The sequence below is a fragment of the Chelonia mydas genome, chromosome 11 (assembly GCF_015237465.2).
Source record: "Chelonia mydas isolate rCheMyd1 chromosome 11, rCheMyd1.pri.v2, whole genome shotgun sequence".
NCBI classification, from domain to species: domain Eukaryota; kingdom Metazoa; phylum Chordata; order Testudines; family Cheloniidae; genus Chelonia; species Chelonia mydas.
In genome coordinates, this window is record NC_051251.2 from 14,682,816 (window position 1) to 14,971,173 (window position 288,358).

Here is a 288,358-nt window from a genome sequence, read left to right on the forward strand (position 1 = left end):
TCTATAAAATGTGTCTTTTTAAATACCACTGTCCCTTTTTTTTCTCCACCAGCTGCATGTGTTTCAAGGATCACAGGATCTTCTCCTTCCCAGAGGCTAGCAAAGATTAGAAGGTGAAAAAAACGTACTCGCAATGAAATGTTCTCTGAGCTCATGCTGTCCTGCCACACTGACATAGCACAGACGAATAAGTGGAGGCAGACAATGTCAGAGTGCTGGAAAGCACAAAATGACTGGGAGGAGAGGTGGAGGGCTGAAGAGAGTAAGTGGCGGGCTGAAGAGAGGGCTGAAGCTGAAAGGTGGCGGCAGCATGATGAGAGGAGGCAGGATTCAATGCTGAGGCTGCTGGAGGATCAAACTAATATGCCCCAGCGTATAGTTGAGCTGCAGGAAAGGCAGCAGGAGCACAGACCACCACTACAGCCCCCGTGTAACCAACCGCCCTCCTCCCCAAGTTCCATAGCCTCCTCACCCAGACGCCCAAGAACGCATTGCGGGGGCCTCCGGCCACCCAGCCACTCCACCCCAGAGGATTGCCCAAGCAACAGAAGGCTGGCATTCAATAAGTTTTAAACTTTTAAACTTTTAAAGTGCTGTGTGGCCTTGTCCTTCCCTCCTCCACCACTCCTGGTGCTTCTCTCCTCCACCACACCTCCTGGGCTACCTTGGTAGTTATCCCCCTATTTGTGTGATGAATTAATAAAGAATGCATGAATGTGAAGCAGCAATGACTTTATTGCCTCTGCAAGCGGTGATCCACGGGAGTAGGGGAGGGTGGTTATCCATAAATGTCTCCCCCATACTCTCACAGATATTGTGGAGTGCACAGCAAGCAGTAATAGCGGGAATATTGGTTTCGCTGAGGTCTAACTGAGTCAGTAAACTGCGCCAGCGTGCTTTTAAACGTCCAAATGCACATTCTACCACCATTCTGCACTTGCTCAGCCTGTAGTTGAACAGCTCCTGACTACTGTCCAGGCTGCCTGTGTATGGCTTCAGGAGCCATGGCATTAAGGGGTAGGCTGGGTCCCCAAGGATAACTATAGGCATTTCAGCATCCCCAATGGTTATTTTCTGGTCTGGGAATAAAGTCCCTTCCTGCAGCTTTTGAAACAGACCAGAGTTCCTGAAGATGCGAGTGTGATGTACCTTTCCCAGCCATCCCACGCTGATGTTGGTGAAACATCCCTTGTGATCCACCAGTGTTTGCAGCACTATTGAAGAGTACCCCTTGCGGTTTATGTACTTGCCGGCTTGGTGCTCCGGTTCCAAGATAGGGATATGGGTTCTGTCTATGGCCCCACACAGTTAGGGAATCCCATTGCAGCAAAGCCATCCACTATGACCTGCACATTTCCCAGGGTCACTACCCTTGATATTAGCAGATCTTTGATTGCGTTGGCTACTTGCATCACAGCAGCCCCCACAGTAGATTTGCCCACTCCAAATTGATTCCCGACTGACCGGTAGCTGTCTGACGTTGCAAGCTTCCACAGGGCTATTGCCACTCACTTCTCAACTGTGAGAGCTGCTCTCATCTTGGTATTCTTGCGCCTCAGCGCAGGGGAAAGCAAGTCACAAAGTTCCATGAAAGTGCCCTTACGCCTGTGAAAGTTTCGCAGCCACTGGGAATTGTCCCAGACCTGCAACACTATGCGGTCCCACCAGTCTGTGCTTGTTTCCTGAGCCCAGAATCGGCGTTCCACCGCATGAAGCTGCCCATTAGCACCATGATGCCCACATTACCAGGGCCCGTGCTTTGAGAGAAGTCTGTGTCCATGTCCTCATCACTCTTGTCACCACGCTGACGTCACCTACTCGCCCGGTTTCGCTTTGCCAGGTTCTGGTGCTGCATATACTGCTGGATAATGCATGTGGTGTTTAATGTGCTCCTAATTGCCAAAGTGATCTGAGCGGGCTCCATGCTTGCCGTGGTATAGTGTCTGCACAGAAAAAAGGCGCGGAACGATTGTCTGCTGTTGCCCTGATGGAGGGAGGGGCGACTGACGACATGGCTTACAGGGAATTAAAATCAACAAAGGGGGTGGCTTTGCGAGAAACAGAATGGCCCTCTCAAGGACAGAGCTCAAAACCTCAAGGATAGAAATCAAAATTGGTTTAGCAGGCCGTTGATTTCATGGAGGGAGGGAGGAGAAAATGAATACAAAACAAATCTGGTCTATTTCTTGTTTTGAGCCACTTCATCTATCTTTATACATCTTGCTGGCAGCAAACTGTGCAGTACGACAGCTAGTCATCGTCATCTCCTGGGTGCTCGGCAGAAGACGGTGCAGTATGACTGCTGGCCATCATCTTCTGCTGGCTGCTGATTAAAAGACAGTGCACTGCTGGTAGGACTCAATCGCCATGAGACGAAACTTAAAAGGGAAATGACCTGGCTGAGTCACTCCCATGTTTGTCCAGGCACCCCGACCTCATCGAGGTCAGTTAAAAAAGCACCCAGGACTATGTCGATGACGGCTACCAGTCATACTGCACTGTCTGCTGCCAAAAGGCAATAAACTGCTGCTGTGTAGCAATGCAGCACCGCATCTGCCAGCACCCAGGAGACATACGGTGACAGTGAGCTGAGTGGGCTCCATGCTTGCCGTGGTATGGCGTCTGCACAGGTAACTCAAGAAAAAAGGAACAAAACGATTGTCTGCCCTTGCTTTCATGGAAGGAGGGAGGGAAGGGGGGCCTGACGATATATACTCAGAACCACCTGCGACAATGTTTTAGCCCCTTCAGGAACTGGGATTTCTACCCAGAATTCAAATGGGCGGCAGAGACTGGAGGAACTGTGGGATAGCTACCCACAGTGCAACGCTCTGGAAGTCAACAGTTGCCTCGGTACTGTGGACACACTCCGCCGACTACATGCACTTAGAGCATTTGTGTGGGGACACACACAGTCGACTGTATAAAAACGCTGTCTACAAAACCGACTTCTATGAATTTGACCTAATTTCGTAGTGTAGACATACCCTAAGCAAGTGGGAAGAAAGAAGCACATGTCAGCCTAAGCAAATGTCTGGAAGGATTGGAGAATTAAATAAGGAATGGAAATAAATAAACTGCAACAGTGGGGAATGAAAGAAATCTTCCACAAGAGGTTAAAATGTTGTACAGACCCAATAAAAAATATCTAGAGTATCCATGAAATATGAGGTCAATGATGGAGATGATTTCCCTGTCCAAAGTAGACAAAGATTTTTGGGAACATTCAGCCTGGTATAAAAATGCACATGCCACTGACTCAGTATTATTATCCCTGAGCACTAAAATCTCATGAGTCAGGCTCCAATACATCATGAGATTTTAAAAAATAATAAATGTTGGCTTCTTTTCCTTTGCCTTTTGAGTCTTTGGGGTCAAACTTTCAAGCTTTTCTCTACAACCTTGAGAATTAGAAATTTACTTTTAAAAAAGGAAAGCTGAGAGTCTCATGTACTGTAATCACAAGATTCCAGGAGCTGGGGCTTTAACACCATATATCACAAGACTTATAACTAGTCATGGTCAGAAAGTTTGAAGCAAAATGGACAAAATATTTTCTCATACATTATTTTCCAAGAGATTGATTTCACTGTTTAAGTCAGTTTTACTTATAACTTGTTTTAGCCATAGGTGTATTGAAAACCGTTGTTAATCACACCTGAAAATAATATGTAGACAGGACTCATTAGTAGAGCTGGTTGGAAAAATTCTTCCGCAGAAAATTGATATTTTTTTCGTGAAAATTTTAATACAAAAATAGATTTCAGCTGAAATGCAGAATTTTTTAATTAAACAAATTAAAATTTTCCACAGAAAGCAGACACTTTTCACAAAAAAAAATCCTTTAATTGAAAACCACATTTCCACCAGCCCCACTCATTATACTGAGTAAATCTCTAAACCAGAGGATAAGATTCATAGTCTTAGATTTTAAGACTAGGAGAGACCATTGTGATCATCTAGTCTGACCTCCTGCGTAATACAGGCCACGGGTCTTCCCCAAAATAATTCCTGTTTGAAGAGCAGGATCTGACACTTGTCTATACCACTTGGATATAGTACCCCACCTAAACTTTGTCTTTTGTTGCTGGGTGGTGTTAATTAGCTGCCATATTCTACCAAAAACATGACTGTATTTCAGTAGTTAGTAATGTGACTATATAAAATGCTTCAGGATGAATGGATCCATAGCCCAGAAACCTACTCAACATACAGTAGTTTTCATTACAACTATAAAGGGAGGAATTATTCATCCATATTGAATTAATATTACTATTATATTCACAATAGATATGGAGAAACGATGTACTTCAAAAATGAAGGTAATGCCTAGAGTGGCTGCATGATGTAAATATTCGCAAAAAGAGCCCTTAGATAGTAGGTTTTGTACTGTCGATTGATCTGGCCCAAAACATTAAACCCTTTTCCCTCCTCCTTTTTAGTTTTGCTGCTTTTTCTATAATCTTTGTTAGAAACTGATTGGAAAGACTTGTCTGTTTCTTCTACAGTCATCCATCAACCAGTGTCAGCAATGAGTCCTGAAGCAATCCTGGTTTTACAACTGTCTACACTGTTGTTTTAGCTTCTGTTTCTGGAAAAAGCATTGATAACAATGCAGATTTATTTTTTCAGAACATTGGCGCAGAACCCTTCAAATCTGGATGGAGTTTGAATCCAGATCTAATCTTTATGCCTTGGGCCCATCTCCAGATTTTCACAATAACAAAAAATGTTTCTGTTTTCAGCATTAGCTTTATTACGTTTTACCTCATGTTATTTAAGGTTGCCCCAGGGCTTTTGAGCATACATTCTTTCTGAGGTCTGATTCAACAAGATACTTATACATGCGTCCCACCTTAAACATGTCAGTAGTCCTACTGAAGTCAATGGGAATGTACATGTGCTTAATGCCAGGCATGTGCCTAGATACCTTGGTGATATGGGGGCACTGAATTAAAGCCTGGTCTAGACAGGATCTCAGGTTTCCCCTTGTCCCTTTGTTCCTGTTTATTATGGCAATGCATTTCGGACACATTCTCTCCTGGTATAAATTGGCCCTACTCCACCGGAGTGGCATTGATTTATACCAGTAAAGGATCTGGGCTGTGTACTCTCAAGGAACCCAAATAATATCTCCATACTTCTGTTTGGATTTTTTGGATGAGATCTAGGCTTCTGATGGTATTTCCATCATCCAAGTATTGAAGTGCTCTGAGCAGGCCAGGTCTTGCATAAATGGAAACTCATGTACAAATAGAAATATTGGAAACACAAAGAAGTATTAAAACTTATGTCTTTTATTACTTACCCACTGGATCCTTTACAGACTGGAAAAGTAGGATGAGAAACCTTTTCCAAGAACAATATTAAGTCATTCCAAAGAAGGTGCTAAAATATAATGATTGAACCATCTGTTTTCAATATTAGCAAGCAGTCTCTTTTTATAGAGTTGTGATCAAACTCCAGTAGGTAACATTCTCTGAGTTATCTGATATTCACATTGTTTTTACTTCTGTTCCTTAGGTAAGTGTTGAGCTCCATGTCCATTGTTCATATAATATGATCAGTTTGCAAAATGATACCAGTCTTTCATAATACAATGCAAGAAATTATCACATATTCCTTCTGAAAGTCTCATGAAGTTCTTCCATTCCAAATAAATTCAAAGACATGAACAGGGAGTGGCCGGTGCGCATGGTAGAAACAAGACACATTTCTGGAGTGTGTAGCGCCAATCTGTTTCAAGGTAACCTTCTCATACAATTTCTCAATGGAAATTCCCCAATGCTTAGCACAATCTTGCTGCCATTCCATGTGCAGTGGAGCAAAGATAATGTTTCATGCTACTAAATGGGATTCCGATTGGGTAAGGTCAGAAAAGTGTTATGGCATTTTGTTGTTTCCTGTTGAAAACTGAAACCTGTTGTAATTTAGCGGTTCCCAAACATTTGACTGCGATGACCCACCAACTGCATTTTGTCTTTTTTTTTGCAACCCCCCCCCACCATTACATATATGCCCCCTCTGCCCTGGCACTGCAATTCTTATCCCAGGCCGGTGCAGAGGGGAGGCTCTGGGGGTGTCTGGGGGGGGGTGGTTGAGGAGCAATCCCACCCCACTTTCACCCCTCAGTGGCAGCTCCTGTCCCACTGGTCTGGGCCTGGCTCCCTGTTCCAGGCCTTGTAACCTAGTGCAGTGTCACTCGGGCAGCCAGGCCAAATCTGAGTGGCACTGAAACCCCAGGCACCAGGTCGTAACACCCAGAGCAGGAAGCCAAGCCCAGCCCTGTGGGACAGAAACTGCTGCTGAAGCCTGAGTGCAGTATGGGCTTGCTCTGCAACCCCCTCCTCTAGGCCTCCCCTCCATACTGTGCCAAGAGAAGTGTATGTTTGCCTAGGCTGGGGCCCAATGTTGGGTTAATCCAGCCTTGGATGTGGTGACCCATCTGGAGCCTTCCCGCAACACACTGGTGGGTCAGGACCCACTGTTAGGGAAACACTGCATATGGAGTAAACTGAGTGATGCTTTGTCTAGAACCTCAATGACTATCTGCAGCCTCAGAAACAGTGGTCTAATCTTTACAATCAACTTGATCCTCCATCAAACACCTTCAGACAGGACTTGATCTCCAGTGGGAATATTAGAACATTGGTGAGTGATGCATATTTTATTAGCGTCCTTGTGCTGCTTCACAAAGTGCACAACCTGTGGAACTCATTGCCAGGGGATGTTGTGAAGGCCAAAAGTATAACTGGGTTCAAAAAAGAATTAGATAAGTTCATGGAGGGTAGGTCCATCAATGGCTATTAGCCAAGATTGCTAAGCCTCTGACTGCCAGAAGCTGGGACTGGATGACAGGAGATGGATCATTTGATAATTGCCTTGTTCTGTTCATTCCCTCTGAAGCAACTGGCATTGGCCACTGTCGAAAGACAGGATACTGGGCTAGATGGACCATTGGTCTGACCTAGTATGGCCATTCTTATGATCTTATGCTTTAGCAATACTGCCATTGCTCCTGGCTTTCTCTTTCACTGCATATAAATAAGAAATCTGATTTGTGTTCTATTCAACTTATTCCTAAATAAGAAATCTCATTCTTATTCATTTGGAGAGTATGAGCTTCAAATGCTTTACTGAGATTTTCTTGTCTGCTTTGGTAACAAATATGCTACCTGTGCTCAGGACCGTGTCTTCCATCAACCAAATAAAATGTTTTCTGTTCATTTGACTTTTGTGTATAATAAAACACTCTGAATTAAAGTGTCTCACTGGTGACTAAGCATGCTCAAACACCAACCTTTCATTTTTAAAGTCCTTCATTCAAATACTGGCTCAGGCTCAAATAAAAATGTAACCTGTAGTTTTATACTGCTCCATGGTGGACATATATCCAAATCAGTAAGCCACCCCACTATGTGTGATATCAGAGACTCAAGACTAGATTACTGCATGTCAGGCATGAAGTTTGTTGGTAGAAATGTGTGGGAAAACTTGTACAGCACTGTTCCTGATGATCTGGGAAAAAGGGAAGGTGGCAAATTTTGCAGATAATACAAAATTACTCAAGATAGTTAAGTCCAAAGCAGACTCTGAAGAGATACAAAGGGGCCTCACAAAACTGGGTGACTGGGCAACAAAATGGCAGATGAAATTCAGTGCTGATAAATGCAAAGTAATGCACATTGGAAAACATAATCCAAACTATACATATGAAATGATGGGATTTAAATTAGCCATTACCATTCAAGAAACAGATACTGGAATCGTGGATAATTCTCTGAAAACATCTGCTCAATGTGCAGCAACAGTCAAAGCTAACAAAATGTTAGGAATCATTAGGAATAAGACAGAAAATATCATATTGCCTCTATATAAATCAATATGCCACACCTTGAATACTGCATGCAATTCTAGTTGCCCCATCTCAAAAAATATATATTAGAATTGGAAAAGGTACAGAGAAGGGCAACACAAATGATAAAGGATATGGAACAGCTTCCATATGAGGAGAGATTAAAAAGACTGGGGGCGTTCAGCTTGGAAAAGAGATGATTAAGCGGCGGGGAGGGGGGGAAGGATATGATAGAGTCTATATCAATGGTTCTCAAAGTAGGACTGCTGCTTGTTCAGGGAAAGCCTCTGGTAGGCCGGGCGGGTTTGTTTACCTGCCGCGTCCGCAGGTTCGGCCAATCATGGCTCCCACGGGCTGCAGTTCGCCACTCCAGGCCAATGGGGGCTGCAGGAAGGGTGGCCAGCACATCCCTCAGCCCGCGCCGCTTCCCGCAGCCCCCATTGGCCTGGAGCGGCGAACCGTGGCCAGTGGGAGCCACGGTCGGCCGAACCTGTGGATGCAGCAGGTAGACAAACCGGCCTATCCCGCCTGGGGCTTTCCCTGAACAAGAGGCGGCCCTAGGTTGAGAACCACTGTCTATACAATCATGAATGGCATGGAGAAAGTGGATAAGGAAGTATTATTTTCTCCTTCTCATAACACAAGAACCAGGGATCACGCAATGAAATTAATAGGCAGCAGGTTTAAAAACAAACAAAAGGAAGTACTTCTTCCTAAAATTTACAGTTAACCTGTGGAACTCCTTGCCAGTGGATGTTGTGAAGACCAAAACTACAATGAGATTCAAAAAAGAATTAGATAAGTTCATAGAAGATAGATCAATCAATGGCTATTGATGCTCAGGGTGTCCCTAGCCTCTGACTACCAGAAACTGGGAGTGGACACCAGGAGATGGATCCCTCAATGATTGCCTGTTCTGTTCATTTGCTCTGAAGCACCAGGCATTGGCCACTGTTGGAAGACAGGATACTGGGCTAGATGGACCTTTGGTCTGACCAGTATGGTGTTATTGTGTTCTTATATACCTAGCTATTATCCCCTCACTTTCACTAGCATAATATTTACCCATGATTATTACTTTTAAAAAAGTAAAATGTCTCCCTGTGTCAGATGCACATCCTTGTTGACTTACTTCTTCAAAGCAGAGATAGGCCAGAGCTTTCTGTGTTCTGGTTTAGATCTATCATGTTTGAAGAGGGTCAGATTTAACAGGTCCAAGGCAGAACACAGACAGCTGTGGGCCATCTTAAATGAGTTAAGTGGGCTATGGGAACAGTTTATTCCTGAGAGCCTTGAAGAAGCAAGTGGCCACATATCTTCTGGTACTTCATTGGTTTGCCATACTTGATTGTGCAATGTTTCCACTGTATCCATTTTAGTGTATTTGTAGTGATGAGCAAGGTGTACAAACCTATATAGATAAAATAGGTTACATTAGATTCTTATTGACAAAGATGGGCTACTGAGATTTTGAAGGTTGGTGCTCTGCCATTCAAAAATGATGATTTAATGTATTTTTAGTAAAGTATTGTGCAGTGCTTTGAGTACCTTAGAAATGTGATTGGGACCAGTAATGTGGCTGAGGTTAAACGTGGGGAAAAAGAATTTACCCATTTCTCATTTGGGGAATATGGAGTTTTGTTTGGGTTAGTTTATCCACTTCTTTTTTTTACCACTACACCACTGGGTGGGTCCTTGCAAATAAGATGAATGCTAAGGTTATTAATATAAGGTATTTACTGAGAAACTGTGTTGGAGCTAAAATGACCAGTCTATGGGGGCTATAAACTGATGGAGTAAGTCAGCTGGTCTAGTAACAAAAGACATTTCTTACACCAAGGGCGAAATTTCTCCCAGTGCAACAGGTCCACCCAAGGCAAATGTACCATCTAAGTTCTAATTTAACTTACCTAGTGCATAGGCCTTGTACAGACACCCTGCATAGAGGTGAATTTATCTCCAAGTATTTTCTCCAGGTGACCAGGTGCCATTACCAAAAAATTAACAGGTCCAAGGCAGAAAGAAAAACAACTTGGGCTGTAACACGTCCTTGGAGCAATTCTGCAGCCTCAAAGACCTCTGTCTACCAGGTAGCTGTTCTTATAGAGTTTCCTAGGTTCCTTCCCAGTGTCTGACTGGAACTTTAGTCACCAGCCCTGGCATGTACATGTGTGTGATCACTGAGCAGGAAATTAACTCCTTGCTTGCTGGAAAGCAAGCTTGGTTTCTTCAGCCTGTTACAATGATTTACATACATTTTCTGAAGGCTTTGACAGATCTTATTTCTAGAACAATAGGAAATGTGTATAAGCCTGAACCTGTTTGTACTGGTTTCTCTTCAAGAAATCGGATATATTTGTTTGACCCCTTGAGAACTTGGCCACAAGGATTTTGGGATTAGAAAAAAAGGAAAAACTACTATAGATTGCTTTGGAATTATATAATGCTATAGTGAACAAATCCTTTACATTTTAAATGGTGTCTTATGTACAACCTTAGAAACCACAGTTCTTCAGTTCAGAAAGGTGATGTGTGCGCTTTTCGGGGCAGGGACCATCTTTTTGTTGCGTGCGTGTGTGTGTGTACGGCCTAGCATAATGGGGATCTCTAATTGCTACTACTATTTCTATGGGACCAGATTGTGAACCCTTAGTCACTTTAGTGAGCAGTTATTTACACAAGTAGTCCCCGTGAAGCCAGTGCTCACCAACAGGAGTTAGGGGTTCACCATCTGGCCCCTAATAAATAATAATTATTATTATAGTAATAAATTCTTGCTGTATTTAGTTTTTCTAATACTTGTAATGTGCTCAGACACTATGGTGACATGTGTGGTATGAAATACAGAAATTAGATAATAGTATCAAATAGGTAACTATAGTTTAACTATTTGGGGAATTCATGCTTCAAATGATCCATCTCTCCATCCTTTAAAATTGCATATGCCTTTTACAATCTCTCTTGGTCAAGTGGTTTCATTTGTTGTGTGTGCAGCTAAATATTAAAGATGACATCATCCAACAGTGCTCCATCACTGGTTGAGAACCCAGGCAGAAAGACAGATGAGACTTTCCTTTGTGACATTCCCATCTACAGATATGTATGAATGGGTAGAACTAACCTTTTGTACTACCCACAATTTTCTGTAGTTCTAATTTTTATTGTGCCTGCTGCTTGAAAGATGATAAGACTTATTCATAGAATTCACACTCCAGTAGTTTGATAAATATATAACAGGCTGAAAAGGTGTTTTTTGGTGCAGTGCCTGTTATTCATCAGGTCTCAGTTTTCCTTGCATTTGGTTCTGAGGTTTTTTTTTTTATTATTATTATTATTATTATTATTACTATTATTATTTGACATTTTTGGCTGACTTCTTTGATCCTTCCCCCACCAATATCCACAAAGAAAAATAGTGCTTGGAACAAGTAAAACTAAATGTGGCATGACAAAAAATATGTTTATATACTTTTATTATATTATCTCTTATTCCCTATCTGACAAATGCGAAGGAGAGAATATTGTAAAGCGATATTCTAGACCAAGCGCAATGCTTATCAGTTATTTTCCTTTGACCTTCTGCCTTAGAAAATTCATTCAGTTAAGCTGTTCACACATAGAACATTAGGGAAAAAACAATGTTAGCGCTAGTGAATATAATCTCTGCTGGAAAGCTGGGCAATTATTCAAAGGTCTAATCTCATCTCTTCTTTCATTTTTATATGGCAAGCCTACATTTAAACGCACTAGATATACCGTGCTACTGCCTTGCACCTTCAAACCACAGTAAATAAATGATGCTAAGTGCCACCAAGAGTGAAAGAGCTTATAATGAGAAGTGTGAGTCGACATGTGCCCCATTCATCATTCTGTTCAGTCCTATATTGGGGCTCTTTTTATCAGCAGTATGCGTAGCAATGTCATCACCTCTGGTATAAATCTTCTGTCAGTGTCTGTCGTCCTGATGCCCTATTAAACTCATGCTCTCACATAATCGCTGAATGACCTTTGGATGTCTTTCATTAACCTCTGACCTGAACCCTGCTGGCATCTTGTTGGCAGGTAAATCTGTAACATGACGTTTGCTTATGTATCTACATTTATCCTTGCTTAATATTTGGGCCTTTCACATTTTTGTTCTAAAGCTAAGATATAGTTGGGACCGCAGAGAACAGTGGGTGTTTTTCTTGGCTCTAAAGCCTGGAAACAAAATATGTTCAGTTACAACATGACCTAAGTGTCCACGAATAGCTTTTCTGACATTTTCTACTGGTGGTTACTGAATCCTATTAATCCTATTAATTGTAAATTGAAGCAAGGTTTTAGTCTCACAAATAATATGCTCTTTTCTGACAAAAGTTCATTTTCTTTCAAATATTTTTGTCTTGCTGTGTTCCGCTAATGAGACTCGGAACTGATTAATTAAAACTAAATTGTGCAGCTGTGACACAGCTCAGCCTAAAAGTTCTGGCTTTGGAGAAGATGCCTTTTGCACAGTTCAGTGATTTTAAAGGAGAAAAGTTTTGATCTACTAAACTCAGCATGGACTTGTAGCTCTACTCCTGAGTACTCATCCTGACTCTGCCTTTTTTTTTTTTTTTTTCGCTGCAAAGCCCTGAACAAGTTGTTTGCTTTTTCTGTGTCTCAGTTACCCCATCAGTAACATGGGGTGTTGTAAAAACTAGTTACAGTGAAATTCTGCTCTATAGAGTGACTACATAAACATGGAATCTACATACTCAGCAGATCTCCTCCCTCTGTGTATTCAGATACATGCTGACAAAAATAAGCTTTAACTACTTTTTATTCCTACTACCCCATAGAACTGATCCAGATAAGAGTGAGCTGAATTCTATTTCTTCTTGTGAATCAACAGAATTGTTTATTAAGGGTGGGTCTACACTGGGAACTTACATCACAAAATGCACATCCCTGAGAGATGTAGCTATCTGGACATAACCCCTAGTGTAGATAGCACTAGACTGACGGAAGAAATCTTCTGTCGACCTAGCTACTGCCTCTTGGAGAGGTGGATTACCTATGCCAATGGGAGAACCCCTACTGTCAGCGTAGATAGTGTCTACACTGAAGCGCTACAGTGACACGGTTTAAGTGTAGACATGCCCTTAGGCCCAAACCCTCAAAAGACATTTAAGTGTCTCATCGAAATCAATTAAGTTAGAGTTATGTGACTAAATAACTTTGAGGATATAGGTCTACGTCCCTAGCAGTTACATCTCTGTGAACCACTGAACAAAGTACCCCCACCAGTTTGCCTCCTGCAGGGGTAGAGGTGAGTGGGTGACTTTGGCACTGGCTAACAGTAACTGAGAGTGGTACTGGGTGAACCGTTTTTAACTGCAGTTTCTCTGTTGGGATGTGGAAGAGAGGGACTGGCTATTGGAGCAGAATCAATGGGAAAAGATGACATGGAATATGGGGAAAGTGAGAGAGAAGTCATATGTGGGGAAAGGGAGTTTTGCTTGAGGGCCCATCCACAAGTCATTCTGCTCCTGATATAACCTTTTGAATGTCAATGGAACAAAAACAGGGCACACAACTGGCCAAAGCAAATTCATTTAAAAATTGGAATGAATATTCTTAGAATGTCTATTGTATTTTCTGCTGAGGATATAAGGCTGTGAATCTTCCTTTGAGCAACACCAGCACAACAAAACAGGGAATCTGGCACATACACTCTAGTTCACCAAAGAATAGTCATGTGAAGTCCCCAATGAAAGCTGGTGTCACATTGGTCATCAATATCATTGTGAAATGTGTGTATAGATACAATGTAAGGAGTTATGTACATATACTGAAAATATGTTCTTCAAGTCTGTGTCTGGGGGGGTTCATCACCTGCAAAGGTGAAAAAACAGGTTTTCTATCAGACAAGAGATGTTTATTCCTCTATCTGTTTACATGTAAATTGAGTATTGTCTTGTTCACAGTGGGTAAGCTATCACAAATATGAAGTGAATGAAAATGAAGGATTGTGTGGAGTTCAGGAAAAAAAATAACAGGAAGAGAAAAGCTGGGGGCCGGGGGGAACCCGATCTGGCTGTACACATCAAAGGTTTCAATTATCTAATTTGTACATCCCCATCTGAGATCCTAGGTAAGTACTTAGGTGGCTAACCTGAGTCAGTGCCCATGCCTCCATGGCCACACTATTTTTAGTGGGCTATACCAGAGCTGAGAATTTCAACTCCCAGCTGCAGAGTAGATGTACCTGGAGTGGAGCAGAAAGGCCTTTTGGACTAAGCATATTTTAAGGAGGAATTTGAAAGGTAGTGGATGCATGGCTCAGGGGGGAGGGGAGGGGCCGATCCCTTTGAGGTCAATGGAAAGACACCCATTGACTTTAATGGGCTTTTGATCAGGCTCTGGGGGACCGAACACATCCCAGAGATAGGGGGTGACTGAGAAGAAGGCTTGGAGAGGAGAGCAGGAGAGGAAAGACACAAATGGGTGGTTAGTAATGAGGTCCACAGTGAGCAGCTGAGTACATGAATGAGAATAAAGAATTCATATTTCCATACATGACCATTAGTTTTCTGCAAATGTTTTTTGAAATGTAAAGAGTGATTTTCACCTTCCCAAAACATCTTGGAAATCCTCCTTTGTGTAATCTTGAAAATGCAAGAAACAACCCACTGTCAGCAAATGTTGTCAGATGGCCAAAGTGGCAGAGAAATGTGCTGTCTAAAATTATTTTGGGAGCACCAATGGGAAGGCAAACCAAGAACACTGCACCAACATTGTAGCTTTTCTGGGAGAGGTGTTGCCAGCCTCAATAGGGAGAGCTGGCTAATTTATAGGTTAACATTTTCTTTTTATGTGAATAGCATTTTTTCTCATTTATAGTTAATTAGGTTAAGCATGCATGGGGAGCAAGGGAGGAAAGTCTTTCAAAGATGATCTAAATGATTAGTAATTTGAATAAAGCAAAAGAAAACTCTAAAAGAGGTAGCTCTGTCATATATTAAATATGTGCTTGTGTCACTGGGCACATCACTCACCACTGGACTGGTGCCTCCTCCTGGTCACTCTGAGGATTAGCTCAAGCCAACGCCCCCTGTTCGTAGCTTGCACACCATCACTCCGTCTCTGCATCTGCCTGCCACCTCAGGAACTGCCGCGCCCTCTTCATGATTCAGCCCTCAGGCTGTTTCATCATCTGTGTTCCCCCCTTCTGGGGGTTAGCATCTCAGTCCAATAATCCTGCCACTTCCCCAGTGGTGCGGGGGACCTGGGTCTGCCCACTGCTCCAGGTCCCCCGCACCACTGGGGGCAATGCACCAGCCACTCACATTTGCCAGGAGAACTGAGGTTGGGACTAGGGTTAAGGCACCTGGTGAGGGGGAGGGGAGGAGTTTTACCTCATAGAATTTGTAGATTTATTAATTGCTAGTTTTCTCAATTTCATTCTGTTGTGTCCCCCTCCCATCTTCCCCCAAATAAAGTTCTCTTTTTTTTTTTGATTCAGTGCTTGCAAGTGGGGACGTATTGCCCATCAAGGTGGTGTATACAGTTCCCCAGGTTTCTGGGTGGGGGCTTGAGTCGGCATTAGTTACATCTTTAAAGAACCCCCTAGAAAATTGAACCCAGTGCTTTTTGCTGCCATCAGCACCTGGCAGAAAGGTTACGCGGAGGCGAGTAGGAATGATCGTCTCAATTCTATTGATGGGGACAGTATGGGACAGAGCGTTCCAATGATTTGCTCAATATCATACAGTGAGTCAGTGGCGAAGCTGAGATTAGAACAGAAGTCTTCTGACTCATAGCCAGATCAAACTGCTTCCCTCATATACCAAATATCTCATAAACTAAGCCAAAGAGATATTTTCACCCACAGTAGTTAAGGGGGAAAAATGGTGGATACAAAGGAACCTGTTCACAGCAAGCTTGGATAAATACATTGTGCTCTAGTAGCCTGAATGTAGGACCAGAAGCCAGGACTTCCTGAGTTCTGTTTCTGGCTGTTTTCCTAACTTCATTTATGGCCTTTGACAAATCATTTAATTTTCTATCTCAACTTCCTTATCTGTAAAATAGGGATTATACTAATAGGGCTGAGAGGTTTAATTGTTTAATGTTTGACAAGAGCTTTGACAAGGAAGGCTGCTAGAAGTAGAATGTGACGCACTGTCTATCAGGAAGCTACAGCCTGCCCTTGCAGGGGGTGCCGTTAGTAATACACCAGCACTTTTCTCTCTCTAGTATGGTCTTTGGGTGGTGCTTTAACGCATACTACAGCCACTGTACTTGGAGCACCCACACCCCAAAAACTCTGATGCAGGGGGTATGCTGGAAGTGAGGCTGGGGCCAGGAAGGGGGCAAGTGCATAACTACAGACATTCTCTGTGCCACCAGCACCCACAGGGCAGCCAAGCGAAGCAGTCATAACTGGGCTGTCCTGCTTAAGTTACACTGAGGGTCATTTCAGCTCCCAGAGCAGCCTGGAACCAGGAAGGTGCAAAGTTCCTAGAAGGGGAACGTTGCTTCTGTGTAATCCTTCTCCTTCCAACCCTGATATTCTATGATTCTATGCTTCCTTTACGTGGCAGCCCTTTACTGTGATGCAATCCTGGAGAGAACTAGACCAGTTCACAAGAGACGGTGCCTCTGCCGTTGAATACAAATGAGCTCCTGATTTCCCCAAGCATCTGTCTGCAAGTCAGACTCTCTTTCCCCACTGCTGCAGCTTTGGGGTGGGAGCAGGGGTTCACAGTAGCCCATGAATCTCCTGTGCTGGTGTGAGAGAGAGGTGAACAGGCATGGCCGCCCTCATTGGTAAAAACAACAAGCTCTTGGCGTAGGAGGCAGGGGGGTTGTGCTCAGTCTCTCTCTCCCGCTTCTTTGCCCCAATAAACTTCTCCTCCCCATGGCTGATGGCTCCATTTCCAAGCTGTTGGATGGAACATCTCTTTTTGGGACACTCAGCCCAATTGGTTTCCCCGGCTATCATTCAGCTGGGAAAAGCCCCCACACCCTAGACTTGGACTTTGTCTCTTAAACACATCCCCAGCACCCTGAGTGCCTTGGCAGCTGAAAGTGTGGGGTGGAGTCTGCCCACAGTGATTGGCACTACCAGGCTACCACCAAGGGCAGCTCCTCGTGGTACCATTCCCCAAATGGATCTTGCAGGTCCCGTGGAATCCGTGCCAATGGATGCACCCAGCCTTGGCTCATAGTGATAGTTTTCTGTGAAAATAATGACTTCACTGTAAGAGGGTGCCAGTGTATTAAAAAAGGAAGAGGTAAAGCATTTTTCATGGTGAACACTTGCTGTCAATATGGATAACGAGTTACTTGCTGCTAGTTCCTTTCTTTCCCGGGACTAAACGGCCCATGGACGTTTGTGAAAAGCAGATATTATTCAGCTATTTGTGAGCAGCTTGCAGACACTGGTAGTGCAGGGTCATTGCATCTCTAATTTTTTTTCCTTTGGGCAGGTGGCCTAGCAGCATGGCAGCTGATCCTCTTTTTTAAAAATTTAATTTTAATTGAATGCACTGCTAGAGATGCCTTAAATTGACTCTTTTTGTTTAAATTTCCTAGGGGAGTTTGCCCCAAGACCTCTATTCTAGTGATAACTTATTCTGGCCAGTGGAGCCAGTGTATATTTATTGTATATCTCTTCGCTCCTTCTCCAGCTTCTGCTACTATGAGCACTGCAGTTGCTCATGACTAGAAAATTACTCAAGTGTGAACTGTTTCACTGTCTGTCACTTTCCTCATTAGGCTAGTGAGAAAATGTATCTATGACTCTGTCACACAGTCCTCATTAGGTTAGCAGCAAATTGGGCTCATTTCTTCTTTTAAAGAGGGCTGTGGGAAAATGGTTGTTTAGTTGATGCTCCTCAGTAATAATTGTAAATAGCAAAAACAGTGCTCAACTTATTCCCCTCTGAAATAATTGGAACGTTTGCATTGTCTGACTAATGGAATTGTCACCGTTAGAAGGTTTGCGGGAGGATGTGTATCTCATTTCTTATTCTGGGAGGAAGAAGAGGAAGATGCTTGAGATAATAAGTATTTTCTGTGCAATGGGGTTGTAGAAACAGGACCGGAGCAGTACCCATATTGGTATCTGCTTGTCCTTCTTATTTATACCAGAATAAACCTGGAGTAACTCCACTGAAGTCAATGGACTTTCACCTGCATTAGACTGATATGAGTGAGATGAGAATCAGGCCTAATGAGCATAGGTCTAGTGGAGCCAGGAACTGCTGAGTTCTAAGCCCCTGTTTCACTTTGGAACAGATTCAGCCAAAATGGTGCAGTCACGTATAATGTACAACTCTCTGCATCAGTTGTGCCCCAGAGGGAATTCTCCCCAAGAGAGGCTAGATAGAGATGGTACTGCTGCCAGACATCCCACTGGGATTATGTTGGGAGAGGTGGTGTGATGAGTTAGCACATGCCTTCTCTCTGACTAATGTTCCTTACATTGGCTCCCTAGTCCTTCTTCAAAGTAAAGATAAGCTTGCACTTTCCACATCAAACATGAGCTGAAATGGGCCCAATGACTCCTATGTGCTTTAGAAAGGCATTTAACTATTGCTGTGTCTGAATTTCCTTATTTAAAAGGAGCAATGATAAGGCCTTGTCTACATTGGGGTATTTTAGCCCTCAGAGTAGCTGCACCAACTTATCTCTACCCATGCAGACCCCTAGGGCGGACATGCTGCAGTGGTGTAAACTATGACTTGTACCACTTAAGATGCACATGTTGGACTGGTGCACTACCTCTATGCTGGTTGTTTGCACTGGTACAACTACACCAGTGGCTAAAAACACCAGTACAAACAAGGCCTGTCTTACCAAGTTCCTGGCTGTTGTTAGGATTAATAAGTGAAGGTTTTGTAAAGTGTTTTGCATATAAAGAGTGCTAAACTGCCATTAGAAAACTTGTTTACCAGGGAGGCTGTTTTTGTGATTTCCTTTTGATGGTCTATTTATGATTTCTCACATGTTCTCATTTTTTATTCATGGGGACAAAGAACTGTAATCGAGATTGCACAATGACACATGCAGGCTTGACACCCTGAATTTTGATAGAAACATGTAGGGCAATTTCTAGGTGTAACATCAGACTTGCAGTGTTTATGATCCATTTTTGTTCTACCATATAAACTTTCTTTGATTAGCATTTGTGTAGAGCAGTGGTGATACACTGTGGCCGATTAGGTTCATAGCAGATGTGTCCCCGAGGAATAAGATTTTAATAACTCTTATGGCCTCTTTCCTTATTTAAAGTTGATATTAGACTCAAAATTAAATTGGTTATCAAGTACTTGACTTGTTCTGCATATACTCTAATACTTTATACATATGATTCTTCTAATTATCTGCATTTACAAATTCAGAGGCAGTTAGCCCTGAAATTGCTAGGAATGTGGACAAAGTTAGAAGATCCTATTTCCTTCTGAGTTTGAGTTTAACTCTGTGATTTGAAGACTAAGGTAAATAGAACAGTGGGATCAGATGGCTCAGGGTACTATTACTGGGAAATAGAATATTTACCTCCTAGACTCGTGGTTCAAACATCAAATGGGTAAGTGGTTGCGTTGTTTTGGTGGCCTAGCTGAAATGAGTTTTAGTGCAGATCAGAGGGAATGGATATCCACTTTACAAGAAACACCATCATTGAAGAACTGGTGATCTCAACAGAAGCCATTCCCTGAATAGGTAGGGAACAGGAACGACCTTCTTAACTAGAGTGTTCCTTTATGTCCCAGATGGGGTATGTTGGTGAATATGGAAGCTTGCATTGCCAATGCCTGCTCTTTACCTGTAATGTAGATAGCTGAGGTGACTTGTCTCCATCTGCTTTCACCAGCACTAAATTCACTAAATACTGGGCTATGAACCCACATTGGTGAGCTCATTCTCACAAAAGTAGTCCCATTGCTCACCAGCGTGAGCAAGAGGTTCACAATCTGGTTCAGGTTCAGAATTGCTCAAAATCAAACTTTAAATGTTACTTTTCCTGTAGGTATAATTCTGCTTCAGAAACACAAACTTTCAAGGAAAATAATTCACTTTATATCCCCCGCCCACTTGCTAATCATCTTTTTTAATACCTAGGTACAGAAAATTGGGTTTTCTCCATTCTGATTGCTAGTGAAGGGATTCTGGGAGTCTCCATGAGCAATAAGCATGAAAAGAGCCTGAAAAGAGTCCAGGGACTGACAGAAACACAAAACAAAAAGTACAAATCTTCAAAATGCTTGGAAGGTTACATGGTTTTAATTATTCATTAAACAACCCATTATAATCATCTTCCCAAAAGTACATGGTGGCACTTTCAAAAAACAAAAAAAAGAAGACCAAATCACTTTTCCTTAAAGGCTTATACAAATTAATTTTGATCATTTTCATGTCATTAAAAGCAACCTTGACATATGATAGAAGATCAAAGAATGTTTTCTGTCCCTCAGAATGATGCCTCTTGAGCTAATTTTTCTGTAAAGCAACATTCTCACAAAGAGTTATTGGTTTCCTGGTCATAATTACCTTTGGACTCTAAACATGGACCATTCAAAGGACTGTGGACAATACCAATCCCTTGTTTTTATTTTGATTTTAGTCAGGAGGCTCCAACAATAGACGATTTGGCTTATTAGCGTGCATAAGCAATCGAAAGCCTTCTGCAATCAGAAAAGTAAATAAGTAACAACATAGCATGAAGACATTATGCATAAAATGTCTTGAACTGGGGTCCGACTAATATGTATGTAACCTGCTTTATAGAACCATATCTTTAGCAGACTAAGTGGTTAATTGTTATTGATTAGCTCTGCCCACTGTTCCAATATCAGACATTATTGAAATAATCACCATATCCTTCATTAAACATGCATCTGTTTTCATGGGAATGCATTTTTAAATAAGAAGTGTTATTTGAATATTATTGGTTTCACTGGTTGTTCAGGCACTTAGTACTGTGGTTGCCCAATCTGTCATAGTTAATCAACTCTCATCTCTTAACACTGGCTGCAGTTATCAATGAGGTGAGGATTAATATTCTGGGCGAAACAGATGATAAATCATTTGTATATAATTAGTGTACAGCAAGGTTACAGCTGACATGAATTTTTATCTTAATTATGAGAGAAATTTGTTCCATTAATTTAATTTAGTTTGCATGAGTGGCTAGACACCTAACAAAGTTAATCTTACACCTGTCATTACAACATTAAGGAGAATCTCATTTTCAAGCTGTAGACACAGATACTCTAAGTATATAAGGATAATATTGCTCAATCTGATTCAAAAGTAGATGACTGTAGACAGAAGATGTAGAGGCTACTCTTTTTAAAGTCATCCCAAAGGATTTATGTGAGAATACAGAGGAGATTCAAATCATGTTGCCAGTGTATTTAATATTATTTCTATTATTCCTTCTAAACTAGGCACAAAGCACTTTCACACAATGGGGGGGGGGGGGGTTGTTTTTAAATTACCTATAAATAAATTAATGAGGCTATCTGCCGTAGTGAAATACCATTTGTATGACATAAGTAAACTGATAATTGTATTAAAGGCAATGGATGAAGAAATATGTGCTGCTTAGATTCTAACCTTCATGTTTACCTGGAAAAGAATAATTCATAACTTGATCTACTGGTAAATGGCAATTATGCGGGCATTCCTGAGGTTTCAGCACACCGAATAAACCTAAATCCTGTACTAACTATCCAAGCAACTATTAAGTCTGATAAATCATACATGATTGATAGATAAGGTGGGGCTGTTTGGGTAGGAGGATATGGTGTTATTTATTTATTTTGCTAATAATTAACGAAGAATATAAATGAAAAAAGCCTAGTTGTGGCGTCCCTTATAAAAATGTTTATCTTTATAGATTTGTTGATTATAGTTATTTTATCCTGGCTATATGACTTTGCAAAAAAAAAAAAACCCAGTACCTAGGTTTTTTATACCTAATGAGATGAGACTGAATACAGGAGATGCTCAAATGTAACTGAAAATGGCATTCTGCACCAGCACAAGTACAAAATACGTATTTGTAATACAAGCCACAGTCTCCTTCACATTTTCAGTATAAAAATAACCCTTGAACAGAAACATTAATTGAACAGTAACTCAGATTAATGTTTTGTAATATTAGTTCACAATTACTACTCTCAGATAGGGTCAAGAAGTATATAGTTGGATATTCACAAAGAAATGACTGATTTAAAAACAAAGAGCACTAATGGAATTCAATAGTGCTTTTCAGTCATTCTACTTGGCATCTCTATTACCTGAAATGATTCACAGTCCATTATGGGAGCTTCCATGCTAATAGAATGTCTATCTTCTGTAATACAGACACATCAGGGCACTAACTGAAAATCTGTCACAATGAATTTCATCTAGATTTCACTTCATCTCTTCATGGACTGTAAAATTTGCTCTTGTACAATGCCTAAATTTACTGTGGGTAATTGAGAGAGATCTATAGATGCAGCACTCGGTATAAAGCAGTTTTCCAAAGATCTATAGTAAAGTGTGTAGGTTTGGGGAAAGATTATGAAGTGCTGAACATCAGTCTTTGCTAATTAAATGTTTTGGTGAGCTCTGAAAATATTTTGAATGGATCCTGGTGGATAGAAAGTGAAAATGTATCTTTCATAGCTGAGAAGGCAATGCAGAGAGCTTTTTGAAATTTAAGAAACCTTAAAGGGGCCAACAAATGAGTTTGAACACAAGCTTCATTGCCTTTTGTAAGGCTTATGGATCATATCAAGCAGACATATGATTTCTTTTATCTGTCTTGCGTTTACATAGTGCAATGTGGGATATCACCCACAAAATCTGGCCTCCTGTAGTTCTTTGGAAAATCTTTCATCAAAATTTCAGGTAACTCAATTTTGCTTGTGCAATTGAGATTATTACCCCTAACTAAAGATGCTGCTATTAAGTTATGTGCATGGATTGTTGATAAAGAAGTAAAATAATATTTAATGCATGGCTCATTTTTCCCAATGAATACTTAATACACTGCTCATAAAGTATATATACTGAGCATTTTCAAACCATTTTTTAAAATTTTACTTGTTCCCATCAAAAACTAAACCGAATTATTGGCTGCCCTTAACAATCATAGACTTTAATATTTGTTAGCCAATTAGAATTGTGATATATTCTATAGCTTTTTTCCTAAGCCACAAACTGAATAATAGCATCATGCTTCAGTGCAAGTGAAGTGATCTCAGCCTTTACATTAGGAGAAAATCAGAATGGTATGACTGCAGTTCATTACTGAAATAGGTAACTGATGAACTGAAAAGACAAAGGGCATTGTTAAATGAAATGTCATTATTAGAGCTGCTCATGTTTAACAAATGTACTGCAAGTTAATTCAGTAGTGTTTTCTACAAAGTTCTCTGCAGAATGTTCACCATTCATTATTTTTACATTCTTTACATGCCCGACATAGTTTTTAATTTCTTTCAGGAAAGTGTCAACTAAATCCTAACTAAAGAGCGACTAAACCAAAGCAAGTCAAACACATTAATTCCTGCGTTAATATTACTTTCACTCCATAGGCCCCAAAACATGTCTGTTTTTTACTGTATTTATTTAAGGATTCAATAAACAGAAATGTTTTAAGGCCCAATCCCATCTGAATGAAATGAAAGTGCTACCACTGACTTTAATGGGATCAGGATCCAGCCTTTACGCTGCAGTTCAACAGTCCATCCCTGTTCAGCAAAGCACTTAAGGGGCTTAACCTTCGGCAAGTACTTAAGTGCTTTGCTGAACTGGGGCCTTAACGTCTAAGTATAAACTTTTACCTTATATTCGGGGGTGTACAAATGTGATATTTTGATGTTCAATAAAAATTCTATCACACTGTCAGCATCTGTAGGAAACTGTTTGCATTGCTCTGGGGATGATAAAAATAATTTATGGACCTCAATATTTTTCGCAATAAGGAATGAACTCAGCTTTTGGCAATCTCAGGTAGTTAGTGAAGCTTTTCTGCTACATTTATGGATTTACTTGAGCTACATATTCTTTGACCTGGATTTTAGATTTATTGGCAGATACAAAAGTCACAGTAAATAACCTAAAATGCAATTGATGCTCTGTATATTTTGTGCATGGGCTGATTGACAGATTAAGAAGAGCCGCTCCTTCACAAGTGATTGAAACTGGATGCGCTGCTTGTTATAAATATGTCTAGCAGCATGTCATGCACATTTTTAAAGCAAAGATTCTAATATTACAGCAAGATTAAAAGCATATTCAAAACATGATATGTATAGATACGAACTTGAAAAGAAAATATGTAGTTATGCATGCTACGATAAGGGCAATCAAATCTTGAGAGTGATGCTGAAGCTCTCGCAAGCAGTCCCATTGGCCTGGGACTTCACTCAGGAGTAATGCTGCAGAATCAGCTTCCTCAGACTTCAGGGCATAAACTGATCTACAGAAGGGTCAAGAAGGATTTTTTCTGTCCACTCTAGGCATTTACACTATTTTCATCACCATAATATCTGAGAGCCTGATCATAGCCCATTGAAGTCAATGGGAGTCTTTTCATTGACTTCAATGGGCTTTTGAAAGAGGTCCTCAGTGCCTGATCTCCATAGTATCTGACAGGTTTCAGAGTAGCAGCCATGTTACTCTGTATTTGCAAAAAGAAAAGGAGTACTTGTGGCACCTTAAAGACTAACCAATTTATTTGAGCATAAGCTTTCGTGAGCTACAGCTCACTTCATCTGATGCAACTCATGAAAGCTTATGCTCAAATAAATTGGTTAGTCTCTAAGGTGCCACAAGTCCTCCTTTTCTTTTTTCATAGTATCTAAGTCTCTCAGCTGCAATACTGCATAATTAGCTAGGTGCATTAGGGGGGTAGAATAGCATTCACTTTCCTCTTAATTATTAAGTACTGGCCATGAACATACATGGGATGCTGAACTTGATGGGCCAGTGTTCTGATCTGAAATGGTGTTTTATACATATCACTATGCAGAAAGCCTGCTTGATTGCATTAGTGTGTTAGTTACAAATTGGTACAATTTAGATAGATAGATTTCCTTAGATGGAGATAACTTATATATATATATATATATATATATATATATATATATATATATAAGTTAACTTATATAATTTATAAATATATAAATTGTACCAATTTGTAAGTAACATGCTAAGGAAATCAAGCAGGCATTCAGCATAGTGATCAATCAAACAAACTACATTAAAGTGAAGACAATCTGACTTTCAATTTTCCCTTCACCCTGTTCTTCATCTCAGGCAAGGAATATCAAAGGTGAAGCTAGATTTCTGTGTTGACATCTCGATCCTTTTCGCCTCTGGAAGTTTGAAAAAAATTCCCATCAGATGTGAGATGAAGTTAAAGTGTCAGTTTGGATTTTAAAAGATTAAGAGTAATCTCATTGCTCTTGTTGTTTTAAATCAAGTTGTTAATACCACTTTCATGCAGCTTTTGTGTTTTACCTCTATTCTTATTTGGCATTTTAAAAAAGTTTTAAAGCACCCCAGGCCAATAAACTTATATTTTTAAATGCTCTGATAGTACAAATTATTTCAAAAAATGAATTGAAAATGCACTGACTTGAAATTGAGCTTCATCCTCACATGGTCAGATATGGGTTTAAAATGGAAATATTGACAGACCATTAACAGCATCCCAGTCAGAAATGTTCTGACATTGCATTAGCAGCTTAATATGATTTTGACTTTCCATTAAGTAATACTTGCTGATACTAAAACATGCCTAGTTCATCCCAGTGACAATCCATACACTGGACACACACTTTTTACTTTATGAATATGCATTAAGATCTGTTCAGGGCAGGCAACAGTACAACTTAGAAGGGGAAATAAATTTGCTTTTTATTTTCATCCATTTGCTTAACTTCGGCGCCATCTGTTGCTGACACAGAGAAATGATTCCACAGAATCTTAGAAAAAGCGTACACAGGATATTACAGAATTATTTTTAAGCTTCCCATATTTAAAGTCATTGTAAGAGATGGGATGGAATCTCTCTCTCCATATGCATTTGTCCCAAGGCGCACTGTGCAACTGCTACCATTATTAGATATTTTTAAAATAGCTCCAGAGACACTAAGAAATTGGTCCAGCTCCCATTGAAATCAGTAGTAAAAGGCCCACTGATTTCAATGGCAGCAAGACTGGGTCCTTAATAGAGATTACTGGTGTATGACATGCAGTCCTGTACATGTTAACTCCTAACCCAATCACATCCTCACCAATCCACCAGTGATGCCAACCTTAATAACCCCACTGTTCCCTTCACCCACCCCTTTCTCTGTGCTTTCTCCCCTGGTTCCCCTATAGATGGAATGCCCTCCCTAGGCCTGTTAGCTGAACCACTTCCCTTGCTTCTTTCAAATCCCTCCTAAAACCCCTCTTCTTCCATCTCACCTAGGAGCACTGAAAGGGAAGAGGAAGAGGTGGGAGTGGGAGGAGAAGGAAAGTAACTGGGGTTTAAGGAAATTAACACGAACCATGAAGATGTGCACACACCTTGTGGAGTAGCCATGTGATCTTATATCTAATCCTTGTGCTTTTTCTCCTCTTGCCTGACATGGCCCTGATTCAGGAAAGCATTTAAACATCTGTGTAAGTCCATCTTCTATTTAGGACACCACTTGAGCCCATGCTTAACTTTAAGCATGTTTTTATATTCCAGTGAAATCAAGGAGATTTACGCATGTGCTTCAAGTTATGCACGTACTAAAATACTGTTCTGAATTCATTCCCTGAGTTCATTTGTTCATGGTCCTTGCTTGCTGACTTTGGTTGTATGTTCTGTGGGCCATGGTCTGCTGCAGAGAAAACCGTTTGCTTTTTGTGTTGCAGTAGCAGCACCTAGACTCTCCAGCCATGGACTCTAGTGTGCTAAGCATTGTGCAAACACAGAACAAACAAACAAACAAAACACACTGCCCCAAAGAGCTGACAGCCTCAGTGAGACTATGTGTTTACTGTTTTTTGAGGCATCCAAGCAAATTTTGTTGTCTTGAAAAATAAAAAAGTATATTATTATTTCCATTGCCTCAAATGAGTAGAAGGATATGCAGTAAGGACAACAGCTTAGGTTAAATGAGAAACCTTGCTGCATCTAAACAGAAATTCAAACAATCTAGTTTGCAACCAAGAATACGAAAGAGGTTCTAATGGTTAAAAATGTCACCTTCAAGTGCAGTTAGAGACAGGAAAGAGGCTATAAAAGTGACCCTTCTGCTTCATGTGTACGTTCACCAGTCTCATCTGATGGTTTATATATTCTTTGACAACATTAAGGGCCTGATCCAAAGCCCATTGAAGTCAATGTTTCCGTTGAGTTCAGTAGGCTTTGGATCGTACCCAAAGAACTATTGTTGATGTGCTAGCTAAGACAATGCTGTAAAACTAATCAAATTCCAAGCTTGGGGGATTAATCTGATGACCTGCAAGCTACTGAAGGTTTCCCACCCCCTCTCCCTTAAATGATAGCATTACACAATTATTTACAGTCATTATGGATATTTTCATCTTCCTCTGAAGCACCAGGTGTGGGATGCTACCAAAAGCAAATTACTAGACTAAATGAACCAAACTGAGCTCATGTGATAACTCCTACTATCTGCTTAGTTTACTGAGAAATTTTAGACTCTGAAAAGATTAATAGTCAATAAAGTTACAAAAAAGCAAGATATACTCTATCCTGCCTCATGCACCAGCAACAAAATTATCAGCCCATTCCTGATCTCAGAATCTTTATCACCATTGATGGTAAGTGATGAGCTATGAGGTGGAAAGAACATAGCTTGATTTTCAGATACTGTGTTGAGCCAGAGTGCTAGTAGAAAAAATTGTTTTGCCTTGTAAATGGTTAAAATTTTATATGGAAGACACCTAAATATGGAGCACCATAATGTCATTTTTCCTAGCAGAGTGACCTTTAAAGAGCAAGCAGCCATTTATGGGAAATTACAACATGATTTTGGTTCCTCCTTTGCCCTAAGTTATGTTCTGATTGGCTAGCTTCAAGAGGTTTATTTGAGATCATACTCTTGTTTGGATCCCCTAAAAACACTTCTACACCATGATACAGGTAATTTACAGAACCAAATACATATCTTAGATATATGAAATGAGAAAGGTTAGGCCTAGAGGTGCAAGCATAAGTCTTTTCTGTCTCTCTCCCCATCCCATCCCCACCTTCTAAATTTATTTATTTTTTAATTTGGTTTACAATTTAGAATTGTAGCTCCAGTCCCAATTCCTCCAGGACACTAGGCACGTCAGTTAATTTCTCCTTTGCCCCAGAGTCTCTTGTGTGTGCATGTCTGGAAATCCACCTCTTCTGGGGTGTCTGCCCAGCATTTATGCAGGCAGTCTCCACAGCAGTGACCTGCTTAGTTCCAGTCTGGTACCTTACCCCAGAAGTTCTGCCTCTGCCGAAAAATTCATGGGCAGCTTCTGCTTCCCTTCCTGGCATAACAGTGATGGGTTGCTACAAAAAGTAATTTTCCCTCTGCTGATACTCACACCTTCTTATCAACTGTTGGAAATAGCCACCATCCACCTTGATTGCATTGGCCTTGTTAGCACTACAAAAGTAATTTTCCCTCTCATAGAATATTAGGGTTGGAAGGGACCTCAGGAGGTCATCTAGTCCAACCCCCTGCTCAAAGCAGGACCAATCCCCAATTTTTACCCCAGATCCCTAAATGGCCCCCTCAAGGATTGAACTCCCAACCCTAGGTTTAGAAGGCCAATGCTTAAACCCCTGAGCTATTCCTCCCCCCAAGCCTACAGCATCCAGTATCCTCAGGAGGTCTCCCATCCAAGTACTAATCAGGCCCTGCTTAGCTTCCGAGATCAGGCGTGTTCAGGGTAGTATGGCCATAGACAACAACTGTCACACAGAATGGCCCCCTCAAGGATTGAACTCAAACCCCTGGGTTTAGCAGGCCAATGCTCAACCCACTAAGCTATCCCTCCCTCTCGTATTTCAGTATCCCTCCCTCTCGTGATATTCACCCCTCCTTGTCAACTGTTGAGAATAGGCCATTTCCATCTTAATTGAATTGGCCTTGTTAGCACTGACCCCCCACTTGGTAAGGCAACTCCCATCTTTTCATGTGCTATATATATATAAATACTGCTTACTGTATTTTTCACTCCATGCATCTGATAAAGTGGGTTTTAGCCCACAAAAGCTTACGCCCAAATCAATGTGTTAGTCTCTAAGGTGCCACAAAGACTCCTTGTTGGTTTTATTCCTTCCTACTTATGCCTGTACTGGCCTCTTCATTTTGGAGCCTTCTAGTCCTCTTCATTTGCCCCACTGCTGCAGGCAGATGCTATCTTTCTCTCTTGCACACAGCACAGGCCTCTTCTCTCTCAACAACTGAGATCTTTGACTTCTTGCTCTCAGCACAGCTGCATCAGTTTTCCCCCACTACACATACCTCCATGCCTTCTCAGGCTGCCTTCTGGCTTTTAGGTTTGCTCTTCTCGCTCATGTTCCTAAAGTGGTTCCTGGGCTGGATTCTCAGCCCTCCTGACACACCCCATGGCAGCTAATCAGTACGGTGGAACAGGATGTTGATGCACGCCGAGATCTCCCGGGAATCCTCCAGAGAGATCTCCAGGAAAGTTTCTGGAGGTACTCAGCAATCCTTTGCCAAAAGTTCCTTGGCAGAGCCGCTCTGTTCCTTCCCCCATTGTCAGAAACTTTCCCATGCCATTCGGCTGCACATAGGTGAGCAGCATAGGGACCAGGGCAGAAGCCACAAGTATGTAGTACAGGGATGGGAAAACTTTTTGGCCTGAGGGCTACATCTGGGTGGGAAAATTATATGCAGGGCCATGAATGTAGGGCTGGGGCAGGGGTTGGGGTGCGGGAGGGAGTGCAGGGTCTGAGAGTGGGTGCGGTGTGCAAGAAGGGGCTCAGGGCAAGGGGTTGGGGTGCAGGAGGAGAGTGGGGTGCAGGAGGGGGCTCAGGGCAGGGAGTTGGGGTGCAGAAGAGGCGCTGTGGGGTCTCAAGACAGGGAGCTAGGTGGCTCAGGCCAGGGGGTGGGGGTGCAGAGTGCAGGAGAGGGCTCAGAGCACAGGATTGCGTTGCAGGAGGGGATGCGGAGTGTGGGAGGGGGCTCAGGGCCCTGCCACACCCCTCGTGCACCCCAAGCCAGGGCAAGGGGTTGGGGTGCAGGAGGGGTGCGGCAGGGGGCTCAATGCAGGGGGTTATGGGGCTCAGGCCAGGGGGTTGGGGTGCAAGAGTGATGCAGGGTGCAGGAGGGGGCTCAGGGTAGGGGGTTGGGGTGCAGGAGGGGGTGTGGAGTGCGGGAGGAGCCTCAGGGCAGGGTGTTGGGGTGCAGAAGGGGTGCAGGGTGCAGGAGGGGTTTGGGGTGCCAGCTCTGCCTGGTGCCACTTACCTTGAGCGGCTCCGGGGTGGCAGTGGCATGCAGTGGGGCTAAGGCAGGCTCCCTGCCTGCCCTGTCCCTGCACTGCTCCCGGAAGTGGCCAGAATGTCTGAGAGTGGCTCCTGGGGGTGGGGTGGGGCAGGCTGCCCTTGCCTGTGGGTACCACCCCTGAAGCTCCCATTGGCCGCAGTTCCCCATTCCCAGCCAATGGGAGCTGCAGGGGGCGGTGCCTGTAGGCGAGAGCAGCACATGTAGCCCTCTGTCCTCCCTCCCCCTTGGGCCGCAGGTACATGGTGCCAGCTGCTTCCGGAAGTGGCGCGGGGCCAGGGCAGGCAGGAAGCCTGCCTTAGCTCCGCTGCGCCACAGGGATGGCAATCCCATGGGCCAGACTGAAAGCCCTGATGGGCCGGATCCAGCCTGCAGGCAGTAGTTTTCCCTCCCCTGGTGTAGTAGATGTGCTCTTGCTTCCCTGCTTACCCTCAGGAGTAAGATATCTGCTACAATGACCCTTGCCTGTGGAAAAGTGTGGGAGAATTTTAGAATTTTTTTCCTAGTCGACTGCAACACAGCCCTTGCAGAGTGCTCTTTTCCCCATGTAGAGTGCCCCTCCTCCACCCAACACTCAGCCAACCCATGCTTTGGGTGTTCACAGAGATGAGTGCTTACCAACAGTCAGTGAGAAAGTGATTGTTATGTTACCAGGGGTGTATTTTACTGAAATGTTTCAGTGCTGTGCATGAACTTAACCATCACGCTTCGATGTCTGTTCCTTATTCTTTGGTAGATGTGGCCTTAAGGAACACCCCACACACACCATCTGAGCATCTTTGCCATATAAGAAAGTGCCCAAGACGGAACAGAGAAGACACGTTCCGGGAGGTACTTCACTTCTCCAAATCAGATAAAAGGGAATGCAAGGTGTAGAGGGAAGCCAAAAGGCAGGATAGAAAAGAAAATCAGGAGTCTGTTAAGGATGGTACTGAGCGGATGATTGAAGTCATGGAGGAGCAAACGCAGATGCTGAAGTCCTTGATAATGCTGCAGACTGAGCAGATGTGTGCCTGCCCTCCTCTGCAGCATTTTCAGAACTCTTTTCCATGCTCCCCCAAACTCACACAGTCCTTTCTGCTTTCCGGGACTTCTCAGTTTCTCCTTCACTCCACCCCCTTGGACAACTTTCAAAATGATAGCTGGACCTACATACAGCTCTGAAAGTCTGCCCTTCTCTGGTACCTCCTTTCCTACCAAGCATCTTCGTGTGTGTGTGTGTGTGTGTGTGTGTGTGTGTGTGTGTGTGTGTTGTTTCTTGAGCAATAAAAGCAAAGTTTGTGAACGGTAACTCATCTTTATTTGTTTCCTACAAATTGAGATAGCAGGCACTACCAGTACATACACAGGCAGTTTAATCATTTGCTTACTGGAATGTAAGGTCACAAATTTCACCATTGCTTCCTAGGAAACCTACATGTAATGTAACATTGCAGCACCAACCACAGAGATATACATTAGTGGTTCTCAAAGTGTTGCATCAAAGCCTCCCTGATTTGAGTTGCCCCCTCTGGGTCCCTCTGATAGCCCTGGTATCTGGCTACTCAAAATCAGCAGCCAAGCTGTCTGCCTCAACACTCCACCCCTGAGCAAACCTTTCACTCTTAGCTTCACAAAGATTATGCAATGTGCAATACACGGCTATGACCATGGGAATATTATCCTCACTGAGATCTAACCTGCCATAAAGGCATCACCAGCGCGCCTTTAATCTGCCACAGGCACATTCCACTGTCATCCTGCACCTGCTCAGCCTGTTGCTGAACCGCTTCTTACTGCTGTCCAGGTGTCCCGTGTAAGGTTTCATGAGCCATGGCTACAAGGGGTATGCCAGGTCTCCCAGGATCACTATGGGCATTTCAACATCCCGCACTGTAATCTTCTGGTCTGGAAAGAAAGTCCCCACTTGTAGCTTTCTACACAGGTTGGTGTTCCTGAAGATGCATGCGTCATGCACCTTCCTGGACCACCCCGCATTGATGTCAGTGAAATGCCCACGATGATCCACAAGCACCTGCAACACCATGGAGAAGTACCCCTTCTGACTGATGTACTCTGTTGCAAGGTGGTCTGGTGCCAAAATTCGAACATGTGTGACATCTATTGCCCCTCCACAGTTAGGGAAACCCATTTCTGCAAAGCCGTCCACTATTTCATGCACATTTTGCAGAGTTACCATCCTTTGTAGCAGGATGCGATTAATTGCCCTGCACACTTGCATTAACACAGCCCCAAAGGTTGACTTCCCGACTCCAAATTGATTTGCAACTGACCGGCAGCAGTCTGGAGTCACCAACTTCCACACAGCGATTACCACACGCTTCTCCACTGGTAGGGCAGCTCTCATTCTGGTGTCCTTGTGCCGCAGTGCTGAGCGAGCTCCGCACACAGTTCCAGGAAGGTGGCTTTCTGCATCTCAATGTTCTGTAGTCACTGCTCATTATCCCAGACCTGCATGACGATATGATCCCACCATTCAGTGCTTGTTTCCCAAGCCCAAAAGCAACAGTCCACCATCTGCAGCTGTTCTGTGAATGCCCAAAGCAATCTAAAATTGCCCCTATCTATATCACACAGAATGTCGCAACTGGGAGTCTTCTTCAGTTAGGAACTTCGTGATTAACTGCACTGCCATCCACGATCTCTTCATGACAGTTATCAGAGCAGAGTTAGGAGAGCAGTGCGGGATCCATCCCTTCACACAAAGATGGCGGGGTGAACAGCAAACAAGGGTCATTGAAAAATACCGCAAAAGAAAGCCAGAAGTCCAAGGAATGCTGGGACAAAAACAATGCATCATGGGACATTGAGCCCGGTCCCAAGACGCACCGCAATCCGCTCCGCCTTCCCACAAGACCTAGCAGCAGGAGGTGTTGAACTGGACTGTGGGATAGGTACCCACAGTGCATTGCTCACACTGTCGATGATAGTGCCCCAACTGTAGACGTGTAGACTGCCAACAGAGAGAGTGAATGTGAACATGCAATACTGATTTTTATTATAGCGCTTTTTGACTGTCGACATAACGTTGTCGACAAAACTCTGTAGTGTAGACAAGGCCTTAGTGATACAGTGTTGCTAACTCTTGTGATTTTAGTCAAGAGTCTTGCAGTATTTGGGTAGTTCTTACAGTCCCAACTCTTGAAGTCAAGAGATCAGGTGAGAATCTAAGCTTTCATTAAAAGAAACATGGCCCTCATGATTGTGGAGCAAAGCTTGAAACAGTGATCTGAGTGTGCTCCACAGGCTCAAAAGTCAGAAGCAAAAAAAAAAAAAAGTTTTTTTTTAAACTCATGTTAAAGCCAATCACATTATTATTGTCTCATTGAGTGATTTGTGATTTTTGTATTATTGGGAATGGTAACACTTGAGAATCCAAGTCTAAGATATCTGAGGTTTTCTTCTTTAATGAACTGAATACAGCCTAACAGATTTATTTGAGCATAAGCTTTCATGGGTAAAAACCCCACTTCTTCAGATGCATGGAGTGAAAATTACAGATACAGACATAAATATACTGACACATGAAGCCTTTAAGGTGCCACCGGACTCCTTGTTGTTTTTGTGGATATAGATTAACACGGCTACCCCCTGATACTTGAATACAGCCTGAAACTTAGTCACATTCAAACAGTCAATTCAGTTCTAAATCAGCTGGATGAGGAAAAATAACAGGCAACACTGGCTGTTGTTACTGGACACACAGCAAAATCCTCCATGACTGAACGAGGTACTCAGCACACAAAAAAAACAGGAGGCCCCTGGCTGGGTCAGTGGCAGAGCGCATTGAATTCCAGACCTCTACTGCCTGAGTTAAAAGGCAGTAGAGGATCTGTTAGCATACAGTTGTAGCTGCCTCACAAATCTCTATGTTGTCCAGCCACCAAAAGAGGAGTGCAAATGAGCATGCCTGTTCTGCAGCGCCCCCTTCTGGCCCTTGCGTGGTTCTGACACACCCAGCTTCAGTTTCCTTTCATCCCAGAGCTCCTCAACAAGTCCACCAAGTCCTGTGTCACATGCCAATGCCCCTTCTTGGGGAAGAGATCATTAACTTAGAGTGCGCTCAAAATACAGTGTTTTTCATTCCAGTCTCCCACTAAGTGCAACCCTTCCTTTTCTGAAGGTCTGACCATTTTGCAGCTTCAAATAAAGATTCTTTCTCAGGTCTTCCACTGAACACTATCCCTCCTTTCTGAGGCCTAATTTCCTTTCACAGTCCCTCTTCTGAGATCTGGCTTCAGTTTCCCACCTAACACACTAGCTCAGCCCTCCCTGGTGTGAAGGATCAGGGGCTTAAACCCAAGTCTGTGGGTCCCCAGATCACAGCCACCACCTGGCAGCTCACAGGTACCAGCATGGAGTGGGGGCTGGTGGAACCTAGCTCACCCTATACTCCACCCACAAAGCTCCTGATTAAAGGAAACATCCAGCATCTCTGATTGGCTCACTATTTAAACCAGAACCAGGCACAGGAAGTTGTATGAGCAACTACGTGAATCCTTGGCTGGTTGCTACATCAGACCCTGCTTCTTGCCTGACTCCTGAGCCTGCCTTGATCCTGATTCCTGCCCTCCAGCCTTGTTCCAGATTCTTGTTTCTACACCCCACTCCGGCTCTGACGCTTGGCTTGATTCCTAGCTCTGACTCTGACCAGTAGGCCTGATCACCACTGCTCTGACCATTAGGTTAGACCACCTACTTCACAGTCTATGACACCTTAATCTCTTTCCTTTTAGAGTCCTCCAGGTACTCAGGCCCCTCAGGCCTGTGCTCTCTGAATCCCCAAGGCAGGCCTCCAGAAGCCTTCGCCAACTGCTTCTCTCAAGAATCCTATCAGGAGCTTGCACCTCTCTTGCCTCCAGCAGCACTCCAGTGCAGGTTCTGAAAGGAAGCTCTCCACTTCTCTGTCTTTCCTAGTTCCTCTTTCCTGACTTATAACGTCCAGGTACAATCTCTTTCAACCAGTCAGCAGTAGCCAATTAGTCACTGGTGCCTTCCCTTTCAGCCAGTTAGGTAGCAAACAATCACTCATAGCTGCCTTCTCTTTTACCGTCAGACGGGGACAGAACCACATCAGGGTATTTCTCCTTCCAGCTGAGGGAAGGTTGTTCCAAGCTTCAGAGAGCCACCCAGCTCAAATCCCTGGATGGGCCAGCACCTTTAATGCAATGCGCCTGGGTGAGTTGTCACCAACAGAGATCGAACCAGGACCTCTGGATCGAAAACTATGAGCCTTTCTTACTCTAGCTCAGACATTTCATAAGCCAGTTGTGGCTTTTTGACACCAAAGGAGGTGTGGGAGACAGGCTGTGGATGGAAAGATGCATCTCCTCTCTCCCTCCATTTTGGGCAAAGATAGAGGTGACTTCAAATTTGGAGGTCAGAGTGGGTGATTGAATTCTTTTCTGTTCCATCTTTCCGCCTGCAGCCTTCCCCACTACCTATCACTATATCAAACAACAATGGGCAAACATATCGGCTGGATATTTGTGCTAAAATAATCAGCAATGAAATAGTTGATGATATTTTAATTGACGTTATTCAGCCTCTCGGTTATCGCCCACTTAGAAGAAGAGGAGCAGTTCACACCTCTTTTAGCACAATGGTTTTATATTGTCTGTAGACTCACAGACATCATGGCACAGTCTTAGACTAGGTGACAATCATGCACGGTATTGACTTATTTTGTTAAATGAAAACTTAGATTCTGGACCAACATCCTGTGGTAACATTAAAAAAACCCCTAGTAATTATGGGGCAATTTTTATGCATGTTTTGTCACGTTATACATAGAGCTTTAGTTAACACCCAGATAAGGAACTTTCTCTGTTCACTTATTCCTAATCTGTACCCAATTTTTGGCTGGATTTACTGAGGTTAAAAGACTTGACAAGGCTTTCAAAGTGAGTCAATTACTCCCCACAAATCAGGACCCATGATCCTTGTGAAAACCAGTCCTTTGCATGAACCAAAATTCCACAAAGTATTTTCTTAACTAATAAGAATAGTTAGATAACTCTTCCATTGATTCTCAACTAAACTCAAGTTAGTTTGGTGTTGAACATTAATGGAATGGGCTGGAGTGTCGTAGTGAAACAAGAACCTTTTCAGGCAAGCAATGTATTTTATTTGTCATCAATACACAGGTTCAATTCATGCTGAAATTAACTGACTATGATTTGCAAATAATTGTGAGTTCAGCATCTGTCCTTATTTCCAAAGTCTGAATAGACAGAGTGATGAAAGTTAATTTGTTTTTCTCAGTAATTGCTTCTGTAGAATATGAGAGTCTTTGAAAAGAACATTATGCCAAGCTTTTCAAAAATCACCAGCAAAGGAAAGGCTTGGATCACAGACAGAAAATCCTTGATATGTCCAATATAATAAAACTTGGACTTTATTTCATGGAGACCATAAAATCTGTTCCATTGTCTCCAAAAAAATGGCCTACAACAGTTCAGAGAATATTTGAATTAAAATGATGAGAAGCATTGTCCAGGATTTCCCCAGCGATTAGAGGGAAGGGATGATGTAAAGCCAACCCCAATTTAGATATGTTAGGGCTGTCAATTAATCGCAGTTAACTCATGCGATTAACTCCAAAAAATTAATCGCACTGTTAAACAATAGAATAGCAATTGAAATTTATTAAATATTTTTGGATGTTTTCTACATTTTCAAATATATTGATTTCAATTACAGCACAGAATACAAAGTGTACAGTGCTCACTTTATATTTATTTTTTATTCCAAATATTTGCACTGTAAAAACCAAAAGAAATAGTATTTTTCAATTCACCTCATACAAGTACTGTACTGCAATCTCTATCATGAAAGTTGAACTTACAAATGTAGAATTATGCACAAAAAAAAAACTACGTTCAGAAATAAAACAATATAAAACTTTAGAGCCTACAAATCCACTCAATCCTACTTCAGCCAATCGCTCAGACAAACAAGTTTGGTTAAAATTTGCAGGAGATAGTGCTGCCCGCTTCTTGTTTACAATGTCACCTGAAAGAGAGAACAGGTGTTCGCATGGCACTTTTGTAGCCAGCGTTGCAAGGTATTTATGTGTCAGATATGCTAAACATTTGTATGCCCCTTCATTCTTCAGCCAACATGCCAGAGGACATGCTTCCATGCTGACGATGTGACTGAGCTCCTTGGAGGAGAATTGTATGTCTCCTGTTTTGTTTTACCTGCATTCTGCATATATTTCATGTTTTAGCAGTCTCGGATGATGACCCAGCACGTTTGTTTTAAGAACACTTTCACAGCAGATTTGGCAAAACGCAAAGAAGATACCAATGTGAGATTTCTAAAAATAGCTACAGCACTTGACCCAAGGTTTAAGAATCTGAAGTGCCATCCAAAATCTGAGAGGGACGAGGTGTGGAGCATGCTTTCAGAAGCCTTAAAAGAGCAACACTCAGATATGGAAACTACAGAACCGGAACCACCAAAAAAGAAAATCAACCTTCTGCTAGTGGCATCTGACTCAGATAATGAAAATGAACATGCGTCGGTCCGCTCTGCTTTGGATCATTATTGAGCAGAACCCGTCATCAGCATGGACACATGTCCTCTGGAATGGTGGTTGAAGCATGAAGGGACATATGAATCTTTAGCGCATCTGGAACATAAATATCTTGTGGCGCTGGCTACAACAGTGCCATGTGAATGCCTGTTCTAACTTTCAGGTGACATTGTAAACAAGAAGCAGGCAGCATTATCTCCTGCAAATTGTACCCAAACTTGTTTGTCTGAGTGATTGGCTGAAGTAGTACTGAGTGGACTTGTAGGCTCTAAAATTTTACCTTGTTTTATTTTTGAATGCGAGGTTTTTTTTACATAATTCTACGTTTGTAAGTTCAACTTTCATGATAAAGAGATTGCACTATAGTGCTTGTATTAGGTGAACTGAAAAATACTATTTCTTTTGTTTCTTTAGAGTGCAAATACTTGTAATCAAAAATAAATATAAAGTCAGCACTGTACACTTTGTATTCTGTTTTGTAATTGAGATCAATATATTTGAAAATGTAGAAAACATCCAAAAATATTTAAATAAATGGTATTTTATTTTTGTTTAACAGTGCGATTAATTGTGCGATTAATTTTTTTGATTGCTTGACAGCCCTAATATTTATATTTAAGAAGCACACCTATTCAGTCCTCTCAGTGCATTGCATAATGTAAAGCCGCACACTTGTATCACAACCATATCTTAACATAAAAACTGACTCCTGGAAAGTCCCACCCACAACAGAACCCATGTAATTCCTGAAAGCAACAGCATCTTGTCATGGCTGGGGTCACCAGATAGCACTGATCAATGGTTATTTTTCTTAGTGGACAAATAAGTTTTGACTCCTGGGAAGACATGCTGTGTTGTTGTAAGTTTTGAGTTCTGCAAGGTTCTGTGTAGAGGTAGCCAGAGAAGATGTTGTGTGAGAAGCAGGGGAGTTTGCTCTCTCCCTTGGGCTCTGATTAGAGGCAATTGTTGAGAAAGAGTTACTTCATTGGCAACGAGGCATTGGTGTGGGGCTGAGAATCCCAGAAGGAGGGATTGCTCTGCGTATTGTGCGGTGGTCTCATTTTGCATGATTTCGTGACTGGTGTATATAGGTAAATAAAGCAAGTTACACTTGGAGTACACTCAGATTCTGCATCACTGACTACTCCTTTATTGAGAAGCCGACCTTCAAGGCCCCAGGTGTTCTGGAGGAGTGACACTGGGGTCAGAATAGGGGACTGGAGTCAAAGGAAAGACAAACAATATATAATTGTTAATATTATCTGCAAAGAAATTAAAACATGAGTGAGTGAATGAAAGGATGAACCTAGGTATAGGTATAGTCTAAATCCAGGTCTGTTATTTTAAAAGGTGAAAATATACATCTGTGCCGATACAAAAATTTGGATCCACATCTGATCCCCGTCTGTATTCTTTACTATCTTTGCGAACCGAGGATCAGATACGGATCCAAATTTTTGTATCTGCACAGGGCTCTAACAGTGAGATAGGGTGCTGATGCGGATGTGGATACATATAGAAGGTGGAGTGAAGCTCAGGGGTCAGACACAAGTTAATTATCATGCCCCTTCTCTACCTATGCTACACTGATGACATCTTCATCATCTGGACCCATGGGAAGGAAACCCTGGAAGAACTCCACCACGATTTCAACAGCTTCCACCCTACCATCAACCTCAGCCTGGACCAATCTACACGGCAGGTCCACTTCCTAGACACCACGGTGCAAATAAGTGAAGGTCACATAAACATCACCCTATACCAAAAACCCACCGACCGCTATGCCTAACTTCATGCCTCCAGCTTCCACCCCGGACACACCACACGATCCATTGTCTACAGCCAAGAGCTGAGGTACAACTGCATTTGCTCCAACCCCTCAGACAGAGACCAACATCTACAAAATCTTCACCAAGCATTCTCAGAACTACAGTACCCGCCCGAGGAAATAAGGAAACAGATCAACAGAGCCAGATATGTACCCAGAAGCCTTCTGCTGCGAGACAAGCCCAAGAAAGAAACCAACAGAACTCCACTGGCCATTACATACAGTCCTCAGCTAAAACCTCTCCAACTCATCATCAGTGATCTACAACCCATCCTGGACAACGATCCCTCACTTTGACAGGCCTTGGGAGGCAGGCCAGTCCTCGCCCACAGACAACCCGCCAACCTGAAGCATATTCTCACCAGCAACTACACACCGCACCATAGTAACTCTAACTCAGGAACCTATCCATGCAACAAACCTCGATGTCAACTCTGCCCACATATCTACACCAGCGACACCATCACAGGACCTAACCAGATCAGCCACACCATCACCAGTTCATTCACCTGCACGTCCACCAACGTAATATGCGCCACCATGTGCCCTCTGCTATGTACATCAGCCAAACTGGACAATCCCTACATAAAAGGATAAATGGACACAAATCAGATATTAGGAATGGCAATATACAAAAACCTGTAGGAGAACACTTCAACCTCCCTGGACACACAATAGCAGATTTAAAGGTAGCCATCCTGCAGCAAGAAAACTTCAGGACCAGACTTCAAAGAGAAACTGCTGAGCTTCAGTTCATTTGCAAATTTGACACCATCAGCTCAGGATTAAACAGACTGTGAATGGCTAGCCAGCTACAAAAGCAGTTTCTCCTCCCTTGGTGTTCACACCTCAACTGCTAGAAGAGGGCCTCATCCTCCCTGATTGAATTAACCTCGTTATCCCTAGCCTGGTTTTTGCTTGCATATTTATACCTGCCTCTGGAAATTTCCACTACATGCATCTGACGAAGTGGGTATTCATCCACGAAAGCCTATGCTCCGCTACGTCTGTTAGTCTATAAGGTGCCACAGGACTCTTTGCCGCTTTTACAGATCCAGACTAACACGGCTAACCCTCTGATACTATTAAATTAATGTCACTTTTCACAACAGACTTATTAGCTAGCAACAAATAAATGGACGTGTATATGTGTATATTTATTTGTTTTTCCTAAAGCTAATCAAGTATTTTAGTGGAAAGCGTGAGAGCAGCCACAGCAAGAGTTGAAAAAAAAAAAAGGAGTACTTGTGGCACCTTAGAGACTAACAAATTTATTTGAGCATAAGCTTTCGTGAGCCACAGCCCACTTCTGTAGCTCACGAAAGCCTATGCTCAAATACATTTGTTAGTCTCTAAGGTGCCACAAGTCCTCCTTTTCTTTTTGCGGATACAGACTAACACGGCTGCTACTCTGAAACCTAGGAAGAGTTGGTGGCCGCACTCTGAGGCCACCAAATAATTTGTCCTGAGAACCCCTGCTCTTATAGGTGCAGTGGGTTTGCTAGCATGGCATGGCGCTTATATTTGGGTGGGGAGAAAATTGGGGGCATGCTTTTAAACTCCTACTGATAGTTTATTAACTAACAAGGCTACATCACTGGCAAAGAAAACCATTGCACAGCACTCTTAGGGGTTCGGGAAACTTTTGCAATAGAGAGAAAAAGTGGTGTTTACAAAAGATGCATTTGCAGGGCTTACGCAGGTGCCCACAAATGCTTTTAAACAGCCTCGCAACCCCCCGTGAAACGCAGAGCGGAAGGAAATCCCGGATTGCCTGGCGGTTAATGCACGAAAGGGGGCTGAGAACAAATGCTCTGGCAGGAAGGCTGCCCTGGCTCTCCCTACAATGGACCCCCGGCCTGCTGCCGGCGTGCCCGGCGGGGCCCCTCAGCGCCCCCGGCCGAGGGCAGACCTGGGGCGGCTCCCCGCCACCCCCGTCCGCGGCGCCCCGCGTTCCAACCGGTCACATGACCCGCCTGTCACCCTGCAGCGCCCGCCCCCTGTCGCAGCGAATGGCGCGGCGCGGACGTGCTTGCGCGCGCGGAGGGCGGGGGCGGACGCGCGGGGAGGTAGCGGAGACGGGCGCGCGCGGGGCCACACCCACACACACGCCCCTCCCCCCCCCCCCCGTGGCAGTTGGTGGGCGGAGGGAGCGCGGGTGACAGCGGCAGCCGCGCGGCGCAGGCAGGCTGGACAGCGGGGCGATGGGCGCCCCCAAGGGACTCGGGTACCAGGCTCCGCAGGAGGTACAGCCCCGCCCGCCTGCCCGTCCGGGGACCCCGAGCTGCCCCTTGCGCGGACTCCCTGCCCCAGCTCCCCGGGCCGCTCCCGTGGCCTCCCTGCAGCCGGGGTGCAACGAGACCCCCGGCCCAGCCCCCCGCCGTGCGCCCGGCTCCTTACGGGTCGACAGGCGCAGGGCTCCCATCCGGCGGCCTCCCGGCCTGGGAGCCCCCTCCCGCCGCTATGGGCCGGTCACCGCCTCCTGGGGCGGCTTCTGCCTCTCCCCTGCCCCGCCGGCTGCCAGGCCTAGCGGCTTCCCCGGCTGGGGTCTGACCCCGGCGTGGCCTGCCCGGCATCAGGCCCAGACCCTGGGGCGTTCGGGGCTGGGCACCTGGGCTGTGTCTGCGGTGCGGGCTGCCTGGGGGACGGGGCTTGTCCAGGTCAGAGGAGCTAAGGCCCGAGGGTCGCGGTTGTCGCCCTGGCTGCAGCCCTGTGCTCATCTCAGCCGTGTTGTAGGCGTGAGTGTTGAGTCCCTTCCGGGGGTAAAAGCTCCTACATCGACGTAAAAGACGGGGAGACTTCCAGATTGTAAAGCGGTTGGACCCTTACGTTTCTGCCAAACTTAAACAGCTAGAGAGCTTTGGTCTGGCAGATTGTCTTGCTTTATGAATGCTGCACAGGCAGCAACTTCCCAGCCTTGCTTCCTTTTCCCTGCATTGACTCTCGGGGTGACAGAGGCAGGATGTTTCTCGCCGCCTGAGCATAAGGCCTGGAGCCAGGAACTTGTGAATTCTGTTCCTGGCTCCGCAACTGACCCTTCTCTAAAGGTTCGGGATGTCGTGGGAATTCTCCTTTCCCAGATTTCTTACCTGGAAAATGGGGGTAACAACACTTATTACTCAGGAGCGTTTTGTGAATTAATTAGTTAATGTTTGCACAGTGCTTTGGAAATAATAATAAAAAAGTTTCACATAAGCGCTCAATATTAATGCTGCCATTGTCCTATTCTGGGCTGTTGAAAATGGTTGGTTTGGTTTAAAGGAAACAGCGGAATCCCACAACAATTTATCTCTTACCATCTTCATACAAAGTTTGTGAAAACATTACATTTCAGGTGTAGTATTGTATGAGCCCTACAGAGTTGACAGAAATCTGTAGAATCAAGGGTATGTTACCTGTGCTGTGGCCTTTGGTGCCCAGATTGTTTGGGTTTACTTTAAAAACAGATGGGACAGGGAGATCGGATGAAGAGCAGGAACTGACATGGATTCAATTAGAATGCAACAGCTGAATTGTTTATTTAAAAAATGGAGAAAACACCACATTTAGAGAAGAGATGCAGATTGATTGAAATAAAAGGGCAAGAGCGACTGGGCAATAATACATAGGTTTTCTTAAACAGGACAAAACATTTCATGCTAAAGCCACCTAGAAACACATTAAGTACTTGCCTAATGTTTTTTCCATGTGTGCAATTGTTGTAATTACTATAAAGATGTTATCAGATTGCAAACGGAAGGGAAGTGTGTGAGAGAAAACTCTGTATTAACATACATGTGGTCTATATTAAGGAAAAAATTGGGAAAATTTGTTTTGAGTCCTAAAGTTGGGTGGTTGGAGGAGGTGAGTGGATACAATATTTTAAAATTAGGGTTAATTTTTTGTTTGTTTGTTAGGTTGAAACCAGAGAAGATGAAGAACAAAACATCAAATTGACTGAAATTTTGGAGTTGCTGGTGGCAGCTGGGTATTTCAGGGCAAGAATCAAAGGGTTATCACCCTTTGACAAGGTGAGACTATAATCCGGGATTACTGATTAGACATAGTTTACTGTATTTACTAAACATGGTTTTCAAATTCAGCTTAATAGTTCCAGGTAGTAAGGAGAAGGGGAGATCAGCAGCATATAAAGTTATTTTTATTATTTATATAGTTCCACTAATGTAGTGAAGATATGAGCAAAACGTAGTCCTTATCTCAGGGAACTAAGGCACCCAATTCTGCAGTTACTCATGAGTGGTCCTATTGATTTCAATGGAACTATTCGCATACCTAAAGCTAAGCACGTACATAACTATTTGCAGAATCAGGGCCTACAGTTCTGAAGTGGGTGTGTGGGGAATTTAGCTCCATGTATCACTCCTGGCTGGAACTAGAGTTCCATGGCTAAACAAACAAGGACCTAAATTTGTTTAATATGAAAACTTGTTTGCATTGTGGCATGATCATTGTAAAAGGCTCTAGTCATACTGAAAATGAGGAGTAATGGGGACAAGTTGAAAGAAGGTTAAGGAAGTTATTAGCTGTGGAGTTTCATGAACGAATAGAACAACTTACCTAGTGAAGCTGTTTTTGGATTGTCACTGGAAATATTTTGGGAAGGGTTAGGTAATTCTGTGGAAAGCCAGTTATAGGGACCTTCATCCTCAAAGACAGGAAGTAAGTCAGGCTGTACAGAGTATATGCTTAAAGAGGTACCTTTGTTGGTTTAACATTTGACTTGATAAATCCCTGAACCTTGCTTTGAGAGTGCATCCCTTGTAGTTATGGCAGAGCCTTTGAAAACGGGCTCTTTCATTTCTTTCAATAGTTTGCTTGTACATAGGATAGTGGTGTTGTCCTATAAACCTTTGCTTGTTAAAACTACAAGCTATTATATTTATAGAGCCATAGGCAGTCATAGCACTTTACAAGCACAAATATAAGTATGCCTAAGGAAGACTATTTAAGGCCCTGATTCTGTAACTGGATCTGTGGAAATGAACACTTCAGTGGTACTCACACACATCCAGTTGTGGAACTGGCATCTTGTATCCTGATCCTGCGGTGGGATTACTTACATACTTAAGTGTTTGTAGTGAAACTCTGTAGGCTGTTATGGTGTAGAATATTTTATAGGACTTTTTGTTAATTGTTTAACAAACAAATATTGTTATAATAAAATACCTCCCCCTTCTACCGACTGTCACACTAACAGTCAACTGTGAGAAACAAACTAGACACTAATATACAAGGATTATTTCGTAACCGTGCTGAGTGTGTATTATATTAGAGAGGCAGTGTGGTGTAGTGGAAAGGGTACTGGACTGAAAGTCAGGAAACCTGGGTTCTATTTAGATTCTGCCACTGACCTGCTGTGAGAGCTTGGGTAAGTCACTTCACCTCTGTGCCTGTTACCTCTTCTATTCTTTGTCTGTTGTGTATTTAGGTTTTGCAGATTTGTATACGTGGTTAACTTTAAGCGAGTGAGTAGACCCTTTGAAATCAATAAAAGAAAAGGAGTATTTGTGGCACCTTAGAGACTCACAAATTTATTTGAGCATAAGCTTTCGTGAGCTACAGCTCACTTCATCGGATGCATTCAGTGGTGCCACAAATACTCCTTTTCTTTTTGCGGATACAGACTAACACGGCTGCTGCTCTGAAACCTGTCATTTGAAATCAATGAGACTGCTCTGGTGTTTTGAATTGAGCATGTTCATAAATGTTTGAAGAGTTGGGGCCTAAGATAGAAACTTCTTCAGGTGAGGGGCTTTCTGTCACTGTTTATGTAATGCCTACCATATTGGGGAGGGGGGGGTTTGTGTGCTACTTCTAATGCAAATAATAAAAGAATAACAGTGGAAAAACTTGGATTAGGTAAATGAGGACACATGTTCCAATTCTTGTTTGAGTTTTTACAGCTCATGATCTCTAAAACAGCCACTTCATCATTTTTAAAAAATCTTTATTCCATTCTTCATGGTTGACAGTGTACTTGGATTTTCATCTACTTGCATGTCAGAGAACTCAGTGTCTCAAGAAAACTAGGAAATAAAGTTTAAAAAATAATCTGAAACATCGCAAACGGTGATTCTGAATTTCTCTTCTCTTCACTATATTTTGATGAGATATTAGATGGCATTTGAATCGTGCTGTATTGGAAGTGGGGAAGGAGACTAAAATGTGAAGCCATATTGGTTGGATTTAAATAATATTTGTTTGAAAATTTCCCCTTTTGAACATAAAGTGAAAATAACCATATTTTTGTTCATTTTTAGGTAGTTGGTGGCATGACCTGGTGCATCACTACTTGCAGCTTTGACATTGATGTTGATCTATTGTTTCAGGAAAACTCTACAATTGGTCAGAAAATGTAAGTTGATACAGTGTGAACCATGGTTTGGCATCTCATATTGTAAAAAAACTGATACAAATCACCATCCTGTTTATACATTTGAAACCTGTACAGGGGATCAGTTTTACTGAGAAATTTCCTGTTTTAGGAGACCACTTCCCAAAGACTCCCATGTATTTAGTATAATTCAGTTCTCTGTCTCTTGGAAGACGATGCATGCTAATTAGTTGTGTTTGCTGAAAACAAGTTTCTTGTAAATCGCCTTTGGTCCTCTTTTGTGGTCTCAAACTCAGAATTGCAAGCATCAACCAATAAAATCTACAGCATGACATTGTGGTCTAAGCCCTTGTGAAAGGGAAGTCACTCACAAGTACCCCAAACTGTGGAGGAAGGGAGGATGGAGCCCAAAGTGGCTTCTTCCTGCTGTTGCCACCTTGTATAGACAGCATCTGATTGCCAGCCAGCCAGTCCTTGCATTGTAGAAGGTTGCAAAATTAGTCAATGGCAGCTCTCCTTAGAAGGGTAATGTGACATTTTTAAAGTTCAATATGTTTCTTGATAAACCTGGGGTATTATAGGTCACAATTAAAATTCGCAGGAAGTAACTAAGGAAGGACAGTGCCAGGCAAGTTGCATTAAAAGCCCATTTTTCCACTTCAGATAAGTGGAATATAGTTTCAGCTACTATGTCTGCCTTTGTGTTTCCCAGTTGATTTTAAGTGATGTTTACAATCATGTTACTTTTAAAAAACATGTTAATTTTTCTCCCCTGTTGCTTTGAGAGACATCCACGTCACCAGGGGAAATGAGCTATACACAAAGTACTCTTAAATACACAAAAGAAACAGAAAATAGAGATGAATATATTTTTCCTCTTGTCTCTTATAAAAATCTTAGGTGTTCGTTTTAACTCTAGCAGGACAAAAAAATTCAGTTGTGTCTTTAAAAGAAAAAGTCATCCTTGATACTGTTGTTGTAATGAAAACATTTTAGTTGATTTTTTTTTAAAAAAAAAAATTAATTCAGAGAAGTTTGAATTTAAACATCCCCCTGGAGTATTTGGAACTCAAAAAATAAAGCACTGTGCTAGTCTACATGAATCAAAGTGAAACTTTATAGTCTGTTTTAGTTGTTCTAGCTGAAGAAAATGCAAAAAGTAAACAGTGAGAAAATAGCAGAAATTGTTATAACAGAGTACTATTTGGATGTTTAATAATCTAAGGTGTTAGTAGTATAAATAAGGATATTTGTTTTTTAAAATATATTGTTCATTTTTTTAAACTGTTAGTGTGTTTCAACGTTTCCATGCAGCTCTCAGACTGATGATAATAGGGATTAATTAGCAAGTATTCTGTTGATGATGTCCAGTGCACATTTTGCCAGCTCTTATTAGGCAATGTTCTAATAATAAAAATCTTGGGTCAGCTATTATAAATGTTATCAAAATAAGTACGGAAGCATAAGTTAACGTCAGTTATATTTGTTACATGATTTCTTGTCACTCTGTTGGACAAAAATACTTTAAATGGATTGCATGTACTCTTGGTTTATACATAGAAAGAACACTATTGCATCTCATTAATACATTGACAGTGGAAATTACATCACATGGTGAGCCATCTATAAGAGGAATTACAAAATTCTCATTCAACTATTTCTCTTCTAATCAACATTGGCTCTTCAGGCACTATCCCCAGTTTCTGGATCTTTTCTCTTCTCCATCCCACTCTCTCCCATCCCTCTGGGCAATTTTCCTTCCAAACATCAGCAGCTCTTTAGGATGATAGTCTCTGCCACTGATGTCAGTGTCTGGACACTCATTTTTTTTTCCTTTGGGGGAAAATATATCACATCAGTGACTCTTAAGTTGTTGTCTGTAAAGATTGACTTCCTGAGCATGAGCACCAATTCATTGTATGTCACCTTAATTCTTTTTGGTCAGGAAAGTACGCTTTATTCTGAAATCCGTGACAAAACTCCTGTTAATTCAGTGGGTGCAAGATTGAACCCCAACAGAGTTATCCCCCTGTTAAGCTACCTTTCACTTTAACAGCACTTTTATGAGCTTCAGAAGGACATAGTTTCTCAGCAAACTGGATTATATATACTCCAGCTGATTAGACTTTGTACATGTAAGCAGCATTCTTGGTAGATATTTCACTTTCACAATATTCTAGCTATTTCACTTTTTTGTAGGAGAGGGCTCTTAATTAGTAACAACAGCAGAGATCCACTCAGACAGTTTTAAGTTCCAGATTTTTCATCCTGAAGTTGAACTTTATTTGATAAAATATATAATTATGTTTTAAAGTTACTCTCTAGCTTTGAGTTAAATGTATGTGCATCGTAACGGAAGCATATGTATAAAATAGATATCCCTCATGATCATGCGTGCACTGCATCTGATCAGCCTAAGGTATTATAAAATTGATGTTGAGTAATGGAAATTAAGAAACAAGCAATTGTCTTATTAATTTAAAAAAATACGACTTCACAGCTGTGCTCATAAAAAAAAAAAGTGTTGTTGTTTTTTTTCCAGATTGTGTTATCCAGTTTCAGCCAATAGAGGGCACATTCAAACTACTACATAATCTGGAAATTAGTATCCTAGGACCAACATGGCTACAACAACATTGCATATTTTGGAAATGTCATTCTTTAAAATTTAAACAATTTAATTGTATACACTTTGATATTTTTCTTTTAAAATAGTGCCTTAACAGAGAAAATTGTGTCTGTCTTGCCAAAAATGAAGTGCCCCCATCGTTTGGAGCCACATCAGATCCAGGGACTGGATTTCATTCATATATTCCCTGTTGTACAGGTAATAACTTTGCTGTGCATCACATTTATGTATGTATGTGTGTATGTATTTATTTATTTAACAAAGCAAAAGCCTTAAGACTTACATAGGAATATTAATACCTGTGTGACTGCTGAACTTTATACCTTCTGCAGGTTTGTTCTGCTTTGGAATGAAATATAAGGTTAAAAACTTTTTTTTAAGGGTAAATATTTTAAAAGACCTGGATGTCTTTATATAAAATGGAATTGTAAAGCACTCTCTGACCGACATGAAGAACAAAATTGTCTGGATTGCCTACATCATTGAGCTGGATTCTGCATGCAATAGAGTCTGCCAGTTGGAAGAAATCTTGCTTTAGGATCTGCTAGTGTGTTTTTTTTTTTTTTGAGCCCATGTAGGGTCCTGGTGAAGTCAGATATTCCTTGCAAAGTAATAAATATATGGAATAAATTATGAGGAAAGTGGCTTAAAACAGAGGGTATAAATGAGATTAAAAGACACTCAGGGTTTTTTTTTTGTTTTTTGTTTTTGTTTTTTTTAAAGTGGTGGGGATCAGAGGGGTGTAAAGAGAAAAAAGAAAGGAAAGAATTAAAAATGGGGGGCGGGAAGAGTCAGCCTGCTTCTGCTCAGAAATTCTTTAAAGATGAACAGCAAAGGGAAAATAAGAAACTCGCATCAGCAACAGTGATGCCTCCCTTCGTCAGCAGAGGAATTCAGATAATGCAACAGGCTTTTAGTGGAATAATTTAGCACAAAGGGTTTAGTCCAACGCCCACTGTACTACGTGGAAAGGCTACTGTGGACTTTGATGGGCATTGGGTCAGGTCCTAACTGTTATTGATGTTGGGGAGTATGGAAATTCAGGACCTGTTGTGATTTTTGCCTCTGGTTTTCCCAGACTCCAGTCTCACCGCACAAGATTTTATCTCCACCACCAACCACTTTAAAACAATATTTGCACAGACAATTGGCTAAGCTTGTCTCCATGAGAAAACAAAAACTGTCCTCCTAAAGTGAACAGAGCAACAAACCTTTTTTTTTTTTAAAGTTCTATAAATGTATGTACAATAGCTCTGTATTTTAACTTTGATAACTGCATTTCCAAAATGCTGAGCTGGGATGTAACCACTGGAAGGAATGAGTTCACAATGGAAAAACTAACCATTCCTAAGCAGTGAGAAAGTCACCACTTATATTTCCTTGAGAAGACAGTGTATTTCAGAATTATGTGACTACCAGGTTGTGTTCCTGACCGGTGTTTGGCCAAGTTTAAGAAAGCTTTCTTAATAAGAAAATGGTTTATTTTTGTTTTGTGTTTTTTAACATCACTTGCTGATTTTCAAGCTGGTGCATAGTCCGAAGGGTCCCTTATGGACTTCTTGCTGCTCTGAACATCTATGTCTGTCAGTCACACACGGCCAGGATGCTGTACCCTTATATCACACATGGGGATCTAGCTGTGCTGGTTTGTGACTTTATCATCAGCGGGCTACTGATGAAGTCACATGACAACTACAGTTTCGGCGTGGCCTTCCACTTTGGTTAGACAAACTGTGAAGAGCACATGACGTAGGCACTGTACATGTGATGGTGACTCCCTACCCAATTCTCCCAATCAAATTCAAGATCCTGATTCTTATCTGTGAACCCCTGAATGGGCCAGTCCCTAGCTATTTCAGAGGCATGATTTGAGGACTTCAGTAGCTCAGACATAGGTTAGGGGTTTGTTATAGGAGTGGGTGGGTGAGATTCTGTGGCCTGTGTTGTGCAAGAGGTCAGACTAGATCAGAGATGGGAAAACTATGGCCCGCAGGACCGTCCTGCCTGGCCCCTGAGCTCTTGGCCCAGGAGGCTAGCCCCCGGCCCTTCCCCTGCTGTTCCCCCTCCTCCACAGCCTCAGTTCACTGCTCCGCTGGCCCAGTGCTCTGGGCGGTGGGGCTGTGAGCTTCGGGGGCAGTGCAGCTGCAGAGCCCGGCCTGACCAGGTGCTCTGTGCTGCGTGGCTCGGTTGCTTGTCCTGGTGCAGCCGCGCCGCCAGCCACCGGTGCTCCAGGCAGCGCGGTAAGGAGGCAGGGAGCAGGAGGGTTGGATAGAGGGCAGGGGAGTTCGGGGTGGTGGTCAGGGGGCGGGGGTGTGGATAGGGGGTGGGGAAGTCAGGGGGCAGGGAACAGGGTGGTTGAATGGGGGCAGGAGTTCTGGGGGGGCAGTCAGGAAGGAAGGGGGGGTTGGATGGGGCGGCGGGGGGCAGTCAGGGGCAGGGAGTCCGGGGGTGGTCAAGGAGAAGGGGTGGTTGGAAGGGGCAGGGGTCCCGGGGGGCAGTCAGGAAGGAGAGGAGGCAGTTGGATGGGGTGGCGGGGGGCAGTTAGGCGTGGGGGGGCCTGGAGGCGGTCAGGGGACGGAGTGGGGGGTGGATGGGGCAGGAGTCCCTGGGGGGCCATCAGGGAACAGGGGGGTTGGATGGGGCAGGGGTCCTGGGAGGGCTGTCAGGGGGCAAGAAGTGGAGGGAGTCGGATGGGGGTGGGGGCCGGGCCATGCCTGGCTGTTTGGGGAGGCACAGCGTCCCCTAACAGGCCCTCCATACAATTTCAGAAACCTGATGCTGCTCAGGCCAAAGAGTTTTCCTGCCCCTGGACTAGATGATCATAATGGTCCCTTCTGACCTTAAAGTCTGAGTCTTCACCTCACTGTGTTGTGACAACTATGATAGATGGGGATATAACACGTGACAGTCTCAAGGGCTCATTGGCAGGGAATTCTATAGCTAAAGTCCTACCAATGGAGATCAGAATGAGTCTGAGTCTCTCCGTTGTTTAGAGTTCAGTGTTTTTCTTGAAGTCTCCCATTGAAAGGGAGTGAAGCAAGAGCCTGACCAGCAGAAATGATGCGTTCTTTGGAATAAGCGCATCTATGTGTGCTTAGATGTTGCTGTGATGAGTGCATTAGAAATGCGTAGATAAGGAAAAATAGATCTTGTTCTGGAAGGAGTGATTAGGATTGAAATATTTCAACTCCCCCACCAGTACTTGGCCAAATTGGTACCAACACCCCACCCATAGACCCATGGTTGTAGTATCACACCCAATACTGTTGTCCATACAATTTTGCATTCCTTTGTTAACCCTCTACTTTCAGTTGTTTGACAACACGATTGCATCACCTTAAACTTGATCTGTTTGTTCAGGCTGTCAGCTGAACCCAATGATTATCCTTTAAAGTGTTAAAATCTATTTCACTGATTTGTGTGCGTATTTAAATGTCAAAAATAGATTTTGTTGGTTCTGTGTTTCACTGGCATGTTGTCCTTAGTGAGCAGCTGTTGGGGTGAGGGTACATATTTTCAGCTGAGCCCTAGAAAATGGAAGATTTATGGTGGAAAACCTAAGAAGTGCAAAAAGCCCAACTGTAGCAGCATCCACATGGTGCAGAGGTGGTTGATGAGCCTGTAGTTATCAGTTCTGGCAATTGGAGATTTGGGGTTACGTCCCTGACCATCTTGGCTAATAGCCATTAATGAATCTATCCTCAATGAATTTATCTAATTCTTTTTGACCCCAATTATACTTTTGGCCTTCACAACATCCCCTGGCAACAAGTTCCACGGGTTGAATGTGCGTTGTATGAAGAAGTACTTCCTTCTGTTATAAACCTGCTATCTGTTAATTTCAATGGGTGTTCGTGTGTTATATGAAGGGGTAAATAACACTTCCCTATTCACTTTCTCCTCACCATTCATGATTTTGTAGGCCTCTATCGTATACCCCCTTAGTTGTCTCTTTTATAAACTGAACAGATCCTGTCTTTTTAATCTCTCCTAATATGGAAGCTGTTCCATACCCCTAATCATTTTTGTTGCCCTGTACTTTTTCCAATTCTAATATATATTTTTTTAGACGGCTGACCAGAATTGCACGCAGTATTCAAGGTATGAATGTACCGTGGATTTATACAGTGGCATTCTGATATTTTCTGTCTTATCTATCACTTTTCTAATGGTTCCTAAGATCTCTTTCTTGAATGGTAATAGCTAAAATAGACCTCCTCATTTTGTATGTATAGTTGGGATTATTTTTTCCAATGTGCATTACTTTGCACCCATCTGCCATTTTGTTGCCCAGTCATCCAGTTTTGTCAGATTCCTTTGCAACTCTTTGCAGTCAGCTTTGGACTTAACTAGCTAGAGAATTTTGTATCATCTGCAAACTTTCCCACCTCACTGTTTATCCCCTTTTCCAGATCATTTATGAATATGTTGAACAGCACAGGTCCCAGTACAGATCCTTGGAGGACTCTGCTATTTACCTCTCTCCATTGAGAGAAGTGACCATTTATTCCTGCCCTTTGTTTCCTATCTTTTAACCAGTTTCTGATCCATGAGAGGATGTTCCTTCTTATCCAGTGACTTCTTACTGCTGTGCTGACTTTTCCCCAACATATCTTGTCTGATACGTCTGTTCTTTCTATAGTTCCAATCAATTTGCCTGGTAGTGAAATCACACTTACTAGCCTCTAATTGCCAGGTATGCCTCTAGGGCCTTCTTAAAAATCAGCATTACATTAGCTACCCTCCAGACATCTGGTACAGAGGCTAATTTAAGCAATAGATTACATACCACAGTTATCAGAGTAACAGCCGTGTTAGTCTGTATTCGCAAAAAGAAAAGGAGTACTTGTGGCACCTTAGAGACTAACCAATTTATTTGAGCATAAGCTTTCGTGAGCTACAGCACACTTCATCGGATGCCTACTGTGGAAAGTGTAGAAGATCTTTTATACACACAAAGCATGAAAAAATACCTCCCCCCACCTCACTCTCCTGCTGGCAATAGCTTATCTAAAGTGATCACTCTCCTTACAGTGTGTATGATAATCAAGTTGGGCCATTTCCAGCACAAATCCAGGTTTTCTTCTACACTTTCCACAGTATGCATCCGATGAAGTGAGCTGTAGCTCACGAAAGCTTATGCTCAAATAAATTGGTTAGTCTCTAAGGTGCCACAAGTACTCCTTTTCTTTATACCACAGTTAATTTACATATGTTTGGGTAATACATCTGTTTGTGAGAGCCAGTTCTGTCTTTTAGTACAATTTCATTCCTTAATGATGGAGTTACAGTTGCACCATCAACACAAGCAAGAGAGTAGTTTTTCATTCCATCTTTGGTCTAATCATAAAGCACTATGAGACTTTGGTCAACACAGCGTAGAACTTCCTGTAGGATCAGAGCCTTATATACTAAGGAATAACCAACGTTACTCATGTCACTGAATGCGCTACTGGAAGGTACTTGGACACCAAGGTGAAGAGGTTGGTATAAGAACCTATAGAGAATGTTATTTTTTTGGACACATGGCTTAGATGACCAAGAAATAGGTTGAGCAGGGTAATTCATTATTATTTTCATAGTATTAGATTCTTAAATCTCATTGAATATTATATGAAAGGTGGGTTAGTGTACAAAGATGTCCTTATGATGTTCCATCAAGTATTGGCATCATTTCTAAATCTAAGACACTGTGTAGATGTCATGCTGCCTGGACTGGCTCACGACCATGGCTGCCTCAGGATAGACTGTCAAAAGCAGAACAGATGCCCCAAACTGGTAGTATGTCCTATAATTATATTTCACCAATCCAGTAACAAATGTGAACTCCTGAAGTATAATCATCTTATAATGGAGTCACAGACAGTCCCTTTAGACACTGCAGTCTATCTTGCCACCCAGGCAAGCTGTATTATGTGATAAATAGTCACTTAAACTAAAAATGACAAATATTCCAGGTTACACCCAGTACCAAGATCTCACACCAAAGACAATGCTGGTAGCCAATTCTATAGTAAACTAACATGTCTACACTAGGGAATGCCTACATTCCGTAAGTGTATTAGGTAGGGAAAAATAAATGAGTTATTGAGAGGTTAAAGCAGGTAAAATATATGTACAGGTAAGTCCGTCTGTAATTCCAAAGACATAGTAATCTGCCAGTTTCCCAAAAGTCTAGTTGTAATCCCTGCATTCTAGGCATTTGGGGGGAAGAATATAGAGAAAGTGTTTCAGGAACTGTTTTGTATAAAAAGCTAAAACATTCTAGTCACTAGCTGATGTTTTGTGGTTAAACTGTCCCACATAGGTTTCTTAGGTTTTATTTTATATTTTGCTTTTTGGACTGAGATTGAGTGAAATCTAAATATTTGGATTAAAAAATAAATCAATCGAGCCAAAATTCCAATGAATATTTCTAGTAATTGTGTTGACTTCCTTGACTCTTTCTAAATCAACTTTGACAATTGGCTTTTCATCTTGGGTGGGAGAGGCAATGGGATTTTGAACTCAGCATTTTTTCAGTAATTATCACTGATTTGGAAAATCCATGAGAATAAATGTACAGTGAGAATTAAAAAAGTTCTTAGTGAAATAGCAGACATGAATATATGGGACAAACCATATGTGACTATATCTAGTTCTGCAATGCATTGTTATACAAACAGTGTTGCTCAAAAATGTGCTAGGTGTCTCAGAAAACCTAGAAAGACGGTCATTGCCTAAAGGAATTTACAAACTAAGGCTCTGGTTCTGCATTGTGATTTACTCTGCGGGACTGCTGCACCTACACAGAGACCTGTTAAAGTCAATGACGCATGTGGTTCATAGTGTAGGATCAGGGCAGTCACTCTGTCCCTACTCGTTCAGTCATGCTTGTCTGTAGGACGTCCACGTGACTGCTGTTAGCAAATGTCTCCAGTAGCCAGAAATGGGACACTGGATGGCGAAGACTCTGTGTTACTACAGAGAATTCTTTCCCAGGTGAGTCTTGTCCACATGCTCAGGGTTTATCTGATCACCATATTTGGGGTTGGGAAGGAATTTTCTCCCAGATCAGGTTTGCAGAGACGGGAGGGTGGGAGCTTTCCGACTTCCTCTGTAGTGTGGGGCACAGGTCACTTGCTGGTTTGAGCTAGAGTAAATGGTCAATTTTTTGTAGCTTTAAGTCTTTTAAATCAAGATTTGAGGACTTCAGTGACTCAGAGGTTATGGGCCTATTACAGGAGTGGGTGACTCAGGTTCTGTGGTCAGCGATGTGCAGGAGGTCAGCCTAGATGATCATGATGGTCCCTTCTAGCCTTAAAGTCTGTGGGGTGTGGGAAGGCCTGGGTTACAGACACAGTATGTATGTTACTTAGGTTATGACCTCTCTTGTTGGTTCTGTTGAGTTTTTAATATGTACAAAAATAGGGAAGATGAAGATAATAAAATGGCTAATGTTATTGAGCTATTTATGGAGTAAATCACTGAGGTGTCACATGTCCACAAAAACTTCGAGTTTTGAAATATTTGTTTCACAAACAAAAATACTTAGAAATAAGTTGTTGAATAATAGTATCAATTTTTTCTTTAGTGGCTGGTGAAACGTGCAATAGAAACTAGAGAAGAAATGGGAGACTATATTCGCTCCTATTCCGTATCCCAGTTTCAGAAAACTCGTAGTTTACCAGAGGTAAGACTTAGCTAAATCTTTGTTTTCTCTTAAAGTATGTCTGTACATACGTGGAGCTTTCTCCTCAGCTGCTGTAAATCTTTGTAACTGCATTGAAGTTGATAAAACTGTGCTGATTTACCTTAGCTAAGGATCTGGCCGTGATTTTTAGTCTATAACTGGATGGGTCTAACTATGAGGATTACTGTTAGAAAAGCAAGTAAACACCAGAATCCAAATTGAAGGTCTATCTGCGTATATTAGGGGGAGATGAATCCTTGTTGACCCCAAATGGTTCATAAGTCTGATTTTATCAGCCTTCGCCTAGAGCCACCTCTACCTCTGTTTCAACCCGGAAAGTGACAATCTCAAATTGTTATGGTTGCAACAGCTCTGGGCAAAATATCTCTGATAATTCTGGTCATATTAGCCTCGAGGTTGAGATATGTAATATGTCCTTTTCTGAACAAATCAACTGAGACTAGTTCTCTGTAGGTACATTAGTTATCTTCACAAAGGCTCATAGAAATGAAATACTAAGGCGTTTACCATTGTGTAGCAGACTATTTTTGCTTAAACTGTGGAGCAGAATTCTAGTGTGATGGGCTGATTTGCTGTGCAATCCCTTTTTATTTCTCTGAGGTTGTGAAGCTACATCTCTGAATATGTAACTGAAAACTTTATACCCTCTTGCCCATGTTCCCCCACTTTTCAGCGGAACTTGTTATGCAATTGTAGTATTCAATTGCATTGTCTTTGAAGAAGTATGAGTTTACAAACATCAAGATAAATCTTTCACCTGCTCATTTTAATTGGTTGTCTGAGGTTAGTGTTTTGTTGTCTTTCCATAGACCATTTGTGCTAGGAATATTATGGACATCTAGAGTTAGACCTCCTTTTCCATTCTGGGGAGATGCAGTTGCTATATCAGGTTTGGTTTGGTTAACCAGTGAGACTGCTGATGCAGACTTGCATATGTCTGAAATTTTCAAAGGCCACTAAGGGAGTTAGGTGCACAAATCCCATTGATGTTCATTCAGAGTTGGACTCCTAAATCCCATAGCTTCCTTTGATAATGCTGGATGAGTGGTAACAAAAGAGAGATTAAAAATCTCAAATGTCTAAACTACAATGATAGATTCACTTCCTAAAATAGCTGTGTTTTGAATACAGAATTGTGAGAAGAAGGATGGCTTCTCCAGTGGCTAGGATGATAGGCTGCAACTGGGGATACCCGGTTTCAATTCCCTGCTCTGTTACAGATACAGACTTCCGATGTGACATTAGGCAAGTCACTGAGCCTCTCTCTGCCTCAGTATGCTCATTAAAATGGAAATAATAAAGCTGACAACCCTCCTTCCCAAACTGAAATCTAAATATTTATTGAAACACTTATTTTCCTCTGCAATAAGTCCATGTTAATTTGCATTGCAATTTCACCAAGGGTCCCCAGTCTTGGGTAGGACCCCATTGTACCAAGTGCTATACACACGCAGAACAAACAGACTGTTGATGCAATTGTAGAGTTAAGTGTACTTAACTGAATAATTGAGCAGCTCATTTAGGAACCAGTTGACAAGTCTGCTTGCTAAATGCATTAGTGTTGTTGAAGCTTAAGCTTCATTTTTTTGATTTTTAATTGTGTCAATTAATTGTCTTGCAGGATGACGAGTTTATGCAACGGAAAGAGAAGGCTATCAAAACAGTTACCAATATCTTTGTAAGTATAATATATTGAGCTTTTATGATCAAGCTTCAAGACCTTTTTGTGAATAATGAAATGTGATATTTAATTCTAATTAATGCAACTGCTTTCTCATGAGGAGGTACCAATTAGGTGCTGCATGTCAGATCTCGTTCTCAGAAAGGGTCATAGATGCCAACATTTCACATTAGAAATCTTTAGGTGTATAATCCACCGCCGGCATATCAGTTGCTGCTGCAGGGAGCGTCTCTTTCCATGCCATCAGACAAAAATCACAAAATGGCACATACACCATTAAAACTCTAGGAAACTAAAACGTTCATTTGAAACTGTCAGAAACAGGAATAATTTACCCTTAACATGAACTAAAATGGAAACAAGACCCGGAAATTAAATGTATTTAAACGAAATTAAATCTCAAAACTTGTTTACAGTGTAACTACTTGCTATAACTAACAACCAAAATATGAGCACTACCTGCAAGTTATGCCTACTAGGCAATATTTTTCCTCGGTGCGTTCAAGCTCTTGAGAGCCGATAGTCTTTTCTTTTTCTCCCTCTTTAAACATATAGCTTCTAACCCTTCAGATGTCAAAACTGAAAAGGAAGCTGCTGTTATCAGAAACCATGTTAGTGCAAATAATGTTACGAATCAGATAATGCCACCAGGGATTAGTATATCATGTGTACTTTAATTGTCATTCTGTCTTACCTGAATTAAAATGTCTAGATACCAGGTAGGCATCTCTGTGCTCTTGTTTGCTGCACAATTTGTGCTCTAATCTGACGATCCATTTACTTTCAAAATCAGCACTTTGCTTCACTTGTCCTTGATGCGCTCTGTAAATTCATAGGCCAAATTTTTGAAAAATGACTAGTGATTTTGGTGGCCTCATTTTTGGGGTATTCAAATAAACCCTGCAGAGAGGCCTGATCTTCAGAAAATGGTAAGTACCTGCCCTCTGGGGAGGAAAAAAAAATTCCACATTAAGGTAGGTGGAGCTGGGTACCCAGAAGTGGATGACCCCCAAAATGACAGTCAGCTTTGAAATTCTTGTCTGTAAATTTTAAGGCCACTATGATGATCAAGTTGGTTGCCTGAATAAAACAGACCAAAGCACTTCACACAGTAATTCCTGCTGCATTGATGGGAATTATTCTTCCCTGCTACATAAGTCAACGTTTCTGAGGCAAATAAGTGGTTAAACTAGAGCATATATTTTAGGAAGGGATCCAATCTAGATTAAAAATCTCGAAATGGTGGTCAATGTGTCGCTTCCCTTGACAGTCTGTTCCATGGTTAATTACCCTCCCTGTTAAAAATGTTAATTACATTCTGTCTAAATTGACCTCTCATCTTTCTTTGAACTACTAGCTGTTATTATGGTGACCCTTTGAGTAACTCCACTCCAATAGTCCATACTTCATACGAAGCTGGAAATTAACTTACCGTTCTATTTTAGGTTTGCTCTTTTGCATTTGCATACTCTGATTGCATTCCTTATGCAACAGAAGCAATGTTATCTTCTTTATCAGCCGCATCACCTAAATTAAAGAGGTGCTGCCTTGTTGGGAGGCAGACTCCACTGAATGCATCCGATGAAGTGAGCTGTAGCTCACGAAAGCTTATGCTCAAATAAATTGGTTAGTCTCTAAGGTGCCACAAGTCCTCCTTTTCTTTTTGCCAAGACAGATTAACACGGCTGCTACTCTGAAACTCCTAATGTGTCACACATCACTTCCCCCTCTAAATCCATTGAACTTTCACCTGTTTTTCAAAGTTGTCCTAAGTTACAAAGATATTTATCATTAGAAGAGTTTGTCCAATCTCAGCCATAGTTTGCTCTTGTTTCTTCAGTAAAATTATAATGCTGGATGTATGATTTTGGTCACCAGTACAAAGAAGTGATGGTGATTTTAAAACAAACAAACAAAAAAAACAACCTGGATTGATGCTGACGAAGCAGTTGGGTTTTAGTGGCTACATTGCCTGCTGTTCAGTCTCCTTCTCTGAGGAGCTTCCTGCTTTTGTATATGCCCCTCAGCAATTGAAGCACAGCTGCATTGGCATAGTCCCTGCCATGAAATAGCAGCCATACATCATCCCTTTATACTTCTCTCCCTTCTGGTCATCCTAATTTATCCACAGAAGATCAACAGAACACCCCTAATGAGGCTGATCCACAGAACAGGGTTCCTACTTACGCTATCTTAATTTCATTGCCATACATCTGCATAGTACATCCAGTTCAGGATCCTCCATCCCAACAGATTCCATTCCTTTTCCCCTTCCCATTCAGACTGAAGACGAGATTCCTGCCTGAACTGAAATCCCAGCAACTGGGATTCCAGAATGTGGGCCTTTTGCCCCAGATACTTGGAATGTCCTCAGTGGTCATAGACCTTGATGTGATGGCAGCAGCCTAGTGGTGGCGATGCACACTTTGTCTCACTTCTGCTTCTCGGTCTGCAGACTTCACAGGCAGGATAGAACTTGACCATGCATCTCTGTTTTTTGTAGATTGCAGGGAATGCTGGTTTGTGGAAAGAGGCAAATCCAAGTGTGTCGTTCCCCCCCCCCCCCCCCACCGTTTCTCCGGAGGCTGGGTATTCCTAATATATAGGTTTGGAAGGAATAGATTTTTATTGGCCAATGTCAGTAAATGTTCACTTCACCTAATACACACAGATTAAAAAAATATTTCCATCAATGATGACAGAAACTTACAAATAGAGTAAGAAAAATGCTGCTTTAGAATTTAATAGTTTGATTTAAGGATATTTATTTTGTGGTTTTTGACATGTGATGTTGACCGTTGTGTTCTAACAGTTGTGGAGCTTTAACTTTTTGACTTTCAACATGTACTAACATTATATAATTATTGTTTGACCTCCCATCGTATCCTGCAACTCTGAAAATTTAAATAAATAAAAATATTAAAGCATAAAAATGAACATTGATCTCCCCAAAATTCTAAAAAAATAAACAAAAATCAAATTCTGCCAAGCGTTTTTTTGTAGATAAGATTCAGTTGTTAGACCTTGTATTGGTTCTCCACTTTCTCACACTAACTTGAATAAGTTGGAAGACTTTTAACTTCTTATCTAAAAATATTCAAGAAATAGAGGAGGAAGAGGTCTTAGTCAACTATGTTTTATAATTGCTGAAACAATTATACAAAATATAGTTGGACAAAGGTTTTTTTAATATGAATGGCCTATATTACCTTTTCCCCCCATCTTTGTTCCAGGATGAATTTTCCTACAGATATCATGGACACCTGTTAAACATTTTAAGGAAGCTTATGATCTTGTTAATTGCTTTAGAAAAGACCCAAATGAAGTGCTGAAGCAGCTCAACTTGAGCATCTTCTCAAAAGGAAAACTTGTCTTTTCTTGTTGTTGTTCTTTCCTCTCCTGCTCCCAGCCCCCACCCCCACCAATACTGTTTACCCAGTATAAATACATCAGACCACCTATGGCACCTGTCTTGCACTTGTGTTGACTGCACATCAGCGTTTGCTGACTTTCTTAGCTTTCCCAAGGTTTATGCTACCCAACTGGTGGTCAGATTGCACATGGAAAGTTTAATTCTTTTACTGGGAACATTGAAATCATAGTCTTGGCTCAAATATGGGTGGACTTTGGATTTCAAACTATTCTCTAAGGAAAAAACCCATATGTTTCCACAGGTAAAGAGCATTGTGGGCTTTACCTTGGCTGTTCCTTTGACATCCCAGAGGTTTGGTAGGTTTCCACTTGATCTGCTTGGACACCAGGCAGGACATGCAGCACTAACTCTGGGAAAGTGCTGGACACTCTGGATGTTAGGTCACCCAGGGCTAAATATACAGTGAGTAAATATACTTGTTTGTTCTTGGTGACAAAGGAGTAAATACTTTTTTATAATGTAGAATCTGCGAGCTCTTCTCCACTAGATTATAGATAACTGCCGTGTTTTAATTTTTGGAGTTAAATGATAGTGCATCTTCACTTTATTGACATGAGTTAGGACAGGCCCATGGTATTCCCTTGTAGGGAGAACCACCACCACATCCGCTGAATCCTGGTGGTATAGGTTCCATGCTAGCTCAGAATAAGCCATTAAAAGAGAATATTAGGGATTGCCTACCTCTGGATTGGAGGTGGGTGAATTTTGTACCAGCTCCAGCCCCACACAGGACATACACACACAGGCTGCTCCCTGTGTATCACCTTTAATGTTGATTCCACCATAACATTTTCTAGCATACTGTCTTTTCCAGTCAGCCATGGTAGGATGCAGTTTGTGCATTTGCGCAAACACCCCTCCTTCTCAAAGCTAACACTAATCTGAAATACACAGGCCCTTTCCTTTTCAAAGTGAGCAGGAAATTGTGATCTAGAAATCAATTTGGTGCTGGTATTGTCCCCATGGATTGCATAGTACAACATGCGTGTTCAACATGCAGTATGGATTCTTACTAGTAGAACATAAGACCATGCTGATTTATAGTAGTAGTGGGTCCATAATGCAGACTACCTAGCAGAAATCCTTCTGGGGAAAGAAACCACCAGTTTACTTTAGCATTAGAATTTATAATGCTGTATATCTGCGTAGGGAGAACTTAATCACAAAGGTTTTTTTGTTTGATTTAACAAAACCTCAAATCATCAGGTAAGAGCCATTAAGAATTTATTCTGTGAACTTGACCCTCAGCTCCATATTTCTTACCTTTAAAATTGCATAGTTTTTAATGAGAGTAGACCAAGCTGAGCTGCAACTAGAATAAAAAATAGACTTCAGATTGTTCTAAAGTACTTTTTTGTTTAATCTTAAAATAATGTAGCATATATCAGTCATCTCATAATTATTTGAAATGTTTCAATTCCATGTATAACATGAGCTAGAAAATCTACCCACTCCTGAGGCACTAATTTAAGTAGTTGCTGATCTGAAGCCCTGGGGCTAATTAGATATCTTTAGTTTTCTGGTGCTCTCATCATTGTGTTGTATTCAAGTGCATTGCAGAAAAATGTGCAATCTAGATATTTTATAAGGACTAGGTATATAGTGCTATTTTCTCCTAGGATTTCCACGCATACCTTTTCCTCTCCTTCTTGTCACCTGTGACAATGATTCTGAAAGGCCCCTTTATCTTTACAGGTCTTTTTTTGTTCTTTTTTCTGTTGTCAAGAACTGATCATGTCTGACATAGATAGTTCAAAGAGCTCTCCTCTTTTTCACCTGCTCTGTTTTGGACTCTCCCAACACATTGTTAAACTCAAAAGTTTTTGAAAGTCCTTGTCTGAGAGTCAAGGCAGTTATGGTCCTATTGAAGTAATTGCTGCTTTTTGGACACCTAAAGAGCCACAGTATATAGAAATGCCTTCTTCCAAAATTCGAAGCCCCATAATCTCTGAGACGTAGTGAGGCTGATCAGTGCTTTAGTCACTCTCGGACTAGACTCCTGCAGTATGGTTTTGCCACCCTATCAGTGCTAGCCAGTTGCAATACATACATGATTCGAATACAGCTCTGTGAACTAGCTATGAACTGACATGAGGAGAGAACATTTTGCTGCTCTCAGTAGTTGGTCCATATGTATTAGGAGAGAGGTAGGTCATCCAAAACTCCTCAACTATCTGCTCTATTTATAAACTGTCTCCCATTGTGCTGTCTAGCACATTTGACTATAGTCCCCCATCTTGATGTCTTTCCCCGTGTGAGATCTCCTTTCTTGCAATTAGGAACCATCTGGAATGCTCCTGCCAGATTGGGGCTATCCAGATGATTTAGCTTAGGTTTATCTGTGCATCAGCCAGCTTGTTTTTGGTTCAGTTCCAGCAATGATATCTAAATTTGCTGCTACAGACCGTTTAATCAGTGATTTATCTTTAAGAACATGCACCCAGAAACAGTGGTGATGGGAGCCATGCAAAATACTGTGATAAAATAAATTCCCATCTCCCAAGGATTGACTGCCCCCATTTTGCAAAGAAACCAACCTTCTTAAGGTAGTCTTTCAACTCCAAGGTCCTGCTTTCTGATGGTTGCAAGCTGAGCATCATAGAATATCAGGGTTGGAAGGAATCTCAGGAGGTCATCTAGTCCAACCCCCTGCTCAAAGAGGACCAATCCCCAGTTTTTGCCCCAGATCCCTAAATGGCCCCCTCAAGGATTGAACTCACAACCTTGGGTTTATCTCCTGTACTGAGTCCTGTTGAGTCTCATGATTGTCCTTGCTGTTGATACCACAGGCAGGGCAGGATCTCATGATTCTCTTGACTGTCGCAAGACAGCTTCCTTGCAGTGAGGCAAGGGGTTTCAGCGGTGCCCTGACTCTGAAGCACAACCAAAACTGTTCCCTTGGTGCATTTTCAAGGTATTGTGTCTCCCAGTTAGCCCCATTCAGCCTCTAAGATGTCTGGTGAAGTCCTGAATTAATCTTTTAATTACTTGGTTCTTTTGGTCATTGGAATTTAGATTTTGTGTAACCCACTCAAACTGGTTGGTGGGAGGTACATCACCTTGTCCAGCCTATCTTCCTGTTTTCTGGATTTAAATCTGTTTGTAAATAGCTGAATGTGTTGAGGGATGCAGGACAGTTGATATAGTGCTGACATCAGCTTCAGCTCCTCTAGAATCTCATCCTAATTTATAATTATATGCATCCAGTTTGCTATCCCTTTCCTTGGGCACACCAGTCAGCATGTTCAGTTAATGGGAGCCTCACTAACCCCTACACCACTTGATCTGTCATCAGCCTTTCAACATTGCTGGTCACAAAGTCACTTTTGTGCCATCTGTCAGACTTTGCTGGGATGGATGGAGTCACATTAGGCTGGCTTCACTAATAGCACCCTGTTGCTCAGTCCCCCATTCCTCCATCTCCCATCCTAATGGTCATTGACCATATGTGTGAAACCAATGGCTACACTTGAGAGCTTACAGCAGCTGAGCTGCACACTCTCTGTGTACCTGCGCTAAGCCAATGGGAGAGCTCTCCGATCAACTTAATTCACTCCCAATGAGCCGCGGCAGGTATGTTTGTGGGAGAGCTTCTACAGTCACTACATCTTAAGTCGACATAAGTTATGTTGTTCGGCATAAATTAGCCACTCCCCTGAGTGACATTACGTATATCCTGACTTAAGCACTGGTATGTCAGCATAAATAATATCGCTCGGGGGGGGGGTGGCTTATTTACACCACTGAGTAACATAACTTATGTCGACTTAAGCTGTAGCATAGCCATAGCCTGAGAGATTTAATGGATAACACCACCATTGTCATGCTCTCATGCTCATGGTACCAGTCCCCTTCACGTCAAGCACAGATTCTCTTGTCCTCATGCTGTCTCAGTACTGAGTGAAATTGGAGCCTTGATGCAGCCGGTTCAGGCTAAATCCAGACTAGACAGAGATGGTGCTAGCAGAAAACACTTTGAGTAGCTGATGGAGGTTATTACTTCACCCTCTGTTGTGAGCATCATCTGTCTGGCAGTCAAGGCAGTTATAGTCCTATTGAAGTAATTGCTGCTTTTGGACACCTAAAGAGCCAAAGTGTATAGAAATGTCTTCTTCCAAAATTCGAAGCCCCATAATCTCTGAGACTTAGTGAGGCTGATCAATGCTTTAGTCACTCTCAGACTAGACCCCTGCAATATGCTTAACTGGGGCTGACTGTATGGGCCATGTGGCGCTACAGTGGGTCACTCTGCCCCTTAAATGGAATGAACTTAGATGGTGAGAGTACATCATAGTGGTACTTCACAGTCCGCACTGACTACCTCTACAGTTCCAGACCCAGCCTGAGATACAGCTCTTGATTCCCAAATCCCTTTGCTTGGACCCATCTCAGTGATCGCCTTTCCTTCTACGGCCGTCCATGGCAGCTGTGATTAACAAGGCCACTGCATCTGCCCTTTCCCCCTTTTTTCCAGTGTGAAATTTCTGGGTATCATGGGCAGAGCGCTCTCAGTGGAAAGTCCTAGAGTGTGGAACACCTTGCCACAAGAGATCAGGAAGACCCACAAGTCTTCGTATGGTCTTTGTGAGCTTGGAAAGTATCAGCAGAGATGTGGTTGTGGGTGGGTGATGTTGGAAGAAGGGGAGGCTTTGAAGAGCTCAGGGGCCCTTTGCAGTAGAACTTATACTTATTTTGTATGTGTAGATGCTATGACTATAGTGTGCATTTCTAACTCACAGCTATGTGAAGAGAACTCAGGTGAAAAAGGGTTTCGTGCCGGTGTGGGTGTAGTGAAAGAAAGGTTTCATGGGCCATGGATGCTTTTTGTACTGATCTTGTGTAATGTGCTGAGGTTGCTATGGTAAATTCTTGAGAATCAAATAGGAAAATGTTGATTTTTAGCATTCTTACCAGTATGGAAGGTAGCTCTAGACTAAGCACAATGGCTGCTCTTTGAACCTCAGTATCTGCTTTGTTTAAACCAAAGGATAAAGTTTAAAACACATAGTACTATTATGGTCCTGTCTACACATTTGTCCATTACGTCTCTCCCTTATGTAATATACTGTTGTTTTGAGATTAGACCCTGACTGTGTTTTTATTGTGTATATTTTTCCTGTGAGGTATAGCTGTAAAGTGATTTGAGCTATAACCTCTCATCTTGAGATCTAAATACTGACAGTGTTTCAGCACTTTTGGCACTAAAACAAGGACATCTGGCTGCATTAGCTAATACCCAAATAATTTTTGCAGTCTCTTAACATTAAAGCAGGAGACATAGTGGTACGGTGGTGACAGGGGAATTGGAATACAGTTGCATTGGGAGATGGCTAATTTACATTTTTACTTCAGCTTTCATTTATTTATTTGTATGTATGTATGTGTACATATGTAAGCCAGTTAAAAATCTTTAAAAAGGACAATATTCTACTTCTGCTGCATTTGGACAACTGTCACGAATTTAAATAGCTTCTATGGCACTTGCTCTGATACCCAGTAGCTTTAATAAAAAAAAAAGGTGTTTCCTGCTGGAAAGCTGCTAAAACTCATCAGAACACTTAAAAACGAGAGGGGAAAAGAGGAGGGTCTGATGTATTTTCATCATACTTAGTGAGCAAAGCTAGAGAGCAGATTCTGGGAACACCAGTGTTCTTTGACAGTGTATCTGTAAAAGCGTAACTGTTTTGACAGCGTGCCTGGAGAAAAGTGTAGACCAGGGGTGGCCAGCCTGTGGCTCTGGAGCCGCATGCAGCTCTTCAGAAATTAATATGTGGCTCCTTGTATAGGAACTGACTCTGGGGCTGGAGCTACAGGTGCCAATTTTCCAGTGTGCAGGGGGGTGCTCGCCGCTCTACCCCTGGCTCTGTCACATGCCCTGCTGCCGCTCCACCCCTTCCTGTCCCCTCCCCTCAGCCTGCTGTGCTCTCGCTCCTCTTCTCCTCACCCCCCCGCCTCCTGCATGCCATAAAACAGCTGATCGGGAGGTGTGGGGAGGTGCTGATCAGCGGGGTTGCCGGTGGGTGGGAGGTCCTGGGAGCGGGGGAGAGGAGGAGTTGGTGGGGGGCTGCTGATATATTACTGTGGCTCTTTGGCAATGTACATTGGTAAATTCTGGCTCCTTCTTAGGCTCAGGTTGGCCACCCCTGGTGTAGAATGTCATAACGAGCAGCTCAGATGCCCCCATTCTGTACTGACAGATGATTTTTATTTATTTTTTTTTGTTTAATAGGTCTGGAGTTTTGTTCTCTTAATTTGATGTAATGCAGAAGCTGTTAGGTGTTAAAGGAAGAAACCACACCAAATTTAAAAACATACTTTTGATCTTAGCAGATTCAGAAATGCTTTACAAGTTGAAAGAATGGATATATGTGCTCTGCACAGGGCTCCCATTATTCCTTACTGAAATGCAGCCACCTCTGGTGTGAAAAGCAGTAGTTCTTGAACAGAGCAGAAGTGATAAAAAACAACCATTTAGGAAAGCATGTCATGAAGAGTGCTGTATCCAATTGATACTGCATAGGGAAGGCAAAGCAGAGCTGCCAGAAATGAAATTTGGCCATGGCACTGGGATACCTTTCCTGTATTAATAAAGAGACATGGATTCTTTGGTGATTGCAAATGTTCTAGGGCGTTGGTTTTATGTTTGATCTGACAGATTTGGAAAGTATGGATATTACTTCTCGAGCTTGTAAATATGCTGGCAAGACTGTGAATAGTGTATTAGGATAAAGGACTCGATCATAGCACTAGATTGTGTTTAAAAAAAGGATTTTTGTTACCTCACCTAATTCTGAAAGATATTTTTCAGAGGGTTTGATTTGTGTGTGTGTGTGTGTGTGTGTCAGTTTCTTATAAACAGTACCATTGTAGTAAAGGACTGGAATTAAGCCAGTCTGTCTTGCAAAGTGCTTCTTGAGGCTTCTCCGTTTTGGAGACTAAATGCAATTCATAGCATCAGGTTAGATTTGGGTGCATTTGAAACCAAGGTTAGTTTGTAGCAGCTGAAGTGGGTACAGCCTACTCCTGGAGGAGGTAACATTTTATAATGGAAATTCTCAAGACTCTGCAAGCTTCCATTTGCACCTCTGCAGTTCCTGTTGGTTCCTGTGAAAAATCTCCACATTTCAGAAACCAAGGTTAGGTGAGATCAGCGTCCACTGCATTTCCTTGCATAGAGGCAACTCTGAAAAGACACACTTTTCCAGACAACCAGAACAGTTAAACTGAGCTCTTTGTGGCAGGCTGATTTTTTTCCCCTCCCTTATGTTCAAAATGTCACGGTCTGCTCCTGCATCTCTAGAAGATTTAAGAAAGGAGGGAATGTTGCTTAGTTAGGGCATTAGCAAACTAAACCAGTTTTGGTCATAGTGCCTTCAAACTGTTGTAACAGCACAAGTATGCAGTTTTGCAATTGCAAAATTATCCTGAATGTATATTCATTTACATAGCACATCTTAAAATACCATGCATACATTACTGCTTATGTTCTTCCAGTTCATAAATTGTAAACTGTTTGGGGCAAGGGGTATGGGGCTTCTATACAGTAATCCACCAAAATGTGGATTCTGTGATTCTGTATATTAAAGAACTTTTAAAGGGGTTGATAGCAGTAAAATACAGCTTCTGTCATTGTCTTTCACTTACTGGGACAAACTTTTCTCTCTGTTATACAGGAGTAAATTTGGAATAGGTCAATTGGCTTTGAGTTATGCTGGATTTACACTGGTGTAACTGAGTCAGAATCTGTTGTCATCTCCCCCCCCCCCCCGTGTTCTCTTATACCACAAGCCACTTTACAGTCTGGGTGAGGAATGGGAATTCCCTGTTTTCTTCTTGTTTGTTCTTTGGGCTTTTTTTCCAATGTGTTTCTTTAGAACTCAGCATACAGAACACAGTCTGGTTTTCATAGTGCATCTGCTGTTACCCCAGTAGTTGTGGTGTGAGATCAAGTGACTTGTCTGAGGCTGCACAATGAACAACTGGCTCAATCCAAGTCTGCCTATGTAGTTGAATCCCAGATCCTCTTCATTCCTTGCGTATTGCTGTAACAACTAAACAGTGGTTCCCTCGTTTCTCCCTCCCACATACTTTCTGTCCTAGGCAGTATGGTCACTCCAGGATTAATCATTTTACCATGCTTCAGCTGACCTGAGAGAGTTGTTTTAAACACTAGCAGTCTTCAAGGGACAGTATCAAATAGTTTGATCCCAAAACTAGACTTGGTTGAAAACTCTCTCCAGAGGGTAATAGCATCTAGTTTCTAACCTACCCATTTTTCTGCCAAGAAACTTTAAGTGCTGATAACAGCTGTGTTTGTATATGATACTGTTGTTCTTTGCTGGGGCAAAGCCCTCGGCAAGATGGACACTTGGATCGAATTAGTTAACAAACTCTAATCCCATTACTCTGCTGCCTCCATTGATGACAGATGATGTAAACAGTGTGTTGGTTTTGCTTAAGGGAAAAAGGTGAGGGAAATTTAGCATTGGGCATAAGGAGAAGGGCAGAAAAGCAGCAGGCATAGAGATGTTGCGTCAAATTCAGATTGACGCAAATGAGTGTTGCTCTGTCAGTAGAAGTCAGTGAAGTGGCACCTATTTACACAACACTTGAATTAGGCTGGTTTTCAAGATTCTATGGCCCCAGTCCTGCAAACTTTAAGAACATGAGTGCCGTTTGCAGGACTGGGTCTAAGAGTAGAACGAATAATGAGAAAAACAGAAATGAAGTTACAGCTTTAAAAATGTAGTAAAAATGCCTGTGCTAATTTGACACACAAGTAGAAATTTGAGGTTATGGTTCCTGTGTTAACTGGATCAGTTATTTGCAATATTTTATAGTGCTGTGTGCACTGTTAAATTTTATACCTCAATGTATATGAAATTCTTTGCTGCAAGACCCATTTTTTAATCTTTTATAATGTAATGAGCTCTGCACCTTTATACTTGATTAAAAATGTAGTGAAAAATCACCTACATCTCTCTTCAAACACGCAACTTTTTGGTTTTTCTACACTTCTTTTTAGTAACATCAAAGGCATTTGATTCAGACGTCTGGGCCAAATTCTTTTTAGTTGTACTGTTGGCATTCTGTGGATGACAGAGAGTTTGCACTAGTGAAACTGAAGACAATTTAAGTATTAAGTACGTGTCAAGTATGGAGGTCTTTTAACATAAGCCATTTGGGAATATTCCATGTACAGAAACAATGCCTGGTACACTTCTCAATATCTGAAAAACGCCATTTTATTATACTGAACTCAGAGGTCGAAGTGGAATTTACCAAATTGGTCAAAAAACTCTCTTCAGCTAAGAGCAGTCATTGAAAAACTAATCCCAATGGTAAGTTTTTCAACAAATTATCAGTGCCTGAAAGTAGGAGCTTTATAGTAGAAGCTGCTTCCTCAACTAAAACTGGTATTGCTACTTTGGAATTATAACCCTTTAAAAATGTACTTTATAGCTCCTGAGTTGCTTGCCTCACACATCAGCATGTTCCTTACTGCATAAATTACCATCTTGTGTTGTCTTCACAATGCTCCTTCTGTAGAATGTCTTATAAAGGTGGCCTATGAAATGATTTCTTTTAAAATTGGACTTGCCTTTTTTGCTCCATTACAATATATAGATGCTTGAAAGGTGGTTTTTACCCACTCCCCTCTTTAAAAAAAACAAATTAAAAAAAATCAGTTTTTTAACCTTGGAAATATCCGCTCTTGTCCTCCGTTTTTTAAGGAGTGTGTTAAATCTTTAACAGAAACTTCCTTTGTGCAAACTGTCAGCGATTAAATAGGTGTTAACAAACAGCATTGCTACTGGGTAGCCTGGGTCCAGCCGAGAATAGGACAAGTGTTCCCTGTAAAGAGTTGCAGGAAGGGTGGCAAGGGGGCGGTGGAAGGGAGGTTGCAGAGGAAGGGACAGTTTCCTGCAGTGGTCCCTGGAGAAGGGAGACTTCAGGTGAGAAGCCTGTAAGTTGTGGCTGGATAGAAAGCCCCTGTTGGACGTTTGTTTTCCTTTTGTGAGTTTATTGGTCATTTTGGACAGTAAGCAAAGCCTGGAGGCAAGTGCTAAAGACTGATTTCGACATGATTGATCATTTTCAAGGCTGGTGAGGATTGTTGGCAGCTTACAAACATCTTAAGCAGACTGGTTTAAAAACCTTTTCCCTCTGTCAGTTGTTGGTTTTCATCATCCTGCTGCTTAAGACATTTAATTGGTTCTCCAGTTATCATAGGCTGAGTCTACAGTATTGCCTTGTTTATACTGGAAATCGTCCTGCTTCCAGCCATTAGTGGCCAAGTGTGTAGCTCCTCTTGGCAAAGACAAGGAGAGCCACAAAAGCGAAGCTTACAGTAGTAATTTCCACCAGAGCGAATTGTAGCTTTCCTGGTCTATGCTAAGCTATTTAGGTAGTTGGAATGGAGGTACATTCCCAGTGTAGACAAGACTAAAGAAAACTGGGACCTGTAATTTTTCATTTGTGCAACTTCACAGAGGTTGGGGGGTCTATCACTCTTTTGTTTTTTCCCCTTGCTCAAAGTAGCATTAAACAGCACAGCAGTAAAAAAAAAAAAACAAAAAAACAAAAAAAACTGCTCTGTCTTCACTACAGTTGACTACACAACACTATGTTGCTGCCATCAGTGTTGCTGGTAGGTGTCTTATAGAGACAAAGCCATGGAATCTTGCTGGCCAGACTACTTGAATTTCTAATGCAGAAAATGAGCAGAATAACTTTTCTTGCAGGGAAGAAACCCTCCCAAAACTTCATTCTACATAATTAAGTAGTGGGGAAAAGTCACCTTTGCAGGTCATCCTTACATCGCTTTGCACTGGAATTTGTAGGAAGAGATCATCCTCTCTAAAAGAAGCTCAAATAAATGTGAAAAAATTATTCTGTCATCTGGATTAATTATTAAAACTGTGGACTAAAGACCTACCTGCTGTACTCAAGGGGAATATGAAATGAAATTTATGGTTATGGCCAGGACTGAAGGCTGGCAAAGGGAATATTAAGAATTCGTAATAGTGACTGGAACTAGAGCAGCTACTGATGAAAGATGAATGTGCTGTGAATTGAGATTCTCAGTAAGTAGTTTTATGTTCATCTACACAATTATCTGATGTTAAGACTAACATTTATGGTGTATTTGTGCATGCTGTAATTGCTGTTATGAATTCCATTCCTTAGCATAGGTCTAGACAGGGAGACAGCTGATCATAGAAAGCTTTCAAAGTTAGCAGGCAAAGGCATAACCAGATCCATCAGCTGAAAGGAGAAGCTAGACAAATTCAGACTAGAAATAAGGTGTGGATAAAAGAGTAATTGGCAACTTACTAAGAGACTTGGTTGATTCTTGTTCACTTGATTTCAGAATTTCTAAAGATATGTTTTACTTTACCAAGAAGTTATGGGCTTGACTCAAGAGTTGCTGGGTGAAAATCTTGGTCTGTGTTACACAGGAGGTCAGACTAGAAGATCACTATTGTCTCTTCTGGCTTTTTAAAATCTTTGAAGCTATCGTCCCACATGATAAAATACCACGTCCGTTAGGTTTCCTGATATTAGTTAAGTATGAAAAATACTAGACTTGCTTTTCCCTGTGTTTTTAACATTTTGTTGCATCACCAGCCCCAAGCATACATACAAACATGAATCAAGCGCGCCCCCCCCCCCCCCCCCAAAAAAAAAAAAAACAAAAAACCATGAGAGGCTTAAAATTTGTGAATTTTTTAAAAAATGGGGCAGGGTATTACCTTTCTGGTCTTGGAGCCTTTAAGTTTCATGTTTTCAAGTTGCTCTGTAACCGTGAGGGCTAGAAATGTGCATTTTTCAGAGAGAGAGAGAGCTGACTCTCACTTAGTCAACTGACTCTGGTACTAGGGCTTTAAGAAAAACACCAAACATTACAAACCTGGCAGTAAAATCAGAAGAGTTGACAACACAGCTCTTGATCTTTTTTTCCAGTATTTTCAGTTCCAGTAGTACTTGTGGATCTTAATTTTTAATGTTTTATAGAGATTTAGCCATTATAAATCACTTTTAAAAAACTATTGTTAAAAAACATTTGTTCTTTTGATACTTCCCTGAAGTACTTTTAGGTCTTGGTTATACAAAAAAGTTGTACTGCTTCATTATACGAATATAGTTTAAGTGGTATAGCCCTCTGCCCCATAGTCAGAGGTGAAAGTAAGCCGGTACGGCGTATTGGCAAGAGCCAGTGCTCCGTACTGTACCGGCTTCCCCAGGCTGCAGTTTAAAGGGCATGGGGCTCCCAGCAGCGGCTGGAGCCCCAGGCCCTTTAAATTGCCACCAGAGTCCCACTGCTGGAACCCCGGGTAGCAGCGGAGGTGGCTGGGGCCCCCAGGGCTCCAACGGCGATTTAAAGGGCCTGGGGCACCGCTGCGGTAGCGGCAGTCAGGAGCTCCTTGCCTTTTAAATCACTGCCGGAGCCCTGCCACCGCTACCCCAGGGCTCCGCCATCAGGGCTCAGGCAGCGATTTAAAGGGCCCGGGGTGGTAGCGGCGGCCGGAGCCCGGGCCCTTTAAATGGCCCCCAAGCTCTGGGGCTCCCAGCTGCCTCTGCAGCTAGTAGCTCCGGCAGTGATTTAAAGGGCCCAGGGCTCCCAGCTGCCACTACCGCGGCCAAGCCCGGGGCCCTTTAAATCGAGATTTAAAGGCCCCGTCCCTTCCGGTTGTGGCCACGCCCCCTGCTCAGGACTCTGGAGTACTGGTAAGTCCTTTAAGTTACTTTCACCCCTGCCCATAGTGTGGTATATTTGTGCTTATACTGGTATAGCTGTTCCCACACGGGAAGGAGAATAAGCTATTCCTGTATAAGGCACCTTCGTATTGACACAACTACATTCACGCTGGGGGTTGTACAGGTATAACTATATTGTTTAAAAAAATCACCCCACTCAATAGTTACACTGCTACAAAACTTTATAGACGTGGCCTTAGTGTACTGCATGGTACAGTAGAACCTCAGTTACGAACACCTTGGGAATGGAGGTTGTTCGTAACTGAACAAAATGTTATGGTTCTTTCAAAATTTTACAGCTGAACATTGACTTAATATAGCTTTGAAACTTTAGCATGCAGAAGAAAAATGCTGCTTTTAACCATATTAATTTATATGAAACAAGCAAAGAAATGGTTACCTCATTAAATCTTTTTTTAAATTTTCCCTTTATTTGTTTAGTAGTTTGTGTAGCACAGTACTGTACTGTATTTGCTTTTATTTGTCGCTGCTGCTGCTGATTTGCATACTTCGGGTTCCAAATGAGGTGTGTGGTTGACTGGTCAGTTCATTACTCTGGTGTTTATAACTCTGAGATTCTACTGTATTTACAGCAGTTCTCTCCAACTAGCATTTAATTGTATTGAACTTTCTTTAACTTAGCTACAATATGGCATTGATTAATTTTGGTTGCTAGAATGCTGGGAATTTTTTTTCCTGGGTGCTTTTTTCCTTAAAATATAACAGAATCCGTTTTCCCCTCCTGTGTGACTGGTTAAAGGAGCAGTAATTAAGTAGATAGTAATTACATTTAATTATCCAATTAAGACATAATTCCCATTCTGAAGCTGTCTGTTTAATTAGAGGTTTTTTCATTTAAACCGGCATCTGTTTTGTTGGTTTTGGCCATCTTTTCAAATGTGCTTAAAATGGCAAATTGAATAAATTATGCCTTTTGTGAAATATTCATGTGTGACATTAGAAAAAAGGAGAAAGAAAAGAGGTGCTCTAGGAAGCCTTGTAGGTCTAACTTGGTCAGGGTGTACAAACCTAATTGCAGAAACAGAATTCAAAGCCACGTGGCGTGGATAGAGGAGGTGGACTGTTGAATGTGGGATTGCTCATCCCTTTAGAAAATAAAACCATTTATTTTGGAGAAGTTCTTGACAATCTCTGAATTTGTTTACTGTCCTGCAGGAGGTTTATAAGCCTCAGAGAAAATATAAACGTCAGGATGGAGCAGAAGAGCTGCTAGATGAGGAGTCTAAGGTTCATGCCACACTTTTGGAATATGGCAGGTAAGTGGGTCCCATTAGTGTTAACTGTTCACTTATCCTGATGCGGTTCAAATGCTTTATATTGTATAAACCTAGCCACCTAGGTTTTGTTTGAAACCCTTTTATTTTCATGCAGACTGCTAAGGTTTAAAGAGATGTTTGGTTTCACATTTTAAGTTTACTTAAACTATAAACACTTTGGGGCAAGGATTATCTTGTTGACATGTACAGTGCACAGTGCCTAGCACAGTGGAGATTCAGTCCCTGAGTGAGGACTATTAGCAGCACCACCACCATATAAATAATGATTGTTTATTGTACGTGGTTGATCTCTGCACATAAAAAGAATGGTGTAGATTCCTGACGCTTCTAACTGGGTTGAGACTTTCAGCCGTGATCTTTAACCAATGTTGGCTTTCAAGAAGTGATTTCTGGAAGACTGAAAGAAAGGGGATTGAAGTGTTTTGTTTTGAAATGGTGATGTGGTTAATACCTCAGGATACTGAATTGTGGCTATAGCACTGATGCCGCATGCGCTATGCAAGCGATCTTCCAGATGAAGAGAGACAAATATAAATGAAAATAAATATTTACTAATATCTGTTGCCTTTTGAAATCTTTCCAGTTTCTTATGAGATAAATGGGGGGAAACCTGTTCAGTATTTGGGAAGAAGGAATTGGAGTTACTAAGAAACTTTATCTGTTTCCAATTTCTATTTCTAATATTTTCTTTTTCTTAGCTTAGTAATACTTAAGCCTCCCTTAATAGATGACTTTTCTACTATTTGATCTGTTTTGAAGTTCTTCAGCTAGTATTGAGTTCTATATCTTTTTTCCTTCCTTTTTTTTTTGTATCTTTTTTTCATCCCTCCTTCCCTACCTTAGATTTACTGACCCTTTACTGTGAGTATTTTCCTTTTTGTTCCTTTTGACTTTTATTTTAAGGCAGCAACGGTGTCCTGAGATGGAGCATGCTTTATAACATTTCCTCTCATTCTCTGTGTATTTGGCTATAGCAGCATGGACTAACAAACATTTTCTTTCCTGCTCGTTGACAATAAGAGTGGAATAAAATCTGCAGTATGTTCTTAACAGAACAGAACTATTGAGGGATATTTGGAATGCAACTATGAATGAGAAAAGACTCTCCTTTCACTCAGCACACATGCCTGCACTTTTGAATTCTATACCTAAGCTAACCAAAGAACATTATTTTTCAATGGATTTCAGTACAGATATTTTAAATATTAGCAGGTTGGCGCAGAAAAATAAGTGTAAGTAGTTCTATGATCTCTGGATCTGTTCAGAACACTGCTCTAGCATCACAATCTCTAGCGACTCAAGAAATAAGATGCCTGTTGTGTATATAGTAGCTATTAATTCTGTAATGAATCTAACATTTACAAAAACTGTATGCTATAATCAAGTGACACAGCTGCACGTTTATCTGACTGAAAATAAGTAAATGTTCCTTAGCTACCATGTTGAGAAATCTTGCAATATGCTTTGAAACAACGAGTCAATGGGAGTTTGTCCAAAGGCTGAGGCATTTTGCACATTACTAATTGAAATATTCCCATGAATCTACCATTTTTTAAAAATACCTTCTTGAATGAATAAAATTGCTGGCTTCTCCCTGAAGTTTTTGTTCATTTGGAAAACTTTGTCTTCAAATGTCTTTTAAAAGGGCAATTTTTTGTTTAGTTTTTGGGTGGAATTAATTAGAATTAGTTTTTAATTACTTGTGACTTGTAGCCTCTTCATAATGAATTCTGTTTTTATTTTTATAAAGAAAAATTTAATTTTACAGTTGGGAATGGCTCCATTGCATTCCATTAAACATCTATCTCGGCTGCACTCAATTTATTGTTGGAAAATATTCTTTGCAATGATCTAAGCTAGAAATTTTTTTTTAATGAAATACTAGATTCTGCTGCAGTTGGTGGCACTTTGCTGGGAATGATTTTGACTTGTGTGCTAGTGGATTCCTCTCCTTCCCCCAGCACCCACCCCCGTTTTTAGCACTGCCCATTTAAATCCTGAGACAGTTTCTGGTTTAGATCAGAAGATTGGATCCCAGCAGGCTAGAATAAAATCTCAGGAACATAAAATTCTGGGTAGATTCTTTTTAAAGGAAGGTTTTGGTGCTCTTCCAGGCCCACTACATTTAAGAATCTGAATGGGCAGCTTGAAAGGTGGAGTAAACCAAGGAAGTTTTCATCTTGTGGATCATCAGGAATGATTTTGGCCTAAATGTTGCAGAACATTTGGAGGCACAATCAGGATACACCCGAGGAAAGAGGAACCAAACTGGTGGAAAGAACAGATAAAGTTGCAGCACAGGGAGGTTTAAACTAGGACTTTAGAGGCAAGGGCAAGTACAGAGAGAGCAAATAAAAATAGGGATGGACAGACATTGAAGGATAAAAAGGTCTTGTAGTGGAAATGAGGTTTTTGTTGGATTCAGTCATGAATTCATGACAACTCATGAAACATGCGCTTAAAATACAAGGTTTGTTAAAGAGCTCATGTACAAATTCAAGGAGCTTCAGTAGGAAATTAAAGGAAACTGGAGGCATGTAGTTTGCAGGGTAGTGGGCATGACTGGAAATTTGTTAGATTGATCGTTTGAGCTGATATTAACCCCCTTAGTTATTATAGTATGTGTAGTATGCTGTTAGGAACTGAGGAAATTTAGGCTGATTTTATAAAAAAGCGAAGGGAACTTGGAGGAAACTAGGAATACTGCAGAATTGTAATGATTAAGTATGGATATTTTGCATAGCATATTATAACAACAGGAATATGTTATGGGACTCGTGAATGGAGAGAACCATATCTGATATGGTACAATAAGCAACAAATGAGAACATATGTGATATGTACAGAATTATGATTACAGAGAAGATCTGAAGCTCTAGCGTAAACTGTGTTGGTTTTGATCGGAGAAGAAAAAGTTTGTGTGATCATAGGTCTGTATTGAACCTGGCAGCCAAAAGTGGTGGTAGTCAGAGAGAGAGGAAAAATTAAATATATAGCAAAAGTTGTTGGGGAAAATGGGAAGCAGAAATCACAGTTTAATAGAATAAGGATGACTACAAAAGCTTAAATGCTAGCAAAGGGGCAAACATTAAAGTTTAGACTGGCATTAGTAGGTATAATGTAGGATGATGTAAATTAAAATAAAATAAGCAGCTGTACTTAAGGAATGAGGCATATTCCACAAACATATAAGTGGCAACCTTAAATGTTTTAACTGCCATAATAGTATTGGAACGGACCATTGATCCCATTCCAACAAATACATATCAGACATAGTAATTGAATCATGGCATCTCTACACAATACCTTAATTTGGGTGTACATTCTAATTCACATCAGCATGTTGTACGCTAAGTTGCCCGTGTGGACCCTGCTGCTGTACACTAAAAGTTCCTTAGTACATGTGAATATAATCCTGTTTGAAACAGGATTACATTTATCCTGTAGACTAGCCCTAATGTCTACACTACACGTCGGATCGGCGGGCAACGATCGATCTAGCGGGGATCAATTTATCACGTCTAGTCTAGACATGATAAATGGACCCCCAAGCGCTTTCCCGTCGACTCCTGTACTCCAGCTCCTCGAGAGGTGCAGGTGGAGTCGACGGGGGAGCAGCAGCAGTCAACTCACCGTGGTGAAGACACCATGGTAAGTTGATCAAAGTATGTCGACTTCAGCTACGTTATTCACTTAGCTGAAGTTGCGTAATTTAGATCGATATTCCCCCCCCCCCCCCCCCCCCCCCGTAGACCAGGGCTAAGACTCCTTCACTGCAGACATAGTAATTATAAAGCCCATTTAGCCTTCAACTCTATTCCTTCCACATGCCTAGAGAAACACATGGGCATTACTATATATAGTTATGGCATGTGACTTAATATGGCTATAGACGCTGAATATCTGCTGCCATATTCTCACTTGTCTTTTCTTCTGCTAGTCTTTCTGTGTTTAAAGCTCATAGGTTGTCCAAAACCCTAATCCGAAGTCTAATGAAATCTTTCCTTTGAGTTCTGTGGGCTTTGGCTCAGGGCTTATATCACTACCTCTTATTTACATATCAGGAATTAATTTTGGGGCAAAGGTTCTAGTATATCAGTTTGTAGTACAGTACATACTATAAGGCATGGTATAAGCACAAGTATTGTACCAGTGTAACTCTACCTGTTACGAGTGCGATTTATTTATTTATTTTTGCTGAAATAGTTATACTGACATAACCCCTGGTATGGATGCAGTTATGTAGGTGCCTTTTATAGCTAATTCCCCTTTCCATATGGGAATAGCCATGCCAGTATAAAGCACCTTTAAACTGTGATATAACTCTATCCAGACGAGGAGGATTGTACTGCTTTAACTCTACCAGCATAGTTAAAGTGGTATAACTCTCTAGTGTAGATAAGCTGCTTAAGGCTGGGAGTTGCCTTGACATAATCAAAGGCTGAATTTGACCCTGAAAGTGGGCAGTTAGTGGGAAACAATCCTCATGTCACTGATAGCCTTTATTTAAACTTTTACTACGTTTATTCATAAGATGTCAGAAACTCCTTCTACAGCAAATACCACTTTAAAGAGTCTTTTATCTCCAAATAAGTTTTCCAGGAATGTCAAGCTTGTCTTTTCATGCTTGTGTGTGTATTTTTTTGTTTTGTTTGTGGCCGTTTCTAATGATGAGGTTGAGTTTGGTTACTCATTTCTGGCCTAATAACGCTTGGTTGCTTGTGAAAAGTTGTGCATAATAACAAAATACGCTCTGTTTAAAAATGTGGGTTAGCAGGGTATAAGCTTTTCTCTGAGGAAAAAATTAAACCAAAAGCCCATTTGTGTGTATATATTAGCGCTGTGAGGATTTAAGGCCTTGATACGGTAAAAAAAAAAAAATTGCAGTTCAGAGAAGCCTTTAAGCTTTAAGAGTCCCATTGACTTTAGTGGAACTTAAGCGGAACTTAAGCACATGTGTAAGTGCTTTCCTGAATCAGGCATATATAATTAACTGCTAAGGTTTACTTTCCTCCACCAACACTTAAGCCTTCCCTAGGTAAGAGCATGTTGTTCTCCAGACATTAGCACTATAGAATGTTGATTGCAGCTCTATGGAATTACAGTGTAGAAAGATTGGTGGAGAAATGAAAATATTCTGTAAAGTCTATGTTATTGGGGCATTCATTAACTAATCCAAAGCTGGCTTTTTTTGTTGTGTCACAGAATTCACCTCTTAGTGCATTTCTTATGTACAGAATATTAATACAAGTGTATTTATGAAATTGAGAATGTTGGTTGTTCTAGCAACACACATCTTTGACTTCTTTCATGTGTATTTTAGGAGGTATGGATTGAGCAGACAATCAGGCAAAATGGAGAAGGTAAGGGGTAATACTGGTTACTGATATAAAATTAAGAAACAGTGTGGTCAAGGGGGAAGGAACCCTATTTTTTTTTCTTCTAAAGAAACCTCAATTCTGGAAGATCTTGAAGGAAGGCTCTGAAGTCAGCAGGCTTGTGTGTTTTGTTGCTTTTTTTTTTTAAATTGCTACATGAAACTAAAGCTCTGCAGCCCATGAAAGATATAATTGATTTCTGCCTCTTTTTAAATTATCTTCCTACCTTGAAAATACCTGTTAAAAGGTCATGTCAGGCTGCTTTCACAAACAGTCCGTTTGACACAAATCCAATAACGGGCTGCAAAAAGTCGTTTGATTAGATAAAAATGTTTTCAAGCAATGACCATGCAAAGGATAATTTGCTGTTATACAAATGTATTGTGCTGTGCCATGAACAAAACATTGTAGGATTGTCCCTTATTATAGCTAATGTGACCATGCTTTGTTTTTGTTTCCAATGAAAATTTTTAGGGCTGTCGATTTAATCGCAGTTCACTGACATGATTAATTAAAAAAAAAAAAAGTAATCGTGATTAAAAAAATTAATTGCGATTAATCACAGATTTAATCGCATTGTTAAACAATGGAATACCAATTGAAATTTATTTAATATTTTTGGACTTTGTCTACATTTTCAAATATATTGATTTCAATTACAACACAGAATACAAAGTGTAGTGCTCACTTTATTAGTATTTTTATTACAAATATTTGCACTATAAAAATGATAAATGAAATAGTATTTTTCAGTTCACCTCATACAAGTACTATAGTATGATATCTTTATTGTGAAAGTGCAATTTACAAAATGTAGATATTTTGTTACATAACTGCACTCAAAAACAAAAAAATGCAAAACTTTAGAGCCTACAAGTCTACTCAGTCTTACTTATTGTTCAGCCAATCGCTAAGACAAACAAGTTTGTTTACATTTATGGGAGATAATGCTGCCCGCTTCTTATTTACAGTGTCACCTGAAAGTGAGAAAAGGCACATGCATGGGACTTTTGTAGCCTGCCTTGCAAGGTATTTACGTGCCAGATATGCTAAACATTCGTATGCCCCTTTACATTTTGGTCACCATTCCATAGGACATGCTTCCATAGTGATGACACAGCTTTTTTAAAGAATGTGTTAAATTTGTGACTGAACTCCTTGGGGGAGAATTGTATGTCTCCAGCTCTGTGTTTTACCTGCATTCTGCCATATATTTCATGTTATAGGAGTCTCAGATGATGACCCACCACGTGTTCATTTTAAGAACACTTTCACTGCAGATTTGGCAAAACGCAAAGAAGGTACCAATCTGAGATTTCTAAAGATAGCTACAGCACTCCACCCAAGGTTTAAGAATCTGAAGTCCCTTCCAAAATGTTCCAAAAGGGACAAGGCATGGAGCATGCTTTCAGAAGTCTTTAAAAGAGCAACACTCCAATGAGGAAACTACGAAACCTGAACCACCAAAAAAGAAAATCAGTCTTCTGCTGGTGGCATCTGACTCAGATGATGAAAATGAACATGCGACTGTCTGTACTGCTATGCATCCGATGAAGTGAGCTGTAGCTCACGAAAGCTCATGCTCAAATAAACTGGTTAGTCTCTAAGGTGCCACAAGTACTCCTTTTCTTTGTACTGTTTGGATCATTATTGAGCAGAACCCATCATCAGCATGGATGCATGTCCTCTGGAATGGTGGTTGAAGCATGAAAGAACAAATGAATCTTTAGTGCATCTGCACGTAAATATCCTGTTACACCGGCTACAACAGTGCCACGCGAGCCTCTGGTCTCACTTTCAGGAGACGTAAACAAGAAGCGGTCAGCATTATCTCCTGCAAATGTAAACAAACTTGTTTGAGAGATTGTCTGGACAAGAAATAGGACTGAGTGGACTTGTAGGCTCTGAAGTTTTACGTTGATTTATTTTTCGATTCAGTTTTTTTGTACATAATTCTCCATTTGTAAGTTCAATTTGCACGATAAAGAGATTGCACTACAGTACTTGTATTAGGTGAATTGAAAAAACACTATTTCTTTTGGTTTTTACAGTGAAAATATTTGTAATAAAATATAAAGTGAGTGCTGTACACTTTGTATTCTGTGTTGTAATTGAAATCAATATATTTGAAAATACAGAAAACATCCAAAAATGTTAAAATATGTGCTATTTTATTATTTAACAGTGCGATTAATCTGTTACTTTTTAAAATTGTTTGACAGCCCTAAAAATTTTATAATTTCACGACACCCATCAAAATAGAACATGCCGCAGCACAATATTACTTTGTTTCAATAACAAGATATTCTTATTGAGATAGATAATGCATCAAATTGTGAGCATATCCTGTTGCAGGTTGGTAGGAAAGCACAATACAGTTAGCGGTAGGGTATATGAAGAACCAGCAGCACACCAACATTTAACTTATAAATTTAATATTCAAGTAATATAAAAGAAGATATTTCTAACTGTGTGGCTGCGGGTACAAAATAAACTAGTCTGCAGCTATGACTGAGGTGCAGCCATAAAATATGACCATGTCCCTTCACAAAGTCGTATTGGCTTTGTTAGCCAATATGTCAGACTGTCGCCATTTGTCATCTGAGTTAAGCCACTACAAGAGAGGGGACTTAAATGTTTGAGCAGAGTGATGACGTGGTGTCAAGAAATATAGTATAAATCTCTGGGGAATGCTACTTACTGTAACAGAATTAATTCTTCTGAAAGTGGACAGTCCCCCACATAGGTTTATATCTTTATATTTAAAATGAAGTTTTCAGGTGCACAGATTTTAAACCACTACTTCGATCTAGATTTAAACTTTATTTATATTAAAATACACTTGTAAAAATGCTGCTTTCTTATATTGGATGTGCTATACCATACACAGAGATGGAGAGACTAAATAGCCATCAGTCTTACGCAGGCTGGACTCCCATTTATCTCAGTGGGTTGCACCTGCTTGGGAAGGGCCTGAACTTGGACACTAGACAGTATATAACATTATACTTCAGTTATTTAAATATAACACCTGAATTACAGTTTCCTCCTTGTTTTACTTTCATAACCCTTTGACTGCTGGTATTATCTTATGTAGCTATGTGGTATATTTATTTTCCTTAAATAGGCTGAAGACAAGAAAATGATTCTACCTACAGGACTTGCAGGAGCAGGAAAGGCTGATGCCTATGATGAAGATGACCTTCAAGCTGCTGAAGAGGTGTGCTGTACGTTTGTGTATACACACACACACATGGACACAGAGAGAGGGCTTAGATATTAATAGCTTGAGGACAGTGTAAAAAGCACAGCATGTTCTGTTCCCTCTCTACAAAGAGGAAAATTTCAATATCTTAGCTGAGCAGTGAGTTCCTTTCAGATAGGGAAATATGGGATAATAAACAGATGCACAAAAAGTAAATGTTCACTTAGGATTTTCCATGTAAAAACCTGGCCAACATTTTATTTTACAACCACAGAACCATTCATACTTAAGACCTGATCCTGTTAATGCTTTTTTGGGAAAGGAGTAACTCAGTGGCCTCATCTCTCATTGACAATGATGGGAGCTGAGTGTTGTAGGTGCCACATGAGCTGAGTCCTTACTGTAATTAAAGAACTTTCTGGTTGGAATAATTTTAGCAACTGCCTCACTAACTTTCATAATAGTTTATTCTTCTGTAAGGAGCATTAAAATAGAATGCAAATTGGATTGATTGGCTGATGGGAACTCTCATAGAATAGAAGTATACTAAGTATTTAAAGGCCTCTAATGCTAATTGTTTTGCTCACATGTTGTTTCTTATCTTGCAATAATATCTTTTTTCATTAGCTTCGTATTAAAACACTGATGACTGGAATGGCTGCAATGGCAACAGAAGAGGTAAGCAATACTTGAAATTGTAGCTTGCTTTAACATTTATGTGCATTGATATATCTTAGCCATCAGAATTCAAACCAGATTTATCAGCAGAGAGAATCCCATTGACTTTATTGGGATTTGGGTTGGGCTCAAAGTGCATTGAGACTTTGCCAGTCAGATAAAAAGGACTGTTGTGTAGTTACAGAGATTGAAATAATAGAGTGCTCCAATCCCAGGTGTCTGGTTTTTTTTTTCTGTATAATGAATCAGTTCAACACGCTTAACAACACTTAAATTATTTGTGCCCCTGAATTTCCCCTCTATATCTGCCATTTACTTTGAAAGCTGTCATTGTTCCTGAAATATGGTTAACTGTTGCAAATCTTCATGAGGTACTGAATTAAAAATGGATCCATTTTTATCCGAATTAAAAATGGATACAGGGAAAGATGGTTGAGCATGAGACAGTACTTTTCATAAGACTTCTGATTTAAAATCCTTCACCCTAAAATAATGATTGTGGCCTTTGCATAATGCTAGTGCTGCTTATTAAGTGGTTTTTGCATAAATAATTGCATAAACAAACATACTACAATGCAACTGTCCTTGAAATGGCATTTAAACATAAAACCGGTAGGAGAACACTTCAATCTCTGTGGCCACTCAGTAAAAGATTTAAAGGTGGCAATTTTGCAACAGAAAAGCTTCAAAAACAGACTCCAGGGAGAAACTGCTGAGCTTGAATTAATATGCAAACTAGATACCATTAACTTGGGTTTGAATAGAGACTGGGAGTGGCTGGGTCATTACACATATTGGATCTATTTCCCTATGTTAAGTATCCTCACACCTTCTTGTCAACTGTCTAAATGGGCCATCTTGATTATCACTACAAACGTTTTTTTTCTCCTGCTGATAATAGCTCATCTTAATTAGCCTCTTACAGTTTGTATGGCAACTTCTACCTCTGTATATGTGTATATATATATATATATATGTGTATATATATATCTTCTTACTATATGTTCCATTCTATGCATCCGATGAAGTGGGCTGTAGCCCATGAGAGCTTATGCTCTAATAAATTTGTTAGTCTCTAAGGTGCCACAAGTTCTCCTGTTCTTTTTGCGGATACAGACTAACACGGCTGCTGCTCTGAAACCTGTCATTTAAACATATGAAGCCTTTGTGTAACCTAGACTTTTTCACACTTTTACTTTACAGAGATAAGGTAGGGATCTTATGGGGTGTTCCTCTTGCTGGAAAAAATATTGTGAGCATTTCATTGCATTCATCACAGCTAGGATTTGGTAACTTTGATATAACATCTGAATGTTGCTTGTTTGCGTTACTGTCCTTTCCCCGTAATTCCATAGTGATTCCTGATATAGCAATAAACATAGTAAACATTCTGTGTCCTATTTTGAAAATCCTGATACCTTTCACATTTTCTGATGTACCAAATGGACAGATTCATTTGACAAATGATGGACATGACAGACTTGTCTTGTGATCAGATGCCTCCTAAAATTCTTCATCTTAGTAGAGAGATTTGGCTTCCTTGCACATGTGATTTAGGATGAACACTTTTCCACACACCTACATGGCAATAATTTGGCTCAAAAGGTGGTTGTTAAAGCACTTTGACGGTCTGCAAAGGTGACTTCAGATTTAGTTGAATTATTGGCACTATGAAGGAAGCCTCAGTAGTTACATTTCTTCATGGAGGGCATGTAAGAAGGTTCATTTGTTTACTGAGTTCTGGGGAAAATGAACTTCATTACATGCTTCATTCTTTTATAAACAGATTTGATTACGTTAAAATAGTATTGTATTTATATAGTTTCAGGGGAGGTGCTTTACAAACAACCCTACAATTTATTACTACTGATTGTCCCAAAGCTTCAATAAATGCTTCTTGGTTTAATTGCAGGGCAGGTTAACAGCTAGCACTGTAGGTCAGATTGTTGGACTCCAGTCTGATGAGATCAAGCAGATAGTGTCGGAGTATGCTGAAAAGGTATGTTCTTTTCTGGTTACATTTTATCAAATCATATTTGACCTTAGGCCCTGATAAGGCAATTAGTTTGCAGTGGCTTCTATAAAGCAGTATTTATGACAGTGCTAAGTAGTGAAGACGCGATTCAGGAAAATATCCCTATGCAGGAAAGCATTTAACCACGTGCTTAGGTCTTATTGGAACTTGAAAGTCAATGGGATTTATGTGCTTAATAGCTTTCCTGAATAGGGATGAGCTTGAGCATGTCCTTACGTGTTTTACTGAATTGGGGCCTGAATCAGCACCCTGTTCTGTGACTGAGAACAGCCATGGAACAAAGGCCCTGATCCTGCTGATACCTGCTTACCTGATTGGCTTTAAGCACACAAGTAGTCCCCTGGGCTTCAGTGGGACTGCTTATATGAGTAAAGATCAGCACAAGCGTAAGTGTTTGTGGGAGTGGGACATCGCTCTCAGTGGGCCCCCATTACCAGTCATATGACTGGGTGCTGATTCAGTAACTAGCATTGTCAAAACCAAATCCTTGCTGCTTCATTAATCAAAGCAATTAGTTTTGTTAGCTCAATTTATTGTGTTCTACTGGGATTGTTTTTTACAGTACTGTGAAAAGAAAATCTGGCTCTTCGAGCAATTAATACGTATAATACATCACTGCCAGATATGAGTTATAGGTCGTTCTTATGTCCAATAGTCTTCTCATATTTCTTCCTTTTCGTTGACACTTATGAGGTATGGAGCTTTCCCACTTATGAGATAAACCCTATAACTCAACAGAGGCTATGGCAAATTCCCTGCCTTTCTCTATTATAAAGGAATGGAAGAACAGAAGCCATAGGGTCATATTTCAATGTTACATTTCTTCTGTTCTGAAAGAAGGCAGCAGGACCTTGACTATTACAGTAGAACGATGATTAATAATCTAGAAAATAAGAACTGATTCAAGTCAGACCAAAATGTATCACATGTAAAATCGAATATACTAGATATTACAGAACAGGATCCTTCCTCATGTGCATGTACTAGAAGAGGAAGTTGAGGGTATTATCAAACACAGCTCATTGAAGCATTAACAACTTCCCAATTTCCAGAAACCTGTATTTAAATCCCAAATTAAAGGGTGATTTGCAATGACCTTCCCCTGATGGAGTTGCTGTTCTCCCGCAGCTTTGTTAATCTTCATCATTCTTGCCAGGTGTGACGTGTCCATAAGCCCAGGAAGAGATTTTGAGAACAGTTTTTGCCTTTGGCATGTACCATATTGTGCCAAGAGATAGGAGTTTAGTAATAACTTTTTAAAGGTGGTTGCATCTACAAAGCCTCCCTCCACCCTTCTTAACTTTGAATTCCTCCCCTGTTTCAAAGTGTACAGGTCATGTACTCTCAATATACTTACTGCACATTCCCAGTAAATTTAGACTTATATGAAGTTTATTTGCCACACAGGGTTTCCTCCTTCCTTTGCTATAAGATGGTGTTTTTGTTTAAGACGATAAATAACTGGATTCTACAGTCCTGCACCTCTCCTTTCTGTGAGCATGTGAAAGAGTGGGTTTATCACAAGGTTGGGGGAGCCGCCTTTTTAAAATCTTGACAGAATGTTGCTGTGAAGCATATGTTTTTCCACCACCATTTTTAAAGGCTGTTCGTACCAAATTATGTTTGTTCTTACTAAAGTGTGAGAGATTCCTCTAATGTGAGTATGCCAGATGGTGCCCACTTCAAACGCAGAAGTATTGTTTGCATTAGGAAAGCTTCTTTGCTGTTTCTTAATAAGGAAGGATAATTATACAAGTGACAGAACTAAAAGAATTGGATAAGTGTAGTGTCAAAAACACCTCTTTACATAAAGGATTGCTCTTTGCAGAGAGCAGTCAGTGCTGGTACTGATAAGTGATTACACAGTGAGAGAGTTGTTAAATTAGAATATTGGTCAGTTTTGCGTGAGTAAAAATGTGTCCATGTCTACAGTCTTTAAATTAGACGCCAATGTGCGCCATATAAATTCAGTTGGAATAACATAAAAATAATCATATTAATAGCTCAGTGTGATTAATGACTCTGTCACTGAAAGACTGTATAGGTGTTTTTTGTTTTGGTTTGGGTTTTTTTTTGTACTGGAACCTGAAATGTATGAAGGCAAGGAGAAATGAAAAGCTTAAGGATAAAATTATCACAGATTATATTGAACTGTGGTGAAAGTGCACAACACACCAGCACTAATGTTAGAGTTCTTCTGATTGAACCTGGCTTGAATGCTTCACTTGGTTTAGTTTATTGCAAATGTGTTATTTGAAAGGCTACGTTTCAGTGACGGCTATTTTTAGTAAAAGTCATGGACTGTTCATGGGTAGTAAACAAAAATTCACGGCCCATGACCTGTCCATGACTTGTACTGTAGACCCCTGACTAAATCTTGGGGATGGGGGCGACCCGAGGGAGTTCTGGGGGCTGTCAATCAATTAAAAAAATTAATTGCGATTACTCGAGTGATTAAAAAAAATTAATCACAATTAATCACACTGTTAAACAATAATAGAATACCATTTATTTAAATATTTTGGATGTTTTCTACATTTTCAAATATATTGATTTCATTACAACACAGAATACAAACTGTACAGTAGTTCACTGTATATTTATTTTTGATTTCAAATATTTGCACTGTAAAGAAACAAAAGAAATAGTGTTTTTTCAGTTCACCTAATACAAGTACTGTAGTGCAATCTCTTTATCTTGAAAGTTGAACTTACAAATGTAGAATTATGTACAAAAAATAACTGCACTCAAAACCTAAAACAATGTAAAACTTTAGAGCTCATAAGTCCACACAGTCCCATTTCTTGTTCAGCCAATAGCTCAGACAAATGACTGTTTACATTTGTAGGAGATAATGCTGTCCACTTCTTGATTTACAATTTCACCTGAAGGTGAGAACAGGCGTTTGCATGGTACTGTTGTAGGTGGCGTCGCAGGATATTTACGTGCCAGATGCACTAAAGATTCATTTTGTTCCTTCATGCTTCAACCACTGTTCCAGAGGACATGCGTCCATGCTGATGATGGGTTCTGCTCAATAACAATCCAAGGCAGTGCGGACTGACACATGTTCATTTTCATCATCATGGTTCAGATGCCACCCTCAGAAGGTTGATTTTCTTTTTTGATGGTTCGAGTTCTGTAGTTTCTGCATCAGAGTTTTAAGACTTCTGAAAGCATGCTCTGCACCTCCTCCCTCTCAGATTTTGGAAGGCACTTCAGATTCTTAAACCTTGTGTCGAGAGCTGTAGCTATCTTTAGAAATCTTACATTGGTACCTTCTTTGAGTGTTTGCGAGATCTGCAGCAGAAGTGTTCTTAAAATGAACAACATGTGCTGAGTCATCATCCGAGACTGCTATAACATGAAATATATGGCAGAATGTGGGTAAAACAGAGCTGGAGATACACAGTTCTCCCCCAAGGAGTTCAGTCACAAATTTAATTAACACATTTTTTTTTAATGAGTGTCATCAGCATGGAAGCATGTTCTCTGGAATGGTGGCAAAAGCATGAAGGGGCATATGAATGTTTAGCATATCTGGCATGTAAAGAAACCTTGCAATGCAGGCTACAAAAGTCCCATGCAAACTCCTGTTTTCATTTTCTAGTGACGTTGTAAATAAGAAGTGGGGTAACATTTTATCTCCTGTAAATGTAAACAAACTTGTTTGGCTTAGTGATTGGCTGAACAAGAAGTAGGACTGAGTGGACTTGTAGGCTCTAAAGTTTTGCATTGTTTTGTTTTTGAGTGCAGTTATGTAACAAAAAAATCTACATTTTGTAAGTTGCACTTTCATGATAGAGATTGCACTGCAGTACTTGTATGAGGTGAATTGAAAAATATTTCTTATAATTTTTACAGTGTAAATATTTGTAATAAAAAATATAAAGTGAGCAGTGTACATTTTGTATTCTGTGTTGTAACTGGAATCAATATATTTGAAAATGTAGAAAAATGTCCAAAATATTTCATATATTTCAATTATTCTGTTTAACAGAGCAATTAAAACTGTGATTAATCACGATTAATTTGTTTAAGTTAATCATGTGAGTTAACTATGATTAATCTACAGCCCTAAACAGAATACAAAGTTTTCCACCTGTAGTGCATTGGCTCTAGTGGATTGTGAACAAAAATTGATTTGTTGTTGATTATTTGTATGGCCCAAAGAGTGTGTTAATTGCTGATTTGAAGATGACCTTCCTGTTGTGAAGAGGTTAAAATTTAAACATCACCATCACTGGTCATTCAACAGTCTGCATGTAATGAGTTGTTGGTCTCACGCTAACTCCAAAAGGAAACTGGGCACAAACATACATCTCAGCCTGTGTCCCTTTGAGTCAGGGTGGAAACATGAAATGTATGAGGAGGAGTGAGCCAGTCATGTTGGGAAGAATCTTTCATTGCCACTAGCTATGCTGCAACTAATTGTGGACAAATAGACTATTTCTATCTACAGAACTGTCAATCTGGCACTTTTTATTAACATTAAATTCATGCAGAGCCCCAGCAGAACCCACAAAATCACATTTTTAAACCCTCCCAGCTTCTTGCACTCATGTGTTCAAATAGCAAGTACAAAAAAAAGTCTTGTGTCAAACCCTGTGCCCTTTATATTCCTGAAGAGATGATGATGTCGTGAGAAAATGGAATCTAAGAGGCCCCTTGACTGAAAATGCATATATATGGACATTTAGTTCCAAAGGATGGGTTTTATTTATGCCAAAGTTCTGCCCCTGCAGCCCATTAACCTAGTAACATCTCCATCTTTAAAATTTTCTGTGCAGACCAGGTTTACATTTGACAATCATTCTCTAATTCCCAGTACCTTGTTTTCAAGAACACTAGGTAGGATTTGTAAGTGCTCAGCAGCTCTCAGTCTCAGTACTAGTTGTAGGGACAAAAAATGGAATTATGCTAACTTCTTAACCACAGCTGCTACTCGTGTATAACAAAAAAGCTCTTAAGGGGTAAGGGAACTTTTCAGCTCTTAACCTTCATGAGATGCTCTAATGAGGATCCACTTACTATGGGTACTCCATCAGATTGTACCTTTGGTTGTTCCTCGTCTTGGGAGAAAATAAACTATGGTCCTTGTCAAGTTGGAGCCAATTATAAGATTTAAAATAAAATTGTCTGTCTTGGCTCTGATGCTGTCCAGTACGAGTGCAAATGTATGACAGGCTTCTAGAACTCCTTCCCCTCAGGTCAGTGATTAAATACCAGATAGTAGCTAGTTGGACATGACCCCTGTCTGCTATCCAAAGCCATTAGCTGCGCTCTCACTGCCTTTCACCATCTTAGGTCACTGTGCATGATAAATAATGTTCAATTAATTAAAATGGGACAGAAGATTGTGGCAATCATGGCAAAAGTCCATGTCTGAATCCAGTCATCAGCAGAAGGAATTTGCATGTCCTTATGCTGAGGTAGTTGGAGATTCTAAGAAGTCATTGTAGCCCTCGTTCGCCAGAGCTTCCACAGTCTTGCAGAACTTTCACGGTAATGGGCCAGCTAATCAAACCCAACTGCCTTTGTCTGGATAAGCTCTGAGACAAACTAAAAACAGCACAGTCACTTGTGAAAGCGTAGAAATGAGATAAACCTTGCTCTAAAAGTCACTGAATTCAAGCTCTCTGGGACCAATGCGTGGGGAGGAAATTTAAAGAGCTTTGGACCTTGCTTGAGCACCCTACTTGACAAACTGCGGTGGCAGCTCACAGAGCAGCACTTCCTAACATGATTTCAGACTCAAATTCCCCGCCTCATGAAAGCATGAGTTAAACTATTTTTTCCAGCTCAATGGACACAATACCAGAGAGGAGGAGATAATAGTACTGCCATCAGCCAGAGCTGAGCTGGATGGGTCAGTCTGTCACATGCAGGCTCTGAAAGCTGTGGTGCCAATCTCTAACCATTTACAACTGAAACCGTTGCCCCTCTGATTAGTGAAAAACAGTTGGGAATAATTAGGCCACTCCTTTAAGAGAGAGTCTATACTGCCCGTAAGAAGGTCTGTCTATAGGCTTGGCAGAATTAGATTTAATATCAGTGTTTATTTTTAAGCATTTTAATAGATTTTTATTTATTTGAATTTTCTCAGTTGTGAGAAATTGCGGGGTGTGACAGACAATAGTTGACAGTAGATATTGAGATTCAAAAACTTAGCGTCATAACCTTTAAAACACCAATTGTCAACACATGCCAAAAAGTAAATATCCATAAATCAAATAAGTTTTCAAGCAGCATTTTTCTTACTCTGTCTGTAAATTTCAGTTATCATTGATGGAAATATTTGTGAGCTGGGGATGGTGTGTATCAAATCAGTGTTTAATGACATTTACCAATAAAAATTTAATCCTTCCAAGCCTGTCTACCATCTACCCTAAAGCACACATAGCTTCCAGAGCATTGAATGGTCAGTTGCTCCTTCCTAAACTACAGTTGCTATAAAAGTGACAGTGTAGTCATCAGCCAATGGTAGTGTACTTTACTACCTTAGTATGTGGTGTTCTCCTTACAGTGTGGGGCTCCAACCTGGATAAGGCACGGGGATGGTGTTCCTCCTCCTTATGCCTGATTTCTATAGGCTAGGGACAAAGATTCATATATTCATTGATTAAGGATGGAAGGGATCATTACATCATCTTTCATCTAGTTATTTTTCCTGTATAGAACCCAGTAACCTGTGCTTGACTAAAGCATATTTTCCAGAAAGGCAACCAGTCGTGATATGAAGATTTCAATAAGTGGAGAATCTACCACTTTTCTTGGTAGTTTGTTTCAAATGTCCTTTGGACACACTTATTTATGAAATGGTGCTGACTGACCCACTTAAAGGATTTTGCAGGAGAGAAGAGTCCTGCTAAGGGGATTTAATCCTCGCTTTTCAGATCCCTGCTCCTTCAGTTATAGGACATGCTGCTACTGGAGATCAGACTGAGCTACAGCCATCTTTAGTGCATGATGCAAAACTCATGCTTTTCTGAAGACTTTCTTCTAATACTAAGAGAAACAGTAACCTAAGCTGCGTGTTCTCTGGCAAACAAGGACCTGAGATTGCATCAATTCATATTAGCAACTGTAAAATTGAGAGAGAAGCTAAGAGCTGGGTTTCTCCTGCAAGGGACTTGTTACCCTGAAGGTCATGTAATGACACCTGAGTATGTGCTTCTTAGCATAGGGGAGGCAGCATGGCTAGAGTGCTCATGCTCTTGGTAAGCCTTATCTGGGATGACAAACTCTTGAGGGCTGTTGCAGCCAGCTTAAATTAGAGCAGCTCTGAGGCTTACAAGTAGTTGTCAACAAAGACAAAATGATCATTAATGCTGGTAGTGGGATATGCTTTTGTGGTGGGTAATCATGCTGCTGTTTTGTGTTTAATTTAATTCCCCCCCCCCCTCTTAGAGTTGCTATATCTGATTTAAAGATGTCATCTGCAAAGACTGAATGTGGGAAGCTCTGGATATGAAAACATCAACCTCTACTACTTAAGATGAAGTACCATCACGAAAGTCTGAGAGTCGTACCATTGACTTCAGAGGGTGCAGGATTTCACCCTAGCTGCCATAGTTAGGAGTCAGTAGCTGACTCATATCTCTGTGTGGTCTCTCCACTAGGGAAGACAGTGACACTATGGTAGCCTGAGTTACACAATCATACCCAATATGTTTTTCCTTTAAGTTGATAGGACTTTTATACAAAATTAATTTTTTCTCTTGGTTGTTTTAATCTTTAAGGACTTTAACTCATAGTATTAGATGTGATCCAATTAAGCTGAATGAATCATAGGCAGTCACAGGTGAACACTGGCCACAATTTCCCCAATTATTTTCTTTCAGGACCTTAGGACTTTGACCTCAGTGCACTCTTCTTTCATGTTCTTTCTATATCTTTGTTTTATACATCAACATTGCACGTCGGGAACAGCTTCCTTTAAATCCGTTACAACAGTCTATGTGAAACCAAAATAAGCCATCCGGCCTATAGTATTCTGAGAACAGGTAGCACCAGTTGAAACTGTGATTGTTTTATCATGCATACCCAGTATTTCCACAGTTGCATCAAAAAAAGATACTGAAGCTTGGACATCAGGAACTTTACAGAAAGACAGATCAAAATCCTTTCTAAGAATAGATACATATGAGTACTAGACTGAAATATAAGGAGAACTGCAGAATTCTTAGTACCTGGGGCACAGTTTGCAAATTGACTCATTGACGGCTGATTCACCAGTGTATCCTCATTGATTTTTTTTTTCAGTGTAGTTTTATTGGTGTAAAACTAGAGTTGCACAGTGGTCAATCAGGCTCATTGTGTTGAGATTTCTGTTGTCTCCTGATACTGATGCCGCTGTTTGCAGAGTCAATACTTGGCTGAAATTTAGAGCAGCATGAGGGCTGCTCTTTCCTACCCTGTTTACTAACAGCTTCAAAGTACCAAAACAGCAGCTGTGGTTATCACAACAAAGGTTGGCAAACTGTAAGTCAGGGATCTCAAACTCAAATCACCACGAGGGCCACATGAGGACTAATACATTGGCTCGAGCACTGAAATCTTTTCATACAACGATACAAAAGTGTAGTAAAAAATGAAGAGCAATATAGTGTGGTATTAAAAGTCAATGTATTAACTTTTTAAAAACTGTAATGCGAAGAGGGGTTTTAATAAAATATAAACACTCAGTAATGCACCTCACTCAAAAGACAAAACACGCATTTACTTTTAGAATTACTTTGGTTAAAGTCCCCCCACCCCTCGCCTCCAGCCCTGTCCCCACTTCACCCCTTCCATGAGGCCCTGCCCCACCTCTTCCCACCCCTTCCCCAAAGTTCCCACCCCAACTCCGCCCTCTCCCTGCCCCTATTCCAACCCCTTCTCCAAATCCCTGCCCCGACCCCGCCTCTTCTCCACCTCCTCCCCTGAGCGCGCCGCGTCCCCCCTCCTGGAAATCCTTAAGCACCGCCAAACAGCTGTTTGGTGGCGGGAAGCACTGGGAGGTAGGCGGAGGAGCGGGGACACGGTGCTCTTGGGAGTGAGGGGGAGCTTGGCTGCTGGTGGAGTCGATGCCTGTGGCGGGCCGCAGGAAATAACTCTGCGGGCTGTGTATTTGAGAACCCTGCTATAAGTCAAATAAAGGCACCGTTTATAGAACTGTATGCTGCGTTGATTCTCTTTGGGTTCATCCTCCAAAAGTGTGTGCATAGTGGCCACTAATATTGAGGTGTTGGGTATGCACCAGTCACAGGGAAGATAGATGCCATTCACTGCCTCAGTTTCCTCTCCTTTATTAGAAATATGTTCCAGAAAGTCTGATATCTGCAGCCCATTCATTTTCCAGAGCTTTAAGAGCAAGATCCATTGTGCATATATTTTGATAAGACAGAATTGCATATTTTGTACCACTCAGGGTTTTTTTATTTTCTTCTGATAGAAACCATTCAGCTTGTTTTCATAATTATACATATTTTAGCAAACCATTATTTTCCACCCACATGGGGCATATCAGGAGTGTTCTCCAACTGTTGGGTATAGGAACAAAGATACCTAACTGCTGCTAAGCCTGAATTTTCTACAGAGAAGCAGTGTGTGAATTATTTGCTTCTTCTCTCCCTAAGAAACTGCTCGATCTAATGGTTCAATTCTATTTCTTCTACCCTTGGAGGGTTTACAGTAGTAATATAGCTGTGTGAAAGAGAAAGTACCTCATTACGAAGGAGAGAACTCATTGCGTCCATGTCTATCCTCTTTCCCATACAAAATCCTTTTTTCTCTGAAAAAGGGGAGACAGGTTCATAAAATCTGTAAACAGATTTTTTTCTGGGATTGTTAGGTTTCAAGTTACAATGGATTCTTGATCATTATTTACTTATTGTATTTCACCGACATAATGTGTTTTTTAAGTATGGACTTTTTTTGTTCAAGCTTCAAGTACTGTATTGCAAAATCAGGCCAGTCCCAGTATTTTCATAACGAATCCATTTGGGGCAATGGTACAGTCACAAAAGGTGTAGAGAGGGGATGCAGGAGTGAGAATGCATTGCTCTTACACCTGCATGGAGTGGGATATACACAGGATAGTAAAAAGTTGATGATGTGACCCCTTCATGCCGCTCAGTTGCTACACGTATTGTTTGAGATAGTGGGACAAATATTGAGAAATCACTGGGAAACTACAGCGAGACGGCTTTTTAGAAAAAATGCTCCAAATGAAGTGTGAAGTCTGATGGGGAAGGAGCCAAGAGTTAACAAGGGGTGTTTGTGGATTGGAAAGTAGTAGTGGCTGATGACAATCAAGGTGTAGGGTTCAGGCAAGAGCCTGAATACTTGTGAATAAAAAAAACCTTTTGTGATTGGACGGCACGGGTGGGGCGGGGGGTAATGAAACCTATGTGTAATAAACAAAAGGGAATAAAATCAGGGAAGAATGTGCAAGCTCTTTTAATTCCTTTAAGATTTACACAATTCACAACAATAAATTTTACAATTCATTAATCACCTGTCAGTACTTTTTGCATAGCTGATATGCAAACTTTTGCATATCAGTTTATTTATAAATATTTCTATGGTGCTGATCACCCTCAAAACTGGCATCACAGTTCAGTTATATCAAACACAAACTTCCTTTTTAAACAGTAGAGCAGTGATACTCTGATCTCATTGGTTCAGGAGCCAAATTAGTGATCAACATCAAAAGAGACACAGTAGCATGAATTCATTGTTTCATTTATTATAGTACTAGTCATATTTAAACAGTATGACAGGAAATAATTTTTATTTTTTTAACTATATATGTGTTTATTCTCACAGCAAATACGTTAATAACTTAGTGCAAGTTGATAACATAAGTGGTTAATAACGTAGTAAAAGCATCCTGGTTGGTTGTTAATTTAATTAAATCACAAAAAGAAAAGGAGTACTTGTGGCTTTTACACATTTATTTTGTACATAATTTATTTTGTTCATCAGATGCATCCGTTGAAGTGAGTTGTAGCTCACGAAAGCTTATGCTCAAATTTGTTAGTCTCTAAGGTGCCACAAGTCCTCCTTTTCTTTTTGCGGATACATACTAACATGGCTGCTACTCTGAAACCTGTCAATTAAATGACAGTGTTTTAATATCATATGCTGCAAAGAGCCACAGGAGAGACATTAGAGCCACTTAAGGCTTGCGAGCCGCAGTCTGAGTATCACTATAGTAGAGTAAGGAGTTGCATTATCTTCTAGAACGTGTGTGTAAAATATCACTCTGTTAAAAACAGATATCCATTTACATTTCAAAGAGGTAATCAGTTATCAAGTTACTTCGCCTTTAGAACATCATTTTTACCTCACCTCTCTTCTTAGACATCCATACTTATCCACTTTCTCTCTCTCTCTCTCTCTCCCTCCTTTTTTCTCCCTTCCTCCACTCCTTTCCTTTTGATCTTAGCTTACTTTACATTCACGTAAATACTTTAGTAACTCACCCAAACTCAATAATGAATGAGATATTGTAAACATATTTTACTGTTTTGTTGTTTTTTCATTCATATATAAAGTGATTTTTTTCCAAGTCAGCTTTTGTTAATGCATAGGTTATACATGCTTCCTTTTTCTTAAATTGTTTTTGAAAGAAATAGGATTGAGAGAATAAATCTAATCCCATTTTCTAAAAGTATAAAATTGTGCACTCATTGAATTTACTTAGGGTGAGGAAATTGTCTGCAGAACATTTGAAATACAGAATAGCTTTTACGTTGCCATGGGTATTACTTCAGTTGGATAGCTGTTGGGTAGAAGGACAAGCTTTCTGGAGGCTATTACCACGTGCTTATACTGCACCTAGCACACTGAGACCTTAATCTGAGTTGGGATTTCTGGGGGTTATGATATTACAAATGATACCAAATTTTTATTTTGGTGCCTAGAAAAGTAGGCATTACCATCCGTATTGTTCATGACAATTTGCAACTGAAGTCCTTGTATATACAGCCTGCTGAAAGTGTATGGTGAGCAGTACAGCTTAAGATCTGCCCTCATTCAGGAAAGCATCCCTGTTCCAAAAGGTTGCTTAAGCACAAGCATGTGCCTATTCCTCATGGAAGTCAATGGGATTTAGCACGTACTTAAGTGCTGTTCTGGGTCAGGGCCTTAGTGTGGAAAGCATTAAAACTGAATTTCTTTCTCAGGAATCAAACTGTTGCATGGCGCAATAAAGGCAGTTACAGCTGCAAATAAAACAAAGTAGAATTTCCCTTAATTACCAGGAGAAATCAACGCAGATAAGATAGCATTGAAGGCCAAATGGGTTGCAGCAATTGTTTTTCTTCCTTCTTCTTTGAGAGCTGGCTATGCAGTTGTTTTTTTTCCCACTAGACACTCAGGAGCAAATCAAAACAAAAACATGGTCTCTAAGCTTTTTGAAGTTGACATGCTCTTTATGGTGTGTGCATAACACACGTGATTCTTCAGAAGGATTCTTTTTTTAAAAAAAAACCTTGTCAATATTTTCCCTATTCAAAAAAACAACAGGTTGTGACTTGTGAAACACAGACCATTAGTGTGTGCTGACTAAATATTTTAGTAAGGGAACTGATTCTGCTTGCTAAAAAGCATTTTAACAATTTACTTAAAACATGCCTGTTTAATAATATCCTTTAAAAATGTATGTTATTTACAGAGAAAAAATAATATCCAATAATAAAACTACCAAAGTCTACCTTCCTTGTAGTAAAGAATCTCAGCTGAAATTGTTACATGATTTTGTTTACAAGTGATTTTTCTCCCTTCATTTGTATTTTGAAAATTATTTCTACAATGACTTTTAAATTACAACAGTATGGCTTATGCCCCTTTGATTTCTAGAGCTCTTGCAAGGTGATGAGTTGCCAATTATTTAACAACTTAAATTTTAGACAGAGAACAAAAATAGGACTTCAGGAGAAACAGAACATTCTGTCCTGATGCATCATGTAATCAAGGGCAAAAGATAATCAGACAGGAGAGACAATAAGGAAAAAATTAAGCATTCTGTCTTAAAAGGCAAAGGTTTATTATGCAATGTAGCTTAGAATAAATGACTGCAGGAAACTTTTGACAGTGCTAGTCTGGACTAAGAATTTTGTGTTTTACGAAGGCTGTATTGATTGTATTACTTTATAAATCGCACCTGTCTGTGCAGTATTAGCAATATTTGGGCTAAAAGAAAGTAAAAGGTAAATTGATGCTTGTGGTGATAAGCATTGTTTACTATATCTTGTTCTGTTGGCATCTATCCTTAGTGTTTGAACTGTAGTAGGACTCCCAACACTGTAGTCGAAGCAAAACCATAATTAATAATTATTGTTTTAAAAACAGTAAATCTTCTAAATTTTCATGGAAGATCCGATTACCCTGAATTTCTTAGAGAAGTCAAGTGTCTTTCAAAGATAAGGGGTGAAAAGACAATGCATGTGAACCATTATGCTGTCCATTTTGAGAGAACCATAACTCAGGAGAAAGTATTTGAAGACCAAAGTTGTCAAGGTGGCGTATAGTTTGTATAATGCTCTGCCAGACAAGGGGTGTGAATCAACTTAAATAGATGTGTAGAAATAGACAATGTAAGTGGGTCAGTTTTGCAGTGGTCTGATCTTCCATAAGTGCTGAGCATCCACAGCTCCTAGGTGAAGTTGGTGGGCATCTGCAGGTACTCAGCCCTACTGAATATTAAAAAATAAGCTTCTAGGATGCTGTCTTCTGTTTAATGTTAAAATGTAATATCTAAATTTTGGACACTGCCTTATCTGGCAATAAAACAGAATTTTAAGAATCTGTTCTTGAAGTTAGGTCTGAATGAGAACTTCACCAGCTTGTCTTGACAGATGTAGGCAGAAAAGAGTGTGGTGCCTTTATGGAAAAACTCTTGACAACTGAATAGATATAGCCTGAGACACTAGATTTCCAGCTAGGATTAACTCCAAAATCTTAGACATTTGTAGGAAATGATCTTGAATTCTGCTTGCAGATGTGGTTGTCCCATCTAAAAAAAGATGTATTGGAATTGGAAAAGGTTCAGAAAAGGGCAACAATAATTGTTAGTGGTATGGAATGGCTTCCATATGAGGAGAGATTAATAAGACTGGGACTTTCCAGCTTGGAAAAGAGACGACTAAGGGGGGATATCATTGAGGTCTATAAAATCATGACTGATATGGAGAAAGCAAATAAGGAAGTATTTACTTCTTCTCATAACACAAGAACTAGGGGTCACCAAATGAAATTAATAGGCAGCAGGTTTAAAACAAACGGAAGTATTGCTTCAGACAACGCACGGTCAACCTGTGGAACTCTTTGCCAGAGGATGTTGTGAAGGCCAAGACTATAACAGGGTTCAAAAAAGGACTACATAAATTAATGGAGGATAGGTCCATCAGTGGCTGTTAGCCAGAATGGGCAGGGATGGTGTCCCTAGTCTCTGTTTGCCAGAAGCTGGGAATGGGTGACGGGACATGGATCACTTGATGATTACCTGTTCTGTTCATTCCCTCTGGGGCACCTGGCATTGGCCATGGTCGGAAGACAGGATACTGAGCAAGATGGACCTTTTGGTCTGACCCAGTATGGCTGTTCTTGTGTCCTTATGTAAATGTTCTGTCTTTTAGTACTCATTTCCTTGGTCTTTACCACCTGGTCATCCATATGTCTAGTAGTCATGTTCCATAGAACAGCTACATTTTGGGAAATGTGTTCCTTTCGAAATATTAAGAATATTAGGTATTAATTATGTCTGGCCAGCCTTGAAACACTGCCATGAAACTTTACTAGTAACTCTGAAAGAAAACCTAATTTCCCATCCTCATCATGATGATATAAAGAGTGATAATCTACCCAGCATAAACAATTATTACAGTTTTGTACAACGTACATGTAAGGTGTCAATGGAAAAGTTAGTCTACCAAATATGATTATCCTGGTTAAATTCATGTATCATCTCTGAATCTAAAGTTATGAATATTGGCCATGGACTTGTATCTTATACATGTGGTATTCCTTGGTAACGCCCAGCAGATAAGATTTACATCAAGGCTAGATAGCTTTGCGTTAATGGCCAAAGACACTTACCTCTTACACACAGTGAGCCATAGAACAAACTCATTCACACCAGATAACTCTTCCTGCAGATGCCTCAGCTTCCAAGCGGCCTCTGGGTACCCCCTGTGGGTCATCAAGCCATATAAGGACATGTGATAGGCTCATGTGACCCTGGACTCCATCTTATGCCAGTAACTTTCCACAAAGTAGGCTGTGAGATTTGTTTGAGACAGTAAATTTCCAGGCACATGGCAAAGGATGTAAAAAATCCCCCTGCAATTTCCATTTTGCCTCTTTCATGCCCTAGTTCTCTGGACTATGTATTTATTACTAAAAGGAGCATGCTGAACTATGGACCGAGGACCTTCCAATCCTTTGGAAGTTACCAGAGAGACTTTATAAGCGAGCAGTTTATACCATCACTGCTACAAACCTCATATAAGAACTTTGCAATTATCTGTTAACCATTATATATGCTTTTATTCTTTCTCTTAATATTAAACTGTTAGTTTCTAATTACTAAAGGATTGGTCTGATCATGATTATTGAATAAGATCTGAGTTATCAGCCACATAGCCAGGACAATATATCTCTTGAAATTAAATGGACCCAATATTTGATTAAACTGGTTTTCAGTAACTACTCATCATAGAGTCCAGTGTCTGCACAGTGAGACAAGGGCTGCAATGCCTAAGGAGACTGCATCGTTAACTTCCTGTTAACCTGTCTGGTGAGAGAGAAGTTTACTTTTGTTTTTCGGTTGGTGTGATCTTATGATAGAATAGCCTCCAGTTTGCGGTGAGTCTACCCCATTCTCAGCAGTTTGTTCTGAATTTGGTATTCCCAGCTGTGATCCACTGAGGCCCAGTGACAACTTCCAAAGGAAGAGAGCCAGAGAACTTGAAAATGTTTAAGTAAAAAAATTCAGTTAGGAGTGTACTCAGGATATAAGTAAACTGGAGAGCAATAGTCATCTCCCTACCAGGGGTGGGAGGGAAGGGAGGAAGTCACTAGTTGTTGGTGGCCTTCTGAATTCTTCATAACTCCCAAACTGAAACCTTTTTCTTGCAGACTAGCTACATATATCCCCAGCACATATTTGGTACCTAATGGCTTTCAGGTGAAGAGGAAGAAAGCATGTTTTGATGGCTAAAGACTGTTGCCAGTTTATCCTAGAACTAGAACAAAATGGAAAAAAAATTCATGATTGACAATATGTGGGATACATAACTCTGAATTCACTCTGAAATAATCCAATAGCCCGTCAGTATACAGGGACCATCTAGAACATGTTTCACGCATTTTGATGCTAGCTCTGTTTTAATAGATACAGGGTCATGAAAATCTTTGGCAGTCGCATTCCTGTGGTGTAAACTGGATATATCTCCACTCTCCAAGGGCCAAACATAAAGAGTTGACACAACATCTAAATGGGCAGTACTGATGCCCCAGGAGCACGGCTTAGTCAGCCAGAACTAACAAGGATTCAGGGCTGCCTACAAAAGTTTCTGTCATCAAACAGATCTCCTTTGGAGTCATGTGACACAGTCAGTCTACCATCCTTGTTGAAACTCTGGGCAGGGCAGAGACAGCAGTACTGAGTACTCCTCAGGCACTGCTTTCTTGACCTAGGTTATACGTTGGACTCATACTTCACACTGGTGTTTGCCAGCTTTGTTCAGTTTAGTCCTTTTGCATCTACTGCTACAAAACATTCTTGAATCAAAAACCCACATAACATTCATACCAAGTTCTTAATCTCATAAAGGCTTTTTGGTTTACTGCCTTCTTGATCAACTTTTTTTGGGGAGTGGAGGGGTATCAAATTTGTAAATATCTTCTGTATATTTAGTTCATCACAATGTTGTCATCAACATGGTATGTTGCAAATAGCAGAAACTAGATTAATGAGGGCAAATGCATCCATTGCTTCCTGGGGAAACACAATATTGCTACTGGTGCAATACAGATAGAATTCAGTACAATTAGTTGCTGCTATATTGCCCTCCATCTTGAGTTTCTTCATGAGACAAGAGACCATGCTAGCTGCTTTTTCTGTGATATAAACCTACTTACTGATTGATACATCTTTGGGCAATAATTGTAAAACAACCTATTAGGCAAATGGATTTAGTTCCCTTCTTTTAATTGCAGTTTTCATTGTGTTTTAAGTCGGTAAGTTATTGTTTCTAACTATGAGCTCTCATTAAAGAAAGTAAACAAATTAAAGTCAGCTTGGAACAGAATTTTAAATGATCCACCAAAAATATTTTATTGAGAGTTCTTGCTATACTATGCTGGAGAGCTAAAAAAGAAAGGGGTAGAGTGGTAAATGTAGCTTCCATTTTCTAGCAATTCATTGATCCAGTGCTTTCTACATAATTAAACTAAATGGCATTATGTGAAGGTTACATGTCATATGGGTGTTCTAGCAAGTCTAGCACACTTTAATTGTATGTTTCAAGAACAAAGTTTCTTTTCTCTGGCAATCTAAAATGAAAGTTAAAGTTACAAAAAGTCTTCATCTGTTATGTGCCACTCCTCTCCGGAGAGCGGACAATTTTCTAGTGTTTGATAAATGTCTGTAACATTTAATACTGATCTAGAGTAGTTTAGAGTGCCTTGGATGCTGTTTGAACCCATTAGAAAGCTAGCATTTTCAATAAGTTGCTTTATAAGGTACTTTTCCCATTGGACTTGGTTTCAAGCAATAGCCAAGACACTAATAGATTCTGTTCTGTAATATAATTTATGTCTGTACCACCTGGTCCTCTTGTTCAGTTTTGAGTGTTGAACACAGGGAATAAGTCTGTATTTGAGGGATTGGGGGGGGGATGGACTTGATGGCTCAAATTGGTTTCTTTCATCTCTCCATTATCTGATTATATGACTGAACTCCTCACTAACCCTTAGGAATGGTCCTTATGGGTAAGGTTGACTCCATTTGGTAATGCAGTTTTGGGAACTTTGCACTGTTGTTTCTTGTGCTGCACGTCGTCTTTGGGGAAGGGGTCTTTTGCACTTGGGGTTAACAACCCCCATAACCCTTCAAAGTCACTAAATTCACCAAGGAAAGAGAGAATCTGGACAGAATGAATACATTGTGGATTGAACTCACAATACTGCTCGGTTTTTGATACTTAAATCAAATTTTTTATAGCTTGATTTAGCTTTAGACTTCAGCTGGTATATGATCAGTAAATGCCATAGCGCACACTATCTTACTTTAAAAGACTGAAGAGATTCTGATAATTAATGGAGAGAGGATATTCAGCAGAACAATGTAGATTGTTCTCTCTGGTAACTGTCATAAATAGTCATTTGTGTTCTGCAGCTGAGCCACTAAAGGGGATTATAGTCAACACTGGTGTTGCTGCTGCAAAGTCATTGGTTAAAATGAAGTTCAGCTTCAGCTATTTGTATTCAGGTGCACAAAAGCTGCAGTCTAGATTTTCACTGAGAATTATTCATATATGCATCCTAACTGAAGGCTGAATGAAAAAGTAACATTGATAGTTACTGGCTTTATGAACGTTGCAGATTCTATTGAGGAATAAATTAAGAGCTCTGTCTAAAGTGGTAATGAATTATGGTTGTGTAGAGTTGATAAGTCTAGTCTTGCACAAATCACATGCTGGCAAGATATCAAAAGCCTGAACAGATAAACATGAAAAAGATGCTAAAATTGAAAGCTAAAAAACCTGTTCTAAATGTATATTGAACAGGAATAAGCCATAAATTGAAACAGCCGAGTTCAGGAACTTAATACATCAGTTTCTTTTTTTTCATCTTAAAACTGGGAATCGATGTGGCTGATGCTAACAGCATATTTTTTCCTTAGTTCTAAATGAAAAGTGTTTTATTAAGTCAATCTCTGTAGAACAAAGCTTATATAGTTTGATTGTAAATATCTTATTTAGAACTGTTCACTTTTGGTAATTGAGACAAGCAACAGATTATAGGTGTGGTTTTTTACATTAGGCTTTCACCATCACAAGATGTGCATAACTCAGATGTATGTTACAAGTTTTATATAAAGCTGTGATAAACATACCAGTTATAAAGCTGTTTACCAAGTCAAATAATGTCTGTCTGTTCGTTTCCTAATTTGAATGTCTAGTTAGATGAAACCACAGCAAAACACTTAAAAATAGTTGTTACAGACATGGTTACCTAAATTTGTTTTTATTTTTCACACAAAAAATGCAGTCCTATTCAGTATGTGAGACACATTGAGTAGAATGAATCTGTCTGAATAAAAAAAATAAATTTTACTCCTCATTTGTCAGAAGGGCATGTCCAGCTAAAACACAAAGATTACAGATGACCAGGGCTTCAAGCAAGTGCTGTCAGGACAGAAAAGTTGGATTTCTAGTAAGTTGTGGGAGAAACAGCAATGTCACTTGGTGAAATCCTATGCAGGGGGAAAAGGTAGCCAGACTGGCAAGACCAAGACTGGGAAGATGGTAGTGGTGCGCTATGACTCTTTGGGTTCAACCCAAACCGGCAAGGGGTTGTGTTACCACCTGCCCTGCAGTTTTGGGTGCCTTTGATGCTGTGTTGCTCTGGCATGCATCTCTGACACCAACAACCAGCATACAAGCATGTAGGTCACACCCTGACTTCCACTGCCCAGTTACTTTTTGCAGAGTGACCCCAACAACCTCCCAATCCCAAATTTCCTTTAGATAGACAGTATACTGCAGCTCATTAGTTTAAGTGGGGTTAACAATTACTCTGATTTTAGTCACAGCCCTGAAATGGTTTATAGTAAAAGTAAAACAAGTTTGTTTAACAAAAGGACATAGGATTAAGTGATACCAAGTATAAGGAAAAAGATAGAAAGGGTTATAAGCAAACAAAGGTAAAAAATCCTTCCAAGACTAGAACTTATTTTCAGCAAGTTAGCCTTTTGCCTAAGCAGGTTCTCTAAACTTAGTTCCCAGAGACTTCAGTCCCTGTGGTTGAAGGATCCAACTTTCTGTGATTTTTTTTTTTAAGGAGCTCTGGCCCCTTTAATCCCCTTTTAGTCTTTATGCACACCTCCTCACCCCCCCTTATGTCACCCTATATTTCATTGTCTCTTTTAGAAGAGGCAGGAAGGCTTCCTGCTGTTTTTCCCTTCCAGTGGACTTCCCATCCCCTTGCTGACTTGTGTGCAAATGGGGCTTCCATTATTTTGATTCATAATGCTTAATTTACATTGGAGACAGGTGGGTAGCTTCTGTTTCTGCCTGTGGTTAGTCAGAGACCATTAAAGCATAATCAGTGAGAATTCCTAATCACCAATGTCTCACAGGCTTTCGTAAGACCTTACTCTATACACTTTTATAATACAATAATATTGTACTCAGTCAGCTGATTCAGCTGCTTATCATGTGAGATTCAGACCCTCCCCCCATTTATAGTTAAGAATTATTGCCCTAATTTCCTTAAGCAGAAGGAACTTTGTTCAGATTTCTTTCATGAGACAAAACTCCCACAAGAGTAAATATGGGAGGCAAATTTTCTCTCATCCTGGTCTCTGTGGGCTCTGTGCTAGCACTGCAACTAGTACCCTGAGACCCTAATCCCTGTTGGGGCTTCTGGGGGCTATGAGTTTACAAATGATAGCAGATTTTTGGCTTGTGCCCAGAAAATTAGGTATTACCATCCTTATTATCCATGAGAGTTTGCAACTTAAGTTCACAAACCCATAGAAAGTAGGATGAGAGAACAACATTTGCCTTCCATATTTAGTCTTGTAGGAATTTTGTCACATTAAAGAAATCTGAACAAAATTCCATCTGATTAAATAAATTAGGACAATTCTTTCCCTAGCAGTATAGATCTATTCTTTACCTCAGGAAAATCATGTGGTTTTTAAATATAGTTGATTTTTTAGAATCTAGGGAAAATGCCTAGTATTTTTCAGTTGTTCCTCTGCAGGTTCTGGTTTGCATTTCAATTTAATAGTGATATTTTAAAAAATTGTTTTGTTAGTCATTAACTGTGTGACGTCTGCACTTCTTATTGCAGTCCTCAGATCTTGGGCTCCAGCTCAGTCATGCGACCCCATTAAATTCAGTATATTGATATAGAAGAAGTCATTGGGGCTTATGAATGTGCTTAAATGCTTTGCTGAGTTGAGGTCTTAATCGCAGCGGTTGAACTATTCATTGCATTCCATTGATCATAATACTCTTCCAAAGTTTAATCTGACTATTTATTTGTTGATGTAACTTTTCCTCATGCATTACTTGTCCATTTGTCTTTCATTGTGCGTAGAAATTAAACCAGTATTTTGGAATGCATTACACTTACAATTGGCAAGGGAATGTTATTGGCCCAACTAACTGAAAAAACAGTGTCATGATGAAGTGCACTCTTCTTTTGTTGTTTCACAGCATTTTCCCATGTAGAAGAAATGTACGATATATGGCTTTAAGTATGAGTTGTTAGAATGAGATGCCTGAGATTAACCTCCTCTTTCAAAAGAGACATAAATATATCAAGTCACAAAACTGATTTTCTGTGTGAATTATGTAGAAAAGAAAAAAAGGGAGGGGAGCGGAAAAGGAAACTTCTATCTCTACTTTGTCTAAAATTAAGCTGTTAACGAAGACTAGTCTATGTAATCTGTCAAGGGCAGATCTCGGAAGCAAGTACGTGTCAAAAGAGTATGAAGTTCTCCCAATAATATTTTACCTATATATATTTCAGTAGCTACCAAATAAGGTTATTATTGGGAATGGTCTGTGATAGCGTCCTCATGCCTTTGACAGACTTCATAAATTAGCCCCTAAATGAGTGGAAAGTGGGTTGTTTTGCTGATATGTCAGAAGTTGATTGGAATGAGAAGGGAGCCTGAAGTAGATGAAGCAATTAAAAATCTTTGTCATGATGAAATAGATAAGGGGAGATTTTCAAAGTCACCAATGGTCATTAGATGCATAACACTCAGTGAGGTACCTAATTGCCATTTTTTGCCTTTGGAAAAACTCCTCTTAATCTATTGTAGATATACTCTCCCATTATAAATATTACTGCTGGTAAAGAATTTTTCAGTCAATCTATCCCTTAGTCTATAGGCAGTAGGAATCTGGATACAAGTTGCTGTAGTCATTATCTCTCTAGAAGACTATTGGAAATGCAATCTCGATTGAATAAATAACCAAGGCTGTAGGTACACAGGAATGGAGAGGCTTGAGAAGAAAATTAACTGATCGAGGATGTGGTTTCAGTATAGGGATAGGCCTGAACCAGTATTTCAGATCCAAACACCCTAAAGCTTGACTGTGTTCATCTTCAAAGTAGGGTGCATAAAGCCAGGCTACACTGGGAAACTATCCCATTCCTAACATTGGCTTTTCAGCAAGAGGAGTTTGAAAATTTTTCCCATTTTTTTTTTCCCATGCATCTTTTACCAACTTTTTGTTTCGGCCACACCACCCTTGAACTGCTGTTAAGAACAGTTGTACTGCTGTAGCAGGCTCATCCCTTTACAGTGTAAGTTCAAATGTTAACATCTCTTGTGTTAAGCTGTATTATTTTAGCTCATTACTATAGAATACTGTAGTGTTTTAGAAAGGCTTTTCAAGAAGACTTAATCCACCTTCATTCCAACTCTTAAAATATATGCACATCCCTGCATCCATTATACAATTCACCTGTACAGTTGCCTACTGACCTCAGTGGAAGCCACGTGCAATGATGAAGCCAGCATAGTGGGAGTAAATTACCCCACATCTGCTTGCTGTGGGATTCTTACACTTTCCTTAGAGTAGCTGGTGTTGGTTACTCTTGGAGACAGATATTGGACTAGGTAGACCATAATTCGTATCCACTGTGTCTGTTCCTGTGTTCCTCTGTCCCTGTAAAGCAAATGCTGGCTATGTGCAATTCAACCCTCGGTTGTTTTTTGTTGTTTTTTATTTATTTTCAGCAATCAGAGCTTTCTTCTGAGGAGCGTCCAGAGAGACTCGGAGCTGCCCAGCAGCACCGAAGGAAAGTGGCATCTCTAAAAAAGCAAATCTTGCAGAAAACCAAACTTTTGGAAGAGGTAGGATTTGTGTTGGTAACAAAGAGAAAGCATTCGTAAATGTATTTGACCACAATGCTTTTGCCATTCAGAAAATATTTGAAAATTACACTCTACCAGTAACTTGTCATGCTGAACATTAGTTAAGTATGTTTTAATGTCTCGCTTGCATAGTTATTACTAAGACAATTATGCGACTATTATGTTAAAGAATAGGATACCCTTGTGAATGTGATGCTGCGTGCAAAAGTTCCTTTCGTATGTAAACTGAAAACCTCTAACAGAAATACTTCCTAGTTCTTTTTTCTCCACCTTCGCTGTTGGGGTGTGGCGTTGAAATGGTGACAACCAGTATGTTCAAGTAACAGTTGTAATGGTCATTCAGAGATGCTTGATGAATGCTCAGCTTCTCATGTGTCTACTCTTCTCAGCCCACATCTGTACACCAGCGTAAGGGTCATTCAGAGTCTGGCTCAATAAAATCTCAGTTGTTTGCTGTACATCTTGAAGACTTATGTGTAGGGGGTTCAGCACCTTTTATGGGTAAATCTATGGTAAAGTTCTCAATGGAGCATAGTTTTTTGTATATAGCTCAGTTATCTGAATCTAACATTAAATGAACACAAGGTTAGGACTGAGTTATGGAATAAAACTCATACATACATACATGTATGCATTGACAGTTGGAAGTACTAATTAAAGTTAATCTTAAGTTAGGAAGCAGGAAAAACGTTAATTTACTTTCCCCTTCCCAACCAAAAAAGAAGTTAGATTGAAGCTTTTTGACTAGCTTACAAATTTTTGTAAAGAAAATTGGGTTATTTTACTTAGAAAACTTTAACAAGACAGCTAATTAAAAATGTTAGTAAATGTTAGATTGGATCTCATAATGGAACACACAACTGGATTAATTTCTTTTTCTGTCAAAGCTAATGTAGTTCCACATCCTCATTGCCTTCTGGCCTACCCCGTCTGTCATAAACTGTTTGCACTTTAGTAGATATCCCAGTTTATTTAAAACTAGCACTGTATCTCCACTTTAAAAGTCCTATAATTTATTTTCATCATACTCCCTGGATATTCGTATGCTCTTCTAACATTTACTGGATCAAGTGTGTGTGTGGTGTATGTGGGTTTTGTCTGTGTCTGTGTGTGTAATCATATTGTAGCCTGAAAAAGCCATTAACTTTTTCCACACTTTACTCTCAAAGTAAGAAAAACGAAACAGATGAAATGCTTTTAAAGTGTGTAGCAAAATTTGGGTGCTATATCAGTTTCAAAGGCAGAGAGAGGTCAGAACACCAGACCCCTTGCCTTTGCCTGTGGATTAGGAGAAGTGTTCTGGGGGATCATCTCAAGCTGATTTTTGGGGGGAGCGAGAGGGAAGGAGGAGTCACATGCTCCAGCATAAATTGAAGTGTCTTGGGACTTCTCTAACCTACTTCTGCTGACACTGGCCCGAGACAGTATATGACAGCTGGAGCACACCGTGCTCTAGCCCTGCTGCTTCTCTGTCCTCTCTCTACTGCAGGGGTGGGCAAACTTTTTGGCCCAAGAGCCACATCTAGGTGGGGAAATTGTATGCAGGGCCATGAATGTAGGGCTGGGGCGGGGAGTTGGGGTGCGGGAGGGAGTTTGGGCTGCGGGAAGGGGCTCAGGGCAAGGGTGCAGGAGGGGGCTATGGGCAGGAAGTTGGGGTGCAGGAAGGGTCCGGGGTGCAGCAGGGGGCTCAAGACAGGAGGTTAGTGTGCTAAGGGCAGGGGGTGTGGGGTGCAGGAGGGATTCGGGGTGCAGCCTCTGGCCCGGTGCTGCTTACCTCGAGCGGCTCGGGTGGCAGTGGTGCGCAGCGGGCCTAAAGCAGGCTCCCTTCCTGCCCTGGTCCCGCACCGCTCCCGGAAGCGGCCAGCATATCCAGCAGTGGCTCCTGAGGGTGGGGTGGGGCAGGCAGCTCCACTGCACGCTGCCCATGCCTGCGGGTACCACCCCTGAAACTCTCCTTGGCTGCGGTTCCTCGTTCCTGGCCCAATGGGAGCTGCAGGGGGCGGGGCCTGCAGGCGAGGGCAGCACACGGAGCCCTCTGCCCCCCCCCTTCCCCAGGGGCCGCAGGGACATGGTGTGGCTGCTTCTGGAAGGCCAGATTGAAAGCCCTGACCAGTCGTAGTTTGCCCTCCCCTGCTCTACTGGGCACAGATGAGAAGGGGGGAAGCTCCCATAGGTGCTGGATCTGTGCCAGCTGAGCACAGTCTGTGCTAAGGGAATTCTCAGATGGACAGATTTGGTAGCTTTTCAGCCGCTGTGCTGCTCCAGTGGCACATGGACCGGAAAGCAGGAGAGTCTGGCTCTGTATTTTTCTCCTCCCTCCTGCCCTTTTTAAAAAAATTTTTTTTTTTTGTTAATTACATGTTTAAGTGTTAAATGTGTATCTGTCACTTGCTCCTGTGCCAATAAGCGTGAGCACGATATTCAGAAGAATCCTGTTGGAACAGATGGTCCATTTCTTCCACAGTACTAAACAATAGTGTGAGCATAGGACCAGTAGTACAGAAATAATTCTTTCATCTGGTGTATATTATATGTGTTGACTTTTTTCTCCCTTTACTTTCGTTTCTGAGCCATTCCCCTTGTTCTCCTTGTTGTGTGAAAGCCCCACACAAACAACAACAGGGAAGAGGAAAAACAAATTTAAAACATAGGAAAATGTGCTTGTGAAACAAGTAATGCCACTTTGCAGAACTTTATATCCCTAATGTTATGCTTCTGCATATTCTGGAGTAATATTGTTGACTCTCTAGTTTGTAAGATAGTTTCCTTATAAGCCCAAATGTAGCCCCTCTTTTAACTTTACAGTAAAGCTCTTTTCTTTAATTTCTTGTTACCTCTGACCAGTGGAGAATTTTGTTTTTCCTTAGGAAGTTTGAGTGGGAAGAGGCTTTAAAGTTAATTGGTTGCAGTGTTTTCGAGAGCCGAATTTTAGGTTTCACATTTCGAAGTTTTGGTCCCAATACTGCAATAAGCTTGGTTCATAGTTCAAAAACTGCTTAGTTTAAAAAATTTAAATTTTGTTTTATATGTTAATCCTTAGTGAGAACTGGCAAACAGGAATAAAGGTTAAATTCTAATTTTTGGAGTTTTTGGGACTCTTAATTCTGAATCCTCAGGAACACCATGAAAGACTTTGCTAATATTATAAATTCTATATGAAGTCTTGCAAAAACTAGCAGTTGAGTGAATGGAGTGTTTAGATCCACATCTTTAGTTTATCAACAGCAAACCAAAAACTAGAAAAAAGGGCGGGGGGGGGGAGCAGAATTCTTTAGATTCATCAATAACTGACCAAGGCAACTATGTGATCTTTTTATTGCATCATTTGTGTTCCTGTCTTCTGACCCCAATTCTGTTTCTGCTGTCACTGTTTGTAGTGTTATGCGTAAACACAGATTGAATGGGATAGATTTTTTTCAAAGGTATTTGAACACCTAACTGCCATTGAAATCAGTGGGAGTTAGGCACCTGAATTTCTTTTAAAAAAACTGGGCCTAAAGACAAGGACTTATTATTATTTACCTGTAAAGCACTTGTGGAAGAAAAAAACTACTAAGGTCCTTTGACCTAAATCTCCCTATTGCAGAATAACTGTATGTGCTAAGGAAGGATGAGAAAAGGTCATATAAGTATACAAGTGGGAGGCCAAGGGATTCTGTGGCAGCAGGGGGGGTTTCTAAAAGCCCCTGACTATCCAGCCAGTTCCACTTAAAAAGCCCCTGACCACAATATTGCAATATATAACCCATGGCCTACAGTCAACCGCACTTGGCCTATTATTTAACCTCAAAGCTTGCTTAAACTAGAAAAGTTGTTTATTGATGTAATATGTATGATATTGTCCTTATAAGGCATAATTGGTAGGGTGTGTTGGAAAAGTATGCATGCAGAAGTGTATTGTTCAAAATGCCACTGAAAACCCTATATAAGTTTGTTGAAGTGTATGGAAAACAGAGCAGCTCCTGGCTAGCTGTCTCTCCCTGCATGCTTGTATTACAATAAAGGAGTCTCAGGCTGTTCTGATCCAAACACAACGCGTGGTTAATTTTCCACCTCACGCTATATATCCCTATTTCATATGTTATCAGAGGAGCTTGTAAATTCTGTGTGACAAGGTGAAATAGTCAATGGAGTTTTCCTCACTGCTGCCAAATTAGATTTTTGTCATAGGTTTACTGTTAATAATGACATAATAGGTTGATGCATATTAAGAAAATGCCCTGCTGCTGCTAAAATCTTTTTTTCTCCTGACTGTTACTTGAAGAAATCAGTGACAATGATCAGAACAATAATGTACAGCACAATGTCTCCCAAGTGTACCAAATTGTCTGGAAGAGTAGAGGTGGCTTGTTAACATGACCCTCGTTCCAGTGTAGCTGTGAAATTTAAGGTAACTGGTCTAGATTATTGTTAAAACCTCTTTGGAGTTCCACAGCACAAAGATTCCATCCTGCAAGTCACCAGTCCATTGACAACTATTTGTTTTAAAGCTAATGCGTCTGGAGAGTTCATCTGTAAGTGTCTGACATGTTTGTTGGATTTTTTCAGCCAAAATTCATGTAACAGAATGTAGACTAAGAATCTGACAGGGAAAGACTGTGACTCTGACAGCTTTCCTATTATGTAGAAGACAGCCATTGTGAACCTCAATGTAATAAATAACTCAATAGCTCAAATATTGCCATTCTCCATTACAGGTGTAATTAGTGTGACTGTAGAATCAAACTCTTCTTTTTCTTTGTTAATAGTTGCAAGCTAAATGTGCTGACCTGCAAGCAGGCTGTAGTGAAGCAAAGAAGACATTGACTGAGGTAATCTTGCTTTTTTCCCCCTTTGTAAAATGTAACATTTCTTATGTTCCCTGAAGAGTGAAGCAGATCATGCATATAGGAGGATGAAAAGAACGAATTTAGAATTTGTGAATGTGTGATGATAGTGGTAATAATATTAAATCTATAACACTACTTTTCTCATCCTTTCTTTTATATCAGGGGTAGTCAAACTTTTTGGCCCGAGGGCCACGTGGGGGTTGCAAAACTATATGGAGGGCTGGGTAGGGAAGGCTGTGCCTCACCAAACAGCCTGCCCCCCCCCCGCCTCCTATGTGCCCCCTCCCACTTAGCACCCCCTGAGTGCCCCCCTCAGAATCCCTGACCCATCCAACGCCCACTGCTCCTTGCCTCTGATGGCCCCCTCCTGGGACCCCACCCCCTATCCAACGCCCCCTTCTCCATGTCCCCTGACTGCCCCGACCCCTAGCCACACCCCCGACCCCTGATTGGCCCCCTGGGACTCCCATGTCTATCCACTCTCCCAAAACCTCCGCCCCATCCAACTGCTCCCTGTCCCCTGACTGCCCCCCCAACTCCCGACCCATCTAACCCCCCCCCTCCCCCCGGCTCACTGACTGCCCCAACCCCTATCCACACCCCTGCCCCCTGACAGGCCCCCCGGGACTCCCATGCCCTATCCAGCCTCCCCTGTTCCCCATTCCCTGACTGCACCGACCCCTATCCACACGCCCCCCCCCCCCCCCCCCGGACAGGGCCCCCGGGACTCCCATGCCCTATTCTACCCCACCCCTGTTTCCCTGGCTGGCAGGAGTGGTGGGCCAGAGCGCTGGCAGCGTGGTGTGCTGAGGCTGCAGGGGATGGGGGACAGTGGAGGAGGGGTTCAGGGGCCGGGCAGGATGGTCCCGCGGGCTGGATGTGGCCTGCGGGCCATAGTTTGCCCACTTCTGTTTTATATAGTTAACATGTAATATTAGACAGACAAGTTGTATTTCTTTGAAACTGGTATTGACCCTACTTTCTTTTATTGCTGCACAGGCAAATTATACGTGAAGGGTGGGATTTTGAAAAGCTCCCACTGAGTAATGTTTTGAAAATCAAATCAGAGTCCTAATAGTATAAAGGGGATTTTTTTTCTGATCATTTTTGGGACACTGAGGAGAGTACTTCTGGTTGAGTGTGAAGTGGGATCAGGATATAGGCAGACTATAGACATATATTGGTGTACAGAAACTACTGGAGTTGTGACTCATGAAACTAACTCATCTCATTCTGTTGAAACTGTGGGTGTAGTTAGTTTGCCGATGCCAGTTTGTTGGTTCCCTGCATGGTTTTGAGGAGATAAAGCAGTAAAACTGGATGGTCACAAGTTCAGGCGCCTCTCAATTCCATCAAAAATAAACACCCTTTTTTTTTTTTTTTTTTAATTATTTTGCTGGTCTGGCTGCCTCTCTGGATTAGTAATAGAATATATAGAATCTTTCATCTCTTGGTCATCGTTTTGACTTTTAGCCCAATTTGGTCAAGGCTAAAGATTGTTTCCATCTGATAGCTGTTGGATACCTAATTTGAAACCCATTCCAAATAAATGGGTAGCCAAGTCCCCAACCCCAATGACTAACTCAGCAGAAGACTAAGAATTAAATGGGTAGAGAAATTAACTGTTACCTATAGAGATGATCCTTCCCCACCAGCATTGACGCATGTTGGTGGAGAGGAAAACCAGCATTTTTGCTGGGTGGTTCTGCAACCAGTACATTGGATTTGAATACTTAGATTTGATAGAACTGCTAGTACAGTACCATGCTGGCTCAGCTAGGCACTTAATCCAATGCTGTTTAATCTAAATACTAGAGCTCGTCAGAACATTTTCAATGACATTTCATTTTGCTGTTTTGTTGAATCCAGAATGTTTTGATGAAGTTTTCGTTGGGACAGATTTCTTGATTCAGGGGCTCTCTGGTAACCTGAGGCTTTCATCTCTAGAAAATCTACATTTTGACACAATTCCATTTCATGAAAACGTTCAAAAGGTTTCGGTTTCATTCCCAGGTGGAACAAAAACAAATTTTGAAAGCTGCCGCAAAATGGTATTGTCATTGTCCTCTGGACAGCTCTGTAAATACCATGCAGTTTACTGAGCATAGGTGTTTTGGATGGGATCCCTAAAACAAAGGTCTTGTCTGTTCTGTGTGGCCATTAAAGATCCCATAGTGTGTTTTGTATGATAAATGGCTGGCCCCATGTTACTGACCATACTCCCCTTCATGTATGGATCAATTGGATTCCACCCTTCACCCTTGGGATTACTGCTTTTCAATGCTTTTTTCATATAAATAGAGAGAGAGAGAGAGATAGTACAGGAAATGTCCTTTCAGGACAGAAGATGCTATGCATATATAAGTACTCATAATCTCATCCATAGGGACTCTTCCCTCCACGACTGTCAGTGGGTATGTCTGCACTGCACACTAAGCCCAGGTCTGTGGGACTCTGTGAATACAAGCCCATGCTTGAGCATACTGCATTGTGAACTTGGGTTTACAAGTGGTGGACCAAGATGTCTCAGCCATGCTGACATGTCCATGCTGCACTACACAGACCTTCTGATTTGGGTCTGCAGCTTGTCTGATTTCCACCCTGCAAAATAACAGTGCTTGATCCTGAATCTCAGTAGGACTCAGGCTCTGACCCACCTCAGTAGCAGGATCCTAAAGCCTGGGTCCTAGTATTACTGAGCCGAGTCTGGCTGATGTGTGTGGACATAAGGGGGCTTGGGCTCAAATCTGAGTTAGAGTCCAGGATTAGTGTGCAGGATAGACATACCCAATTTGACATCATCTGTGAAAGTTAGATTCACTAATAGGAGGAGGAAAGTGAACTGTTGTAAAAAACTCTGTAGAAGGCCATTAAATCAGAAGAACAAAAGCAGCAAAGTACAGAATGATCTATCCGATTTTTAAGATTGACATGCAGTGCAGTTTTAGAAATGATCAGTATTTAACAGTTGGCATTTGGATCTGTAGCGTTTGGTTTCATAATCTGGTATAAATTTGCTGTAATATAGAGAGCCTATTCATTTTGTACATAAATCCATACATATCAACATCAGGTTACCAAGGAAATGAACAGAAATGTAATTGCAACACCATATTAAATGTAGGGAACAAAGAAAGAAATAGTCTGTGATGCCATGGAAACACAATAAAAATGTGATTACATGTTAACTGTAAAGTTTTTTTTAATGTCTTTCCTGAACCTTTCTACATGTCACTTTAAAGTCAGAATGAATATGTTTACATTTAAAATATTAGGAGTAGCCCTAGGAGGTGGTGTGAGTTGGAGAGACCTCTCTGAGGCTTTCTCTAGGTTAGATATAAAAGCTGGGATGTTTACATCGTTGTTGTTTAGTCCATGCTAATTAACACCTTCCAGTACTCTAGTCCAGACCAAGCTGTTGTACTTCAACATGTGCACAGCTTGGCTGAGCTAAAACCTTGGCTCCCTTCTGAGATTTAAGCTGATCAGTATAGTTTGTACCAGTGGTCGTACATCCCCGTCCTTCCTCTTTGCTACCTGGGGCTAGTAATTTACTGCTGGCCTCCACTAGCAGCGAAGTACAACTCCCCCACACTTGTTCAACTTGTTGGACTAGTAAGAAGGGAAAGTGTAGCAAAGACTCCCCACATTCCTCTGCTCCTCCCTCTCCACACACTGCAGGGAAGGAGTAAGCACTTTAGTAGCTCTGCTTAGTCCTATGTCCCTGCACTTAGGGTCCAGGCAGCCCATATAGGTGTTTAAGGCAGATTCTGATTCCCCTGTGTAGGTATACAGTCTGAATCACAGTTTTATGCTTAGATGGCGGGCTACAAAAGTTCATTGGAAGAAGAAAGAGGGAAGTCTTGAATCAGTCAGTTAGAATATTCCTTTTCTACCACCCCAATCTGATTAATTTTAGATAAGTTTTTTTTTAAACAACATGATCTGTTGAACTTTCACATTTTGTTCCAAGACAAGGTTTTTATGACTGATCCATACATCCCTGAAAAAAATGAAATATGACGGTTTTGCTTGTATGTAGATAGGTTCCGAAATTAAGAGAGACAGGAGCATTTGGTACAGTCTTGTGCAATTTAGAATTCATTCATCCATCTTGCTGTGGAACAGGGATTCTACATATTGATTTGGGAGGGCAAGGTAGAGGGCAAGTGCAATGGTCAGTAAATTCGTCATATTTGCAGTATTCATACCTGGTAAGGAAATTCTGCTAACCTTGGATCTTACTTGTTAATGATGGCCAAGAAATAGAGCCAAAGATTCTAGGGAATTCTCTAAAGCTTTTATTTGGAGAAAGCTTATCTCCTTGGCTTCATTGTGTGGGAAGGCAGAGAAACATGAATCATTCTGTGTGTGCAAATGTATTTACATGTTTTATTAATTGCATCCCTTAGGTTAAGAGTTGCAGTGATCAGTTGGACAAGGAGCTGGCAGCCTTAGAAACGGTGGAATCCCAAGCAGATTCTAGGTATGTTTTATTCCTTTATGTGACTTATGATCATTGCAAACTGCTGGCATTGGCAATGTAGTATTCAGTGCTTATTTCTTATTCAGCCTAAATGTATAATTAACGTATGGCTGTGAGGAGTCTGTTTTCAGCTTAGTGAACAGCAGTGGGATGGGATCTCTGGGGTGCAGCCTGGGACTGTGGGACTGCTGTGCCCCCTTATCCCCTCCAGCCTCGGCTCTCTCTCACCGTGCCATGCTAGTGACCAGCAGCAAACGCTCCAGGTGCTGTTATCACTCAGCACAGCCGCATGTGGAGCCCCACACCCAGCTGGATTGCATGAATGCTCCCAGAGCCACTCATGAATCACACAGAGAAAGGCATCAGAGCCAAATCCTCCCAGCACTGTACCTCAGGAATATACCGTCTTGCACTGCTCAAGACGAGCAGTGCAAATTTATTAATTGGTTCACCACTTCATCAATGGAAGGTGGATCTACACCATCCTTTGCAAACTTGAGCAGTTTTGCCACATGCTTCAGGCAAACTCACTGGTAAAGATAAACAGTTAAACAAATTTATTGACTAGGAAAGATAGATTTAAGTGATTGGCAAAAAGTCAGTTAGTTAACAAAAGAAAATAAAAGCATGCAGTCTAAACTGTCAACCCTATTAGACTTGGCAACATCTAGATTAAGCAGTTTTTCTCACCCCACTGGATATTGCAGTCCTTTATATACAGGTTTGTCCCTTAAACCTAAGCCAGCCTCCTCTGTTGGAGTCTTCAGTCATCTTCTGAGTGTCTTGGTGGGGGTAGGAGAAAGGCCAAGCATGGGGCCCTGTGTTCTGTTTTATACTCAGTCCCATATGCTTGGGGAACACAAGTCCAGGTGTGTCTGGTGGGCATTGCTGAATCTTCAGGCAAGGTTGAGCAATTCCCCTGGTGTGGCCTCGCCTCATGCAGGTGAGTCATTGAATTGTAGCTCCCTTGCTGGACAATGGCTGTTGATGGGTTGTATGTTGGTTACTTTCCTTGCTGTTGCCTCTGGGGAGCTAATATCTGGGTGATTTCCCCAGTTTACAGCATGTTTTAGTGACCACCATACAACACAATTCTCATAACTTATATGCATTAATGATACACATATATGGACAGAGAAATGACTTTCAGCAGATCATAACCTTTCCCCTGATACCTTACAAGGCATGCTTTCTATGCAAGATCACGATTATATGAAAATGAGGACCATGGGGGTTACAGTCTGCTCCCCCAAGGTATAGAATGTCACAGTGGGTGCTTGATGTCCAAGTGATTTCAGGTAGCATGGTTCCTGCTGGTTTCATATGCATTAATGATATAAATATATGGATAGAGGAATGCCTTTCAGCAGATCATAACCTTTCCCCTGATACCTCACATGGCCTGCTTTATATGCAATATCAGTTATATACAGATGAGGAATATGGGGGTTACAAGACGCTCCTCCAAGGTATAGAATGTCTCAAGCAGTTTTACAGTTAGACAAAAAGAAAAGCACCCAGCTTATTACTACAGTGGACTTAAATTCTGTATCTTTTTTGTTCTGCAAAATGTTAGCATAGTTAATTGACAATAGCCAGTTTTAGAATGTCAAACAAATCTCATAATCTTAAATGAAGAATACTATTCCTGAATGAACAGCAGAATGAGTTGGGTATCACAAACTATTAAATTTCCAATTGCTTGATTTGTGATAAATGTGGCTGGCTTGTTTATTTTATCTTTAATACTCTTTACCTTTTAATAAATGTCTCATGTTCCTCCCTTTCTCTGGGACAACCTGGAATTTCAGAAGTCAAGAAGATGTAGGATAAGTTACCATTTAGAGTGCCACAAAGGGGAGAGAATTTTTTCAAAGGCATAAATAGAAGTTAAGACCCCAGCTCCAATTGAAAGTTAGTAGAAGTTAGGAACTCCTATTTGAGCCTTTAAAATTTCATCCAACATGACCATAATCAGCTATTAAAAATGAAACTCTTCCTTTTTTGGAGAAGTTTAGATATGTACTGCAACCGGAGGGGCCCAAGACTGATTTGACAAGAGGATAAAGCCTCCCTATCCATTCTCCCCCCTGTCCCTTCTTAAAGCTCAAGTCTTGAAGAAAAAAAAACTACACTATATATCAGATGGCAGGCGGCGCTTCCAGAACTTTTTATAAATAATAGAGGACTGGAGGGAAGCATCATGAAAGCATTAAAATCTGTGCAGTATTTTGCATGGCACCATAAAGATATTTGCATTTAGTTAGTTTAGCTCAGTGGCAGGGAAACTTGTTTAAAATTAACCTTGTTCTAATAGTTTCGTTTTTCTTGTTTTAAATTTAGAAACTGAAAAAATTAATGTAGTTCGCTGTGTCTTCTAATTTAGCATATTGCAGAACCTACGAGCACTGGTGGCTATGAATGAAAATCTCAAAAGTCAAGAGCAAGATTTCAGAGCACATTGTAGGGTAAGTGTCTCTCTCTCTCTGTCTCTCTATCTTGTTACATGAAGATTGATCAAAAATTGGTAAATGTTGTTGTCTACCGCCACCTGCCCTGTAGTAGGTTTGTTTGTTGCCATTTACTGGTAATATCAGATCTGTTTTGAATAATGCCTACCCGGTCCATGACAGGATTGTGGAGAATCACATAGATCTGTCATCTAATGTATCTCTGAAACTAGGCTGGACAACCCTGCAGGTCTAGCTCTGGATTATCCAGAAGTGCTCGCCACTGGTCTTTAGATACAAATGAATAGGTGATTGATTTTTGTGTCCTTGCAAAGGGTATCTAAACTGTGGCATCTGTCAAAGTTCTGTCTTGTTACATATCATTCAGCTTGCATAGTACAGAAGAGGTATATTGGAAGGATCATTTCTAAATGTAGGTAATAGTGTCATCAGTATGTTGATGCACAGTTACGTGTCGTCTTACTCCATGAACCATGCTACGAAGAACACTTATTCAATGTTGGGCCTAGCTACATTAGATACCCATCTATCTTATTCACTGAGACAGCTTAGTCTCCTCTTGGACAGGGCAGCTAACAGTGCCCAGGACCTACTTCTTGGTCAAGGGCCACTGGGTTTGGAAAACCCACCAGAAGAGAGAAGCCCAAGATCAAGCTTATGCTCTAATAAATTAGTTAGTATCTAAGGTGCCACAAGTACTCCTTTTCTTTTCACTTTCAGAGTATGTTTCAATTTCAGTGCATAATTAATGTGTTTTCTGCTCGGTTTGCTGCTATGGTGATGCACACCCTGGAAATATGATAAAAAAGATCAGAGAGAATTGTTTTCCTTCTCTAGTTCCCAGTTCAACAAGAGCTGAAGAGACTTTGTTTAAACATAATGGAAAAAGAAGAAATGTCACCCCTCGGCAGAGACTAAGCATGGAATATTTTAGCCCCAAAGATGAATAATTTGAAATGTTCTGAAAACAGTGTTATGATGGAAATAATTTTGCAGCCTTTAACTTGTTTTGGGTGCAGTTGTTGTGGAGGTGTCTACATACTGCAGACCAGTGTCAGAGTGCTGGTATTTTAACATTCCTACATTTCTCCAGTCCTGCTTTCTATATTATGTGTTAGTTGCTTAAGATGCATCCAAAGTATATATTCCACAAGTAAGAAATGCGGCTATTTCTACTTGAAAAACAAGGCATGCAGTTTAACATAATGAAGAACATTGGGCTCCTTCTTCCCTTAGCGCAGGGGAAGTTCCCAATACATGTACTTCACGTTTCAGAGTAGCAGCCGTGTTAGTCTGTATTCGCAAAAAGAAAAGGAGGACTTGTGGCACCTTAGAGACTAACAAATTTATTTGAGCATAAGCTTTCGTGAGCTACAGCTCACTTCATCTGATGCTGTAGCTCACGAAAGCTTATGCTCAAATAAATTTGTTAGTCTCTAAGGTGCCACAAGTCCTCCTTTTCTATGTATATCATAGAGTACTATCTAATGCAGAAGTTATTAAAATACAGATATGGGCTCTTTCCTTTTTTTTTTTCTTGAGAAGGTAACTATAATGTTTCTGTTGCTTTTAAAGGAAGAGATGGCACGCCTACAGCAAAATATTGCAAGTTTGAAAACCGAAGCAGAGGAAAATGGGGAAGAAAAGGTAAACAGCAAATGTCAAAAGATTTATTTTTAATTAGTATTTAAAAATATTCATTGGATAATTTTCTTCCTGTTTACACCTGTGTTGTATTAACAAAAGTCCTGTTGGAATTTGAGACATACAGCCACCAACCCTGCATAACAGATTGACTATCATGCAGGTTACTAGGGTTCAAGAATAGCCTCGGCACTCTTGATCTACTAACTAGTAAACATTAAAAGCAAACATATAGATAGATAGATATTGAGGTACCTAGTGTCCCCAATCAAACTAGATGCTGTACACACATAATGAAAAAAGGTAGTCCCACCACAAGGAGCAAATCTAAGTAAAAAATATAAGGAACAGGTGTATGCAACAGACAGTGGAGCACGAGGTTACAGTGAAACGCTTATTAGCGTAACAAGTAGCAGTCACTGTGAAACTTTGCTACAATGCATCTATGCTAATAGGAGGGCAGGAGAGTTATAGTAGAGAAAAGTGGAGGCTCAAGTTTAGTTATTTTGTATACCTTGAGATGACTAGAACAGCCTTGATACACTTCTTCCAGAATCGAGTGGGTGGCAGCTCGTGTAACTTTATCCCCCACCTCCTGAACACAAAATGCATGGAGAGGAATTGAAACTTCAGACTTCTTGGTTAAAGCTTCACATGAAAGATATGATTTGGAAAGCCACAAAAGCCGGGAAATGCAGAGCAAATACCAGCCCTGCACTAAATTTATCTCTGTAACTTATTCAAGGAAGTTAAAGTAAATGGTTTAAGGAGATGAGAACAGAACGATCTTAAATGCCTGGTGCCTGTGCTATACCTCAATATTGCAGAAGATATTAAAAATGAACACAACAGAAATGCTTTTTAACTAGCCTCTTTAGGATTTGAAACAGTTTAAGAACAAAACTTCTACCTGTCTGCCCCCACCCAAAGCCTGAACAAACCCCAGTGTGTGGTTTTCAGCTACTGGTGCTGTGTGAGCACTAGGGCGGAGTGAGACAAGAGGGAGGGAGAATAAAGGGGATCTTGTGCATGGATAATATAGGGCTAACATGACATGGGGAAATCTTGTACAGGCCCTGTCCCAGAGGGTGAATTGCACCTAGATATGATTGATGTAACTATTAATATTGTTGCGATTATTGGTGTCATGGTCACTATTATTGTGATGTTGGTGGTGATCACTGGTTAAGTGCCTACGTGTGCACTTGGCACTGTCCAGGCACCTAGATAGTCTCTGGCCGACAAAGCTGAAAGGTTAACAGAAACCTAAGGACAACACAATGGGAGAATCAAAGGAAGATGGTGATAACTTGGGGCCCCCATCCTGTATAGAATTATGCATATGCTTAACTTAACACAGATGAGTAGTCTCATAGAAGTCCTTGATCACAAATGTATTGATGTCAATGGATTTACTCCAGTTTTACACTTGTGTAACTGAGACCATAATCTGACTCATAATTTTTATGTTTTAACTGCATGTTACCGGACTTTACGATTGTCCCTTTGGAGGTGTTGTTCTCCAGTGAAAAGGCTACTTAAAAGCAATCTAAAAAATATATATGGCCTAAAAGCTAGTAAAATATGCAGTTATTTATGTAGTGTAAATGACATTCAGAACTTAAATTTTGTTTTTCATACAGCTTCGTTAACCCATTCTCCTTAAAATAATATAAAAATGTTGACAATATTTTGGATATCCTTAAAGGTGAACAAAATAAAGATTCCAATCTGTTTTTTTAATAATTGCTGACCAAAAGCCTCTTTTTTTTTTTTTTTTAAGGCTGTGCTTAAATTCTGTTGATTTGCTGTTAATCAGAAATTATCTTTGGTATCTCAAATTTTAGGAACCTAATAAGATTATAGACCAGCAATACAAAACTGAGAAAGATAAGCTACAAAAGATCAGACTATTACTGGTGAGTACAAAGTGATTTTTTGTTTGTGTTTTTTGGCAAACTTACTGGGGCAGAATTTTTGAAGTTTTCTTAGCTAAGCACTTAAATGTATTTCTGTAATTTTCTTCAACATTTGTAAGTGTAAGCAAGTACCTTTATAATTAATAGTGAAATATATCTTGAGGCTTAACCAAACTTACCAGATATATTAACTCTCGTTTGTGCAGGTATTTTTTAATTAGCTTATTTAGAAGGTTATTTCTAAATCTTGCTATCTTTTATCCATTTAAAATGAGAGCTGGGCCCTTTTTTCTCCCTTCCTTTCTCTCAGGCCCGAAGAAATAGAGAGATAGCTATTTTACAACGCAAGATTGATGAGGTACCCAGCAGAGCGGAGTTAACTCAGTATCAGAAGAGATTTATCGAACTTTATGGTCAGGGTACGTATATCAAACAGAAATGTACTCCTGGAGGCTAACCAGTGGAAGGAGCATAATCACATTATAGGCTTATGGTGCATGACAACAGCACCTGCTAATTCTGCTCTATTTAAGGGTCATTGGACATTCACATTGTATACCCCTCTTTTCAAGATTTTATAAACTGGCTATAAAAATTCCCTGGAGGCTGAAACTTGAAGCACAAGATCTCTGGAGTAATTTTCTTTTGTTTGCAGTAGGTTCAGTCTCTTGGATCAATGATTAGTGTTTAGAAAGCCCTTAATCCACCATTTACAGGGAAAGTCTCTACATCTGACTCACGTTTTATTAATCACAGTTAACGTTGGTTTATCATTTTTTGTATGACGTACGTGTGTGTGTGTTTTCTTTATAAGTATGTGGTTCTGACCCAAACAATGTCAAGATATCAAGATAAGGCTGGCTCTCTCAAACACCTCATGTCCCCTTTTATTGCTACAGGTTAGAGGAGTTAAAACAGAAAATTGTCAGGTTTTACAAATGTGCTGTGATATCTAGGCAGAAGAAGAATGTGAGCCTTGTCTCTAAATGTCTTCCCTACCAATCTTTAATTCCAGTATCATGGCCCAAATTTTAGAAGTGTGTATGCGCCCAGATAATGAAATTGTGCATGCAAATTGATCATTCTGCATATATGCTTCTAAATTTGGTCCTGTAATCATGGTGTCAGGAAAGGAGGAATGCATGCTATGCATCTGTTGGTATGTATATACTGTATGGTGTGTGTGTGTGTGTACAGATGTGAACAGTGCATAATCAGACATATACACAAACAGAGTATATAATGACAGGTTTCAGAGTAGCAGCCGTGTTAGTCTGTATTCGCAAAAAGAAAAGAAGTACTTGTGGCACCTTAGAGACTAACCAATTTATTTGAGCATGAGCTTTCGTGAGCTACAGCGCACTTCATCGGATGCATTCAGTGGAAAATACCATCCGATGAAGTGAGCTGTAGCTCACAAAAGCTTATGCTCAAATAAATTGGTTAGTCTCTAAGGTGCCACAAGTACTTCTTTTCTTTTAGAGTATATAATGTTACATATACACACAAACTGTTTTAAAAGAACATTAAGGTTGCTTTGTCAAGAACTCAAAAGTTAGGAAATGCCAGAATTAAGGTTGCTAGTGCAATTTTAATTGTTTCCCTTTTGCTTATGCATTGTAATAGTCTTTAATTACATGAGTGCATACTTTTTTTTTTTTTTTTTTGCACAGCAACCCAGCCTCCTTCAGTGCACAGAATGGACGATGCTCATTTAGTTAACAACTATTCAATATTTTGTTTTCTCGTCATTGTTCAGTGTATGGCCCCAGGACCTATTTGCTGCACACTATTCAAATCCTGCTGTATAGACAGAGACTGTTAATTTCCTTATGGGATTTTCTATAGTGCTCATCCTTGTGGTATCTGAGAGCTTGACAAATATTCATGAATTTATTTTCACAACACCTCTGTGAAATGAGAAGGTATTGTCCCCATTTTACAAATGGGTACAGAGGCACAGAGAGATTAAGGTCAGAAGTATCCACTAATTTTGGGTGCACAATTTGGGACCCCCAAAACCTGAATTTTCAGAATGCATATAATTCTATAGTACACAATGTGTTCAAACCTGGGCTGGAGCATGATCATTGTGGATGGAATCTTTGGGGAATTAAGCTGTGAAGTGCACTTCAGAAGTGCATTAAACTAAATGGTCAGAGGGTTCTCTTCATGCACAGTAAGAGTTCATACAGGGAATTAGTGTGGAGTAGGTAGTGTATCTTAAATTCACATCCTAACTTACTGCATATTAACTTCCCCATGTAGACAAGCTCTTTGTCGTCTTAGAACAGCTAATCAGACTGAATGCTATTCCCCTTCAGCACTGGCATTAATTCCAACTCCTCCCAACCCTTTTTGAGAAGATTATAAAAAAGACTATTCTGTTCTCCACTCTGATTCTCATGAAACCACATGATGAAACAGTCTTTGGGTTGTCAACTCTGCATGGGAATACTGAAATGCAGAAAGACTGTTTTTCACTGAAGATTTAAAAATAATTTCATGAAAACATTTTTATTAATACTAGGTTATGTAAACAATAATAAATCCCCCTAAACATATTGGGAGGGGCAGTGCCCTATATGGTCTTTCATTGCTCTGTTTTTCTTTTGTTTTCAGTGTCAGCAACTCACAAAGAAACCAAGCAGTTCTTTACCCTCTATAATACATTGGATGATAAGAAGGTATATTTGGAAAAAGAGGTAAGAACATGTTTTTAAATGTTTAGCCCATGATAGGAGAATAGGATACTGCTGAGTTTGTGTACAAGGCACTGGATTAAGTCTTGTCTGTGCAAGGTACAGGTAATTATCTCAAAAGGTCAGCACTGAGAAGAAATTGACTTGGGTCTAAAACTCTGTTTACAGAATGTTTGTGGAAATCTTTGGTTTGTTTGGTTTAATTCTGTTTAGGAAAATTTCTGCTTGTGTATTTTGTGTGTATATGTGTGTATTTTTTTTAACAGAAGGGCCAATACCAGAAATAGATACCGGAATTACTCAATTTATGCTCAAAAGGTGAATAAAATTAGGATACTGACACACACCACTTAAATTTTGGCTTCACAAAATCAGATTAACCTGAGGGTTAGTGATCCAGTGTCTGCATTAGTTTAGGGATCAATGCTACAGCCAGTGACTTCAGTTATCAAAGTAAATTGGTATCAGTGACAGCAGGGTCAGGTTCTTAGGGTCTGATTCTGTTCCTCTTGAATTCAGTGACAGAACCTTCCTTGACTTCAAGGGAGCATGACCAAGCCCTTATTTATTATGAAAACACACTCTTCATTAAAGAGTTCTTCTGCTTCTACTCCCTATTCCTCCTCCTTCCCCCATCCAGAAATTAGAGCCAAATTCCTCTCTGGGGTAACACACAGTTGAAGTCAGTGGACTTACGCCAACAATGAATTTGACCCTTCTGTGATGTTACAGGTAAACTAGACTTCAGTGAGGACTGGAGGAATAAGCAGGAGCTGCAAATACATTTCTGATAAAGATCCTGGCTCCACATGACTGTTTTTTCATAATAAAGGATTTACTGGCATTTCAAAGTTTGTAAAACATCAGCAATGCTTTACTGGTTACTTTGAAGCATCTTCGGTTACTTAAATGTCATGAATCCTACATCAGTAAATAAAACAACATCTTAATCCGTAAAGATTGTTTTAACAGTTGTTCACATGGGTTTTTGTAAACAGTTCTAATGATGTTATGGTGAGATGAAAATATACATTTTTCTTCAGTAAAATAAATGATAGCACAACAAGATTGGCATTAGCTGGTAAAAGTCTGATATTGCATGCTTCTCATTGCATTTTAATGAAACAAGAACAGAACATTGTTTAAATACCTTTACGAAGGCAGCCACTACTTGCTTTGTGTAACAGATGGTACCTTTACAATACCATTAAGTAAGCATCTCTGTTCTCTAAGAGGAGGGGTAGCATAGAGAGCTGCAATCTAAAAATCCATCATCTTTTTCCTGAATAGTAGATTCTGACAAATATACTAGATATGAGTATTTGAATCAGCTGAGAGAATCAGGAATTCAATTTCCCTTTGAGGAAACAGTTGATTCTGACAGTCCTTGCCATGGAAATCATCTGAAAAAACAGATTAAAAAGTCAAGAACTCAGATATATGTGTATGTGTATACTATGCCGGTAACATGTTCCAAAATGCAAGACCTGTTTTGTCCTTTCACAGTTCCCTTAGTTAGTCTATAGTGACCTAAGATCTGCCCATGACAGCCCTGGAAAGTTACTCAGTAGGAAAGAATGAGTTATCAGTTAGTGATGGACAAGGGTCTAAAGGTTTGGAAATTTTGGTTTCTGATAGGCATCCAAAGTTCAGAAGTAAAATCATCTGTTAAAGTCAATAGCAAAACTCATTGACTTCAGTAGGGCCAGGATTTTGCTATATGCAAAATTCATTCAGCATTATCAACACTTCCTTGAACTGGCAACCCTGCAAGACTGGGCTTTATACAGATTTACTGAAGTTCTTTGTTTCTGTCAATGTGGGAAAAGCCACCAAAACAACCTTCTGATGTTGCTATAATGAATTAAGACTCTACACATTTACCTTTGTTTAAGAGATGGCTGCAGTACTGAGGTATGCCCTTGCCCATGGCACTATGGAGAGTGTTCTATTGTAATGCAAATATTGTAGCTTAGATTCTGACATTCGGATAACTTCTGTGAAGTTCCAGTTCAGCAAAGCACATAAGGAAGTATGCCTAAATACTGTGCTGAATCAAGCAATACAGCTGAGAATGTATTTTTTTTTAATTAGGCCAATGATCATCAAAATAGGACATCTTACTGTTTTCTAACTTACCTGTATTGATAATTGACATGATCTCCATAAAATGACATTCCTAGGATATCTACAGTGCATTTATCATTGAATATTTTTCTGTTTTTCTCAAATGTAGTCAACATGTCATTTATATAAGATCAGCAAGACAAAATTATCACAGCACCATAGATGTAGTTTATCTCTTGGTCTGATAAAATTATCATTACGGTTTTGTCTTCCTCAAAAGCTTTTAAAAATTATCTCCTGGTGAGATCTGATGCTGAATTTTACTAAATAAAGAATTGAGTCAGCTGTATATATTCATGTTTATAATTTAAATCTCTGCTTATATGTTACATGTGACTATATCGGCAAAACATCTGAACATAGATCCCATGATATGAGAATTATGAGACTAGTGCCAACTGTTAAAGATTTAATCTGTGTTTGGGGGGGGGGGGAATAATATTACACCATTAATGCTGGGCTATAAATATTTATCTAATAAATTCTAGAAAGTTATTACCAAATGCCTTGCTTTATCTGTTTGCATTATATCCATTTTATTTGCCTGAATGATTATTGTGTTGTACACTATTCTAAATGAACAGACAATTTGCGGATCACATATTCTTTATTTAGCATGGCACATTAAGTAGCAGCTATGAAACTCATGATATTGCTTTAATGTCGTCTGTGGATTAGACTTTACTGCAGATTTTTGTAACATTTACTGAGGGTACAGGCGTACAAACTAATCTCTTTTCACTGATTGCTTCTGAAATAGAAATGAACCTACTAAAGACAGAGGTGACAGATTTTAGACCAGAAGTGCTTGATTGTTAAATAATGTATATCAAGGCTAATAGTCTCTTTTCTTTTGTAAAAATATTGAAATGAAACCTGGAGTAGTTTTGCTCAAAGTAACTCAATACTTAAAAGTACAAACTGTGAGAAGAGTTTTACTTTTACCCTAACTGTATACTTATGAATGCAATTTTAAAAGGCAGCCATAACATACATCAAGGGTTTCCAATGGATTATGCTAATCTCGAGATGTCTGAGTGGTTTTTGATGTCAAAAATGTACAATATGGTTTCAGTTTTCTTGTTCTAGAAAAAAGGCTTCAATGAACAAATATTTTGTATTAATATCCTAGAAACCAAATGTCCCTTTACCCTTTTGGGTCTTGGTTTTCTTAAGATTCTTTGGAAGGTATTTCTTCTTACAAAAAATAAAACAAAAAACCTTGAAGTATTCTGTGTATGGAGTGATTTCAAAATAGTAATGGAATCACTCGCTCCTAGGGGTGGAATTGTGACATCAAAGGTATCTATGCTCATACAGTTGATTTTTACAAAATTTGCATAGTATTAATTTTTAAAATGCTATGTCTGTTGGGAACCCACTTTCAAATTGTCTTATTTTTCCCACTGACTTCGTAGATATGAAATGTAACCCTATAGTTCTCTGTCATGGTCATGAAATACTGCTTTTTCATTTGCTAGGTATTTTGCAGGATACATTAATGTAAGTTATGTAACAACATGGCCCATCCTTAAGGATGGCTTGGTTTGTTAGTATTGACAGAAGTAAGCAGAGATGGACGTCTTACCTTTTTTCCAAAGTTGGATAGAATATACTATTTTAGTTATTGTATCAAAGAGGGAGGAAACTTACACAATGAAAACGAAGTAGAATGGGGTGGGAAATGGCTTTTTTCCCCTCCTGTTCTACATTGGGACAAAAATGAGACATTTTGAAGTTTTTCAACAAAAAAAAATGAGACACAGGATCTCGCTCTCTCTCATGCGCGCACCTGGTTATTAAGGCATTCATATGGGAGATTCAGGTTCAAGTCCTTGCTCTGCTTGATTTAGACCAGTGATTTGAACCGGCATCTCCCACATCCCAGGTGAGTGCCCTAACCACCAGGCTATTTGCTATTTTAGGGTGGTCTCTTGGTCTGGGTTTTGACCAGAAATTCTATCTTGGACCTGAGAAACCTTTCCCCAAAAGTTTTGTTGAAACTGGCATATTCTTGCAGAAAGTTGTTGTTGTGGGTTTTTGTTGGGTTTTTGGGTCAGAAAACATCCATTCATCAAAACAAAAGTTTTGTAAAAAAAAAAAAAAAAAAAAATTCTGACCTCTAGGTAGTATTCTTAACCTCTAAGTAGTAAGAACAGGATTTCTACACGCTAATAATACTCTTTGAAATCACTGATTTAAATCCATTAGGGTTGGGGCCTGATTCAGCAAACTCTAACATGCAGTGTGCTTATTGCTGTGCCATTGGGAATATGCGCATTAGTAAGCACTAAGTACAGTATTTGCAGAATTGGATTCTTACAGTACAGATGGCACATTTTCAAACATTCGTCATCAAAAGGCAAAATCGTACCTTGGAAAACCTCACTACTTGTCCACTGGAGACTAAAAGGAACTATTCAAAGCTATGATAAAGAATCCCATCAACCATTCCTCTGATTTTCTTTTTCTCTTAATGTGTTGGAGAGAATAATAAGATTCCCAAGCAAGTCTCAATTAGCATTTTGTATGGAAGAGTCGTTCCATATGCTGTTAGGTACAAGCTTGCAAAGGGCCTTTAAATGTGTATTAATAAAACAAGTAACTATGGAGGAAGTTTTCAAAAGCACAGTTCACGGGTGCCTAACTCTGATTGAAAGTTCATGTGTCTAAAGTGTCATTTGTGCCAACCAGTTGCCTGGTTTGCATGTCTACGTGAAGTTTTTTTCCACAAGGAAACACATTCTTTAACAGATCTTTTGAATGCAGTTTTTTCATTCAGGCTCTTTGAAAAAGTGTGGGTCTGCTCTGAAAACTGCATTGTGGAATCCCATATATATAATGGTTTACCTGTCTAATGTGCCTACTTTACTACTAAAGATGTTTGTTCCACTTCAAGGCTTGCAAAGACAGTTTGGCCTCCATGAGTTAAACAGGGTCCTTTCATGTATCCTATTATTTTCAGTGATATCAGTTCTGCAGGCCACATGGTGCCCCTTACTACACCTGTTCACCTTAATTGTGTTATACATTCAGCCCTCCTTGACATTTGTACAACCCTCAAGTGGTTTGGTTTGGGAAGTCTGCCTGTATAGCAGACTTTTCGCTGGTGTAGTTGTATTGATATAGTTAAGGTATAACATAGATGTGCTGCATTTATGATGTAAGCCCTGCTTTACATTGGTGCAGCTTTTCCACCAGTGCAGATTTCTCTAAATAAACAGGCCCTTAACCCTGCACTAGTTAACAGGAGTGAAAAGCAGTAAAACTGTTTTTGTCACTAATGTAAGCTGATTGTAACTCTCTCAGTACATGCAGATAGCCTCATGTAATGCTCTGCAAAACAAGAAGATGGCATTTTTATACAGTTGACTTTTTTCTGAGCTGAATCACATTTTAAAGTAACTGAAAATCTATGTTGCTGTTGGAGAGGAAGATGTACATTTTCAGCTATGTGTTTTTGTCTTCACCAGGTTAACTTGCTGAACTCAATTCATGATAATTTCCAGCAGTAAGTAACTTGAGTCATTAGCTCTTGGTATCTACTCATACATCTATAGTTGGTTGGCAAAATCGGGGTGGAAATTGTTCAAAAATGCTTGCAAAACTTTCTGATTCTTCTTTAAACTTCATACATTTTGAAATTTTAATGGCCAGTTCTGAGTAAGATCCAGTACGTTTTGTAATTTTTGATAGCCACATGCTATACCTTGGCACAAATGAAGTAATATAATTACTTAAGAACACATGTGGAATGTATATCTTAATACTTTGCTCTTGGGATTGTATTGTGTTAAATTATGTTTAAATTGCTCACTTAAATTGTAAAACTTTTTTCATACTTCTAACTTACTGGCACTTTTAAAAACCTTGTTTGACGTATTTGTCAAGTTGGGCTTGTATCATATGAAAATAACTATAGACTCCACACGTTTCTTAACTATAACTTAGGCATATGTTTGTCATAGCCTAGAGTTTCTATGACAAACCTCTGTTGAAAAAGTGATGGTTGGATAACAGAAGTCTCGTTGTGAAATCTTGGCCATTGACTTCAGTGTGGCCAGGGTTTCACCCTTCAGCCTGTTGAGCAATACTCTGACGTGAATTTTTACAAATGTACTTCTGTCTTTGTCCAGTAAAGTGAAGAATGGGAGAGAAACTAGGGTGTTAAATAGTTCTGAACTATTATTCTGTTATTCAATAGCTTGATAATAGCTTGATATTTTAGCGCATGACATATTTTGCTCATCGTAATGCAATCATGACTTTTTAAATTTTCCTATGAATTTGAACCCTTTGCTTTTGTTATCCTGATAAAGCCTTGTCAACTCCGACCATTTTCTTGCCTTGACAAGCAACCACCTCTAACTATAACAGAAACATTTTTAACTTGTTAATTGTAACAAACAAACTAAATATATTGGATACATTCCACTAAAGTAGAGTACAGAGATCTGCTTTGTTCAGTGGTGAGATCTCCATTGTAGTACTCTCTAGTCAATGGGAAGTTTATACTCTTGACGGTTCACTTGGGCAGTTTATTTTTAAAGGTAAAGTGGTTATCTAAAATTACCACAGTTTTAAGTTAAGCATGGAATAGAATAACATTTGTTGTACTTTACACCAAAATAATTATGAAATCAGAAATGTAAATTATAACCACTAAAACAAAACTGTGCTTACAGATCTTACTGACATGCCAGTCCTCTAATCCATTCCTGCTTTTCACATGAGCTACTCTTTCTAAACACTTACTTTGAAACCATGCTTTTGGTCCATCAATAGCTATTATCACTGCACAAAACACTAGCAAAGGGAACAATCATGCACAAGACAGGGAGATGAACTGGGTGATCTAATAGAGTTAGTGATATATGCCAGTGGACCGATGACAGTTTACACTGGCTGATGATCTGGCCCGTTATCTTTTATCTTGGATTGTCTGAATCTACTTTTTATCCCTTTACACTTCGCAGAAAGCTGTAGTTTTAAGCCCACATATTCATATTGCTTAGGTCTATTTTGAAAGTTCTACATGCAGGATAGATAAAAATTGTAGAGGAAATTCTTGTTTTGTCAAACTCCCTCCCCTCTTAGTCAGTATCCATTTTTCTTCCAGAGCAATGGCCTCTTCTGGTGCTCGTGAGCAGTTTCTGCGGCAGATGGAGCAGATTGTAGAAGGAATTAAACAGAATCGAATGAAGGTTAAACTGTTCCTTCTTGTTTTCTTTGGCAGAAGCTTGGAATTATTTCAGACAAGCCTGGATGGTTAAAAAAAATTGGTGTGATGAGATGCAAACTAATTAAACACCTGACAAGTCTCATCATTTCTATTTTGTACTCTTCCTTAAATAAGAGCCTGTAACTAAAATTTTAGCGAGTAGATCAGAACTGCATCTTTATACCAGCACTTATCTCACTCCAGACAAGTTGCAGTACTTAAATTAGATTTTGGTGTTACAATATGGATCAGTCATAGGGACTCATAGCCTGATTCAATGCCACTGAAGTTGGGAGTTAGGCCTTTGGTGTCCATGGCAGTGGGGTCTGGCCCTCAATGGACTGCTCTCATGCACATGTCTCCAGTCCCTTTAAGGCTGTTCTTCAGTGGCAGCAGCAGCAAAGCTGAAACTGAAGAACCTATAGGCAGTCTTGTGCACTGGTCCCGAATACATTTTGAAGTTGCTTGTTCCTTTGTAAATATAATGTAATTATTGCCATTTGGATATCTTAGGTTTTTTTATTTTACTTTTATCTTTGCTTTATTCCTTTCACCTAAAAAAGTATTCTTGATTTCCCCCCAAATAATGTTATAACACTTGTGAGTTTTAGCCTAGTTAATGACACCATGTCAACCGGTCCTAGTGGGTGAACCCACTGAGATTCTCTATTCTTAAGAACTAAGAATCATGTGTGATGTTAGGATTTTTATAATTGTTCTTTATTTAATTTGAAATCTCAAGCATGACCGAGTATCAGGGAGGAGGCTAGACCAGATGTCACGTATTGAGAGTTACAGATTCTCCATGCTGTTTCTTTGTTATTGGGATAAATGTCCACACAAGGACTTCCAGATATTAATATGATGAAACCTATGTATAGAGAACATGGATACAGTGGAGTTCAGTTTAGCATGAAGCTCTTCTGTAAAAATGGAGAATTTATTATTCGACACTGACCTGGAGGAGATAGGTGTTTCAGGACTTCAAAATTTGCAGTGAATTGCCTCGAATTGTTTGAGCAGTTGTTTTTTAATAGAATGGACAAATTCTGCATGGCACAAACAGTAGTGAAGTTGGTTATTTGCTTTGTTTGATTTTCCATTAGCAAGCCCATTGAGATCATTTGATTTTGAGGCGCTTATGGAGATTATGGAAATATTTCAGAGCAGCATATTTTTTACTCATGAAGTTGGCAGTAATTATGCCTGTTTGTTCTGGAAGGCTGACAAACTCTTTAATGACTCTTAATTGCTGCAGCAACAACTCCAAAAATGACAACAATTGTTCAAAGTTGTTCTTCCTCCGCCTCTGCTACTCCGCAAATTGTTTAATTGGTGACAGCTGAGAAAATCAAAGATTTTTATGGGAGAGTGAGGGAAAAGGAGCCTTATTGATATCTCTTGTACTCCTTCCTTCCTTCCTCTATTGTGAATTGACCCCAGCCTCTTAAGACCAGGCAAACCCCCACTGCTTTCCTGTTTGATTCCACTTAAGAAAACAAAAGTTCAGCCATTTACTTATCTAGAAAAAAATATAGAGTCCGATGACTATCATTGGTTGGTGACAATACAGCATCTGCAACCACTATGTGAGAGAAGACTCTGAGATCTCAGTCCTGCTGCATTGAAGGCAGAGGTAGTGTTGCCATTGAAGCCATTGTGAGTAGGATAAGGCCCTAAGAGAGCTCATTCTTTCTCCTTAGGTCCCCATGATAGCTGCCTCCTACCTGTCAGATGTCTAATGGAAAAAAGCAAACTTGAAGGGTTCTGTGAGAGTGTGGTTTAAACTGGAGAAAATGATGGATTCTCTGTAACTTGAAGTCTTTAAATCACGATTTGAGGACTTTAGTAACTCAGCCAGAGGTTATGGGCCTATTAAGGAATGATGTGCAGGAGGGAAGACGAGAGGATCACAATAGTCCCTTCTGGCCTTTGAGTCTGTGAGAACTGAAATTATCTGAGGAAAGAGACAAAAATGGCTTATTGTTCAAAGAGTAGTTTAGTGGGTACAGAACAATGGCCAATCTTCTCACTGCCACTGTAGGCATATTGGGATAAATATTGGGCATGGTAAAGGGTCGTTGCCCCTGGAGATGGCTTGGCAGGCCTGTCTCCCCACCTTCAACTCCTCCATGCCCTCCTGCCGAGCCAGTGTGGGAATTTGCGGGTTCTTCGAGTAGTGTCCCTATGGGTGCTCCACTGTAGGTATATCTGTGACCCTGCACCTCTGATGGAAGATTTTAGGTAGCAGTGTCCATTTGTCGTGCACATGCACTCTCTCTGCCTCGCGGCTAACTAGCATTGCATGGGCGAACCACACTTAATTCCTTCTCAACCGCCCTTGGCCTGAGTTGCAATGAGTAGCAGTCCAGTTTGCTTACCTCATTTTCATTATAATTGATAGTGTTTTGTTTTGTAGCTTGTTATAGAGTTTCCATTTATTTTTGTAGCATTTCTAGAGCTTCTCTTTTAAGTTTCCCCCCCAAAATGGTTCTTTCTCCCTGTTCTCCCCCCACTTTTTTTTTTGCCCAGCTCTTCTGGTTTAAACTGTGCCTCTCCTGTAGGGGGGCAATACCAGTTATGGACAGACACTCCCACTGCGTCTGGTGCCTTGGAGAGGCTCACATCCCACCAAAGTGCACCTTCTGCCAGCAATTGAAGGCTAGATCCCGAACGAACCAGGAGTTAAAGTTGAAACTCCTCCTCATAGAGGGTGCTTTTAAACCAGCGTCCGACTCTGGTCCTGAATCCTTTCCATGGCAGAGATCATCCCCAGAGCCTTCAATTTCTAGGGAGGGAGAGCTGAGAGAAAACCTTCTGACTCCTCTCACAAGCCTCCAAAAAGAGGGCTGCAAGCCCTCAAACTGACCTCCTGACCAGCCAGAGGAGATCCCTGGCACGATTGGTCACCTCGGCACCAGCAGCTGCAAAATGCTGTATTAAGAAGACAGAGGGATCCTCGGTAAACAAGTTCCACTGCAGTGCCTAAAGACCTGAAGGGCACAGGCTCTGAAGCAGTGGCACTGCTGCCAAAGATGAGAGCAGAGACCTTAGTAGTACTGACGGAGAAGTCCTCAGCACCAACCACCTCAAAACAACTCTCTTCAGACCATGCATCCCATAAAAGATTGTCAGTACTGACAATCTCTGATGGTACCAATCACAACGACAGTACCACAGGAATTTCGCTTTTCTAGGGACCTTATGATTGTGGAGACAGCAGAGTCCCCGCTATTCAGTACCGGGGCTCCGAAGACTGATGCATCACTTCACACTTTAAAGGATTCCAGAGCCACGCTGTGCTCTCTAGGAATCTACACACTAGGGCAGAAAAAAAAATTTAGTTCACAACCATCTCACAGATCCCAACCACGCCAGTTCCTCCCACCACAGTGATACTACGAGCCACAATGAAAGAGACTTAAGATGCAAAAGGAGAAACCGTCAGCCTCCCAGTTTTCAACATCTCAGCCCTTGACCTCAAAACACCAGTTGTTTTGCCTTGGTCGAGGCCCCAGTCAGCCACTCCTTACGACAACAGCTGCAACACACAGACCTTCCACATTCCTTCGGGTGTCGCCTCGCTCTCTTTCTCCGGAATTGGAAAAACATCACTTCTGACAAATGAGTCTTGGAGATAATTTCCAAGGGTTACTTTATGCACTTCAGCTCCCTCCCTCCCTGTTCCTTTTCAGGGACCTTTCTCACAAGAGACTGTTACGTCAGGAAATAAATCACCTGCTATGCCTAGGGGCGATAGAACCAGTCCCTGCTCACCTCAGAGGCAGAGGCTTTTTTTCCAAATATTTCCTGATCCCCAAAAGACAAGGAGGTTGGAGACCCATATTAGATCAAAGAGCACTAAACAGGCGCAACGGTTCAGGATAACACTAGCAGCAATTATTCCATTCCTAGATCAGGGAGAATGGTTCTATCCTTGACCTACAGGATGCCTTCATAAAATCATCATAGAATATCAGGGTTGGAAGGGACCTCAGGAGGTCATCTAGTCCAACCACTTGCTGGATTCATCCACATCTCAGTCCTACCATTCCACCGAAGATTCCTCCAATATACCTTTGGGCAGGACCACTACCAGTATAGAGTACTTCCATTCCGCTTCTCATCTGCACCCACAATATTTTCTAAAGTTCTCTCCGGAGTAGCAGCACATCTATGAACATTAAGTATTGTTATTTACCCATATCTGGAGAACACCTTCTCAAGGTTCGTTCCTTCAAAGATGCCTGACATGCCACCCAAAGGACTATGCGCATATTTGTGCAACTGGGTCTACAACTCAATATCCAGAAATTGACCTTAACTCCAGTACAGTGTTTTGAGTTGAACGTGATGCAGTGCAAGTAAGAGCGTTCCTCCTGATGTACAGATTCAACATCCTGACCAGAATCATAGAGACAGTTCAGGACAGCCCACAAACATCAGCCAGAAATTGCCTTTAGCTTCTCGGGCACATGGCAGCATGCACATTTGTGACATCTCACGCCTGATGACACATGAGGTGTCTACAGACATGGCTCAGATCTGTTTACATGCCAAACAAGGACAGGCTAAGCACGCCATTGTGGATACCCTCCAGGTCAAACATTCCCTGGAATGTTTGAAAGATCCATCCAGTGTCTGTGCAGGAATCCACCCCCTCCCTCACCCCCCAGCACTGATAACAGATGCTTCTCTGATAAGCTGAGAAGCCCATCTAAACAGCCATAGAGTTCAGGGTAAATGATCCCCCATGGAAGCTGTATGGCATATCAACCTTCTGGAATTAAGAGCCATCAGAAATGCCTGTGCACACTTTCTCCCATTCATCAGAAGGATTCATGTAGGGCTAGCAATCTAGAAACCATTTTCGCCAGGTACTTCTTATTCTGCCTATTTTAAAAAACGTGAAAGAATTAGCAGCAACAGGTGCTTCTCATCCATCCTTTGCAAAGGGGATTATATCTTCAGAACGGTGTTTTGCTTTAGGATGTTAGTGTGTGCTCTCAAGAGCAGCAATGGGTCTTAGGCTCGTGACTCCATGAGTAGGTCGATAACAAACATCTCTTTGAACAAGAATTCTTTCAGACTAAAGAGGTTCCGAGATGGCAAAGCACCTGTATAAAATACTCATTCTTCACCTCTTGGTTTTTATATTGATCCCTCACCTAGCAGAAGCTTCTTGCCTTACTTCTTTGGACAGGCAAATTAGCTGCATATGGAAGGGTGTTCACCCTCTCTCCCTTCACAGGGAAGGGTGTGTGCGCGCGCGCGCTCTCTCTCTCTCTCTCTCTCTCTCTCTCTCTCTCTCTCTCTCTCTCTCTCTCAAACCAGTTTCAGCAGATTTTCCTGCCCCCTGAACTTTTTCACCACTTGATCCACAGTCAGCCTTTCCCAAGAGTCTGAATTGAGATTTTCTCTAGCTTTGAAATGAAAAGTTCTTAACTTAAATGTGTTGGGCCTGATTCTTGCTGATGCTAAAGTCACTGTAGTGTCAGATACAGATGCCTTAAAATGGGTATAAATATAATCTTATTCTTATTTTAAGGAGTCTCTACACTGCCAGAGCAGTTTTAAGGGGGCCTTAATATAAATAAAAATCTCACCGGTTATTTCTTTGTTGATCACCAAAAATGTGCTTGCTATACTGACCATGCATTAGTACATATTTGTTAATGAGCATTTGTATGTAATGCCTTAGAGTTATCGTCATGAGACCCTACAGGTACAGTCCCTGCCCTGAAGAGTCAAGTTTAGATTTGACATGACCCAGCCACAAGGAGAGGTATTGGGCAAAGGAGGGATGATGGAAGTTTAAGTTTGTTCATATCATATTAGTTTCTCCTTGTTTTCATTAATAAATGAAATATTTTTAAAAAAATTATTTTACATTAAATGTTCAAGGTTTGATGAGGGGAGTGCAAGTCCTTGCTGGCGAGATTGAGGAAGGAAACCGGTTATGAGGGATTTGAGCAGGAGAGGGATAGACATAGTCAGTGCAGTAGGGTTTTTCACTTGACTGAATATTCTTTGCCCTTCTCTTTGCTAAGAGATGTACTTCAGAAGACAAGCAGCAGACTGCTCCATTGTGCTAAAGGCAGGAGGAGCTTTTTGTCTCCCTCCAGTAGTACTCCCAGCGGAGCCTATCTGCTTTTGTTTATGTACACCAAGTGCGAAGCCACTAGCACTGATCCTCTTCACTCTGCCTTAGGTGCTGGGAACTCAGGATGCAGCTTTTCAATATGAACTACCAGTGTGTTTGGTTTACAGTGTGTTTTGATAGGGTCTCTCTTCAGGGAGCATCCTGGTTCTTTGTTTTGGAATAACAAATTGCAGGTGCTTCCCAAACAGCTCACGTTAATGCTTTATAGCAGTAGAAAATACCTCTGTGATGAATTTCTCCAAATGGATATTCTCCATTTATAGGCCCAGTTCTCCAGTGCCTGGAATCTTGTGTGATCCCTTACCTCTGTGCAAACTGCTACCAAAACGGAATGACAGCATTGCACACCCCCTTTGAACAGGAGTATATGACTACATAAGGCAGTGGAGAATCAGCCCCAGTGTCTCCCACAGGAACAGACAAGATAGAAATACTATATACAGGCTATATTTGGAACATGAAGAATGTTATATTTTTAAATGCTGGTTCATTTTTTACTTACAACACACCATCTGGAGTCATTGGCTGGAGACAGAAAGCATCAAGTAATAAAATACTTGCATTAAAAATGTCAGAGTACTTATCTAAAACTTTTTGTTCCTGACCCTTAGATTGAGAGTAGTTGAATTTTTCTGTTAAATTTGCCAGATTAGTGTATGATTTTCCAAAGTTAATAGATGACGGAGGCAACCATCTTAGATGCCAAATCAAACCTTCACTACTGCATCAATAACTTTTTGTTGTACAAATATTTTGGGTGCTCTTCTCACCTGTAATTTTAATTTCAATAAATTGTCTGCCATATTTGAATGCTATTCTGTAAATAAGGTCCTGATCTCACAAAGGCTTATGCATGCTCAACATGTGCACTGTAATTCCATTGACTCAAAATAAGTCTTTGCAAGATCTAGGTCTAAATATTTATTGCATTGAAGGAATCAGCCAAGTCCATTATGTGTCTTTTGTGAAGTATCTTTCTCTGTCTACTTGGAAATGTATTTGGTGTTTCTGGTACTTATATAGTACATGGTCTTTCATTCTTTGTGCACATTAAAAACAGATAGAAAAGAAGAAACAAGAAAACAAAATGCGAAGAGACCAGTTAAATGATGAATACCTGGAACTGCTAGAGAAACAGAGGCTTTACTTTAAAACGGTGAAAGAATTTAAAGAGGTAAGAGCATTTTTGTTTGTATTGGGTAGAGAGAATTTGAGCCAGTAAAACAACTGGTGTGTTTAAGAATAATCTTAAAAGCCATCCTGCTCAAAAGTGGTCACTTTGAGATGGATCACAAATCTTACGATCATTAACAGGCAAATGTCTAGATGCGTTGGCTTGCCAAGAAACACTTTCACGTCAGATAACTTTCACAAGCCTCCTTTGGGTTATCTACCTCTGAGTCAAACCAAAGGAGAGGGTTAATCTTTCAGGAAACCCCCAGTCATCTTTCCAATTCACTTCCTATTATTGGAGAGAACTGGTCTTTATTACTGGAACTCTTGTAGTAGGGGTGGAGCAAAAGATCTTTCTTTGGCCTATAAACTGTGATTTTTGAAAAGTTCATCATTCAGCTCATTAAAATCTCATTGAGAAGAACCCTGGTACAGGGATGCAGATTGGTTTCCAATTACAAATATTTTAATTAATTATTAGAACAGGCCTGATTTGCTTATAAGTTGAAGGCAGTCTTCCTCGCTGGTTGGAGGTAGTGAGATTTTCAGAAGCACTTGTTGACCTGCTCTGCTCCCACTGAAGTCAATGGTGTTTTTACCATTGACTTCAATAGATGCAGAATTAGGGCAACACTTTTTGAAAATCCCATCATGAAGAGTTAAGTTTTAATGATCTACTCTTATTTTAGACATGTGCATGTCATAGTGGATCAGTTAAGGATTTGTTTTTAACGAACAGTAACAACATCTGTTCCTTTAGGTAATGAGGATTGCTTCAACATTTATCTTGTCATAATCCATAGAAAAAGAGATTTTTTTTATCCATCTATTATTGTATCATTCTATGTGTAGATTGTTGTCTCATCCTATGTATTGATTGTAAATTCTTTGGGTGCTGATCCTGGATGATATGCTTGAAAGACTTGTCAGATACACAGGAGTGGATGCTGGGAGGCATGGCACGTTTTAGGAAGTGGATTAGTGAGTCTTCCGTGTAGCACTGACAGTGGACGAAGGTATAGGTTTGCTCCAGCACGTAACCCTTCTGTAAAATGGGTATACTATTTAGCTAGTCCACTGAGCTTTTGTGCTTTGAGATCCTTGAATGGAAGCTACTGTAGACCAGTGAATGTGATTTCTCTATAATGGAATTAACATGGAAATTGTAATTTATGAAAACGGAAGGTGAGGCAATTCAAAATTTAAATTTGCATTCTCTTGCATGTCATAATTTATGATTTCTCAGTTTACATAACATTTTGGCAGTGGGACATGCCATGATGATCTGTACCAGATATGTTCAGTGTTTCATATTGACAAAGATAGGGCATCCTGACTTCCTAAATGTTCTTGGACTTGGAGATTTCTTTCATAGTTGACAAGGATTATATATAATACAGAGGATGGGCCGGAGTGTGTTTCAAATACTCAGCGATTCTTTAATCGTTCAGGTAACAGTACAAGAAATTTTAATTATGGACTGATATCAAAGCTTTTGAATAGACTGCAGTTGTCTAATGGAATCTTTTTTGGAAACCCATAAAAGGGACTCTAATTAGTGCAGTATGGAGGTGATAAAGATGTGTGCAAGGAGCTGTCTCTGTATGAAGGGCACTAGTCTTGTCTGTGTTTCCTGGTGGCAGTTGTTAGAGTAATAAATAGGAATATTGTTAACATATAGCCTTTTGTGGCATGAAAATCTGTCTTTTGAAGAAAAGAGGGGAAGAGTAGTAGGTTTTTGTAGAGGTTCTGATACTGCAATTTATGTAGAAGTTCTTAAATTGTGTGACACTGTCTGCACTGTGTATTTTTTCTCTAGTAAAATAATAGAGGAAATGCATGGTCTTGTCATCTAAACATTGCAGAAGTACTATTAATATTTCATTGATTTAGCCTTCCCAGTGCTTCTGTTAATTATTGTCTCTTTGAGAGCAAATGCCAAAATAGCACTGCTGTGCAAAAGAGCTTTGGGGTTTGCATGTTAGAAAAGGCTGCTTTCTCTAATCTGTCCTGGTGTGCTGGGTTATTTTCCCCTGCCTTGCATCACATATCTCTGGGAGACTGACAAGCTGCTTAGCAATTTTTAGGACTATGGTAGGAGTTTCCATCCTCTCTAGCAATTAAGTTTCTTTGGAGAGTGAAAAAATCCCTCCTTATCAGTTATCTTCTGAAGGAATTTCCACACCTTGGCATGTCCTGTTTTGTCTCCTGGAAGATAATGGTAACCTTACTGGGAACAGAAAACTTGTTCATAATTCTTGACCTTGCTGTAGTAGTTCTCTGAGAATAGACTCTGTGCAAAAAGGCATTGCAGGGTTCCAGATCAGGTATCAATGACCTTCATTTCAAATTAGTTTGGTTTATAAGGAAAACGATGGATTTCATAACTACCAGCACCATAAACTCAATTTGGGACTGACCATAAAGCTAGTTTCCTTCTGCCTTGTGCATCATCGCCTGTAATAATGATCCTGCTGTTGTACCAATAAAATAAAAACCAGCAGGAGCTTATTAAAGGGAAAAAGGCAAAATACCACATTTATTGTGACTACAGAAAGAATCATAGTAAGCAGTTAGTTACAGCTGTAACATTCCATTCAATCTCATCTTTATTCACACATTCATTCATACACACACACACACACAGGTTCTGCAAAGTAGTTATCATAGTTACCAGCCTTAGAGTTGCTCATGCCAAGCCACTGGCCAGGTGGCCTGGACATGAGGAGGGAGCAGGGCCTTGTCAGATGTTCATCTGATGCTCCTGGAAGTTGGTTTGCAGAATCAGACCCCAAAGTTCTCACTTTTTAGAGTCTATTTTTATAGGAATTTCTTCCTATGCCAGTCTATGGGAATTGCTGCATCATGCTGTTGCTGAATCAATCAGCAGATGGCACATTCCTGACGGCTCCAAGATGTTATCTTGTTCTTTGGTTCTCCCATTCTTGAGGCTGTTGGGTGGATTCCAGTCTGGCCTCCGGGGGTCCTCTGGTTATTTCCACTTGACGCCTTCTTCAGCCGATGGACACTGGATTCTTAGGCTGGCACCTCCCTGATCATTCAGTTATTATCCACACCAAGCATCCATCCACATACATCCTCTATCTCTATTTTAATCACAATTGTTAATACAACAAAAGGGCGGGGAGTCTCTGGGTGCTGTTTCTGTTGTTAGAGTATTGCTTTGAGTCTCTGTGAATTGCTTTGAGAACAGACTCTGTCTTAGAATGTACTAACACAATTAGCAGCTTGCAAGTTTCACACACAGAGGGAGAGAAACAGTACCAAAAACCAAGAGACCTCTTAATTAGTAATACCCTGGAATTTAAACTATGGGGAATCAAACTCATTTGTGATTTTAATACAGAACTTCTTTAATATGATCCAACACTGCCATTGGAACCAAGTTAACAATTCTGTTGATTTCATGGATCAAAAAAACTCAAACTCACTCTGGGTTGCCTTGGATTGCAGAGCAGGCAGGCACAAAAACTAGTAAAATCATTTTTGTCACTAAAGTCAGAAGGCTTAAATCACTAGTTAGATGATGTCACTGTCACTTAGTCACTTCATAACCGTACTTTGGCCTCCACTCTGACCCATGTTAGTGTGTCCTTTTTGTATCACCAAAGGAGCACAAAAGAGCCTTAAAGTTGCCCTAAAGAGACAAATGGAGATTCCTTTTGCATTTCTCCTTGTCAGCTCTCACAATGTAGGAGGCTTAGTCTTGATGATGTGAATATGGGTACCATAACTATTATAGTTAACATTTAAAAATCTATTACTTTTATCAACAGGAGTGCCGGAAGAATGAAATGCTACTATCCAAGCTGAAAGCCAGTTCTTCCTGAGGAATTCCTCTAGCCAGTGAATTTTATAATTGATTGTTCGGTCCATAAATTGAATACTTTCTGTGATAACAGTGATACCTGCAATGCCTAGATACATGTATATTGCTATATAAGTCTTTATTTTTCAATATGTATTCTGTTCTACATTACTTGTTCCAGTGGCTGTTTATTCCTGATCACCTCCATTATGCAGTACAGTAAATTAGGAATGTTGTCTAATTTTATTTATTTGTTTTCCACAATGAGGAAGATAGGATTATTTTGTACTTTGGATTTAATACTGCACTAGTTCTAACTTCAGGAAAAAATATATATGTATTGTAAGTTTGTAACATACTTGAAAAAAATAAATCCAGACACCATGAAGAGAGAGTGTAGTGTAAAAAAAAAAAAAAGCAGTGATTTGATAAATTCAGCCAAAGGTGAAACAGAAAATTTGTTTTCACTTTTTTTTCAACTGCTAAGAAGCCAGATTTTACTTCAGTTTTACATTTTAGCCATAGATAAGATTTCAGACAATAAGAAATGTGAAGCTGGTGGTTAAGACTTAACCAAATGGAATCTTAACTTGCATAATTCTCTAATGTAAAATTATAGACTTCTATATTTTTATTACAGCAAGTGTAGCTGTTGTATACCACTTTCTTTGAAACTTCAGCATTATGTAGAGGGGGATTGCTATTAAATAACTAGTTCCAGACAAATTAGATTTTAATCACTAAGATCTTAAAGTATCACTGGTTGGATTGAAAAATACGTCTGTCAACACAAATTCTCTGTCAACTGCAATTTGGAAGGATTAAGCCCCAGATATTCTGCTGGTGAAAACTGGTGTAGCTCCTTTGCAGACAAGGAAGCTCTGCCAATTTACATCAGAAGGATTTGGCCCTGAAAATTTAGAAAACTTGTTGAACCCCCTTGTGAATGTTATAGAACATCTGTATACAGTATTTTATAGTTCAGACAACTTGTACAAAACAGCAACTTGTTTGGACTAGACTTGCTAATGTATAACACATCCTCTTTTGCTAAAAAAAAAAAACAAAAAAACAACCCAAGTTTTTCATTGTGTTCAGTAACATGGACGACAGTGCTATTAAATTACTGTCTATGGCAGGTGAATGTGAAATAAAAATGTTTGGAACATTGATCTGCAGCTGTTGTATTTAAATGTCTCTTCTTTAGAAGCCTTAATAGATTTTTGACAATGCATAACAACATTCACTGACTTGTATAAATGTTTATTCTTAATATCTCACACACTGATGGGTATCTGTTATTCCAGTGTGTCACTTCTGCACATTAATCACCTGAGTTGCCACCTTTGTGTATTGAGTTTTTTTCCCTCTGTGAAATTTATAAAAACAATAAAACTCCACAGTATATGTAAAAGAGGCCCATATCAGGATAGATTGCCTTTCATAATCATCAGTGGGAATGCAGAATTGTGGATCTGTGTCACTGAAAGGAATACTTGTAAAACAATTACCACAGAAGACCTGATCCAATTCCCATTGAAGTCAGTAGCAGGATTTGACCTTAAAACTTATGGAAACTGAACTGCATTTAAAGTGAGAAATCTTCGTAAACCTGGGCGAGAAGTGGAAGCTTATGTGTAGCAAGGTCATGGAAATTCTGTCTGGTAAATTGTTTTAAGCTTTTTCAAAACCGTAGGATACTATGTTCAGTACCACATATTGGCCCATCAGCAGGCTCCTGAATGGGTCCATCGGTCCATCTTGAAAATGTATACACAGTAAACTTCTTCTAAATTATTCTTAATGGCATAAGAATCTTAACAGATGAACATTAAGCTCTATACTGACCCATTAAAAATCTGATAAATCAGAAAGCTCAGCACCGTGTGAGTAAAGTGTTGTTTTTGTTGAACCGAACAGTCCATTTGCAAAAATAGAGCCCTTCAAGAGAGCAGAAACAGACCCTTGGGAATAACCCCTATGTTGAGCAGCTTTCTCTAAAGTAGAGATGCCAGAGCCTCCATACACTAGCCCTGCTCTCAGCCCCTGATGTTGGAGGGTGGGGAAGGATAGGAAGGTGTGGTTCCAACTATTCTTTGCTTCTCATAGCCAATGGGCAAAGCAGAGCATTTGTTAGAGAAATCCTGAGGCTTCTCTGATGCTGGGGGACATGAAGACCCATAAAGGGACCAGAACACAAAGAGCGCTTGAAAGCATTTTTGGTTGCCAGCGTTGGTTTCTTCTTGCACTCGGCATAGGACAAACTAATAAGGGTCAGGCCACTGTGTGCTCACTCTGCTGGTTCTGAAGGAACACAAACTTCTAAATGTTGTGCTGCCATAATGAGGATGTAACCTAAGGCCTTGATCCTGCCAACTCTTACACCGTGGAACTACTCAGGTGCGTAAAGATTTGCACGATTGTGACTGAAGATGCTTTGGTATTATGAGCTCATTTGCCAAACTGAAGGGCAAAGTCAGTAACGAAATAGTCTTCTAAGTGGGTTCTACAAACAAGGAAGGGCCATAAATAAATGGGTGACAGTTTCCTTTGAAACAATGAATTTCAATTTAGACCTTGGCTGTGCTAGAAATTAAAATGTTAAAATCACTTTACACAATGATGTATTGCTATTTCATCGATGGAATAAGAAAAAGTAAATCAAGAAAGCACTGGGCAGTAGGCTGAGTATTGGGACCTGCTTAAGCTAATGAAGTGCTGGCATAGAGAACTCTTCAGTTTTGTGTGTGCGCAATGATTTGGGGAGTACTTGAAATGTTGTTACCCCCAGCCTAAATTTCCATGACAGCAATCTGTAATTGCAGAGGCTCACATTGAGTAGAAAATGCAAACATGCAATGAGAAGAATGAACTGTTTCAGTGCATGCCAGGATGAGCTTGGCCATAGAGCGATATCCTGCAAAGGGATGAATGCCCTTTGCTCCCACTGATGTAACAGAAATTGAAAAACTCTGACTTCAGTGGCTGCAGGATCAGGCCCATAATTATTACATCAGGTGGGACTAACCAGTTCAGTAAGTGCATACACCTGTGACTAAATTTCACCAGTGTAGTGGGGAGGCCAGGTGCAGGTTTACATACTCCACCTACTGTCCAGTGGTGGAATTGCAGTGGCAAGGTATCAGATGTACATTCCCCCGTTAGTCTAGGTGGATTAAAGACATTTTTGTTCCAATCTAATCTCAGAAGTTACTGTTTTATTATTCATATACCATAGTATGTGTCCTTTATTCATGTAAGGGAGATCCTCTTTGGAGTGTCATGGCAAAGAGAAGATCTGGGGAGATGTGATCAGTCTATAAATACATCAGAAGTTACAAAATAAATGAAGGAATGAAATATTTTTAGTCTCTGGAAACCGTAGGAAAAGGAGCAATGGTTTGAAGCTAAGGAAGGCAAAGTTTGATTAGACGTTAAAGAAAAGATCTGAACAGAAAGATCAATTGAACAGTCAAGCAGAGTCCCAAGGGAAATGGAACCATTACTTCAAAACTCAAAATCAGATTAGATAAGACTGTTGCAAGCTACAAGAAGCAGTTCTGCAAAATGCAAGTCTGAATTAGCTCTTCCAAGTGGTTAACCAGGATGAGTAAAATCTGCCCCTGAGAGGGGGTAGATTATCCCACTTCTGCTGAGCACCTAGACCTTCCTCTGACCACTGTCAGAGGCAGGATACTGGACTAAATGGACCTTGGACCAGTATGCTAATTCCCCTGTGTTTGATTTTTGTACATCCAAAATGATTAAGGAAGATGGTAAGGTAAATTTATATAGAAATACAAATGAGAATTGTGAGGAACACACTGAATGAGAGAATCCATTTCTATTTAGGAGATATTTTACAATCTAAACTTTGGATCCACATTTTGTCATCAGGAAAAAAATTGCATTTTGTCCACTGAAAGTCAATTAAAAAATCCACTCTCAAAAGTACAAGTCTGTGGAGGGGGGTGAGAGAGAGAGAGAGAGAGAAATCTTAACTGAAACTAGCTGCTGGGGATTTTGGAGCCAATTTCTTAACACTTTGCCCCATGATTCATGCTGAAGATTAATTCAACAGTTTAAAAAATAAAAACCTTCCTCTGGATTGTGAAGTAAGATTTAAAAGATTTCTAGCAAATCTATTGTATACTAGTAGATTCCTCTAGGGGTTTAATTCACAATTCAGTAAACCTAATTAGTGTGGCCCACTAATATATGCATTGCTGTAGGATAACAGTTTGCCTGATGTGTCAGAAACTGAGACACACTCAGATTGACCTTAAAGTAAGACACGTATCTTTTAGACCATGACAGTAAACGCTGTCACATGAGTTGATTTTATTTACTTTTTGTGAATTGAAATATTCAGCCTGGAGAAAAGCAACTCAGAGCATGACAAAGTCTGGAGATTTATTTTTGCACCTCACAGAAACTGTGCGCTGCTAAAACATGTTCATTTAATCTGAAAAGAGGAAATGATGGGGGGAGGGTTAAAATGTAATTACATTATTTTGCCTCCTCCCATTTAGCTGACTTCTGCAAATGTTAGTCACTTTAGTCATGCGCGTGGCCATGTGTGGGGGGGGAGAAGGGGGAATGGGTGGTTTTGAATGTGTAAAAGCTCTTCTCTACTTCTTGCTATCCAGGAATATGTGAGATTACTTGGGTGACAAAGTAGCAGTATGACTGTGCCTTTGTCCTCCTGGTCCAAAAGATATAGTCAGTAAGGATGTGCTGTTATACATAGTCATGCAAGAAACAAGATGTTCCTATGAAAGAAACTCTTGGTTACAAACCTGTAAAGAGTTGCCAGAGAGATGGGGCCTGTTTCTCTACAGCCTCACACCATGTGCAGTCACTTACACCTGTACACAATGGGTAAATGGAGAATTCTGACTTACACCCCTGGGTGCTTCCTTAGCACAGGTGTAAGTACTGACACAAGGTACAAAGCACTGGAGAATCTTTTTCCTGTGGGGTGGTAATGAATGACTCTGGGGACTGGTATTGGGATAGCCTTTCACCTCTAGGACATGTGTTCAAACCCACTTCATCAAAGGGCTGTTCACATGAGTAAAGTTTCTTCCAAGTATTTGCAGGATCAGGCTCTCGGTTGTTGTTTTGACTTTTATGTCTCTAGATCAATCTTGATACAGAAAATGTTTGGTGATACTAATATAATACAATACGAAATTTACGATCCTGAGAGTGAGGTGTGGTTGAAAGATCAGGCCAGAAGCCAAGAAATTCTGGGTTTCACCCCGAGGCTTGATCATGAATTGCTGTGTAACTTACTAAAAAAGAAAAAGAGTACTTGTGGCACCTTAGAGACTAACAAATTTATTTGAGCATAAGCTTTCATGAGCTACAGCTCACTTCATCGGCTCAAATAAATTGGTTAGTCTCTAAGGTGCCAAAAGTCCTCCTTTTCTTTTTGCGAATACAGACTAACATGGCTGCTACTCTGAAACCTGTGTAACTTACTGTTAGCTTTCTTGTGGGCGGTCCTGTTTGTGGAGGCCAGAGGCAGCATGGATGGGATGGCACAAACAGAAAATAAACCTTACTTCTACAGTAGTTGGCTGTGGGTTTGAGAGAACACATACAGAAGCTGATAGTAGCATTTCCATCCCCCTGCCCTGGATTCTTTGGGTCTCTGTAGCGCACAATGTGTTCTGTTAGTGTAACACTGACAGACCCTGGTTATTGGCGGGCGGGATCGAATGTAGGGCCTCTGGAGCTTAGTACATGAGCCTTTGCTGCATGAGCTAAAAGCCAACCGGCTGTTAGCTAAGGCTGTAGAGCAGACTCACTTAATTCTCTCAAAGTGGACTTGATGCCACTAGATGGGACAGAACACCACGCCCAGAAGGTGTGTGTGGGTTACATTAGCACAGAGTATAAAAGCCTTCATCTAACTGCAGACTTCTCAAGTCCTTGCCACAGAATCTGGCAAAGACATTCTACTTTGCTCCAGCGATACTTAGTAGAGTTCTACCGAGTAAATATAACAAGAGTAAATTCAGTGCCTACAAATAAAATTGAAACTAATATTTCACTGAGTACAAGCAGAAACAACCAGCCTTCTCCATGTTAGCCATGTGGTCATTTATTTTCCCATCTCCAAATGTCTAAGCATACTGCCAAAGATGTTTCTTTAGAGTAGCTGTTTTAAGCTATTTAGCTATACATGCTTATACCGGTCATGTGGGAGCTGTGCTTCTAACCATTCTTTAATCTGTCCTGGAGCTAAAGGTAACAACACAGTAGCAATTTTTAAGAGGTGAATCCTATGCAACGCTTGACGTGGAAGAGTGGGAAAACAATTTTATGCTTCATCTTATTCTCCCTTTTCTTTCAATTGAAATAAAGATGGAAATGTGGATAACTAATAACTGGAACAGATCACCAAGAGATGGGGTAAATTATCCACCAGCTGGAATCTTTAAATCAAGACTAGATGGCTCTCTAAATGATACTCTAATTCCACCATGTTATGGGCTCAGTGCCTGAATTACTGGGTGAAACTCTGTGACTTGTATTATGCAGGAAGTTAACTGATGAGGGCTTCAAAAATCTCTAAAACCGACAACGGTGAGAAGCAGGGTTACGTCATATAACAACATACATGTTAACATAAGCTCCATATGACACATCCCCTTTGCTCTCAGCTTAGATTCTATTGGATGGCTGATTTAATAAATGAATTAAAAAGTCTTAAACGTCTGTTCTCCAAGTCTGGATCTGTGCTGTTGTCCTTCTAAACACAGGTACGTAAAGCTGGTACTGGACTTTTTTTATACTAGTAAGAGCTTTTTTTTAAATGGCAGCACGGTACTAAGACGATTCCTCTATCTATAGGACATGATTCTGATCTCACTTGCACCAGTACACAGCAAAAAGAACTACCCTGAGTTATACACCAATGTGAATATGGTGCAAGTGAGAGCAGAAGCGTCAAGTCCCTGCACCACCACAGACTTCCTGTGTGAGTCTGGGTAAGTTGCTTAGGGCTAGATTTTTTTCAAGTTATTTTAGCATCTAAAGATGGAGATAGGTGCTTTTGAAAATCCTATTTGGCACCTATCTGCATCCTTGGGTGCTTTTTAAAATCTGGCCCTTAGCCCCTCTGTCCCTCAATTGCCATCTGTAAAATGGGATTAATAGGTCCTTTCTCCCACCCTTTTGTCAATCTTATCTGTGTAGATTGCAAGCTCTTCTGGGCAGGGACTGTCTTATGTATATGTACAGCACCCAGCAAAATGGGGTCTCACTCTCAGATGAGGTCCCTAGGCCACTACCATTACATAAAAACAACTGTGGATTTGTATAGTACAGTTCAGCCCTTTCAAGCCTCCCAATACTCCTGATATAATTATATCAGTTCAAAATAAGCTGGTAAACTGAGGCACAGAAAAGTTAGGTGACTGTCTCCGGTCGAAAAGAAAGTTGCTTTCAGAGCAAGGCATAGAAGCTAGTGACTGGTTCCTGGCCCTTTGCGCTAACACTTAAGAACTCTGTCTCCAATCCTTTCTTCCTTGTAGATACCAACTACAGCTCATGAGGAAAAGTTACTTGTTAGTAGATAAAGATGGTCATTCCTTTAAATGAAGGAAGGAAGGAAATACTCATGTGAACTCTCACTTGCTAGGGTCTTTCTTTAAACAACATGCCTTGTGTAAATATTTGACTTTTAATTAGCGAATCTAGTAATTCCCTTTAGTAGGAGCTGTCAGAGTGCAAATGATTACAAAGAGAGAGTTTCATTTTTTTTTATTTATAAAATGTGTTGATCGGAAAACTATCACTGCATGTACAATTAAAAAAATACATCAGTTACATGGCTCTGTGTATTGGCACAACACCAGCTGAAGAAGTGTGGGCATCAGCTGGTGTACATGGGCACAACTCTACTCATTTCAGTGATGCAACATTGATTTACACCAGCTGAGGAACTAGCCTCAGCTCTCCTTTCCACTTTCTGCCGGGGTGGGGGAGAATCTCAATTTCTTACCAAAAAAACCCAAATTCTTTGGAGGGGAAAATCTGTAACAAGAGAAACTTTCCCGTGTACCTTGAAAGTCAGCAGACTTGGAGCAGCAGTGTGGCCTGAAAATGTCCTATTAACAGCCCCTCGCATTTAAATTAATGGGTCAGCAGACCATAACTACCCAAGGCATCACAGGAGGAAAGGGAAGCTTGTTGGTGGATTTATGCTCTTCAAATCCCATCCGTGGTCCTTGTGCATAATTCTTCTGCTTCTCTTCCCATCTATTTTAGATCTAAATATCAGCTAGAGTAGAAAGGCCACAAGAGACTTCTCTTCTTTTCTCTTCCAATGCTCAAAGTTAACTCCTAAGTGCTTATGGCAGTAAAGAGATTTAAAAAGTACTACAGAGAACAAGGAAAAGCATTCTGCTGGAGGTTTCTTTATACCTGGATTCTGGTTAGTGTCCTGAGGGGTCTCCCTGGACCTGCCTAGTACACTCTGAGTTTGGTGTTGCAAGCCAGAGCCACTATCCCAGAACTTCATGAAACACCAGTCTTCCAATTAGGAGTGTGTGCTTCTGTCAAGTTCAAGAGGGGCATATATAAGTCCCTCTGAAGTTCTGTGCTGCACTCGGGTGGAGTACAGTGGTATCCTAGCTGCCCATGTGCTGCATGGGGGTGAGATGACCACAATACCCATATAACCGCTCCGGTTGAACTCACCCAGTCTGGAGCTGTGAGCTTGGTAATGATTCCTCTGACCTTCCCAAAGAGTGAGGTACAAAAGAGAGGACATATCTCTAGTTCTGTATATTCTCTGAAAAGCAGAGCACCCCATTCCAGTTTTAATTCTATGAAAGTTAAGCCTTCGATGAGAAGGGAGAGGTCATTTTGGCTTCCCCTCAGCACTATGAAACCTTTTCAGGTACACTGCAATGAGCTTTGTTTAAAGAAAAGTAAAACAAGTTATGGCCGATCACAAATTCTGCATCATTTTTTTCATTGTCAGAACCTCCTCTACAGACATTTAATAACACTGCTGTGGTGAGATGGAAAGACTTAATTTGAATCCCTCCTAATAAAAAACAAACATGGAATCCAAGCCTTTAGAAAAATTGTGCTAGAATGCTGTGGCTTTGTGCAGTGTGACGGTAGAATCCATGCAATCAGCACTCTGATAGATATGCTCAGTAACTTGATGATGGCCAGAGATCAGACTGTGTGAGATGCTCTGTAGCGTCACAGAAGAATAGGTAAGTGGCACAGGTGTTTCTGCCAAGCCTGTTTACAGGAGTGCTGTAAAAAAATAATACGTGTAAACCCCAACTGTACAAAGGTATCAGGGAGACATCCCAAACCTGGAGCACATCATGGGTGCAGAAAACTGGGAGCGACAGAGCTTAAGAGAACTGCATGGATTAAAACTCCTGGTATAAACTGCCTTTATTGGAACAGTGCAGATTTACACCAATTGGGGATCTGGCCCTAAAACTCCACTCCTGTAACCCAAGGGGACATAATTGACCTTCAGTTTCAGTTAACTCAGGGTTCACCTGTAATAATAAATTTACAGGAGCGGACCAATGCTTGCTAGCACGAGTGCTGTGCCCTTCGTTCTTGCTCTAGTAGGGCTGCTTAACTTAGTCCAATTTATTTTATTCAAATATTACCAAAAATGATATCAAAATGCATTTGTCCTTTTTCCCCCCAAAGACATTCCTAAAAGTAAACTAGCATCAGGACCGTGCACCAATCAATCAGAGCTGTTGCTTAACTGGCAGAGTTTTCACTGATGCCTGTGCCCATTAAGAAGATTCTAGTACATGACAGCAAGAGTTGGCCTAATAGGGGATTAGTCTGGTTAGATTGGACAAGTGTGATGCTAGATGTTTTTAATTCACTTCTTCCAGAATTGAGCACAAATTGATTCAAATCCTAGAGAAGGGAAACATTCACCCCTTCAGTCTTCTATCATCGTCTTTCCTCAGTACAGCCCAGTGTACGTGCATTTCAATGGGAGACTGTACAGGGTAAGTAGGTTTATGTCCCAACACACAGGTGTTCAGTGTTCATCTTCACTGCTGCAAAATCCCTTTAGACAGCGGCTGCTCTTTACAATCAGACATTTCACAGGCACATACTCCCTCCACTAAGTCAGTGCATGACATGGTAATGGAACCATCCCTCTTTTATCTCTGTCTCACAAAAAGGGTTTTGAAGGCATTGTTGTAATTTTTGTTAAATGCTGTATAAATAAGAGGATTAAAGAAAGAATTGGAGTAGCCAAGCCAGAGAAAGATGCTTTTCCAGACGGGTGGAATGTTGCAGGAACAGAGGGGGCTTATTAATTCTGTGATAAAGAAAGGTATCCAGCAAAGCACAAAAACTCCAATTAAAATGCCAACCATCAAAGCTGCTTTTTTCTCTTTCTGTTCCCTCCATGTTTCTCCATCTGTCTGGAAAGTGACAGTCGCGTGGCGAGCTGTAAACACCATCTGTGGTTCATGGGAAGCTTCTTTCACCTCAAAATAAAAGCAAACATGGATTCTTTACCAAAACAATTTGTTTGAGTCAAAGTATTATTATTATTTTTTAAATGACAGCATAACATCTGTGCGCTTACAGCAAACAGCCCAGGTGCCAGCCCTTGCATGCTAAAAGAAAATGCCATGAAGTGCTAAAACTACTGGGCTTCTAATCGTGTTGGAAAGGTAAGTGCTACAGAGGAGCACAGGTATACTGGTCTTTCCTCTCTTTTGATGCATAGTACTTTGGCACTTGTTTGGTGGATAGGTTGGCACCTAGGATTTGTTTGGTTTGTTATAAGAAAAGAAGATTGTAATAGTTTAATAATAATTAAATAAAAAACAATGGCCCAGGAATTCTGGAAGCGGGTTTTTTCTGTTTCTTTTCATCAGTGTATTGATATGAGGGGGAGTGCTGTAACCATGGGTTACAAAGATACAGTAGACACATGTGGCTTGGATGTACTGTCACAAAACTGGACTCTCTCTGTGGAACAAAGAGAAAAGCCCGTCTTTGGCGTATCCGTGGAATGGATTTCATGCCATGAAGATGCTGTGCATATCTGATGGGCCAATCAATGACTTTGAGGTAGTTGCACAAGTGTTATTGTAACCCACTGGTGAGGGGGACCTATGGCTTCTTCAACTAGGGCCACTCAAATCAGCCCAGCTGCTCAGAGGCAGAGTGGAAGAGAACACTGCCAGTGATTATTGTGTCCCCCAGACCTGGGAGGGGGGCATCTTCTCTTGGTTATCCGTCAAGCAAAGGGAGGGACTTTCAGAGGCCATGAGCCCCTTAGACTGCACTCCTGCCTGACCACCCAAAGGTAGGGTGGGCACAGGTGGGAAAGGGGAGAAGACAACACTCCCCATTACAGCGAATGGAAAAGTTTTCCATCAAACTTTTTTTTTTTTTGCTGGAAATTTGGGGGGTTGATTTTTACAGGAAAAGTGTCTGCTTTCTGTGGCAAATTTCAATATTTCATCGAAAACCCAAATGCCTAAAAACTGGAGGGGGGTTGATTTTCAACAGAAAACTGAAATATTTTTATTCAAAATGTCATTGTGGTGCCTCATGCGAATTGTTGTTCCAGTGCCTTATGCTTCAATTCTCCTCTTTGGGCTCTCAGGCAGGACTACATTTCGCATTGTGTGCCATGTCCAGGGACTCCTATCATGGAAATGGTGCATCATGGGGCAAGTAGTCTGGCCAGAGAGCCCAGCCCATAGAGGAGAATAGGAGCATGATGTCCCCCAACTACAGCTCCCATGAAGCACCACAATGTTGAATTAAAGCATTTCGGTTTTCAAAGTTGTCTTCACACAGGGGGAAAAGAACTATTTTCCAACCAGCTCTACTCCCACCCTCACAAAAGATATCAATTTTGCTTGGTGGGAGACACCAATTCAAGACCCCTTCAATCCATGCCCTCTACCCCTCAGCAGTTCCACAAAGCGTGTAGAAACTTCAGCGTTTCTAGAGCAGTAAACAGAGACAAAAGGAACACCAAGAGCTGTTCGGAAGGGCGAGGAATGGAGTGAATGCAGATTGGTTTGAGTGACAATGAGAATTAATGGGTGCCTTACTATCGTGCAGCATGGATCCAGTTTTTACCCATAGAAAATACACCTCTGTCACAATTAAAGCGTCTGTATGTTTTCAGCTCTGCTAGACAATACAATTGAGGACAGCACAATAAAACACACACCATTTAGGGCCTGAGCCCCTAAAACTCCCATAGAAGTGAAAATTTAATAGGAGTTGTGAGGACTTGGCACCCTCATTCAGAAATTAGCTATGTGTTTTACATACATATTCCTCCTGTGTGTGTAAACTTTATAAAAGCTATTGACCCTCTGTTTAATATGAGGACAGTAGCAGCCAAGAGACTGAAATGTTGGCAAATGCTAAACTATCACTCATCAAGATGGATATCCCTATCTTCACCCAGAGACGTGAGACATGACTGCAGAATGTAAGTGCCAGGTGATTAGGGCTGCTGGGGAAGGAGTAGAGGAAAAATGTAAATACGATGGGACTCCTGTAGCAGGGGTCACATAATTTGTCTGCAAGAGGGCTAACTCTGCATAGCTTTAATCGTGGTCTCCAAAAAGGGCTCAGAACACATTATGTGAGTGCAAATTAGTGACAAACATTGGACAATTACTACTTCCGCATGCTTGTAAGGAAGAGCTGGATGAAGGAATCTATTGCTGGTTTACTATACTTAAACTTTCCTTATGAGAAAAGAACAGGAGTACGTGTGGCACCTGAGAGACTAACAAATTTATCAGAGCATAAGCTTTCATGGGCTACAGCCCATTTCATCGGCTACAGCCCACGAAAGCTTATGCTCTAATAAATTTGTTAGTCTCTAAGGTGCCACACGTACTCCTGTTCTTTTTGCAGATACAGACTAACACGGCTGCTACTCTGAAACCTTTCCTTATGAGGTACAGCCAGAGGTCCGCTGTCTATCAGTTCACGGCATTTTCTTTCCCATACTACAGTTAAGGTTCCTGGAAGCTTTGCATGTGGAGTGTAGAAACTGTGTATAGGATAAGGCATGCAGAAATTCTGGCACGGATACTCCACTGCCTTGTGTGGTCATTTACATTGCTTCGAGCAGGGATTTGAACCTCATGCTCCCGCATGCCAGGGGTGTGCTCTAACAACTGGGCTACAGCGAGTTGCTCATGTTCTCTCTCTCTAGCCCAATGAAAAAGTTATTTATACACACTGCAACAGCAGAGATGGAGAGACCCCCCACCACAGAATACCCAGTACCCGGACAGTGAGGGCACTCACCTGGGCTATGGGAGATCTGGGTGCATGGCCCTGCTCCAGATCAGTCAGAATAGGGATTTGCAAACAGGTCTCCCACGTTTCAGGAGATTGGCCTAACTGCTGTTGGACATAGGTGGGATGGCCCCTCGCACCCCCTGAGAAATGACCGACGTAGTTTAGGTGCCTAAATCCAGAAGAGGGGTCACAGCAATGAATCCTGAGTAGAGTTGGGGTCCTTACTACCTTTAAGGAGCAGCCCAAGGTCTGCCCCTCTCCTTGGCACTTCCCCCTGCTCAGCTTGTTGGTTTCTGTGAATCCCTTTCTTAGGCACCTAACTCAGGGCTATGGATTTTGCTGGATAGCAGCATGCCTAAAAATAAGACACTGCAATGCCTACGTCACCTTTGTGGATCTAGCCTCAGGCAATCTTCAAGCTATCACCTGATCCCTGGCCTCAGGGCATCAGCTGGGAGACAGCTGATTAGTCACAGGTGGGGCTATGCCCAACTCCTCTTACAGGGCCAGCCACTGCATGACAGGTGGCCTTTTACACCCACTTTGCACAAGCGTACTTCATTATACAAGATGTAGGGCAAATAAGAATCAGACCCTTGTGTGTATGCCAGAGGCAGAAGCCAGTTCAGTGTTACATGACTGGGGAGGAGGGTGCTGTAACCTGCTGCAGTAATGCAGCCGAGATAAAGCATTGAGAGCACCAGAAATATTTGTCAGAACAAATAAAAGAGGCTTGAGTACTAAGTTAGAACCAAGTGTTCACACTGAATTCCCTGGCCGTTTTGGTTGGTGTCACAAGTCACATTAAGGCTAGTAGATCAGTGTCTCTTTCCAGGTTGCCTTGCTTGGTTTTAAGCAGAGTTGTTTGTTTTCATCATTTTTGATTATCTGCGAGAACATCTGCCAAGGCAGATGCACAGACACAGGCTGGGGCACTTTTTAGAACAGTCTGCGGCAATCAATTTCATTCCACTTATCAAGGTTAAAAATGTTTGTCTATATGGGAATAAATGCACTCTTCACACTTTGCATGAATCATCTCTTTCTCTGGGAAGCACATGGCTGGTGAAACACATCCAAAATTGATTATTTCCCCCTTCCCCAGGATTCTTTGGTGGGAGAAAGATGTCACCCACTGTTTAAATTTTGCCTACAGCACAACATACTTCAGATGCTTTGCTGCTAATGCAGTATGCATGTGGAGTCTGATCCAGATCCCACTGAAATCAACAGAAATTCTCCTATTGATTTAGGCTGAATTCTAATATTTCTCTGGATTTAAATAATTTATACTTCCCATGGATACTGTTTGTGGTTCACCAATGAATTTTTTGGGCCCTAATGCTGCTTTGGGGTCTCTGAGCACTGTTCTTCCAATATGAATATTAAATAATAAAAGTACAAATTGCAGTCTATTGCTTCTGCAAACAATGGCATTGTGTCTTATTCAATGGCTGTGATGTGTCTGAAAGGTCCACATTTCTGAGGAATGTTCTGTACTGTTGCATGAACTCCAGCAGACTGGAGGTATTTAAATGTGATTTGCCCCAGTTTAGCGCAATAGCTTTGGAACAGATTCATCCTCAAATGAGCCTGAGGTGAGCAGAGAGAGGAACAGATTGCTCCATAATGTCATCAAATCACCAAAAGGTTCTTTAAGAATCCGAGATCTCTCACATACAATTTGGACTTACAGGCCTTCTGTGAATATTTAACATTATCTCAAAAAGAAAATGAAGGCCCTGATTCAGCAAAGTGCTTGAACATGGAAGTTAAGCACGTGCTTTTCTTAACTGGGGCCTAACAGAGTTGCATGAAAAGTGGAAGATAAGAGTTAGAATGATGGAAATCATTCTGGAAAGTTATCACCCTACATACTTGATACCTTACAGCTGATTTCTAGCTGACCAGGGGTGTTTTCCTGGGCAGCTGCATTCTTACACTTGATACAACAAAACGTTGGCCCTGAGCCTTGGCTGTGTTGAGGCTCCTCTATGCTACCTCATGAACACAGAGGCTTTAAAGCCAAAGGTGATTATTGCAATGTAAGGAGATCCTGGATGGCACAGATGGCGGGAGGGAGAAGATCCAGACATGGAGCATCGCTTCTGCAAACAGATCAGGGAGATGTTATATCTCCCACAGTTTCTGCAATGCCTGCGTGGGGGTGCAGGCCAAAACAACGTTTTCGCTCCTTTCAGCCCTAACAATTGTTATATTTCTTCTTAAGGGTCTGATCCAACTCCCGTTGAAGTGATGTCAATGGAAAGTGGATCAAACCCTACATCCTGTTTGCAACCCAACCTCCAATTCTGTAGTGGATTCTGTGCCATCCCAGGTCCCAGAGTAGTTCAGAGCAGCTTCAGAGCTACCTTACACTAGAGGAATCCTCTGCCAGGTTTAAATTGCTGGGGACATTGGTACAAAGTAGAATTAGTGGAGCCCAAAATGATTGCAGTCAACGGAACTACTTGCAAAAGGATTACTCAAGCTCTTAGAAAGGGGAGGAGAAGAGAGGGGCAGAGAACCCAGAGCAGCTCCAAGAGGAAAACCCACACCGCCCCGCCTGATTATGTCATACAGGGAGGTTCAACCAGCTACAAAGTGGAATATGCAGCATAACTCAGTAGAGTTGAGAGCTCTGAATGTAAGAATACAAGGCCTGATCCAAAGCCCATTGATGTCAATGGAAAGACACTCATTAACTTTTTGAGCTTTGGATCAGGCCTTCAGTGTACAAAGGTGTATGCTTTGTACGTACGTTATAAAAAATAGTATTAACAGAAGCTGGCCGAGATCCTGAAAGACAGTCACCCAACTCCCATTAAAATCAACAAAGTTAGACTCCTAAATGCCTTTGAAGATCTGGGCCCTTTTGTCTAGCTCTTCATGCTTAACCTGGGGCCTGATCCTGCAGCACTGTCTCATGCAAGTAACTAATCCTTATGGGCCAGATTCTGCCATTCTTGCTCACCCTGAGCAATACCTTATTCCACAAGGAGTCCCACTGATTTTAATGGCACTCTTAATAGTATCTGGCTCTGAAACTAAACTCATTTATTTCAACAGGCCTCTTACCAGAGATAAGGTATTGCTCACTGTGAAAAAGCATGTCACAGACTGTGGCTCTGTGTGACAAGAACCTTGAAACTAATCATGTAAGTAAAGGACTAGTCATATGAGTAAGGGTTAGAGAATCAAGTCTTTGGTTGTTATAAAAGAAATTATATCTAAAAGGACCAGCCTAATTTCAGGGTCTGATTCTGCAGTCCTTGCACAGGCAAAACTCCCATTGGTTTCAGTGGGAAATAAGTGTCTGTGTGTTTTGAAAAAAAGAAAACCCTGAATTTTTGCATATTCTTCATTACGTAATAGAAGGATCTCAGACATTTTGTTTTCCTTCCTCTTAAAAAACCAGAAAACCATTTAATAGTGTTTTTTAAAACTCCTTGGTTCAGATTTTAGTCAAAATTCTGCTCACAATTACACTGGATTAACTACACTCAGGTCAGCTGAGTTATTCCGGATTTACACCCTTGTAACTAAGCGTAGGAATTGGCCTTGGTATGCCAAGTCTCAGCCTGGAGACAATTATCCTTACTCTATAAATAATTATATGCATACTGACAGTCTGTAAAGCACCTTGGGGTCTGGGTCTGGTGGCTGAAAGGCACTATACAGAAGGAAGATATAATTATAATAATTCTTCCATCTGGAGCATCAGTTTCTTCAGGCAATTTTGATGGCATTTAACTACTGTGGCTTCAAATCTGTTCCTCCTTCATCTCAGTTGCTAGAAAAATGCCATATAGGCTACCACGGTTTCAGGTTTGCAACTGTGGCATGCAGTTCTAATGCAGTGTCACAATATGTAATCCTCCCTAGTACAGCATGGCACCCTCTTCCCATGGGCATCACTATCACTACTCACCTTCAGTTTGAGAAGCACTACCAGCCTTTGATGTCTATTGCTGATAGCATTTCTACTGTTAGTCATTAGACCTGCTGCATTACAGCGCTGAATTCTAGAAGTGCTGGGGGACAGAGTCGACAGGGGTGTACAGAAGGAGTTAAGGAGCGAGGCTGGTGGAGAATAACAGTGATGCAGAATGTGGCAGTGTGGGGTAAGAGGAGACTGGGAAGGGGAAGGGAAGAAGAAAGTGAAATGACGGATAGAAGTGAAGAGAGACAAATAGAGAAAAGACAGAAAACAGGAGAGTTAGTGGACACAAGAAAAGGGAGACAGAGTCAAGATGGGCTCCTACCACAAAACTACCATCAATTGGACCTGGACATGGAAGGAGAAAGAAGGAATAGCTCACCTGACTTAAGGGGGGGGGAAGAGAGATGCTCCTTACTGCAGAAATGCTGGTCCCTATTTTTTTTTTTTTTGACAGATTCTCTGCTATACCCCGATTTTATGCAAAGTTAAAAAAAAAAAATCTAAGCATTTCAGCTCTTCCTGTGGAATGACAGTGATGTTTTGGGAATAAGGCTCAGCTCTACATCCCCTTTGTTTTTCCCTAAACCTTCCACAATCTGGTATTTTTCCAGTGGTATTTTGGACGAGATCCTGCTCCCATTGAAGCCAATGGCAAAACTCCCATTGACTTCAGTGTGACCAGGACAAAGCTTTTTACACGTGCATCTCGATCTCTTACATCAGGAATAAACTATGCAAAAAAAACCAAACAACAAAGAAACAAAAACCACACCATGATTTTTCTTCCTTCTCCACAGGTTAATTTCTGAGCAGTCTTCTTTGCCTACCAAGTCTCTAGAGCAATAAGTGCTCAGAGCATTGCCTCAGGCATTTAGCTCTTCCAGCAGGTGGTAAAGATTTTCCCTGGGGATTAGGATGGTGCTTTTAAAACCTGCAAATGAAGCTTAATTTTTTTCAGCCACAGTGTAAAGTCCTCACTATTTACTATCACAATCATGGATTCAACCTATATTTAAAAACAAACAAACAAAAAACCCAGGAATTAATTTTGTTTAAATTACTGAAAAAGATGAGAGTTGCAGAATCTTAGTAGTATTGTCTCAATTAAATTAGTTTTCCAAAATAATAGCCCATAAAGTTTTCTATTGCATGAGTGTCTGTGGGAGAGCAAATGCGTTGTACGTATTCAGTTTGGTTTTTGTTTTTGGGAAGGTCGTAGATAAATCCCAAGCAACGTATTTGTCATATTTGTAATTAGAGAAGTAAACTTGGCAGGAAATCTGGTGCAAAAGGGTGGGAGGGGAGGAATGCATTTCCAAAGGCTTGAGACACTCATCTTTTCTAACACGTTTTCTGATTTAGTGCAGGCGATAGCTCTGGAATGACTGTTTCTTCTATAAGCCAATTTAAACCATATGCATTTCTTTATTTAAAGACATAAGGTCCCAGTCCTGTGAGGTGCCAAGTGCCTCTTACAAGCTGCTGATGCTGTCACTACTCACTAGGGTGAATGCAAACCTTCACACGTGTCCTTGTAACATGATATGTACCATTTACTCCAATCTGAAGTTGAAGTTAATGCAAGTATTTCTACGACAGGCCAGAAAACATTTCAAGGGTTTGAAATTTGTTTTTGTTTTGATGCCGAATGAAAACGAGACCTTTCAAAAATGTTCACAAGAGAAATATCAACCCACCCACCCCAGAATAGCCAGTAGCCTGTTGATTAGAGTACTCACCTGGGATAGGGGGGTTCTGAATCAGAACCAGGACTGAACATGGGTCTCCCACATCCCAACTGAGTTCCCTAACCACCAGCTTACTGGCTGTTCAGGGTAGGTTTCTCTCTCCCCAATGGGACCCAAGACATCTTCAAAAGAAATTTCCATCAAAACATTTTGCTCTTGACAAAACGGCATTTTTCAATGGAAAAAAGTTTTGTTTAAGTTTTTCAACTGGCTCTACTGCTTGTATATGAGTGAGGTTTGGCAGAGCCAGGCCCAGTGGAGGATACGGGGCTGAGCACCTCACCACACTTATTTTGTAACATTCAGTCAGTCCACATTTGGTTAGATCAACTTTAAAAAAAAATACAGTGTGAAAATACTTGGTCAGGAAGTGGGGAAAACAAACAATTAGGAATTATTCTGTAGTTTCAGAACAGAGTAAGGAGGAGGACAGGTGTGTATCAGGAAACAGTGATTGTAGAAAGAGAAGAAAGTAGACATGAACGTAGATGAATTAATTTAGAACTCAGTCCACTACCCTTTCTCTCTGTCATGTTGAGTAGTACCTCACTGCACAGGCAGCCCCATTGAAATTATTTTGGCTTATTGGTGAAGTATGATACTACTGTGAGTAAGGAGACAGAACTGGGCTCTTAGAGGCCCATGTTTTAATGGACCTCAAGGCTCCTAATCCTGCAAACTCTTCCCCAGGAGAATAGTTCTTACTTACATGAGTAGTATTGAAATCAATGAGGCTATTCACCCAAGTAGGTGTTTTCAGGACCATGATCAACGTTTGGGATAACTTAAAGGAGAGAATATGAACTTTTTAAACAGCTGGCAGTAATTACATGATAAATAGATCATTTACTAGTATTGTAGAATAAGTATTATTGTCCCATTTTTCTCTTTTGTGTTCTGCTTGATTCCATAATTTTAAGTATATACTTTTTAAAATAAAATAAAATGAAAGGAGTGAACAAATGATGTATGTAGAGGGTGAGAGACATACAACCGAGTGTGTAGAGATTAAACACATACCCTAACCAGCACACACTATACAGCTCTATTTCTTTCTTTACCTTAACAGTTTTCTAAAAGAGAAACCCAGGAACACTGGATTCAAATTTAGGATTTTTTTAAATGGACTATGATATTGCAATTATTATCTAATCTACATCCATATTACTTTCCATTTATATACATAAATATACACACACATTTAAGAATATTGAAACAAAAGAATATGAGAAAATGGGAATAACTTTTATCCCATAATAGTGGTAAATGGTCCATTGATAGTCAATTATTAGCCACTGTTTAAAAGGTTACCATCTTCACTTTAGCATCTGTTTATATTTATATACACTCTAAGTCTAAGAGAAACACATGTGCATGACTATATTCTTTTCTCTATACTTGGGCATGAATGCAGAATTCAGTTAAAGGGAGTTAAATTTTAGAGCATGAGGCTCAAGGGAAATAGGAGAGGAATTTATGTTTAGATAGATGGATGACTTTAGATCAGAGGTTCTCAAACTGCGGGTTGGGACCCCTCAGTGGGTCACAAGGTTATTACATGGAGGTTCGGGAGCTGTCAGCCTCCACCCCAAACCCTGCTTTGCCTCCAGCATTTGTAATGGTGTTAAATATATTAAAAAATTATTTTAATTTATAAGGGGGTGTCGCACACAGAGGCTTGGTGTGTGAAAGGTGTCACCAGTACAAAAGTTTGAGAATCACAGCTTTAGATAGTCATTACAGACTGCCAGCCCAACTGTGCCTGCCTGCCTGCCCCTCTTCATCGCACCCCTCCCCGTGCAGCCCAGCTGTGCCCGCCTGGCCCCCTGTCATCACACCCCTCCCCGTGCAGCCCAGCTCTGCCTGCCTGGCCCCCTGTCCTCGCACCCCTCCCCGTGCAGCCCAGCTGTGCCCGCCCGGCCCCTTCCTCCTGTCCGTCTCTGTGCAGCCCAGCTGTGCCCACCCAGCCTCCTGTCCTCCCGCCCCTCCCTGTGCAGCCCAGCTGTGCCCGCCCGGCCCCCTGTCCTCCCGCTCCTCCCCGTGCAGCCCAGCTGTGCCCGCCTGGCCCCCTGTCCTCCCGCCCCTTCCCGTGCAGCCCAGCTGTGCCCGCCTGGCCCCCTCCACACGCCCCACCCCGTGCCGCCCAGCTGTTCCCACCCGGCCCCCTGTCCTCACGCCCCTCCCCGTGCAGCCCAGCTGTGCCCGCCTGGCCCCCTTCCTCCCGCCCCTCCCCGTGCAGCCCAGCTGTGCCCGCCTGGCCCCCTTCCTCCCACCCACCCCTCCCCGTGCAGCCCACCTGTGCCTGCCTGGTCCCTTCCTCACACCCCTCCCCGTGCAGCCCAGTGGTGCCCGCCTGGCCCCTTCCTCACACCCCTCCCCGTGCCGCCCAGCTGTGCCCGCCTGGCCCCCTGTCCTCGCACCCCTCCCCGTGCCGCCCAGCTGTGCCCGCCTGGCCCCCTGTCCTCGCACCCCTCCCCGTGCTGCCCAGCTGTGCCTGCCTCGCCCCCTGTCCTCGCACCCCTCCCTGTGCAGCCCAGCTCTGCCTGCCGGGCCCCCTGTCCTCACACCCCTCCCCGTGCAGCCCAACTGTGCCTGCCTGGCCCCTTCCTCCCGCCCCTCCCCGTGCTGCCCAGCTGTGCCTGCCCAGCCCCTTCCTCACGCCCCTCCCCGTGCAGCCCAGCTGTGCCCGCCTGGCCCCCTGTCCTCGCACCCCTCCCCGTGCAGCCCAGCTGTGCCCGCCTGGCCCCTTCCTCCTGCCCCTCCCCGTGCTGCCCAGCTGTGCCCGCCTGGCCCCCTTCCTCCCGCCCCTCCCCGTGCAGCCCAGCGGTGCCCGCCTGGCCCCTTCTTTACACCCCTCCCCGTGCCGCCCAGCTGTGCCCGCCTGGCCCCCTGTCCTCGCACCCCTCCCCGTGCCGCCCAGCTGTGCCCGCCTGGCCCCCTGTCCTCGCACCCCTCTCTGTGCAGCCCAGCTCTGCCCGCAGGGCCCCCTGTCCTCACACCCCTCCCCGTGCAGCCCAACTGTGCCCACCTGGCCCCTTCCTCCCGCCCCTCCCCGTGCTGCCCAGCTGTGCCCGCCCGGCCCCTTCCTCACGCCCCTCCCCGTGCAGCCCAGCGGTGCCCGCCTGGCCCCTTCCTCACACCCCTCCCCGTGCCGCCCAGCTCTGCCCGCCGGGTCCCCTGTCCACCCACCCCTCCCCGTGCAGCCCAGTTGTACCCGCCTGGCCCCCTTCCTCCCGCCCCTCCCCGTGCCGCCCAGCTGTGCCCGCCTGGCTCCTTCCTCACGCCCCTCCCCGTGCCGCCCAGCGGTGCCCGCCGGGCCCCCGTCCTCCCGCCCCTCACCGTGCAGCCCAGCTGTGCCCGCCTGGCCCCTTCCTCCCGCCCCTCACCGTGCCGCCCAGCTGTGCCCGCCTGGCCCCTTCCACCCCTCCCGGTGCCCCCCAGCAGTGCCCGCCGGGCCCCCGTCCTCCCGCCCCTCACCGTGCAGCCCAACTGTGCCCGCCGGGCCCCCGTCCTCCCGCCCCTCACCGTGCAGCCCAGCTGTGCCCGCCCGGCCCCTTCCTTCCGCACCTCACCGTGCAGCACAGCTGTGCCCGCCTGGCCCCTTCCACCCCTCCCCGTGCCGCCCAGCTGTGCCCGCCGGGCCCCCTGTCCTCCCGCCCCTCCCCGTGCCGCCCAGCTATGCCCGCCTGGCCCCCTTCCTCCCACCCCTCCACGTGCAGCCCAGCTGTGCCCACCGGGCCCCTTCCTCCCACCCCTCCCCGTGCAGCCCAGCTGTGCCCGCCGGGCCCCTTCCTCTCGCCCCTCCCCGTGCCGCCCAGCTGTGCCCGCCGGGCCCCCTGTCCTCCCGCCCCTCCCCGTGCCGCCCAGCTGTGCCCGCCTGGCCCCCTTCCTCACGCCCCTCCCCGTGCCGCCCAGCTGTGCCCACCGGGCCCCTTCCTCTCGCCCCTCCCCGTGCCGCCCAGCTGTGCCCGCCTGGCCCCCTGTCCTCGCACCCCTCCCCGTGCCGCCCAGCTGTGCCCGCCTGGCCCCCTGTCCTCGCACCCCTCCCCGTGCCGCCCAGCTGCGCCCGCCTGGCCCCCTGTCCTCGCACCCCTCCCTGTGCAGCCCAGCTCTGCCCGCCGGGCCCCCTGTCCTCACACCCCTCCCCGTGCAGCCCAACTGTGCCTGCCTGGCCCCTTCCTCCCGCCCCTCCCCGTGCTGCCCAGCTGTGCCCGCCCAGCCCCTTCCTCACGCCCCTCCCCATGCAGCCCAGCTGTGCCCGCCTGGCCCCCTTCCTCCCGCCCCTGCCCGTGCAGCCCAGCTGTGCCCGCCTGGCCCCTTCCTCACACCCCTCCCCATGCAGCCCAGCGGTGCCCGCCTGGCCCCTTCCTCACACCCCTCCCCGTGCAGCCCAGCTGTGCCCGCCTGGCCCCTTCCTCACACCCCTCCCCATGCAGCCCAGCGGTGCCCGCCTGGCCCCTGTCCTCGCACCCCTCCCCGTGCCGCCCAGCTGTGCCCGCCTGGCCCCCTGTCCTCGCACCCCTCCCCGTGCAGCCCAGCTGTGCCCGCTGGGCCCCCTGTCCTCGCACCCCTCCCCGTGCAGCCCAGCTGTGCCCGCCCAGCCCCTTCCTCACGCCCCTCCCCGTGCAGCCCAGCTGTGCCCGCCTGGCCCCTTCCTCCCACCCCTCCCCATGCTGCCCAGCTGTGCCCACCTGGCCCCCGTCCTCCCGCCCCTCCCCGTGCAGCCCAGCGGTGCCCGCCTGGCCCCTTCCTCACACCCCTCCCCGTGCCGCCCAGCTGTGCCCGCCTGGCCCCCTGTCCTCGCACCCCTCCCTGTGCAGCCCAGCTCTGCCCGCCGGGCCCCCTGTCCTCACCCCCCTCCCCGTGCAGCCCAACTGTGCCCACCTGGCCCCTTCCTCCCGCCCCTCCCCGTGCTGCCCAGCTGTGCCCGCCCGGCCCCTTCCTCACACCCCTCCCCGTGCAGCCCAGCGGTGCCCGCCTGGCCCCTTCCTCACACCCCTCCCCGTGCCGCCCAGCTCTGCCCGCCGGGTCCCCTGTCCACCCACCCCTCCCCGTGCAGCCCAGCTGTACCCGCCTGGCCCCCTTCCTCCCGCCCCTCCCCGTGCCGCCCAGCTGTGCCCGCCTGGCCCCTTCCACCCCTCCCCGTGCCGCCCAGCGGTGCCCGCCGGGCCCCCGTCCTCCCGCCCCTCACCGTGCCGCCCAGCTGTGCCCGCCTGGCCCCTTCCACCCCTCCCCGTGCCCCCCAGCTGTGCCCGCCGGGCCCCCGTCCTCCCGCCCCTCCCCGTGCAGCCCAGCTGTGCCCGCCTGGCCCCTTCCACCCCTCCCCGTGCAGCCCAGCTGTGCCCGCCCAGCCCCTTCCTCACGCCCCTCCCCGTGCAGCCCAGCTGTGCCCGCCTGGCCCCTTCCTCCCACCCCTCCCCATGCTGCCCAGCTGTGCCCACCTGGCCCCCGTCCTCCCGCCCCTCCCCGTGCAGCCCAGCGGTGCCCGCCTGGCCCCTTCCTCCCGCCCCTCCCCGTGCAGCCCAGCTGTGCCCGCCGGGTCCCCTGTCCTCACACCCCTCCCCGTGCAGCCCAGCTGTGCCCGCCGGGCCCCTTCCTCCCGCCCCTCCCCGTGCCGCCCAGCGGCGCCCGCCGCGGCTCTTTACCGGGCCCCTCTCGGACAGCGGCAGGACCGCGTTGCCCCGGCGCCCGCCGATCCGGAACCGGGCCGCCTTGTAGATCTTCCAGTAGACGAAGAGCACGACGCCGAGCGGCAGGTAGAAGGCGCCGCAGGTGGAGAAGACGGCGTAGGAGGGCTCCTGGCTGACCTGGCAGCGCTGCAGCGCGGGGCTGTAGGTCTCGCCCCAGCCGGCGAGGGGCGCCAGGGCGATGAGGGCGGAGAGCGCCCAGGCGAGGCCGATCATGGCGCTGGAGGCGCGGCGGCGGGCGCGCAGGGTGTACTGCAGGTGGCGGGTGATGGACCAGTAGCGGTCCAGCGCGATGGCCGTCACGTTCCAGATGCTGGCCGTGCAGCACAGCACGTCGCAGGAGACCCACGCGTGGCACAGCGCCCGGCCCAGCCGCCAGCGCCGCCCGGCCGACAGCTCCTTCACCAGGCTCAGCGGCATGGCCAGCGCCGCCACCAGCACGTCGGCCAGGGCGGTGGAGGCCACCAGGTTGTGGGGCACCCGGTGGAAGGTCTTGACCCGCAGGATGGTCACCAGCACCAGCAGGTTCCAGAGGAAGGTGGCGATGGTCAGGAGGACCAGCAGGGTGAGGACCAGGATGCTGAAGATGGAGAAGGGCTCCCGGCTCCTCCAGGCGCCGCCCCCCAGCTCCGAGGTGGAGTTGCCCCCCGCCGGGGCGGAGGACGCATTGAGGTCCATGGCTGGCTGGCCCGGGAGTCTGGAGGCCCATGGATCTGGGCTCTGGGCCATCCCCGGGGGCCAAGGAGCAGCTCGGGGCTGGGCGGGTTGCGCGCTCCGTCGGCGCGCCCAGGGGACCGCCTGCGCGGGGTGCGAACCGCCGGCCAGACGCGCTCCCGGGATCTTCTCCGCGGCCTGCCCCTCGCTCCCCCCGCCAAATGCCCCGCGGCCGAGTCCTGCCCGGGCGCCGGGAAGCGAAGTGAGTCTAGGCAAGAGCCACGCTACGGCTGCCTCCCTTCAGCCGCTGCTCCCTGCCGTTGCCATGTGCTCCCGTCTGCCTTCCTGGCTGGGGGGGGGGGGGGGGGGCCGCTGTGCCGGCTCCCCGCTCGACCCCCTTTCCGTGGCACGGGCTCTCGCTGCAGGAAAGGGCGAAGGGAAAGAGAGGCGCGCTCGGGTCCGCCTGCTGGGGGGCTTCGGGCGCTGGGCGGAGCAGGCAGCGCGTCTGCGGCTTGCAACCGGCCGCCGGCGGGACTGGAGAAAAGCCTTTGCCACCCCTTGTCCTGCCGTGCGCCCTCTCCCCGCAGGCAGGTGACCGCCAGACACAACGAGCGCCAAACCCAGGGCTCTCAGCAATGATCCCCCCCCGCCCCGTAACAGCCAGAGCACCCTACCACCCCACCCCTCTCCTGTAACAGCCAGAGCACCCTACCACCCCACCCCTCTCCTCTAACAGCCAGAGCATCCTGCCACTCCTCTTCTGTAACAGCCAGAGCACCCCCCAACAACCAATCAACCCATTCCTCTAACAGCCAGAGCACCCCCACCCCTCTAACAGCCAGAGCCCCCTACCACAACCAACCAACCCACCTCTCTCCTATAACAGCTAGAGCACCCTACCCTCAGACCCTCTCCTCTGTAACAGCCAGGGCACCCCCCCCCCAACTATCTCACCTGTCCCCTCCTCTGTTACAGCCACACACCCCTCCTTCAACCAACTCACCGCCCCATAACAGCCAGAGCACCCCGTACCCCAACCAATTCATCCCCTCTGTAACAGCCAGAGCCTCCAAGCACCCCACCCCTGTGTAACTGCCAGAACACCCTACTCCCCACCAACCCACCCCTCTCCTCCATAACAGCTAGAGCACTGTATCCCCACAACTCCTGTTACAACCACAGCACCTTCCCCCCAACCAGCCTACCCACCGCCTCCTCTGTTACAACCAGAACACTTCACCCCTCCCCGCAACCATCACACTCACCCACCCCCTGTATAAACCAAAGAATCCTACCCCACTCACCCTCCCATCTTTGTAACAACCAGAGAACCCCACCCCCATCTAAATAGTTGTAACACCCTACCCCACCAGGGTGCAACCAGATATGTCCTAAGGAGGGGGCTCAGGGAAAGGACCCCTCTCCAGTAGGGCGCATGTCCTGAGGCAGAGAAGACTGAAGGGCTCAGGGTGACCCTCAGGAATAGCTCGCAGGTTTGCAGGGCTGTAGCCAGCAAAGGAAGCGTCTGCCCTTGCCCCTGCCAACCCCCTAGTGCCAGGGCAGGGCCCAGCCTAGAGAGCACAGAGGGAGGTGCTGTATATTCCTGTGGACCCCTGCACCCCCACTCCAGGTGGAGAACTCCTGCATCTGGACTGCAGCCCCCCTCCCCGCTGATCCCCTGCCTGGGGCTGGGGGGGGGGGAAGAGGAGTGCTAGGGCCTCCCCTCCCAGCCCACAGCACCAGGACTTGGCAGAGGGGCTCCCCCGTTGGGCAAGGGTAAAGGTAGCACAGTACATTACCTCCTCTGTGAGGAATGCACTGCTCCCTCCTCTTTACCAGCACTCCTACCCCATCCCTCCTAGCAAATAACCACCCCACTGCCTCCTCTGTCATAGACAGAGCACCCTGATCCTTCCCTCCTCCCTGCCCTCTCCTCCTATATCACAGCCAGGGCATTCACTCCTCCTATACAGATTAATAGATCTTAAGGCCAGAAGGGACCATTATGATCATCTAGTTTGACCTTTATTTGCAAGCCACAGAACCTTACCCATTGATTTTTGCAGCAAGCCCTGTTTGAGCTATTTCACATGTTTTAGACAGAAATCGAGACTGTCAAGTGACAGAGAATCCACCCCATCCCTAGGTAAGTTGTTCCAATGGTTAATTACTCTCACTGTTAAAAATTTGCACCTTATTTCTAGATTGAATTTCTCTAGTTCCAGCTTCCAAACATGACCTCTTGTTAAGTCATCTTCTGTAGATTAAATAGCCATCCACTATCAACACATGATTTTGCAAAAATGGAAGAGTAGGCTTATGCCTTGAGTAGTGCAGTGGTACTTGGACTTGACAGGGGGAGAAGCCAGGGAAATAATAGCTTTTAACCGCAGAGAGCAATTAGATGAATTTGAAGAAATGTGGACCCATTTTGAGATATTTTTGGATTAAAAAAGTTGAGATGGCTGAAAAAATGCTAGACCTCCATTTCTCTTAACCCCTCCTCTTTTTTTCCTCCTCTCCCTACCCAGATATGTCTTCTGTTACTTACTTCTGTTACCCCCATCCTAACATTGTCTATGTAATAGTACCGTGTGGTCTTGCAGTTTTGATAGGTTGTAAAATTGCATAATTCTGTTGGCACTCCTGTGCAGCACGTGTATTTGGAACCAAATGAGCTGTAAGTCATTTTCCTTTTTATGCTTTTCATTGTCTGTTTCTTTATGAAAATGAATCACAGAAAAAGAAATCTCTTCCCCCTGGAGGTACTTGTAGATTGTGATCAAATCAGCTCTTAGCTTTCGTTTGGATAACCTAAATAGACTGAACTTCTTTAGTCTTTCAGTGTAATGCACTTTCCAGACCTTGAACCATTCTTGTAACTCTTTTCTGAACCCTTTCCAGTATTTCAACATTCTTTTTGAAATGTGGACACCAAACTGCACACAGTATTCCAATAATTGTCTCATTAAGGCGGTATACGGAGGTAACAACACCTGCCTACTCCTACCTGATATTCCCCTGCTTATGTAACCAAGGGTCACATTAGCCCTCAACTATAGAATTGATTGTCTGCCATTATCCCCAAGTCCTTTTCATTGTCACTGCATTCCGGGATACTGTCTCCCATCTTGTAAGTGTGACCCAATTCTTTGTTCCTAAACCTATGACCTTGCATATGGCTGAATTAAAAAACATGTTTTCAAATGAGCCTACCTTAGCAAGTGATCCAGGTCAGTGTCTAACTGACCTGCCACCATCATTATTTACCACTTCTGCAATTTTTGTGTCATCTGCAAATTTTACCATCAATGATTTTTCTCCAGATCATTGACAAAGCTATTGAATAACATTGGGCCAAGAGCAGCTCCCTGTGAGACCCTCTAGAAACATCTCCATAGAATGATGATTCTCCATTTACAATTAGTTTTTTCAGTCTATCAGGTAAACAGTCTTTCATCCATTTAGCATGGGCCAAAATGATTTTGTATAGTGCTAATTTGGTATCATAATGTGATGTGTGACTAAATCAAAAGTGTCACAGTTCATAAGAACTTAAGAATGGTCCTACTGGGTCAGGCCAAGGGTCCATCTAACCCAGCATCCTGTCTTCCGACAGTGGCTAGTGCCAGGGCAACTGTACCTGTATTCCCCCCCGCCCTCTTTATCCATTGAGGACACCCACTCTAGGATCCTGGTTGCTCAGCCGTCTTCTCTCTTAGGTAGAAACCCACATCTCTTTCCCTCCTGACCGGTTTCTCCAGGCTGCACAAGTTCCCTGCCAACACTATGATATTCCCAGCAAGCCAGACTGCCTCACCAGGCCAGCATCTGTGCTTTGCTTTCTCTTCGAAGGCCATGGACAGCACGATGGCATGAAGTTTTTAGTTATGCCACAACTTTTTTATAAGCAAGTGCATTTATTCTTAATGTGAAAGTATTATAGAGAAAATCTATTTAAAAAAATAAAAGAACCTACACGCATGCTAAAAAGCTTATCAGAGGTCACCCAAACTGCAACCCTCGGCTTTGGTAGATGTCAGTCCTTCAAAATCCTCAACTGAGTTCTCCCCATGATTACAAGTTCATGACTGTCTGAGATTTAGAACCAGAACCACCATAAATTGTTCAATTTTACCTTTATACAGGTTGGGCCTTTGATCTTGGAGTGATCAGCAGACAAAGGCCCACTTCTCAGAGTGTAGCTTCAAAAGGCTGGGTTGTTGCATAATCAGAGGTGGAGAATTTGCATTAACCTCTCCCTAGATATTTTCCGTGAAATCCATTTCACACATATTGTCCCAATAGTCCATTATTTTCTGGCACATTGTTCAATGTAGTCCTTTGGTTATCCAGGCCTTATGTCACATCTTCTCCCTAGAGACATTACATACAATACCAGCCCACAGTAATACATAAATGTTGCATTTAGTATAATGGACCCCAAAGATACTAAAACTCAATTCATTAAAGCTTTTCAAGGATATTACAGGAAATTTTCATATCTGTCACATTGCTCCCCCTTTCATAAAAGAACAGAGCAGGGGTATATGAAAAATACCTCAAGCATGTCCTTGCTCCCCACTCCTAGACAAAACATCTGCTGTTACTACTTATTAATTCAAATCTCATACATTCGTTCAGCTGGTAAACAATTCCAGCGATCATACCAAAATACAGTTTAATGAGAACATTTCAGGTCAGTCCCCATGTTCACACCCTCTTAGGGAGAGTGAGGTGTGTTCATAGAATCATAGAATATCAGGGTTGGAAGGGACCTCAGGAGGTCATCTTCTCAAACCCCCTGTTCAAAGCAGGACCAATCCCCAACTAAATCGTCCCAGTCAGGGCTTTGTCGAGCCTGACCTTAAAAACTTCTAAGGAAGGAGATTCTACCACCTCCCTAGGTAACACATTCCAGTGTTTCATCACCCTCCTGGTGAAAAAGTTTTTCCTAATATCCAACCTAAACCTCTCCCACTGCAACTTGAGACCATTACTCCTTGTTCTGTCATCAGCTACCACTGAGAACAGTCTAGATCCATCCTCTTTGGAACCCCCTTTCAGGTAGTTGAAAGCAGCTATCAAATCGCCCTCATTCTTCTGTACCGCAGACTAAACAATCCCAGTTCCCTCAGCCTCTCATAAGTCATGTATTCCAGTCCCTTAATCATTTTTGTTGCCCTCCACTGGACGTTTTCCAAATTTTCCACATCCTTCTTGTAGCGTGGGGCCCAAAACTGGACACAGTACTCCAGATGAGGCCTCACCAATGTCGAATAGAGGGGAACGATCACGTTCCCTTCCCCTGTCTCCCTCAGGTTTTATGTCTCAACTGACCACCCTGAAATCATAGTTTTTCCAAGGATATTGCAGGAAATGGCTATAAAACTTACAAAACTTTTAAGTGTATTAAGGCTGATAAAGGTAACTAACTAGGTTGCCAAACTTGTGATCTTGCCAAGAAACAATATCAAGTTTGTTTGAGGAGATCTATTTTCCATTATACCATATTGATTAGCTATTGCACTTCCTCCTTGGTGATAGACAGCATAACTCTACCCATCTCTACTCCTAAATAACCAACCCCCTCCTCCTTCATAACAAGAGTCCCCAACCACATCAGATCCTCACTACCGCTTGCACAGTGATTATTAGACCCGCCAAAGCCAATGGGCATAATCAGTGCTAAAATTTGGAGTGGATTAGAAGTGGGAAAGTTGACCCATGCTCTTCCCCCTTGTCAGATAGGGGGAAACAAAGAGAGAAAAGACAGCAGAGAAAATCTGAAATGCGTACCTTCCACTTTTCTCCCTAATTTCAGCACTAACTCTTGAAACATCTGAAAGGATGGTTGGAAGAATACTGATGTCCAGAACAGTTACCATCTTCACCAGTAAAAACAATGAGGAATCCTTGTGGCACCTATCTAATTTATTTGGGCATAATCTTTCATGGGCTATAACCCACTTCATCAGATGCATGGAGTGGAAAATGCAGTAGACAGGTATAAATACACAGCACATGAAAAGATGGGAATTGCTTTACGGGGGGGGGGGGGGTCAGTGCTAATGAGGCCAGTTCAATTAGAGTGGATGTGGCCCATTTCCAACAGTAGACAAGAAGGGGTGAATATCAATAGAGGGGAAATTACTTTTTGTAGTGCTAACGAGGCCAATTCAATCGTGGTGGATGTGGCCCATTCACAGCAGTGAGTATCAACAGAGGGAAAATTATTTTTTGTAGTGATAATGTTGATACTCTCACCTTCTTGTCAACTGTTGTGAATGGGCCACATCCACCATGATTGAATTGGCCTCGTTAGTACTACAAAAAGTAATTTCCCCTCTGTTGATATTCATTATTACATTACTCAAACTCATTCAAAAGCAATATCCCTCCCATTTTTTTTAAAAAAAGCATAAATTTAACATTTGTAGGATATGTCAGTCCTTCCAGCTTGTGTCACAGTATTGGTTACATTTAGATAGGGGACAGCTCACGTGAAATGAGAGCATGTGTTTGTGAACCACGTTTGGTATAAGAATCACCCACAATGAATTCTAACTGGAAGTTTATCCAAAGAGTTTATTTAAGTTAATGTATCAATCAGAGAACATTGCCCTTGTTCCTTGGCTGCAGGGAGTGAGCTCTTCATGTAACTTGGATATGAGACGATTACGTACTCTGCAATTCGGGGCTGTCTGTGTACTGAGCCACTTTCCCTGCATTCATCATAGAAGCTTGAAGGCTGTTCTAAATTATGATGGCTGCTAATGGGTCCATTATAAGAGATGGAGACCGCCAGTATGCTGGGAAGCCTTCTCCAATCGCTTGCACTGCCCCACCTCCTTAACTCCCACTCAGAATGAGGTCTAATATTTTCATTTATTTATCATTTGTATTTCAGTAGTATCTAAAGGCCTCAGTCAGTGTTGGGTCCCATTGTGCTAGGGCATTGTGCAAACACATAGGAAGAAGCAATCCCTGCTCTGAATCTACAATCCTAATTTAAGAAAAGCTACAGCAACTGAATGTGACAGACAAAAGGAGGGAAGTGATATTTTGTTTCTTAAATTAAGTTTATTACAGAACTTAAATCTCCTTGGTTTGTTTCTTAAACCTCCTGAACCGGGAACGGCGTTCGCACTTCAGTTCATCTAAATCAGTATCCTCTTTACCACAGTGGCCAGCATGAAAATCTTGAGAGGAAGGTGTAAAACCATCAGTGTGAGCAATTACATAACACCATGCCTGTGGGTGAAGTTTCTTTCCAAGCCAGAACATTGAATAATTGACTAAGGTCTTGAAGCAAGAGGGTTAATAGCTCTTATAAATGTTTAACCTAGCTAGTGTAAGCATGTGATATTTTTGTTAGTTATATAAATAACAATTTTTAAAAATCCTGCTAAGCTCTTTGACTCACTAATAGTAATGGTGAGTTCTAGAGGTTAATTACACACTTTAATCAGATTATAATATATTGCCTCCTAATCACACTGCGCTTCCTCTTGTACTTGTATTCTGTGGGAGGGTATATAGGAACAGCCAATTTACCTTCTCTGTACCATTTGTTATTTTATATTTCTTTACCTTGTTACCTCTTATTCATCCCCCAACTAAACTAAATAGTTCTAGTCTTTTTAATCTTTCCTAGAGTGAAATCTTTCTATGCCTCTAATCATTTTCAATACCCTTCTCTGGATCTTTTGTATTTCTTCTATTTCCTTTTGAGATGGGGTGACCAAAAGTGAAGACAGTGGGTCAGACCTTCAGTCAGCATAAATCAGGATAGATTACTGACTTCAATATTTCCTGCCAGAAAACTTCATTAACCCGGAGTTAATGTTAAAAGAATCTGTCACTTTGGCCAAAATATATATATATATATCTAGCAACAAAACCTTCCTGTCATCTGCTCTGTCTTTGTTCTTGAGGCAGAGTATAGTGCAGCTGAGGCCATATTTTATGATTAGCTGATCCTGTTGCAGCTGAATTTATGTACCCCTTGTCTGCAAAAGCCTTCTCTACAATTTCAGATCTACCCCTTAGTTAGACAGCACAAATTCAGACTTTACTTTTGTATATCGGAGACTCTGACCAACATCTCACCAATTTATCACATCTGTGACTACTGCTGTCCTTTTAGTCAAGAAGATAGAGTGGCCCTAGTGGTTAGGGCATTTGACTGGGAGTCAGGAGATCCAGGTTCTGTTTTTGGTAGTGCCACTCACTTGCATAAGAACAGCCATACTGGGTCAGACCAATGATCCATCTAGCCCAGTATCATGTCTTCCAACTGTGGCCAGTGCCAGATGCTTTAAAGAGAATGAATAGGACAATCATCAAGTAATCCATCCCCTGTTATCCAGTTTCAGCATCTGGCAGTCAGACGCTTAGGGACACCCAGAGGATGGGGTTGCATTCCTGACCATCTTGGCTAATAGTCACTGATGGACCTATCCTCTATGAGCTTATCTAAATCAGGTACAATGTGTGTCAAATCCAGGCCCATAGGGTTGCCAAGCAGCAGCCTTACCCTTTGTGTCACTACATGCTCTGTGATTTTGGGTAACTCACTTCAGTTAACCACACCTTGGTTTCCCCAGCTGCAAAATTAGGACAATGAATATGCCTTCCTTAGTGAAGTGCTTTGAGAATCATAATTCTATCCATAGGAATCATAATCCGCAATAAGCCTGTGTAATTTATTTGTGTGTGTGTTTCAAGAGAGTGTTGGAGAATACATGACCGTGAGGGTTAAGGTTCACATAACAGGAAATGGGGGAAGAGAGATTTTCTTTGCTTTAGAGTGTCATAAAATTGTTGTTGCCCTAGGGGATGTCACAACCCACCAGTTGAGAAACACTGGTTTAGTGTCTAGAACTGAATTTAGGAGACTTAGGTTCATTCTTTAGCTTTGCCACAGACTTTCTGCATGACCTTGGACAAATCACTTAGGCCTAGATCCTCCAGTGGGAATTAAGCAACTAAATACCTTAGAGCAGTGGTGGGCAACCTGCGACCCGCGGGTCGCATGTGGCCCATTGGGGTAATCCGCTGGCGGGCTGTGGGACAGTTTGTTTACATTGACGGTCCGCAGGCACGGCTGCCCACAGCTCCCAGTGGCTGTGGTTTGCCATTCCCAGCCAATGGGAGCTGCGGGAAGCGGCGGCCAATGTAAACAAACTGTCAGTGTAAACCAATGTAAACAAACTGATGGGCTGCAGGTTGCCATCCACGGTTTTAGAGATCAGGGCCTTAATCTGACCCATGCCTCAGTTTTCCATCTTTAAAATGGGGACAATACTTCCTTATCTCAGAGTTGTGAGGATGAAATCCATTAATAAATGGTGAGGTCTTCATATACTACAGTGACCAGAGCTGTACAAATACCTAGATAGAAAAGAATAGATATGAAAGAAAAGGACTATATAAGAACTAATATTATTGTGTGAATGTGTGTGTGTGCCTCCGTTAAACACTGGTGAGCTTATTGTTGTTTTCACCCTGAGAGGCATTGCTTTCCGTGTTGATTCAAAAATTAATAATCCTTATCTTTTATTTCATGAAACAAAAACTTTTTCTGTTACTGTCATGTAACTTGTTTTCCCTCCTTTCTGCATCTACAATCTGAATCTTTTAATTAAACAAAAGGTATTTAAAAATTCATCCTGTATCTCTTAAGCAGGCATGACAATAAAACCCATCCTTCAATGCTGTAGGAGAACTACTTTGTATCTTCATGTTGCTCAAAGTACTCTTGTCCCATCTACACTGTAATTCTTGCAGTGTTGTGTGATCCAGTTACTCTATGAAATGAACACAATTACAACATGGTAAAAGTTATGGCAATATGTTTGTTTTCTTACCACAAAGGTCAGAGTTGCAGTGCTGACAAGGCTGCACTATGTTTTAATGGTGTTCAAGAACTCTGCTGTAACCTGTAAGAATCCAAGGCTGTTGCATAGTTCAGGGACATGATTAAAGTATAATTTGGTGTAAGATACACTGCAAGGCACAACTGTGCTTTATCTGCCTTAGGGCAGGGTAACAATGTTGTAACTAGCTTACCCAACACTGTCTGAATTATTATGTAGATGAGCTGTTAGTCCCCAGGCCCCAATCCTTACCTTCTTTACTTCTGCTGTTTTCTTCCAATAGCTGTTAGATTTCCTGTGGGATTATGGAAAGACTCCATCCTTCCAAACAAGCCGAGGCAACCGCTTTTGAGAGCGGCAGCACACGCCCCAAACTGAACTATCCCCTACTGTAGGCCTACTAACCCAGTGACCCATATTTTTTGGCTGACATAGCACCCTTTACACTGGGAGAGGGAAAATCCACACCCCTGAATGATGCAGTTATACCCATATTTGTAGCATAGACTAGAGCTAAGAAATTACTTTTTTAAACTCATAAGCCTTTTTTCCACTTGTCACAACTTAACCTATGGCAGTGGTTCTCAAACTTTTGTAATGGTGACCCCTTTCACATAGCAAGCACCTGAGTGCAACCCTCCCTTATAAATTAAAAACACTTTAAATATATTTAACACCATTATAAATGTTAGAGGCAAAGCGGAGTTTGGGGTGGAGGCTGACAGCTCGTGACCCCCCATGTAATAACCTCGTGACCCCGACCCCCAGTTTGAGAACTCCTGACGTATGGGGTGCTTTGGATACCCGATGTGTCAAAATATACCATTAAGGCTTTTCCAAACTTTTGTGATTGCAATAAATCTTTAGAGAATGGCGGAAAGAAATGTACTGTATATCATCTTTTGATATTACACTCCATATTCTTCATAGAAATATAATTATGATATGAATATGGCCTAACTAAGATACATTCAAGATGGGTCTTGTAAGGTATCATTGGAAAGGTTATGATTTACTGAATGTGATTATCCAATTTGTATGCATGTATTATTTTTGTATCCAAAGTTAGGAATATTGACTATGTAACAAATACAACTGGGTGTGTATTTGGGAGACACCCACCAAACAGGCCATCAGCTTTGATGGGCCATTAGGAGGAAACAATAAGACTTAGATATTCCTGAGAAGGGTTCTGGGACGTAGCTGTGACACTATGTCACCTGGTATCACCTGGTACTAAATACTATCTTGGACTTCTAGTAATTTTCCCACTAAAAGGAGGGGGAGGTTAAGACTGGGAAACAAACGATTACTGCCTTATGTAATTCTTATTTAAGGCTGGGGAGTAAGGCAAAAAGGACTCTTCTCCATTGCCTTCCTGCCCAAGAAGAAAGATTGCTGAAAGTACCTGAAGAGAAAAAGGAACCGAGCAGTGGGAAAGACCAGGGCTGAGTCCAGACTGAGATAGAGAAGTCTAGTCTGTAAAGAGAAATAACAGGAACTCTGAGCTACTGAAACTACATCCTGCTAATTCAACATTTAGGGTGAGAAATTACATTTTGTAACCTGTTTCTTTGGTGAATCAAGCTTAGTTTGCATGTTTTGTTTTATTTGCTTAGTAATCTGCTTTGTTCTGTTTGCTGTTCCTTATAATGACTTAAAATCTTTCTTTTGTAGTTAATAAACTTATTTCTTGTTTCTAACATAACCCAGTTTGTGCAATCCATATCGGGGGGAGGGGAAAGAAGCTGTGCCTATCTCTCGTCACATTGAGGGAGAGGGCGAATTTTTATGAGCTTGCACTGTGCAGATCTTTCTATTCAGTGCAAGACAATATTATCTTGGGTGTACTTTCCAGAGGGAAGGTGCACTTGAGTGCTGGGCAATTTACCATACAGAGCTGTTTGCAGACTCTGTGTGATTCTATAGCTGGAGCTCCCTGCCTCTGTGTGTGTGCTGCAAGAGGCCGGAGAGCCTGATTCAGCAAGACAGAGGGAAAGAGGGACCAGGCTAGTGGAGCAGGTGGGCTAAGTGAAATCCCAATGGCATCCCAGAAGGGGGGTCCAACCCTTCACACATCTTACTATTGCTTCAGAATTTATTTCTATCCTTTGCTTGTCTTGACAACTGTGTTTAGAGGACTCAAACTCTGACTGTTTCAGAAAGGAAGCTGCTACTTATGTTTTGTCTGTGCAGTCTTTCCTCAATGAGATATTTTCATAAGAGGTTTTCTAGCTCTTCCATTTCTTTGTTTTATAAATTTACCAACCCTGCATGTTATTTCAGAATGCAAGCTTTCTTTGCCTTGCATCATTTTAATTTGAACTTCTCCAGTTCAAAAATTCTGAAGGCCTGAACTTCCAAAAGTGACTAATGAGTTTGGGTGCCTGGTTTTTTTTTTATGTACAACTTGAAGCACTCTAGGTTTCACAAGTGCTGAGTAGTCACCCTCTGAAAAACCAGGCTTCTTTCAAGTTTCTGAAGATAAGCACCCAAAAATTGAAGCATGCAAAATCACTAGGCACTTCTGAAAATTTAGATCTATTAGAACTCTCCTTTGAAAAGCCATTAATATCTATTAAGAGTGACATTGACAGTATTTTTGGAGACAAGCTTGTCTTTTTGAAATGGATGATGTGATATCTGTCTGACAGTATCAAATAGCAACTTGCATATTTTGCCAGCACACTTTCTAACACGTGAATTTCTTTTTTAATTCATCCTGCAAGATCGCTTCTTTGTTTTCCTTTATAATCATTTTGAAACTTAGCAAACCTCCATTTTATTGGAAACCATGATTGCAATGAGAAGTTATTCAATGCAAACAGCATTGAGAATCCCACTTCTCCACCAAAAAAAACCAAAACAAAATCATCACTGAGTGCTTGCTCATGTCGATTCCATTGTAGGTGTGTGTGCGCCACATGCTACACTGCCAGAAGTTTTCCCTCAGTGGTATCCACAGGGGACCAGCTCTGGCGCCTCCTAAAGTGGTGTGCATATACACTGATATAAGGGGCGCCATTGGCTCCTTCTCACCCTCAGTTCCTTCTTACTGCCAGTGACGGTCCTGAAACATCTCCTTGCCTCGGGAAGCTTACTCCTCTCAACTGTGCCTAGTTGTGAACTTTCTGTATATAGTTGTTAGAAATTCTTAGTTTTGTAGTTCCCTTAGTGTTTGTTAGTCCTGAATGGGACTTAGCTTAGGGACTGGGCATGCCCTGGTCCCCGGTCTTCAAACCTTGTGACTGTTGCAAGAAACCCAGGCCAGTCAGTGATCCCCATAGAAGCTGTTTGAAGTGCTATGGGGAAACCCATGTTAGCGACAAGTGTCACATTTGTCAGAGCTTCAAACCATGGACCAAAAAGGAGTGGGACATTCGTCTCCAAGCTCTCCTTATGGAGTCTGTACTTACACCGGCCCCAGAGCCGACCAGATCGGACTCTGTTCCTAGCACCACGGCCTCAGTGCAGAGTATGCTGCTGGCACCAGCCTAAGACCAGCGCTGATCCCCATCCCCGGAACTGGCTAAAAAGCAAAGAAAGGCTGGGAGGGGACGTATGTCCCATAAAGAGAAGGAGAGGGCCGGAGGAGGGCAAAGACCTGCGAGGGGCAGCTCTTCCCCTCCGGACGGAGGTCAGGTTCCAACTCCCGCTGAGTGGCTGAGCCCACTCCAAGACCTGCTCACCACGCTGGGCAGTGGCAGAGGCACTCGGCACCTGGCAGTGCCATCCACGCTGGAGGCCGTCTGTCCCTGCCGGTGCTACCCATGCTAGTTATAGAGGTGCCCCATTCGAGGGGTAAACCTGCTTTGGGACCCTTCCAATGGTCTCCATCAGTGCGGCACCACTCTTCACCAGAGGGGGTGTCCCATCAGTGCTCACCTGAGCAGCACCACCAGCCCATGGATGCGGGTTGGCTTGCCTGCCAGAGTTCCTGGCATCAGTCCCCGGACTCCAGGCAGCATTCCTTGGATTTGAAGCAGCGATAAACAGTGCGCTGGCGCAAATTTTCAGGGGCACGACAGCAGTCTCCAGAGCCATGCTGCCGGGAGCACCCAAGCCGCTCTCCAAGCGCATGGCACCCCTCCAGAGGGTTTAGACGCCGGTCCCTAGAGCCCGGTCACGGGTATAGTTCACCGTGAGAGTGTCAACAGTCCCTGACACATCAGTCTACACTCTCACGTTCCTGCTCCCACTCAACAGAATGGCGTCACTCACTGAGTGTAAGGTGTCGATAACCGGGGTACCATCACTGATCTGCTGAATGCCGCTGCTGGTTGCTGACATCGCGGCACCGAGAGCCATCGCCCTCGTACAGATCCTCAGCAGAGGTTCAAGGCCAGAGCCAATGGGATTGGGGTAGACAGGAGGCTTTGGCACTGTCCTGGTTCCCCAGACATGCGTCCCCCTCCTTGGACTCTCACAGAGAAGAGGAGATCCTGCCTCAACCAAAACACAGTGTTTTAGGTAAAATATAAAATAGATTTATTAACTACAGAAAGTGATAGGCACAAAAGGTCAGAGATAGCTACCAACAAAAATAAAAAGTAAGCATGCAGTCTAAATCCTGAACCTTATTAGACAAAGCAGTATTTGGATCAAGCAGTTTTTCTCACCCCACTGGATGTTGCAGGTAGGTTACTGTCCTTAAAACACAGACTTTCCCTTAAAGCCTGGGACCAGTCTCCTCAGTCCAAGTCTTTGTCTTCCCAGTGTTCTTTTGCTTCCAGCATAAGTGGGGGAGGAGAATGGTAAAAGCATGATGTCACTGTCCCTTATTTTATACTCTTAGACTCATAGATATTAAGGTCAGAAGGGACCATTATGATCATCTAGTCTGACCTCCTGCACAATGCAGGCCACAGAATCTCACCCACCCACTCCTGCAATAGACCTCTCACCTATGTCTGAGCTATTGAAGTCCTCAAATCATGGTTTAAAGACTTCAAGTGCAGAGAATCCTCCAGCAAGTGACCCGTGCCCCATGCTACAGAGGGAGGTGAAAAATCCCCAGGGCCTCTTCCAATCTGCCCTGGAGGAAAATTCTTTCCCAACCCCAGATATGGCGATCAGCTGAACCCTGAGCATATGGGCAAGATTCACCAGCCAGATACCCAGGAAAGAAGTCTCTGTAGTAACTCAGATCCCACCCCATCTAACATCCCATCACAGGCCATTGGGCCTATTTACCATAAATAGTTAAAGATCAATTAATTGCAAAAATCATGTTATCCCATCATACCATCTCCTCCATAAACTTATTGAGTTTAATGTTAAAGCCAGATAGGTCTTTTGACCCCACTGCTTCCCTTGGAAGGCTATTCCAGAACTTCACTCCTCTGATGGTTAGAAACCTTCGTCTAATTTCAAGTCTAAACTTCCCGATAGCCAGTTTACATTCATTTGTTCTTGTGTCCACATTGGTACTGAGTTTAAATAATTCCTCTCCCTCTCTGATATTTATCCCTCTGATATATTTATAGAGAGCAATCATATCTCCCCTCAACCTTCTTTTTGTTAGGCTAAACAAGCCAAGCTCCTTGAGTCTCCTTTCATAAGACAGGTTTTCCATTCCTCGGATCATCCTAGTAGCCCTTCTCTGTACCTGTTCCAGTTTGAATTCATCCTTCTTAAACATGGGAGACCAGAACTGCACACAGTATTTCAGGTGAGGTCTCACCAGTGCCTTGTATAATGGTACTAACACCTCCTTATCTCTACTGGAAATACCTCTCCTGATGCATCCCAAGACTGCATTAGCTTTTTTCAAGGCTATATCTCATTGGCGGCTCCTAGTCATCCTGTGGTCAACCAATACTCCAAGGTCCTTCTCCTCCTCTGTTACTTCTAATTGATGCATCCCCATCTTATAACTAAAATTCTTGTTATTAATCCCTAATTGCATGACCTTACACTTCTCACTATTAAATTTCATCCTATTACTATTACTCTAGTTTACAAGATCATCCAGATCCTCCTGTATGATATCCCGGTCCTTCTCTAAATTGGCAGTACCTCCCAGCTTTGTATCATCTGCAGACTTTATTAGCACACTCCCACTTTTTGTGCCAAGGTCAGTAATAAAAAGATTAAATAAGATTGGTCCCAAAACCGATCCCTGAGGAACTCCACTGGTAACCTCCCTCCGGCCTGACAGTTCACCTTTCAGTAGGACCTGCTGTAGTCTCCCTTTTAACCAGTTCCTTATCCAACTTTCAATTTTCATATTGATCCGCATCTTTTCCAGTTTAACTAATAATTCCCCATGTGGCACCGTATCAACCGCCTTACTGAAATCTAGGTAAATTAGATCCACTGCGTTTCCTTTGTCTAAAAAATCTGAAACTTTCTCAAAGAAGGAGATCAGGTTGGTTTGGCACAATCTACCTTTTGTAAAACCATGTTATATTTTGTCCCATTTACCATTGACCTCAATGTCCTTAACTACTTTCTCCTTCAAAATTTTTTCCGAGACCTTGCATGCTACAGGTGTCAAACTAACAGGCCTGTAGTTACCCGGATCACTTTTTTTTCCTTTCTTAAAAATAGGAACTATGTTAGCAATTCTCCAGTCATACAGTACAAGCCCTGAGTTTACAGATTCATTAAAAATTCTTGCAAATGGGCTTGCAATTTCATGTGCCAATTCCTTTAATATTCTTGGATGAAGATTATCTGGACCTCCCGATTTAGTCCCATTAAGCTGTTCGAGTTTCGCTTCTACCTCAGGTATGGTAATATCTACCTCCAGATTCTCATTCCCATTTGTCATGCTACCATTATCCCTAAGATCCTCATTAGCCTTATTAAAGACTGAGGCAAAGTATTTGTTTAGATATTGGGCCATGCCTAGATTATCCTTAACCTCCACTCCATCTTCAGTGTTTAGTGGTCCCACTTCTTCTTTCTTTGTTTTTTTTTCTTATTTATATGGCTATAGAGCCTTTTACTATTGGTTTTAATTCCCTTTGCAGGGTCCAACTCTACTTGACTTTTAGCCTCTCTCACTTTATCCCTTCGTGTTCTGACCTCAATAAGGTAGATTTCCTTGCTGATCTCTCCCATCTTCCACTCCCTATATGCTTTCTGCTTTTTCTTAATCACCTCTCTGAGATGCTTGCTCATTCAGCTTGGTCTACAACTCCTGCCTATGAATTTTTTCGCCTTTCTTCTGATGCAGGCTTCCGATAGCTTCTGCAGCTTTGACTTGAAGTAATCCCAGGCCTCCTCTGCCTTTAGATCCATAAGTTCTTCAGTCCAATCCACTTCCCTAACTAATTTCTTTAAATTTTGAAAGTTAGCCTTTTTGAAATCAAAAACGCTAGTCGCAGATTTATTTTTGTTTATCCTTCCATTCAGTTTGAACTGAATTAGCTCATGATCACTTGAACCAAGGTTGTCCCTACAACCATTTCTTCTGTGAGGTCGTCTCTACTCACCAAAACCAAATCTAAAATGGCATCCCCTCTAGTCGGTTCTGCAACTAATTGATGAAGGAATTCATCAGCTATCGCATCTAGGAAAATCTGAACCCTATTGTTATTACTAGCACTGGTTCTCCAGTCTATATCTGGGAAGTTAAAGTCTCCCGGTCCATGTCGCTGGAAAGAAACTAGCCCAGGCATTCTTGGTGGGTCACAGGGTTGAGCAATCCCCGTTATGTGGTGCTTCTCTTACAGAATTGTGAATCCGTTGTTTACAACTCCCCTACTGATTACTGGTCATTTAACACCCACCTGGCTGTGGGTCACCTCCTTTGTTGTCACTGGAGAACTAGCAAGGGCCAACTCCCAAACTTCCAACATATTTCAATAACAACCATACAGCAAAATCTCATAACTTCATGCACACCAATGATATACATATTTTGTCAGATCAATGGGTTTCAGCACAACATGACCTTTCATATGATCTCTTACATGGCATGCTTGGTATGAAATATCACAACCATATATGAATGATGAATATGGGGTTACAGAGTGCTACTTTAAGAACACAAGAATGACCATACTGGGTCAGACCAAAGGTCCATCTAGCCTAGTATCCTGTCTTCCAACAGTGGCCAATGCCAGGTGCCCCAGAGGGAATGAACAGAAGAGGTAATCATCAAGTGATCCATCCCCTCTTGCCCATTCTTAGCTTCTGGCAAACAGAGGCTAGGGACACCATCCCTGCGCCTCCTGGCTAATAGCCATTGATGGACCTATCCTCCATGAATTTATCTAGTTCTTTTTTGAATCCTGTTATAGTCTTGGCCTTCACAACATCCTCTGGCAAAGAGTTCCACAGACTGTCTGTGTGTTGTGTGAAGAAATACTTCCTTTTGTTTTAAACCTGCTGCCCATTAATTTCATTTGATGACCTTTAGTTCTTGTGTTATGAGAAGCAGTAAATAACACTTCCTTATTTACTTTCTCCACATCAGTCATGATTTTATAGACCTCTTTCATATCCTTCCTTAGTCATCTCTTTTCCAAGCTGAAAAGGCCCAGTCTTATTATTCTCTCCTAATATGGCAGCCGTTTCATATCCCTAATAATTTTGTTGCCCTTTTCTGAACCTTTTCCAATTCCAATATATCTTTTTTAAGATGGGACAACCACATCTGCATGCAGTATTCAAGATGTGGGCAACCATGGATTTATATAGTATGATATTTTCTGTCGTCTTATCTATCCCATTCTTAATGATTCCCAACATTCTGTTTGCTTTTTTGACTGCCACTGCACATTGAGTGGATGTTTTCAGAGAACTATCCACAATGACTCCAAGATCTCTTTCTTGAGAAGTAACAGCTAATTTAGACGCCATCATTTTATATGTATAGTTGGGATTATGTTTTCCAATATGCATTACTTTGCATTTATCAAATTGAATTTTATCTGCCATTTTGTTGCCCAGTCACCCAGTTTTGTGAGATCGTTTTGTAGCTTTTTGCAATCTGTCTGGGACTTAACTATCTTGAGTAGTTTTGTCTCATCTGCAAATTTTGCCACCTTTTTGTTTACCCCTTTTTCCAGATCATTTATGAATATGTTGAATAGGACTGGGACCAGTACAGACCCCTGCGGGACACCACTATTTACCTCTCTCCATTCTGAAAACTGACTGTTAATTCCTACCCTTAGTTTCCTATCTTTTAATCAGTTACCAATCCATGAGAGGACCTTCCCTCTTATCCCATGACACCTTACTTTGCTTAAGAGCCTTTGGTGAGGCTCTCTGTCAAAGGCTTTCTGAAAATCCAAGTACACTATATCCACTGGATCACAATTGTCCACCTGCTTTTTGACTCCCTCAAAGAATTTTAGTAGATTGGCGAGGCATGATATCCCTTTACAAAAACCATGTTGACTCTTCCCCAACAAATTATGTTCATCTATGTGTCTGACAATTTTGTTCTTTACTATAGTTTCAACCAGTTTGCTTGGTACTGAAGTCAGGCTTACCAGCCTGTAATTGCTGGGACCACCGCTGGAGCCCTTTTTAAAAATTGGTGTCACATTAGCTATCCTCCAGACATTTGGTACAGCAGCTGATTTAAATGATAGGTTACAAACTACAGTTAATAGTACTTATTCAGTTTCACATTTGGGTTCCTTCAGAACTCTTGGGTGAATACCATCTGTTCCTGGTGACTTATTACTGTTTAGTTTATCAATTTGTTCCAAAACCTCCTCTAATGATGCCTCAATCTGGGACAGTTCCTTAGAACTGTCACCTAAAAACAATGTCTCAGGTTTTGGAATCTCCCTCACATTCTCAGCCGTGAAGACCGATGCAAAGAATTCATTCAGTTTCTCCGCAATGGCCTTATAGTCCTTGAGTGCTCCTTTAGCATCTTGATAGTCCAGTGGCCCCACTGCTTGTTTAGCCAGCTTCCTGCTTCTGATGTACTTACAATTTTTTTTGCTATTACTTTTTGAGTCTTTGGCTGGCTGTTCTTCAAATTCTTTTTTGGCTTTCCTAATTATATTTTTACACTTTATTTGCCAGAATTTATGCTCCTTTCTATTTTCCTCACTAGGATTTAACTTCCACTTTTTAAAGGATGCTTTTTTGTCTCTCACTGCTTCTTTTGTTTTGTTGCTTAGCGACGGTGGCACTTTTTTTGTTCTCTTACTATGTTTTTTAACTTGGGGTATACATTTAAATTGAGCCTCTACTATGGTGTCTTAAAAAAGTTTCCATTCAGCTTGCAGGGATTTCACTTTTGGCACCGTATCTTTTAATTTCTGTTTAACTAACTTCCTCATTTTTGTGTAGTCCCTCTTTCTGAAATTAAATGCTCCAGTGTTAGGCTGCTGTGGTGTTTTTCCTGCCACAGGGATGTTAAATGTAATTATATTATGGTCACTATTACCAAGCGGACCAGCTATAGTCACCTCTTGGACTGAATCCTGTGCTCCACTTAGGACTAAATCAAGAATTGTCTCTCCTCTTGTGGGTTCCAGGACTAGCTGCTCCAAGAAGCAGTCATTTATGGTGTCAAGAAACTTTATCTCTACATCCCTTCCTGAGGTGACATGTACCCAGTCAATATGGGGATAGTTGAAATCCCCCATTATTATTGAGTTTTTTTATTTTAATAGCATCTCTAATCTCCCTGAGCATTTCATAGTCACTATCACCATCTGGGTCAGGTGGTCAGTAATATATCCTTACCACTATATTCTTATTATTAGAGCATGGAATTACTATCCATAGAGATTCTCTGGTACAGTTTGGTTCATTTCAGATTTTGACTTCATTTAATTCTATGCTTTTTCACATATAGTGCCACTGCCCCACCAGCACGATCTGTTCTGTCCTTGCAATATGTTTTGTACCCTGGTATTACTGTGTCCCATTGATTATCCTCCGTCTACCAAGTTTCTGTGATGCCTGTTATATCAATATCCTCATTGAATACGAGGCACTCTAGTTCACCCATCTTATTATTTAGACTTCTAGCCTTGGTATATTAGCACTTTAAAAACATGTCCATTTTTAGCTATCTGCCATTACATGATATAATTGAATTCATTTGATTGTTTCTCATCAGATCCTACCTGTATTTTATCATCTTCCATCCTCTCCTCCTTACTAGGACATAGAGAATCTCCATTAATAGATCTTCCCCTAAGGGATGTCTCTGTCCAAACCACATGCTCTTCCATGCCTGTCGGCTTTCCCCCAGCCCTTTGTTTAAAAACCGCTCTACAACCCTTTTAATTTTAAGTGCCAGCCATCTGGTTCCATTTTGGAACCCATCCTTCCTGTATAGGCTCCCCCTTTCCCAAAAGTTTCCCCGGTTCCTAATATATCTAAACGCCTCCTCCTTACCCCATTGTGCCATCCACGCATCGAGACTCTGCAGTTCTGCCTGTCTAACTGGCCCTGCGCGTGGAACTGGAAGCATTTCAGAGAATGCTACCATGGAGGTTCTGGACTTCAGTCTCTTACCTAGTCTCCTGGCCTCCAGGACCTCTCTCCTATCCTTCCCTGTGTCATTGGTACCTACATGTACCATGACCACTGGCTCCTCCCCAGCACTACACATAAGTCTATCTAGATGTTTCAAGAGATCCACAAACTTCGCACCCCGCAGGCAAGTCACCATGCGGTGACTTTGAGGTACAAAGTGCCACACAAAACTAGCTAAAGAAAGGGAACCAGCTGCCATCATCACCTGCACTGGTGTTGACTAGATTCTGAACTTCATTTAAAATGTGAACCTGAGGTTCCTGCTGTCATCCTCCCTCTTGTGTCATTTTCCTTTCCCGCCTAACTTTGTTCTTTTTCCTATCTTTCTCTTTTTGCCTTCTATCTAATGAGAGCCTAGCTTAACTGGTCAAGACAATTCTATCTTTTGCCATGCTGCTGTGAGTCTGTGATCAGAAAGGCACACCAAAACCAATGTCTGAAATAATCCAGCGCCAGTAAAAGTTTGCCAGGTCTTGGAGTGGCTGATAAAACCACATACCTTAATATGCTAGCAGCTTGGTTGCAAGCAAGAGGGAGCATCAGAGACAGAAGCCACATGCTCTGTCTTTCACAGTCCTTCCTTTCTCCTTTTTGTGTATATGTCTTAAAGGAAACAAGATCGGAGTTCACCAGCAGCAGCAGCTCGAGACCATATAATCTAACTTTCTCTCTCCCTGCAAAGAGAACAGTTATTGCCATCTTTAAATGCCATCTAAAGTGACTGTCAAACACATATTTTCCCCTTATAAGAGACTCTGTACAGCTACAGAGAGTAAAGGAAATTATGAAAATAAAAGCCATATTTGATTCTTTAAGTTCCATTTTTTAACTTCTTTTTTTCTATATGTTTAATAAAAAGCTTTAAACCAATTAACGGTGATTGAGAAGGGAGGGCTCCTGCCTCATACTGAGAAAGAGGGGCGATCAGCAGGTTACCTCAAGTGCCTATATACAAATGCACGAAGCCTGGGAAACAAGCAGGGAGAACTGGAAGTCCTGGCACAGTCAAGGAATTATGATGTGATTGGAATAACAGAGACTTGGTGGGATAACTCACATGACTGGAGTACTGTCATGGATGGATATAAACTGTTCAGGAAGGACAGGAAGGGCAGAAAAGGTGGGGGAGTTGCACTGTATGTAAGAGAGCAGTATGACTGCTCAGAGCTCAAGTATGAAACTGCAGAAAAACCTGAGAGTCTCTGGATTAAGTTTAGAAGTGTGAGCAACAAGGGTGATGTCGTGGTGGGAGTCTACTATAGACCACCGGATCAGGGGGATGAGGTGGACGAGGCTTTCTTCCGGCAACTCGCAGAAGTTACTAGATCGCAGGCCCTGGTTCTCATGGGAGACTTCAATCACCCTGATATCTGCTGGGAAAGCAATACAGCGGTGCACAGGCAATCCAGGAAGTTTTTGGAAAATGTAGGGGACAATTTCCTGGTGCAAGTGCTGGAGGAACCAACTAGGGACAGAGCTCTTCTTGACCTGCTGCTCACAAACCGGGAAGAATTAGTAGGGGAAGCAAAAGTGGATGGGAACCTGGGAGGCAGTGACCATGAAATGGTCGAGTTCAGGATCCTAACACAAGGAAGAAAGGAGAGCAGCAGAATACAGACCCTGGATTTCAGAAAAGCAGACTTTGACTCCCTCAGGGAACTGATGGGCAGGATCCCCTGGGAGAATAACATGAGGGGGAAAGGAGTCCAGGAGAGCTGGCTGTATTTTAAAGAATCCTTATTGAGGCTGCAGGGACAAACCATCCCAATGTGTAGAAAGAATAGTAAATATGGCAGGCGACCAGCTTGGCTTAACAGTGAAATCCTTGCTGCTCTTAAATACAAAAAAGAAGCTTACAAGAAGTGGAAGATTGGACAAGTGACCAGGGATGAGTATAAAAATATTGCTCGGGTTTGCAGGAGTGAAATCAGGAAGGCCAAATCACACCTGGAGTTGCAGCTAGCAAGAGATGTTAAGAGTAACAAGAAGGGTTTCTTCAGGTATGTTAGCAACAAGAAGAAAGTCAAGGAAAGTGTGGGCCCCTTACTGAATGAGGGAGGCAACGTAGTGACAGAGGATGTGGAAAAAGCTAATGTACTCAATGCTTTTTTTGCCTCTGTCTTCACGAACAAGGTCAGCTCCCAGACTACTGCACTGGGCAGCACAGCATGGGGAAAAGGTGACCAGCCGTCTGTGGAGAAAGAAGTGGTTCAGGACTATTTAGAAAAGCTGGACGAGCACAAGTCCATGGGGCCGGATGCGTTGCATCCGAGAGCGCTAAAGGAGTTGGCGGATGTGATTGTAGAGCCATTGGCTATTGTCTTTGAAAACTCATGGCGATCGGGGGAGGTCCCAGATGACTGGAAAAAGGCTAATGTAGTGCCCATCTTTAAAAAAGGGAAGAAGGAGGATCCTGGGAACTACAGGCCAGTCAGCCTCACCTCAGTCCCCAGAAAAATCATGGAGCAGGTCCTCAAGAAATCAATTCTGAAGCACTTAGAGGAGAGGAAAGTGATCAGGAACAGTCAGCATGGATTCACCAAGGGCAAGTCATGCCTGACTAATCTAATTGCCTTCTATGATGAGATAACTGACTCTGTGGATGAAGGGAAAGCAGTACACATGTTGTTCCTTGACTTTAGCAAAGCTTTTGATGAGGTCTCCCACAGTATTCTTGCCAGCAAGTTAAAGAAGTATGGGCTGGATGAATGGACTATAAGGTGGATAGAAAGCTGGCTAGATTGTCGGGCTCAACGGGTAATGATCAATGGCTCCATGTCTAGTTGGCAGTCGGTATCAAGTGGAGTGCCCCAGGGGTTGGTCCTGGGGCCGGTTTTGTTCAATATCTTCATAAATGATCTGGAGGATGGTGTGGATTGCACCCTCAGCAAGTTTGCAGATGACACTAAACTGGGAGGAGAGGTAGATACGCTGGAGGGTAGGGAAAGGATACAGAGGGACCTAGACAAATTGGAGGATTGGGCCAAAAGAAATCTGATGAGGTTCAACAAGGACAAGTGCAGAGTCCTGCACTTAGGACGGAAGAATCCAATGCACCGCTACAGACTAGGGACCGAATGGCTCGGCAGCAGTTCTGCAGAAAAGGACCTAGGGGTTACAGTGGATGAGAAGCTGGATATGAGTCAACAGTGTGCCCTTGTTGCCAAGAAGGCCAATGGCATTTTGGGATGTATATGTAGGGGCATTGCCAGCAGATCGAGGGACGTGATCTTTCCCCTCTATTCGACATTGGTGAGGCCTCATCTGGAGTACTGTGTCCAGTTTTGGGCCCCACACTACAAGAAGGATGTGGAAAAATTGGAAAGAGTCCAGCGGAGGGCAACAAAAATGATTAGGGGACTGGAACACATGACTTATGAGGAGAGGCTGAGGGAGCTGGGGATGTTTAGTCTTCAGAAGAGAAGAATGAGGGGGGATTTGATAGCTGCTTTCAACTACCTGGAAGGGGGTTCCAAAGAGGATGGATCTAGACTGTTCTCAGTGGTAGCAGATGACAGAACAAGGAGCAATGGTCTCAAGTTGCGGTGGGGGAGATTTAGGTTGGATATTAGGAAAAACTTTTTCACTATGAGGGTGGTGAAATGCTGGAATGCGTTACCTAGGGAGGTGGTGGAATCTCCTTCCCTAGAAGTTTTTAAGGTCAGGCTTGACAAAGCCCTGACTGGGATGATTTAGTCGGGGATCGGTCCTGCTTTGAGCAGGGGGTTGGACTAGATGACCTCCTGAGGTCCCTTCCAACCCTGATATTCTTTGATTCTATGTGACAGTTGGAATAATCAACCAATAACTTGACATGGAACCCCAGACCGCTGTTTAATGTTATAACTGTAAACGAGATTATTAACCTCATCTCCCCTTTTGGACCCCAAACCGCCTTTTATCAACACACCAGCATGGCTTATTAACAGTGTGGAGAAGTCAATCTTTCACAATCCACCTTCCCCTACAGGGGTGGGATGACACACGCACCAGATTCTTTCACAGTCCCCCAAACTCCTTGCACCTGAAGGGACAGGTAGGCCTCGTCTTCAGTGGAGACAAGTTGCTAACTCTGTGAGATCAACCTCCTTGAGATTCCTAGCCCCCATGCGCCCCTTTTGTGCCTTTCTCGTTGGGAGGAGGTGGCCTAGCTTTGTGTTAATATTTCCTTTTCAGGAACTGCATAATGTCTGAGCAGAATTTATTTCTCCTTGAAAATCATTTGGCTGCTCTCTCATTCCGTGAAGGCAAAGTCCTGGTGCTCTATAAGATTGCTATGGCAACCCATTATAGCGCCTCAAGAACTGGGCTGTAATTTGAGAAGGAGGAAATGATTTTTTTTTTTAAAGTGAAGAGACTTCCAGATATTCACATATTATAAATAATGGCAAAGCAACTGAAATGCTAAGTGAAAGGGGTAAAATATACAAATAAATGTGTCTTGCTTCTTCTGTAGAACAATGGAAGTAAACAATAGCCCATATTTTAGTTCAGTTTGCAGTTACAGTATTGCAAAATGCTGCCTTTTTGAAGCAGGGTATAAATGTTTTGATTAATTCATTGCTATTTTAATGACTACTGAAGCCGCAGTCTATGTCAAGGCTGCAACTTCTAATTCAATTTCCTGTCTCCTCCAAAAGGCATATTGGGCATCCTTACTTGATAACTGATATCAACAACTGTTTCATTACTTTTTTATAATTTATTTTATTGGAAAGGGCCTGGAAGTAGGTGAAGGGAATGATCCGTGAATGCAAAGTGGCATTATCTTTCCTTCTGTGGACGCAGTGATTCATGAGCTCAGGGAAGAAGGGATAAGAAATAGGAAATGGCAATCTGGTTTTGTAAAACTTTTATAAATATAGAAATCACAAACAAATCAGAAATAGGATTTTGACAGGGTGTACCAGGCCCAGAGGTGTCCTTCAGGAGGCCTCAGGGTCCTACTACACCCCATTTCAAAAGGAGCAATGGAGCTAAGTCCTCCAAGTGGCCTAGAGAGACTGCACAGGGAGCAGCCAATCAGGGCCCAGCAGTCTCACATAAAAGGAGCTGCAGGGGCAGAGTCACTCAGTGGCTACCTGGAGCTGGAGGAGAGAGGACTGTGTTAATGGCTGGCTGAAAGAGCAGTAGGACCATGGGCAAATCAGTTGCTGGCAGGGAGCAAAAGGGAGCTCCTGGCTAGCTGCTGGGACTGAAGATAGAAGAACAGCTGGGGCCAGCAAGGGTGAAGAAGGGAGGAAGCCCCCAGGGTACAGCCCCATACCAGGGTCAGGACTATTTAAAGACTGAGCCCGGGGAGGGCTACAGAGATAACAATAGATGGGTACTGGGATAGGCCCCAATTGGCCTGTATGCCCTGGAAGGGGTCTGTTTTGTTTCACATACAGATGATGTGTGTGACTTGGCTGGAGGGCTGAGTCATTCAAAACCGCCTGAGAAACCACCACCGGGGGTTGCTGCAGACTAAGAGAGTGCAGGCACACCCACTCGGCCAGTGGGCGCTTGTGAGAGGTCAGTGCCATGCTGTTAGAAGGATAATTTATGGACGGTATGGGCCTTAACCAGCATCCAACCAGCTTGAACTTTTGGAGGAAGCTTGTAACTTTGTGACTAGCTCCCATCTCAGTAGTGGGCCAACGAAAAATCCTAGAATCAGACGTCGTATGATGTAGGGATCTTAGGCCAAGCGCTGGTTAGACTGTGTTCGCTTGTCATTACTCTATCAGTGCTATTATACTACTACTGCTAAAAGACCCAATTAGAGCGCCTAGATCTACATGAAGAGGAGACCGTCCATGCTTAATAGTCCAGCTGTGCAGAAAGGGGCTTTGCTGCTTCCCTGGCACCATTTCCCCCCTTTCTCCAGTCTCTGTGGAGGCTGCTCTGTTGGCTCTGGGATGCATGAGAGTGGACTTGGGGTGGAGTGGGGGGAATATTGCCAAGGCTTCTAAACATTTTTCCAGTCTGTAACCTATCACCAAATACCATCTACAGATATCCCATAAAGCAGCTGTGGTATAGAAAACTCATCACAAGGCCTGTGCCCTCCACTAACAGCGTCATCGTGCACCATTCAAATCAATGGCCGTTTTTCCATTGACTTGACTGGAGCATGGTCACGTCCTTAAAAAATTATTATCTTCTGTCTTCAAGCTCTAGAAGACTTTGCCACTCAATCACTCTTTGTCTGTGGGGAGACTCTCCTTAATGGTCATTGCTGAGTTCCAACCTTGCTGGAAGTCGCATCATTGTCACTGAGAGCTTTGATTTTGATGTAGGGTGAGGGTAGGGGAAAGGATGGGCACGTAGGTGCTTGCTTTGTACGAACTGATCCCATGCACAGACCTGGAATCTGCATGTGAACACAGTATAGTTAGAGGCACAGCTGCTCATCTGTGTGTGGAAGTATTTTTTGTCTACACAGTGATTGCAAGCCCACATTGTAAGAAAAAAATCAGATCCTTTCAGTCCCCTATTGAAATCAGTTAAGGTATATGCATCCCGTCAATATTAGTTTGCAGCCTGAGGGAAGTATATGTTCTGCATTATTTGCTTTACAGATAACGTGTAAAAGCAGTGCCCAAATCTCTTTATATCTGAATCAATGACTTAGCTCTTTAAGATCTAAACTTCAGTTAGTTCCTATCTCTGTAATCGGCTAACTACAGTTTTTGGAACCAGCCATGCCCTTCGTGCAGGGGTTTTAGGCCAAGCGCTGATCAGCCTGTGCTGCCTTGTCATTACTCTGTAAGTGCTGTTATACTAATAATAATGCAGGACCCAATCATAGCTCCGCATGCAGAGGAGACAGTCCATGGTCAGAATTCTAGCTGTGCAGTAAGGCTTTGCTTCCTCCATGGCAGTATTTTTCCCCTTTCTCCTTGTGGCAGGTGCTCCATGGGTCCTAGGATCCATAAAGGGAGAGTGGAGTTGGGGAGCATTGCAAAAGCTCCAAAATATTTTACCACTCTGTATTCTATCATCAAATACCACCGCAAACCCAGCTGCTGGAGGCTGCTAAACCACCTCTGTGGCGTAAGGACTTATGTTCACTGCAAGCTTGGTAACAAAAAGCAACAATGAATCACGTGGTTTAGTCATTAATAATCTTGAAAGAACAACTTAAAGGACAAAGACTCAGTAGCCGTTACCAGGCCTCTGATGTTGTCAATACCCTGGGAATGAACATGCAGTTTAAATGCCAGTGTATCATGCATGTAAATACTGTAATGATGACCCTTTTGTACCACTACTCGGCATTCCTAGAGGAAACAGCACTCGTTTGTAGGGGAGCGTGGAGAGCACCTTTGCAAAGCATATTTAAAATGGCAGCTACAAGAAGGAAGAGAGTTTGTGGAGGACATTAGGGGCCCACAGTGCAAGATTTTGCAAGTTTCTCTGCGCTCTTAAGGTGATTCCAGACAAAAGAGACAATAGAATTTTATTTTAATGATCTACTACTGTAGCTTAGTAGCGATACTGCAATGTTTGGGGCTATGGGCTAGTACTATGGAATACTTGACGTTTTGTTTAATAGAGCCTCTGTAATCCTCGAGTGGGATGGTGTTTTCTACAGCATGAGTAGGATACATTTGTGATTTCACCATTTTGTACTGATTGAATTATTACCTTTGATGATGATTAGTGTCATGGTAGCACTGAGGGAGCCTAACTAACCAAAGCTAAATGAATTCTTTGCATTGGTCTTCGCTGCAGAGAGTGTGAAGGAGATTCCCACACTTGAGCCATTTTTTTTAGGTGACAAATCTGAGGAACTGTCCCTGATTGAGGTGTCTTGGGAACAAGTTGATAAATTGAACAGTAGAAAGTCACTGGGGCCAGCTGGTATTCCCCCAAGAGTTCTGAAGGAACTCAAATATGACATTGTAGAACTACTAACTAGTATGTAACCTGTTGCTTAAATCAGCCTCTGTACCAGATGACTGGAGGCTAGCTAATGTGACACAGATTTTTTAAAAATGCTTCCGAGATGATCCTGGCAACTTCAGGTCAGTAAATATAACTTCAGTACCAGGCAAATTGTCTGAAATTACAGTAAAGAATGGAATTATCAAACGCAATATATTGGGGCTTTTGTAAAGAGAAATCATGCCTCACCAATCTGTTAGAATTTCTTTGAGGGTAGGAACAAGCATGTGGACAAGGGAGATCCAATCAAATAGCCTACTTGGACTTTCAGAAAGCCTTTGACAAGGTCCCTCACCAAAGGTCCTTAAGCATGCTAAGCAGTCATGGGAGAAGAGGGTAGGTTTAAAAAAGAACTAGATAAGTTCAGGGAGGATAGCTCCATCCATGTCTGCTAGCCAAGATGATCAGGGATGCAACCCTATGCTGTGTGTCCCTAAACCTCTGCCAGAAGCTGAGCCTGGATGACAGGGGATGGATCAGTCGATAAATGTCCTGTTCTGTTTATTCCCTCTGAAGCATCTGGCATTGGTCACTGTCAGAAGACAGGATAGTGGGGTAGATAGACCATTGGTCTGACCCAGTGTGGCCAGTCTTATGTTCTTAATTAAGATATGCTCTAGTCACTGAACACACTCAGTAAGATAGTCCCTACTATAAATAACTTAGTATAAATAGACAAAAATGTATAAAGATAATCTCATCCCCAATTTTAGCGACGGTAAACTGAGGCAGACAGACTAAATTGCTTGCCCCTCCCTCCCCCTCAAAAACAAAAAACACAACCCTGGCAAAACCAGGGAACTGAACCTAGATAATTTGCATCTCTGCCCAGTGTCTTAATTATAAGGCCAACCTACCTCATCTTTTCACAATTCCACATTAAGGTTGGGGAGATTCTAAAGGACCTGTTTCACATAGGAAAGAAATGTAGACATTTCTCTTAACATCACCGAGACCTGTGATATGGATGTGACTGAAACCACTAATAAAATTTAAAACACTTGTAGCTTTGGAAAGAACAAATATTTTAGAGTGACTGTAATGCTGGTTTGAGAGTTTGGATTGATAGGACTGGAACAGGTAAAAACACAAGAAATGATAGAGAGTACTCTTGGTTTACCTAGTCAAAGTGCCTCAAATCCTGATGTGGGAGGACCAGGTACAGCAGTGACTGAAAATCACCTCCAAGCCATTCAATCAATTTGTGGTTTCTGAAGGGAGTACTAACAAGGCTATGACAATTATATGATCTTTTATTTTGAAAATCTGCCTTTGGGAACTAGATAAACCTTCAACATGGTTCATATCGACTCCAGAACATCCTTCATGAAGAACAAAGCGGCCTGATGCTTACTCTGATGTGTAGAGCTATGCTTAATACTTAGCTTATAGCCGGATGAACGTCTACCTTTTGCACACTGCATGAGGCACTGCAGCATCAGGGCCTTAATGTACTCTAGTGTGAATTCAGTCATTAGAATTTCACTGTTCATTATGAAATTAAGCCATCAATTTATGCAAGAAACAGGGTTTTAAGAAGTGCTTTTCTATTCATGGTGAAGCAAGTATAGATAAAAACCTGTCCTAGCCTGCATCCAGCTCCCAAAAAACCCTTGCTATTTTGTGTCAGTAAATCTTCAGTCTACCTTTGACATTTAACCCTGAAAGATTTGAAAGTGAGGGGTTTTTTTTTGCCTGTCGAGGACTGCACCGTATTACAGCATTCATAAGAGAGGTGATTGTATCATGACAAGTTCTTTCACAATTATGAGTAGTATCTAGGCACTGGAAAATTCCTCTATGGACTTGTTCTGGAAAATGTCAAAAGAATTTCTTCCAGTTTTGATCACCCCTTTAACTCTTAAAAAGTCCAATTTCTTTGTCAAGGTTCTTGAAGAGAGAGGTGGCAATTTCTCAAAGAATACAATATTAGCTGCAACCTATCAGTCATTCTTATGAGACAAGCCTTGAGAGTCTGATGGCTGAGGTCTATTAACTGCTCACAAGATTGATAACAGGGGAAGCTGTAAAGGAAACTGTAGATTTCCAATCAGTTTGATCTTTGAAACTTAGAGTAACATCCTTGTAGAAACAGATGCCTGATCTGAATGAGCAGCTGTTCCATTATAAGATGTATTTTTCATTAATGATTCATTAACCAGGGAGAAGATCTATGCATCTACACAATCCAATGAGCTGCAGTCCTTGTCTTTCAATATATATGTACACTCGCCACTGGAATTACTCTTCTGCTTAGTCATGAAACTGTAACATGAAATAGTGGAATATGTAAGTACAGCATATAGACACATAATGGGTGCAATAAATCTAGGATTTTTAAGTAAAACTAACTATGTTCCCTCAATATGGAAAACGTGCATTCCAATCGGTTGGCAAAGATGTCTCCTAAAAGGGCCTGTTGTCCTCCAGGGCAAGCTGATCCCAAATTCTGTGGCAATGTATTCTGGTTCCTGAAGCTCTCAGGTATGGCAGAATGAAAATTCAGTGGCCATTTTTTAAAGGAAAATTTCATTTAATTAAATATTAAAGTACAACCAGTAGAGTGGCCCCTTTATTTCTTTTGATACTATTTTACACTGAACCCATGTACTTAGTTTCAGTGTTGGTTGCATGGCTACACTGCAGAAGAGGCAGGGTTGAACTGGGGGCAGTGCAGCTGGGTATGGGACAGTTTGCTTTCAGCTTCTAGAAAGGTGAACCTGCAGGTGGCCAGCACTCTTATTTTTAAGCTAAATTCACGGAAGACTCAAGAGCAGGAGATATCTCTCCATGGCTTTCACAAGATCACTGTAAAGGCAATGAATTCAACTCTGGGTATCTAACCAATAGAAAGATGTAGACAAAATGGAGAGAGATGACGTGCTATTGTTTTCTGATTATGGGGCTGGAGAAAGTGACAGCTGAGAAAAGATTAGGAACTAAGGGTGAAATCCTGGTCCCACTGAAGTCGGTGGCAAAACTCCCGTTGACTTCAGCAAAGAGAGAGAGGAATTGTTTAGGAAAGCAAAAGGAGATAAAACTAGGAATAATAGTTTTAAGCTAATGAAAAGAAAAATTTAGGATAACACACACACTCTGTGAGACTGCCTTCCAGTATTAAAAACTAGATTTGAATAAGACAACTTTCTTTGTATGAAGGAAAAGTGAAACATTGGTCACTGACAACATTCAGTTCTGAAAATATTAGAGGGAAAAAGGGTCTTGTGGCTAATACAGGAGTTCTGGGTTCAGCTCCCATTTTTAAAACTGGGGATATTATGTCACCACAGAACTGTTGTGAGCATAAATACATGGGAAGTCCTCAGGTACTATGGTGATGGAGGCCATGCTATTTAGGTAAAGCTGCTTACCTCTGAAATACAGAGACCTTGTCTACACACACAAGTTGCACCAGTTTAACTTAGATCTGTTTTAAATCTGGTCTACACTACAGAGTTAATCGATACAAGGCAACTTACTGCGACCTAACTATGGAGGTGTCTACACTTAAATTTCTCTTCCGCTGATGTAACTGCCCTGCTATGCCGACTTATCTCCACCTCCATCAGCAGCATAGAGTCAAGGTTGATGTAATGAGGTCGACAGCATCACTGTAGACACGGCGTTGCTTATGTTGACTGTTACTGGATTTCATGAACCATCCCACAATGCCCCACACTGACAGTAAAATCGATACAAGTGCTCCTGGTAAGGATGCGCACCACCGTCCCAAGGAGCAAAGTGTAGACCAGGGGTAGGCAACCTATGGCAAGCGATTTTCAGTGGCACTCACACTGCCCAGGTCCTGGCCACTGGGCCGGGGGCTCTGCATTTTAATTTAATTTTAAATGAAGGTTCTTAAACATTTTAAAAACCTTATTTACTTTACATACAACAATAGTTTAGTTATATATTAAAGACTTATAGAAAGAGACCTTCTAAAAAAACGTTAAAAAGTATTACTGGCATGTGAAACCTTAAATTAGAATGAATAAATGAAGACTTGGCACACCACTTCTGAAAGGTTGCCGACCCCTCGTGTAGAAACACACAAGCGATATAATTATTGGGGCAGCTGTATGCCGACGTAAGTTAGGTTGACAATTTTGTAGCGTAGAGATGGCCTTAGTTAAACCACTGTAGAACCCTGGTGGATATTTACTTTGGTTTAAGAAGGGCTTTTTGCAGTTTTGCTTAAACCTATTCCCAGCCAATTTAAGCTAAACTGAAGTAAGTGTCCACACAGCCATTTGAACGTTTCAAAGAGACCTTAAGTTAAATTGGTATAACTTTCACATGTAGACAAACCCGGGTGTTATATACTTCATAGGTATTTCTAAAACATGTTAGAGAATTTTTCAACAATTAAGTATAAGGATATCACCTGGAGTCAAGGATCGGTGCCCCACTGTGCTAGGTATTAGAGAGAGAGAGAGAGAGATCTGATCAATGCAGTTTTAATTTAAAGAACAGCTTCTGCTCCTCATTGCAATCAGTGAAGCTGAAGCTTTAAGCCTTTAAATCCAAACAACTTGATGCATCAGGAGAAATCCAAACTTAAATGTTTATAGTGCTACAGGTATGTGTTTAATTATTTATAGGATAGTAGTGATAATCGAATGGTCACGCTCCTTCCCTCAACACTAATCTGTTCACTCCATAAAACAAAGGAGTCAAGCCTTCTTACACAAAGTGTCTCACTTTTACGTTTGACTTGCTAATTTAAAAACGTATAGCCTGTTTTAGTGAATTAGCTATATGCAAATTAACACACTCACAATCAGTTCACTTTTATACATCAGTATTAAGATTGAAAAACTGAATGTCTGTCAGGGAAATTCCTACCTAATTTTGGGAGTGGTGGGGAGGGTAAAATGAAATTTGAGCTGCTACAAACAGAGATATGCTGCTGGGGTATGGAATCAGGATACTGTGGTTCTGATTTTTTTTTTACTGACTTACTGTAGAAGCATAGGCAAGTCAGTTAACATCTTTGAAAGAGGGATAATGCTATTTCCCTACCTCACAATGGCCTTACGAGAATACTACTTATCTATTAGTGCAGTGGTATTGTGGAGAAACATGAAAAATAGCTGATGATTAGCCCAATGATTAAATCTATCCACCAGAGTGAAAATACGTGCCCTGCCCTACTCTGCAATTTAAAGGACTAAGTCAGTTGTGTATTGTCCACTGTGCAAAGTATTTAATTGTAATACTGTCAATCAATTTACTGCCCTCGCTCTTACAACTGTAACGGGTTACCCGTCACCCCCTCATTATCTCCCCTTCACATCCTTCCCAATAATGTATATTCTATATCTTCCCCTGTATTTTCTGTCTTTTCCACTTCTCATTCCAAGATCTCCCTATATTTACACTCTACTTCACTTTTCTAAATCTTACACACACTGTGTTGCATTCTCTCAATTCTGTGACTACATCTTTTGCTTTACTCATCCCTGATCCAAGGAATGGCTACTAAAAAATAATTCACTGTTACAAAATATAGCTGCAACAGTTCTTGTTGTACCCTCTGCATAAAGGATACTACAAATTAAATTAAGGTGTATCGTTTTATTTGCATATTCTTGTTTTAACAGAATATATTTTAGAAATTATATGAGATGGTTAAATTTAAATGTAAATTTGAGAGAAGATGCTGAAGCAAACAGATTGCTCCTCTGGAATATAAATTAGCATATTAACATAATATCAAAAAGCAGTTCAAGCAGGTCACATAATATATACTATTAAGTGTGCTTTTCTAGTCTTGCCTTTGTACTCTGATACACAGATCAAAAGTGTTTTCCTTGATGGTTTAAAAACACATTATGCTCATAGAAATTCTCTGTTCATCAAGAATTTTCATATTCTTCATTGTATTTACTAGAAAAAGCAATGAGTTTTGTAGCTTTATAAAGCAGACCAGTGACCCAAGTTAACAAGGATCTTTTATTTTGTGCTGTAAAAATAGTCTCAGTGACCTGCCGTCCCCTTTAATTTTTGAATACTCTGAAGGACTCTTGCTATGCACAACCATACTGTATTCAGAATTGTTTTTTTTGATGGGTGCTTAGAGGGTGAAGTGAGGAAGAAAGGGAGAATATGTTATAGAAAAAAACACTGAAAAATGCGTTCTATTTTCAGGAACAATTTGTTTAACTTATAGTAAAAAAGGTTATATCCAGCTATCCTCTCCTTTGCAGCTAAAGTTTCCAAAACCACTTAGTTTTCCTAGTCTGTTTTCTCCTATGTAAATGCTTTTGAAATGAGTTATAAGATATACCCAGAAACAAAATGTAAAATTTTAAAGTTTAAACAGAGCACAGCTTAAACCTGAGCAGTTTGCAAAGGAAATATCTGTAAGATTATTTTCACCAAGAGAGAGTCTATTTTAATGACAAAAGCCATTTCAATGGACAGCTTCAACGAGAAAACTGCCGGCTGTCTGACTTTTTCTTGTTAATGTGTTTGAAGATTTTGGATTTGTGGACATTCTTGGATTTCTGGTAACCAAATCCTCCACCTCCGCCTCTTTTTTGAAATCTTCTACCTTGGCTGCTGTTCACATCTGGGAATTTTTGGTTAAGGAATACACACAACAAACATTAAACCAACTTAATTGTCACACTTTTCATTATGGTGGGATGTTTTCAGGGGAAAAGAACAACACAGTGTTCATGGCATTTTACAGAGCAAAAACTTAATGGATGCAAGGCAAGGGTGGAGAAAACTTGTCAAACTAAACACTCACCTAGTGCTTGTCATTCCATTGATTGTTTTCTATTTTTCCTTCATCCAAATTGTTTAACTCTGTTCCTTCTCATACTATGGATCACACTAAAGCTATAAATGGGTGAGCCCTTACCACCAGTAATTCTGAAAATTTGAGAAGCAGTCCCTATACTTTTCTTTCCCCTAGACGATAGGCCACAACCATTACATTGAAGTATGTATCTCATTGTGCAAATCCCACATTAGTAAAAGAGAAAATTACTCTCAAGAATATACATGTAATATTCCCAGATCCACTATATATGCAAAAATTAAAATGTTGTTATTCTTTCCCTGCCATACAGACATACTCATGAACAAATATTAACACTGGCAAAATAACTGGTTAACTTCTTCCTTAAAACTATTCTCTTAGGGTTAGAACATCCTTAGATAATTGATAGTAAAACTATCATTTGCACTTAGATACTTCAGTGATGTGCACATTAGAAATGTTAAGCAGATAGATAAATTAGTTTTGACACATTGCGATAAAAGGATACTGAGATCAACAAACGGAGGGACTTTGAAACCAAATGAAAGGGAAACTTTGGGTAGATCCAAGTTATTGACGTTATAGATTTGTTTCAGAGAGTGGGAGTCGTAAGCTCTAATGTATGCTTTGTATGCTTCCTGGGCTGACTTGTGAAGGAAATAGTTCTTCTCAATCAATTTTTCAAGCTGGAAAAAGAAAGGCAAGACCGTTGTATCCAATTATGGCTGTAACCCATTTATAAATTATACAGCAAATATGTCATTTTGCTTGGAATTTGCAATGAGTACATTAACCAGAATATTCACTTCAGTAAAATTGAACTATTAGAGCAAAATACAAATTTATCAATGTATTTTTATAAATCAGAGGAAAAAACAAATTGAATTATCTTACATACCCTCAAAAAGTAACCTTAAAAAGTATTGCAAAAGTAATGAGTTATATTGTCTGAATGCACTCTCTTTAGCTTAACTTTATAGCTATATTTAAAGTGGTACAAATCTTAAAACTAGGGAGCTTGGAATTCATGGACAAAGGTGGTTGGCAGATATTATAATATCAAAACTGTATCAGTCTACGAAGAGATGCATATGTTGCTAGATTCTACCACTAAAAGAGGCAATGTTAGCTTCTCCCTTGATGCATATCTGAATTTTCTCCTTAAATCGAAGGTTTTTACTATTTAGCATTGACAAGACTTATTGTTCTCCATGGTGCTGTTCCTCTAGATTTGAATGTGTCCATTTTGACCTTAGGTATGCATTAATTTATATTAGAAATAATGACATTCATTTATGTCACAACATACGAATTACATGTAACTATGAATATCTTTTTGGAAGGGCTGACTCAATGCCTTTATTTAAATAGGATTTTTAAAAGTCCTTTCAGTGTTGGTTATTTGAAATTTTAGTTACTGCAAAATGGCTTTATAAATCTTTATACAATGGAATGATTAAGACCAACTAACCACAAATATTCAGAAGAGATGGCAAAATTCCACAAAAATAATAGACCAAAAACCCACCAATGCCCAAATACACTGCTTCACTAGTTTCTGCATTTAGAATCAAAAGTGACAACCTTCTGAAAAATAAACAGAGCATTTCTCTGAAATTCAATTCAACTTAAGCAGAACACAAACTGAATGGTGAGCTCATCAGTTCTGACACTCTGGGTTAAACCATGACCTTGCTGACTCAGGATTTCAAGCCAATTGAAAAACCATATTTATAGAAAAATTATTGCATAAAACTAGAATTTATATAGTGCATAAATATTGAATTTATATAGTGCATAAAAACAGAATTTATATATTAACTAAAAAACAGCTCACTCCTAATTTTAAAATCTTTTTTTCTAAATTTTAATTCAAATTAGTCATTTTTATTACTGAATGTATGTACATACAACATGGAATTTTTTCCACATTTACAAAAAAAGCCTAGTCTACTTAGATTCCTACGCCATGATCATGACCTTATATCTGAACATTAAAGAAATCTATCTTCCACTGCATTATGATAGCATGTAAATCAGGCCAGTTAAACAGCAGAATTTACAAATGTCATTTCTAGATTTTTCTGTTCCTGTAGAGGTACAGAGTAATCCTTTTATGAAGTACTACATTGCAAGTAAATGGAACACAGTACATTTATTCAGTAAGGGCAAAAAAACCCTACATTTATTGTGCTAGGTATACATGCGTTATCCACAAATATAAACCTCTGTTTATAAAGTCAAAGGCATACTTAAAATTACTATGGCAGATTAAACTGTCATATTATAAAAAAGAAAAACACCTGTTTCTAAACAGGCATATATTCATTCTCACTGAAGTCAATGACAGGTTACTTGTATGTTATGAGGGCAGAATTTGATACTTCAAATGAAACAGTGTATCTGAAATTATAACATGGTGTCATCATAAAGTCATGGACAGCCATAATGACATGAGGGCTTAGCACTTAAGAGCAAATATCTAGAGGAATCTTTCAAATCATGTAAGCACATTTCCACAATTTCTTTAAACCTTCCATTGCTTTGTAAGAGCAGGCTAGTCTATACCTATAATCATTTTCATGTAAAAATCCAGAGAACTAATATGAAATAACTTTATACCTGAGACTGGATGTCTGAAATTTTTGACCAGGAAAATTCAAATTCACTTAATGGTACCTACCAAAAAAAAGAAAAGAAAAAAAAAGGGTGTTTAGATAACTCTTACACAGTATTATATAGCCTATATAAGAAAGTGTAAGTAAGAGTTACAGCATTCACCTAAAGAAAACGGTAACTAAGGCCCCCATCTACACTAGAAAAAGTTATACTGGTATAACTATGACTGCTAGCTAAGCAATTATAATTGTAATACTGGTAATATGCCCTTGTGTGGACACAGTTACACTAGTATAATATCTTATACTGGTATAAACACTTATATCCATATAACTGTGGTCCACAGTATGTCGTTTTGCCACTTTAACTATGATTAAAATAGCAAAATGTTCAAATGTAAACAAGTCAGAAAGGAAGGCAAGTTAAAAATATGCAGATAGTTGACTTCTTCTCATTATTCAAACAATGTCCTTTAAAAGTTCCAGTAAGTATTTTTGCAGGGCTTTTTGGTGCAAAGCATTCTATCACCAGGGTGAGAATAGTGGGTTTTCCACAGAAAGGTTCTGAACTTGAAAACGATGGAAAGTGTGAACCACTTTTTCTATATGAATAAAGGCTTGAGATAGGGATTTTGAAGGCATTTCAGTCTCTTTCCTGCTCCTCTAGAACTATCGGGTTTTTAATCAGAGCACATCATTGAAGGGACATTTCTTCTTTATGGAAATGAAATATGGCAGTGACTCAGGACTGAGAAAACAAATGAGGAATTGGTAAATTTAGCAGCTGTCCTGCCTTTTGATATACTACGGACTGAAACTTGTGATTTTTTTCCTGCCATTTCTTAAAATAGAGACTTTTAAGAATATATTACCAGGGTTGCGTCTTTCTTGTTTTTGTCGGAGCACCACGTACCTAGTGGCTTTGGTAGAGGACTCTCTCAAACATTTTTCCCTTTTACAGCATATCATTAAGCTGTACTGTCACATGATTCCAGCTACCCTGGAATTTAAATGATTATGTAGTTTCTATTGCGCTGGCCACCTTGCATTTCTATTAAATTATTCAGTTAAACATTTTCTAAGCAATAAAATGGGTTTCGGTTAAAATACTGAAACACTTGATTAATCATTACAGTTTCTACATCAAAATATTCCAGCAGCATAGTAAAATACTACACACGACTTTACCCTGGCTTGCTTTAGGTAACGAAGGAAACCCAATTCTTCTGGTCGTAAAATGAGTAGAGCATGTCCTCTGCCATTTATACCTCTGGCAGTTCTACCAACACGATGAATGTACTCCTTTTTGGAAAAAGAATAGTTAAAAATGTAATAATTTGAAATAAAAATTCTTACGCCAAGTAATTTCTTTAAAACAAACACTATTACTATCTCCAGAATATGCTAATATCAGTACAGATGATGGTCAAGCTCAACATTTAACAACATGCAAAATAAATATTTCCATGCCCTGATTCAAGGTCCTGGGTCAATGGGATCTGCTTTTGACTCTTGCAAATGTGAATAGCCTAACAGAAAAACAAACTTAATAGTAATATAGCTATGGAGTCTCTCATCCATAATGCTGTAAATTCCGCTCATCACATTGAAATCTACTGATAAAGAAATCAAGCGCTGCAAACCTGAAGCACTAGGTTTGATGAAGAGACACTCAATTAAAAAAATCCATTTGAAAATATTTTACTTATTGTTGGTATAACCAATACCTATGATTACTGTTAGTAATTTTTCTGCCTTTTTTTCCCCCCCCAGTTTGATTACTTAGTGCAGTTGTTTGTATGGGTCTTTCACACAGTAACAGGAAGAAAAACGAAACTGGAAAATAGTGACTTTAAAAAAAAAAAACTCACAAAAATTGTCAGGGGGACTTAAGGGCAAGTATACAACCCTATACTTCTTTTGACTCATTTTTAGAATTAACTAAGTATTAAGTCTAAGGACACAGTGCTTTTCCCAACCGGCAATCATTTTAGAAGCATGCTGAATACTTCAAATAAGTGGTGCATTCAGCACGTGAATTGTAAAATCAAGCTTTTTTCCAGGAACAACAATAGAAAGTCAGTTGTTGGATGCAAACCATGCCTGAGCCTAACAGTTTCCTGTAGAAGGGTAATTAAGTCCATACTTCTCCAAAAGCGTGGAAGGTAAGAGAGACATCAGAAGCATTTGCAGGAGACAAGTTACCTTAGGGTCATCTGGAGGGTCATACTGGACAATCCAATCAACTTCAGGAATATCCAGTCCTCTGGCAGCTACATCAGTGCACAACAATATTCCAGAATCTGCATTACAGAACTGGAAAAATGTGGTGGTCCGTTTAGTTTGTTTCTGCTTGCCCTAGGAGAAAACATATTCAGGATTGAATTAGTTAACCACAAAAATTCTGCAAATCAGCCTTCAGAATTGTAGCTTTACATGTACACAAAGAAATATATTCTCATACACTGTGGTTACACTAAGAAGATTTAAAACAATGCGTTGAAGCATCTTTCCATCTAACCGACTCATACCTACCCACGCATCCATGGCTTTTAAAAGCAGAACCATTTTCATAGTGCATAAACAAAGCAGGCTGATGTACAGCACAGAGCCACATAAATGCTACTTTGGAGGAGGTTACATTGTACATTCTAAAGCAATAAGTGCTCAATCCTTGGAACACACAATGCAATGGGACTATTCAAGGGCTTAAAGTTAAGGACATGCCTAATTGTTTGAAGAATCAGAGAGTAAAACAGTAACAATTGCAAGATTAGAGAGAAATAGTAGATAAGATTCCTCCGATTTAGCACTTCCATTCAGAATGCAGCACAAAGACCTTAGCAGGACCAAAAAAAACCCCCAAAACAAACACCACACACTGAGGTGAGTTAACTCCTCAATTATGTTTGTTTCATAAAGTATTTATCACCTTAAATCAAATATACAATTAGTCCATATTCTCAACTATTTAAGGCTGCAGTTGTGATAATAGAACAAAATAAAAACACTTATCCAAATGGGGATGCAATGGAAGTCAAAATTTAAAAAAAAATTTACCAACTGAAGAGGTGCCTGAAGTATGTAGCAAAAAAGAATTATTGTTTCCTCTTTGCAAATTCTATCAAATATAAATACCTACTCTTGTGGTTTGCTTAGTAAAGCGGAGACTATTAAGCAAGGACTAATGCTAAATTAAAAACAACAGTAACGTTAATTTCCACAGAGACAATGAAAAGCTCCACTATCTCCACAATATGGAAGCATGATGAAATCATTTTCAGTGAGCAAACTTGGAATCTCTAACCTGGATGTTTGATGGAAAATGCCCTTTTAACACACAACTCCATCTCACTGACAGAAATCTTGTTCTTCAGATGCATGTTTAAAAGATCAGGTTGAAGGGGAAGCTGGTTTGAAAGGGTTAACTTATTACTCCGGCACTGACATTCTCTCTCCATACACCCCAGTTTTGATAAAGGCCATCTACAGTTCACAGTAACTTCACAAGATAAAAAGTTGTTCAGATATTATACACGCTTATTCTTAACTCAGTTCAGAATATCTGGATTTGGATTTCAATATCATAAGCACCTGAAGCAGAGCATTTTCTTGAGACAGTCAGGAAGTTATGAGCCTAGGAAAATTATTTTTTAGGTGTTTGAGAGATCAACTCTGGCACGGGTATGTCAGAATTCTGAACTCAGGCCTGACCCAGCTGTTGAACAGATTAGCTGACCTTTATTAAAGATCTGTTTCAGAGCACTTGCGTTTTGGCAACAGATTCCCATAATAGTATTTTTTCTCCACAAGGTGAATCCAGTCTTTATAAAAGAACAACCCCTAGAAGTTGAAAATCCTCTCTTTGCTCACAGAAGAGGGGTTGCATCAATGGCAGTAATGAAATTCAGCCTCTGGGCCCTTTCAAACTGTAGCCCTCTCTCCTGAGAGCGGCAAGGATGCCAGTGATTTTGCAATAATAATATGTCTCTGTTAGACTGGGATAACCAAGGAAAAGCCAGAGAGTAAAAACTTTCAGTTACTTTCAGACTTAACAGGTTTTGAAACGGCAACCTAGAGAATAAAACTGTTTTTCAAAAATTCACTGAAGAAAATACTTACATGAATGGCCATGACTGGCAAGTCGATATAGTTGAGTAGTTCATAGTGGTATTTCACAGACATACATGATGAGAAAAATACCATCAGCTTTTTCTTCCGATTTTTCTTGAGGAACGTGAACAGCAGAAGGAACCTTTTTTCGGACGGACACACTACGTATCCCTGGAAATCATTCAAAGCCAGTTATTTAAAACATGTATGAAATATGCTTTTGTTTCAAATAACTCAGTTAAGTCAGTGCAGCAAATGGAGCTTTAAAACTTATATTTTAAGTCTTTGGTTCCACAGCAACATTAAACAAAACTTTCAGACATCTATGTTCCCTTCTTTCCCAGTCTCACCTTCTTGGGAACTGACATCCATATAGTATACTTAACAAATTATCTAATGAAGAAGTATATTAGGGAATTATTGATAAGAAGTAGTTACGTTGTTTATAACAACAACAAAGATGTTCAAAGACTTTTTTAATCACTGTAAATAACACACCTTACAATATCTATCTATTTCCTAAGTCCTTAACATTCAGAACTTTTTTCAAAGCTCATGATTTAAAAACAAATTCTGCTACTGATCAAGTCTTTGGCATCTATGGAAAGGCGATAAGTAACAACCTGAAATTCTGCAGCAGCCCTCCTCACCTCACAGTATTGTGAACTGGCGTTCTAATCCCAAAGCTGTTGGTATTGCTTATCTTGCAACATCTACTAAATGTAAATAATTCCTTATAGGTGGTTAATACCAGAGAGATTTAATCAATCTCCTAGCAGTTGTCCAACCAGGATGACCAAAGGCCAGCTGCACTTTAAGACTGTACTTTACATTTATAGAATCCACATAAAAATCGATGTCTAGAAGTAGTTTGTGCACATATTGCATCTATTTTTACTAGTATTTCTGCTTAACTTTACCTGTTCAAGACCATCTACTGTGGCTGTTTCCTTGTTATCATCAACCCCAACATACAGTGGCTCCTTTTTCAGAGATATCTTAGCCAGGTCTTCAACCTTTCGGGTTTGTGTAGCAGAAAAAAGCATGGTCTGTCTGCGCTCTGAAATAATTCATAAAAAATTATCTCACTTTTGCAGAGGATTATGCAAATAGTAGAGACACAAGATGCAGTTGGGGGGTTCCTGGTGTGTGTTTTGCCTGTTTTCCTCAGTGGGTGGGCGAATATAGTTTTTACTATATCTTGTCTGTCTCTACTACAACCACTATCAATGTGATTTACACTCTGTAGTACACATGACCTACAAAGAAATGCTTGTTTTAAAAAATATTTAATACCTATAAACCCTAAGCAGTCCTTTCCCTTCAGAGGTATGTTACTATTAATTTGCACTGCTGTTTACACGGAAAATAACAATCATACCAGATCATATTTTAATTCTAGCTAGTATAACTGTATATTTGTTCATTCACATAAATATCAAATACTTTTTTGTCTCCTCAGAAAAACTTCTGAAATTCATTGCAACAAGGTAACTAATATGTTACACAAAAAAGTATTTCTTTTACCAGTTTTACACAGTTTTGCCTTTTAAATTTAATTTCATGGTACAGAGGTTATACCATACCACCATACATTACATGTGTACACACATTACTCTTGCTGTATGGGACAGCCCCTGTGCCTATGCTGAGCCTTGCTGAATTCCCTGGGACTGTGCACAGGTGCATAAGGGGCTGCCTGCATGGATCCCATTGCCTGATACAAACATAGGCGCTGATCCTGCAATGTTTCACTCTTGTCTAAATGTACTGGGGGGGGAGGGTAGGGAAGAAATCAAGCACAATCCCTTTTACTTATGACGCAAAGAACAGTCACAGAATTGATTCCCTATAGTTTTAGCCTCTCTAGTTACCAGTATGAACTACTATTCTACTCGTCTTTTGATGTTTGGTTTTACATACTACATATTCAGTTGCTACTACTCTTAAATACAACAGATTGCATATTTACTAAAAGGCACTTGTTTCATGTTTTCCTCTGTTTCTAAGAGGAAAGAGTTCTTCAGTGGTTCTGAGAAAGACTGCCTGCTATAAAAGAGCAATACAAGGACTAATAGCATGAAATTTAGAAAAGGAAAAAAAAAATTAGGTAAGGATCAGGATAAACTTCCTGAAGTACAGTCTCTGAACATGTGTAGGAGACTCCCAAGTGAAGGGATGGAAACCTTTTAGTGTGCGACATTTAAATTGTGTCAGAAAATACTGTACTGTAGGGAACAAGCCTGCACTGGCAGAAAGATGCCCTAGATAATAATGAAAGACACCTCTTACATTAACTTCTGTGGGCTAAATTATTTCTTTAAGGTGCCCATGAAAAGCCTGTCCCCTTCAGATAAATGATGGTCTGATAGAGTGCCTACCCCATACAGGTGACAAAAGGGTTAATGTGGTTCTGAGAGACCAATTAACCCACCTGGTGACACATGGAGGATGGGCCAACCCTAATTAATGATGAAACCAGCTGGGTTCTATAAAGAGAGGAAGTTTGGAGCAGAAGGGGGCTGCAGGGAGAAATGCTACTGTCTCTGTCCTGGTAGTAGGGAGTGACAAGACTTGTATGAAATAGGAAGCATTTTGTAAGGTGAGGAGAAAGTCCACAGTAGGGCTTGGTAGGAAGAAGTCCAGGGAGGAGACAGCAAGGAGTATGGTGGAGTGAACCTGGACTGCCTGTCCTAGGGTCCCTAAATTGGAACCCAGTGTAGTGAGAGGCTAGGTTTCCCTACCAGCCTCTGGTAAGGTGGCATAAAGTCCCTGAAAATGTGATATGGACTAATAGAAGCCCTGAGAAAAAGAAAAAAGCACCAACAAGAAGCATGGATCACTGGACCCAGAATTGAGGGTGGCAGACTGGATGGAGGGATCAGACATTTGTTTTTGCTAGACTTTATCATCCCTGTTGGGGTGGGACTAAACATGATCTGACAAGAAGGTTGAGTTGCAAGAAGAAGCAGACCACTGCAGGCAAAAAAGACTGTCAGCAGGGGATGCTTTAGGAGGAGAGCCTGCTAGCCCACATCCAGCCATGAGGGGGTGCTCCAGTGGTAAGTTGACTCATCTATAAATGGTAAAATATAACAAGTTTCTGCTGGCTACTGTATACTGAATTAAGAATATATGTGTGTGTGTGTGTGTGTGTGTCAGTGTCAGAACAAGCATTAGAAAGTGTGTGTGTGTGTGTCAGTGTCAGAACAAGCATTAGAAAGTGTGTGTGTGTGTGTCAGTGTCAGAACAAGCATTAGAAAGTGTGTGTGTGTGTGTCAGTGTCAGAACAAGCATTAGAAAGTGTGTGTGTGTGTGTCAGTGTCAGAACAAGCATTAGAAAGTGTGTGTGTGTGTGTCAGTGTCAGAACAAGCATTAGAAAGTGTGTGTGTGTGTGTCAGTGTCAGTGTCAGAACAAGCATTAGAAAGTGTAGGACAATCGTTCCAAGACTAAAACTACCATACCAAAGCCTTTTCTCCTAATTCTCTCCTTCCTTGACCAACATGATCAGAAGGCAACATGACTTCTAGAAATGACACAGATTTTACTTACTTGGTAGAAGTTTTATGATCTGTTTCATTTCTTCCTCAAACCCAACCTCCAGGATGCGATCTGCTTCATCAATTACCAGACACTGCAGGTTCTTGAACATAAACCCTGGGGTGTTCTACAAGATTTTAATGAACACAAAGTCAGCCACAGAAACTGCGTATGGGTGGGATTTTTTGTTGTGTTTTGTAAATACATAAGGCTACCTGATATTTTACCTACCTGCATGTGGTCCAGAAGTCTACCTGGTGTTGCCACTATAATGTTGATCCCATTTGCAAGTTTCTGTGCCTCAGCTGATCTGTTACTGCCTCCCATTATCAGGCCGTAGGTGTGAACGTGATGAGTCATCAGTTCTTTCAGAACTCCGTAAGTCTGCATGGCAAGCTCTCGAGTAGGTGAAAGAATCAGAACACCCGTTCCTAGAAAAAAAGTTGCTCATTTCAGCAAAAATTAAGCCAAGTAATCCTTCCCTCTCTCCCTAAGAATGATGTCAACTTAACTGAGAAGCACAGAGAGAGTCTTACCATTCCTGGGCATGAATCTTAACTTGTAGATGAGCTCTATGGCAGGAATGAGGAATGCAAGTGTTTTGCCACTGCCCGTTTTTGCAGCTGCTAGAATATCTCTGTAGGTGTCAATTTGGAAGAAAATATTTAGTTTTTCACATTATCACCAGCATTTAATATTTTAGTTACTTTTATAGAGGAAAAAATTAACAGCTCAGATTTGGTAATGGTAAGTATTTAACCATTCAAAAACAGCCCTGGTCAACAGTGACTGGAACCATCCAATCAAGGCAGAGAACTTTGGTCTCCAGAGCAGTCAACTTGTTATGGGATTGGCTCAGAGACTCTCTCCCCTGCCTGACTGCCATTCCACTAGTTATGTTCCATGGGAACAAGAAACAGAACTTTAACAGGGGTTGGACTTCCACTATGGAACTCACCTCACCAGAGACAGCAAAGATCAGAGATCCCCACTTTCAAAACTAGATGTAATACTAATTTCTACTGAGCTTTCCCTCCATTTCTTCACACAAACCATACAGGCACAACATGGACACTCACACAAAAAACAAACAAATAAGCCTATCAACCAAACTTTCTCCTGAAAGCTGGGAAGAAAGCAAGCAAATGAAAAATTAATTCTACTTTGGAATTACATGGACATATTGGGGAAATATGTGGAAGACACTCCTACTTGGGTAACAGGGGCCATATAAGTACTTAAAACACATGATCACTAAAAAAACCCATGACTTTCTAAAAAAATATTATAACTCATACAATCCAAATAGGTTGTATCCCAATACTTTTAAAAACATTTTTAAATAAAATTTGAACACAATGAAACAAAACATAACACATGCACAAGATGGAAATACCAAATAAACAACAAATTCAATGTTCATTATTTGTAAAAACCCTGAGTGGGGGGATGGGACCCTGAACCTGCAGGACATCAATTATTAAAGTGACTAAATAGACAAATAAGCGAGAACATAACCTATAAGTATTAGGGACTAATACATAAACTAAATTGCAAAAGTATGCAATAGTTTCATGTGTGACCAGAAATCCTCATTCTTTCAAAGCATTTCTATTAGAATTTTTCATTAATGCAGTAGCAGAGAGCTCTAAAGCCAGTCTGTGTACGAGGGAGGAATTGCAATCCCAATATACTTTTAAGGTGTTTGCATTTCACATGGAGATAAAACTGAGGTGGAATTTTAATTCCACTTTTTTTTTAATCTATTTCTTACCTGCCTTCCAGAAGGGGTTTAATACTTTTATGTTGAATTTCTGTCATGTGTGTAAAGCCCATATCAGTTATTCCTTTCAGCGTGTTCTCGCTGATTAGATCAGACAGTGAAGCAAATGAGGTGTCTTCAAAAGCACCTGAAGAGAAATAGTTCATCAACCATCTCAACCTTGTTTCTTCAAAACCTGCCCACCTTCATTAGCTATTTGGCTAAATGTATCTAGCAATTAACAAGTTAAGTTTCAAGTTACTGTATCTGATTACTACAAGCGGTGTTGTCTTATGCAAGTTAGTACCACTTCATCATTAAGCCAATAAGAAAAGGAAAATCAGGGAAACTAAGACAAATCGAACATGTAAGTGACATAAAACCTCTTAAAGAGCAGGCCCTCACAAATGAAAATCATCATTCAATTTAGAGACTAACAGATTTAAGGTGCCACTGGACGACTTGTTGTTTTTGTGGCTTCAACTTAAAAGAATCAGATATCTGCCAAACGTTAACAAGAAAAACCTATGGCAAAAACTTTCAAATTTGGCTGTTTAGAGTCAGACACCTAACTTCAAGTACATAAGTTTGAAGAAGAAGAAAAAAGACTTACTCTAAAGAGTTTCAGAACTTGCTCTAGGCAAAAAGAAAAACAGATATGGAAACTCTGACACAAGTTACCTGTTACACCAAGAGGTAAACTGGGCCCTTCGGCATCCTCATCCATTACTTCTCTCTCTTCAGGATCCTCATTATTTTCTTCTACTTCAGGATCCTTGCTATCTTTTGCATCGTCCGTGTCTGCATCTTCCTCTTGTTCTTCAGTCTTTGCTTTTTTAGTTTCTGTACCTGCCATTAATTTATTTTTAGAGAGAATGAACATACCAAACAAGTCACACTTAATAATGGTTGCAAAGAATATATCTATCACAAAAAAGGAGCTAATGGGATATTTATTCCCCCAGTATAAATCATTCATGCAAGTTTCAATATAGCAGGGATTTCATTTTAGTTCATGCTTTTTATCTACTCATAGGGAGGAGGAAAAAAAATTGTTTCAGGAAGTCATTCCACAGGCTAGGGCAGGCAGCACTGCATCAGTTAATGTGTTCCCAACCAAGGAGGGATAAAAAAATTTAACACACAGTTTAAAGTTTCTTCCTTTCCTTTGCAAAGCAGGCAAGTGCATTTGGGTAGCAAGACCTATAGGATATAAATATTAGTTTACATTCACTGTACACTCGTTGTTACATACAGTAAAGTGCTGTAAAAGGTTGGGAAGAGGTGCTCCTGAACAGGAAGACAGGGGGTACACAGCTAACTGTGGAAATCAACTACAAGGCAAAGTTCCTAACAGGAAATACTGAAATGTTTTAACATATGTAGGATGGAGTATTTAATGTAAAATGTTTTCTCTTTTTAAGAATAGATGAAAAAGCAGAATCCCTGTTCAACAAGTAGACTGATAACTGTTTAATATGCATTAGAATACAGTTCTCTCAGAGAAAAACAGGTCTGTTATAATATGTAAATCACTAGCTATTAATATACATTTACATTTTAAGCTCAGTGATTACTTTATTTCCCTTAAGTGACTGTGCAGATAGAATGTCAACTTGTTTTTCATTTAAAAATAATTTATAAGTCTTTACTTATAAATACTGCATACATGAGACGCAAAAACATTGAGGCTATGCCTACACTACCACTTATGTCAGTATAGCTCATGTCACTCAGGGGTGCGAAAAAGCCACTCACTGAGTGAGGTAAATTACGCTGCCCTAAGCGCCATTGTGGACAGCACTATGTCGGCAGATGGGCTTCTGCCGCTGACATAGCTACAGCCACTCGTTGGGGGTGGATTAATTAAAAGTTGACAAGAGAGCTCTGTCCTGTCAGCTTAGAACGGCTACGCACACAAACACAAAAAAGAAGCTTACAAGAAGTGGAAGATTGGACAAATGACCAGGGATGAGTATAAAAATATTGCTCGGGGATGCAGGAGTGAAATCAGGAAGGCCACATAACACCTGAAGTTGCAGCTAGCAAGAGATGTTAAGAGTAACGAGAGGTTTCTTCAGGTATGTTAGCAACAAGAAGAAAGTCAAGGAAAGTGCAGGCCCCTTACTGAATGAGGGAGGCAACCTAGTGACAAGAGGATGTGGAAAAAGCTAATATACTCAATGCTTTTTTTGCCTCTGTCTTCACGAACAAGGTCAGCTCCCAGACTACTGCACTGGGCAGCACAGCATGGGGAGGAGGTGACCAGCCCTCTGTGGAGAAAGAAGTGGTTCAGGACTATTTAAAAAAGCTGGACGAGCACAAGTCCATGGGGCTGGATGCATTGCATCCGAGAGTGCTAAAGGAGTTGGCGGATGTGATTGCAGAGCCATTGGCTATTGTCTTTGAAAACTCATGGCGATCGGGGGAGGTCCCAGATGACTGGAAAAAGGCTAATGTAGTGCCCATCTTTAAAAAAGGGAAGGAGGAGGATCCTGGGAACTACAGGCCAGTCAGCCTCACCTCAGTCCCTGGAAAAAGCATGGAGCAGGTCCTCAAGGAATCAATTCTGAAGCACTTAGAGGAGAGGAAAGTGATCAGGAACAGTCAGCATGGATTCACCAAAGGCAAGTCATGCCTGACTAATCTAATTGCCTTCTATGATGAGATAACTGGCTCTGGGGATGAGGGGAAAGCAGTGGACGTGTTGTTCCTTGACTTTAGCAAAGCTTTTGACAAGGTCTCCCACAGTATTCTTGCCAGCAAGTTAAAGAAGTATGGGCTGGATGAATGGACTATAAGGTGGATAGAAATCTGGCTAGATCATGGGGCTCAACGGGTAGTGATCAATGGCTCCATGTCTAGTTGGCAGCCGGTATCAAGTGGAGTGCCCCAGAGTGGAATCTCCTTCCTTAGATATTTTTAAGGTCAGGCTTGACAAAGCCCTGGCTGGGTTGATTTAGTTGGGGATCGGCCCTGCTTTGAGCAGGGGGTTGGACTAGATGACCTCCTGAGGTCCCTTCCAACCCTGATATTCTATGACAGAGTTTATAGTGGCGCAGCTGCACTGCTTTAAGCTGTCCAGTGTATCCATAGGTATCATTCATCAAGTTCTACTGCATGAGTTTTATAGGGTGAGAGAGAATTATAAGGCCTTTCAGTGCAATTCCTAAGTGTATTTTCTAATGCTTTGTCCAGACTGATATTGGAAAAAAAAAGTGTCACGTGGTGGGGCTTCACCAGCTAACCTGGAGAAAATATTCTCTCTGTTATCGTAGCATTTGCTGTCAGGAATATATTTCTGATACTCAGGTTCTTATTACTTTGCAGTTATATTAATTTGAGAACCTCCTAGCACTTTACAAGTGTTAACTATTTGCAAGTGCAGCCTTGAAGATAGGAAACAGATCACTTAGGTTGTAAATTTAGGGAAAAATCGGTAGCAAAGATCATGAGTCATTCAAGCTGACACGTGGGGTCTGTAAAAATCATGACTTTTTTTTAAGATTAAGTCTAACACTATAAGCTAGCGGCGCGATTCCCCTGCTCACGTACACATGCTCATGATAGCTCAATAAGAGCTAGCAAAAGTATAAACAGTTGCAGGGCGTTCACAGTAACTTAGCTGTGCTAAGTACAAACCTGCCTGAAACCAGTGGGTATGTACCTGGCACAGCCCAGCCACGTCTCCACTGCCTGAGCTACCATGGCTACACTGCTATTTACACTTCCACTAGATCTCATGGAGCTACTACATATATGTATACATGAGTAGGGGAATCACACCTTTAACTCACAGAGTAGACCTAGCCTTAAAAGACATCAGACCAGTTTTCAGGACAGAGGTTCAGTGCTATCCTTATTGCCCCTAGGCAAACTTTCTTCCAGCCAACTATGGTATGGGAGCTACAGCCTACTACCTCACCAGTATGACTTCCCTTCACAGTAAGGGATAGTTCAGTGGTGGGAGAGGCAGGGTAGACTAAGCATAGGACACTAAGACCCCTGTACTCTGATCCCAGATCAGACAAAGTTGTTAACCACTTTGTCACACTACTTGACCTCTCTTCCTTACTTTTCTGTACATTTCAATTTTAAATGCTTAATATCATCTTAATTCAGAGGGGACTGTGATAACTAATTAACATTTACAACTACATGTGTTAGGATTTTATTTGTATTGTGATTAATTCTAAGGCATATGACCATATACAGTTTATTTAAATACCTGTCCCTTCAAAACTCTCTTAAACAGTAAAGTATTCAGAGATTCATCACAAACCTTTGGGTAACACTCCTCTTGCAGCAGAGAGATAGGAGCACCTAGAAGTCTTCTAACATATGGTTTACATAAAATTGGCCACATCTGGATATAACCCCTAGGAATCATCACACTAAACTTTCCAAAAATTCTCAGGACAACCCTACGAATAGTTGCAAGATCAATGCTCGCAGAAGTTGGTTATACTAGAGGAGTTTTGTAGGTCCATTCAAAGATACTACTGCCAGCATAGGGTGGAATTCAGAATAACATTTTAAGTAAGACTGAAAATGACATACCCTCTTCCGTGTTAATAGTTTGCCTTTTCTTCTTCTTCTTCTTCTTCTTCGATTCAGAATTTTTTGCTTCTGCAGCTACTTCACCATTAGTGATTAGTTGAGGTTGCTTTACATTCTTCACTTTAAGTTCCTCCACTGATTCCTCAGAAATGACATTGTTCATAGCTTCCTCAGAGGTATCCACAGATCTTGTCTCCACTAGAGAAAGCAGGAATGGCAAATCCAAAGAACAGAAAAGAGAAAGGCAATTAAAAAAATCCCGAACATTTACAGTTGAATCAAAATACTGGAATTGGTCACAGAAATGGTATTAGTCACTAGCAAATATCACCGCATCTGGACTCTACCCTGGTGGTAATGCGCATAGTATTAATAACAGCCAGTAGTTTGAAGCCTGCCAATACACTAGGAGCTGCAGAATTCCAGAAGCCCTGACCATTCACAATTCCAGGATGGTGCGATTACTAGTTGGGCATATACTTTATTAAACCTATGGAAGACCAAGTTCAAAGTTATCTCTGGTTTAGAAGTTGGTGCAGCTGTTTCAGCTTGTGGTCCAGTAACAAGTAGATCTGCAACACCGCCTCCATTTTCAAGAGTGGCCCCTAACGAAGTGAACTTCGGGTCTTGACTGTCCAACACGAGCTCATCAGGGCCTCGTTCCCAGAGCAGCTGAGCACCCACAACGCCAAATGACTTCAAGGGGCCTGCTCCGCACCTCTGGAAAGCGGGCTCAGGGTGTGTCCGCAGGGCGTTCATAACCACTCGTGCTAACCAGCAGGGGCCACGTTTGAAAAGGAGAGGCTAGGGCCACCGCGGTTCCTGGATCCGCACTACCATTTACCCCGACCACCAAATAACGAGCTCGGGCCGTTTCGAGAGCCGGAACATCGCCCCGGCCCCTCCACGCGTTGCCGGGGGCACCCGAGCGCCCCGGCCCCCGGCGAGCTCCAGGCGGAGAAACGGGGCAGGGCCCAGGGACCGCCCTCACCCGCCCCGGCCATCCGCCCGCGGCCGAGCTCTGCCCCGGGCCCATCGCTCCTGGCTCAGCCGCGGCGGGTTCGTCTCGCTACCCCGGAGGCTTGGCGGGGGAGGCTGAGCCGGGCCTCCAGAGACGCCCCCCGCGCCCGGAGCGTGACGGGCAGAGGCAGCTCCTGCCACCCCCGGCTCGGCTCGGCTCCCCGGCCCGGCCCCGCCCGGCTCGGTACCTGGCGGCCCGGCCCCCTGTAGCGCCAGGTTGCGCTGCCGCAGCTTGAGGTTGCGCTTGTGGATCTTCCTGCGGAGCAGCCGCATGGGCAGGTTCCCGGCCGCCGGCGCCGCCATCCCGCCCCGATCGCGGAGTCCGGCAGAGCCGCCGCCGCCGCCGCACGTGGGGATCGGCCGGGCACAGAGCGGCCGGGGCGCCCCGGAAGCGCTTCCCCCGCTCGCGCGGCCCGCAGCGGCCTCTAGGGGCCAGGAGGAGACACAGCGCTCGGGGAGCGGGCTGGGGCCTGCCGGGCCCGGCCCCGCCCCGCCCCGCCCCGCCCCCTGAGCCCGGGTGGGGCTGCGCGGGCTCCGCTCACAGCGGGGTGACGGGGGAGACTGCGGGGCCTCGCCTCCCCGGACAGGCGCTGCCAAGCTGAGGGGCAGCTGGGCCGTTGCTCCCCAGGGCTGGTGCAGGGACCTCCCCTGAGCGAGCCTCGAGTCGTCCCCGTGGATCCCGCGCCCACCCCTTTATGGGATCCACACCCATAGACATCTCAGCGACCCGGTTACTGTAAGAGACCCACGCACAGTGACCCACGGTGACCCACGGTACGGACACCTACACACACCCTGTCACCCACACACAGTGACCCACACCACAGACACACCCGCACACACCCTATCATCCACGCACAGTGACCCACACTACAGACACCTACACACACCCTGTCACCCACACACAGTGACCCACGGTACAGACACACCTACACACCCTGTCACCCACACACAGTGACCCACGGTACAGACACATGCACACACCCTATCATCCATGCACAGTGACCCACACTACAGACACCCGCACACACCCTATCATCCACGCACAGTGACCCACAGTACAGACACACCCACACACACCCTATCATCCACGTACAGTGACCCACACTACAGACACCTACACACACCCTGTCACCCACGCACAGTGACCCACACCACAGACACACCCGCACACACCCTATCATCCACGCACAGTGACCCACGGTACAGACACACGCACACATCCTATCATCCACGCACAGTGACCCACGGTACAGACACACCCGCACACACCCTATCATCCACGCACAGCGACCCACGGTACAGACACAACTACACACTGCATTATCCACACACAGTGAGCTACACCACAAATGCATCTACACGCCCCCATCATCCATGCACAGTGATCCACACCACAGACACTCCAAACTGCAGTCCTCCCCGCCTGCTATATTTCAGATTACAGAGAATGAACAAGCTGTATTATATTTTCAGGAATTAAGTATAAACCTCTCTCACAAAGTGCATTTACTGTAAGCTTGTTTGCAAAGTGGCATTGCCTCCTTGGTTACAAGTGTTTAATTCAAGTAGGGGAAATAAATGAATATATTCCCCAGTCCCTCATCATTCACCTCTGTGATCACGTGTACCCTTATTACATGAGGTTTGACACAAGTTTCCAAGGGAAACATTTTTGGGAAAACCTTATTGGCAGCATATCACTGTTTCATCCTATCGACGGGAGAGGCCAGTCAGACCAGCAACAATGAGAAGTGAGATCGGGAAAACTGCTGCTGCTACACTGACTCAGCTTCTTGCCAACAAATAAACATCGACTGTGGCTGCTCTAGGATTTTTTAGACCCAAGATTCCCAATAGGTGTAGCTCCGCCGATGATAGTATCTGTGAAAGTGGTAGTGTAGAAAGGACTCAGGCATTTTCCACTAACGGTGCTAAAATTCATGATCTTTTCAGAAATACGGTCTCCTAGACGCTGTGAGAATGGGCACAGATGTGCCTTCAGTACTATCTTCTGCTAGAGCCCTGGATCTTTACTGACCATCTGGTATGCTGTCTGTCCCTAGTGATGGGCTCCCAGAACTCACAAATCTCCTGAATCTTGACGAGCCAGCTAGTTCTTGCTCAACCAGCCAAGTTTTCGAGCCTATCGGTTCCAGTGCATGAGCGCCTGGATCTTTATCCGGCAGCACTTTCCAACTGGACAGCTGGATTTCCCAGCTGCTCCTTAGTCCAAGTGATGGGCAATGTGACCTTTCCTTATAATGTTCTCTTTCTTCTCAGCTCCCCATCCTCTTCCAAACAATTGATTCTATCAATTTGGAATAAAGATTACTCCAGGCACTCTTGACCAGTAGGTGGCACAAATAGTACAAGAATTATACAGCAGGTGGCTTTGCCATCATAAACCAATAACTGCTACGTGGTCTTAAAAGCCTTAATAGCTACACACAACATAATTTTCAGCCTATAATACCTTGCTATAATGTGGATTAATCACACTATACAGAGCTATTGCTATGTTAATTTCAGAACAACTATTACATATAACTTCTCATAAAAATTACTGATGTGGGAGGCAGAACAAAATTAAATTTTTCCCCCTTTCAGTTTTTGTTTTGAAGAGCTCCTGTGGCTCAGTGAGATGAGAATTAAAAAGGCTAGTCTAACCTTCCAAATGATGGGAGCTACACGAGGATTTGATTTGACATATTCACAAGGTTTCACAAAGATTCAGGGTTGCCATCTTAAAATTTCCCATTGTTAGATCCAGTCATTAATTCTTGACAAGTTTCCATCCCTAACTAAGGGTAAACAAATGGGCTGGCCAATTCTTTTGCTTGACTGCAAACATCTTGCTCCAGAAATACTTTGGATAAATTATGCCAAGAATTTTCAGAGGAAAAGGGATATAAAAAAGAATAGGAAAGAAAAGGGAGACATACACAGGGAAAGAGTTCCCATAAGCAAAATTGTTTTGTATTATTGCTGTTGTCTTACCACTATCTGAAGAGATGGGAAAAATGACTGCGGAAGGACATTTCACCTAAACCGTAATCTCTGTTATTGAAAAGGTGGTGTCATCCTTTATTTGTGTGGTAATAAATCTGAGAAGAGACAGAACAAAAAATAAAAAGTTTGGAGGAAAGGATCCAAACTTGTTGAACAAAACTCCCAGAAATGAAAACTTCTGAACTTTGGAAGGTTTGGAACTACTTGCATAAATAAGGTTACTCATATGTGTAAGAGTTTGCAAAATGCAGATCTTAGGCTGGAAACCTTGGGGATACATTAAAGTGGTCACTTAAGGAGCTGCTTATTTGAAATGCAGATCCTTCATATCGAGGTTAGACAGATAAGCATTTGTTGCAAGCCTCTACATATAATTTGGTTTTACTCTGGACAGTCTGCTGAGGGATTCTGCATTTTAAGTGAATGTGGAAGGGTTACAGCTAATTTAATCCTGCATATGGACTTTCATTTAACCAGACTACACTTTAGAGACTATATTCAGTACAATGACTTGCGTGAGTAAGGATTGTTAATTTGATTAAATTTCCAGGATGGAATCCTTATTTGACTTTCAGTCAAAGACCACCTCTACTATGCCCTAGGTAGTTGCTCACATGTGGGTGTTGTTTGCATACATTCCAAACATGATGTTGTGCAGACATGAAATTTGTTTGGCTCTTTACAATAGCTTGCTTTAAAGACATTGATTAGAGGATGTAAAGTTGCAGCTGTCCAGTCCATCGTTAGATACTTGCTTTCTGCCTTTTTTTCATTTTTTCAGTTGTTTTCAATTGTCCTTCAAACAGCAGTTTTAAAAATCAGCAAACGGTATTGATATTGCTTGGTGACAGGTCCAGACTGTGGTTTAACCCCTAGTTCATATGTTAATATTTTATCTCTGACATTGGGCATTTGTTAAATGCCATAGACATTCCTTCAGGTACATATATCTCATTTCTATCCCACAGATTCATTCCCAATTACGTGTCTCATATCAAGCAATCATTACTAACCAGAGGATTTTAACAAACAGCTATTGAGTTCTTATCAAAATGTCTCAAATCCTCTGCACTAAAATCTTACAGGAAGGTTTGCAGGGAATTTATGTTTTGGACTGGAAAAGTTTCATATACATCTTAGGAAGTTTCCATGTTAAGAAATCTGTTATCCTCTGAGGACAACTCAATGTTTTTGATACCATCTGCATCTGAGCCCATCATTTTGTCTCTCAGAGTAATATCAATATTAAGGCCAGATTCTGATATGCTCAGTCTTGTTCACTAGTATCTTCCTTACATTGTACTGTATTGCAGGAGTAATCCCACTGATTTCAACTGGTCCACTCCTGGTGTAAGGTACTGTTCAAGGTGAGCAAGGCAGTGCTTAATTTGTGCCAGGGCTGAGCCCTAGCACTGTAGACTTGGCAGTTCCTAGCCCTGGCACCTCTTGGTTTGGCAGTTAATAGCCTCTGGGTTTGCCACATCAGTTATGAAAGTAAAAAAGAAATTGCTTGGAGTCTGATTTTGAGAAAGTGCTCAGCACAGGACCCACCCTATGAAAATCAAGCCTTATAGTCTCAAGTTTGACATCCAAAACCTGAGGCACTCAAAATCACTAGTCACTTATGAAAATCTTGGTCATAAATCTAAAAATACTGAAATGGAAAATTAGAGCCACTCTAAAAACTCCAAACCCTCAAGAACAATGTGTTTTTTTCCTCAGAAAGGTGTAATTTTTCCTCTTAAACTGGCCTGCTTTAAAAGGTGGACTGTAGATAGAGTTGCCATATCCTCCACTAGTATAAATTGGTGTAGCTCAGTGGATCTAGTGGCATATTCTGTAGCACTCAGCGGGTGCAAATCAGCACAGCACGGTGATTTACGTCAATGGAGCTATTTACACTAGCTCAGGACATGGCACGGTGCATTATCTGACAAGGAATATAAAACAGTACAAATGGAGATTGTATTTAAAGTCCTATTCATATCGGGCAGAGGTAAGATTGACTGGATGTAGAGTCCTGTCCCATCCCACAATACCCACTCCCACTTGCCCCCACTATTATGACAGTGGATGTATAACTTGGGAACCACAAGATCCTGGTCCTGCTGCAGGGCTCTAGCTGGATGCTTATACACCTGCATATCCTGACTTCCAAATGCTTAGCTTTCTAACTTTATTGTTGCATAAACAGATGGAATCCTGGCTACTTTGAAGTAATTGGGAGAATTGGCATTGATTTCAATGGAACCAAGATTTTGGCCTGAATTTTTTTTCCATGGAATACCACTGACGTGTAGCTATCACTGGAGTAAAATACAAGATCTATTTACTACTGTGTAGCAACAGTTTAGGAAGTGTAGAATAACTTATCCTATTGAATCTACAAAAGGAATTTTAGGTATGTATTGGAGTTTGATTAGGGCATGAGGGTTAACTCACCTACACTTGCAATAAGTGTCACAGGATCTTTAACAAACACATGTATTTCAGAGTTTGGTTTTACGTTGCCTGCAAATGATGGCACCTTAAATGGAACAGTACCCCTTATATCAGGCTGGGTATTGGCTCAGTGCTGACTTCAGGGGAGAGTGCTAACTTCTGCGCCTTTAGAAGGTTTTTTAAATATAGATGGGGGGGAGGGATAGCTCAGTGGTTTGAGCATTGGCCTGCTAAACTCAGGGTTGTGAGTTCAATCCTTGAGGGGGCCATTTAGGGATCTGGGGCAAAAATTGGGGATTGGTCCTGCTTCAAGCAGGGGGTTGGACTAGATGACCTCCTGAGGTCCCTTCCAACCCTAACCTTCTATGATTCAAATTGAATTCCTGTAGAACTTGGGGAAATTTTACATCGGGTTCCAAACTTCACAACTCAGGTCTATCTATGTGGTCAGACTGGAAACCCAGATCCACACCCATCTGAACTTCAGGGTGGTTCCAAATCAAATTCAATTCCACATCTGTACTGTGCAACTCAACCCATTTCTATTTTCCATACATCAGGGATCTGCAAGTGTCCAGTGCCCAGGGAGCTGAGAGTGCTCAGCTCCACCGAGGAGGAGCTCAACATCTTGCAGGATCAAGTTTCTTGGCTGTGGGAAATTTCTTCCTTTTTTAACTTATCACATCCATCACTACTACAACTAATTGAAGCCAACATTCTAGACCTGGCACAATCTGAATAAAGGTCAGAACATGGAACTAAAAACTCTTTAGTGGTTGGTGGGTGATCTCCACCATCAATGGTTAGAGGGCAGACATACTGCCCTGGACCTCTCCCCTGGATCTCTCTGAAGCACTCAGCATTGACCATGAGATACTGTATCTCATCCAGGAGAGGAGGCAGGAGTCATGGCTAATGCATTACATTGGTTTGAGTCCTTCCTGGCAGGACGCAGCCAATGAGTAGCGTTGGGGAAAGTGCTCCTCAACCACCACATCCTTTATTTATGGAGCCCCACAAACACTAATTCTGTCTCTGGTCCTTTTCAACAGCTATGTGCAACCAGTAGGCAAATTTATCAGATGACATGGACTCAAGTGGTAGCAATCGGCAGACGACACACAGCTCTGTCTATCCTTCACCACATACAGCCACACCACTACCACCAAGATGTCCCAGAATTTGAATGAGATCACTTTATGGAGGAAGAACGGCTGGTTGAAGCTTAACCTGAGCAAGACAGAGGTGATGCTGGTGAGCAGAGGATAATATTTTGAGGAGTTTGCAGCCACGTGGCTGCCTCCTTTGGTTGAAGTTATACATCCACAATTGGTCATTTCAGTCCATAGTTTAGGGGTAATCGTGGATTCCTCACTGAAGCTAAGCTCTCACCTAGCAGCATCTGCAAGTAACGGATTCTGTCATGGTTGGTTGACTAGGAGTCTCCATCCCATCCTGGCAGATAATGACCTGGCCTCAGTTATTCACACCTTTGTTACCCCTTGGCTGGATTACAGCAATGTGATATACCTGGGCATGAAGCCTCGAGCTCTTAGGAAATTCCAAGTAGTACAGAGCGCTGCAGCACGTCTCCTCAACAACACAGGCTGCTGTGAGCACTTTATACTTGTTCTCCACTCTCTATACTGGCTTTCCATAGAATTTCAGATCAAATTTAGGGCTTCTGATTTTCAGTGCTTATTTAATTTCAATTTTGGGGGGTTATTTTTAACAATTTTTGAGTTTTATGTAGATGTCAAAAATTGGGGTTTTTTAGAGCTTCTTCTTTGTATATACAGTACTAAGTAATATTATATTATATACATTACTCATTACAGTGCTTTATATTGTTTCCTAGTGCGCTTTAACTCAGTACTGTTTCAAACAGCATTACATTAAAGTGCACTAGAGAACCTTTAGTGGCACCAGCAGGGTTTACACAATGCACAACATATTAGCGTGACTTAGAAATCACACCCCCAACTCTGCATTACTGCTCTGTGTAGACAAGCACTTAGGAACTATTTCTGGTGTTTATTGGATAAACACCAATTAATTGATTTATTTTAATCAATGCTGTTTTATAAGTGTTTATCGGTTAAAACCGAAAATCAGAAGCCCTAATCAAATTTAAGGTTTTGGTCCTTATCTTAAAGGCACTCCCTGGCCTGGGCCCAAGAGATATAAAAGCCCTCCAAAAGCTCTGGGATGAAAACTGTGGTTGACAACTCTGCTTCTCTGGCACAATGACACTCTCTACAATAAGCATAAAGGTTGTCTGTGTGGGAGACACAACTTTCTCAGGGGCTGGTCTGACACTGTGGAATGAACTCCCTCAGGAACTAAGGACTGTCACAAACCTCCCTACATTGTGTTCCAACCAACTGCAAGACACATTTCTATGATCTTGCCTTCTATAATACAGATACATAGATAGCAACTTGTATGTTAAAAAACAAACAAAAATACCTAAAACTTTACCGCAACAAGACACTCCACTGCACATGTTTCTCCCCCTGGGGAGAGGATGAGAGACTAAACAACACATGAAAGATGTTTAGTCATGTTACTTAATGCAGTACTGGGAGGTGCTTAGCTACTATGGGTGGTGAGCATGGTATAAAAACCCATATAGAATAGAATCACTTCGATCCTGTTTTTTGCAACATTGCATAACAGATTTGCTTCCATTATGGCATAATTTTGTAGTACTAATTTAGTGCATTTCTGCATTAGATGGATGAATAACTGAAAATAGAAAACAGGTTTATCATGGAGAATTGTTTGCAGTTGTCTTGTTTGCATAGAATCATAGAAACATAGGGTTAGAAGTGACTGCAAGGGTCATCTAGTCTAGCCCCCTGTTAAGATGCAGGATTTTGATCACATTTTGTTTTGATCACATTTTAACTAGGACTGTCAAGCTATTAAAAAAAATTGTGTGATTGAAAATATTAATCGCAATTAATTGGACTGTTAAAAATATTTAAATACATGGCATTCTGTTATTGCTTATGTTTTCTACATTTTCAAATATATTGATTTCAATTACAACACAGAATACAAAGTGCACAGTGCTCATTTTATATTTATTTTTATTACAAATATTTGCACTGTAAAAACAAAATAAATAGTATTTTTCAATTCACCTAACACAAGTACTATAGTGCAATCTCTTTATCATGAAAGCTGAACTTACAAATGTAGAATTATGTACAAAAAACCTGCTCTCAGAAACAAAACAATGTAAAACTTTAGCGCCTACAAGTCCACTCAGTCCTACTCATTCAGCCAATCGCTCAGACAAACAGGTTTGTTTTCATTTGCAGGAGATAATGCTGCCCACTTCTGGTTTACAATGTCACCTGAAAGTGAGAACAAACATTCGCATGGCACTGTTGTAGCCAGCACTGCAAGGTATTTACATGTCAGATGCACTAAAGATTCATATGTCCCTTCATGCTTCAACCACCATTCCAGAGGATATGAAGTAGGACTGAGTGGACTTTGTTTTGTTTTTGAGAGCAGTTATCTAACAAAAAAAAATCAACATTTGTAAGTTGCACTTTCATGATAGACTGCACTACAGCACTTGTATGAGATGAATTGAAAAATACTATTTCTTTTGTTTATCATTTTTAAAGTGCAAATATTTGTAATAAAACAATTTGTATTCTGTGTTGTAACTAAAATCAATATATTTGGAAATGTAGAAAAACATCCAAAAATATTTCAGAAATTTCAATTGTTTAACAGTGCAATTAAAACTGCGATTCATTGTGATTTTTTTTTATCACGATTAATTTTTTTGAGTTAATTGCATGAGTTAACTGCAATTGATCAACAGCCCTAATTTTAACTTTTCCACAGATATGAATGCTGAATAATGGCCTCTCTATGCTTTTTTTGCTTCTGCCCACATCACCGCACAATATCACTTTTTATTTGTATACTCTGTACCTTGCACTGGAATACTCTCTTAAAGCATGACATTCTTTCATTACTTCAGAGCATCTGAGTTTCAGTATTTTCCTTTTTTAAAAGAAACTCAGTGTAGATTTTTCAAAATGCTGTGTGGGCTTTCAGTAGGGTCAAGTGAGTGAGGAATAGATTAATCAAAACTGCAGATGCAGCAGCTGCTCATAACTTACAGACTGACAGGTTCATAAGCCTTAAAATCATAATTTTCTCTGGGGCAAAGGCTTTCCTATAATACATTGCCCTTATTAATTTAAAGAATCCTAATAAAAGTATTTCTTTCTCCTTTCCTGCAGAGATGTGCCACTTACACTGGTTTATCATTTTTATTTCTTCATCTACAACAGCTGCATTTAATTAACCAGAAAAGTCAGATTTAAACTCACAAAAGCTCAGACACCTGACACAGCAAGTAAGTGAAGTGTATAGGGTTGGCTAAAATTTTCAACTTCTATTCTGAAGCCAGATTTTCTAAACTTGAACAGTAGGGTTGGGTCTGCCAAAAAAGATTTGAGCGCATAGCAGTGGGACATGAAAATCAGGTTAATGTATATACAGTTGGGCATAGTCAAGTCCATGGCATTTTGCAGGGAGAATGAACCCAAGGTTCTGCCTCGGGATTGTAGGTTAGGCACAACATGATGTGACACAGGGATAAGAGACGTTTAGTCAAAAGAGAGGGGAAGGGAGATTCACACAAAAGAAGATTGAGGTTGCTTGTTTTTTTGTAAACAAGGTACTCCTCACATTTGTTCCTCCATTTATAATTAACGTAGATTTTACTGAATCACTAAACTTGCTCCTTACTGGAAATTTTTGTTTAATGGCAAATTTTTCTGACTGGGTTTAACTATACTAATTTCAGGACAATTGTGCCATACGATGTAGGAAAACAAGTAAAAAATCAGGCTCCTTGATGTTGGAAACCATGTTAGCTTCACCAACTGAAGGTCAAAGATTATCTCTGCCTTCGTGTAATGGGAGACTGAGAGCAGGAATGCAATGTTATTCCAAGCACTTATCACTTTCACTACCACTTGCAGTGAAAGACTTTCAGATACATTACCCAGCTTATTGCTGATGATTCTTACCAAACTTCACTCTGTCAGGCTGAACCATACAGAAAAGGTTTTCCTTTAACATCTTAAAATTAATCTTTCCCCTTGATCCAAACACTAACAACCTAAGAGAATAGATCCACACAGGAAGGAGGAAGGCAAAATGTTTCCATTAAATAAAGTATTAGTTAAATTTAATAATAGGTTTGAATAGCATTCTTCATAGTATAGCGTGGTGGCAGATCTTTTGAATTGTAGTATTCCTGGAGAACAGCGACTCCTTATTTTCAGTATAATACATACATGTTGTCAGTTTGGAATGTTTATTTCTTTATTGTGCAGAGAGAAAGGATGGTCTTGCGCTTAAAGGCATCAAACTGGGATTCACAAGATCAAAGTTCAGTTCCTTGCTCTGCCACAGACTTCCTGTGTGGGCTTGGGTGATCACTCAATCTCACAGAGTCTTGGTTTCACCTCTGTAAAGTGGGAATCACAACATTTCCTTTCTCCCATTGTCTGTCTTTATTTAGACTGGAAGCTCTTTGGGGCAGGGACTGACACTTACTGTGTGTTGATATAGGATCTAGCACTGTGGAATTCCAATTTTAATTGGGACCACTGGGCACTAATAATAATACTAAAAATATCAGTTTATTTGGATTGAATGACAGGTAAAAAAAATCAGTACAAAAACAGCGAGGAGTCCTTGGGGCACCTTAGAGACTATCAAATTTATTTGGGCATAAGCTTTCGTGGGCTAAAACCCACTTCATCAGATGCACGGAGTAAAAAATACAGTAAGAAGTATATATATTACAGCGCGTGAAAAGGTGGGAGTTGGCTTACCAAGTGGAGGGTCAGTGCTAACGAGGCCAATTCATTTAAGGTGGAAATGGCCTATTCTCAACAGTTGATAAGAAGGGGTGAATATCAAGAGAGGCCTTGTTAGCACTACAAAAGTAATTTTCCCTCTCGTTATTCACCCCTTCTTGTCAACTGTCGAGAATAGGCCGATTCCACCTTAACTGAATTGGCCTTGTTAGCACTGACCCCCCCACTTGGTAAACCAACTCCCATCTTTTCACATGCTGTAATATATGTACTGCTTACTGTATTTTTCACTCCATGCATCTGATGAAGTGGGGTTTAACCCACCAAAGCTTATGCCCAGATAAATTTGTTAGTCTCTAAGGTGCCACAAGGACTCCTCATTGTTTTTGCTGATACAGACTAACACGGCTACTACTCCGAAAAGAGTCAGGACAGAAGCTCTGAGTGCCCTCACAGCAATTAACCCCCCAGGAATATTAAATGCTAATACACAAATAGTAATATATTATGTTGGTACCAGAGAATGATAGGACTTATGGGGCCAGATTTACACTATGGCCCCTTTACATCACTTTGAAAGCATAAGAGGGCCTTAAAGTGTGCATAAATTACATTTATACTCACTTTAAAGCTTCTTCATACCTTAGACTCAGGACCATGCTGTTAGAAATTAATTTGTGAATTGTACAGTTGATATTTGTACTTTTTATTGAAACTCAGTGGATGTTGAAGGAGCTCAGCCTTCACAAGTGGGGCTCAGCAGCTTGCGTGATCAGGCTCTGAGCTTTTACTGTTCAAGCCTTTATAAAGCGTACCAAGCTGTGATTACTATAATTACCGCACACTTTGACAGCCTCTATAGTGCAGTTGTAATAAGTCAAACTTTGCAACTTTCAGTTGTCTGTCCTCTGTTATTAGTGACATTTTCCCTTAAAGTTCAAAGCAAGCTTAACTTTTCAATCGGCCTTATTCTTTAACTAGAGTCAATTGATTTTTGGTGGAAGACTACTGTTAGTGAAAGCCAGGAGATGGCAGTGTTTCTTAACAGATAAGAGTTAAAGTCTAATACTGTAAATAGGCAAGTGTGGGAATACAAACTAAAAGCTTGATTCTATACCCTTCATGCCTATCAGGCAACTTTGCTCATGTGAGTAGCCCCACTGAATTTGATGGGACAAATCACATGAGTAAGGATTTTCAGGATTGGGCACGAAAGTAAGCTAGAATTAAAAATAAATGAATGAAGGGCCAGATTTCTGGTTATGCTATAGCGTTCCTTAGTGCCAGGCCACTGGTGCAAAGCTGCCAAAATGTAGTGGATTCAGGCAGTGAGGGATTCCTCTTGTGTAGAAGAATCCTCTATGGGATAGGGCTGCAGTAGTAGTTCCTACATCATCTCCCTCAAGGTTCCAGGTGTAGGGGATGTGCATGGGATTCCACTGCATCCAGCTGCTTCCTGACTGGTAGAATGGGCACTTTGGGCTGTTGGCAGCTAGCATAAAATAGCTCAGTCTGCTCTATCTTACACTGGAGACTGGGGAAACAACTTGTTTCCCCAGGATCAGGGGAACACAAAGGTGGCTAAAAACCACTTTTTGCCCTCCTACCCAAGCAGAGCTCAACAGGGTTAGAAAATCTGTCTTCAGGTGTTCATTACAGCCGTAGTGAATTTCATTAATGTCAATGAAGAATTTTAAAGTGACATCAGCAAACCCTTCAATTTTTCCATATGTATGCTCAGCCTCCCACACCCAAATCTCCCCTTATTCTGTTACCACTCCCTCCGACTGAGTCCCTTCTCATACCACACTAAGCTTAGCACATGGCAAATGTATGCACGCATGCATGGAGGAAGTATAGGTTATTACTCACAATCCCATTGGGTTCCTTCAATATTTGAATGAGCATGTTGCCTTACTATGGAGCAAATTCTTGCTTTGCAGATCTCAGTCTCTATATTCCTTGTGTATATGCTGCATTAAACAAACCCTCTGTGGTTAATAGGAATAACAAACTATAATGATGAATAATCTCATTAATGCATCACAATACTGAAGACAGAAGGAGATACGGTTTCTTCACAGAAGACAGATGAAATTCAGCACGCATGGGACCCATAGTAAACCAAACTAAACAGAAAACAGGAATAAACTGTCCAAAATATCCAACTGGGTTCTCAGTCCTGGTGACTGTCAGTATGCTGCTTTCCCATATACCCAGATTGGGAGAATCTGGAACCATTGCGTGCAACAGGACTGGGAAGTTACAAGGCGCTAAAGTTACCATAGCACTATTCTTTGAGTTAATGGCAACAGTGACCTTCACTTCGCATTTAGGTCTGGAGATTCCCAACTGATTGACTGTCTCTCTTTGCCTCCAGCTATCCAGGAGCCTTGATTTCAGCTGTAGTGAAAATGCCAACTTATCTTGTGGCTCCTCTGCTAAGGGGTAGTAGATATTGGGGCCTTGGAGATTAGTTTCCCATTGAAGGGAAATCAGTGACATGGAGTTTGGGGTATTTTCTTATTGTAACTTGTTTCATTACACTACCATAGCCAGTCCTTGAACAGAAGTGGTCAAATAGCACAGAGCAATTCCCTCTCTCAGGAATCAATCTTGAGCAAAAGATCAATGCCTGTTTCTAGGGAATAACACTGCCCCAAGAACTGATTCTTGTTAGAGAAATTAAGGGGCAGAGAGCTAAAGCTTGCACAACTGTATTACAAAACTAGTAACAACAAACACTTCTTCAGACTGAACAGTGCTTGCATGTTAAGAAAAAGAACTTATACAACTACGTATAACAGCACCTTCTAGTAACTCTGGTCAGAGCAGTATGTTGAGTTCCTTCTCCAATAGTGTAGGCGGGGAGGAGGCTGTACTCATCCATCAGAAAGATGAAAGGCAAGCCAGAATTTTGTAGGAGGGAATCATGTAAACAGTGACAATTGATCGGATATGCATTTGTCATGCATGCACAGCGAGTGTGTTCAGCTCCAGTGTGTAGCCAAGTTTCTTGATACACCGAACATGTGAATATACTGACTGAAGGAAACAAAACGTGTGTTACTCTCCTCAGGAACTCAACACTAGTTTCATACAGCTATAATCTAATTGATATTAGCTGCATGTGTGAAGTTGTAATAGATGCATGGTACCAGAATGCAAACCTCAAAGAGCTATGTTAAACATCTATAGTGCACTAAATCATCTGCCAGAAATGTGCAAAGGCATAATATCTCATTAATAATTATTGCATCATTGACTCATGCAAAGAGATATGTTCCCTTCTTTACTTACATAAGGGCAAGTCCCCATTAAAACACAGGTCATTTGCAATGTATGCAGTAGGACATCAGATACTAAAGCTCTGTGTAAAGAAATTAATAAAGCTTTATCAAAAGATAGGTCATGTAAGGGAAGCAACGACAGGTTGAAAGATGCAGGACTAAGCTAATGCAAACAATATAGTCCCTCCCCCCACCTACTTTTTTGAGGTTAAAACATAGCCAGGTAATTGGTAGATGTAAAGAAGCAATATAAATATAACCAGAATGAAGTTCATAGTATCAACCATTCCCCCATTTCCCCACTTGCTCCCCTCCCCTCAAAAGCCCACATCCAAACAGAGCTTTCTGTAACCCCAGAAAGGGAGAAGATCCAGAGATTCCATGAAGCCCACTGGGCACCTGTGATGGGGTGTATAAATCCTGCACTGGTGACAAAGGGATTAAAGAGCTGCTGTAAGCAGGGCTGGCCCTGCCCCTCTTGCCCATGTAAGGGTTTAAAAGCAGCAAGCCTCAGACAGGAGCTGAAGAAGGAGTGAGTAGATAGCAGTTCCCAAGAAAGACTTGAGGTAAACTTCAGGGATTCTGCCCTCAAGGAGGTCACATGCTGATCCTACAAGGAGACAGCAGAGTCTGGTATACCAGCTGGGGAGGATAGGTTCAGCAAGCAAGCCTCAAGGTGAGCTGCTAAGTGGTCAGAACTGCTTTGCTCAACAACCCCTCCTGGGTTACTGAAAGGACTATGGAGTGGGAGCCCAGAGCCCGGTTCCTGTCAAATGCAGTCAGATTATTCCGCTCAATCGAGTATCCGTGAGACTCCTGTGTATGCAGCTGGAGGTGCTCTATGTGTTTTGCAGGGCCCACAGCAGGAGGTACCTGTCAGTAACCTGAGAAGTGTGACCGGACCTCACTATTGCCAATCTATCTTACATGGAAAGCACTAAGACTTTTAGGGACTCTCCTTTCCTATTTATCTGTACAGTGCAGTGCAATGGGGCCCAGCCTTATGAGACTGAAGGCACTACAAGTGTTAGCAATAATAACACTAGGGATGTGGGGCAGTGCAAAGCCCTAAGATAGAACCTGGAAATTATCTACCACTATTTTTTCCCAAGGGGATAAGCTGGACTTGGGGTTTAGACACTGGACTGGATTCAGGGAATATGAATTAAATTCCCAGCTCTGCCACAGATGTCCTGTGTGATCTAAGTAAGTCTCTTAAAGTCTGCTCTCCAGTGCTCTATAAGATGGAGATGATAATACCGTCTTTCTCCCACCCTTTGCCTTGTCTATTTAGATGGTCAAATATCTTCCACTCAGACATTATTCCCTCCAACTATAATGGACGGACACTTACTGAATAGCTCCAACTTGGGTAGAATCATTAATAGCCCAGAGCAAATGTTATGACGTCCTGCTACAGGATCTGTATAGGGAGTGAAGAAATACAAAGGTACATGAAAAGGTGGTAAGAAAAAACAGAGTAAGGGAAACAGATTTGGGCAAGATATGTATAGCCACTCAAGTAAACTTTTCTGATTTATTTTTCCCAGTAGCATCTCACACCTCTACATTTATAACAAATGCATCTAAACAGACATACTGGATGGAACATGGAGAAACTTCAGGGATGGTGAGTTTGTCCCAGAATAAAAGCCAATGGACCTGGAAATGAATAAGAGCTACTTTACTTGATTGAGATAAACACTGGAGTCTATGGCATAGTTAGCATTCATTTCTCATACAGAATTCTCACTGACAGTCATGGGAATTCCGAGCAACTAAGGCGAGAGCAAAGCATGAGACAGCAGCTATAGCCTCAGCAGTCCTGCTCTGCTTTCCAAAATTTAAGAGTTAAACTTTGAGAAATTCTAACCTCATACCCTATTAGTGGGTCATGGCCAGGTGTAGTTAGGTAACAAGGAACAGAAGCCCCATGTTTGGTAATGGGATTCAGGAAATTAATGTGACTTCCTCATGATAAGAAAATTAATGATTATGGGGAGGTAATCTACCTGTGGAGCAGCTCTGCTGTCTTTTCTGGTGGAAATAGGATGCTGAAATTCAGTCCCAAGCTGGTCTGACATTCTTCTACGTTGCTTTCGGGAGCCCTGTGCCATCCATGGTGGCCAGCCATCTTTCTGTCAAGTTTTAGGATACTGCGGGAGCCACTTACTTCATTTTTCTTGCTGGCTCAGTAGTTTAGCCTTCTGCTAAACCAAAAATATTCAATTCAAGTCCACACAAAATCTTCCCGCTAGTGTCCCTGGTTCACAGGAGTCTCTGGGGTGTATGTCCAAGTCCTTTTTTTGGAACAGTGGGGAGGTGAAGGGGAAGTTCAGTCTGCTCTCCCTTCCTCTACCAAAAAGCTTCAGCCTTGGTCCTTTGGAAGGAATTAGGTAGTCGGGCTTCAGGCCCATTCTGCTACTCTGTACAAGCTCCCTTCATTTATTCCTCTTCAAAGTCCTCATACCACTCTGCTCATGTCGCTTCAACTCCTTCTCAGGCTGCCACCCAGCTCCTTCTGTTATGGTGGATCATAGTAAAGAAGTTCTGTATTAAAATCACAAATGAGTTTGATTCCCCCTAGTTTAAATTCCAGGGTATTACTAATTAAGAGGTCTCTTGGTTTTTGGGCTCTTGTTTTTACTGTTTCTCTCCCTCTCTCTGTGAAACTTGCAAGCTGCTAATTGTGTTAGTACATCTTAAGACAGAGTCTGTTCTCAAAGCAATACTTTGTAACAACAACTGCTCACACAAAGAGAGACTCAAAGCGATACTTTGTAACAATAGAAACAGCACACAGAGACTCCCCGCCCTTTTGTTGTATTTATCTTGTTTTGTTAACAATTGTGATTAAAATGGAGATAGAGGATGTATGTGGATGGATAATAAATGAATGATCAGGGAGGTGCCAGCCTAAGAATCCAGTGTCGATTGGCTGAAGAAGGCGTCCAGTGGAAACAACCAGAGGACCCCCGGAGGGCAGACTGGAATCCACCCAACAGCCTCAAGGATGGGAGAACCAAACAACAAGATAACATCTGGCAGCATGGAGCCGTCAGGAATGTGCTATCTGCTGATTGATTCAGCAACAGCATGATGAAGCAATTCCCATAGACTGGCATAGGAATAAATTCCTATAAAAATGGACTTTAGAAACTGAGAATTTTGGGGTCTGATTCTGCAAACCAACATCCAGGAGCATCAGATGAGCAACTGACAAGGCCCTGCTCCCTCCTCATGTCCAGGCCACCTGGCTAGTGGCTTGGCACGAGCAACTCTAAGGCTGGTGACTATGATAACAACCTTGCAGAACCTCTGTGTGTGTGTGTGTATGAATGAATGTGTGAATAAATATGAAATTGAATGGAATGTTATAGCTATAACTAACTGCTTACTATGATTCTTTCTGTATTCCCAATAAATGTGGCATTTTGCCTTATTCCCTTTAATAAGCTCCTGCTGGTTTTTATTTTATTGGTATAACACTTCTGCAAAGAGGCTGCAGCAGCTTTGCACTCTCCAAGTCTAACTCATAGCAAGTCCTACTCCCCCTAGGTCTCTCCCCATACTAGACAAAAGGGAGCTCTTCAACACTGCCTTCCTTCCCAGCACTCTTTGCAATGAAGCCTGGATTCCTTTTCTGGAATATATGGGGTGAAACAAAGCTTTGGTAATGAGAAGTCAGGACCAAACAGAATGGAATTTTTTTTTCATCTGAAGATTGCACTGTTTAGAAATGTCCATGCTTTGAGTATACGATGTGTTGTTCTTTCATAATGGATTTCTTCCTTCTTTGTGTCCATAATGAATGAAGAATAAAATGGAGGGAGAAGGAAGAAGAGGAGGCAGTATAGAGTAGCCCCAGGCAGAGAACAAATGCACTGACAAAAATATTTTTTTAAGAATGATTTAGAACTTTATGTGAAGTCTAGAGTACATACATCCCTCGTATGACAGAACTCACACACCAATAAATGTCATTTCACAGCAGGAGGCAAGAAGTATAAAAGAGGCCTAGCCCTTTCAGATGGTGAAAATTAAAAATAAAATCCTGAGCCAGGGTTAATGTGATTCAAGGTAAATAAAACAGTGACGCAGGTGCACAGCTAGAGAAAGGCATTGAGGATATGTTAAGTACTAACAAAATTTGTATGTATACGGCATATTGCTCCCTATAACCAATATGAGCAAATCCTGAGAGATGCTAAGATACCAATTTCATGAGGAATTATGGATTCATAGATTTTACGGCCAGAAATGGCTATTATGATAGTCTGAACTTCTGCATAACAAAGGCCATAGAAAGTCAATGCTCAAAGGTGAAATTCATCTCTGTGCAGAGGGGCCAACAGAAGCTCTATGCTGCAGTATGTCCCACGTACATCCCTATATTTAGGGTTTAAGTGGGAGTAATTGGCCATAGGCCTTTTACTAGGTCCTCTGCTTAGGGTGTCTTTTTCACCCCAACTTTTAGGATTTAGACCCTATATGTAATCAATATACATAAGATAATATAGATAAGTTTGCAACTGTATAACACCAACTTCTCATATTTGTGGGTGCAGGAAGGGTAATAGTGAAGAGGGTCAAATTCAGTACTCTGCAGAAGAGTAGCTAAAGGCCTATGAACTAAATGAGTCTTGTTTCACTCCTATTTTGAGGACTTACATGGGTCTGAGAGTATGCAGAGACTTTGTGCTCCAAAAGATCATTTTACCTTTTAGTTGTTGGTCCTAGAAGAAAAAGCAGAAGACATCTGGTTCTTCTCTTCTGTGAAGCAAAAGCTCAATGTTCTGTTGGTCACAGGGTTACCAACTTTCTAATCGCACAAAACCGAACACCCCTGTCCTGCCCCTTGTCTGAGGCCCCAGCCCTGCTCGCTCCATCCGCCCTCTCTCCATCGCTCGCTCTCCCCCACCTTCACTCACTTTCACTAGGCTGGGGTATGGGGTGGGTTGTGGGAAGGGGGTGAGGGCTCCAGCTGGGGGTGTGAGCTCTGGAGTGGGGCCAGGGATGAGGGGTTTGGGGTGTGAGAGAGAGGTCTGGGTTGGGGTGCGGGCTCTGGGCTGGGGGTGTGGGCTCTGAGTGGGGCCAGAAATGAAGGATTCAGGGTACAGGAGAGGGATCTGGACTGGGGCAGGGGGTTGGGGGGTGTGGGAGGGGGATGAGGGCTCCAGCTGGGGGTGCGGGCTCTGGGGTGGGGCTGGGGATGAGGTGGACAGTAATGTTTTCTTTCAACCTGGCACAAGATCACTTACTTCCCACAATACACAGAGACGGGAGTATTAGGAGAGTAACATTTTCAGCAATCCTGAGAGTTCATAGCCTATGCAGTGCTCTTATATTGGCTGCTCTTGGATGGACCCTTGTTGGTCACTATGGGACAGATCATGGAACCCTTACTCACCCTGGTGAGCATTTACTTGCAAAAGTAGTCCTGTTGAATTCAGTGGGCCTGCTAGTTCAAGTAACCACTCATCAATGGGAGTAAGGGGTTCACCATCTGGCCTTATGTGTCAGATTCTGATACGGTTACTAACATTGTTGAGTTCCTCCTAGTGCCACTGATTTTACTGCTGACAGAGTAAAGTACTGCTCAAAATGAATCTGGCCCTGTAGATGAAAAGCATTTCTAGGTAAAAAATGGAAAGCCACAAGAAGTCTATGTTAAAGCAGGATATTTCTTTTTTCAGGTGGTTGAAGGCATTTCACCTTCATGGCTCCTAATATGAATATTTACATCCTCCCAGATAATTAACTATGCTGGATTTGTAAATAAAATATTTGCAAGTCATTGTGTCATCTTTTAATTAAACAACATATGTTCTATAATAATGCATCTCTCTGAGGGAACAGAGTTAAGCTCTTCTTAATTTTGAATTTCTTGTCTGCTCTGGGTTTAAGCCAGATTCTCTGGGTCATGTTTTCAAAACAGCCTGTATATTTGTATGCTCAGTTTTTTCTTTGCCTATGTTTTGTAATCGCCAACATTTAGATTTGTGGATACAAGTTGACCAGTTAGGTGTCTCCCTACCTAATTTGTCTAATTCTGCCTTTTTTTGGAATACACAGATGTCCAAAATTGTATCTGTAAGATCTTGAGTGAAAAGGTGAAGGGCTGGTTGAGACCACTTGGACAATTTGATCCTTATTTACAATACTGTGCTTTATGATATAGTGCTTATACTCTTAGTATGTGGTGGTGCTTTTTGGTGTGCGTGTGTGTGTGTGTGTGTGTTGCCATTCCCAGACAACTTCAGTAGCACCAAAGTCAAACCATGCTAGTACCCAGGGCAAACTTGGAAGGTTATCTTTGATGAATAGGGAATAGAGTAGTGAGCTGCTTAGAAGAATTATGTGAAGAACAGGATTTGCCTAAATTAGTGGAATGGAAGGGGGCTTTCTGGGTAAAAATATTTCAGGAAATGAATGTGATAAAGGAGTCAATTCAAAAAAATAATAATTCCAAATCTACTTATATACATAAAGGTAGGTGTCTGATTTTTGCTTCCTTTAAAAATGCCCCCCCCCAAAGTTATGAAATAAGAATAATTACTTCTAAACACAATTTCCTGTTCATTTATTCTGTTTGGATTTTTCAGAGTACATTTTCAGATCAGTATGTGGAGTTATATGTGCATATCTCATTATCACTAATGGGAATTTCAAAGCAGCATAGAATTTTACTGGTCTATTTTGCCTGACTTGTAATACACCTGTCAGTCTGCTTTCCTCCTGGAATTTCATTAATATTTAAAAACTAATATTTAAAGGTCAAACTTAGCCTGCAGTGATATTAAAATATATCATTCAGTTTCTTCTGATTTGTGGAGAACTTCTTTGGGAAGAGGAGAGAGAGGTCAGATATCAAGAGGAGAAAGGAAATCACTAGCACTTGCTACCTTTTCATGCAATTTCTTTTTCTTCCTCAACCCTCTTCCAGAAATCAATCATTTTTCCATTTAGGGGGAGACTTGTCAAAAGCACAAATGGCAGCTAGGTGCCTAATTCTTATTGCAAATCAATAGGAATTAGGGGCCTAGTTGCCACTTATGTCTTAGAAATCTCCTCTTAGCTGTTTTGTTAAGTAAAAACAGAACAAAGTGAGATCTTGCTGCACAACATAACCACCTTTTCACTCTGACTATTCTGTGGAGCTGTCTAAGAGCTTAACCCTTCTCCCTGTCAAGTCAATAGAAAAATTCCCATAGACTGGAATGATGCAAGATCCTTTATCATCAGTTATGTTGTGTTTGACAAAATGAAAGTCACACTTCAGCAGAATGGCAGCCCAAGAAGAAAAAGCATGAGCTAAGCTTTAAGTGCTCTGTCTAGCATTGGCAGTGCTCAGAAATAGACTCTAACTAGTACGGTCTACTCTAAAATGTAAGTGGGCAGATTAAGGCCCCGCTCTGGCAAATGCTGTTATAGGTGAATAACTTCATGGATATGAGTAGTTGCACTGAGTTCAACTTACGTGACATTGGATAAAATGTGACTATACATTTGCATAAAGTTACTCACGTGCATAAGTGTTTGTAGGCTCAGGCCCTACGGTTGCAAGATCTACTGGCTTCCAGAGAACTGCAAATAGAGAGTGTATATTCCAGGGGTAGGCAACCTATGGCACGTGCCCCAAAGGTGGCATGTGAGCTGATTGTCAGTGGCACTCACACTGCCCGGGTCCTGGCCATTGGTCCATTGGGCTCTGCGTTTTAATTGAATTTTAAATGAAGCTTCTTAAACATTTTAAAAACCTTATTTACTTTACATACAACAATAGTTTAGTTATATATTATAGACTTATAGAAAGAGACCTTCTAAAAACGTTAAAATGTATTACTGACACGCAAAACCTTAAATTAGAGTGAATAAATGAAGACTCGGCCCACCACTTCTGAAAGGTTGGTATATTCCATGAACTAGACTCACTCTCATATTGACATCCTTGTTTGAGGCCGCCAGAACCTAGCCATTCTTGTTTGACTGAATCCTCCTGAAAACAGTGAGGAAGTTATACAATGTAATTTTTATTTCCCAGTGTGTATTTGGAGGCAGACTGCGGTTTCAGAGAAAACTGGAAAGAGCCTATGGGGAGTGCTGTGATGTGCTGATGTTCAGTGGATCAAAACTCCTACTCTGGTGGATCGTAGGAATTCTGCCATCCAGACACCTTCCCCAGCTGCAGAGCTCCTGTGGCATATCAGAGTAGGGCTCCCTCCTTAGCACCTTAGTAGGTCCTCTAGAGTTACATCTGGGCATGCGAGCTGGGGCCCAGAACAGATGGACTAGGAAGCTGTGTAGAACTTGGGAGGTATTTTATTTTAAAGCAGCTCACAAAGAGAGGGAGGCTCGAACCTGCACCATGGAAGTCAACAGAAGTTTTATGGTTGACTTTAGGATCAGACATATAAACAATGTTGGGCTAACAATATAGTGGCATCAATGCACAGTGGTTCGCCACTGTTAGGTTCATCTATGTTGAAACATGGTAGTGTGCACAGGGCAACATGCTTCTATAACTGTGACCCTGAAATACTGTGTCTTCTGTGATGGCACAGTGGTCTAATGAAACTGAGAGGCCATCATCATCATTTGACACTGCATCAGCATGTCTCATGTAGCTAGAACTGGTTGGAAATTTTTCATCTAAATAGTTTTGATGAAAAATGCTATTTTTGTTGCAATAAAAATGTTTTGAACATGTATCAGTTTTGACAAATTTGTTTAGAGAACCCCAAAATGTCCTGTTTTGACAGATTTGGAATTACTTGTTTAAATGGTTTGTCTCAAAGATTTGTTGAAATTTAATTTGTTTACATATGAACATTTTAAGAAGTTAAAGGTCAACATTGGAAGGAAATATTTATCATTTATCGAAACAAAAAACATTTAGATTGACCTGAAAGGAGATTTTTTTTCAGAATTTAGTTTTTATGGGGAATTTTGAATTTTTTTTGTTTTCATTCTGTTTTGGAACAATTTTTTTTTTTAAATTGTGGAATAGCCTGCAAAATGGAAAATGCAAGTCCTGCTCAGCTCTCCATGCAACTTAGACATCACAATCTTTGCGTCTTTGAACTTGAACCTGCAATGTTTGGATTTCATGTGATGAACTCAAACCAGTTTTCTTCCCCCGAAAACCTTTCACCCAGCTCAAATGTCATTATGAATGTGCAGAAATGTAGAAAGTCATAATGTGTAGACGACACCCCGTTGTCAGATGTAATAAATGCTTCTACATTTGATGGTTCTTTCTAAATGCTTCTACGTTTGATCAGTTGAACAGCTGTTTATCCTAAAAGTAATGTCATTCCTGTGAACCTAATGCTGTGTACTTCTAAAGAGCTGACAGCAAATTATGACAAATTTTGCTGCTCTCTCATGCTCTCCTAGCATAATATTGTTAATTAACTTAGGATTCCCTCCTTCCAGCTGTTTACAAAACAATAACCAGATGCCCTTGTTACTTCTCCAATGCCTTTGTTTCACACATGAAACAGCAATAAGAAAGTAAAAATTTCCTTCAACGTATCTGCAGGTAAGGTTTGCTCCACATAATACCATACAAATGGCTGATGCTTTATCACTTTTAGCATATCGTCAAAGAACAAATATTTTTAATAGGGTATGTAAATCTCCTTAAATTCATGAGCCCTTCTCGAAAACAGAAACTTTAGATTTCCTGCTGTCATAGAAACCATCTTTAGCTAGCAGATTGTAAACAAAAACAGTGCTCCCTGGCTTCATATTTATAGTGTGTGTGTGTGTGTATTCCCCTTTAAATATGAATAATGATACACTGTTTTTCAGATACATGGTCTGTTGATCCCATGTTGGATGTGATTGTATTTATAGGAAGAAGCTTAAGAAGTAATGTTAGATTAAGATCTGAAAAATGTTTGGAACCTATAGATATGGCAGGGACAGCCTGAGCCCAGCCATAGACTATAGCTCCAAGCAAATGTGTGGAAGGAACAGGAATGTCTCTGCTGCTTCTCGGCAGGGCTGAAAGGCAGTGCACATGTGCCTACGCACTCACTATGCCATAGTCCTACAAATACTACGTTAGTGATATTTTCGCTGTTCAGTGTGAGATTTCATAAAAGAGAATTTATTAGTGAAACAAATGATGAAGCTTTGAGCCAAATTCTCTGCTGGCCTAACCTCATTCAGTAGACAGAATGGTGTCAGGAGAGGATTTGGCCCACTTTTGTGAAGCACTGGCCAGAATTTTCAAAAGTGACTAGTGTTTTTCGGTGCCCAATTTATAACATCTGGAAAGCGCCTGGCTTTGCTGAAGACCCTTCCTCCAAAAAAACCAGGCCCCTTTAAGGAGTCTCCAGTTTGGCACCCAAAAACAGAGGCCATCCATAATCTTGTCTCATATCTCCCAATGTATCATAGCCCTGAGAGAGCTCTTCTTAAAGTAAGAGGAAAAAATAATGCCATGCTGTTTGGGTTTGTAGAGCATGGCTTGCTTTTTTTTTTTTCTTTTTTCTTTTTTGCCTGTAGGACTTAATCACAACAAAAATATAAATAATAACACTTAGCAGTTTTCATCTGGGGACAGCTAAACATTCTGCAAACATTAGTTACTTTAGTCATAATACGCTCCTGTGAGATTGTAAATATTATCATCCTTAGTTTGTTGATGATACAGGGAAGGGATTTTAAGTGACTTGCCAAGATCATACAGTGATCAAGTGGCAAAGCTGGGAATAGAACCTTGGACTCCTGGCCACCTAGTCCCTTACACATTCAAGTAGTGTTGCAAATATCAACTTAGAAGTGCAGAAAAGACATTTCTGGTAATTTCAGTGCTCTATTTAGTAAAAATGACCATACCTACATTATCTCCCAGTGTGAACCTGCTCTAACTTTACATGTAACTTTAAGGTGTGGTAGTCAAACATGAGAAGCCTTTTTGCTAATGAGTAATATTTGTAGGAACTAAAATTAGGGCAAGTGATATTTTCTCACCTTGTGTTCATCATCAGTTCATGTATCTGTTTTTTTATGTAATATGAAATTGCACATTGCAGCCCGAAACTCCTCTGACCTTTTTTATTCTTGAAATAATGATTTTCTAGACAGATAAGACTAGACTAGATTGGAATTGTAACATAGCTCTATAAGATGAAGGGCAATGTTTTGCTCATTCTACCTATACTTTTCTAGCCATTGCATTGTTTTCTTCCTATTATTTAACTTCTAAGAGGAATATCTGTACAGCCCATATAGAAAAATAAGTCTTTTGCCACTCATACTGTCTTAGTAGGGAAAACCAGATGTAACCAGTAACATATTTGTGAATGGAAAGATGAATCAGTCATTTTACCTTTCGTGGAAACCATAACAATGCTCATTGAAATAACTGGAAACATTTCCATTTATTTTAATAAGTTTTGGATCAGACCCACAGTAGGCCTAATTTAGCCCTGACTTGCACCCCATTACTTTAACAGGGGCTGTAACTCAGAGTGGAATTTGTCCCAGTGCTGGAATATGTATCCATTGTTGGTGGTTGTTGTTATTACTGGTATAGTGATAGTAACTAGAGGCCCTAATCATGCACTCTACACCTAGAATCCTAGAATCATAGGGTTAGATGGCCCAAGGGTCATCTAGTCCACTGGTTCTCAACCAGGTGTACACATACCCCTGGGGTACGCAGAGATCTTCCAGGGGGCATGTCACCTCATCTAGATCAATGTTTCTCAGCCAGGGAGATCGTGGGATGGGTTTAGTGGGGTCACAAGTATATAGGGCTGGCATTAGGGGCTGGCAAGCAGGGCAATTACCTGGGGCCCCATGCCATGGGGGGCCCCACACAAAGCTAAGTTACATGTTTTAGCCCTGGGTGGCAGGACTCGGGATTCAGGGGTACAGTAATCTGGAAAGGTTGAGAACCACGGATCTAGTCTACCTCCCTGCCAAGATGCAGGATTTGTTGTGCCTAAACCTTGACTATGAGATGGTCAAGTTCAGGATCCTGACACAAGGAAGAAAGGAGAGCAGCAGAATACGGACCCTGGACTTCAGAAAAGCAGACTTTGACTCCCTCAGGGAACTGATGGGCAGGATCCCCTGGGAGAATAACATGAGGGGGAAAGGAGTCCAGGAGAGCTGGCTGTATTTTAAAGAATCCTTATTGAGGTTACAGGGACAAACCATCCCAATGTGTAGAAAGAATAGGAAATATGGCAGGCGACCAGCTTGGCTTAACAGTGAAATCCTTGCTGATCTTGAACACAAAAAAGAAGCTTACAAGAAGTGGAAGATTGGACAAATGACCAGGGATGAGTATAAAAATATTGCTCGGGCATGCAGGAGTGAAATCAGGAAGGCCAAATCACACTTGGAATTGCAGCTAGCAAGAGATGTTAAGAGTAACAAGAAGGGTTTCTTCAGGTATGTTAGCAACAAGAAGAAAGTCAAGGAAAGCGTGGGCCCCTTACTGAATAAGGGAGGCAACCTAGTGACAGAGGATGTGGAAAAAGCTAATGTACTCAATGCTTTTTTTGCCTCTGTCTTCATGAACAAGGTCAGCTCCCAGACTACTGCACTGGGCAGCACAGCATGGGGAGGAGGTGACCAGCCCTCTGTGGAGAAAGAAGTGGTTCGGGACTATTTAGAAAAGCTGGACAAGCACAAGTCCATGGGGCCGGATGCGCTGCATCTGAGAGTGCTAAAGGAGTTGGCAGATGTGATTGCAGAGCCATTGGCCATTATCTTTGAAAACTCATGGCGATCAGGGGAGGTCCCGGGCGACTGGAAAAAGCCTAATGTAGTGCCCATCTTTAAAAAAGGGAAGGAGGAGGATCCTGGGAACTACAGGCCAGTCAGCCTCACCTCAGTCCCTGGAAAAATTATGGAGCAGGTCCTCAAGGAATCAATCCTGAAGCACTTAGAGGAGAGGAAAGTGATCAGGAACAGTCAGCATGGATTCACCAAGGGCAAGTCATGCCTGACTAATCTAATTGCCTTCTATGATGAGATAACTGACTCTGTGGATGAAGGGAAAGCAGTGGACGTGTTGTTCCTTGACTTTAGCAAAGCTTTTGATGAGGTCTCCCACAGTATTCTTGCCAGCAAGTTAAAGAAGTATGGGCTGGTTGAATGGACTATAAGGTGGATAGAAAGCTGGATAGATTGTCAGGCTGAATGGGTAGTGATCAATGGCTCCATGTCTAGTTGGCAGCTGGTATCAAGTGGAGTGCCCCAAGGGTCGGTCCTGGGGCTGGTTTTGTTCAATATCCTCATTAATGATCTGGAAGATGGCGTGGATTGCACACTCATCAAGTTTGCAGTTGACACTAAACTGGGAGGAGAGGTAGATACTCTGGACGGTAGGGATAGGATACAGAGGGCTCTAGACAAATTAGAGGATTGGGCCAAAGAAATCTGATGAGGTTCAACAAGGACAAGTGCAGAGTCCTGCACTTAGGACGGAAGAATCCAATGCACTGCTACAGACTAGGGACGGAATGGCTTGGCAGCAGTTCTGCAGAAAAGGACCTAGGGGTTACAGTGGACGAGAAGTTGGATATAAGTCAACAGTGTGCCCTTGTTGCCAAGAAGGCCAATGGCATTTTGGGATGTATAAGTAGAGGCATTGCCAGCAGATCGAGGGAAGTGATCATTCCCCTCTATTCGACATTGGTGAGGCCTCATCTGGAGTACTGTGTCCAGTTTTGGGCCCCACACTACAAGAAGGATGTGAAAAAAATTGGAAAGAGTCCAGCGGAGGGCAACAAAATGATTAGGGGACTGGAACACATGACTTATGAGGAGAGGCTGAGGGAACTGGGATTGCTTAGTCTGCGGAAGAGAAGAATGAGGGGGGATTTGATAGCTGCTTTCAACTAGCTGAAAGGGGGTTCCAAAAAGGATGGATCTGACTGTTCTCAGTGGTAGCTGATGACAGAACAAGGAGTAATGGTCTCAAGTTGCAGTGGGGGAGGTTTAGGTTGGATATTAGGAAAAACTTTTTCACTAGGAGGGTGGTGAAGCACTGGAATGTGTTACCTAGGGAGGTGGTGGAATCTCCTTCCTTAGAAGTTTTTAAGGTCAGGCTTGACAAAGCCCTGGCTGGGATGATTTAGTTGGGAATAGGTCCTGCTTTGAGCAGAGGGTTGGACAAGATGACCTCCTGAGGTACCTTCCAACCCTGATATTCTATGATTCTATACCATACAAGACAGATGGCTGTCCAACCTTGTTTTGAAAACCTCCAGTGAATAAGCTTCCACAATGTCCCGAGGCAGCCTGTTGCCTTGTTCTACTGTTCTTACAGTTAGGAAATTTTTCCTGAGATTTAATCCAAATCTGCTCTGCTGTAGCTCAGTGATTCTCAACCTGTGGTCCATTGGCCACTTGTGGCCCAATCAGCACATGGCTGCAGCCCATATGACATCCTCAGGACCATACAGGTAGTATATATTGTGTGGGTGTGGCCCACATAACACATAGAGAGTTGAATATGCGGCCCACAACATTAAATAGGTTGAGAACTGCTGCTGTAGTTAGAACCCATTGCTTCTTATCCTGCCCTCTATGGCAAAAAAAGAACAACTTTTCTCCATCTTTTTTGTGGCAGCCTTTCAAGTATCTAAAGACCACTATCATGTCCCCCCTTAATCTCCTCTTTTCCAAACTAAACATACCCAATTCCTTCAGCCTTGCATTCCATCCCTTTGATCATTTTTGTCGCTTGCCTCGGGATCCTTTCCAGTTTCTCTACATCTTCTGGGAATAGATACATTGGTGATCAAAACTGGACACCTACAATGAAAAGAAAATCCCTGATCCAAAGAGCTTACTAATGACAATGACTCGTTGTCAGCAGCACCCAAATGAAGGTTCTATCTTGGGTGATGTAAAACTACCCTGATTCAAAACAGGGAGCTGTTCAGAGATAATCTCATCCCTTGGAAAGACTCTCATTGACTTCAATGGACTGGTTTAGGCCTTAAATCTTTGCCAAGGATTGGCATGAAGATGGTTATTCATGCCATTGAAAATAAATAAAAAAATTACTTACTCATAGTCCTGTTCTTCTTGCTGTTACCAGCTTCAGTCCAGTTACGGCTTTATTTCTTTTTATTTTTTCCACTGGTCTTTATGGTTGTGTTTGTTGGTTTGTTTTTAAAATATATACACATGTATCTTATTTTAAAGCGCAGGTCAAGTCTGCAAAGCATTTATGTAAAAATGGCACCATCTTACTCAATAATTTTGTTCCTGAGAGTAATACCTCCTGTCTCTTATGAAAAAGATACGTTTCTATGGATTTTTTTTTAACTCCTGTTTGCCTAATGCCTGCTAGACTTACTGAGCCTGCACAGCTGAGAGAGGGCGAGTTGAGTGCTTGCCCTTGTTGCTCATCACCAATAGAACCATTTACTAAGTTAAGTTCCCAATTGTGACATCTGTGCAAACACACTGAAGGCAATGGAGTTGCACAGTGTCACTGCAGACCTAATTTGGCCTGCAGAGTCTTTATGTTGATGAGGATGTACAAGAGAGAACCCTGTTTAAGTCTTGGATTGAGTTTGAGTTGAGTTTGAGTTTGCAGACCTGGCAGAGAGCAAAATCTTATTAAAACTTTAAAAAAATATGCTAATTCAAACAGGAATTAATTCAGAGAAGTTCTGTGGCATGCAGGAGGTCAGACTAGGTGATCACAGTGATTCTATTCTGGTCTCAGAATCTCTGAACCACATACATTTAATCTGGAGATCACTGACACCCTAATTCACGGTGGTACTTAAATGGGACTTCTCATATACTTAAATTTGCACACATGCTTAAGTACTTTTCTAAATCAGGGCCTAAGAGTCAATACACATGGGACCTCACAAAGCCATTGTTGCAGTCACTCTGCAGAGTAGAACCATGCTATGACCTACCGTCAGGCTTCCTTCTTCTCTTGATAGGCGATAGGTCTCTTGCCTCCAGCTACATAGCCGGACTTGCTGGCTTATAGCGTACTGAAATACAGTAATTTCATTGCCTTTGTAAATAGCAATATTGCCAGCCTCAAGTGTTCAAAAATCATAAGATTGTCTTAAAATCATGACTTTTTTTAAAAATTAATTTTGGGTTCTTTTTATTTGACTTCTGGTTTTTAAGCCTTTAGAGTCCTTTTTCTTGCTTCACATGCTCAAACTTTTCTCCACAACCAGGAGGGCAAGAAACCTACTTTATAAAGCTGATAGAGTCTCATGCAATCTTTCGATTCTAGGCTGTAGGGCTTTAGGAACAGCTCCGACTATTGTGAGACTTACAATAAAATTACGAGATTTAGCAACCCTCGGATAGTTCTCATTCCATTCATTTTCTCAAGTGATTACTGGATAAGCAAGCCCGATAGTAAATCACCCATTTCAGGTAAGAATGTGATCAGGATGGGAATAGATACATGTGAAGAATGACTTTCTCCCACTTCTCAGCTTTCTACAGAACCTTCTGGGTCTTCAGGATGCACAGCTTTTGAATGGTACATCCCACAAAAAAAGACTTCTTGACGCATGTTATCGTGAGGGCCTGTGTGATGGGGTATACAATCCCCACACCATCTGAGAAGGGGTTAACTGGAGCTTGAGTGCAATGTTAGCCCCACCTCATTGTGTCTGGGGTGCGTCTGGCTCAGGGGGGAGTTAAGTGAGAGGAGTTTAGTGCAGTTGGAGGAATGGATCTCAGGAGGGAGGGAGTCTGGAGTGCTCACTGTATGAGAAAGGCCTGGCAGGAGCCAGATATGGGAAGGACTGTGTAGCGGGGTGATAACCCCGCTCCTGCTAAAAAAGGATAAAGCAGCCCCGGAGAGGGCTGCAGTGAGGAGAGCTGGCCTAATTGGGAAAGCAGCCACAGCTGTAGCCAGTGCAATCAGGGCCCAGCTGACTGTTATAAGAGGGCGGTGGGCTAGAAGGACTCAGACTCTCTCTCTGGTTCTAGACAGGGAAGGATCTGGCTGCCTGGAAAGCTGAGAAGGGTACTTAGTGTAGAGCAGTGCTGGGGAAGGGCAGAGGGATCTGGGAGCTCCAGCCTAGCAAAACCCAAGGCTGCAGGCCAAGTTAAGGGCCCACAAAGGGGTACTGGGGCTTCAGAGGGGCAGCCCCAAGATAGGTAGAGGCAGCAGGTCCAACCCTCCCCCACCCCCACCTTACCAATGATGAGTGGCCCTTACAGACTGCAGTCAGCCCTAGTGAGCGGGGGCTAGATGGTGACTGGCAGTAGCCACTGAGGTGTGTTGGGGATAGGGGTTTGGGGGTTTCCCTGAATGGGAAGACCCAGATGGTGGGTTGCTGCGGTGGGCAGAACCCCTGGGTAAAGGGCACTGGGGTCCGGGAGGGACACAGGGGCTAGCAGCAGGTGAGACATCAGCTGGCAGAGGGTGTTCCAGGGCTGGAAAGAGCTAGTTCCCTGGACAACCAGCAGGAGGCACCGTGCCGGTGGGTTGCCATCCCCCACAGACTGCAAGAAAGCTACAGGAGTAGTGTTAATTCCTGTGGATGACCCTGACAAAGGAGCAAGACAGTAGGGAGGCAGCCTTGGGGGAGGTGGGGGGGTCAGCATTCTATAGAAGAATGGAGAACCTAAGATGGGCTTGTATTTTTGTCTGGTATCTGGGTTGTGCTGAGGGACTCCTAGGCAAAAACCTGGGAGCTGCTGCTCTGGAAGAAGGAGACCAAAGAGGCTCCAAGGCGGGTGTAAGGCATTGTGTTGATTTATGATTATTTTGTTGGTTATTATTTGTTTGGGAGCATGGATCTCCTGGAAGGCTTTGGAACTATAGCAATTAGAGCAAAGCTATTTAACTGCCAGCAGTGGATTATTCTTGTCCCACAGAGAATGCTTACATCCTCATGTGAGTGAGTATGGCATTTAGTTTGTTTGAGTCTGTCTGAAGCTGGAAAATCGCCATAATTATAGGGGAGGTAGTAGTGATCCTGATATTTAGGCCTAAACTTCCGCTTTATGGAAGATTTTTGAAGTTTTTCTTTAAGAAGCTCTCAAACCTCCATTGTTTGTAGTGGGCTTTTGAGATTTGTCATGGAGAAAGACCTCGTGGGGAGGGAAGAAGTGCCTTTTCTTTGTCCCATGAAATTCCAATCTGGTATAGCTGAGCTATAAACAGTTAGAAACCTCAGTTTCCCTACTCTTGTTTGTATTGCTCAGGACAACGTTGGCAGCCTGCCTAAATATCTGAACCTAAACTTTCTGAAGAGCTGGACTGCCAGAGCGGCAGTGCATGAATCACTGAGCCAGCCTGGGGACTGCCAAAGCCGCTTTAGTGCAGTGAGAAAGCAAGGCTGGGATCCTCCAGCTACCCCGGACCAACGCGTGATCCCAGCATTCTATCCCATCTCCGTGGGCACCACATAAGACAGAAGCTCTGCCAATTCCCAGTGGAGGGTGAAACAAAAGAGAAACTTGGGCCAGGCTCCTATTTTAAACAGCCCCTCCCTTGACCTGGCACATGGTCTCAGTAGCTCATCCTTCCCTCTCTCTGGGGCAGGATCTCCCCACATCCTGAGGGCATGAAAGAAAAAGCTAGGCTAGGCTCAGCTCTCTTTGTCCTCTCCCTCGACCCAGCACGTGGCTCATCCCATGAGATGCTTAAGAAGCTCAGTCTACTTATCTCACAGGTGTCTTGTTCATGGTCTGTATGCAGTGTTGTAGCCATGTTGGCTCTGGGTATTAGAGAGACAAGGTGAGTGAGGTAATATCCCACATCTGTTGGTGAGAGACCTGCTTCTGAGCTACACAGAGCTCTTGTTCAGGTCTGAGAAAGGTACTCTGAATGTCAGTTAAATACAAGACGGAACACACCGGTTAGCATGGCTAGTTAGCCCATATTCTAAGGGACCATTCAAGGTGGAGTGGCCCATTAACACCTCTGCAGTTTTAGGACAAAAAAGGGTGGAGGTTAGTGGGTTACAGATTGTTGTAATAAACCACCAATCCAATGTCAGTCCATGATTTTTGGTATCTAGCAGAGTAATGAATTTATGCTCCCAGGGCCATCTTTTGAAAGTGTTATGCAGGTTTCCTTTTGAGGATGGTAGGACTGGGAGCCAGGAATAGAATCTACATCTCCTAGCTTCCAGTCTTCCACCTTAGCATTGTGGCTATCTTTCTTCTCTTTATGTCTAGCATTGATTCATTTTCAACTATAAATATAAATACTTGAATGCATGAACCACTGTGAGTCTGTATTCCTAAATTCACCCTTTTTACAAGACTATGATGATTTTTGTACAAAGTATGCCTTATGAGGTATCATTTGAAAATTCATAACTTGCTGATCATTATTATCTTAGTAAAATGTGTGGCAACATTGTATGTAAAGTTATAAAATTCTACTGTATGACTTTGCTGAGACGTTCTAAGTTTAGAAAAGATGGCACAAACCAGTTCATCAGAGACAAAAGGCAAACTGACACTTCAGCCAGGTGTCAACAAAATCAAACAGATTATCACCTGGTTAAGTGGCCATTCTTTGGCAGAAAAAAGGGGTATGAGTGAGAAATCCAGCTTTTCCTTTGCCAAAATGTAGAAGTCCCTATAGACTTGCTGTTTCCTGAGCCTCAGCTGGAGATGATTTTCAAAGAAAAGTATGAAGAATGGGAAACAGAGGCCCCAAATCATCTCTGCCTTCACCTCTCTTCACAGAACAAACACTTAAAGCACAAAGGAAGCATAAATCCTGGCTGAAAGATTCAGCCAGTTAGACTACTAGATCATGTGGTGAGAGACCTTCTAGCTTTGAATTCATTTAGCTTGTGATTGCATTTTACCTTTTATTTACTTGTAACCAATGATGGCTTTTACGCCCCATTACTTGCAATCATTTAAAATCTATCTTTCTGTTAGTAAATTTGTTTTATTGTTCTAAATCGGTGTGCTTGGATTGAGGTGCTTAGGAAACTTCATCTGGGATAACAAGATTTGTGCATATCATTTTCTATTAATCAAATGACAGACTTTATAGGAGCTTGTATTGTCCAGGAGGGTGGTGGGCAGTACAAGACCCATATTTCTGGGGGAAAGTCTGGGGCTGGGAGTTTGCTGGTGTTTCCCTGCAGTGTGGCTGGCTATAGAACTCATACAATATAGCTGGGAGTGATTTACATCCTGGAGGCTGTGTGTGAGCTGACTAGGAGTACTAGCTCTAACAGTGCAGCCATGTAAGAGGCACCACAGGTTGGAGAATTGAGTGTAACAGATTATACCCTGAGGAATGTCACAATCACCAATATAGAATCATTTTTAATAGCAATTAATAGAAGCAGAGCATGTTTTAGATGGATTCTAAAATCTCAAGCTGCTTCTCTACTGTGAACAGAGCATGAGTCTGCAATTAGTATTCAGGAATAAATCGATAGAGACAACTGTGTGTATCTGCATTTCGCTAAACATTGAGCTTGAAGTACTGTCTATTAAGACATACAGCAGTGTTGTCAGAAGAAGTGTCTTACGTGGCAGAGAAATTTTCCTTAACTGTGTGGTGTGAAATAATACTAGTGAAATCACATTCCAAACTTGTAACTTCATCACATTTACTTACACAAGGCCATGCTCTTCTCAGACCCATTATGTCTGTGCAGAATTTATTTCAGTGCTTAACCACCCTGACAGTTGGGAAGTTTTTCCTAATGTCCAACTTAAACCTCCCTTGCTGCAATATAAGTCCATTGCTTCTAGTCCTATCCTCAGAGGCTAAGAAGAGAATTTTTTTTTTTCCTCCCTCCTCCTTGGAACAACCTTTTATGTACTTGAAAACTGTTATGTCCCCTCTGTCTTCTCTTTTCCAGACTACACGAACCCAATTTTTTCAATCTTCCCTCATAGGTCATGTTTTCTAGACCTTTAATCATTTTTGTTGCTCTTCTCTGGACTTTCTCCAATTTGTCCACATCTTTCCTGAAATGTGGCACCCAGAACTGGACACAATGCTCCAGTTGAGGCCTAATCCGTGTGGAGTAGAGCAGAAGAATTACTTCTCGTGTCTTGCTTACAACACTCCTGCTAATACATCCCAGAATAATTTTTGCTTTTTTTTTTTTTTTTTTTTTTGCAACAACGTTACTGACTCATATTTAGCTTGTGATACACTACGACCCCCAGATCCCTTTCTGCAGTACTCCTTCCTAGCCAGTCATTTCCCATTTTGTATGTGTGCAACCGATTTGTTACTTCCTAAGTGGCGTACTTTGCATTTGACCTTATTGAATTTCATCCTATTTACTTCAGATAATTTCTCCAGTTTGTCCAGATCGTTTTGAATTTTAATCCTATCCTCCAAAGCACTTGCAACCCCTCCCAGCTTGGTATAGTCTGCAAACTTTATAAGTGTACTTTCTGTGCCATTATCTAAATCATCGATTAAGATATTGAACAGAACTGGATCCAGAACTGATCCTTGTGGGACCGCACTCATTATGCCCTTCCAGCATGGCTCTAAACCACTGATAACTACTCTCTGGGAATGGTTTTCCAACCAGTTTTGTACCCACCTTATAGTAGCTCCATCTAGGTTACATTTCCATGTGTGTTTGTGAGTCACTATGTGTGTGATTTTTCCCCTGAGACTGTAATCTCTTAAGCTCTTTTTTTCCTATTGGAGCCTCTTGCTATCTGTAAATCAGGGTGGCCCAGATCTTCATAGGTATTTAGGCTCCCATCTTCCATGGATTTCAGTGGAAATTAGGATCTTAAATATCTTCGAAGACATGGGCTGCTGAGATGATCAGCTGGCGAAAGTCGGCATAGGTCCATTGACTTCAGTGAACTATACTAGCTCACTCCATCTTAGACTCAAGCTCCAGAGTGCAGTGATGACTTCAGAGGACCTGATACTTTACCCCTTAATCGTCTGGGTAATGCTATTGGCTTCAGGACTTAGTAGGGAGCAGAAGAGGATGGAAATTGCTACTCTGGCTGTAACATGAAGCCTGTTTGGGAGGGAGTTTTTGTTCTTGTGTCTCTGTGCAATAACTCGGTGTAAATTCCACACACACACACAATCAGATGTTTTCAGAAGATACCTGATTTCTTCACTTTGGTGAGGGCTGGAAGGGAGTATCCATTAGCATGAAAGCCTACTGTGCAAGTAACACAGTGATATTTGTCTTAGTCCTCCTCTGCTTCCTGCCCCCCCCCCCTTTTCTTGTTTTGGTGTTTCTCTGTCCTTCATTTTGAAGGCTGAGGAGGCCACACTGAGAGCCTGGGTTGGCTCTATTATTGGCCAATTAACTTGGCACCATAGCAGCATTTAATAGCTCCGACTGGGAGAGCTTCTACAGAGAAGGCTGGGCATGACCTTTAATGTATTGGGGGAAAATGCCTCTTCTCCCCCCCCCCCCCCCTGAATTTTACTAGATTGTGTTCCCTCCTCACTATTTGGTTAACCTCAACAGTAGTCCTTGTGTTCAACTGCATTCTCTTATCTGTAAGATGCACCTATTAAAAACAAAGACAGACACCAGAACCTCCTGCAGTTTCATGACTTAGAGGAGAATGTGGGGTTTGTCTGGTTTTTTTTAATGTATCTTTTTGTTTTGTAGTTGCACCAGTTTGGGGGCCCTGGTGCTAGGTGCTGTACAAACATAGTACAGCATAGAGAATTCCCTGCTTCACAGAGCTTACTCTACACAGAAAAGCCAGAGCGTGAGTGGAAACAGAAGCACACACCTCCGCCAAAATGGAGGTGATGATTTGACTTCCTGCATGCACCCAGGGAAATGCAAGCTGCTCAAGACACTCCAGACAGCTGATTTGGTTAAAGGGATATTAGTTGTGGAGGGGCTATAGCTAAAAGAATACAGTGAGGTACTGAAGGTGTCATAAATATAAAGGGAAGGGTAACCACCTTTCTGTATCCAGAACTATAAAATCACTCCTGGCAAAACCCCTTTACTTGTAAAGGGTTAAGAAGCTAAGATAACTTTGCTGGCACCTGACCAAAATGACCAATGAGGAGATGACATACTTTCAAAGCTGGAGGGGGGACAAAGGGTCACTCTCTATGTGATGCTTTTGCCGGGACCAGGTCAGGAATGCTCTTCAGAACTTCTGTTAAGTTAGTAAGTAAGCTAGCTAGAAATGTGTTAGATTTCCTTTTGTTAAATGGCTGGTAAAATAGGTTGTGCTGAATGGAATGTATATTCCTATTTTTCTGTCTTTTTGTAACTTAAGGTTTTGCCTAGAGGGATTCTCTGTTTTGAATCTGATTACCCTGTAAGGTATTTACCATCCTGATTTTACAGAGGTGATTCTTTTATTTTTCTTTTAAGATCCTGATTGCTTTTTCATTGTTCTTAAGATACAAGGGTTTGGGTCTATGTTCACCTATGCAAATTGGTGAGGATTTTTATCAAGGCCTTCCCCAGGAAAGGGGGTTTTGGGGGGAAGACATCTCCAAGTGGGCTCTTTCCCTGTTCTTTAACACACTTGGTGGTGGCAGCATAGGGTTCAAGGACAAGGCAAAGTTTGTACCTTGAGGAATTTTTTAACCTAAGCTGGTAAGAATAAGCTTAGGGGGTCTTTCATGCAGGTCCCCACATCTGTATCCTAGAGTTCAGAGTGGGGAAGGAACCTTGACAGAAGAGGAGAGGGGAAATATTTCTGTCAAGCAGCAGTTGACCAAACACAAGCATGTGCTGTGTGGAGCAACAGTGTTTGAGTGTAAATGTGGAGTGTGGCTACAGAAACCAAAGACCCTCCTGTATCTTGGAAGGCAGGGTTCAGCCTCTGGACTGTAGGAAGCTGCAGTCAGCACTGAAAGGTTTAAACAAAAATTATTTGTGCAGTAATAAGCCTCTTAATTAAGAGCATTTAATTTGAACAGAGCAATGCCTTTATACAGTGCAAACAATCACTTGGTATTCCAAGCACTACCAAGGATTGTCCTTTAGTCACATTAATATATATTGTCTAGAGCTGTTTAGCTAACCTCCAAGATGCCTCACTTGATTGTACATACTCTTAATGAAATACATATTTCTCTTAGCAGAAATAGAAGATGTTGATAACTCTGAAGTGTTCAGCACAAAAGCATATCCACAAATTAACAGCTCCTAATTATAAAATCTGTAACTACAAATTGCAGGAAAGCAACCTCAGTGTTCTATACATCTGGTTTCTGCTCATGTAACCATAGGTGCTGAAACTAGGAGTTCTGGGGGTGCTACCGCACCCCTCTGGCTTGAAGTGGTTTCCATTTTATACAGGGTTTGCAGTTTGATTTAATGGCTCTCAGCACCTCCACTATACTAATTCTTCCAGCACCACTGCAGGCAATGTTCTCTTGCCCATGCAGATGCCTTTCATATTTTAAAGGAACAATGATTGGGCCCAAAGGCATTTTGCAACAGAATCCTGTTGGTCAAGAGAATTAGGAGCATAAATCTTATGGGCAGGAACAAAGGGAAAATATGGAATATTATTACCCATCTAATAACTGGTATGTGTAGAGAGCATCTTGTTCCACAATATAAAGAGTCCCACTAATTTCAATGCTTTCCATTTTTAGAAATTCAGCTTTCAAAACACACACAGCCACCCCTGTTTTTGGAATTCTGGATACTTTGCATTCCAGCAGGTATCCATGTATTGTTTACTAGTATCCATGGGTTGCTTTTTATGCAGTGTAGTTGTAGCCGTGTTGGTCCAGGATATTAGAGAGACGAGGTGGGAGAGGCGATCTTTTATTGGACCAACTTCTGTTGGTGAGAGAGACGAGCTTTTGAGCCCCACAGTTCTCTTCTTCAGGTCTAGGGAAGGAACTCCCAGCAAAACATAAGGTGGAACAGATTGTTTAGCATAAGTAGTTAGCACATATTGTAAGGGGCCATTGAAGGTAGTCGCCTGTTAACTCCGCTGCAGTCATAGGACAAAAAGAGGGGATTAGTGGGCTACTGATTGTTGTAATAAGCCATACATTTTGGCTAAGGCTACACTCCAGAGCGTACAGTGGCACCCTACTGTAGCTTACAGTGCAGACGCTCCAAGTAGACAGGAGAGAGCTCTCCCATCAACCTAATTACTTCAGCCCCTATGAGTGGCGGTAGCTATGTTGGTGAGAGAAGCTTTCCCTGCCGACAGAGCACTGACCACACTGGCGCTTCGGTTGGTGTAATTTACGTTGCTCGGGGGGTGGCTTATACACATGACTTATACCAACCTAAGCTGTAGTGTGTACATAGCCCCTGTGTCTCTGTTCAGCCCAGGATTTTGGGTGTCTAGCATAGTAATGAATTCAAGTTCCCAGGCTTGGCTTTTGAAAGCATTGTACAAGCTTCCATGGAGGATAAGGATTGATAGATCAGATATGGAGTGAAAAGTGTTCACCCACAGGTGACAGGGTGTTTTAATCTTATCATTTTCCTGTGAGTTCATTTGCAAGCATAGTGATTGTGGGTGAAACCAGACATAATTGTTGTTGGGGCATTTAGTGCACTGGATGAGGTATACTTCATGTTGTGATAGGCATTGTAGGGTCCATGAATCTTGACAGGTATGTTGTGGGGGATGTTGATCATTGTAGCAGCAGAGATGTCTGCAGGTTTGCATCTGTTGTGGCAGGGTCTGGTGCCACTTTGATCTGGTGTATCCTGGGCTGTGGGGAACTTGCTTCTGATGATGAGCTTGGAGAGGTTAGGGGGTTGTTTGAAGGCCAGAAGTGAGGGTTCAGGAAAGATTTCTTTCAGAATGGGGCTCAAAACTGAGTATGGGTTGTAATTGTTTGAGGATACCCCATATAGGTTCCAGTGTGGGGTGGTAGGCAACAACTAGGGGTGTGCAATTGTAGAGGGTTTTATTTCTGTATTAAGGCAGGTTCTCTTGCTTGAGTTTTGTCACGTATGCTGTATTGAGCTGAATCATACTGTATCATTTTGATCAGACTTAGGCAAGAGCATGTGCACTCTACATGAGTTCTGTGATAACTAGGCATTTTCCGCCATAAGAACAGCCATACTGGGTTCAGACCAGAGGTCCATCTAGCCCAGTATCCTGTCTTCCAACAGTGGCCAATGCCAGGTGCCCCAGAGGGAATTAACAGAACAGGTAATCATCAAGTGATCCATGTCCTATTGCGCGCTCTCAGCTTCTGGCAACAGAGGCTAGGGACACCATCCCTGCCCATCCAGGCTAATAGCCATTGATGGACCTATCCTCCATGAACTTCTCTAGTTCGTTTTTTTGAATCCTGTTATAGTCTTGGCCTTCAACATCCTCTTGCAAATAGTTCCACAGGTTAATTTTGTGTTGTGTGAAGAAATACTTCCTTTTGTTTGTTTTAAACCTATTAATTTCATTTGGTGACCCCTAGTTCTTGTGTTATGAGAAGGAGTAAATAATACTTCCTTATTTACTTTCTCCACACCAGTCATGATTTTATAGACCTCAATCATATCCCCCCTTAGTCATCTCTTTTCCAAGCTGAAAAGACCCAGTTTTATTAATCTCTCCTCATACGGAAGCTGTTCCATACCCCTCATCATTTTTGTTATCTTTTTCTGAACTTCTCCCAATTCCAATATCTTTTTTGAGATGGGGTGACCACATCTGCACGCAATATTAAACATGTGGCCGTACCATGCATTGATATAGAGGCAATATGATATTTTCTGCCTTATTATCTATCCCTTTCTTAATTCCCAACATTGTGTTAGTGTGCAGCGGCAGTCAAAAAAAGCTGAGTGGATGTTTTCAGAGAAGCTTGGACTGAGCGACAGGGGATGGACCACTTGCTGATGACCTGTTCTGTTCATTCCCTCTGGGGCACCAGGCACTGGCCACTCTCGGAAGACAGGATACCGGGCTAGGTGGACCTTTGGTCTGACCCAATAGGGCCATTCTTATGTAACTATCCACAATGACGCCAAGGTCTCGTTCTTGAGTGCTAACAGCTAATTTAGATCCCATCATTTTATATGTATAGTTGGGATTGTTTTCCAATGTGCATTACTTTGCATTTATCAACACTGAATTTCATCCCATGTCAGAGGAATCCCCAGCTGGCTGCTTAAAGAGACTTTCTACCCGTTTGCTTTACCAAGAAGCGTACAACGGACTGACTGGAGGATCTGGATCTGATCGGTATGCTTTTTGTAAAAGAGCTTAAATCATGGAGGAATTCTGTTGCACAGGGTGGATTCTGTTGTGAATTCTGTGACTAAAGAATCAAGGAATGCATGTGGCCCCAGGATTAGGGATGTGGAGAACATCACCATTTAACTTGATCGGGATGCCCTTGCCACTGAGCTGTTCTATGGCAGGTCCCTGCTTTTGCTGCATGTCAGGTTTCTCCATAGTCCTGTAGGAAATCTATAACAAATGATTTGCAGGGCTTTCCTTCTCAGTCAGCAGTTTGCAAACAGTTTTTCAAAACTCGATTAAAATGCTCCATTTCCCCATTGGCAGGAGGATAATTAATGGAAGAATTTCAGAGCTTAATATGTGTCTCCTTCAGAAATTCTTCAGATTCTGTGGCTGTGAAATGGATGTCCTTTGTCAGAAATTAGTTTTCTCAGATTTCCTTCATGACTGAAAATTGTTAACAAGAACTTGATTACTGTTGTGGCAGTAACTTGGGAAATAAAGGCTACTTCTAGCCATTTGCTGAAGTAATCAGTTAAAGTAATAGCATAACAGCAGTCAGGTGGTGGTGTTTGTCCTCCTAGCTTAATAACACTCTTTGCTCATGTAGAATTGAATAAGGGAAAAACTGCAGCATACTTTAGCAGGAGGTCTTGCCTCTAACTGTTGATCACAATAGGGCGTCTTGTGTGATGCCTGGTGTGCACTGCGTAGTTGGCTAAGAGTAGCATAGATCTGGAAAGGAAGCAGGATTTTGTTTGAACGAGTTGAGATGCACAATGTGTTCTACATGGACTCAATTTACCATCTTGTCTGCCACTTTTACCTTGCAATGTTAGTGAATTTATTACATGGATATGGTCTAATGTTCCCCCAATTATGGGCCACATCTTCAGCTGGTTTAAATTGACAAGCTCCAGCTTAGCTTCCCCCACAACAGACTCAGTTCTGGTGCAAGGACCAATCACTTGAGTGTGGATGTTTAGTCCATCAGTTGGTCTGGAATCATCCTTGTAGGGACAAGCAAAGTCCCTGTAAAGTAAAAAAAAATATCACCTACGTACTGTAAAATGTGGGACTGCCTCCTGCTCATCTCGTGACAGTTAACTTCCACGTGGCATTCCCTATTTTTGATCTCTCTGATCAGGATCCCACTAGTTGGTCCTGGACTGGTTCTTACATCACCAGAATTTTCATGATCATCACTTTATGCTGCCCTTGCTTGACTTTAATTAGCTTGGTCCTAAGAGCTTGTGAGCCTGGACAATTTTTTGTTAACAAACGTGAGTTTGCTTGCTAGGCTAACACAAGCTCTCCTATGCCTCTCTTGACTGACTTGCCTTTGCAGTACATTTCCCTCATCTATAATTAATACACACCAGAAATTAATTCCTGGTTTAATATTTTCTTATGAGGAAGGGTTCCTCCATGAAGATATTTAGCATGTTCTTCTTTCACAGAACAAAACAGTGAACGCCTTGTTCAATTATTCATAATCCTTTAAAGGACTAACAGATTTTCAGTCTGGATTCTCACTTCAAATAATAACACGTTAGCCACAGACTGGATGCAATACATCATTAGCTCTATTTCTTGAGTCTCACTTCTTAGTAGTTTTTAAATGGTCAGTACTTTTCATGAATAAATCCAGAGTGCTTCACAAAAATGCACAAGTCTCATTATCATTTTAAATACGGGGAAACTGTGGTACAGAGAGGTTAATGAGCTGATTTTTTCCCTGTACTTCAGGTTCTAAGTGGTTTACCAAAGATCATCTAACAAATCAATGGCAAAACTGGGAATACTGGTCATAACTTTTTAAAGTGACTAGGGATTTTTGGGTGCCTCAGGTCTTGGATACTCAACTTGAGACCTCATTAAAGGGGCTTGATTTTCAGAAAACACTGAGCATCCTTCCTTTTGAAAATCAGGTCCCGTCCCTTCCCTTCCAGGTATCTCAGGTTGAGCACTAAAGCTTGAGCCTCTTTCTCTCCCTTCCCTCCCACCCCCATCGCTAGTCACTTAGGAAAATTTTGGTCACAACTCATAACTTCTGATTGCAACTCCAGTGCTCTTCCTGTCTGATCCCAGCTCTAGGGGCTTCTTCCTGTCCATTAAAGTTAATTGGACTCTTTCTATTGACTTGAATGGGAGCAGAATCAAGCCCTTGATGTACAGTAGACTTCCTGTAGGCAGTGTGTGCTGTATAACCAGCATGTGGGATACACAGTTCTAGGTTACTGAGCAGTTCCATTATCTAGCTGTCTGTTTACATCAAGGTAATTGCAGGATGAACAACTGTCAGAATGTCATTTTCTAAGTAATATGCTCATTCTGGAAATTAAAATTATTTTTGTTTATACTGAATTTATTGGCTTCCTTGGTGGAAAACACTTAACCACTTTAGAATCCTGCTCTAGCCTAAGGGAGTTGGGTTCAGCTGACTTAGACTCCTATATTTGAGGAGTCACAGAGGTGGAAAAGAGCTATTGGGTCATCTGCTAATTGCCCTGTTTGTTCCCTCTGCCCACACACACATACATTGTTCAATATTCTGTCCTATTGAGCGATATGATGTTTAAAGAGGTACTGTCAAGGCTGAAAGGATTAAAAGGGACCCTTTCTAATGTACATCTGTTGGTGTGTGACTGCTCATTGTGCTCTCTCTCAACTTTGCTATTCTGCAGGCATTATAATGAAATGTATCAAAAGTTTCTTTCATATGACAGGACTGACCAGAAAGTGGAGAGAGTCTGATGTGTAAATGGGGAGTGTGATGCTGGATGACTGAAAATGATCACTTGTATCGTTGCTGATACCACTGTTAGACAATTGCAACAAATCTTGTACAAAGTGTGTCATGCAAGGTGTCGATGGAAAAGTTAGGATTTGCTGCATATGATCTTGTTTATATGCCTGTATTATCTCTGCACCTGAAGTTATGAATATTGGCTATGTACTTAAACTTGTGGTGGTTTCCTGAGTGACAACCCCAGAGAGAATTTACATTAGGGCTAGACAAGTATGTGTTGAGGGGGGCATTGAAAAAACTCATCCTTCCGGATGCCTCTGATAGCAAGGAGCCAATGGCCACCCCTGTGATTCAGCAAAAATGTAGGAGAATGTGATAGGTTCATGTGACCCTGGGCCAGTAAATTTCCATACACGGGGCTGTGGGCTTTGTTTGGGACAGTAAATTTCCATGCACATGGCAGAGGAGATAGAGACCCCTGAGACATCTCCAGGTTGCTTCTTTCCTGCTTTAATGCTCTGGACTGTAGATTTACATCTAAGAGGAGCCTCTTGAACTATAGACTAAGGACCTTCTAATCTGGCAGGTACCAGAGAGAGTTTACAAGCCAACAGTCTATTCTATCACTGCTACAAACCTGATAGTAGGTCTTTGTAATCATTTGTATGTATATGATCTAATCATTTATAACTCTCCTTTTCTTTTATTAGTAAATTTTTAGTTTGGGGGAGGGATAGCTCAGTGGTTTGAGCATTGGCCTGCTAAACCCAGGGTTGTGAGTTCAATCCTTGTGGGGGCCATTTAGGGATCTGGGGCAAAAATTGGGGATTGGCCCTGCTTTGAGCAGGGGGTTGGACTAGATGACCTCCTGAGGTCCCTTCCAACCCTGATATTGTATGATTCTATGACTGGCTGACAGCATGATATTCAGGTAAAATCTGAGATTCATATTGACCTGGGGATATGTGTTGGATCCTTTTGGGACTAGAGAGAACCTCACATATGGTGAAATGGGTTTTCAGTAACCTCTCACTACGTTAGATTGGGTTGCCTGGATGGGAGCCAAGGGCTGGAATGACTAACAGGATTGTGTATGGCTTCTGGTTAACCAACTAGTGTGGTACCGCAGAAGCTCTTCTGTAACTGGTCTGGTGAATCTAATTATAGAATAGACCACCAGTTTTTTGGGGATTGTCTGTCCTCTTTCTTGCAGTCTTCCCTGAGTGTGGCATTATCAATGTGGTCTATCACAAGTACTCAGTCACAGGAAGAAACCTCAGGGTCTTCATTTTTCCTCCTGCAGAGTCACCCAGTCTAACCTATGTTATAGCTATGCATAGATGGACTAAAAGTAGCATATTTTTAAAGCAGGATGAACTTTGGACTTGTGGATACTGATTCTTTTAAGCCCATGCAGGAAGACTCTCATCTTGGGGTATATTTTAGGCACTTCAATCCAAATCAGGGTTGAAGTCCCAGCTCTTGATACCATATGATGAAGTTCCTCACCCTCCTGTTTGGAAAGAAGACCTTAAAAATATGAACCAAGTGTACTGATGCATTGGTGTCCACGTGAAACTGCAGACATCTGAAACGGTACGTCTTAAAAGCGTGAACTGACCCATGTATCTCCATGAGAGATTAACACAGAGACCCACTGCTCTGGGGGTCCCCACCACCACTGTCTCAACATCCCAGCAGAAGACTCTGTGTGGCAGGAGGAGAAGAATACAACAGGCCATGTCCACTGCCCTACCCATGTAGGTCCATATCCCAGCTGGTGAGAAGTACTGCAGGGTCCCTGTGCTGCTGCCCCCCTGCCCCTCTTGCTTCTTTGGGGGCATCCTCATGTCATGGTATGCTTACGGGCCAAGACTGCTGTATTCCAGAGTACCTTAATCCACCATTGATCCAAATGTGCTTTTGTAGAAAATAAGTATAGGATGGTTGTATAATAACAGTGTACTGGTCAGAAGGAAACTGCAACCTCATACAGATGTTCATAGCTTAAATCTCCACACACTCTCTTTGCAAAGAATGGTTCATTAGTCTTGCGTGGCGGCTACGCTGAAAATGTACCTTATGGACCACTGAGACATGTCCTGGAGGATCTGAACTAGACTGATGGGGTTCTCAACTATTTCAGCACCTGGGTTTGTGTCAGCTATATTTCACACGTTTTATGAGGCCTTTTTATTTGTTTTGATTTAACTTAATTCAGTGATAGCCGCTTGTTCTCAGCCCTGATGGAAATCAATCCACTTATTTAGGCAGTTGTCTGCCTAACAGCCACCTAAATTTTAAAATGTTGGCTTTGTCTTCCAATGCTTCTGTTCACACATCTTTCATACTACAGTGATGAAGTTTCAAAGGAATACTAGAAGGTGTAGGGCCAGATTCTGTCACGAAGCAGACCTGTATTTTCAGGTGCACACAGGCTGTCTGTCCTTTTTTTGGGGGCGCACCATGTTCCAGCGGGAGAAGGGCAAACAGGAGGCAAGAGTTGTTGTGGTTCTCTTCCCCCCCCTCCCCCCACATTCCTTATGCACTGGCCACCAATAGTGGGTGAGTAAACTCCACTTCCAAAGGAGTGTTCTATTGGGTATGCAATCTGTGTGTGCCTGGAATCTCCTGGAAGCATACTGCCCTTTTCTAAGGGCTGTGCCTACAAGGCATTTAATTAACCTTTGTAAAGTGCTCTGAGATTCTCAGATGGAAGGTAGATAGGAAAGATAAAAGCAAATAATTCTTTGCTGTAATAAAAACTATTGGCTGAATTCGGAGAAGATGGACTATTCTCTTGGTTCTGAAATCCTTTTAGTTCTCTGAATACTTTTTTATACCTTATGAGGAGTGGAAAATGGGGAAGTGATCAGACAAGTCCCCTGCATATATTTTAATAATAATGTTAATATAAAAAGTAGTAATCTTGTTCTGGTATTTCGTCTTCGTTCAGATAAGAGGTTATTGCTGAGCTCCTGCCTTTGATTTTCCTACTTTACTTCAGCTTGTGTACCAACCAGTTCTTGTTAAATATTTATGGACAAGATTAAAGACTTTATAAAACTTAGCAGCTGGCAGCTATCCTTGCCTAAAGGATAATGCACGGAGTTTTCATTTTAATTGGATAACTATGTGACCGAAATATGCAGACCCTAGAGAAATACACGAATTGAAATATGTAAAGCAATTTTTTAAAAGAAAATATCCTTTTACATTTGTACTTCCTTTTCCCTTTGGAAAGCTTTTATGCAAAGGTGAAATTGTCGTCATTTACATTTTAATTTTTTTTTAAAGGTTTAGTGCTATAGTTAAACTTTTCAGAATGCATCTCATTGTGGGTTACTGGCAGGACAAGTTAACTGTCCCTTTTCTTTCTGTCCTGCTCCCCAATGACACGATTTTTCACCTATTTGACCACCCTTACTCACATTGTCACCTTAGACTCCAGCCTGTGTATAACTGCACTGCCCCAGGAACACAGCCAGACCTGAATTGTGAATCTGACAATTGCTATCTGGTCTCTGTGCCTCCCCCCCCCCCCTTCCAAAGGGTAATTAGGCTGTGCAAGTCCTTCCCCGGGCACAACTTTCTGCTCTGTGCTGGCTCAGCTACGGGGACGGGTGCTTTAGGGGGTTAGAGCCAAGCTTTGGCCCACTTCCCTCCCCTGCCTGACCACATGCATAGGACAGGGAGTAGCCCCTCAGCAATAGCAGCTTCCTCTATGCAGGGTCTAGAGACGCAGGTAGCCTGTGAAGGGAAGTAAGTGGGCTCCTCACACCCCATTATTTCCCCTGCATGACTTTACTGCTCGGTTTGTGATTGAACTTACTGTCTCTTATTCCGTAAGTAGTCCCATTGCCTTTACCCCACTCCTTGGAGAAATTTCACATATGCATGCATTAGTTCTGGTGGTCTGTCCGGCTCATGGTTTGTGATGACATGAATAGTTACTGTTTTAATGTCCTCAACATATTTTTGTGACTTGCCATGAGTCCTGTTTAGTCTATGCATACTCAACAGTTTTGTCTCTAATGGTATTTGTCTAAGTGGGGGTATGTTTTGCTCGGTGGGGAAAAATAGCTCTTCAGATAGACTATAGTACTAGTGGTGGTGCGGCAGCAGCTTCATTTACTCTTCTACAGTAGAGGCTTAATGAATGAAACACGGATAACACAATTTGTAGAGTACCTATTTTGAGTACATACATGGCCCCCATAACCATCGAATGTGCCTCACCAGCTTCAGTGTGTGTGTTCTCACCACACCCCTGTGAGGTAGGGAAGTGCTATTACCCTCATTGCACAGAGAGACGAAGGGGATGGCTACCCTGTGCGCACAGGTTGGCATAGCAATGCTAGTCTTCACCAGCGTGGCTAAAAATAGCAGTGAAGATGTGGTGATAAGCACTTTGGAGCAGGTTAGCAACACGAATATGTACCCAGGGTCCCCATGCCACCATATCATCAGTGCTATTTTTAGCTGTTGCCTATGCTGCCTTTAATCTACCCCTGCCTATGCCTACCTGTGCTCCAGTCCCACCTCTGACTCAGTGTAGACATACCTTAAGTGACTTGCTCACTGGCACAGTTTGCGTCACAGTAGGGAATTAAAGGTGGGGTCTTCAGTCCCAGGTTAGTGGCCTAACTACTGGTCAATCCGTCCTCTCTCAGTAAACTCCACTGTTTATTTTTATATTAAATTCTGTATAGCGTACACCTCCCAAGTTGTCAGCTTCCCAAGTGTCAGATTTTGATACTGACAACGCAACTGCAGTGCAGAAGTTGTGAGTAGAAAGCTCGCCTGGGAGGTGCCTGGGGCTTTTAGCACTGGCAGAAGTGTGTAGTGGTCATTCATACACTTCTCTGTTTGCTTTCTCACCTTTCAGTTAGAGGCAACAAAGGATAATCACAAGTAGGCAGGTATTGATTTTTACTTTCTCAATAGGTATTCCTGTCTCAAGTCTACTTCCCAGGATTCTATTTTCCCCCCATATTATTAAATGCATACTGGTTAGAATATTGTGATGGGGAACGTCTAATAAAAATGCCTTGTTTTTGTTTCAGCACTTAATTGGAACAACTACTTAGATACATGATTCAACAAATGAACCTGAACTTTAATACCCTCCCTAAGTTATGATCTGTACTGAGGTAGCAACGTCCTTGAAATGCACTGGGAACTACAGTGCCGTAAGGAGACGTGATAGAGATTCAATGATATTTTTGTAATTGCATGACCAGTCTTTAAAAAGTGAAGATCTGTCAAGTGACTTTTTTTTATTTTAAAAAAAAAAAAAAAAAGCGGGGGGGGGGGGTTAGTTTTGACCTTGGCTCTGTGATGACACAGTTCCTGTTTGGATATAGGCCAGATCTTCAGTTGGTGTAAACCAGCTATATCAATGCGGCTATGTTGATTTACACCACTTGAGGATCTGACCCTGTAATCTCTTTCCCTTTATCTTTCACCCTGCACTGAAGTGCTCAGTCATGTACATAAGCTGCTGGTGTGTCATCTTCTATCAGGATTGCACATCAGCCATCTTGTGACAAAACTATTCGCCTGTCCCTTTGCCTTCATTTAAAGGGACGCTGTCAATATGTATTGGGCCTAGGGTGACCAGCTGTCCTGATTTTTTTTTTTTTTTTTTTTTTTTTTTTATAGGGCCAGTCCTGATTTTTGGGCTTTTTTCTTATATAGGCTCCTATTACCCTCCCCCCGCATCCCTTGTCCCAATTTTTCACATTTGCTGTTTTGTCACCCTAATTGGGCCACAAATGTCCATGTTTCAGCATAGAGGGCACCTGTAACACACTTTCCAGCTGATTATAGCATTGTTGCATATTTTTAAAAGCTTGCCTGACAGTTTTTTCCACTTTGTTTCCCCTGGTATTTGACCCAAACACTGCTCAGGATGATGCTCCCCATCAGGAGTGTTCCACCTCTCTGGGGGTGCTGCAAGCATTCAACAAATGAGCGGCAGGGAAGCAGAGCCACAATTCTCATGACAGTCTCATAATCATGCTAGTACCACCAGTGATTCACTCAGGCAGGAGTGAATAGATGTGATCCCAAGGCACCTTCCTCCTCTTCCCTGCTTTTGTCCCCCAGAGAGAGAGTGTGTAGAGCTATTGTTGGGACATCTGTGGAGATAAAGAGGAATTGGTGCTTCCTCCACGCCATGGAGCCTCCAGACCCCCTCCTCTTTTTCCCTCGAGGGAAGAAATGGGGAGGTTTCCAGTAGTGGTTCCTCTCCCAATGTTAGTACGAATGTGGGGAGAAGGAGGAGCAGATTGATTTAAAAAATCAGCCCTATCCATCACCTTGTGTAAAAGACTTGTTGTGACGGCCTCAATACTAAAGGTGGGATTGGATCTGATACCAGCAAATGGGTCCTCCTTAGTTCATGTAATGCAGTGACGGTGCATGTATGGGGGAGAGAGAATGCCCATAGAGAGGATAAGAGCTGCTTCTGTCATTGCCATCTAATTGATTCCAATGTCAGCTCATCCAGTTGCGGGGCCTGTGTTTCTGGAACTGGAAGCCCAGGGTCCTAGTTCTGGCTTCCTGCATGTGATTTAACTAGTAAGAGTATTAACTGTCTGTAGCATTTGGACCTGTTACACTGAGCCCCTAATGCCACCAAACTAGAATGTGACTGGCTGATGAGAAGGGCTGTATCAGAAAAACAGCAGCCAGCTTAGATTTATGTACCACCCCCTACTCTTTTTATGTTTTATGCTTAGATTGCTTGTGAGCCCTTCCAGGAATAGGCCATATGTCTGCTTGTGAGACTGTAACTGTACATACCTTCTTATTAATGCAAAGACTCTTCCTGTTGCATTTTTGAGACTTCTTCACCAGACTGCATACAATAGAGGAGCATGCTTCTCAAAGATATCTAATCCACTGATTATGCAGATCATGCTTGTAATTACTTTTTTGCTGTTTGCATTAAGTAATACTTTTGGCAGACTTTAAAATGGGAAAATAGGAAGGAAGTGGGAAAACATTAAAATTTAACAGATTAAAGTATTCCCTATCTGATGAATTACCAGTTTGCTTGCACAATCCAATCCATTGATATATGGGGGAGAGAACCTACTGGAGCAAGTAAACTAGGAAAATCAGAATATCCGGTCATTTGGCAATAAAGTAATAGCAGCTGGCTCAATTAGATCCTTATGTGGATTAAGACACATCTGGTATTCACTGCACTGCTTCAAGCAAAATCCCTGTTGTTTAGACCCACATATATTACAAGAAAGATTATTATGCATGGAGCACCCAGCGATGGCATTATTTTTGGCTCTTCATATTTTGCTTGAATGTGTGTTTGAGGGGGGTGTAATTTTTAATTGTTACAGTGTATGCTGTTGAAGTGCCACTGTCAAGGCTGATTCCCTACTCTGGCACTTTGAGTGCAGAATGTGGGGGCCCGCAAGGATTCTAAAAATTAATACTGGTCACTCCAGGCTGGTATTAAACTCCCAAGGTGACAGCTTTTCTCTGATCTTGGATGGGTAGATGCTGCCACCACCCAAGTGCAAAAAACCCCTTCTTTTGAGAACCCAGGAAGGAGCACTTGGTAATTCCTTCCTGTGGGGTACCCTTAAAACCTTTCACCCCCCCCGTCCAGGGAAGAGCAGGGGCAGGGGGAGAAACAAAGGAAATCAACTGTTGCCACCAGCTAATCAAACAGACGCACAAACCTCTTAGGACGCACAAACCTTACCTTTTTAAAGAACAGAATTGGGTTTTATTAAAAACAAAGAAAGAAATACATCTGGAACTTAAGCTATTTCTAGAATTAAAAAGAGCAAATATAATTAAGCATCAAGAGTGGTTTTCTTGAGGTCCAGCTTAACAAGCAAAACAAAAGCATTTGGGGGTTAGCACACAGGAGTCCACAAGCCCATAAGAAATAACCCTAATTGCATCTTCCTAGACCTTTCCTGATTTACTTACATATCTGGAGTTCAAATAAATAGTTCTAGGTATGATCTGATTTTTTTCCATACCTGGCTTAAAGCTTTTTATAGCATTGCTGCTATGTGTCTCCTCTCTGGAGAACAACAGACAAAGGGAAAGTTTTTTTCCCAATTTTAAAACGTTCTAGCCCTCTCATTAGCTCTTTTGGTCAGGTGCCCACTCACTTCCCTTTACCTATGCATGCAGTTAGACTTTTTAACCCTTTACAAGTAAAGCAAGCTGAGAACAGCTACCAAAAGGGATTCTATAGCTAGCTGGCTGGCTGGGTGCCCACAAAAGAGAGCTACCTCTCCTCTCATTTATCACAGCCACAAAGGCCATTACTGGACACATGGCCAGATATTTCAGTGGTGCTGAGTACCCACAGTTCTCATTTATTTCTCCAAATCAGGCCCTGCCTAGTTCTGGAATAGTCACTGAAGGACTATGCCTTGAGCCTGCTAGTATTAGGTACCCTTGGTTCCCACTATATCGTACCTCATTCACCAACTTGCAGGAGATGCTCAGTGCCTTGCAGAGTTGGGATCCGAATTTTCAAAAGCCTGGAGGCTAAAGTGCACCTCCCTGCCCTGTCTGTGCCTTCAAGCCGGCATTTGTATATGAAAATCTAGTTTCTTTGGGTAATGCTTAGGAGCTCCTCTTTGCAAATTGGACCCAGATGGTATGCCTATGCTGCAATGTTAGTCTGGTGTTAGTGGGACTTGAGTCAGCTGACCCAGGTCAGGGAACCCAGGCTTGAGCATGTACATTATATTTTAACCCTAAGTTAAGACTTTTCTAACTTAGGACTGTGGTGTCCACACTGCAGTGTGCAGACCTGAGTCACAGTAACCATATCCCGGAATCTCTAGTGCCTCCCTGAAATGTGGCTGCTCTAGGCACTGTGGGAAAACTTTACGGCCTGCCCCTGCATGTTACAGGGAGTTTGAACTGCCTGCCAACATGGCCTGCTTAGACCTCCTGGCCCTGGCTAAAGTGGCCATCTATAAAACCAGGGTGAGGAGGTTGGCCGATGGAGCCTCCTGTGACTGTGGGGCCTATTTCTGATCCTCTGTCCATTCACGCCTCCGGGCAGAGTTCCTCTGGGCGGCGTCCACTGACTCCCTTGATGCCTTTGAGGAGCAGTGGGCGCTGTCTGGGGTTCTCTGCTCAGTGTCCCCGTCAGGTTCCCTTTGTTTGACCCCTTGACCGCACTCCTGTCCCTGTTGTTCATTAGTTGTCCCCCGTAATTATTTGGTTTTCCAGATCTTGTGGCCTGCTCCCCTTAGGCTGGGGGGGATCCTTTAGCAGTGGGTGGGCAAAGCACGGAAACATGGAAGAGACACCTTTTGTTGAAATTCTCTTGCTTTGGCTTTCACTCCTGTGACAGGAAACTGGTAGAGCATCTGTGAGGCACTAGTGGACATCTTGGCAGCATTTGCTGGCCCACCAAAGGTACCTGACAGATTTCCTGATCTGCAAGAGGAGGAAGTGGCAGACAAGGAGTACTCTGGCATCACAGACTGTCACTGGGAGATGTTGCTAGTATAAGTGGCCACGTAGATTGCCACTTCTGTTGCAGGGCCACAAGTGCTGTCTAGTGGGACCACCTCATCATGCAGATCTGGGATGACCAGCAGTGGGTCCAGAACTTTAGCATGAAGACAGCTATATTTCCAGAGCTTTCTGAGCAGCTTGACCACCCCCGCTCCCCCACTGTCCAGCCTGAAGAGAGACATCTGAGGTCACCCTTGCCAGTCCAGAAGCAGGGTTGCCATAACCATCTGGGAGCTGGCTATCCCAGACTTCTACAAGCAGTTTGGGGTTGGTAAGTCAGCTGTGGGTAAAATGTCAGAGATTTCTGATGCAATCAGGTGTGTGGTTACCCCAAGGTGGTGGGCATTAAAGATATGCTCGAGGTAATTGCTGGCTTTGAGAGAATGGGGGTTTCTGGGGCTATTGATGGGACTCGTGCCCATCGTTTGCCCTCCTGAAGAAGCACATGAGTACATAAACACTGAGGGCATTACTCCATTGTTATGCGACACTAGTTGGCCACAGAGGCAGATTTATGAATGTCAGTGTGTAGGAAAAGTTCATGATGCCAGAGTTTGCTGCTCGGGAGGCTACATTCATGGACAGGCTGGGACACTATTCCCACCAAATGACATTTACATTAACGGTGTGACTGGCCCCACTGTTGTTCTGGGAGACCCCACATGCCCTCTTTTTGCCTTGGCTTATGAAACCATACCCTGATTTCAAAAGCCCTGTCAAGAAAAGGTTTAATTACACTCCCAGCAGGTGTAGAGTGGTTGTTGAATATGCTTTTGGCAGCTTAAAGTCCCATTGGAGGTGTGTACAAATCTGTTTGGAATCCAGTGTCATCAACATTGTCCTTATTACTGTGGCTTGCTGGGCTCGTCACACCCTTTGTGAAGCCAGCAGTGAACCATTTCCCACTCACTGGGTCAAAGACAGCCAGGGGATGCTGGATTGGTACCCTCAGCCAGATAGCGCAGCTACCACTGCGGGAACTGGTTGCACCCATGCAGCAGAAGCCAGGGATGCTTTGTGTTCTCACATTATGGACTTGCATGGCCCAATGGAAGAGAGGGAATAGAACCTTTACAAATGTGCTTGTGGGGGAAAACTGGCTCATTTATTTTTGGTGGGAAGGGGTGTGGGCTTGATTGCTATGGAATGTAAGTCTGAATGACGTGATAAATAATGAATTTGATTATGGGTGGGGAGCACCCAATGGCTGTACAGATGGGATTTATTGAAATGTCAATTGCTGTACCTAGAGGAATATCCAGTGCTTCCTGATGGCTATCTGGGCTTTGGGAAGTGTCCAGGAAGGGCCAAATTGACTGATCCAATTCAAGAACGAGATGAAAATAAATAGGACATGGGAGGGGAGGGGGGAAGAGGGAGTCCATAGGCTTTTCCTTTGTCACTAAAATGCTCCCTAACCTCTCAGCCTTCCCTTATCTCACTTTTATATTTAGCACTTAAGGCACAATCAATATTTTGGGGCAAGCAAGAGAGGACACTGCTAGTTCAGACTGAGTAAACTGCAGGTGGCAGGACCTGCCTAATGCTCCTTGCCAAGACTTTGATGCTGAACTTCCTTTAAGGCTTAAGCTGGCTTGAAACACCCCACAGAAAGTGCCTACCTCTCGATTCTGGCTCTCCTTTGCCTGGAAATATCAAAGTCCTTGCCATTAAATATTCAGATGGAAAAAGAGGACTAGGGAGAAAAGCAATTGGAGGAAATGCAGCATGTTCTCCCAGATCACCATAGCCTTATTTATCTTCAGCCTTTGAGCTGAGCATTAAAAGTGATACCTGCTTTATGCCACAATTCTCAAGTTCCTATATGCATAGTAGTAATGACATGGGGACACTTTTGAAATAAGAAAGGGGCTATGACAAAAGAATCTCCTGGGTATTAGCTTTGTAACTTGTTGCCTTGAAAACCAACCACAGGATGAAATATCTAGTTGCTTACAATTTCAATAACTATTAAACTATATTTTATGAATTTAGTCCTCACATCTTTAGTTAGGACTCATAACTGGAGGAGAAGTGTGGTAGTATTCACCCATGGTGCACTAAACAATGTTTGGCTGGTGCACACTTAATCTATGTTCCAACCTTGCAAACAGAGAGGAAGACAGGCTAAAAGATAATCTAAAAAACATCCCAAAACAAAGGGTCAGATTCCTCTCTGGCCTAAATCCTTTTGGCCAATGGATTTGTGCCAGGGATAAATTTGGGCTGAAGACTGGAGGGGCAGAGAATATTTCTGTTGGATATTATGGTGATGGGCAGCACTAGAAAACCCTTCTATAGCCCAGCGTTTGGGGTTGTCCCATCAGGATCTCTGGCAAGTAACTATACTCAGAGAACAATGATTCTTTTTCTGCTATCCCATTGATCCTGGGGTAGGGGGTTGTAGTAATCTGGCCAGTAGCCAATTACTACCCATCTGCACCAGCTTAGCTGTGCTAACAAGTCCATTGGAAGTGGGGTGGGGTGGAGTGGGAAGGGGAAAGGGAGGGAGCCCAGGTCCCACCCACTCACTGCACTCTGCCCAATTTCCACCACCTTTGTGAGGATTAAACACTGGGCACTGAGCCCTACTTTCCCCTTCACATACATGCATTGGAGCAATCTGGGAAGCCACCTGCGAGGTGAGGTCTAAGTGCCTAGGCACAGGGCCAGGATATGATCTGCCCAAAAGACAAAAGGGCTATGACAGGTACAAGTCTGGTTAGTGACCTGTTCTTGTTGAACTTAAAACATGCTAAATGCCCCCATTTTGCTGGGTAGTAAACAGGATTTTATCAGAGAAAACAATTACCTTTTTCTAAACCGATTTCTGCCCATACTGTTTTCTCAGCTAGATTAACTTCCCCTTTTCTCTGTTTATCAGTGGTATATGGAAATCTCCAGGCTGTTTGCCAGCAGCTCAGCTATCCCACTGTATAAAATTCATACTTTGTTCCACTTCTGAATATGCTAAGTAGTAAGACTTTCTTGGGGAACACTTGTGTAATGGGGCTCCATTTCCTCCTGTGAAGGTACTTATAACACTGTGCCTAACACAGCTTTTAAGCAGCACCAGCTCAGCGTGAATGGAAAAATGAATTCATGTGAAAAAGGTACTAAGCGTCTCATCTGAAAAGCGCCCTGAGTAGTGTGAAAAGAACTCATACTCACCTATCACAACAAGTGGAGCTGGGGCAACGAGAGAGGAAGAAACCAAGGCAAATGTTGACCACGCTTTGATCTGTACTGTAATTGAATAATATCCACTCTCTGGATTAGAAGGGGGTAAGTTAAATCCCAGAAGAATCAGCATAATTCTTGGATATTTACAAAGAAACTCAACATGAATTAACACTTTATGGAAATGAGTCACTAGATCTGTGCCTTTTGACCATATATTTTACTTCCCAGACAAAAATTTGGCTATTATAAGCCATAGGCGCAGGGGTGAAAGTAAGCCAGTATGGGCTGGTACGGTGTAGCGGTAAAAAGTGGCTGTTGGTACTGGCCCGTACTCAGCTGATGTTAAAGCACTGCCGTGGCAGCGCTTTAAGGACTCTGCAGTGCTTTAACGTTGCTGCCTCTTTTCGGGGGGTGGCCAGAGCCCTAGGCCCTTTAAATAGCTACTGGAGCCCCAAGCAGTGCAGGCCAGGCAGCGTGGATGGGCGATGCTGACCCCCCCAACCCCGCCCCTTCTGCCTGAGGTCCTGCCCCCGTACCAGTAAGTGTTAAATGTTACTTTCACCCCTGTATAGGCACCGACTCCATGGGTGCTCTGGGGCTGGAGCACCCATGAGGGAAAAAAAGAGTGGGTGCTGAGCACCCACTGACCTGCCCAGCACCTCCCACCCCCAGCTGGGCCCCGCAGATCCGCACCGCCCATTCCCTTCCCATGCCTCCAGCCTGCCGCAATCAGCTGTTTTGCACCGTGCAGGAGGCTGGGGGGAGGATGCGGTGCGCTCAGGGGTGGGGGAAGAACTGGACAGGAAGAGGAGGGGCAGGGGTGAGGCCTTGGGGGAAAGGGTGGAGTGGGGGCAGAGCAAGGGGTCGAGTACCCTCCCCGCACTTTGGAATGTCGGCGCTTGTGTCATGAGCAGATGTACTGCAGCTCAGATGCCTCCCTTGAGATGCTTAAATCACAGTGGCAAAGCACAAGAAAACCTCTTATAGGGATCAAATCAGCCCTGCCTGAAGGAATGAACCAACTAGGACTGTCCGTCTTTAATTTCTAATTACTTCCTCCCTCTCCAAATGGAGCCACTGGGGAATGGGCAGAGCAATGGCTATACCCTTCGCTTGTTGGCCAGAGTAGCTATGACACATAGGTGCGGAAACTAGGAGTGCAGGGGGTGCTACAGTGCTCCAGGGGTCCCAGCTGCTGGCCCTACGCCTGGGACTCTGCTACCACCCCACGCCCCAACTGTAAGCAGCTTCTCCCATCGACATAGCTACTGCCTCCTGGGGAGGTGGAGTGCTGACACTGGCAGGAGAAGCTCTCCTGTTGGCATAGATAGCATCTTCATTAAGTACTACAGTGGTGCAGCTGAGCTACTGCAGTGCTATAGGTGTAGACAAGCCCTCAGATACAACACTTCCCAGGGCCACTACTAAGGTTATTCACCACCCTTTGCTCAGATCTGTGCTTAAAGCCAAGATCTAACCCCATGAAGGCCTGGAAATAGCTGCATAGGTGAAAATATTCAAATTTCTTTGTGATATGATCTGTCATTTTACATTATCTTTAAAATCATTGGCTCAGAAATGTCACCTAGTATTGTTCTAATCTAGCAGTACGTAAAGGTTACATCTGAGCAGCACCCAGACTGTCCGGAGCATTGTGCTTTTCTGTTCTCTATTACAGCAACACACGTCGCCAAAGCAAATGCAAGCTGGAGTTCCAGAGACCACTGGAAAGCAGGATGTGAATAATGTAAATGTTGCCCTGTGATAAGATGGTGGTGTTTTCATTAGGTTGGCTTAGTATTGATGGGGCCGCTGAAGAACCCTTTGGCAATGTGAAGGCTAATTACTTGCCATGAGGAAGCAAAAACTTGTCAGGTGGCAGCTCTATCCTTGCTCAGTTCAATAAATCACTGCAATAAATCACACCCAATAGAGTCCCTGTGCCATTTTAGACAATGTATCATGAATGTGGGCGGGGGAAAGCAAATACTGAAAACTTTGTCACCTTTAAGACAAATCAGGTTTTGGTGGTTTATACAAAAATGTCACAACTGTGATTTTCATTCTCTCTCTAAACAAAATATATAGAACTGAAAAAGACTGTAAGAGAGTGTAAAGATACTATCCAGACTCCGGTGAACAAGGGCTTAACCTCAGCTCAGTTTCCCTTACACAGGTGCTATGAGGAAGGAATGCTTGGGGAGACAGAGATTCTGAATCCTTATTGCCTGGCATTCAGCAAAGCTCACCCTGATAGTGTTGTTATACTGGCTTTAGAGTGATGTAAATATCTACAAGGTGAATTGGGACCAGAGAAGGGAGATAGTCTGGTGTTAGACAGCAGCACATAGACACATTCTTCTACACCTTGTTCAGTATATAAGTTCGACCACTAAGTAAGCTTATGAGATGCTACACGCTTCAAAATCAATGCCAACGGTATGCTAAAGACATCCCGTTTAGTATCCCATTCTCAACAAAAAACCAGAAGAAGAACTTCTTCGAAGAAGTGGGGTTTTTAACCCATGAGAGCTTATGCTCAAATAAATGTTAGTCTTTATGGTGCCACCAGACTCTTTGTTGTTTTTGTGGATACAGACTAACACGGCTACCCCCTGATTCTCAACAAAGGTGATCACTGCTATCTCACAGATGTCTGATTAAGCGAGAGTAGCTAGCTCAAGTGCAATCCAAATAAGACAGGCTGATAGTAGAACGAAGATTTTTTTAAAACAAGGTATTAAAAACCCATCCAAATGTCACTTTTTGTAGAATGCATTTCCCATCCTGACTCTGGAAAACCTGGAGCCCGGTGTTTCCGCATTTGTCAGATTCATTCACTATGTTAATATATTTTCCATTGCAAATTATCTCTGGAACATGCATCATAATAACCTTTTACCTCTATACATATTGATTTACATGCTTCTGATACTCCATCAGACCTTTGGCTAGTATCAACAGACCCTTCTAAGTGAAGAATTTCTCCCACAAAAGTATAATAAATTCCTCTTTTGGAGGATAAGTGCATATCCCACTTTGCTCCATACTGTTTATATCCAAATCTGTTTTAGCTTGAAAATATTTAATATCTGAAATGTTGCAAAACTGTTATCCATATATAATGGAAGAAAAGCTTCTGGAGGACAGCATTACACTGTCTATACATAAGGGTTGTATATTTGAATAATATTATACTACTGTGTAAATAACATATCAAAATACCTTTCAAAAGACTAGCCTGGAAGTTCAAATTCCTAACTTTGCTAGATACTAAAAAATCATGGTCTCAAGCAGAGGTGGGCAAACCTTTTGGCCTGAGGGCCACATCAGGGTTCCAAAACTGTATGGAGGGCCGGCTAGGGAAGGCTGTGCCTCCCCAAACAGCCTGGCCCCTGCCCCCTATCCACCCCCACCCCCTCCCTGACTGCCCCCCTGAAACCTCCCCCACCTATCAACCCCCCTGCTCCTTATCCCCTGACCACCCCCGACTGCCCCCCTGGGACCTCCCCATCCAACCCCCCCCCCCCCGGCTCCTTGTCCCCTAACCGCCCCCACCCCCATCCAACCCCCCCTGCTCCGTGTCCCCTGACTGCCCCGCCCCCTATCCACACCCAGGACTCCCACACCTATCCAACCCCCCTCTGCTCCTTGTCCCCTTCCTGACCGCCCCCCCCCCGACCCCCTGCCCCTAACCGCCCCCCCGGACCCTCCAACCCCCCCCAAAGCCCCTTTCGGAAGGCGGCCCTGCGAACATGGGCGGAGGATGCAGGAGGAGCAGGGGCAGCCGGAGAGAAGCGGCGGTTTCCCTTCAAAGCGTCGCTTCTCTCCGGCCGCCCGGGGCTGCTCCTGAGTCCGCCGCCCGCCTGCTCCCGGGAGGCTGCAGCTGAGCCTCGCTCCCGCGCCCCGCAGTGCAGCCCGCCCCCCCCGCAGGGAGTGCGCCCGTGCTGAGCTGCCCGAGTGCCCTGCCCTGGGCCCCCTCTTGTCGGGGGGGGAGGGGGTCACGTGCCAGGGCACCCTGTGTTCACTGGTTGAGCCGCCCTGAGCTACGCCGCCCGGCGGAGCCAGCCACGCTGCCCAGAGCGCTGGCGGCGGGGCGCGCTGAGGCTGCTGGGAAGGGGGGACAGCGCGGGAGGGGCGCGGGCCGAGCCTCCCCGGCCCGGAGCTCAGCGGTCGGGCGGGACGGTCCCGCGGGCCCTAGTTTGCCCACCTCTGGTCTAAGGCCAGGTCCACGCTACAGACCTATATCACGATCCAGCTTCACCCCCTCCCACTCCCCACTCCCTGACTGCCCCCCCATATGGATTACAGCTATGTCACCCAGGGATGTGAAGAATCCCAGAGTGACACAGTTATACTGACCTAAACGCCCGTGTGGGCAGCGCTGTGTTGATGGGAGAGCTGCTCTAGGGCAGGTGGATTAACTGAGCCGACAGGAGCGATCTTCCATCAGCCTAGTGGCCTCTTCACTGGTGCAGCTGCGCCACTATAGCAATGTATACGAAGACAAGCCTTTAGTAAAGACTGGATTCATGGCTTATTGCAGAATCTGTAACTCTCTAGCCCAGGGATCGGCAACCTTTGGCACGTGGCCCAGCAGGGAAAGCCCCTGGCTGGCCGGGGCGGTTTGTTTACCTGCAGCATCCGCAGGTTCGGCCAATAGCAGCTCCCACTGGCCGCGGTTCGCCATTCCAGGCCAATGGGGGCTGGAGGAAGTGGCGGCCAGCACATGCCTCTGCTCGCACCGCTTTCCGCAGCCCCCATTGGCCTGGCACGGCGAACCACGGCCAGTGGGAGCTGCGATCGGCCAAACCTGCGGACGCTGCAGGTAAACAAACCGGCCTGCCAGCAGCTTTCCTTGATGGGCTGCGTGCCAAAGGTTGCCAATCCCTGCTTTAGTCCCACTTCTCCTTGATTGGGCTATTAGAATATGCGCTAGCTATTCATGCTAAACTATGTTTGATCTTATGTTTAGCTGTGACACTCTGAGTACCTTTTCCAAGACCCGAAGAAGAGATCTGTGTAGCTCAAAAGCTTGTCTCTCTTATCAACAGAAGTTGGTCCAATAAAAGTATAACCTCATCCACCTAGTCTTTCCCATATCAAAGTAAGGGATTTCAGTTACACACGTCATTTCTTTTATCAATGGTTTATTTACATTAATTTAGTAAATACAGCAAAGGGAAATAGGCTATATAAAAAGGACCGGGGTAAAGAAGAAAGTAATTATTGTATTTATCTTCTGTAATCAGAGACATTCAAGATGCCGTTCTTTATTATCAGAAGGTTTGGGTTATGTGCCAGAGGAAAGGGGACATTAGCAGCAGTTTCAGACAACATGGAGTCAAATGCAAAACAAATAACACTGACAGCACAGTTAGCAGATCTCATACTTGGTGCCATCTGATAGAGTCAATAAGGTTAGATGATTCAAGTCTAGCTGGAGAAAGTAAAGTAAATGACTGTGCTGCAAGGGGAAAAGCTTTACAGAGAAAGGAAAACTCCAGCAAGATTGTGCTATTGCTCTACAAACGAACAATAACTAAACATGGAGCCTGGGAGAAGCCATCCATCCTTTTGGTTGAACTTCAGTACTTGAAATTACTTAAAGATTTTCTGTTCTTGAG

The 288,358-nt window shown here is 42.0% G+C and overlaps 3 protein-coding genes and 3 long non-coding RNA genes across 15 annotated transcripts; 3 read left to right on the forward strand and 3 right to left on the reverse strand.

Annotated features, from left to right (window-relative positions):
- Positions 1 to 41,797: 41,797 nt before the first annotated feature.
- On the forward strand, positions 41,798 to 147,694 carry CCDC93 (coiled-coil domain containing 93). 6 transcript variants are annotated; one of them, XM_037911890.2, is made up of 24 exons: positions 41,798 to 41,959; positions 43,610 to 43,723; positions 45,974 to 46,068; positions 48,763 to 48,874; positions 56,250 to 56,348; positions 57,991 to 58,047; positions 75,422 to 75,522; positions 76,387 to 76,404; positions 80,867 to 80,906; positions 84,049 to 84,141; positions 84,754 to 84,804; positions 86,717 to 86,803; positions 109,821 to 109,937; positions 114,707 to 114,769; positions 119,200 to 119,273; positions 121,660 to 121,741; positions 123,320 to 123,391; positions 125,236 to 125,307; positions 125,618 to 125,726; positions 127,930 to 128,012; positions 133,610 to 133,647; positions 135,256 to 135,340; positions 142,581 to 142,694; positions 146,491 to 147,694. In XM_037911890.2, the coding sequence occupies exons 1-24, from the start codon at positions 41,918 to 41,920 to the stop codon at positions 146,542 to 146,544; spliced, it is 1,872 nt and encodes a 623-aa protein (XP_037767818.1). In that variant the 5' UTR covers positions 41,798 to 41,917; the 3' UTR covers positions 146,545 to 147,694. The 6 variants fall into 6 exon arrangements, with proteins under 6 accessions (XP_037767818.1, XP_037767819.1, XP_043381506.1 ...); XM_043525567.1 differs by lacking the exon at positions 41,798 to 41,959 and adding an exon at positions 42,753 to 42,815; XM_037911891.2 differs by lacking the exon at positions 76,387 to 76,404.
- Positions 58,446 to 72,101, forward strand: LOC122462434. Its single transcript, XR_006284971.1, has 2 exons — positions 58,446 to 58,661; positions 70,509 to 72,101. It is a non-coding gene; the product is annotated as an uncharacterized LOC122462434 (long non-coding RNA).
- A 7,629-nt stretch (positions 147,695 to 155,323) lies between the features above and the next one.
- On the reverse strand, positions 155,324 to 172,543 carry LOC114021138 (5-hydroxytryptamine receptor 5B-like). 2 transcript variants are annotated; one of them, XM_043525572.1, is made up of 3 exons: positions 171,179 to 172,543; positions 156,920 to 157,036; positions 155,324 to 155,810 (listed from the first exon to the last, which is right to left on the reverse strand). In XM_043525572.1, the coding sequence occupies exons 1-3, from the start codon at positions 171,947 to 171,949 to the stop codon at positions 155,754 to 155,756; spliced, it is 945 nt and encodes a 314-aa protein (XP_043381507.1). In that variant the 5' UTR covers positions 171,950 to 172,543; the 3' UTR covers positions 155,324 to 155,753. The 2 variants fall into 2 exon arrangements, with proteins under 2 accessions (XP_043381507.1, XP_037768482.1); XM_037912554.2 differs by having other exon boundaries at positions 155,324 to 157,036; positions 171,179 to 172,535.
- On the forward strand, positions 155,636 to 159,356 carry LOC122462435. Its single transcript, XR_006284972.1, has 3 exons — positions 155,636 to 155,767; positions 157,118 to 157,225; positions 157,433 to 159,356. It is a non-coding gene; the product is annotated as an uncharacterized LOC122462435 (long non-coding RNA).
- A 34,175-nt stretch (positions 172,544 to 206,718) lies between the features above and the next one.
- DDX18 (DEAD-box helicase 18) lies at positions 206,719 to 225,981 on the reverse strand. Of its 4 annotated transcripts, none has more exons than XM_043525573.1 (14): positions 225,732 to 225,981; positions 224,524 to 224,721; positions 220,645 to 220,812; positions 219,976 to 220,111; positions 218,738 to 218,838; positions 218,433 to 218,632; positions 218,214 to 218,328; positions 215,580 to 215,719; positions 214,669 to 214,830; positions 212,752 to 212,904; positions 211,735 to 211,848; positions 210,551 to 210,607; positions 208,437 to 208,614; positions 206,719 to 207,730 (listed from the first exon to the last, which is right to left on the reverse strand). In XM_043525573.1, exons 1-14 carry the CDS (start codon positions 225,844 to 225,846, stop codon positions 207,585 to 207,587), a joined length of 1,983 nt encoding a protein of 660 aa, XP_043381508.1. In that variant the 5' UTR covers positions 225,847 to 225,981; the 3' UTR covers positions 206,719 to 207,584. The 4 variants fall into 4 exon arrangements, with proteins under 4 accessions (XP_043381508.1, XP_037768394.1, XP_037768393.1 ...); XM_037912466.2 differs by lacking the exon at positions 225,732 to 225,981 and adding an exon at positions 225,515 to 225,655; XM_037912465.2 differs by lacking the exon at positions 225,732 to 225,981 and adding an exon at positions 225,077 to 225,379.
- A 16,130-nt stretch (positions 225,982 to 242,111) lies between these two features.
- Positions 242,112 to 255,538, reverse strand: LOC122462436. The gene is made up of 3 exons (XR_006284973.1): positions 255,204 to 255,538; positions 254,827 to 254,944; positions 242,112 to 242,675 (listed from the first exon to the last, which is right to left on the reverse strand). It is a non-coding gene; the product is annotated as an uncharacterized LOC122462436 (long non-coding RNA).
- Between the last annotated feature and the right edge of the window lie 32,820 nt (positions 255,539 to 288,358).

Bases quoted from the DNA above. Each gene is read 5' to 3' on its own strand.
- CCDC93 (XM_043525567.1), top strand. From the start codon at position 42,768: ATGTCGTGGGAATTCTCCTTTCCCAGATTTCTTACCTGGAAAATGGGG. The intron at 86,804-109,820 runs GTATGTTCTTTT...ATTTATTTTCAG, and splicing joins TGTCGGAGTATGCTGAAAAG to CAATCAGAGCTTTCTTCTGA. The intron at 114,770-119,199 runs GTAATCTTGCTT...TGCATCCCTTAG, and splicing joins CAAAGAAGACATTGACTGAG to GTTAAGAGTTGCAGTGATCA.
- LOC114021138 (XM_037912554.2), bottom strand. From the start codon at position 171,949: ATGGCCCAGAGCCCAGATCCATGGGCCTCCAGACTCCCGGGCCAGCCA. The intron at 157,037-171,178 runs GTAAAGAGCCGC...TTTTATTTTGAG, and splicing joins CGCTGTCCGAGAGGGGCCCG to GTGAAAGAAGCTTCCCATGA.
- DDX18 (XM_043525573.1), bottom strand. From the start codon at position 225,846: ATGGCGGCGCCGGCGGCCGGGAACCTGCCCATGCGGCTGCTCCGCAGG. The intron at 220,112-220,644 runs GTAACTTGTGTC...ATTTCTCTTCAG, and splicing joins TTTACCTCTTGGTGTAACAG to GTGCTTTTGAAGACACCTCA. The intron at 218,839-219,975 runs GTAAGAAATAGA...TGACACCTACAG, and splicing joins AAACCCCTTCTGGAAGGCAG to AGATATTCTAGCAGCTGCAA.